Source organism: Moschus berezovskii, chromosome 13, assembly GCF_049115385.1.
Source record: "Moschus berezovskii isolate FMDL1 chromosome 13, NW_MosBer_1.0, whole genome shotgun sequence".
NCBI lineage: Eukaryota > Metazoa > Chordata > Mammalia > Artiodactyla > Moschidae > Moschus > Moschus berezovskii.
The window spans coordinates 15,163,675-15,452,032 of NC_142472.1; the positions used below are offsets into that span (position 1 = coordinate 15,163,675).

Below are 288,358 nucleotides of genomic sequence, written 5' to 3' on the forward strand. Positions count from 1 at the left end.
ATTCAAGGAGGTGTTATCTGTTTTACAGATAAGAAAAATGAGGCTCAAGCACAGCACTTCTCCAAGGTCTTCGAATCAGTAAGTGATTAATCTTGATTTGGATTCAAATCCAAGTCCAGTATGATTGTCCCACTGGTGGGTGGTCAGTGTGTGAAATGTGCCAAGAATATGCCATCTGAAAGAATAAATGACTCCAGGACTGAGAACAGAATCTTGGATCCTCACTCATAAGTGATAAATTATTTCTGTGGCTGCCTTATCAGCCCAGCAGCTTTTCTTCCCTTTCGTTCTAAATGAAAAAAGACCAAAGGTTTTAACAAGATCACATCATTATTCTTTGATAATTTCCCATGCACCTTGGCTAAAATGGTATTATTAATAATGACTTTTAGCTTCAGTTATGCAAGATGAATATGTCCTGCAGAAATAGTGTACAGCAATGTGGCTACAGTTGACAGTACAGTACTGTGTCCTTTTCATTTGCTGAGAGAGTAGAGCTTGGGGGTTCTCAACATAAAAGAGAAAAAAAAACATCTAAATGATTAAGATGTGAAGTGATAGATACATTAATTGGCTTGGTATGATGAGCATTTCAGTGTATATGTATGTCAAGTCATCAAGTTGTACATCTAAATATATACAATTTTTGATTGTCAATTAGACTTCAATAAAGCTGGAGGAGAAATCAATTTTAAAGAAATCCTTAATGTATTCAAACATTTTTTATAACTCAAACATGTAACAATGGCAATGTGTTGATTATTTTCTATTGATGGGCATGATGGTGGTTTATTATACTATTTTCTTAATTATTTTCTTAATTTTCATACATGTTTGAAATTTTCTGTTGCAAAAGGAAGACAGAGCTGAAAATTGTCAGTTTTCAATTACCTATCTTTCTGGTGTTAACTTTTTCTCAGTTAATGCAATCTACAATCTAAATAATCGCTCCTCATCTAATTTCCAGTTGTCTTTGAAATTCTCTACATTTTCCATCCGTATAAATGTTCAGCTACTAGCTCTACTTCAAAGATGAAGAAATTGCTTGTTGAAGTTGGGAGTCTGGTGACTTCCCTTGTCACTATTCCAAAGACTGTTCTCTCCAGTTCCAACTATCTCAGGACCATCGTTATCATCTCCAAACTGTCAAATACACTCAGTCCCTTCAGCTTCTGCTGTATTTTTTAAAACTAAGATTTTTTTGAAACTTTTTAGCATTCTTTTCTGAACATAAGGTAATACGATGTTTAGAAGAAATGTAGAAATCCAGTGTTAAATTGTTCAGAGAAGAGTGGCTCTAGAGCCAAGGGATCAGATATTTCACTCATCCTACTTACTGTGAGCCTCAGAATTTGTGAAAGCATTTTCTAAAAACTAAAACCTAAAACAACATACAAATAAAACTTCGTTTTGAACAGATGTTCAGTGAATGCCTTTCAGGTGCAGGACCACTAGGCCAGACACAGAGCTTACAAATGGGGGAGATGTCAGAAGACCTCTATCTGCACTTGTTTACTGACTTGAAATGGTTTAATACGACGACTGAAGGAGCAATAACAAGTGATGGAGTGGATGCCGAGAAACCACAATCCTTATGTACTGCTGGTGGGAAAGTAAAACGGTACAACCACAAAGTTACCATGTAACCCAGCAATTCTCATAGTTATCTATCCAAGATAAATGAAAACATATGTCCACTTGAACACTAAGTTACAAATGTTATAGCACCATCATTCATGAAAGATAAAGGTGTGAGGGGTGGGAGGAAAGAAGTGTACACCACCTTATGAATGAGTACATGAAACCTGGAATTACATGCAGCAGGATATGATTTGTCAAGATAGATACACTGCTGTATGCCACAACCAGATGAACATTGAATATATTATGCTGAGTTAATGAAGCCAGCCATTGACTCTAGTGAGGAGGACAAAACAATATCTAAGGAGAAATTCAGTCTTGTTGGAGTTGATGATTCAATTCCAAACAAACGTCAGGGATACATGGTGGAAATCTGTATCTGTGCAAACTATGAATTATTATATGGTCTACAGCAGGGGTCCTCAACCACTGGTCTGTGGCCTGTTAGGGACCAGGTCACATAGCAAGAGGTGAGCGGTTGGCAAGGAACAGAAGCTTGATCAGTATTTACAGCCACTCCACTCAGCACTCACATTACCACCCGAGCTCCGCCTCCTGTCAGACCAACAGCAGCATTAGATTCTCAGAGAGGCACAAACCTTATTGTGAACCGCCCACATGAGGGATCTAGGTTTCACACTCCTTGTGAGAATCCAATGCCTGATGATCTGAGGTGGAGCTGAAGGGATGATGCCAGCACTGGGGAGCATCTGCAAACACAGATTATCATGAGCAGAGAGGTTGACGGCACAGACACCATAATAAGGCAATTGCTTGCAGACTCATCAAAACCCTTTCAGTGAGTGGCAAGTGACAAGCTGCATCTGCTGGCAGGCTGTACAGTAGCACGAGTTGTACTTCAACTGGACAGCCGCATCTCGTGATAGGCTTTAAGTCAAAATCCGTCACTACTTTTAGTGCGCACAAGGCCTGCCCATTATTTTATTTACCACTTCCATCAGTGGCTCTTTCCTGCACTGCACACTTGTCTCTGTCACAGTTTGGTAAGCCCACAGCTAACTTTACCAAAATGAGTGAAAAACAAACATAGCTGGAGAGTTTCTTTGATGAGGAGGAGAGACCCAAGGATGAGACAGCGAAAGACTCTAAGATCGCCAACAAAAAGGAAACTTCATTTAAGATAAAGTATCAAGAGTTCTACTTCAATTGTGGGTTCACTGCAACACATATATGCGGCAACTAGTTATCCAACAAGTAAATTGGTGGCATTCCGTGCCAAAATGGATCTATGGAGGTGACAAGTGAACATTGAGATTTTTAACATGTTTCAAATATTAGCAGAGATTTTAGTCCCTAAGCCAGGGACTTCTTTCTCCCAGCTGGTGTGTGATCACCTATCTCAGCTTTCTAAAGAGTTTGAGCATTACATCTCAACCACAAAAGACTCTTGAACTGGGAAGGAATGGATCTGCGGCCCGTCTGTGAATAAGCCAGGTGAATCGACTTTGTTCATGCTAGAAAGAGGATCATCTTCTTGAGACTGCAAATGATGATGACCTAAAAAGTATGTTTGAGACAAATTCAAATTTCTATACTTTCTAGATTAAAGTCAAGGCAGAATATACTGCCACAGGATATTCTCTGTGGCAGAGATTGCCACAAAGCACTGAAAAGCCTGCTTCCATTTTGAGCAAGCTATCTTTGTAAAGCAGGGTTTTCTGCAGTGACAGCAATCAAAGCAAGACCACAAAGCAGATTGGACATAAGAACACACTTCGGGTGTCACTCTCTCCCATCACTCCTGGATGAGACCATCTAGTTGTACAAAAACAAGCTCAGGGCTCCCTGATTCTGAATTATAGTGAGTTGTATAACTATTTCATTATATATTACAACGTAATAATAACAGAAATAAAGTGCACAATAAATAAAGTGATTGAATCATCTCAAAATCATCCCACTCTCCCTGGTCCGTGAAAACATTGTCTTACATGAAACTGGTCCCTGGCTCCAAAAAGGTTGAAAATGACTGGTCTGCAGGATCTCTGTCAAATAGTCAAAGCTTTAAGTGTTAAATCTGTAGCAGGCATAAGAGCAGTACTAAAAGGATTCCGCTGAGATAATGCTGGTCCTCAAGCATTTTCAACCAAGTCATAGAGGAAAATGAGATTCACAATTTAAACATAATCCTGTGGGTATCCATAGTTCTGAATATAGTGACAATTTCTCTATCACTCCTCCTAGTAATATATCCACCTCTGTAAACTCAGGAATGAGCACCCAGCTGAAATCTAGCCAATTATCATATGACATGTCCATGTCCAAAAGGCTTGGCCCAGAGATAACCTCATTGCTAATAGGACCAACTGGACTTCTTCCTTGAGAAAGTTGAGCAGGGTGGTGGGGGGATGGGGGGATGGGGGGAAGGTGAGGGTGAGTTTTGTTTTTTGCTGGAGCTGGAAAGGGAAAACCTCTCTTTCCTTTCTAATGAGGGAGTTTTAAGGACATGACCCATGATTGGTGACCATGTGCCCCATTTACATGGAGAGCCTGAAAGAACAAAGCAGGCACTCAGAGAAAGTCATGCAGTCAACAACTATTTATTAAGCACCTACTATTCCAGGAGCTAGGGATATATAAGTGAACAGGACGAGTGGTATAAAGCGGAGTCTTTGTAACATCAAGTCTTTGTAACATCCTGAGTCTAACAGGATCCCTCCTTGGATGGTGTGACCTGCTGGAGCAGAAGCTGTCACTTTCCAGCTCATGTCCTCTGACTCTTCTCCAGGACAAAGGAGCTCACTGCTTATCTGCAACTCTCCACTTAGGGCCTCTTTCTAGGTATGGAAGCACACTGGGGCCATATGAAAAGCAAGCCAAAAACCTTGGATTCAACACTTAACCAGTGATGGATGGGGAGTGGGTAGATAAATGCCCCAATGCCCTTGCCTGTGAGTTGGAATAATTCTGTCTACCAGGGTGACCCCAAGGGAAGGAGCCTAGTTGCAAAAGCAGTGACTTTCTTGCTAACACACTTTTCACCGGTTTCCTTCCCGCTTTGTCTCACTCCTCCACTCCCTACATGTGTTTTCCTCGGATCACTTCTAAAATAAACCACGTTCACTCAAACGTTTGCCCCAGAGTCTGTGACTGGAAAACCCAAACTATGAAACCGATGAGGAACATCATTCCAAGTATTGAAAACTATATTCACTCCCTCCCTGAACCCATGAAAACCCTTTTCAATATTATAAACCTTGGGTTTATAATATTAATGCAGTAGCACTATTCACATGATGATTTTGAGATCTTGAAATGCATCTGGTCGAAACTGAGGTGTGCTTTACCTGTACAATACAACACGGATTTCAAACACAGCATAAAACTCTTTTGCCGCCATGATTTTTTACATTTATTACACGTTGATATAGTATTTTTGACACATTGGCTTAAAAATATCTTACTATTTGTCCCTTTTAACTTTTTCACATGACTACTACAAATTTAAATTTACAGATGTGGTTCACTGTATATTTCTATGGAGAGCATGGCTGTAACCAGTGGAAAGGCTTTAGCACCAAAAATTTCTCTCCCACTCAAGAAAGCAAATCAGTAAGGGTCATGTCAGTATACAAATTTCAAATGTGATCTAATTCATGGAAAGAAGTCACACTCACATTTCAGAGCTTTGTTGTTAGTGATGAGTTCCTGTGTCACTTCCCACTGGCCCGCAGTCCCATTTGTATTATTTCACTATCATATAGAGACCTGATGTAAAAAATTAAGCAAAATTTCTCAATTTGGTCCAATGGCTTCCCTGGGGGCTCAGTGGTAAAGAATCTGCTTGCCAATCAGGAGGCCTGGGTTAGATCCGCAGGTCAGGAAGATCCCCTGGAGAAGGAAATGACAACCCACACCAGTGTTCTTGCCTGGGAAATCCCATGGACAGAGGGGCCTGGCAGTTACAGTCCATGAGGTCACAAAAGAAGATGACTGAGTGACTAAACAACAACATTAAGGTATTATAATAATACTGGGAGCTTCAGTTATTTTGTTTTCAGCCTTTTGGAAAACTAGTCCATTACTGAGATAAGTTGTCCAAAAAGTGCTAAGAGTTGATAAGGGTGTCCTCTGAAAAGAAGATACCTAAAAAGATGAAAACCCTGCTTTCATTAGGCTCACAATCTAGAAAAGGAATAGGTAAAAAGAAAATTGCAGCAAAATGATACAAATAATATAAACATTTAAGTATATTCATTCTCACCTATTAAATTAGCAACACTCTTTAAAAACCAGAGTAGCCCACGCTAATGAAAAGTGTGATAGGCACTGTAATCTATTGGTAAACTATAAATTAGAAAAGCATTTTCAGAACATAATCTGACAATATCTATTAAGAGCCTTAAAAATATTCATCTTCTTTGATTCAATAGGATTTTTACTCACAAGATGATAAAGACAAAAAAGTCATTTATAGAGAACTGCTGCCGCTGCTGCTGCTGCTAAGTCACTTCAGTCGTGTCCGACTATGTGTGATCCCATAGACGGAAGCCCGCCAGGCTCCCCCATCCCTTGGATTCTCTAGGCAAGAACACTGGAGTGGGTTGCCATTTCCTTTTCCAATGTGTGAAAGTGAAAAGTGAAAGTGAAGTCGCTCGGTCGTGTCCGACCCTTAGCGACCCCACGGACTGCAGCCTACCAGGAACTACTTATGCACAATTTTATTTATATGCAAATGTTTCTCAGGGCAGTGGTTATTATTAAACTGTAATCAGTTCAGTTCAGTTCAGTTCAGTCGCTCAGTCGTGTCCGACTCTCCACAACCCCATGAATCACAGCACGCCAGGCCTCCCTGTCCATCACCAACTCCTGGAGTACACTCAAACTCATGTCCACAGAGTCGGTGATGCCATCCAGCCATCTCATTCTCCGTCGTCCCCTTCTCCTCCCGCCCCCAACCTTTCCCAGCATCAGAGTCTTTTCCAGTGAGTCAACTCGTCACATGAAGTGGCCAAAGTATTGCAGTTTCAGCTTTAGCATCAGTCCCTCCAATGAACATCCAGGATTGATCTCCTTTAGAATGGACTGGTTGGATCTCCTTGCAGTATAAGGGACTCTCAAGAGTCTTCTCCAACACCACAGTTCAAAAGCATCGATTCTTCGGTGATCAGCTTTCTTCACAGTCCAACTCTCACACCCATGCATGACCACGGGAAAAACCATTGCCTTGACTAGAGGGACTTTTGTTGGCAAAGTAATGTCTCTGCTTTTTAATATACTATCAAGGTTGGTCATAACTTTCCTTCCAAGGAGCAAGCGTCTTTTAATTTCATGGCTGCATTCAGCATCTGCAGTGATTTTGAAGCCCTAAAAAATAAAGTCTGACACTGTTTCCACTGTTTTTCCATCTATTTCCCGTGAAGTGATGGGACCAGATGCCATGATCTTTGTCCTCTGAATGTTGAGCTTCAAGCCAACCTCTTTCACTTTCATCAAGAGGCTTTTGAGTTCCTCTTCAGTTTCTGCCATAAGGGTAGTGTCATCTGCATATCTGAGGTTATTGATATTTCTCCCAGCAATCTTGATTCCAGCTTGTGCTTCTTTTAGCCCAGCGTTCCTCATGATTTACTCTGCATATAAGTTAAATAAGCAAGGTGACAATATACAACCTTGACGTACACCTTTTCCTATTTGGAACCAGTCTGTTGTTCCATGTCCAGTTCTAACTGTTGTTTCTGATCTGCATACATGTTTCTCAAGAGGCAGGTCAGGTGGTCTGGGATTCCCATCTCTTTCAGAATGTTCCACAGTTTATTGTGATCGACACAGTCAAAGGCTTTGACATAGTCAATGAAGCATAAATAGATGTTTTTCTGAAACTCTCTTGCTTTCTCCATGATCCAGCGGATGTTGGCAATAGGATTTAGAAATATCCTAACTTCTAAGTTTAGCAATAGCAACACGATTGAACAAATTATGAATTATTTTTAAACAAGTGCTTTTGAACATCTACCATACATCTACCTTTCAAAGCACTGGGAATCGATGGACTACAAGATATGTAAGGTTTATTTTCTCTTGGTGTTCACATCAAAGTAGTGGGAGATAGACGGTAAAAAAGTAAATGGATGAACAAGATAACATCAGGTTTCATGAGGAATATGAAGAACAGGAAGTGGGAGTGGCTGGAGATGGCTGGCAAGCCCTGATTTAAACTGGGTGGTCAAGAAGGCTGCTTAAAGGAGAAACTTAGCCAAAACCAGGGAGTCAGTCTTCTGCACACCTGGGAGAAAAAAAAAAAGATAAAAAAAAAAATACCTGGTATTGGATAACTTCGGTGAGTGTAGATTAAAAAAAAAGAAAGAAAGGGAGACCTCCTCTTGCATCTGTCAGAGGAGGCAAACTGCCACCCCCGAGACTGGGGAGGCCCACAGGTGAACAGAGGAAGCTGAGGCTTCTCAGGGTGAAACTACCATGGGAACCTGCGCCTGGGGAGGAAACCAGAGCCATAACTGACAAACCGCTGGAGGCTGAGTGTGAACAGTCTGAGAGTAAAAACTCCAGGGGACCCAGTCGTGCAGGGACTCACAATACTGTGAGCTTTCCCTCCAGGAGCTTCACCAGGATCCTACAGGAAATACCAGGGAAAATCCCCTCAGCCTTCCTGCTGGGAGTGGGCGGATCCGAGGAGCCAATTTGAAACAGACCAGAACACTCAGTCCTCTTAAGAAGGCCTTCCCTACAGGAGAACTAGTACTAGGGTCTAACCCTCTAGGGTATTAACTGAGCCCAGCTGACCTGGGGGAAGGGAAACACCCAGCTCCAGCTGGCTCAAGCCATTCTGTACCACATAAGAGACAGGGTGGGGGACAGAAAAATGAGAAACACTTGTGAGATTCACAGTCCAGAGGAAGAGGCTCACTGAGGGGCTGAGACCTAATCATGGGATCTGCCTGCACTCACACCTCACCTCCTCATTACTAAAGCCCTCTTAGAGCAGTGCCTTTAATCCAGGACATCATGTCTGCATTTCAAGAAAAACACAAGACACACCAAAAGGCAAAAGAAAAAGACAAAAATATTTTTGAAGAGACAAAACATCATCAGAACCAGACATGGCAGGGATGTTGGAAATATCAGATGAGAAATTCAAAAGCAACTATGCCTTCCCTGGTGGCTCAGTGGTAAAGAATCTGCCTGCCAATGCAGGAGACCTGGGTTTGATCCCTGGGAAAGGAAGATTCCCTGGAGAAGAATCCAGTATTCACTCCAGTATTCTTCCCTGGGAAATTCTATAGACAGAGAAGCCTGGTGGGCTATGGTCCTTGGGGTCACACAAGAGTCAAATGCTACGGAGAAATTAAACAACAATAACATGACTAATATGCCAATGGATAAAGTATACAGCATATAAATACAGGTGGGCAACAGAAGCAGAAAGATGGAGATTCTAAGAAAGAACCAAGAGTAAATGCTAGAGATCAAAAGCAGTGTAACAGAAATTGGGGGGGGGGGGGAACCCTACAACTAGGCTTATTATTTTCAAATTAAAGAAAAACATTTTGGCTTTAGAGGAATAAAAATAAGAATTATATCCAAATCTCCTCAGAAACCAAGCAAACATGGAGAGAGTGTGGTGAAAAAGTTTTAACTGTTGAGAGAAAAAACCACCAACTTAGAATGCTGTAATTTGTGAAGTGATTGTTCAAAAGTGAAGGAAAAATGAATACTTTTTCAAGCAAACAAAAATTGGGAAAGAAGTACAAAAAGGCTGTATACTGTCATACTGTTTATTTAACCTAAATGCAGACTATATCATGCAAACTCCCAGACCGGATAAAGCACAAGCTGGAGTCAAGGTTGCCAGGCAAAATATCAATAACCTCATATACGCATGAAGCCTGGTGTGCTGCAGTCCACGGGGTCTCAAAGAGCCAGACACGACTGAGCGACTGAACTGAACTGATGCAGATGGTATCACTCTAGTGGCACAAAGCAAAGAGGAACTAAAGAGTCTCTTGATGAGGGTGAAAAACGAGAGTGAAAAAGTTGGCTTGAAACTCAACATTCAAAGAGCTAAGATCATGTTATCTAGTCCCATTACTTCATGGCAAATAGATGGGGAAAAAGTGGAAGCAGTGACAGATTTTATTTTCTTGGTCTCCAAAATCACTGCAGATGGTGACTGCAGCCATAATATTAAAAGACACTTGCTCTTTGGAAGGAGAGCTATGACAAACCTAATAAAATCTAAAGGGAAGATGTAGAAATCCTGGAGATGGATTCACAACAATGTGAATATAATTAATGCCACAGAGCAGTGCATTTAAGAAATGGTTACAAAGGTTCATTTTACATTATGTATACTTTACTGTGTAGGGGAGAGGAAAATTCCTCTTTCTTTTATACTTCTAGGCTCTCTGGATGGAGCCTTGGAAATTCAAATGATGTAAGACAGATGAACAAGAGAAATACAGTTTATTAACCTGTGCAGCATGCACACTTATGGAAAGATCTTCTATCATTTACAGATTGCTATTGTTGCACACGGACAGTTTTGCAAAAGTGTTTCATGTCCAAGAAAATTCATAGAAAGGACTTTTGATAAATACAGGTTTCTGATAAATTTCAGACCATGCTAGTCAACTTTGTAAGAAATTTTAAAAATCTAGCAGAAAGCCTGATGGCTTCATAAAACTGTTAACAAAAAAGATTAGTTGCTGAGTGAACTGGTGAATATGGTTATGACTTTTATGGGTTTTGTCTAAAATATTACCAGTTTAAGTTTGCATTTTCCAGATATAATGAAACCCTTCTGTTCAAAATAATTATGACATACAACAATTTGGAAAATTAGACCTTTGTAAGTAGAACTAAAACATGTCTTTTCTTTCTACCTGATTCCTCCAAAACTTGGAAACTCTTAGGTTCCCAGCAGATGTAGCAGATAAAATAAATAAATAAATAACAAAAATAAATAAATAAATAAAGTTTGAATATAACCAAAAAAAAAAAATAATAATAAGGAAGGCCACCTCCTAATAGGGACAACTCTTCCACCTCCGGGTGATAGTCGTATTCCCAGAACAAAGTTTCTCATCTGTAAAGTGGGTACTGAAAATCAGTATCAACTTCATGGAGTTATCGTTGACGTGAAAGTGCTTGCTGCAGTTCCTAGCACAGAAGGGATGTTCAATAAGTGGAAACAATTATGGAAAGATATTTTACCAGAGTATTAAACTGACTGTCCCTTGCTATGGTGTGAATGTTTGTGTAAAAGGAATGAAAATGGAATTCTTGAGGTTATAGCTTAAGGGGCACTGGTGCTGGTATAAAGAGCACAATTGGCAAGAAAACAGCCAACCAAGATTTCCTCCACAGAAGAGAAATCAAAACCCAAGTCAGAGGTGAGTAAAGGACTGGGAATGAGAGTCAGAGAGCTGGAGAGCCCTGTCCCCAGTGATCACCATCCCCAAAGTAGGGGGGATATAGGATATGACAGAAACCCCTTCAAGTATGGGTCATGGCTTACCTCCTGCTAGAAGCCAGCAGAGTTATCAGCTTTGTAGAGGAGACTCCCATGCCATCAACCTGTGTGACGAGTGAAGTAGAAAATCCTGATTTCCCACTTGGGGTCTGAAAAATTCAGAAAGTGGGAGGCAACAGTCTTACGGAGTTTGGAGCCAGGATGAGATAATGCCATAGAGACTGATGAAGCGTGTGCCGTCCAGCTGCGGAGCAGATTAGAACCAGTTACATCCTTCCTTTAAAATCCCATGAAGCAAAGAGAAGTGAAAGTCACTCAGTCGTGTCCAACTCCCTGTGACCCCATTGACTGTCCATGGAATTCTCCAGGCCAGAATATTGGAGTGGGTGGTCCTTCGATTTTCTAGGGGATCTTCCCAACCCAGGGATTGAACCAAGGTCTCCCACATTGAAGGTGGATTCTTCACCAGCTGAGCCACCAGGGAAGCCCAAGAATACTGGAGTGGGTAGCCATTCCCTTCTCCAGTGGATCTTTCCAACCTAGGAATTGAACCGTGGTCTCCTGCATTGTAGGCGGATTCTTACCAACTGAGCTATCAGGGAAGCCCTAAAATCCCGTAGCAAAGTAATTTAAAAAACAAAACAAGTTTAAAAAGCAAAATCTGCTGGGAAAGCAGAAACTAGACTTTGCTAGAGTTTAAGAGACACTAGGACAATAAATAAACATTCTTCTTAAATACAGGTCAACTACTTTATAATCAGGTTAGATCTATAATCTCTATCCTTCATTCTGCAGGTTACCAGTGGTGCAGGAAAAGGAAATATCGTGTCCTGGGAGCCCTGAGACTAGCTGTCCAGTGAGGGTCCTTGGCTTCTGCAGGAAAGAATACAAGAGCGAGCTGAGGTAGAGTGAAAATGGATTGATACAGGGAGGTACACATGCCACACACAGAATGTGGACTTTCTCAGAAGGCAAGAGTGCCCCCCAAAGTATGGGGTTGTGAGTTTTTCTGGGTTGGGGAATTTCATAGGATAGCGAGTGGGAGGAATATTCTTGCTATTCTGAGGAAGGGACACAGAGTATCAGGAACTGGGTCACTGCATATTTTTTGGCCTTTTATGGTCAGCCTTGGAAATATCACAACGCCTGTCATGGTGCAAGGGGAATGATTTTTAGTGTTCTAATGAAGGTGAAAGCATAACTATGAACAAAGCTAGTGGAGGTGATGGAACTCCAGTTGAGCCTTTCAAACCCTGAAAGATGATGCTGTGAAAGTGCTGCACTCAATATGCCAGCAAATTTGGAAAACTCAGCAGTGGCCACAGGACTGGAAAAGGTCAGTCTTCATTCCAATCCCAAAGAAAGGGAATGTCAAAGAATGCTCAAACTATCGAACAGTTGTCCTCATCTCACACGCTAGTAAAGTCATGCTCAAAATTCTCCAAGCCAGGCTTCAGCAACACGTGAACTGTGAACTTCCAGATGTTCAAGCTGGTTTTAGAAAAGGCAGAGGGACCAGAGATCAAATGGCCAACATCCGCTGGATCATGGAGAAAGCAAGAGAGTTCCAGAAAAACATCTATTTCTGCTTCATTGACTATGCCAAAGCCTTTGACTGTATGGATCACAACAAACTGTGGAAAATTCTGAAAGTGAAAGTGAAGTGAACTCACTCAGTCGTGTCCGACTCGTAGCGACCCCATGGACTGCAGCCTACCAGGCTCCTCCATCCATGGGATTTTCCAGGCAAGAGTACTGGAGTGGCTTGCCATGACCCCTGACCTGCCTCTTGAGAAAACTGTATGCAGGTCAGGAAGCAACAGTTAGAACTGGTCATGGAACAACAGACTGGTTCCAAATAGGAAAAGGAGTACGTCAAGGATGTATATTGTCACCCTGCGTGTTTAACTTATATGCAGAGTACGTCATGAGGAACGCTGGGCTGGAGAAAGCACAGGCTGGAATCAAGACTGCCGGGAGAAATATCAATAACCTCAGATATGCAGATGATACCACCCTATGGCAGAAAGTGAAAAGGAACTAAAAAGCCTCTTGATGAAAGTGAAAGAGGAGAGTGAAAAAGTTGGCTTGAAGCTCAACATTCAGAAAACAAAAATCATGGCATCTGTTCCCATCACTTTAAGGGAAATTGATGGGGAAACAGTGGAAACTGTGTCAGACTTTATTTTTTGGGCTCCAAAATCACTGCAGATGCTGATTGCAGCCATGAAATTAAAAGACGCTTACTCCTTGGAAGGAAAGTTATAACCAACCTAGATAGTATATTAAAAAGCAGAGACATTACTTTGCCAACCAAGGTCCGTCTAGTCAAGGCTATGGTTTTCCCACGGTCATGTATGGATGTGAGAGTCAGACTGTGAAGAAAGCTGATCGCCGAAGAATTGATGCTTTTGTTTTTTTTTTTTTTTTTAAATTTTATTTATTTATTTTTTTGCATTACAATAGTTTAATATGAACAATCAGAACTAATTAACAGTATAACAATATTTTACAACTGAAATAATTAAAATAAACTATAAAATTACTACATAAAACAGGTCTGATCTAGCTTATTTACTTTCTATAATCTCTTCAGTGCTGCAAAACCATTTATTTCTTTTTTTTTTCATGTTTTAATAAACACTTCGTCTTTTTGTATTGCTTTTTTTTATCACAATAATAGAAATATAACATCATATATCACTGTAAAACACATTTCCACATAAATGCTGATAAGCACAAAATATTTTTCATCATTTACATTTTAACTGTAATAATATATGGCAGAATTAAAGCTGCATCCATCATGTGTCTAACTCACCTTGCTGTAATGAATTTTTAAATGTAATGGTTTCTGTCGCAAAGTAAAATCGTACATAATGTCTAGTGACACAGTACGCTGGTGGATGGGTGGATTTGGAAAATGGAAATGCAACTTCATTTTTAATTAGATTTATAAACTTCACCACCTCCACCTCCAGCCAGCTTCCCAACCCTCCCTCCCACCACCATTATTTATTTATTTATTTTTTTTTAAATGAGGCTTTTAATTAATGTTTGACAGAGCTGATTCAGGTTGAATAGACTAAATTTCTTTAAACAAAATTACTTATACTCCAGAGTCCTTTAAAAACTTAATAGCATTTATATATTGAAGGTATTTGATTTTCTTGTAACTAGCACTTCAAATGCAACAAGCATTTGACCCAACAAGTAAAACTTTCTACAGTTCATAACTTTTATAAATAAAATAAATTAAATGTACAGTGAATAAGTTCTCTGAAATATTTCAATATTTCTGCAGGTTTAGTAACATCGTAAAATACATTTCAACTAAAATTCACAAATCTAAAAACCTGTTAGGCATTTTTAGGCGTTTTAAAGACAAAAAGAAAGACCATGAGAGAATACTTGAGGAGATAATAGTTGAAAACTTCCCTAAAATAGGGAAAGAAATAATCACCCAAGTCCAAGAAACCCAGAGAGTCCCCAACAGGATAAACCCAAGGCGAAATACTCCAAGACACATATTAATCAAATTAACAAAGATCAAACACAAAGAACAAATATTAAAAGCAGCAAGGGAAAAGCAGCAAATAACACATAAGGGGATTCCCATAAGGATAACAGCTGATCTTTCAACAGAAACTCTTCAGGCCAGAAGGGAGTGGCAAGACATACTTAAAGTGATGAAAGAAAATACCCTACAGCCCAGATTACTATACCCGGCAAGGATCTCATTCAAATATGAAGGAGAAATCAAAAGCTTTACAGACAAGCAAAAGCTGAGGGAATTCAGCATCACCAAACCAGCTCTCCAACAAATGCTAAAGGATCTTCTCTAGACAGGAAACACAGAAAGAGTGTATAAACTTGAACCCAAAGTAATAAAGAAAATGGCTACGGGATCGTACTTATCAATAATTACCTTAAACGTAAATGGGTTGAAATTTTCAAAAAGGCTAGGAAACAATTCTCATAGCCATCAATAGTTCAGTGTTGAGTTCATGAATAGTTTTTAAAGTTTGGGACAAACTGTAGTATTTGCTATTTGAAGTACTATTTGTAATTGGCATATTACGATGTAACATTGGAATTGATGCTTTTGAACTGTGGTGTTGGAGAAGACTCTTGAGAGTCCCTTATACTGCAAGGAGACCCAACCAGTCCATTCTAAAGGAGCTCAATCCTGGGTGTTCATTGGAAGGACTGATGTTGAAGCTGAAGCTCCAATACTTTGGCCACCTGATGCAAAGAGCTGACTCACTGGAAAAGACTCTGATGCTGGGAGGGATTGGGGGCTTGAGTAGAAGGGGATGACGTAGAATGAGATGACTGGATGGCATCACTGACTCGATGGACATGGGTTTGAGTGAACTTCGGGAGTTGGTGATGGACAGGGAGGCGTGCTGTGATTCATGGGATCACAAAGAGTCGGACACGACTGAGCGAATGAACTGAACTGAATGAAGGTGAAATGAGTTAGAGGTCAGTGACCAGATCATGCTCAATACCATCTTGATTGCAGCTGGTTCAAGCCAGTTTTTGTGGGATCCTGTTTTTCTTAATATCTATGCTCCTGCACTCATTCTGTTAACCATGTGCTCCCTCCTTCCTGTCTCACAAGCATAGACACAGTTTCCATAGTAATAGGCCATCTTAGCCCCTTACCCAGGAGCCCAGACCTGGTTCTCTAGCACCCTGATGCCTACACCCTTCCACTTCCTATTTAAACAATACACAGTTGTCTTCCTCAAATGAAGGACACCAAGGACTTCCACTAATTTCAGGAGCAAAATCAAACCCCTGCCAAGAAGGAGTTACTTTGTGGGTAAAAAAGACAACAAAATAAAATTGATTATTGCTTTGGGCTTTGGAAAGAAACTGGTCTCTTTCTCTTCATTGGATTATCACCACAGGTAACAAAGGAAATACTCATTAAAGGTAAGGCAGTGCCCTTAATATCCCAGGAGGGCAGGTGCTGATGAAGCAGTCCCGAGTAAGTTCAGTTCAGTTCAGTTCAGTAGCTCAGTTGTGTCTGACTCTTTGCGACCCCATGAATCACAGCACGCCAGGCCTCCCTGTCCATCACCAACTCCCGGAGTTCACTCAAACTCATGTCCATCGAGTCGCTGATGCCATCCAGCCATCTCATCCTCTGTCGTCCCCTTCTCCTCCTGCCCCCAATCCCTCCCAGCATCAGAGTCTTTTCCAGTGAGTCAACTAGTCTCATGAGGTGGCCAAAGTATTGGAGTTTCAGCTTCAGCATCAGTCCTTCCAATGAACACCCAGGATTGATCTCCTCTAGAATGGACTGGTTGGATCTCCTTGCAGTCCAAGGGACTCTTAAGAGTCTTCTCCAGCACCACAGTTCAAAAGCATCAATTCTTCAGCGATCAGCTTTCTTCACAGTCCGACTCTCAAATCCATACATGACCACGGGAAAAACCATTGCCTTGACTAGATGGACCTTGGTTGGCAAAGTAATGTCTCTGCTTTTTAATATGCTATCTAGGTTGGTCATAACTTTCCTTCCAAGGAGTAAGCGTCTTTTAATTTCCTGGCTGCAATCAGCATCTGCAGTGATTTTGGAGCCCAAAAAAATAAAGTCTGACACTGTTTCCACTGTTTCCCCATCTATTTCCCATGAAGTGATGGGACCAGATGCCATGATCTTTGTTTTCTGAATGTTGAGCTTCAAGCCAAACTTTTCACTCTCCTCTTTCACTTTCATCAAGAGGCCTTTGAGTTCCTCTTCACTTTCTGCCATAAGGGTAGTGTCATCTGCATATCTGAGGTTATTGAGATTTCTCCCGGCAATCTTGATTCCAGCTTGTGCTTCTTCCAGCCCAGCGTTACTCATGACATACTCTGCATATAAGTTAAATAAGCAGGGTGACAATATACATCCTTGACGTACTCCTTTTCCTATTTGGAACAAGTCTGCTGTTCCATGTCGAGTTCTAACTGTTGCTTCCTGACCTGTATACAGGTTTCTCAAGAGGCAGGTCAGGTGGTCTGGTATTCCCGTCTCTTTCAGAATTTTCCACAGTTTATTGGGATCCACACAGTCAAAGGCTTTGGCATAGTCAATGAAGCAGAAATAGATGGTTTTCTAGAACTCTCTTGCTTTCTCCATGATCCAGCGGATGTTGGCAATTTGATCTCTGGTGCCTCTGCCTTTTCTAAAACCTGCTCGAATATCTGGGAGTTCACGGTTCACATATTGCTGAAGCCTGGCTTGGAGAATTTTGAGCATGACTTTACTAACATGTGAGATGAGTGCAATTGTGCAATAGTTTAAGCATTCTTTGGCAATGCCTTTCTTTGGGATTGGAATGAAGACTGACCTTTTCCAGTCCTGTGGCCACTGCTGAGTTTTCCAAATTTGCTGGCATATTGAGTGCAGCACTTTCACAGCATCATTTTTCAGGATTTGAAATAGCTCAATTGGAATTCCATAACCTCCACTAGCTTAGTTCGTAGTGATGCTCGCTAAGGCCCACTTGACTTCACATTCCAAGATGCCTGGTTCCAGGTGAGTGATCACGCCATCGTTATTATCTTCATCATGAAAATCTTTTTTGTACAGTTCTTCTGTGTATTTTTGCCACCTCTTCTTAATATCTTCTGCTTCTGTTAGGTCCATACCATTTCTGTCCTTTATCAAGCCCATCTTTGTTTTTTGTTTTTTTTTTAATTTTTAATTTATTTATTGGAGGCAAATTACCTTACATTAATATATTGGTTGTTTTTGCCATACATTGACACGAATCCGCCCCAGGTGTACATGTGTTCCCTTTCTTGAACCCCCCCTCCCACCTCTCTCTTCCCCATATCCTCCCTCCAGGTCATCCCCATACACCAGCCCCAAGCATCCAGTATCATGCGTCGAACCTGGACTGGTCACATATGATAATATACATGCTACAATGCCGTTCTCCCCAATCATCTCACCTTCACCCTCTCCCACAGAGTACCAAAGATTGTTCTATATAACTATGTCTCTTTTGCAGTCTCGTATACAGGGTTAAGGTTACCATCTTTCTAAATTCCATATATATGCGTTAGTATACTGTATTGATGTTTTTCTTTCTGGCTTACTTCACTCTGTATCATAGGCTCCAATTTCATCCACTTCATTAAAACTGATTCAAATGCATTCTTTTTGATGGCTGAAAAATACTCCATTGTGTTTATGTACCAGAGCTTTCTTATCCATTCATCTGCAGATGGACATCTAGGTTGCTTCCATGTCCTGGCTATTATAAACAGTGCTGCAATGAACATTGGAGTACATGCGTCTCTTTCAATTCTGGTTTCCTCGGTCTGTATGCCCAGGAGTGCGATTGCTGGATCATATGGCAGTTCTATTTCCAGTTTTTTGAGGAATCTCCACACTGTTCTCCATAGTGGCTGTACTAGTTTGCATTCCCACCAACAGTGTAAGAGGGTTCCCTTTTCTCCACATCCTGTCCAGCATTTATTGCATGTAGACGTTTGAATAGCAGCCATTCTGATTGGTGTGAAATGGTATCTCATTGTGGTTTTGATTTGCATTTCTCTGATTATGAGGGATGTTGAGCATTTTTTCATGTGTTTGTTAGCCATCTTTATGTCTTCTTTGGAGAAATGTCTGTTTAGTTCTCTGGCCCATTTTTTGATTGGGTCACTCATTTTTCTGGAATTGAGCTGCAGGAGCTGCTTGTATATTTTGGAGATTAATCCTTTATCAGTTGCTTCATTTGTTATTATTTTCTCCCATTCTGAAGGCTGTCTTTTCACCTTGCTTAGAGTTTCCTTTGCTGTGCAGAAGCTTTTGATTTTAATTAGGTCCCATTTGTTTATTTTTGCTTTTATTTCCAATATTCTGGGAGGTGGGTCTTGGAGGATCCTGTTGTGATTTATGTCGGAGAGTGTTTTGCCTACATTCTCCTTTAGTAGTTTCATAGAATCTGGTCTTACACTTAGCTCTCTAATCCATTTTGAGTTTATTTTGGTGTATGGTGTTAGGAAGTGTTCTAGTTTCATTCTTTTACAAGTGGCTGACCAGTTTTCCCAGCACCATTTGTTAAAGAGACTGTCTTTTCTCCATTTTATATTCTTGCCTCCTTTGTCGAAGATAAGGTGTCCTTAGGTGCGTGGATTTATCTCTGGGCTTTCTATTTTGTTCCATTGATCTATATTTCTGTCTTTATGCCAGTACCATACTGTCTTGATGACTGTGGCTTTGTAGTAGAGCCTGAAGTCTGGCAGGTTAATTCCTCCAGTTCCATTCTTCTTCAAGATTGCTTTGGCTATTTGAGGTTTTTTGTATTTCCACACAAATTGTGAGATTATTTGTTCTAGTTCTGTGAAAAATATCGTTGGTAGCTTGATAGGGATTGCATTGAATGTATAAATTACTTTGGGTAGTATACTCATTTTCACAATATTTATTCTTCCAATCCATGAACACGGTATATTTCTCCATCTATTAGTGTCCTCTTTGATTACTTTCACTAGTGTTTTATAGTTTTCTATGTACAAGTCTTTTGTTTCCTTAGGTAGATATATTCCTAAGTATTTAATTCTTTTCGTTGCAACAGTGAATGGAATAGTTTCCTTAATTTCTCTTTCTATTTTCTCATTATTAGTGTATAGGAATGCAAGGGATTTCTGTGTGTTGATTTTATATCCTGCAACTTTACTGTATTCATTGGTTAGCTCTAGTAGTTTTCTGGTAGAGTCTCTAGGGTTTTCTGTGTAGAGGATCATGTCATCAGCGAACAGTGAAAGTTTTACTTCTTTTCCAATCTGTATTCCTTTTATGTCTTTTTCTGCTCCGATTGCTGTAGCCAAAACTTCCAGAACTATGTTGAATAGCAGTGGTGAGAGTGGGCACCCTTGTCTTGTTCCTGACTTTAGGGGAAATGCTTTCAGTTTTTCACCATTGAGGATAATGTTTTCTGTGGGTTTGTCATATATAGCTTTTATTATGTTGAGATATGTCCCTTCTGTTCCCACTTTCTGGAGAGTTTTTATCATAAATGGATGTTGTATTTTGTCAAAGGCTTTCTCTGCATCTATTGAGATAATCATATGATTTTTATTTTTCAGTTTGTTAATGTGGTGTATTACATTGATTGATTTGCAGATATTGAAGAATCCTTGCATTCCTGGGATAAAGCCCACTTGGTCATGATGTATGATCTTCTTAATGTGTTGTTGGATTCTGATTGCTAGAATTTTGTTAAGGATTTTTGCATCTATGTTCATCAGTGATATTGGCCTGTAGTTTTCTTTTTTTGTGGGATCTTTACCAGGTTTTGGGATTAGAGTGATGGTGGCCTCATAGAATGAGTTTGGAAGTTTTCCTTCCTCAGCAATTTTCTGAAAGAGTTTGAGTAGAATAGGTGTTAGCTCTTCACTAAATTTTTGGTAGAATTCGGTTGTGAAGCCGTCTGGACCTGGGCTTTTGTTTGCTGGAAGATTTCCGATTACTTCCTCTAGTTCCGTGCTTGTGATGGGTCTGTTCAGATTTTCTATTTCTTCCTGGTTCAGTTTTGGTAAGGTGTACTTTTCTAGGTGTCCATTTCTTCCAAGTTATTCATTTTATTGCCATATAATTGCTGATAGTATTCTCTAATAATCCTTTGTATTTCTGTGTTGTCGGTTGTGATCTCTCCATTTTCATTTCTAATTTTATTGATTTGGTTCTTCTCCCTTTGTTTCTTGATGAGTCTGGCTAGTGGTCTGTCAATTTTATTTACCTTCTCAAAGAACCAGCTTTTGGCTTTGTTGATTTTTGCTATAGTCTCTTTTGTTTCTTTTGCATTTATCTCTGCCCTAATTTTTAGGATTTCTTTCCTTCTACTAACCCTGGGGTTCTTCATTTCTTCCTTTTCTAGTTTCTTTAGATGTAGAGTTAGGTTATGTAGTTGACTTTTTTCTTGTTTCTTGATGTGTGCCTGTATTGCTATGAACTTTCCCCTTAGCACTGCTTTTACAGTGTCCCAGAGGTTTTGGGTTGTTGTGTTTTCATTTTCATTCATTTCTATGCATATTTTGATTTCTCTTTTGATTTCTTCTATGATTTGTTCATTATTCAGCAGCGTGTTGTTCAGCCTCCATGTGCTGGCATTTTTAATAGTTTTTCTCCTGTAATTGAGATCTAATCTTACTGCATTGTGGTCAGAAAAGATGCTTGGAATGATTTCAACTTTTTTGAATTTACCAAGGCTAGATTTATGGCCCAGGATGTGATCTATCCTGGAAAAGGTTCCGTGTGCGCTTGAGAAAAAGGTGAAATTCATTGTTTTGGGGTGAAATGTCCTATAGATATCTATTAGGTCTAACTGGTCTATTGTATCATTTAGAGTTTGTGTTTCCTTGTTAATTTTCTGTTTAGTTGATCTATCCATAGATGTAAGTGGGGTATTAAAGTCCCCCACTGTTATTGTGTTATTGTTAATTTCCCCTTTCATACTTGTTAGTAATTGTCTTACATATTGCGGTGCGCCTATGTTAGGTGCATAAATATTTATAATTGTTATATCTTCTTCTTGGATTAATCCTTTGATCATTATGTAGTTTCCTTCTTTGTCTCTTTTCACAGCCTTTGTTTTAAAATCTATTTTATCTGATATGAGTATTGCTACTCCTGCTTTCTTTTGGTCTCTATTTGCGTGGAATATCTTTTTCCAGCCCTTCACTTTCAGCCTGTATGTGTCCCTCGTTTTGAGGTGGGTCTCTTGTAGACAACATATATGGGGGTCTTGTTTTTGTATCCATTCAGCCAGCCTTTGTCTTTTGGTTGGGGCATTCAACCCATTTACGTTTAAGGTGATTATTGATAAGTATGATCCCGTTGCCATTTTCTTTATTGTTTTGGGTTCGAGTTTATATACCCTTTCTGTCTTTCCAGTCTAGAGAAGATCCTTTAGTATTTGTTGGAGAGCTGGTTTGCTGATGCTGAATTCTCTCAGCTTTTGCTTGTCTATAAAGCTTTTGATTTCTCCTTCATATTTGAATGAGATCCTTGCCGGGTATAGTAATCTGGGCTGTAGGTTACTTTCTTTCATCACTTTAAGTATGTCTTGCCATTCCCTCCTGGCCTGAAGAGTTTCTGCTGAAAGATCAGCTGTTATCCTTATGGGGATTCCCTTGTGTGTTATTTGTTGTTTTTCCCTTGCTGCTTTTAATATTTGTTCTTTGTGTTTGATCTTTGTTAATTTGATTAATATGTGCCTTGGAGTATTTCGCCTTAGGTTTATCCTGTTAGGGACTCTCTGTGTTTCTTGGACTTGGGTGATTATTTCCTTCCCCATTTTAGGGAAATTTTCAACTATTATCTCCTCAAGTATTCTCTCGTGGTCTTTCTTTTTGTCTTCTTCTTCTGGGATTCCTATGATTCGAATGTTGGGGCGTTTAATATTGTCCCATATGTCTCTAATATTGTCTTCATTTCTTTTAATTCTTTTTTCTTTTTCCGTCTCTGTTTCATTTATTTTTACAATTCTATCTTCTAGCTCGCTTATCCTGTCTTCTGCCTCCGTTATTCTACTGTTTGTTCCCTCGAGAGTGTTTCTGATCTCATCTATTGCATTATTCATTGTATATTGACTCTTTTTTATTTCCTCTAATTCCTTATTGAACATTTCTTGCATCTTCTCAATCCTTTTCTCCAATTTATTTATCTGTAACTCCATTTTGCTTTCCAGATTTTGAATTATTTTCACAATTAAAATTCGAAATTCTTTATCGGGTAGGTTCCCTATATCTTCCTCTTTTGTTTGTGTTGGTGGGCATTTATCCTGTTCCTTTACTTGTTGGGTATTTCTCTGCCTCTTCATCTTGCTTATATTGCTGTGTTCGGGGTGGCCTTTCCGTCTTCTGGCAGTTTGTGGAGTTCTCTTTATTATGTAGTTACCTCGTTGTGTGTGGGTTCGACGGGTGACTTGTCAAGGTTCCCTGGTTAGGGAAGCTTGTGTCTATGTTCTGGTGGGTGTAGCTGGATTTCTTCTCTCTGGAGTGCAAAGAAGTGTCCAGTAATGAGTTTGAGATGTCAGTGGGTTTGGAGTGGTTTTGGGCAGCTTGTATATTGAAGCTCAGTGCTATTCTCCTGTGTTGCTGGATAGTTTGTGTAGTATGTCTTTCACTGAAACTTGTTGACCCCTGGGTGGTGCCTGGTTTCAGTGTATGTATGGAGGCATTTGATGAGTACCTATCAATTAATGTTCTCTGGAACAGGAGATCTCTGGTGTTCTCAGGATTTGGACCTAAGCCTCTGCCTCTGTTTTTCAGTCTTATTCTTGCAGTAGGCTGAAGGCTTCTCCCTCTGTTACTTCCAAGGCAGTTCCTTCTGTTGAAAAAGCTCTTCTGTTTTCTGGTCTCCTCAGTGTCTAATTCCCGTCCTGACACCAGGATGCGGTGGTGGACACTTTTTTTTTTTCCCCTGGCTCACCTGTTCAGTCCTGCTGTGGGGAGGGAGGAACAGCTAACAAATATCCCTGGCGTCTGTGGGGAGTGCTCGCAGTGTCTCGGCTACACTGGGAATGCTTCCGCCCGAGGCGTGTGTGCTTTCTCTGTTTATGCTGCTTAGGCTCTAGGTTGCTCTGCTGGGAGCTGTGCGTGGCTGGCGCTGGGTTGCATGCACTTCCCAGGTCTGAGCGGCTCAGGTTCAAGTCCTCGGGTACTTGACAAAGGTGCAGACTAGCCTGGGCCTGCGTTTTGTGCCTTCCCCGGTCTGAGCAGCTCAGGTGACCAGGCGTTTGGCGAGCGCGGTCACTGCGACTTATCGCCTCCCCGGTCCCTGCCGCTCGGTTTTCTGGGAGTACAGCTGGCGCACTTTCTCAGGTGGATATCAACCGGCCCGAACCCAAGAAGTCCTGGCCAGCAAGGAAGCCTGCCTGCAGCTTGGCACGGGAAGCTTCTCTGGGGCCGCGGCTGCCCCCGCCCCAGAGCTGGCCGCCCTCCCTGCCCACGTCGGTGGGGTCTGGGGGCTGGGCCGCCCACTGGCAGCTCGCTCCTCTCAGTGCCCTGTTCTGTGGGCGGGGCTGGCGGAGTCCTGGGTTGGGGCTTTTTGCAGGCTTTTCACAGCCTTTTCGCCTTTTAGCTGCAACTTTTGCTTTGGTATCTTAAGTTCGAGCCCTCAGTTTGCCCTGGGGCGTTCAAGCCCAGTTCTCCCTCTAAGCACCGCTGCCGGCGCCTCCCTACCCAGCCCCCACCTGCTAGTGGGGGGCGCGGGCATCTGCGCTGCTTCTCCCCTGAGAGTTTCCTCTGGGCACTTAGTCTGTGAGTTTTAATTATTTATGTCTTTTGTCTCCCAGTTATACGGCCCTCTGAGATTCCACTCGCCAGTGTTTCCAGGTGTTTGGAAACTTCTTTTTTTTTTTTTCCCAGGATGGAGCTCCGTCCCTCCCTCTTTTGTCTCTCTTTTTATCTTTTTATCTATTTCCTACCTCCTTTCAACGACTATGGGCTGCTTTTCTGAGTGCCTGATGTCCTCTGCCGGTATTCAGAAGTTGTTTTGTGGGATTTACTCAGCGTTCAAATGTTCTTTTGTTGATTTTGTGGGGGAGAAAGTTGTCGCCCCGTCCTATTCCTCCACCATCTTCCCGTGCTTCCCCTCGAGCCCATCTTTGAATGAAATGTTCCCATGATATTTCTAATTTTCTTGAGAAGATCTCTTGTTTTTCCTATTCTGTTGTCGAAGAATCGATGCTTTTGAACTGTGGTGTTGGAGAAGACTCTTGAGAGTCCCTTATACTGCAAGGAGATCCAACCAGTCCATTCTAAGGGAGATCAATCCTGGATGTTCATTGGAGGGACTGATGCTAAAGCTGAAACTCCAATACTTTGGCCACCTCATGCGACGAGTTGACTCACTGGAAAAGACTCTGATGCTGGGAAAGGTTGGGGGCGGGAGGAGAAGGGGACGACGGAGAATGAGATGGCTGGATGGCATCACCGACTCTGTGGACATGAGTTTGAGTGTACTCCGGGAGTTGGTGATGGACAGGGAGGCCTAGCATGCTGTGATTCATGGGGTCACGGAGAGTCGGACACGACTGAGCGACTGAACTGAACTGAACTGAACTGTCTTCCTCTATTTCTTTGCATTGATCGCTGAGGAAGGCTTTCTTATCTCTCCTTGCTATTCTTTGGACCTCTGCATTCAGATGCTTATATCTTTCCTTTTCTCCTTTACTTTCCGCTTCTCTTCTTTTCACAGCTATTTGTAAGGGTTCCTCAGACAGCCATTTTGCTTTTTTGCATTTCTTTTCCATGGGGATGGTCTTGATCCCTGTCTCCTGTACAATGTCACGAACCTCCGTCCAGAGTCATCAGGCACTCTATCTACCAGATCTAGTCCCTTAAATCTATTTCTTACTTCCACTGTATAATCATAAGGGATTTGATTTAGGTCATATCTGAATGGTCTAGTGGTTTTCCCTACTTTCTTCAATTTCAGTCTGAATTTGGCAGTCTTCATGATCTGAGCCACAGTCAGCTCCTGGTCTTGTTTTTGCTAATGTATAGAGCTTCTCCATCTTTGGCTGCAAAAAATATAATCAATCTGATTTCGGTGTTGACCATCTGGTGATGTCCATGTGTAGAGTCTTCTCTTGTGTTGTTGGAAGAGGGTGTTTGCTATGACCAGTGCATTCTCTTGGCAAAACTCTATTAGCCTTTGCCCTGCTTCATTCCATGCTCCAAGGCCAAATTTACCTGTGACTCCAGGTGTTTCTTGACATCCTACTTTTGCATTCCAGTCCCCTATAATGAAAAGGACATCTTTTTTGGGTGTTAGTTCTAAAAGGTCTTGTAGGTCTTCATAGAACCGTTCAACTTCAGCTTCTTCAGCATTACTGGTTGGGGCATAGACTTGGATTACTGTAATATTGAATGATTTGCCTTGGAAACGAACAGAAATCATTCTGTTGTTTTTAAGATTGCATCCAAGTACTGCATTTCGGACTCTTTTGTTGACCATGATAGCTACTCCATTTCTTCTAAGGGATTCCTGCCCACAATAGTAGATATAATGGTCATCTGAGTTAAATTCACCCATTCCAGTCCATTTTAGTTCACTGATTCCTAGAATGTCTATGTTCACTCTTTTCATCTCCTGTCTGACCATTTCCAATTTGCCTTGATTCATGGACCTAACATTCCAGGTTCCTATGCAATATTGCTCTTTACAGCATCGGACTTTGCTTCTATCACCAGTCACATCCACAACTGGGTATTTGTTTTGCTTTGGCTCCATCCCTTCATTCTTTCTGGAGTTATTTCTCCACTGAGCTCCAGTAGCATACTGGGCACCTACCAACCTGGGGAATTCCTCATTCAGTATCCTATCATTTTGCCTTTTGATACTGTTCATGGGGTTCTCAAGGCAAGTATCCTGAAGTGGTTTGCCATTCCCTTCTCCAGTGGACCACAGTCATGGTGGAGAGGTCTGACAGAATGTCACTAGTATAGCCAAAAACAATTCCCTGGAGTAAAAGTAGAATCTGGGGATTCCCAGGTGACTCAGTGGTAAAGCACCCACCTACCAATGCCAGAGACACAGGAGATGAAGGTTTGATGCCTGGTTGCAAAGATCCCCTGGAGAAAGAAATGGCAACCCACTCCAGTATTCTTGCCCAGGAAATAGCATGGACAGAGGATCACAGTGGGCCACAGTCTGCTGCTGCTGCTGCTAAGTCGCTTCAGTCATGTCCCACTCTGTGTGACCCCATAGACAGCAGCCCACCAGGCTCCCCCATCCCTGGGATTCTCCAGGCAAGAACACTGGAGTGGGTTGCCATTTCCTTCTCCAGTGCATGAAAGTGAAAAGTGAAAGCGAAGTTGCTCAGTCATTTCTGACTCTTCGTGACCCCATGTACTGCAACCCACCAGGCTCCTCCGTCCACGGATTTTCCAGGCAAGACTACTGGAGTGGGATGCCATGGCCTTCTCCAGGGCTATAGTCCATGGGGTCACAAAAGAGTTAGACACGACTGAGCAACTAAACAACAGAAAGTAGAATCTGGGTCATAAAATAAAAATCTAACCTTTTTTCTTTCCCTTTGTGCTGAGTTGACTTTCACTTGCTCACAGGTCACCTCCTGCAGAGGCTTTGCATCCCTGGCCCTTCAGAGAAGAATCCCTGGGGAGCAATGGCTGTGCTGACACCTCAGCGCAGAGGGCCGTGTGCAGAGACGCTGCTCCCCATGCTGTGATTCAAAATGGCGGCCAGGGTGCCGCAGGCAGAGACGATGCACCTGGCACTGCGATCTGGGTGCATAGCTACACAGCTGAGACCACCCAGCGAGAAACCCTCCCCTCTCCACTCACATGAACCACTAGCAGCAGCCCCTGGAGGGCTTTTCGCGGGGAGTACGTGCTCCAGAGCAAGTTCTATTGAAACAAGCCACACCTGGTAAAGGAGGCTTGTTGGAGCCTGGTTTGGGAGGGTGGGTAACAGAACAGGAAGAAATCCAACCCCCTTCTGCTCAATAACAGAGTGTGATTCTCCTGGAGACCTGGATAAGGGAGAAGCAGCAGACTAAGAAAATTATTACTTAATACCACTGTAGTTTGCATCATTCCCTTTAAATGCGATCTTTACTCTTGGAAACCTGTGCCTCCCGAATATATAGCAAAACCAATACAATATTGTAAAATAAAAAAAAGAAAAAGAAATAAAAGAGATCAATAAAGATAAAAAAAATTAAATAAAAGCAGTTCAACATCTAAAAAAAAAAAAAGAAGCCAAGTGAGGCTTATATACCTTCCTGTTCTATCAGATCAAAGACTTAAAGAACCAGACTCTCAGGAGCCTCTCAGAGTGGGACTCTTGAGGGAAATCCATTGTCTGGGTGACCAGGCTCACACTAGGCCCAGAAACCAAGAGCATCTTCTCCTTCAGATGCCCCCACCCTTCCTGACCTGAGCCCCAAGAAACGCCCTGTCATGCTAAACTGAGGATTTAAACTCGAGATTTGGTGACTAGCTAGGTAATGGAGCCTGACTCAAGTGATGAGACCTTCATGGGGATGGCGTTTTCCTTTGAGGATGGGTCTCCTGCAGGAGGCAGGTAGAGATTCGTGTGAACAGAGTGGAAGGGGGCCCTCAGTAAAAAAACCAGGTTCAAAAGCTTTTCAAAACTCTTTTGGGAGTTCCCCCAAAAGAAAGAAAGAAAGTGTAGTCGCTCAGTTGATTCCAAATCTCTGTGACCCCCTAAACTGTAGCCCGCCAGGCTCCTCTGTCTGTGAAAATCTCTAGGCAGGAGTACTGGGGTGGATTGCCATTCCCTTTTCCAGGGGCTCTTCCCAACTCGGGGATTGAACCTGGGTCTTCCATATTGCAGGCAGATTCTTTACTATCCGAGCCACAACGGAAGCCTAGTCTCAATTCTTTTTAGTGTTCTTATAGTGAACGTGATTTTCCCTTTATAATATGGGAAAAGACAAATTGTGAAAAACTTTAGCTCTTTCCCTGCTTACTGAAATAGATACTGACCCTTTTAAACATATTCTTGTTCTTGAGTTAACTGAGACCATCCCTGCCCAGTGCAGGGCTGCAGTTCCAGGGAGGCTGACAGGAGAGGATGGTGAGATGGAAAGGGGAACAGTCTCCCCACTTCCACTCACTGACCTACTGGGGAGAGAGCGCCATCCTGCCAAGTGGACCGTGACTCAGAAACTCAGGTCCTGAGAGCAGTCCTGTGAAGGGGACAGAGCAGGAGATGAGGGGAGAATTCCCCACAGTGGCAGGGAGCTCTCCTTACTGCACAGTCAGGAACACCAGGAGAATGAATCTGCTGTCTGTCACTGCTTCAGCCACCTGAGACGTAGTGGTCTAAAGCAGTGGTCATTTCTTCATTATTCAGTACAGTTGTGAGGTCTGATTAGGCAAGGTTGTTGCTGACTTCCTGGGCTCACTCACAGGCCTGCCCACAGCCAGGAGTCCCACTGGCACTGGGTGTCCAGACAGACCTCACTTCTACTGTGGGCTGAGCTGGGATGGCTGGAGGACCTGGGGTGGCCTGGTTTCTCTACCCATGTGGCCTCTCATCTCAGGCTCTGACAGCTCTGTGGTCAGGGAGGGAATCTGATGGAGTCACCTCCGAGCTGAGGTCTCCTACATGATTAGAAGTCAGCAGTGAGCAGGGGAAAGGAGGAGAGGCTGGTGAGAGGGTGGAAATTGACTTATAAGAGAGAATAACATGTGCCAAGCCCCTGTGAGGTAGGAGGAAGTATGACGCTTTCTAGAAAAACAGGAATAAAGTTAGTTTGGTTACTGCAAGTAATATAAGAAAAGAGGGGAGGTGAGTGTCAGGTCATGCAAGCTCAGGAATTTTTTTCTTTGTTTTTAATCTTTGTACCAAGAGTGGGAAACTGCTGAAAAGTTTTAAGCAATGGGGTGACATGATCTGATGTTCTCTTTAAAGAAACAGCATGATTATGCATTTCAGTCTTTACAGGAGGACTGGAACAGGCTTTCTCTACCTTAGCACTGTTGACATTTGGACCAGACAAGTCTTTTTTTTTTTTTTTTGGTGAGGGGACCTCTACATTGCAGGGTGTGTTGCAGCGTCCCGACCTCTATCCACTGGATGCAGTAGTCACCTCCCCTCTCAGTCGTGACAACCAAAAATGTGTCCAGACATTGTTGGCGAGATATCCTCCGGGAAACCAGTTCCTGGTTGAGAACCACTGGGCTGGAGTGAATGCAGGGTTTCCTCTGTCTTCCAGGAAAGAAATACTCCTCACCTGGCTTGAGTGGTGGAGTTGGAGCTGAGATGAGCAGATTGGATTCAGGAGACCAGGAGATGAACTCAGCAGCACTTGGGTGGACAGTACCATCACGGTGACCCAGTCCTCAGCCCTCTCTCTGCTTCCCTCCTTCAACATTCCACCTGCTCTGAAGAAAGAATCTGGTCTTGTGTTGGGGATACTCATAGTTGGGTGGCAAAAGGATGGTATGTGGAATGTAAAGTTCTCTTTCACCCTGTTGTAGTTTTTTGATGAAACACTCACATAGTGTCAAAGTCTGATCAAGGAATTGATTTCTCACGTGGGGTCAAAGTTTGATCAAGGAACTGACTTAAAATCAGCAAGGCAGGGCAAAAAAACCCAAAAGTTAAAAAACAACAAAAGAGACTTCCCTGGTAAATAAGACTACATGCCAAAGCAGGAGGTATAGGTTTAATCTTATTTTCCCTGGTTGGGGAACTAAGATCCTACCTGCTACACAGTGTGACATTAAAAACAAAAAGGAGAGAGAAAGAAGGGAGGTTGGCTAGTCCCAGGATTGTTTGTTCACTTGTTTTCTTTTCGGCTGTGCTGGTCTTTCCGTCTCTGTTGCTTTTATGCAGCCTTCTCTAGTTGAGGAGAGCAGGGGCTGCTCTGCATCGTGGTGTGTGGGCTTCTCATCGCGGCGACTTCCTTGTGTGGAGCACAGGCTCTAGGCCTGCAGGCTCCAGTAGCTGTAATATGGGCACTCAGTGGTTGAGGCACACAGGCTTAGCTGTACCGCGGCATGTGGAACCTTCCCGGACCAGGTATCGAACTTGTGTCTCTGCATTGGCGGGTGGATTCTTATTCACTGTGCCACCAGGGAACTCGTCCCAGGCTTATTTTTGAATGAGGGAAGTGTAAAGGTCTGGAGAAGAAACGGAGACGTGAGGGCAATGGAGAGAGGGCTCTGGAATGACGTGCATGAGGCACTGGTAGCAAACCTTAGACCATCTGTCTGCAGAGGCAACCATGTTCTTTTTAAATATAATTGTGCCCTCATTCCCTTGGGTATTCTTGTCTTATTCAGTCACTTAGTCGTGTCCAGCTCTTTGCGACCTTATGAACTGGAGCACACCAGACTCCTCTGTCCTCCACTGTCTCCTGGAGTTTGCTCAAATTCATGTCCATTTAGTCAGTGATGCTATCTAACCATCTCATCCTCTGCCACCCCCTTCTCCTTTTGCCTTCAGTCTTTCCCAGCATCAGGGTATTTTCCAATGAGACAGCTCTACACATTAGGTGGCCAAAGTATTGGCGTTTTACCAACAATCTTTCCAATGAATATTCAGGGTTAATTTTCTTTAGGATTGACTGGCTTGATATCCTTGCTATCCAATGGACTCTCAAGAGTATTCTCCAGACCACAGTTCAAAAGCATCAGTTCTTTGGCCCTCAGCCTTCTTTATGCTCCAGCTCTCACATTGATACACGACTATGGGAAAACCCAGAGCTTTGACTATATGCATGTTTGTCAGCAATGTAATGTCTGCTTTTTAATACACTATCTAGCTTTGTGACACCTTTTCTACCAAGGTCTCTTTTAATTTCATAACTGCAGTCACTGTCTGTATTGATTTTGGAGCCCCCCAAAATAAAATGTCACTGCTTTCACTTTTTCCTTTTCTATTTGCCAGGAAGTGATGGGATCATACACCACAATCTTAGTTTTTTTCATGTTGAGTTTTAAGCCAACTTCTTCACTGTCCTCTTTCACCCTCATCAAGAGGCTCTTTATTCTCTCTTCACTTTCTGCTATTAGAGTGGTATCATCCGCATATCTAAGATTGTTGAAATTTCTGCTGGAAATCTTGATTCCAACTTGTATTTATCCAGCCAGGGATTTCGCATGATAAGTTAAATGAGCATAGAAGTTAAATGAGCAGGGTGACAATATACAGCCTTGATCTACTCCTTTCTCAATTTTGAACCAATCAGTTGTTCCACATCTGGTTCTAATTGCTGCTTCTTGACCCACAAGCAGGTTTCTTTTTACATAATGAATATGTATGTGGGACCCTGAGGGATGGGATGGGGAGGGACATGGGAGGGGGGTTCAGGATGGGGAGCACGTGTACACCCATGGCTGATTCATGTCAATGTATGGCAAAAACCACTACAATATTGTAAAGTAATTGGCCTCCAAATAAAAAAAATTAAGAAACACTGGGAATTCATCTGATCAAAGACTTTTCCTTAGTTCTTATTTGTTAGTATCCTATTGTGGGAAGTAGGTGTTTAATGAACTTCCACAAAACAAGCTTCAATAATAATCCACATGTTGTCCATTTCATTTCATTAAATTTTGCTCTTTTTTGACAGTGCTACCAGTATCTATCACAACTCCCAGATTCTTATAGTTCTTATAATTTTACCCACTGATATTCCAGTACACATTTTTAAGAGCTAAAGACTCGAGAAAGAGAAGCAAAGTACCTTAACATTAATATGGGCTTCCCTGGTGGTGCAGTAATAAGGAATCTGCCTGCAGTGTGGGAAACTCCAGATCCCTGGAGAAGGAAATGGCAGCCCATTCTAGTATCCTTGGCTGGAGAATCCTATGGACTGAGGAGCCTGGCAGGCTATAGCCCATGAGGTCACAAAGAGTCAGAAAGGACAGAGCGACTAATCCTTACTCTTACCTTAATATATGTGTGTGTGTGCATATAATACATAGACATATACACTCACACTCAGTACTATATCTCAAGGATATCTTAAGAAACTGACAGATGCCTGCTAAAATCTTAATGCTAGGATTTCACTACAGTTTCCTTCAGATCCATCAGACTTGATAGCATATACATTTAATTCAGCATTATAATCATTTATTTATTGAACCCAAGAGGTTATTCCAATGATCACTGCTTCCTTTTCTAAATCATCACAAGCCATTGGTTTAATACCGCACTTTGGAATTTTACATAAAGGCAGTTTCTGGAATGATTTATTTCTTCCCTTTGAAAACTGGATAAAGAGCTTCAGTCTTATCTTGATACCACTCCTTTTCTTTTGTCATTATTATGCAATAAGCTAATGAGATAATTTTCCACCCAACAACTATAGTCTTAAACATGAGTTTGAGGGCTTCCCTGGTAGCTCAGATGGTAAAGAATCTGCCTGCGATGTGAGAGACCTGGGTGTGATCCCTAGGATTGGGAAGATCCCTTGGAAAAGGGAATGACTACCCACTCCAGTATTCTTCCCTGGAGAATTCATGTGCAGAGAAGCCTGGCATAGTCCATGGGGTCACAAAGAGTCGGACATGACTGAGCGACTAATACTTTTACTTTCACTTTGAGGAGAGATAGGAACAGACCAAAGACCTGGAGTGTGGGAGGGGCTGACAGTGACATAGAGGTCAGGGGCCAACAAAGGTAACTTTTCCTCCCTGTCACAGTTGTAGGGGACCTGGTTCTGGTGAAAATGCTGTGATGTTTGCCTTTACTGTGTGTTATGTGCCCCACAACCTAGTTTAAAAGCTGAGAGAAGAACCCAATTAACACCTCAGCCCCTCCTGCCTTTTCCATCTTCCCGCCTTCCACCTTGTCCTTCTGAGTGAAGTCACTCAAACATCAAGGGCTAAGCTTTTAAACAACAGAGAAGATGGCTTAAGAAAGATTTCAGCTCTGACTCAGAACTCTGGGGAGCCCTGAAAGCATGTGCGGGGAAGTCCAAGGGTAGAGGGAATGGAAGGGTGGAGGAGCTGGGAGCAGGGCAGGGGGAGGACTGGCTGTGGGACCAGAGGACACTCCTTCATCTCACCCTCCTCCCCACCTCAGTCGCGGGCTCACTCAGCAGTCAGGGGGCTGGTGATGGAGACAAGAGAAGCCTTCTCTTGGCCTCAGCCCTGCTCTTCTGGGGAAGATGAGGGAAGAATTTGCAGAGGCTGAAGGACAGGACTAAGTGATATCCATGTCCTTCCTACCCTGGGAGCAGATGAGAGATATGGACACTATAAAATGTGTGATGTCCTTACTTTGGGGGTGGAGAGTAGCAACCATTTATACAAAGAGACACAACACGTGTCTCCCTCAAGTTCAGAGCCTCAACATGTCAGAATAGCCAGAGAGAGGCCTCAGGGAACTTCTCCATGCATGTTCATTCTTGGGAGCCCCCTTCTCACACACAGGATAAGCTTTGTGCAAATCACAGCAGCTGGCTGTCGGCCATGCTTTTCCTGAACTAGCAAGTTCTTTTCTCCCTTCTCTTTCCAACTGTCTTCTATTTAAATCATACACATGTCCTTACTCTGATGCCCTCCACCCACCACACCTGAACTTTATTAGCCACTAAGTCCCCAGTTCAAGAGGAAAAGAGAAGCATTTGGAACTGGAAAGTTGTTCACCTACAGCCTGGGTGCTTTCAAAGTCTAGCTGAACTAGCTGTACCCTCCTTTGGGCCAGGCTCCCAGAGAGGTGCTGGGGTCCCTGGAGGAGACACAGCTGCTATCCTTCCAGGCTGAAGGAGGATGGAGATGAGAAAGGAGCATGGAGATGAGAAAGGAGAGGACACAGGAGAGTCAGGAGAGGGGACAGGGGTCTCACCTCCCGGAGGAGGAGTCCTGCTGGACAGACCCCTGCTTCACCTGTGAGCTGAGAGCAAGAGTCAGTCAATAAAAGACATAGGGGAGGCTCCAGGCAGTGGAAAGATGAGCCCAAAGACCCAGAACAAAGGAGAGGTTGGTGAATTCGAGGAACTGAAAGGGATTAAGACACATTGGAGCTCAGGCTGGAGAGAAGAGAGAAAGTCTGGAGATGCTGACCTAGGGATCGAACCCAGATCTGCCCGGATCTGCATTGCGGGCAGATTCTTTACTGTCTGAACCACCAGGGAAGCCATAAAGAACCATACCTGGACAAAGAAACAGTAAACGTGATCATCTGATTCTGCAGGAGTGTGTGTTTCCTGTGTGTGGAGGGTGGGGTAGATGGGGAGGGTGAGGCTAGGGCCCCCACCCTTCTTGTTGCCTGTGTGGCCCACCAGACCCACATTCCATGGCCTTTCCCCTTTGCTCAGCTGGATGCCTGAATTCTGCTGCTTCTTGGTGGTCGTTTTCAGTATGGTACAGTTGTCCCTGGAGGTTTCATAAAAGCACAGCCTTAGTTCATCACAACCCTAAGAGCAGGATTCCCAAGGTGTGACTTGCTGGGAGGGAAATCGTGGGAACTGTATGTGATAAGCATTTCAGCAGTAACTTCAGCAGTCGCTCCTGCACAGGGAAGCTCAGGGAGCTCTAGGTCACCGGCCAAGCGTGGGTCTGGCACATCTGTGACTGGAGCCTTCCTGTGCCTGGGGTTTGAGGAAATTGCTCTTAACGGCCAGTGACAAGCGCCTATGATATCAAACATCAGAAAGTGCAGAGTTATAAGTTGACAAGCTTCACAGTAAACGGCAACAGTCCTGTTGTATATTCCACCCTCCTGTATAGCAAAGAGGTGTTTTGACTTAATAACCATGTTTACCTGTAACACAAGCCTAGAGGGTGTTAGGATCCCCATCTCACAGTCAAGGAAACAAGCCTACAGAGCTTAAGGAAATTGCTCAAAGTCATACGACTCCTAACTGACAGATGCAGCCTCTGAGCCCAGGCAGGTGGGACCACATAGTCTGTCCTAGCTCCTCCCATGTCCTGGCAGGACCCGGAGTTCTCTCCTGGGCAAAGATCTGCCCAGCCCTTCAGCCTGACTCCCCAGGTGGGTTCAGGTTGTCCCTCCAGGCGCCCACAGCCCCTTTGCTCCTAGTGCCCCTGATTTCGATCCCTCCTTCTGCAGGGCAACCACCCCCACCCCAACTCCCGAGAGCCCCACAGTCGGCAGGAGGACGCCCTTGCCCCATTCTGGAAGCTTCTCCCTGCAGCCAGCTCCCGGGGGTGGGGTCAGGCCAGGTTGTGAGGAGAATCAGGAGAGAAGCAGGAAGGTGTGAGCTGGGGTCAGCACCTTCCTCTGACCTGGGCCCTCCCTCTCTCTCCCTGACACTTCCCACCACTGTGGCAGCTCCTTTCTACACACCTCCCCCCACCCCCGGCATATTATAAGTGCTCCTGTAGCTCAGCTGTGGATCAGAGTCACCAGAGGAGGGAGTCAGAATGCAGAGTCCTAGGTTCCATTCCCAAAGATCTGATCCAGGAGGTCACACAGTGGAGCCTGGGAATTTGAATTTTTATCAAACATCCCAGTGGATTGGGGGATTGGGATACAGGGGGTCCTGTGAACACTCTGAGAAACATTGAATAGACCTGCCACTCACATCTGTGGGCACTGGGTCAAGAGTACAAATGAAGGCCATGCGGGGATGACCCAGAGGGAGGATAAAGGGAGGAGGGAGGTGGGAGGGGGGTTCAGGAGGGGGAACTCATGTACACCCGGGGTGGATTCATGTCAATGTATGGCAAAACCAACCAATATAATATTGTAAAATAATTAGCCTCCAATAAAAATAAACGTTAAAAAAAATCTTAAAAAAATAATAAAGATATCCTCAAGATGAAAAAATAAATATTTGAAAGTTATAAATCAATCAAACAAAACTGTCAAGTACACCTTCCTAACTATTAAAACCTAGCAGACACTGAGCTCCAAGCCAGAAGGCAGGACAGCAGAGGAAGGGGCCGCCCCAGCCCCCAGCCCTCCCCCTGCTCTTCCCACCTCTGGCTCTGACCCTCTCTGTGCCCTGAGGAATCTGCAGCTCAAGCAAGAGCACCCCCAGCCTTTAAGTCCAAGTTCAGGCCACCCTCTTCCCGCCCCATAAATGCTGTATCTTGCCCACCTGTCGGGCTGGGAGATGGGCCCCAGGAAGGAGGCTTGCACTGGCGCTGGGAGCAGGGATGCTAGAGTCCAGGTGCTCAGAGCATGGCCTGGAGGGAGTGGGGCTGCAGGTGGCCACACCCCCTGGTCCTCTCTGGCAGCCTGCACCTTGGGGAGGGTGCAACTGCAGGATGCCCTGAGCAGGTCCTCTAAATCAGCGCTTCTCTAACTGTACTGTTAGCAGTGCTCACCTGGGATCTGGAGATTCTGAGTCAGTAAGTCTGGGGTGGAGACAAGATTCCATGTCCTAACTGCCTCCCAGGCCAGCCAATGCTGCGGGTCCAAAGGCCACACTTAGAACAACAGGGCTCTGGGGCAGGGTGGGCAGAGTTGTTCTGTAAAGGGCCAGGAAGTACATTTCCAGACTTTGTATGTATTATGGTTTCTGCTCAGAAAAATATCTACTTCTGCTTCATTGACTACGCTAAAGCCTTTGACTCTGTAGATCAAAACTAACTGGAAAACTTAAAGACCACCTTACCTGTCTCCTGAGAAACCTGTATCAGGTCAAGAAGCAACAGCTATAACCGGACGTGGAACAACCACCTGGGGCAAAGTTGGGAAAGGAGTATGACCTGCATATTGTCGCCTGCTTATTTAACTGATATGAAAAAGAATGTATGTATATGTATAACGGAATCACTGCTGTGCAGCAGAAATTAAGACACTATTGTAAATCAACGATACTTAAATTTTTAAAGAAACACGAAAAAAACTCAAGGCTGTCAGTGGGTTCACTATTAATACTATTTACTCTGGTTACTTGCTTAGCCAGGTGTTCGCCAGATTTTTCCACTTTGAAAATACAATTCTTCCCTAAAGAATTAATCTGAGAAGATACTGAGTCCATGAAAATGTTGTGTCTCCCCCAACCCATGGACATTCACCGTATATTCAGAGAATGATGAATTTTGTCTGAATTATTTATGACAAGGATGGCTGCTATACGGTATGTTTCTGTCAATCTGTCTACATTTGTGAGTTGACCTTCTACTGCAAAAAAAAAAAAGGCTTTCTCTTCCTACTATCTATGTCTTAAAGGAATCAGTATAAACTCATGGATTTAAAAAAAATTTTAATGTTGTAAAATGTAGGGTTTAAAAGCCCTCGGTCCTCTGTTTATCGTTATTTACTTATGACATTTCTAATGTGATAAGAAACTCCATCTCAGAGACTCATTTTTTGTCTAGATAATCTGAAAATTTTAATTTTAAAAATGTTTTTCCTGTAACATCCTCCAGAATTAAATATGATAGCATTTGGATCAAACACTGGTGTGGAATACCCAAAGCTCCCACCTATTGGGATGGATATTTGTGAGTATGTTTGCTGAGCAAAACAGTGAATTTAGTCAGGACCATCCAATGTAAACATCTTGTAGAATATTCCTAGTGTATCTAAGTTTTAACCTTGGTTCTTATTTAAAAAAAAAATCACACAATCCCAGTTTGACTCCTAAGGCAAGTCAGATGGGCCTGGAGTACAGACGGAGGTCTCACAGGGCTGGGGCATGAGATTCCTTCTAGTAATGTTATTTTTTAGGTCTAAATTAAATATATATTTCTCCCAGTTTTCAACATACATTGCTGCTATAGTTTTTGGAAAAAAGAAACACTTTGCTTAGAACATTAGTTTTAAAAAACAAAAGCTCAGTTAATCCACATTCTTTCAGGTTACACTTAATTAACAGGTTACACTTAAAACCTTGTGTTTAAAAAAATTCTGAAGGTTTTAAAGTGGCCTGTTGTGCTTCCAGGGACCTTCTTCAACATTAGGAGCATTCTGATGATTCAAGAATAGAACTGGTAAAATATATGTACAGTATTGTTTTTAGACTTGAAAAAACCCTTTAAACTTGAACAGGAATTTAACTATTTCTAACTTTTTAGTGCTTTTAAAAACATTGATAATGTATAGTAGGGCCTTTTGAAAGCCTGTGTGCTCTAATTTTAAGATAAATATGATGGTAACAATTAATAAAAATGATGGTGCTGGAGAGGGTAGTACTTACTGACAGCTAATCACATACCCAACATTGTTCAAAAGCAGTTTTTCTCACCTGACTGAGATTAGATATGTTTTATTTAATTTTACTTTTGCAACCCATTGCAACTTAATCAATGATCCACTGTGCATGGTTGGTGTGCAGCTCACCCAGGGGCCCCTCCCCACTCCATAAGTACAATACTCACACTGGTCCCCGGGGTGTTCAGTATCCCACCCATCCTGAGGGTGGATGTCACAGCAGTACAGATGGTTGTGTTTCTAGCTTTCTTGAATTTCCTATATTTCTCTCTAACTGGGTTACAAACAGGTCATGGACTGACACTAGTACACAGACCACACTGAGTATCACTGTCACAGTTAATCTTTGCAGCAGCACTCTGAGAATCATACTATCCCCACCTCAACTTTCAGACAAAGACACTGAAGCACAGTGGGCTTCCCAACCTTAACAGCCCACACTTACCAGGTAGCAGAACTTGTATCCAAACCCAGTCAGCGCCCAGAGGAGCCAGGATTTGTCCCTGATCCAGAGTTTGTGCTTCTCCCCATGTGCCTGTGTCCTTCTAACTACATGTGGAGGAGGAACAGTTTGGTCCAGGCCATCATATGAGAACCTCCTCAAGTACATGTTCCATAGTCTACAAACCTTCTTCATCCACACCCATCCTGCTCTCCTTTCCTGGTGATAAGAATCACCAAGGTCAGGGATTCCACCCTGTGTCTTTGGATGCTCTTAGTCCATCCATCATCCCAACCAAAGCAATGGTTCAAGAACAGGAACTATGTTCATTTTCCAGACAAAGAAGCTGAGATTCAGAGGTTGAGATGCTTACCCAGCACATAACTAAGACTATGTGGCTGTAGGATGTACAGAGCCTGTTTTGTCAGGGATGGTGCCAATCTAATGTCCTGGCCTCTTGTCTGGTTACTGCCTGCCCACACCCACACTGCTAGTTAGTAGTAGAGAAAGGACAGATCAGTGTGGTTGACTCCAGAACCAGGGCTTCCTGTTATCCCAGGCTACCTCTTAAAATCTCAAAGTTATAAAGTTGAGAAGAAAGGTTTGTTCTTAGTCATCATTTGTTCATTCCACAAACATTTACTGAGCACCCTCTATGTACAGATACTCTGCTGGAAGACAAAATTAAAAAGTGAACAGGGCACAGTTTCAAGTCTTTTTCTCATTTAGTTTAGTGAGAAAAAGACCACCTGTGAACACTCACAGGGTAGGCCACATGCACAACAGAAAGAAGAGGCCCCTTGTTTAAAAATAGTTTCTCAAGATGGAGACAATGGACACTAACCAAGTATGGTTCAGTTTAACACGAAAGGTGCTCAGGGAAGTACACAAATCCGAGTTACCCAGGATGACGACTGATCTGAAGGTGACTTCCTAGAAGAGGCAACAACTGGGCTGACCCTGGAGGATGCCAAATCTCCCCAACATGGACCCTCTCCTCTATTTATCAGAACAAAGGGTACTGAGGAGAATCACTAAGTCATCATTTTGACTTAAACGTCAGTCATCAAGAGTTTCCCCCACAGTACACCCTCATCACCTACCTCTGGAGCTGTGATACATGCCCAGGGGGGACATGGAGACATGCTGTCCTGACCTCCCATCAAAGACTCATTGTGCAGCAGCTGTAAGTGCTGCCAGTGGGCAACCTTAAACCACCAGCCCTTTTGGGGGCAGCCTACATGCAATGACCCATCCGGGTGGAGGTTTAAAGGCCTGGTCATTGGATGTGTCAGGACAACCCTGAAGGGCCATCGTCACTCCAAACTCTAAGGTCGTCTGGCCAGTGATCCAGCTTGATCTTTCCTTCTGCTTTACCCTGTTTATTCCCTCCTGATTCCACAGTGTTGACCCCAAGGGCAACCCTGATACACATCCCAGTACTAAACCCCATCTGAGTCTGCATCCAAGAGAACCAGCCAGCAACACGTATCAGAAATCATTCCAGTATTTGGGGAGGATTTTTATTGAAAATTACTGGTTACACACATACCAGTTAACATTTTAACATTAAATGTTAGCATTTTAAAAACTCCCAATAAAATACAAAATGGTAGAAACAAGGACCTTTTGTGTGAATGTGGTTACCTTTGGTTTAAAATTCACAGTCTAATGTTGTCTGACCAAATGAAATTGTTATATATTAAAAACAAAAGACAACTATATGTTGAACCATATGAAAGTGCCATTTTATAGCTTATAAAAAGGCTGAATGTTAGCAATTACACATGGTTCAATCTAAAAGAAAAAATCCATTAGCATTTGAAATTTAGAGAACATTATACTTATTAATAACCCACGGGTAAAAGATATAGTTAATGAATTAAATTAGGAATTAGAAAATACATACTACTATGGTTATTGATGGTGGTGAGTACCAAAACCTGAAGATTGCACCTGAAGTGGATCTTAGGAAATAAGTCAGCTTTATATATCTATGTTAGAAAAATGATGACAATACTAATCTCTTTTTAATTTAAGAATTTAGAGGAAAAACCTGGAAGTTAAGGAAAAGTTGAAGGAAAGAAAGAATGATATGATGAACTAGGGAAAAAAAGAGAACATCAATCAAGCAAAAAAGTTGATTCTTTGAAAACAGGAAAAAGTTTGCAAGTATATTAAAAAAAAAAAGGCTAAAAAAAGCCATTAAAAAGCCAAAAGAACACAGTCAGAGCTGCTGTAGAGATTAAACATATAAGATATTGTGAATAAATTTATGTCAATCAAGCTCAAAACTCACAGGAAACAGGTTCCTCCTAGACAAATGAAACTTATCAAAATGACTCTGCAGAAATAACACACTGAATAGGAAAAACATAATTACCAAAAGTTACCCAGACAACGTGGCTGCACAACACTGTGAATGTGATTAATGCCACTGGATTATGTGACTAAAAACAGTTATATGATAAAGTTTATGTTATATATACTTTACCACAAATTGTAATGTAAAATATAAAATAAATCCTCTATCTAAAAGACAGTCTAGCACACATCTGTCCTTCATTAGCAAATCCCCTAGAAGGGCTCCTATTTTGAGAAAGCATATTTTCTCTTCCTTCTCTTTTAGAACATATAGTATTGTCCTTTATTTAACCATATATCTATTTTTTTTTTTATTTAAACTGTAGTATGTTATATATTTTTCCTATAGTTTTCTCTGTAGTATTTTAACCAGAGGTCTTTTGGTGGAAAAATGGATCCTAGTCATGTTAAAGGAAGTGGTCACAAAACAGCAACTTCACACAGTCTTCAAGTAAAGAGAATCCCTGATATAATTGGAAAGTAATATGTAATTCTGGGAACAGTAAAAAAGCATTTGTGACAACTTTGTCTCAAATCTTAGAAAATGAGTTTAGCTCTGGAGTCTTTCAAGACACAAAACCTGGGAGTCAGCTTTCATTGGTGGTCTGTACCTCTGATTTGGATAAGAAAGCAAGTAATATAACATTTAAATAAACTTAATAAATCCCTTTTCAAGAGCTTGAAATCAACTGAGTGAAGCTGGAGAGCTAGTATCTTATAATTTGTAAATATTTGTTGCTGGTGTAAAAAAAGTAGAATATAGTTTATGCAGTGCAAAACCTATTGGAAAAAAACCTTTGGAATAGACACAAACTCATGGTAGAATCACAGTGTTGACTCAAAAAATGTTAAGGCTGAGGGCTGTCCACTGGAAACATTCATAACCACAAGGTCACTGTGAGTAATATGTGGTTATCTCCTTTTGAAGTACACCTGAGGGAGAAAAAGACAAAAACAACATGTTTAAAAGTTTTACACAGCAAAGGAAACTATAAGCAAGGTGAAAAGACAGCCTTCAGAATGGGAGAAAATAGCAAATGAAACAACTGACAAAGAATTAATCTCCAAAATATACAAGCAGCTCCTTCAGCTCAATTCCAGAAAAATAAACGACCCAATCAAAAAATGGGCCAGAGAACTAAACAGACATTTCTCCAAAGAAGACATAAAGATGGCTAACAAACACATGAAAAAATGCTCAACATCCCTCATAATCAGAGAAATGCAAATCAATACCACAATGAGATACCATTTCACACTAGTCAGAATGGCTGCTATCCAAAAGTCCACATGCAATAAATGCTGGAGAGGGTGTGGAGAGAAGGGAACCCTCTTACACTGTTGGTGGGAATGCAAACGAGTACAGCCACTATGGAGAACAGTGTGGAGATTCCTCAAAAAACTGGAAACAGAACTGCCATATGATCCAGCAATCGCACTGCTGGGCATACACACAGAGGAAACCAGAATTGAAAGAGACACATGTACTCCAATGTTCATTGCAGCACTGTTTATAACAGCCAGGACATGGAAGCAACCTAGATGTCCATCTGCAGACGAATGGATAAGAAAGCTTTGGTACATATACACGATGGAGTATTTTTCAGCCATCAAAAAGAATGCATTTGAATCAGTTCTAATGAGGTGGATGAAATTGGAGCCTATGATACAGAGTGAAGTAAGCCAGAAAGAAAAACATCAATAGTGTATACGAACGCATATATATGGAATTTAGAAAGATGGTAACCTTAACCCTGTATCCGTTCCGTTCCGTTCTGTCGCTCAGTCGTGTCCGACTCTTTGCGACCCCGTGGACTGTAGCCTACCAGGCTTCTCCGTCCATGGGATTCTCCAGGCAAGAATACTGGAGTGGGTTACCATTTCCTTCTCCAGGGGATCTTCCCGACCCAGGGATCGAACCCGGGTCTCCCGCTTTGGAGGCAGACGCTTTAACCTCTGAGCCACCAGGGAAGCCCTTAACCCTGTATACGAGACAGCAAAAGAGACACAGATGTATAGAACAGTCTTTGGGACTCTGTGGGAGAGTGTGAAGGTGGGATGATTTGGGAGAGTGGCATTGAAGCATGTATATTATCATATGAGAAACGAATCACCAGTCCAGGTTTGACGCATGATACAGGATGCTCGGGGCTGGTGCACGGGGATGACCCGGAGGGAGGATATGAGGAGGAGGGAGGTGGGAGGGGGGTTTAAGAAAGGGAACACATGTACACCCGGGGCAGATTCATGTCAACGTATGGCAAAACCAACCAATATATTATTGTAAAGTAATTAGTCTCCAATGGAAAAAAAAAAAGAAAAGTTTTAAAGTCGTTCTCCTCAGACAACACATTTCTAGGTTTCCTTCTCCAAGTGAAGCAATCATATCGCTATTGGAGGCACAGTTTTAGAAAACCAGGGCTGTATTTATTCTACGGAGGAAGCAGCCCCATTAAAACCCTCAGTGGGGTTGGGCGTAATGCCAAATAACCTGTAGATCTACTAGATTTCTGGTCATTCTGACTCACAGATATGCTTTATCACTACAGTAAATTGTTAAGCAAAATCATTTTATTCCCTGAAATACATTAAAAAGAGGGTAACAAAGTGGATAGGAAAACTAGCATCTGAACAGGGTTTGTCATTTTCACACATAAAAGGAGCACAGTAGATTTGGATGTTAATATCAGGTGGTTATGTTTATATTTTATAAACTCTGATTGACAGGCACTGAAACACTGGCATATACGTATGAAATATCCTGGTGTTTAATTTGTGTGGCAAAACAGTTATAGGGCCTATAGACATGTGACCTGTATATAGTTCGTCCCAAGAATGAAAAGAGAATCAAACACTTTAACAATGACTCAACCAAGAGACTTCTCTAAAATATAAGATGATCCCCAATAATAGGACAGATCTCTTCCAGACCTTTGAGCTCTTGAATTCTACCAAATTCTAACTGAACTGGAAGAGATACAGCTATATCAGTATTTTTCAGTATATCAGGTATATCAGTATTTTTTCAGTGTATAATCAGAACAGAAAGGAAATGAAGTGCTGTCAAGTTCCACAATCATCACTTTTTAATAGCTGTATTGTATCTCGGTTCCTTACAGATGCACATAACAAAATAAGGTTTTACAAGCCCTGACGTTATTTTATCTCTGAACATGTTTGGGCAAAAAAACGACTTCAAGTGTAACTCTTTTCCTCAAAGAAGAATGTGAAAAGTTTCCTTTGAGTCTTTAAAACAGAAAATGTATCATCTATCAGAGGCTGACTTATGTCAACCTGGGTTGCTTAGACATATGATTCCAGATCTCTTTTATAAAATCTGCCTACAAGTGCATTTGTGGGTGCTGTAAGCAAAGTTATCACGAGAGAGAAGGAACTTCACACACGCAACAGAAAAGCACTAGGACACTGACCTTCATAGTAAATGCACTTTCTTATTCTCTTGTTGCTAACATAACCTGCTCTGCACATGAAATGTTATATATTTAAATGTCACTTAAGGAGAAAAATAAACCCTCCAAGAATGCGTGGGCCCACTGGCTGAAATCTGAGGCTATTTCCATTGTAATGGAAGCACTTAAAAAAGAGCCTTTGGTGGGAGTAAAGGGGAATTTAATTGCATATAATCACCCTCCTCCATTTTATTAAGCTAGACATATTTTGTGATTATATATTAAGTACTCTTTTGGTGAAACTAAAAACGGTTAAAGGAACAAAAGAAAATTCATTTCATTTTCTACTGCTTAATATTCTTTCCAAAATCATCTGGCTCTTTTCTCCATAACCCTTATCAATACAATTTTTTATAAAGAAAATATTATTTCTAGCAACTTTCAACTGAAAAGGACTTTGTTTCATGGTCTGAAATACCTGAACTGAATACTGAAAAGGATCTTCAACAGTTGGGGAGCCCTGATTTAGAGTCTCTAAAGTAACCTAGAAGAACTATGGGTATATTTGTTTTATTATTGGGAGGAAAGGTTTCTACCTACAGCCTTTTACAAAATGATCCCACTTTTATACCAATAAATGCTCTATATTCTCAAAGCACTTAAGCATCTGCTCTCTCATCTGATCCCTGTGATAAGTGTGAAGAAGCTGGCAGGGCTGTAATCCTGTTCTACACTCAGGTGAGGACCTAAGGCTCAGAGGCCCTGGGGGACACAAGGCCACGTGGATGCTAAGTGCCTCCTCCATCTATCCAACTGGACCAGGCTCCTAGAGCTAGGATATGAGGATTTTATAACTTCTGGGCTGTATTAGGTGATTTCACGAATAGACAAAATGACACCTATGTTACACACTGGGAACAAAGAAACTTCAAAAAATCTCAACCTGATCTGCTTCATCACAGAACAGAATGGATGACAGGCATTTATTCTTGGAGCTGAACCATGTGCCATCTGAAAGGCTGTTGCTAAACCACAAAAGACCCTACGATTCTTGGCCTCCAGAGGAGAAGAATAAAATTTGGGGCCAGTGATGAGGCTTGATCACTCAGAGCTTTTGTGTAATAAAGTTTTATTAAAGTATAAAAGAGATAGAGAAAGCTTCTGACATAGACATCAGGAGACAGAAAGAGTGCCCCCTGCTAGTCTTTAGATGGATGTTATATAGCTACTAGTAGTAATAGTCGCTCAGTCATGTCTGACTCATTGCGACCACATGGACTGTGGCCCGCCAGGCTTCTCTGTCCATGGGATTCTCCAGACAAGAATACGGCAGTGGATTGTCATTCCCTTCTCCAGAGGATCTTTCCTACCCAGGGATCTAAGCCAGGTCTCCTTCATTGCAGGCAGATTCTTTACCCTCTGAGCTACAGGGAAGATCCATATGGCTTCTAGCAGCATGCTAATCAGAGAAAGGAAATGTCTCAGAAGTCAGAGACTTGCACCAGACCCCTCACACACAACATGCATTCTGAGATAACATTGGCACAAGGTGACTTGTCCCTGGCCATAAAATAATTGACATGAATCTTGAAGAAAGGCAGCTTTTGAAGCAAATATAGTCTCATTGACATAGCTTAAGAGAATATTTGCATGAGTAAAACATACTGGTTTATCAAGTCAGTTCTTAGTCTTAGGGGGAACCCACTTGAAGACAGAGTCTAGGGTAAAAACATAGTTCATTTACATAGTTTAAGACAAACACTTCCATGAGAAAAATGCTTTGGTTAGCTCAAGGTTTGAGAAAAGTTAAAGTTCAGGTGGAACCAGGTATCCTTATGGCAACACAGAATTTTAAAAGAAAACTTTTTTTAAATTTGTATCAGTTCTGTTCAGTCCCTCAGTCCTGTCCTACTCTTTGCGTCCCCATGGACTGCAGTACGCCAGGCTTCCCTGTCACCAACTCTCAGAGCTTACTCAAACTCAGGCCCATTGAGTCGGTGATGCCATCCGACCACCTCATCCTCTGCCATCCCCTTCTCATCCTGGCTTCAATAATTCCCAGCATCAGGGCCTTTTCAAATGGGTCAGTTCTTCGCATCAGGAGGCCAAAATATTGGAGTTTCACCTTCAGCATCAGTCCTTCCAATGATTATTCAGGACTGACTTCCTTTAGGATTGACTGGTTGGATCACCTTGCTGTCAAAGGGACTCTCAAGAATCTTCTCTAACACCACAGTTCAAAAGCATCAATTCTTCGGCGCTCAGCTTTCTTTACAGTCCAACTCTCACATCCATACATGACTACTGGAAAAACCATAGCTTTTACTAGATGGACCTTTGTTGTCAAAGCAATGTCTCTGCTTTTTAATATGCTGTCAAGTTGGTCATAACTTTCCTTCCAAGGAGCAAGCGTCTTTTAATTTCATGGCTGCAGTCACCATCTGCAGTGATTTTGGAGCCCCCAAATATAAAGCCTGTCATTGTTTCCCCATCTATTTGCCCTGAAGTGATGGGACCAGATGCCATGATCTTAGTTTTCTGAATGTTGAGCTTTAAGCCAACTTTTTCACTCTCCTCTTTCACTTTCATCAAGAGGCTCTTTAGTTCTTCTTCACTTTCTGCCATAAGGGTGGTGTCATCTGCATATCTGAGGGTATTGATATTTCTCTGAGCAATCTAGATTCCAGCTTGTGCTTCATCCAGCCCAGCATTTCTCATGATGTACTCTGCATATAAGTTAAATAAGCAGGGTGACAATATACAGCCTTGATGTACTCCTTTCCTGATTTGGAACCAGCCTGTTGTTCCATGTCCAGTTTTTACTATTGCTTTCTGACCTGCCTATAGATTTCTCACCTGAAGGATTTTCCACAGTTTGTTGTGATCCACAGAGTCAAAGGCTTTGGCATAGTCAATAAAGCAGAATTAGATGCTTTCCTGGAACTCTCTTGCTTTTTCGAGGATCCAGCGGATGTTGGCAATTTGATCTCTGCTTCCTCTGCCTTTTCTAAATCCAACTGCTTAAACATCTGGGAGTTCATGGTTCACATACTGTCGAAGCCTGGCTTGGAGAATTTTGAGCATTACTTTGCTAGCCTGTGAGATGAGTGCAATTGTGCGGTAGTTTGAGCATTCTTTGCCATTGCCTTTCTTTGGGATTGGAATGAAAACTGACCTTTACCAGTCCTGTGGCCACTGTTGAGTTTTCCAAATTTGCTGGCATATTGAGTGCAGCACTTTCACAGCATCATCTTTTAGGATTTGAATTATTCAACTGTAATTCCATCACCTCCATTAGCTTTGTTCGTAGTGATGCTTCCTAAGGCCCACTTGACTTTGAATTCCAGGATATCTGGCTCTACGTGAGTGACCACACCATCATGATTATCTAGGTCATGAATATCTTTTTTACACAGTTTTTCTGTGTATTCTTGCCACCTCTTCTTAATATCTTCTGCTTCTGTTAGGTCCATACCACTTCTGTCCTTTATTGTACCCATGTTTGCTTGAAATGTTCCCTTGGTATTTCTAATTTTCTTGAAGAGATCTCTAGTCTTTCCCGTTCTATTTTTTTCCCTCTATTTCTTTGCATTTATCACTGAAGAAGGCTTTCATATCTCTCCTTGCTATTTTTTGGAACTCTGCATTCAGATGGGTATATCCTTCCTTTTCTCCTTTGCCTTCAGCTTCTCTTCTTTCTCAGCTATTTGTAAGGCCTCCTCAGACAACCATTTTACCTTTTTGCATTTCTTTTTTTCGAGGGATATAAATTTGCATAGAGAAGGGGAAAAAAATATATCACTAGTAGTGTGTTTCCTCCTGCAGCTTAAGAGAGAGATAAAAATTGTCTGACACTTGCAGCCTACTCCCTCCGTTTGGAGACCCCTGGTCTTCCTAACTGTTACCCTCTCACCTCCAATTTTACATGTTGAAGTCCTCAACCCCCCAGCACCACAGAATGTGACTGTATTGGAGACAGCATCTTTAAAGAGGCAATAAAGTTAAAATGAAATCATACAAGTGGGCCCTAATCTAACAGACTGGAGTTCTCATAAGAAGAGACCAGGACACAGGCTCACACAGAGGGAGGAGCATGTGGGACACAGAGGGAAGACAGTGTCTACAAGCCAAGAGCGAGGCCTCAGAGGAAACCAACGCTGTGACACTGTGACCTCAGACTTCCAGCCTCCAGGGCTGTGAGGATATAAGTCCCTGCTGTTTAAGTCGCCTACTCTTTGGTCTTTGTATGGCAGCCCTAGCAAACTACTGCCCCCTGTAGCTTAATGTATCTAAAAGGGACTTTCTCTACTATTTCAAGGATCATCCAGAAGGGTCAATCAGAGTGATCAGCTCACCTGAGCTACGAGTTCAAGAAAATGTGATGTGGAAGCACCTTCTCCCAGATGTTGGGTTTTCTTTTCAGATGAATGAATTCTGTTCTATCAGTGAAAACCTTGTGACTTAGGCCAACACTCCCCGTGTTATAGCGCTGAACAATGCATTGATATCTGATACTTACACATTCAAAAAACTGATAATCTGACAGTTTATCCTCCTAAGAGGATGCAGAGTATGCAGAAGTAACGTCAAGATGGGATAAGAATTAAGAAATGTATTTCTCTCTGTAGAGGTGACCTGAGCCAGTGGCAGGACTGAAATCCAAGAGTGAGGTTCTGTCACCCTGTGAATTTCAGTGACTGGCCCTACCTTGGCTACCACGTGACAGGAGCAGTGTTCTCAGATTCGATGCAGAACACAGTACCTAGGACAGCACACAGCCTCCCTCAGCAACTCCCCCTCAGTGCTTCCTGGACCAGCTCTGTGACCTTGAGTGAACTCTGGACACACTCTCCTTATCCATGACATGGGATAAAAATGGACCATCAGGAGGGTCAGTGAAATCATACATGTGAGAACTGTATAAAATAAATAATAAAGGACTACACAAATGTAACTTACCATTAATACTGTTAGACTAGGTGCAGGATTACTGGGCCAGGAATCACAAGATTTCTAATTCTATGACCTATGTCTGCTTCAGTATGTATGTTACACTTGATTTAAAATGTTTACTGAAAGAACAAATTTATAATTCTGTGTCTGCTGCAGACTAGCTTAACACCAGTTATATACATAGGGCCACCTTCCTGATAAAGCACCTTAGTTTCCTCACCTGTACAAAGAGAGGGTTGAATCCTATTATCTTATTATCTGGACCAATCTAAAATTCTGTGTTCTATTTCTCATTACTCAATGTCATGATAATATAGTTTTAAAATGAAGACTTTGACCTACAGGTGGGAACACCTCTTTTTGATGTGAAATGACTAAGATCAAAAGAGCAAAAGGGTTTGGGAGATTCCTGGCTTTCTAGGTCTCAGGATGGATGGTCTGACTGGGAGACACTCTAGTGGATAAAAGTACTCTGTGAATTTCAGGCAGAATAAAACACAGAGTTCCTTGTTCAGCTTCTCAACATTTGCACACAATATAAGTATTTATGAAAAGTTCAGAACACAGACTTTCTTTTCCTCAAACCTAAGCACAAAGCCTAACTCTGCCAACTCTTCAGCCAGCTCTGGGACCCAGGAAGTCCCCTACCTGATGAGCAGTGGAAGGTCCTGCTCTGTATTTCCTCATTTCCAGAGAGGACTGAGAGGAGACAGTGATGAACTTGGCCACATTTTAGATAAAGCTTTCATATAGAAGTATGGCGTGCTGTGATTCATGGGGTCGCAAAGAGTCGGACACGACTGACCGACTGAACTGAACTGAACTGAAGACACTGGGACATAGTTTCTTTAAGACATTTTAAATATTACACAAACATCTTATTCTATTTACAAGTGAAAATCTGGGAGAGACAGAAAAGAATGAAGAATGGAAAATACACCCATAATTTAACATCCAGAGATAAATTTTCGATGGGGAAGCCACATCACACCCTGAGCCGTGCATGTTAAGGGGCAAGAACACCAGACCTTCCTTCCCTCCATCTATCTTTCCATCAACCCCAATCCCACTCCCACCTGGCTCCAGAAGGACTTAGAGATGGCTGAATGACAACGGCTAAGCCTCTGAAAGCAGACCTTGGTTACCACTGCGCCTCTGTTAGGAAGACACCACGTGACCTGAGCGTTACTCACTGAGCCCCTTCCTCACACCATGTACAATGCTTAGAGCCTCGCACATCTCATCTCGAGAAAGTGCTCTGTAAACCTTCAGGCACCTTTCAGGCTACGGTGCGACGGTATCGTGAGTTCTTCATTTGTCCTGACAACAATTTCATCTTCTAGAAGGTAGAGGAAGAATGGGGGGCAAACGGACCTAACTCTAAACAACAAGGAATTAGGGAGAAAGTGATCACTTCAGGTAAGAGTTTTCTATATAGATTACACCTTTCTCTGGAAGATCTTCCTAGAATCAAAATATTCCAAGATTCTTCCCCTTAAACTCTCAGGTTTCCTGGATATTCCTCAACAGAACCTGTATCACAAACGTGCTGAGCACCAATCAGAATGAATGGAAAGGGTCTGCAAATGAGAGTGTTCAGTGCTCCATGAGAATCTGAACCCAGAGTCCGAACATGTGGAAAGTCAAATCCAAAATCTGTCTCAGGCACAGGTGTGTGCACACAGAAGGGCGCACATCCACCCCCACCCCCAGCACTGCCGCAGATTCTCAGCAGACCTGCCTTCCACCTGCCGCGTGTTGTTAAGATCCAGTCATGAAGCTTTCTCCCTGGAGGCTTCTAACTGAAAAGAGCACAGAGTGCTTGTTCCCAGACCCCTGGGGGAGATCCTGTGAAGAGTGCACCCTGGAGGCGAATTTTAATTACAGCTTCCCGCAGCAGGCTCACCTGTTTTGCCCTTTTGGCGAGGGCAGCAGCCTCTGCCTCGCCCAGTTGTTCCACCATCTTGTAAAATAGGCTGTTTCTATCTTGCAGCAAAATTTGTGGCCAACTATATTCTTTCCGTGTCCCTGAATCCAAAACCTGTTAACAGTAGAAAGAAACCCATTAGCACACAATATCTCCCAGTAACATAACTCAGACAATATTTCAAAAAGAGGCAAGTCAGGGAGAATTTGGGTAATAGGACTGGTGGTATTTAAATGGTTTGATTACCCTGTTTTACTAGGGAGACAAAGGCCTAGCCCGACCTTTCTTTATTATTTGGTTATAGGAAAGGAAGAAAACGAAAATTTTAGAATATGATTACTGGAACTGAACAGTCTGTAGCATTTTATATTTTCCCAGGGCATTTGGGGTTGTTATCATTAATTAGCACTTTTAGCACTCAGACTCTGAGCTCTGAGGGCTATTTATAAAGATACACAAAATTGGGAAATGTCTTGATTCAAGAAAATCAGACTGCATTTATCTAAAAAGTAGGTTGACATCATACAAACCACATGGCAGTGTCCTGAAAACAAACTGTCAAGTTGATTTGACAATCTGAGCAATACTTGTGGGGGGGAAAGTAAACGCTTCTGGAATTTCTTTAGGGTCCTGGATTATGTCAGCCCCTACTGGAAGGACTAATGAAGCTGAAGCTCCATTACTCTGGCCACCTGATGGGAAGAGCTGATTCAGTGCAAAAGACCCTGATGCTGGGAAAGATTGAAGGCTGGAGGAGAAGGGGACGACGGAGGAGGAGATGGCTGGATGGCATCACCGACTCAGTGGACATGGGTTTGAGCAAACTCCGGTAAGTAGTGAAGGACAGGGAAGTCTGGGGTGCTGCAGTCCGCGGGGTTGCAAAGAACAGGAAACTGAGAGGCTGAGCAACTGAACAATAAGAAGAGGGGCTGAATCCCTTGTCCAAGATGTTAACACACTTCCTGATGCCAGCTGTGGCTGTAGTTTATTGTTATGAGAGTGGAAGGCTGGCAAACAGAGCTGCTATATAAGCAGCTTTTGCGGAACTGCTCTCCACGGAAGGAATTTCTAGAAATCCAGTTTTCTTTTTGAATAAGACTATAAAAGCAAATAAGAAATTGAGCTCCAAATTGAAGTGATCACAGCCTGCACAGCAAATGGGGCGGCCCAACCTGAACTGCCAAGGATCTGAATCCGTTTTCACAAATTACCTTTATTTGCTTCTTTCTCTTTCTTTCTTAAGCTGCCTGCCTTTCACCCCTTTTACTGCTCATTAACAAATCTGCTAATTGGAAATTGAAAGGAAGAGAAAGGGGCTCTTAACTCTGCCTTTCTACTTATGAGAGACCTTGGTTAATGGTTATGGAGAAGAGAAAAGTACCTGAAACAATTGACCCAAACAATAGAACTACAAAAATAATTCTGACGTTAAGTGGAATTTAATTCTTCATTTAGGTCATATTTAGAGTAAATATATCTAAAGAGAATATGTGGTATGGGCTTACCTGGTGGCTCAGTGGTAAAAGAATCTGCCTGCCAATGCAGGAGTCACAGGCTTGCTCCCTAGTCCAGGAATACCCCACATGCTGTGGAGCAAATAAGTTCATGCACCACAACTTCTGAGCCCACGTGTCACAAATACTGAAGCCTGAGCGCCTAGAGCCTGAGCTCCACAACAACAGAAGCCTCTGCAAGGAGAAGTCTGCATGTTTGCCGCAACTAGAGAGAAGCCCACACAGCAACAAAGACCCAGCACAGCCAAAACTAAATTAATAATATTATTTTTTAAAAAAGAAGAGAATATGCTGGAACTCCAAACAAGACACAAGTTATTTTTTCTGCACATAGGTATTGCAGTTAACTCCATCCTTTGTATTTAATTGGAAACATTTTTTAAGTCTCACAAAGGGCATATTCCTATTAATCTTGTGTTTATACTGTGAATCATTGTTAAGAGCACCTTTCTCAAAAGAGTCCAAGAATAATTGAATGTCTCATCTACATAATGAATTTTCTATATGTCAATTGGGCATGCCAATTTAGATGCCCTGAATGTACAATTTTACTTTAAGCATAGCATAATAGAATATAACTGCTCCTCCTGATACTGAAGAAGAAAAACTTCAGTTTTAAAGCACAGGTCTCCAAATATCTGTGTTCAATTAATCTATGAAAGATTAGGTAAGAACATATATTGAAGAACAGACAATCTCTTTGCTAGATAGTACTGGGAAAGCTGCACACCTGGAAATGAATGAAATTATAAGACTCCCTCATACCACACATACAAATAAATTCAAAATAGTTTAAAGACCCAAGATAAGACTGGGTACTATAACACAAAAGGAAAACACAGGTAGAGAACACTTTGACATAAATCTCAGCAATATTTTCTTTGATCAGTCTCCCAAAGCAAAAGAAATAAAAGCAAAAGTAAATTGGATCTAATTAAATTTAAAAGGCAAGACGTTAGGGGCTACAAGAGCTAAGATGGGACACAAACTGAAAAATAGCTGGAGACAGAATTTTACCAGCTTAGCTTTTACATTTACTGTCATCATCAAAGATTCTAGACATTTCAGAACAAATTAACAAAAGCAAATCTAAATTCTCTTTGTGTCCAGAAAAATAGGTATAGTTTTAGATTTTTAACATCCCTTATAAGAATAACATTGAGTAATTTCCCACTATGTCCCCACCCTTGCTGTAACACAAGTTAAACTATAAACTAAATCACACATTCAAATTGGTGTGATAATAATCCTTGAGCCCCAGGATCTCTCCAGGAACCCCAACCTTGAAATACTTATCAAGCTCTAGTAGGTTAAGTAAAAATAGATTATATTGAACAAGTGAGTGAGTTCAGTTCAGTTCAGTTCAGTTCAGTCGCTCAGTCGTGTCCGACTCTCCGCAACCCCATGAATCACAGCACGCCAGGCCTCCCTGTCCATCACCAACTCCCAGAGTTCACTCAAACTCATGTCCACAGAGTCGGTGATGCCATCCAGCCATCTCATTCTCGGTCGTAAGCTCAATGAAGATGTGTTTATCAAACCTGTTTATGTGCAGACATTCCTGGTAGCTGTCTAGACATAAAAATTACATGGACCCACTGCAAGATAACTTGATCCATGCATTGGCAAGATGCCATCAGTCAAAAAGAGGAATGAAGGGGAGGTGTGTGAGTGCACAGAGAGGCGGGGGGCAGGAGAGGATGGAGATAAAGCCTGATAAGAAATGATGGCAATAATAGAGATAGAGCCCCACTTATTGACAAGTAGAGTTGCAAGGGGAAGATATGTCATATCTCTGTTTCTGGTTGCCAGGGGATGACACAGGGACAGCTGTCCAAATTTGTATAGTGGGTCCCTCATTGGTAAAATGGGTGCCCATGATTTTCTCACTGGGCAACGTGGCAAGTATTATCTCCAAATCCTTTCCTAGGTCTTGAAATAATAAATTAGTCTCTCACCAGTGGGATGATGAAGGCTGGCTCATGGTCACCTCCACAGTCACTTTCCCAAATCTGCTGCCTTTGCTCATAAGCTCTCCCCTCTTAGCAGATCTCTTCTCCCCAACTATGCTTTCTACCTCAGGATTAGTTATTCTCCTTTCAAAACTTGAGTGAAATCTTTTGGAATTTTTGAAGGAGTTTTCTCTTCTGAAATGTTCTAATTGTAGCCATGTAGGCTTCTGAAAGAAATGTTCCATGAAGGTGAAAAACAGAATTTAAGTAAAACTCTAGTTAGGCGTGAGCTGTTTTGTGCTTTCCAGGTGGGGATGTTACAACAGTTTCTGGTTTTGATTTCTCTGGGGAATATTCTACTGAGAAGAGGTTTATGCTGAGGAAGAAACAAAAAACAAAATCATAAGATTGAGTATAAACAAAAGAGGTGGAATCTGAGTTTCCTGTCCCCAGTTTTGTTTTTTCATCATTCATTTCCAAAGAATTCTCTAACTGCAGACAGTGAAAGTGTTGACCACAGCCAACAATACTGTTAATGCAAGTACAGATTGTCAGACGCTTCTTTGTTCGTGCTTCTAGGGAGAATTCGGGTGACATGAAGACTGCAGTGTGCGGGACTTGGAGGCAACAGCTGTGCTATTGGCTGCAGAGAAAGCAGGTCACAAGCACCCAGCTAATCCTAAAATCTGTAGGAAGAGCCCTCTAATGTAGAGACAGTAGTGAGTCTAAGGACAAAAAGGGTTTCTAACTTGTCTGTCTTTCTCCACTGTTTTGGAGCAAATGAAGAAGATTAACTTAGTTGCTATTATGACTTTACACTTAGTCATAACTTAGTTGCTGTTATGATATCTTTAAGATACTTAAAATTAAGATAATTTCTTTGTAAAATAAAATTCTGAAATGTTTGTGGTTTGGTTTAACAAACCAAAACTGGGTGAATCCCTTCAGAGAGCCAACACATACACAAAGCTATTAACTGGGTCACAGTTGTTTCCCAACAAGTCTTTTCTCTTGTTTACTTACACTAAGCAAAACCATATCCATCTAATTATTTCAAGATTTTTGAATAAAAGTGACAATTTGAAAAATATATAATCTCTAAAGTGAAAGTGTTAGTTGCTCAGTCATGTCAAACTCTTTGCGACCCCATAGACTGTAGCCTGCTAGGTTCCTCTGTCCATGGAACTCTCCAGGCAAGAATACTGGAGTTGGGTAGCCCTTCCCTTCTGCAAGGGATCTTCCTGACCCAGGAGTCAAACCTGGGTTTCCTGCATTCCAGGCAGACTCTTAACAGTCTGAACCACCAGGGAAGCCCATATTATGTCAAAGTTTCAGATTAATTATACTCGATCTCTAAGATGAAATTTTAGGCAGCCATTAAAATTGTGCTACAGAAAATTAATTACATGGGAGATTTTAAGAATATATTGTTGCTATAAAAATTCTGCTGATTAAATACTCTGTTTTGCATAAGATTAATTCAGTTCAGTTCAGTTTAGTTCAGTCGCTCAGTCGTGTCCGACTCTCCGCGACCCCATGAATCACAGCACGCCAGGCCTCCCTGTTCATCACCAACTCCCGGAGTACACTCAAACTCATGTCCAGAGTCGGTGACGCCATCCAGCCATCTCATTCTCCGACGTCCCCTTCTCCTCCCGCCCCCAACCTTTCCCAGCATTAGAGTCTTTTCCAGTGAGTCAACTCGTTGCATGAGGTGGCCAAAGTATTGCAGTTTCAGCTTCAGCATCAGTCCCTCCAATGAACATCCAGGATTGATCTCCTTTAGAATGGACTGGTTGGATCTCCTTGCAGTATAAGGGACTCTCAAGAGTCTTCTCCAACACCACAGTTCAAAAGCATCGATTCTTCGGCGATCAGCTTTCTTCACAGTCCAACTCTCACATCCATACATGACCACGGGAAAAACCATTGCCTTGACTAGACGGACCTTGGTTGGCAAAGTAATGTCTCTGCTTTTTAATATACTATCAAGGTTGGTCATAACTTTCCTTCCAAGGAGCAAGCGTCTTTTAATTTCATGGCTGCAATCAGCATCTGCAGTGATTTTGGAGCCCAAAAAAACAAAGTCTGACACTGTTTCCACTGTTTTTCCATCTATTTCCCATGAAGTGATGGGACCAGATGCCATGATCTTTGTTTTCTGAATGTTGAGCTTCAAGCCAACCTTTTCACTCTCCTCTTTCACTTTCATCAAGAGGCTTTTGAGTTCCTCTTCACTTTCTGCCACAAGGGTAGTGTCATCTGCATATCTGAGGTTATTGATATTTCTCCCAGCAATCTTGATTCCAGCTTGTGCTTCTTCCAGCCCAGAGTTCCTCATGATGTACTCTGCATATAAGTTAAATAAGCAAGGTGACAATATACAACCTTGACGTACACCTTTTCCTATTTGGAACCAACCTGTTGTTCCATGTCCAGTTCTAACAGTTGCTTCCTGACCTGCATATAGGTTTCTCAAGAGGCAGGTCAGATGATCTGGGATTCCCATCTCTTTCAGAATGTTCCACAGTTTATTGTGATCGACACAGTCAAAGGCTTTAGCATAGTCAATGAAGCAGAAATAGATGTTTTTCTGAAACTCTCTTGCTTTCTCCATGATCCAGCGGATGTTGGCAATTTGATCTCTGGTGCCTCTGCCTTTACTAAAACCTGCTTGAACATCTGGGAGTTCATGGCTTACATACTGCTGAAGCCTGGCTTGGAGAATTTTGAGCATGACTTTACTAGCGTGTGAGATGAGTGCAATTGTGCGGTAGTTTGAGCATTCTTTGGCATTGCCTTTCTTTGGGATTGGAATGAAGACTGACCTCTTCCAGTCCTGTGGCCACTGCTGAGTTTTCCAAATCTGCTGGCATATTGAGTGCAGCACTTTCACAGCATCATCTTTCAAGACTTGAAATAGCTCAACTGGAATTCCATCACCTCCACTAGCTTTGTTAGTAGTGATGCTTTCTAAGGCCCACTTGACTTCACATTCCAAGATGTCTGGCTCTAGGTCAGTGATCACATTATCGTGACTATCTTGGTCGTGAAGATCTTTTTTGTACAGTTCTTCTGTGTATTCTTGCCACCTCTTCTTAATATCTTCTGCTTCTATTAGGTCCATACCATTTCTGTCCTTTATTGAGCCCATCTTTGCATGAAATGTTCCCTTGGAATCTCTAATTTTCTTGAAGAGATCTCTTGTTTTTCCTATTCTGTTGTTTTCCTCTATTTCTTTGCATTGATCACTGAGGAAGTCTTTCTTATCTCTCCTTGCTATTCTTTGGAACTCTGCATTCAGATGCTTATATCTTTCCTTTTCTCCTTTGCTTTTCGCCTCTCTTCTTTTCACAGCTATTTGTAAGGCCTCCTCAGACAGCCATTTTGCTCTTTTGCATTTCTTTTCCATGGGGATGGTCTTGGTCCCTATTAAACTATTAATAGTTCTAATTTTATTCAAATAATATTATAGCACTATACAACTGTTACTTTGTGGTGGTGGGTATTTTGTAATCTTCCCTTTATGAGATATTTAAAAATTTTCCTATTTCTACCTTGCATATGAATCATCAGGCTTTGCAGCAGATTGACTTGTCTTTACGCCCTTAAAGCTTTCAGAACAATCACTTGCTTTCCAGAAAGGAAATGGTACAGGCATCCCTCACAGCTTTTGCGGGTTCAGTTTCTGAACACGAGAATACAGTGAATATTCCAGTAAAGTGAGTCACGTGAATTTTCTGGTTTTCCAGGGCAAACAGAAGTTATGTTACACTATCCTATACCCAAGTATGCGTGCAATAGCATTATGGCTGAAAAAAACTAGGTGTAGAACTTAACTTAAAAATAAGCTTTGCTAAAAAATATTAACCATCATCAGAGACTTCAGTAAGTCATAGTAGTAATATCAAAGATCATTGATATTATAGATCTCCAAAACAACTGCAATGATAGTGAAAATGTTTGACATATTGTGAGAATTACCAAAAGGTGACACAGAGACATGGAATAAGCAAATACTGATGGAAAAATGGTGCCTATAGACTTGCTTGATTCAGGTCTATGACAAGCTCTCAATTTGTAAAAAATTCAATATCTGGGACGCACAATAAAACAAGGTATGTCTATAGTTCTAAAGCAAGCAATAAAAATAAGATTGCCTCAAAGATTGAAGGTTTAAGAAAGAACATTATTTGTGATGTTTTTGCTGTATTGAAAACCAACTGGTAATTAGAAGCTCTAAAATAACATACAAACTTTTAACCTGGGGTGAATGGAGTACAGAGGACAATCCCCAACCCTGAAGCTGGGGGATGCCTGTCTCTTGGTGCCTTGAGGTCTAATCCTGTTATTCCTACCAGAGGAGTCAGCAACCACAACCAGCTCAGACCAAGATGTAAACATGAGGCCAAGCTTACATCTCCTGGTGGGACCTCCCCATGACATCACTGATGACCTCAACCAGGGAACCTTAAACTGAAGGTCTCCCAGCACAGGAGTGGGAAAAGCAGCTCCACAGTGAAGGGTAAGATCCTTTCTGGAAACAAGGTCATTCATCATAAAGATGACAGGCCCAAACAGAACCCTTGCATTTTCCTTCTCGCTCCATCTTCCCCATTCACCCAGATGCTCAGTCTCTGCACCCAGAAACCAGCATCAGCTTCTCTCTCTGCCCTCAGATTCCATGTTCAATCCATTACACAGTCCACTTGGCTCCACTTCCTTATCTACCCCAAGTCCCACCATCTCACCATTTCCACTGCAGATACCTTAGACTAAGCCAACAGTCCAGAGAGGGCACATTGTAAGATAGTGAACATTGAATTTGGAGAACTGAAAGACCATCAGTGTGGTTTTGACTGTAAAGGAAGAAGGGAGAACAGAGTAAGACAAAACTAGAAAGTTGGGGAGGGATGGGCAGTGCACTGCTTCATAAACTAAAGATTTGTTCATACACATTGACCAGAGAGAAAACTCTGAGGTTGCAGAGATTTATAATCTCCTTACCAGGAGATATTGGTAAGTAAAAGACGCTTGTTCCTTGGAAGAAAAGTTATGACAAACCTAGACAGTGTATTAAAAAGTAGAGACATTGCTTTGCTGACAAAGGCCCGTATAGTCAAAGCTATGGTTTTTCCAGAAGTAATGTATTGATATGAGAGTTGACCCATAAAGAACCTGGGTGCCAGCCTAAGAATTGATGCTTTTGAACTGTGGTGCTGGAGAAGACTCTTGAGAGTTCCTTGGACTGCAGGAGATCAAACCAGTCAATCCCAAAGGAAATCAACCCTGAATATTCACTGAAAGGACTGATGCTGCAGCTGAAGCCCCAATACTTTGGCCACCTGATGTGAAGAGCCAACTCACTGAAAAAGACCCTGATGATGGGAAAGATTGAGGGCAGGAGGAGAAGCAGATGACAGAAGGTGAGCTCTGGGAGATAGCGAAGGACAGGGAAGCCTGGCATACTGCAGTCCATGGGTTGCAAACAGTTGGACATGACTGAGTGAATGAACAACAAATCAGTAAGGAAAGCATTAAAAAAATGAACGTATTTTGATAATATCAAGAAAACTGACTGGTTCAGAGATGTTCATATCCGCAGATCAGGTGCTGAATGATAACACGTTAGGACTGACCAGGTGACGTGTCCGCCAAATTCTGTCCTTCTGCAGTTTCCCTAACCAACCACACATTTCAAGCTAACAGTATTTCTAAGAATTAGATAATAAAAAGAATCTGCTACTATGAATGTCATTAATGCTATAATACCAAAAACCAAAAATAAATCTTCAGGGTACATTTAGGAGCAAAGAATGTAATTGAACAGACCCTTAACTGAGCTGGAGAACAAGCCATCTTTCTGCTGCTATGTCTAAAGTCTGACAAAGGACTTGAAACAGATACATTTCACAGCATCATTTAGTTGTTATGGAAAAATGGTGCGTTGAGGGACAGTCTTTGAAATACAATGGTGTGAGGTAAGAACAATAAAGTGACAGGTAAAAACTAGAAATAAAAGGTTACTTTTCAAATTAGCGTTCAAGAACCCAAAATGAAGGACCAAGGATGCCTGAGGAAAACAACAGAATAGGAAAAACAAGAGATCTCTTCAAGAAAATTAGAGATTCTAAGGGAACATTTCATGCAAACATTGGCTCAATAAAGGACAGAAATGGTATGGACCTAAGAGAAGCAGAAGATATTAAGAAGAGGTGGCAAGAATACACAGAAGAACTGTACAAAATAGATCTTCACGACCAAGATAATCACGATAACGAGATCACTGACCTAGAGCCAGACATCTTGGAATGTGAAGTCAAGTGGGCCTTAGAAAGCATCACTACGAACAAAGCTAGTGGAGGTGATGGAATTCCAGTTGAGCTATTTCAAATCTTGAAAGATGATGCTGTGAAAGTGCTGCACTCAATATGCCAGCAAATTTGGAAAACTCAGCAGTGGCCACAGGACTGGAAAAGGTCAGTCTTCATTCCAATCCCAAAGAAAGGCAATGCCAAAGAATGCTCAAACTACCGCACAATTGCACTCATCTCACACGCTAGTAAAGTCATGCTCAAAATTCTCCAAGCCAGGCTTCAGCAATACGTGAACTGTGAACTTCCAGATGTACAAGCTGGTTTTAGAAACGGCAGAGGCACCAGAGATCAAATTGCCAACATCCACTGGATCATGGAGAAAGCAAGAGAGTTCCAGAAAAACATCTATTTCTGTTTCATTGACTATGCCAAAGCCTTTGACTGTGTGGATCCCAATAAACTGTGGAAAATTCTGAAAGAGATGGGAATCCCAGACCACCTGTCCTGCCTCTTGAGGAACCTGTATGCAGGTAAGGAAGCAACAGTCAGAACTGTACATGGAACAACAGACTGGTTCCAAATAGGAAAAGGAGTACGTCAAGGTTGTATATTGTCACCCTGCTTATTTAACTTATATGCAGAGTACATCATGAGGAATGCTGGCCTGGAAGAAGCACAAACTGGAATCAAGATTGCCGGGAGAAATATCAGTAACCTCAGATATGCAGATGACATCACCCTTATGGCAGAAAGTGAAGAGGAACTAAAGAGCCTCTTGAGGAAAGTGAAAGAGGAGAGTGAAAAGGTTGGCTTGAAGCTCAACATTCAGAAAACAAAGATCATGGTGTCTGGTCCCATCACTTCATGGGAAATAGATGGGAAAACAGTGGAAACAGTGTCAGACTTTATTTTTTGGGGCTCCAAAATCACTGCGGATGCTGATTGCAGCCATGAAATTAAAAGACGCTTACTCCTTGGAAGGAAAGTGATGACCAACCTACATAGTATATTAAGAAGCAGAGACATTACTTTGCCAACCAAGGTCCGTCTAGTCAAGGCTATGGTTTTTCCCGTGGTCATGTATGGATGTGACAGTTGGACTGTGAAGAAAGCTGATCGGCGAAGAATTGATGCTTTTGAACTGTGGTGTTGGAGAAGACTCTTGAGAGTCCCTTATACTGCAAGGAGATCCAACAGTCCATTCTAAAGGAGATCAATCCTGAATGTTCCTTGGAAGGACTGATGCTAAAGCTGAAACTCCAATACTTTGGCCACCTCACAGGACGAGTTGACTCACTGGAAAAGACTCTGATGCTGGGAAGGATTGGGGGTGGGAGGAGAAGGGGACGACAGAGAATGAGATGGCTGGATGGCATCACCGACTCGATGGACATGAGTTTGAGTGAACTCCGGGAGTTGGTGATGGACAGGGAGGCCTGGCGTGCTGTGATTCATGGGGTCGCAAAGAGTCAGACACAACTGAGCGACTGAACTGAAAGGATGTCTGACACAAAACATTTCTAGAAATTAAGAGTCACTGTTGGGCAATCTTGAATGCCACCCCATCTCTCATGATATTCTTCAGGTATAGCCTGCTTCCTACCGTGATGTCTAGCCAGACACACTGCTTGGAGCCTAGAGCATCCTTTTGGTTGAGGACCCCCCCCCCACTCCTGTCCTCTGCCTCCCCAGAGGTCACTTTTGTGCACGTCCATCTTGGGGAGTGAGGCTACAGGCACTGCCTCAATGCTGACAGCCTGGTATATACTCAGTGCCCCACTGATGATCCCTTCTGACAATGCATGTGAAGGAGGACAGGAGGTGATATTCCAGAAGCTGCCCAAGAAGTCCAAAGAGATGGTACTATGTGGGTATTACTGACCACTCATTAGTGATTCCTGTTTTGTATGGATCATCAAAATACTTTAAAGTATCTTGCATTCCCTGAGATTATTTGCTGCCACAGTTTTTACTTTGAGGAATGTTTTTCTTATGTTATAAAGCCACATCCCATTTCTCATTTATTGAAACTAAGCAAGCAACAGAGGGAAAGGACAAAGAAAGAGATAAAGCAAAAAAGAGAAAAGGAATTGATGGAGGAAGGAAATAAAGCTAAGGGAGGAAATGTTCAATTCCTAAGGAAGGAAGAGTCAACCAAACCTGGAAGGAAGATACTAGGCAGATAACCAGAGACCAAAGCCTGGAGCTTGCCGCGCGTACAGAACAGAGCTATTGTGTGAGACTCTCTGGTTGTTTATTTAGTCTCTCATCCCTGAATTGCCTTTCCTTCCATACTCGGATCTGTGATGCAGAAGCTGGGTCTCTGCAAGTCACTGCAACAGTTCAGAGACTCTTTTGCCAGGTGGCCTTTGTTAGGGCCAGTTGGGGGCACTAGAGGGAGACTGAAGGTGGGAAACACAGCTAATGTTCTACCTGATTCTGTTACTAGCATCACCTCAGCACTGGGACATGACTCCAGCGCCCAGCTATTAGCACATGGAGAACCAGTCCCATGCTGCCCCCTCACAAATACGCCCAACACCCGGGCAGTGACCTCTCCTCAGAGGTCCGAGCATCAATTCTTTAGGGCCTCTCTTCCGAGTTCTCAGGTCTGGAGATCTGTCCTAGGATATGGTAGCTGCTTTCTAAAATCGTTACCCAGTGTTTCATTTTTCTAGTCCTCTAATCCCTATGTAATAAATTTCTTATATTAAATCCTTTCAGTTAAAGTACTGCTTTTCTCACTAGGCCTTTTCTTCTCATGGACTCCTGAGAAATTCTACAACTTTAGCCATCAACCTCCTGGCAGTCTAAATTAGAGGCTAATTTTTTGATAAGAGAATCCAAAAATGCTGAAACTTCTATGATACAGTGAAAATGACTGTGTTCTACACCACTAAAATATGGAGCTCTAACTTGGGTTTGGAATATTTTAATCATTGGCCATCATAAAACATGACAATTCAAATAAACTTTTAATATGAAAAATATAAGATTATTGGATATATTATTTAATAATGCATTCTAAAAATATAGTTAAGTACTTCAGTAATGTTCAGGAATGAGAGAAGAAACTAAGAGAAAAATTAATGGACGTTCCTATCAAATTTTACATGGAAGGATACATTGAAAATTGAACATAAGTGGAAACAACTAAAATGGTGAGGGTCTTACCATTATCCGTTTACAGTCAATAACAGTGCTCAACCTGTGTGCAATGGTCAGCATGGTGCACTGGGCAAAACGCTCATGAATTTTTTTTTGTATTAACTCATCAGTTCTAGAAACAAAGAAGTTGATTTAGTTCAGTAAAGACAGGAAAAGCAGACTTAAGAATTAAAAATATCCTGTGATATTTTTATAATGTTTTTAAAAATCAATACTTTAACATATAGTCTTGTTCCTAAAAAACTAAGTATAAAAGTCTACTTAGAAATTTACTATTTTTCATAAAATAATGGAAAATTAGTCTTCTCTCAAAATTGCTGGAAACAATCAGGAGCTGGATTTAGGAATTCAGCTCTCTTAGGATGCCTCATAGCAACATTAACACCATATAACATGTCTTGGTTTTTTCCTTTGTTTTCTGGAATTAATATTATCAATACATATCCATGAGGCCAAAGGAGCACTTAAAAACATTTCGAAGATTCACTAAATGTTTTCCATTTGCCACATTTACAAGTCAGAGTCAAGATTTCCTGGGGCTCAGCTCCATACCTTGGATCCATGTATGATGTGGCTTTGTCAATAATCAATATCTGATTCTTCCTGAGAATAACCCTGGCAAGGCACACCAGTTGTTTCTGACCAACACTCAAGTTCAATCCAGATTCTGCTAATTCAGTATTCATTTTAGCAGGAAGACCTTCGATGGATTCTTTGAGTTGTACCTGCGGATACAGAAAGAATGACATTTTTCTAAGCAAACTGCTACTGAAGTAGACAAGCCTCTTAGACATTAGAGCTTTGACATCCCCGGGACTTCTTACGTATCTTACATGTACAGACAGGTGATGGGGTGAGCGCCTTCCAATGAGTGTTCACTGAGAAAGATGGAGTCAACTCAGGGCAGAAAGATCTCAGTGTCCCCCAGTCCCACCACAGGATATCCACCAGAAACCCCACCTAGGGGTTAGTTAAGGAAGTTTCTCAAAAAGTGAAGTTATTTCTCCCAATGTGATTTAAACAGAAAAATTAAAAAGATCTTTATGGTTGAGTCAAGTTTCCCAAAGTACATTTTGCATAGGAGATGGTACACTAAAGAAAAACTTTCAAAAATTTTACAGAAATCTCATTCTATGAAGATATAAGCTTATTGGCCCTTTATTATTTTCTAAAGTTTAATATATGCAGGTTTAAGCAATGGCAAACTGCCCCTTATACATTAGTAATCCTGGAACCCATTCTGATGATGGTTCTTTCCCAAGTTTAATCCTATAAATAGTGGACCAATCAAGTACATTTTCTTCAGTGTCATAAATGCATTATAGTGAATGAAAACACATGAAAAATAAAACACAATATCTTATTTCCCCCAGCATACGGATACAGGTTATTGTCATCCAGTCACTGAGTCGTGCCCAACACTTTGCAACCCCATGAACAGCAGCACACCAGGGTTCCTTGTCCTTCACTATTGCTTGGATTTTGCTCAAAATCAGGTCCATTAACTTGATGATGCCATCCAACCATCTTGTCCTCTTTTGTACTCTTATCCACCTGTCTTCCATCTTTCCCAGCATCAGGGTCTTTTCCTGATGTGAAGAGAGTCTCTTCACATCAGGTGGCCAAACTATTGGAGCTTTAGCTTCATCATCAGTCCTTCCAAGGAAAATTCAGGGTTTATTTCCTTTAGGATTGACTCGTTTGATCTCCTTGCTGTCCAAGGGAATCTCAACAATCTTCTCCAGAACTACAGTTCAAAAGCATCAGTTCTTCAGCCCTCAGCCTTCTTAATGGTCCAACTCTCACATTGGTACATGACTACTGGGAAAACCATAGCTTTGACTACATGGACTTTGTCGGCAAAGTGATGTCTCTGCGTTTTAATATTCTGTCTAGGTTTGTTATAACTCCTCTTCCCAGGAGCAAGCATCTTTTAATTTCATGACTGCAGTCACCATTTGCAGTGATTTTGGAAATAAGTCTCTCATTGTTTCCCGTTTCCCCATCTACTGCAATGAAGTGATGAGACAGGATGCCATGGTCTTAGTTTCTTGAATATTGAGTTTTAAGCCAGCTTTTTCACACTCCTTTTTCACTTTTATCAAGAGGCTCTTTAGTTCCTCTTCACTTTCTATGATTAGGGTGGTGTCATCTGCATATCTGAGGTTATTGAGATTTCTCCCAGCAATCTTGATGCCAGCTTGTGCTTCATCCAGCCCAGCATTTCGCATGATGTACTCTGCATATAAGTCAAATAAGCAAGGTGACGATATATAGCCTTGACGTACTCCTTTTCCAATTTGGAACCAGTCCAAATTGTTGCTTTGGAACCAGGTTTTTTATGTCTGGTTCTAACTGTTGCTTCTTGACCTGCATACAGGTTTCTCAGGAGACAGGTAAGGTGGTCTGGTATTCCTATCTCTTTAAGAATTTTCCAGTTTGTTGTGATCCACACAGTCAAAGAAGTAGTCAATGAAGCAGATGTTTTTCTGGAGTTCTGTTGCTTTTTTGATGATCCAGTGGATGTTGGCAATTTGATCTCTGGTTCCTCTGGCTTTTCTAAATACAGTTTGTACATTTGGAAGTTCTTGGTTCATGTACTATTGAAGCCTAGCGTGAAGGATTTTGAGTAGTACTTTGCTAGGATGTGAATTGAGTGCAATTGTGTGGTAATGTAAACATTCTTTGGCACAACCCTTCTTTGGGATGGGAATGAAAACTGACTTTTTCCAGTCCTGTGGCCACTGCTGAGTCTTCCAAATTTGCTAGCATATTGAGTGCAGCACTTTCACAGCATCATTTTTAGGATTTGAAATAGATCAGCTGGAATTCTGTCACCGTTAGCTTTATTCATCATGATGCTTTCTAAAGCCCACTTGACTTCGTGTTCTAGGATGTCTGTCTCTAAGTTAGTGATCACATCATTGTAGCTATTTGGGTCATTAAGACCATTTTCTAAAATAGTCCTTCCATGTATCCTTGCCACCACTTCTTAATCTATCCTGCTTCTGTTAGGTCCATACAGTTTCTCCCCTTTATTGTGCCTATCCTTGCAGGAAATGTTCCCTTGGTATTGCTAATTTTGTTGAAAATAATCTCTGGTCTTTCCTTTTCTATTGTTTTCATCTATTTCTTTGCATTGATCACCTAGGAAGGCTTTCTTATCTCTCTGTGCTATTCTTTGGAACTCTGCATTGAGATGGGTATATCTGTCATTTCCTCCTTTGCCTTTAGCTTCTCTTCTTTTCTCAGCTATTGTAGGCTTTCCCAGACAACCATTTTGCCTTGTTGCATTTCTTTTTCTTGGGGATGGTTTTGTTCACCACCTCCTGTAGAGTATTACAAACCTCTGTCCATAGATCTTAAGGTACTTCAGAATTAATCCCTTGAATCTACTTGTCACCTCCACTGTATAATTTGTAAGGGGACCCCTCGTCCAAGGTAAGGTACAGCGGCTGCGCCTTGCTGGAGCAGCTGGGAAGAGATACTCCACGACCAAGTGGAATATAAGAATCCAGTGTTCTGGGGAGGAAGGAACAAGATGGCGGAGGGATAAGCTGGCAAGACCACTTTCTCCCCCACAAATTCATCAAAAGAACATTTGAACGCGGAGTAAAGTCCACAAAACAACTTCTGAATACTGGTAGAGTATATCAGGCTCCCAGAAAAGCAGCCCATTGTCTTCTAAAGGAGAGAGAAGAAATTCAGCTCCACCCACCAGAACACCGACACATGCTTCCCTAACCAGGGAACTCGGACAAGTCACCCGTTCAACCCCACACACAGCGAAGAAACTACGTAATACAGAGAACTCCACAAACTGCAAGAAGAGGGAAAGGCCACCCCAAGCAAAGCAATATAAGCAAGATGAAGAGGCAGAGAAATACCCAGCAAGTAAAGGAACAAGATAATTGCCCACCAACACAAACAAAAGAAGAAGATATAGGGAATTTACCTGATAAAGAATTTCAAATTTTGATGGTGAAAATGATTCAAAATCTTGAAAGCAAAATGGAGTTACAGATAAATAACCTGGAGAAAAGGATTGAGAAGATGGAAGAAAGATTTAATAAGGACTTAGAAGAAATAAAAAAGAGTCAATATACAATGAATAATGCAATAGATGAGATCAGAAACACTCTGGAGGGAACAAACAGTAGAATAACAGAGGCAGAAGACAGGATAAGCGAACTAGAAGATAGAATTGTAGAAATAAATGAAACAGAGAGGAAAAAAGAAAAACGAATTAAAAGAAATGAGGACAATATTAGAGACCTCTGGGACAATATTAAACGCTCCAACATTCGAACCATAGGAGTCCCAGAAGAAGAAGACAAAAAGAAAGACCATGAGAGAATACTTGAGGAGATAATAGTTGAAAACTTCCCTAAAATGGGGAAAGAAATAATCACCCAAGTCCAAGAAACCCAGAGAGTCCCCAACAGGATAAACCCAAGGCGAAATATTCCAAGACACATATTAATCAAATTAACAAAGATCAAACACAAAGAACAAATATTAAAAGCAGCAGGGGAAAAGCAGCAAATAACGCATAAGGGGATTCCCATAAGGATAACAGCTGATCTTTCAACAGCAACTCTTCAGGCCAGAAGGGAGTGGCAAGACATACTTAAAGTGATGAAAGAAAATACCCTACAGCCCAGATTACTATACCCAGCAAGGATCTCATTCAAATATGAAGGAGAAATCAAAAGCTTTACAGACAAGCAAAAGCTGAGGGAATTCAGCATCACCAAACCAGCTCTCCAACAAATGCTAAAGGATCTTCTATAGACAGGATACACAGAAAGAGTGTATAAACTTGAACCCAAAGCAATAAAGAAAATGGCTACGGGATCGTACTTATCAATAATTACCTTAAACGTAAAAGGGTTGAAATTTTCAAAAAGGCTAGGAAACAATTCTCATAGCCATCAATAGTTCAGTGTTGAGTTCATGAATAGTTTTTAAAGTTTGGGACAAACTGTAGTATTTGCTATTTGAAGTACTATTTGTAATTGGCATATTACAATGTAACATTGGTCTTCATTTCCATCTTAAAACGCCTAAAAATGCCTAACAGGTTTTTAGATTTGTGAATTTTAGTTGAAATGTATTTTACGATGTTACTAAACCTGCAGAAATATTGAAATATTTCAGAGAACTTATTCACTGTACATTTAATTTATTTTATTTATAAAAGTTATGAACTGTAGAAAGTTTTACTTGTTGGGTCAAATGCTTGTTGCTTCAAATGCTTGTTGCATTTGAAGTGCTAGTTACAAGAAAATCAAATACCTTCAATGTATAAACGCTATTTTTAAAGGACTCTGGAGTATAAGTAAGTTTGTTTAAAGAAATTTAGTCTGTTCAACTTGAAAAAAATAAATAAATAAAATTGGAAAAAAAAATTTGTAAGGGATTTGTTTTAGGTCATATCAGAGTTGCCTTGTGTTTTCCCCTACTTTCTTCAAGTTAAGCCTGAGTTTGGCAACAAGGAGTTCATGATCTGAGCCATAGTCAGCTGCCGTCTTGTTTTTTGCTGACTGTATAGAGCTTTTCCATCTTTGGCTGCAGTGAATATAATCAATCTGATTTTGGTATTGATCATCTGGTGATGTCCATGTGTAGAGTTGTCTCTTGTATTGTTGGAAGAGGGTGTTTGCTATGACCAGAACGTTCTTTTGGCAAAACTCTGTTAGCCTTTGCCCTGCTTCATTTTGTACTCTAAGGCCAAACTTGCCTGTTACTCCAGGTATCTCTTGATTTCCTACATTTGCACTTCAGTCCCCTATGATTAAGAAGACATCTTTCTTGGTTTTAGTTCTAGAAAGTCTTCTAGCTCTTCATCGAACTGTTCAACTTCAGCTTTTTTTAGCATTAGTGGTTGGGGCAGAGACTTGGATTACAGTGATACTGAATGGTTTCCCTTGGAAATGAACTGAGATCATTCTGTCATTTTTGAGATCGCACCAAAGTACTGCATTTTAGACTCTTTGTTGACTATTTTTTTGCAGCCAAACAAAAATAAATTGGATATTTGAAGCCACGCAGCCTGGGCATAAGTCTTGCCTGCCTGTGCCAACAGGACAAGTTCCTGAACCTACTCTATCTTATCTTCCTAAACTCTAAGTAAGACTATAATATCATAATTATAAAGGTGTGTACAACCCCACGTCCAAGTAGCAGCAGTTGCGCGGGCACAGGAGGGCTGAGAGGAGCTACTCCATGTTCAAGGTCAGGAGGGGCGGACATGAGGAGATACCCCTCATCCAAGGTAAGGAGCAGTGGCTGCGCTTTGAGCAGCCGTGAAGAGATACCCCACGACCAAGGTAAGAGAAACCCAAGTGAGATGGTAGGTATTGCGAGAGGGCATCAGAGGGCAGACACACTGAAATCATAATCACAGAAAACTAGTCAATCTGATCACATGGAGCACAGCCTTATCTAACTCAATGAAACTAAGCCATGCCGTGTGGGGCCACCCAAGCTGGGCGGATCACGGTGGAGAGGTCTGACAGAATGTGGTCCACTGGAGAAGGGAATGGCAAACAAATATTCTTGCATTGAGAACCCCATGAACAGTATCAAAGGGCAAAATGATAGGATATTGAATGAGGAACTCCCCAGGTCGGTAGGTGCCCAATATGCTACTGGAGATCAGTGGAGAAATAACTCCAGATAGAATGAACAGATGGAGCCAAAGCAAAAACAATACCCAGTTGTGGATGTGACTGGTGACAGAAACAAGGTCCGATGCTGTAAAGAGCAATATTGCATAGGAAGCTGGAATGTCAGGTCCATGAATCAAGGCAAATCGGAAGTGGTCAGACAGGAGATGGCAAGAGTGAACGTCGACATTCTAGGAATCAGTGAACTAAAATGGACTGGAATGGAAGAATTTAACTCAGATGACCATTATATCTACTACTGTGGATAGGAATCCCTTAGAAGAAATGGAGTAGCCATCATGGTCAACAGAAGAGTCCAAAATGCAGTACTTGGATGCAACCTCAAAAACGACAGAATGATCTCTGTTTGTTTCCAAGGCAAACCATTCAATATTACAGTAATCCAAGACTATGCCCCAACCAGTAATGCTTAAGAAGCCGAAGTGGAGTAGTTCTATGAAGACCTATAAGACCTTTTAGAACTAACACCCAAAAAGATGTCCTTTTCATTATAGGGGACTGGGATGCAAAAGTAGGAAGGCAAGAAACACCTGGAGTAACAGGCAAATTTGGCCTTGGAGTACGGAATGAAGCAGGGCAAAGGCTAATAGAGTTTTGCCAAGAGAACGCACTGGTCATAGCAAACACCCTCTTCCAACAACACAAGAGAAGACGCTATACATGGACATCACCAGATGGTCAAGACCAAAATCATACTGATTATATTCTTTGCAGCCAAAGATGGAGAAACTCTATACAGTTAGCAAAAAGACCGGGAGCTGACTGTGGCTCAGATCATGAACTCCTTATTGCCAAATTCAGACTGAAATTGAAGAAAGTAGGGAAAACCACTAGACCATTCAGATATGACCTATATCAAATCCCTTATGATTATACAGTGGAAGTGAGAAATAGATTTCAGGGAGTAGATCTGATAGAGTGCCTGATAAACTGTGGACGGACCTTTGTGACATTGTACAGGAGACAGGGACCAAGACCATCCCCATGGAAAAGAAATGCAAAAAAGCCAAATGGCTGTCTGGGGAGGCCTTAAAAATAGCTGTGAAAAGAAGAGAAGTGAAAAGCAAAGGAGAAAAGGAAAGATATAAGCATCTGAATTCAGAGTTCCAAAGAATAGCAAGGAGAGATAAGAAAGCCTTCCTCAGTGATCAATGCAAAGAAATAGACGAAAACAACAGAATGGGAAAGACTAGATATCTCTTCAAGAAAATGAGAGATTCCAAGGGAACATTTCATGGAAAAATGGGCTCGATAAAGGACAGAAATGGTATGGACCTAACAGAAGCAGAAGATATTAAGAAGAGGTGGCAAGAATACACAGAAGAACTGTACAAAATAGATCTTCACGACCAAGATAATCACGATAACGTGATCACTGACCTAGAGCCAGACATCTTGGAATGTGAAGTCAAGTGGGCCTTAGAAAGCATCACTACGAACAAAGCTAGTGGAGGTGATGGAATTCCAAATGAGGTATTTCAAATCCTGAAAGATGATGCTGTGAAAGTGCTGCACTCAATATGCCAGCAAATTTGGAAAACTCAGCAGTGGCCACAGGACTGGAAAAGGTCAGTCTTCATTCCAATCCCAAAGAAAGGCAATGCCAAAGAATGCTCAAACTACTGCACAATTGCACTCATCTCACACACAAGTAAAGTCATGCTCAAAATTCTCCAAGCCAGGCTTCAGCAATACGTGAACTGTGAACTTCCAGATGTACAAGCTGGTTTTAGAAAAGGCAGAGGAACCAGAGATCAAATTGCCAACATCCACTGGATCATGGAAAAAGCAAAGAGTTCCAGAAAAACATCTATTTCTGCTTCATTGACTATGCCAAAGCCTTTGACTGTGTGGATCACAATACACTTTGGAAAATTCTGAAAGAGATGGGAATACCAGACTACCTGACCTGCCTCTTGAGAAACCTGTATGCAGGTCAGGGAGCAACAGTTAGAACTCGACATGGAACAGCAGACTGGTTCTAAATAGGAAAAGGAGTACGTCAAGGTTGTATATTGTCACCCTGCTTATTTAACTTATATGCAGAGTACATCATGAGGAACGCTGGGCTGGAAGAAGCACAGGCTGGAATCAAGATTGTGGGGAGAAATCTCAATAACCTCAGATATGCAGAAGACACCACCCTTATGGCAGAAAGTAAAGAGGAACTCAAAAGCCTCTTGATGAAAGTGAAAGAGGAGAGTGAAAAGGTTGGCTTGAAGCTCAACATTCAGAAAACTAAGATCATGGCTCTGGTCCCATCACTTCATGGCAAATAGATGGGGAAACAGTGGAAACAGTGTCAGACTTTAGTTTTTGGTTTCCAAAATCACTGTGGATGCTGATTTTAGCCATGAAATTAAAAGACACTTACTCCTTGGAAGGAAAGTTATGACCAACCTAGATAGCATATTCAAAAGCAGAGACATTACTTTGCCAACAAAGGCCCGTCTAGTCAAGGCTATGGTTTTTCCAGTGGTCATGTATGGATGTGAGAGTTGGACTGTGAAGAAAGCTGATCGCCGAAGAATTGATGCTTTTGAACTGTGGTGCTGGAGAAGACTCTTGAGAGTCCCTTGGCCTGCAAGGAGATCCAACCAGTCCATTCTAAAGGCGATCAGTCCTGGGTGTTCGTTGGAAGGACTGATGCTAAAGCTGAAACTCCAATACTTTGGCCACCTCATATGACGAGTTGACTCACTGGAAAAGACTCTGATGCTGGGAGGAATTGGGGGCAGGAGGAGAAGGGGACAGCAGAGGATGAGATTGCTGGATGGCATCACCGATTCAATGGACGTGAGTTTGAGTGAACTCCAGGAGTTGGTGATGGACAGGGAAGCCTGGTGTGCTACAATTCATGGGGTTGCAAATAGTCGGACACGATTGAGCAACTGAACTCAACTGAACTATACCTCTTAACATTGTTAAGAATATTAAATGTGTCAGTGCATGCAGAATTTGTAACAGATCAATAGATATTGCCCATGATTAATAATGCTATCAGCTTGCCCCTCCTCATGCTCTGCTTCACTTTCTCCTTTGCACATATCAGCACTATTTTGTTACATATGCACTGGCTTGGTTTTCAACTTCTCCTGGAGAATTTCAGCTTCAGAAGGACAGACATTTTGTCTCTTGATGACTGTGACAGCCTTAGAATGTGCAACATTGCCTAACAAGCTCTTAGTAGATATTGGTTGGCTGGATGAAGGTGGGCTTCCCTGGTGGCTCAGTGGTAAAGAATCCACCTGCCCAACAGGAGACTTGAGTTCGATCTTGGGTGAGATCCCCTAGCTAAGGAAATTGCAACCCACTCCAATATTCTTGACTGAGAAATCCCATGGACAGAGGAGCATGGCGGGCTACAGTTCATGGGGTTGCAGAAGAGTCAGATGCGACAAACAGCAACAACTCGAATGAAGACATAAGTGACTCTAATTGCATATAACTGTTCCTATTAATTAGAAACTAAATGCATATGGATAAATAATTTATATCTAACACTGTTTTCTTAATAAGTGTAGTTGTAAAAAGGATATATTCTTATAACAATTAACTGACTCAAAGATATCATATCACACTTTAAACAAACGAAAGCACTGAAAATGTTATAATTTAAGGAAAATAGAACAAATAACTACTATTCAAAACTATACATCTCAGTCTAGAATACCTCAGATTGTTTTTGAGCTTGGGAAAATAATAGAATACAGCAAACCTGGAAAATAATAAACTGGACTTATACGGCACCCTGTTCCATCATCACTGTGTGCACTATGTGTGGTAGGTACTCACACCCCTCACAGCGGGTGAACACAGAGGTCAGGTGGTTTCCACATCTTGTGGAACTTTCTTACTTTTCAAAGAGAAAATCTAGTGTGGGCCAGGAGACACTGAAATGCAATAAACAGATGGGGAAAAGCTTTTTCCCAGAGCAGGGCCAGCAGTAAAGGAAATTCACCTGACACAAGCCCCCGGGAAATGGACATGTGACCTGTCTCCACTGCAAGGACTGAAGCACATGGTTCCTGATGCACAGGCTGCTGGCGCCCAGGTTTCTGCATCTTCGTTTCCTGTGTGATGAGACACACTTGTGTCCTAACAGAGACGCTATCAATGTCGGACATTTAACTGTATGATTTCTTCCCAGTTTTGACAGAACACTTTTGTTATTGTTTAGTTGCTAAGTCATGGACCTTATGGACTGTAGCCCACCAGGTTTCTCTTCCATGGGATTTCCCAGGCAATAATATTGGAACGGGTTACCATTTCCTCCTCCAGGTAATCTTCCCAACTCAGGGATCAATCCCACTTCTCCCCCATTGCAGGCAGACTCTTTATCACCGAACAACTGGGGAAGCCCCCATACTCTACCTTTAATTCCAAATCCCAATATCTAAGGTGTTTTGGTTTTGCTTTTTAACAGAAGCAACACATCAATGATTCACTTCCAGAGTTCTATCTACTATGACCTTTTAACCTCTGAGTGATAAAGTGCTTCATCCTTAGGCACTACTCATGTTATATTTTCGGAGCTGCCATTGCTTTTTAGCACCCCAATAGTGCTAATTTCTGATGAAATTTTATCAGTTTACCGTAAGTTGGCAAGTTTTCAGTACATGAAAAATGTATTTTCAGCATATTTAGAAAAATAAACAAAATGAGACAGGCAGCATCCATAGGACTGTCTTCCTTCTGAATGTCTGTCTCGGCCAAGAAAGGAGGAGGAAACAGAACTAGAGGACCTTAAAAAATTTCTAAGCCATCTTTTCCTTTTAACTGAAGTTCATAAAGAGGAAAACATAGTGGCTCCCTCCTATTCATTCTCAGGTTAACTCTATGAGTTTGGGTTCACATATCCAGTTAGGCATCATACACAAGTTAATAAATAGGGTTTTTGGTTCACTTAAAAACTGACTTCATTGATTTAGTGATACCTCTTGATGAGGGTGAAAAAGGAGTGAAAAAGTTGGCTTAAAACTCAACATTAATAAAACTGAGATCATGGCATCCAGTCCCATCATTTCACGGCAAATAAAAGAGGAAAAGATAGAAGCAGTGACAGATTTCCTCTTCTCGGGCTCTAAAATCAGTACAGATGGTAACTGTAGCCTTGAAATTAGAAGGTGATTGCTTCTTGGCAGGAAAGCTATGACAAAACTAAACTGTTAAAAAGCAAAGATATCACTTTGCTGACAAAGGTCCATATAATCAAACCTATGATTTTTCCAATGGTCATGTACAGATGCGAGAGCTGGACAATAACAGAGCACTGAAGAATCGATGCTTTTGAAATGCGGTACTGGAGAACACTATTGAGAGTCCCTTGGAGAACAAGGAGATCAAACTAATCAATCTGAAAGGAAATCAACCCTAAATATTCTCTGGAAAGACTGATGCTGAAGCTGAAGCTCCAATATTTTGGCCACCTGATGCAAACAGCTGACTCATTGGAAAAGACCCTGATGCTGGGAAACAATGAAGGCAGAAGGAGAAGAGGGAGACAGAGGATGAGATGGCTGGATGGCATCATCTGTTCAATGGACATGAACTTGGGTAAACTCCAGGAGATGATGAGGGACAGGGAGGCCTGGCACGCTGTAGTCCATGGGGTCACAAAGAGTCAGAGGTGACTTAGCAACTGAACAACAATAACTTAGGGTGATAAATCACCCCTTTATCCAGATCCTCTAGGAATTATTTCTTTACCACATTTTTATGTTTTTCAATGAATGGTTTGGTAAGTTTCCTTTTAAAATAGTCATAAGGAATCAATTCCTAGAGAAACATAATGTTGGGATGATTTCTCTAAGTGATATCACCAAAATCAACAGGGTTAATTCCAGAAGCAATACATGGAAACCACACACTTGATTCTGTGAAATAAATTCACATTTCTTTCTTTTTATAGAAAGTTCCAAATGTAGTTTAAATAGAAGTAGATCTTAGCATTATCTACTACTTCAGCATTTTAATAATTTAGATTGCCTCTTTATCCATGGAATAGTATGTTCTAAAATTCTAGAGTAATGCTACCTGAGAATCTGTGAAAAAAGGTCTCAATCTAGGAAACAAATAGAAAAATAATTTACCAATACTTCCAGTTTTGTTTTTTTTAGATGTGTCCCAATTTCATCATTAAATTTGTCCTATGAATTCAAGAGTAGTGGGTCATCCTATCGTTCTTTGCGTTTAATGGTTAAATGCTCTACACACCTCTTCTCTTGTAGAATTTTACTGTAAAAGACTCACAAACTTAAATGAAATCAGAGGTGCACTGCTTTTCAGGGAGGAGAAGGTAAAGCAATCGACCCAATTTAAGAAAACAAAATCCACATGCTGCTGAAAAGCAGGGTGGGTGTATAAAGACTCAGTGGTGACATCCTTCAGAAACCAGAATTACTGGCTGGAAATGGTCATACCTCCAAATCTGCCTGCTCACAGTCAAGGCTCACCTGCATATTACAGATTTCAGAGCTTCCCTGGAAGGTTGACAGTAAATGACAAACACACCAATTCAAACCAACATGAACAATCAATCTCTCAGATTTGTGTAACAACAACAAAGATTTTTTAAAAATACACCACACTTCTCTGAAATGAAAATATCAATCAAACATTTATTAGTAGTAATTATTTAGGTTGAGTGTTTTCCCTGTGTTTTCCTCTAAGAGTCTTACAGTATCTGGTCTTACATTTAGGTTTTCAACCCTCTTTGAGTTTATTTTTGTATATGGTATTAGGGAGTGGTATTTTACACACAGCTGTCCAGTTTTCCCACACCACTTACTGAAGAGACTGTCTTTTCTCCATTGTATATTCTCTCCCCCTTTTTCATAGATTAGGTGACCACCGGTGTGTGAGTTCATCTCTGGGCTCTCTAGCCTGTTCCATAGATCTGTATTTCTATTTTTGTGCCAGCACCATACCATCTTGATTACTCTAGCCCTATATTAAACTGGCCAAAAAGTTCATTTAAGTGTTTCCATAAAATCTTATGTAACAAACTTTTTGGCCAACTCAATAATATATTCTAAAGTCAGGGAACCTGATTTCTCCAGGTTCATTTTTCTTTCTTAAGACTGCTTTGGCTACTTGGGATCTTTTGTGTTTCCATTAAAACTGTAAAATTTTTGGCTCTAATTCTATGAAAAATGCCATTGGTAATTTGACAGGGATTGTATTGAATCTGTAGATTCTTTGGGTAGTATAGTCATTTTCACAATATTGTTTCTTCCAATCCAAGAACATGGTATATCCCTCCATCAGTTTTGTGTCATCTTTTGTCAGTATCTTGTAGTTTTATGAGTACAGGTCTTTTGTCTCCTTCAGTTCAGTTCAGTTCAGTTCAGTCGCTCAGTCGTGTCCGACTCTCCGCGACCCCATGAATCACAGCACGCCAGGCCTCCCTGTCCATCACCAACTCCCGGAGTACACTCAAACTCATGTCCACAGAGTCGGTGATGCCATCCAGCCATCTCATTCTCTGTCATCCCCTTCTCCTCCCGCCCCCAACCTTTCCCAGCATCAGAGTCTTTTCCAGTGAGTCAACTCGTCTCATGAGGTGGCCAAAGTATTGGAGTTTCAGCTTTAGCATCAGTCCCTCCAATGAACATCCAGGATTGATCTCCTTTAGAATGGACTGGTTGGGAGGAAGGAACAAGATGGCGGAGGGATAAGATGGCGAGACCACTTTCTCCCCGACAAATTCATCAAAAGAACATTTGAACGCGGAGTAAAGTCCACAAAACAACTTCTGAATACTGGCAGAGGACATCAGGCTCCCAGAAAAGCAGCCCATTGTCTTCTAAAGGAGAGAGAAGAAATCCAGCTCCACCCACCAGAACACCGACACATGCTTCCCTAACCAGGGAACCTGGACAAGTCACCCGTCCAACCCCACACACAGCGAAGAAACTACATAATAAAGAGAACTCCACAAACTGCAAGAAGAGGGAAAGGCCACCCCAAGCAAAGCAATATAAGCAAGATGAAGAGGCAGAGAAATACCCAGCAAGTAAAGGAACAAGATAATTGCCCACCAACACAAACAAAAGAAGAAGATATAGGGAATTTACCTGATAAAGAATTTCAAATTTTGATGGTGAAAATGATTCAAAATCTTGAAAGCAAAATGGAGTTACAGATAAATAACCTGGAGAAAAGGATTGAGAAGATGGAAGAAAGATTTAATAAGGACTTAGAAGAAATAAAAAAGAGTCAATATACAATGAATAATGCAATAGATGAGATCAGAAACACTCTGGAGGGAACAAACAGTAGAATAACAGAGGCAGAAGACAGGATAAGCGAACTAGAAGATAGAATTGTAGAAATAAATGAAACAGAGAGGAAAAAAGAAAAACGAATTAAAAGAAATGAGGACAATATTAGAGACCTCTGGGACAATATTAAACGCTCCAACATTCGAATCATAGGAGTCCCAGAAGAAGAAGACAAAAAGAAAGACCATGAGAGAATACTTGAGGAGATAATAGTTGAAAACTTCCCTAAATTGGGGAAAGAAATAATCACCCAAGTCCAAGAAACCCAGAGAGTCCCCAACAGGATAAACCCAAGGCGAAATACTCCAAGACACATATTAATCAAATTAACAAAGATCAAACACAAAGAACAAATATTAAAAGCAGCAGGGGAAAAGCAGCAAATAACGCATAAGGGGATTCCCATAAGGATAACAGCTGATCTTTCAACAGAAACTCTTCAGGCCAGAAGGGAGTGGCAAGACATACTTAAAGTGATGAAAGAAAATACCCTACAGCCCAGATTACTATACCCAGCAAAGATCTCATTCAAATATGAAGGAGAAATCAAAAGCTTTACAGACAAGCAAAAGCTGAGGGAATTCAGCATCACCAAACCAGCTCTCCAACAAATGCTAAAGGATCTTCTATAGACAAGAAACACAGAAAGAGTGTATAAACTTGAACCCAAAGCAATAAAGAAAATGGCTACGGGATCATACTTATCAATAATTACCTTAAACGTAAATGGGTTGAAATTTTCAAAAAGGCTAGGAAACAATTCTCATAGCCATCAGTGTTGAGTTCGTGAATAGTTTTTAAAGTTTGGGACAAACTGTAGTATTTGCTATTTGAAGTACTATTTGTAATTGGCATATTACGATGTAACATTAGTCTTCATTTCCAACTTAAAACGCCTAAAAATGCCTAACAGGTTTTTAGATTTGTGAATTTTAGTTGAAATGTATTTTATGATGTTACTAAACCTGCAGAAATATTGAAATATTTCAGAGAACTTATTCACTGTACATTTAATTTATTTTATTTATAAAAGTTATGAATTGTAGAAAGTTTTACTTGTTGGGTCAAATGCTTGTTGCATTTGAAGTGCTAGTTACAAGAAAATCAAATACCTTCAATGTATAAATGCTATTAAGTTTTTAAAGGACTCTGGAGTATAAGTAAGTTTGTTTAAAGAAATTTAGTCTGTTCAACTTGAAAAAAATAAATAAATAAAATTGGAAAAAAAAATAAAAAGAATGAGAACCTAAAAAAAAAAAATAATAAATAGAATGGACTGGTTGGATCTCCTTGCAGTATAAGGGATTCTCAAGAGTCTTCTCCAACACCACAGTTCAAAAGCATCGATTCTTCGGCGATCAGCTTTCTTCACAGTCCAACTCTCACATCCATACATGACCACGGGAAAAACCATTGCCTTGACTAGACGGACCTTGGTCGGCAAAGTAATGTCTCTGCTTTTTAATATACTATCAAGGTTGGTCATAACTTTCCTTCCAAGGAGCAAGCGTCTTTTAATTTCATGGCTGCAATCAGCATCTGCAGTGATTTTGGAGCCCAAGAAAACAAAGTCTGACACTGTTTCCACTGTTTTTCCATCTATTTCCCATGAAGTGATGGGACCAGATGCCATGATCTTAGTTTTCTGAATGTTGAGCTTCAAGCCAACCTTTTTTTAGGTAGGTTTATTCCTAGGTATTTTATTCTTTCTGTTGCAATGGCAAATGAGATTGTTTTCTCAATTCCTCTTTCTGATCTTTCATCATTAATGTGTAGGAATGCTCATTCTTACTTTTTAAAAGCAAAAGACTATGTATGGCAAAACCACTACAATATTGTAATTAGTCTATAATTAAAATAAATAAATTAAAAAAAGAAGTCTAGGGTTTCAGCCATCAGTAGAACTGATTTGTAAAAGGAGTGCAAATACGCAAAATAGTTTGTATTAAAATACAAACTGACAGCAACTTAATAGTAAAATTTTTTTTTCATGCAAGGGTGAAAAAATTCTAAGAAGTGGGACAAGGGAAAACATGGCACAAATAACAGAAAATTCTCTAGAAATGAACCAACCTACCCATATAAAAACTGAGCAGATGTTCCAGGGTTCTGTTATCTGCATTAATGCTACAGCATTAAAATGACATAATTGCTAATAAATAATCATCATTAATTCCGACTATATAATTTATCTTTATAAACACCTTCCTATGAAACTTCTACAGTTTATTAGTATGATCTTGTTTATATCTTTTAGTTAATAAGGAAAAACTACTGTTGTCTCCACTTAGTAGATGTTTCCTAAGACCACAGGAATAAAATGAATATTGGAGTGTAATGGAGTAATTAATTCCCTAGGTCACTAGTAGAATTTGATCCCACAGTTTTAACATCTAATTGAGTACTCTGCTAAGGACAAGATAATGTGTCTATTTGTTCAGGGTTCTAGGGAAATAGCTAAAATGAAAACATGTCGCATTACATTGTTGATTTTCATCATCATCAATACACACATTTTTAAGCACACCCATGTCATCAGTGTTTTCCTAGGAGGTTACCGAAGTCAGTGAAACTGATACGCTCCCCTTAATTATCTGCAATGCTCTAAATGTAAGCGCACAGATACTCATGCTAACAAGTTAATTACAGTTACCATTAATAAATACCTCTTCTAAGGCATTCCACAGTTCGTTATCCGTATGCTCATTAAAGGGATCCAGATTTTCCCTCATTGTTCCAGTGAATAAAACAGGTTCCTAAATACCGCAAAACAGAGAATGTTATTACCTTAACCTCTTTTCATTTTATTCCAATGTGTACAGACTGTCAAAATTAAAATACAAAAACATCTAAATTCATTATTAATTATAAAGCTGCAAATGTATGTTTACAAAAAAGTATCTCTAAAATAATTTTCCATTGTACAAAGTGTGCTACAAAATATCTTCTGAACTACTGAACACTAACAGAAGAAAGTGTTGAAGTTTTTTCCATCTTAAGGAAAAAACTGAAGACAGAGGAAGATTTGATTTAAAAAAAATACCACCCTGGTAATAAATATGTTTAAATACTCACACAAACTGAGGAAATAATCACATGAGAAACTTAACATCAAGATCTACATAAATTAACTGTCAATCCTGGTGTGACTGGGAATTACCGACAGCATGATTAGTAGCGGTTTGTGCCTCAAAGCAAACCATTAAATATTTACACATTAGCACTGAAGAATAAACTAGGCTATTTTCTCCATTGGTCAGACTGTCTTCTAGGATTTGGAATCTCTCCACATGTGTGAAATGAACATCCCCACGTGTGCAAGGGGAACGTCAGCTCCTGGGGTCTACAGCATGTCTGTCCACGGAGAAATTGCCTCGGATTCTGCATCAGCTGCTCCCATGTTCTCTCACCTGTGGGTCAGGATGACCTGCCTCAGAACCTCGTTATTAACTGCAAGGCCAGGAGGACCTGAAACCCACTGTGACCTGTGTCATGATACTTTAATTTAAATAGTTCTTCCTATTCATCTGCTTCAGGAGGAGCCACAAGTAAATTACTCTGGAAATATATGCCTCCTCTTGGCCTCAAGAGAGAATCCTGTACATAAGCGCATGGTGGCCATTTACCTTTTCTTCTGGAAGGTTCTAGTAAGCCAGGTCATAAGAACATGGGCAGCAGTGAAGAGCCCAATAAGCTCCTTTCAGTGAAGGGGCAGAACAAGGGGAGGCACACGTGTGGGAACAAGAGGAGACCTGACGCTTCCACAAGGGCCCAGAACTGCTCGGAATCCCCACGTTCAAATCCCGCCTGGCCTTGGGGCTGGACTTTCCTCCTCACTTCACAAAAGCCTGAGAGGAAAGATGAAGATAGATAGACATTTCTTTTCCCTAATCATGAGGAAGAATGATACTCAGGAAGCCTTCCAAACCTTCCTTCAATATGGTCTCAGTTTTAAGTCTGGCGAGAGAGAAATGAATACAGAAATCTCAGGGTGTGCCACCAAAAAAAGACATATCCCTGAGCAAATCCACAATTAAAAAGATATTATAAAGGGAGATTTATTCGCACAAAGTTGATTAAGTGGACAATATGCTTCCAAAGCACTGAAAATCACTAGTCATACAGTATTTCAGAATGAGTACTGAACTGAGCTAAAAATTCTCAAGACCCAAATTTAAGATTTCCCTTAAAACTCGAATTTAGGATCAAAGACTAAACAAACTCCCATGGATGGAGGAGCCTGGTAGGCTGCAGTCCATGGGATCGCTAAGAGTCGGACACGACTGAGCGACTTCACTTTTCATTTTCACACATTGGAGAAGGAAATGGCAACCCATTCCAATGTTCTTGCCTGGAGAATCCCAGAGGCGGAGGAGCCTGGTGGGCTGCCATCTATGGGGTCGCACAGAGTTAGAAACGACTGACGTGAATTAGCAGCAGCAGCAAGCGTTCCTTGCCAGGGGAATAACCATCATTCTACTTCAGATTTTTATTAAAAACTTGTTACTCTTTGTAATTATCAACCTTAAGATTCCCACATGCTGGAGATTTCTCATCCTTCAGCTATCTCCTTGAGTTTTGCACAAATCATGTAGCCAGGTGAGGGGAGGCTGGTCCCCAATATTCTTCCTCCTTCCCTTCTCCATCTCCCCTCCATTTTCCAGGTTCTTTCAAGTAAGCAGGCTGCTCCCTGCACATAATCTCAATCGGTATTCTTTCTGGGGGACATATTTAACTACTTCAGATCCTGAGCACAAAGGATGCACATACTTCAGCTACCTGTTGTGTTTAAGGAAATTTTTTAAGAACTTTCATTTTAGATTATTCCTAAAAGTTTGAACAGAAGTTGAGGAGCACCTTCTTAAGAACGCAGTACCCATCTCTGAAAGTTCCCCCAGGACTGATGGTCTATGTCCCACTCCCCTGTCTCTGCTTCTACCCAGGTCCTTGTTACCATCACATCTCCCCCAGTTCTGACCTGTTCACAGGGGGTCAGCAGTGACGGGGATGAGCCTGGGAGGAAGAGAGACCATGATGGAATCTCCCTGCTGCTTCCAGGATCACAGGGACGAGGGATCCAGGGAAGATGGTGTGGGCCTGGCTCACCTCAGAGAGGCAACTCAAAGAAACAGCACTGGGCTCCCCCTCTGCAGAGTCTGCTCTCAGCTTCCTAAGTTACCTAAATTGGGGTATTGAGACACAAGCATCACTGCTTCCTACTCATTTGGGAGGAAGAGGAATATAAGATTTTGCACTTAGACAAGTAAATTCAAGTAGCCAAACTACCAAACTTTCTCCACCTCTGCAGCTAGCAAGACCTTGTAAAGACAAAGGGCTCTTGGTTGGGGAGGGATAACATTTTGAGTATCTTCTCCTGACACATATCAGCCCACGACATACAAGTGCATAAATCCATTTCTAAACTGATATTGTCCAAATGAGGGACAGAGCAATAGTAGTATCGTCTGGCTTTCAGCTCAGTCGCTCATTCATGTCCAACTCTTTGTGACCCCATGAACCATAGCACGCCAGGCCTTCCTGTCCATCACCAACTCCCGGAGTTCACCCAACCCATGTCCATTGTGTCAGTGATGCCATACAACCATCTCATCCTCTGTCGTCCGCTTCTCCTCCTGCCCTCAATCTTTCCCAGCATCAGGGTCTTTTCCAGTGAGTCAGCTCTTTGCATCAGGTGGCCAAAGTATTGGAGTTTCAACTTCAACATCAGTCCTTCCAATGAACACCCAGGACTGATCTGCTTTAGAATGGACTGGTTGGATCTCCTTGCAGGCCAAGGGACTCAAGAGTCTTCTCCAAAACCACAGTTCAAAAGCATCCATTCTTCAGCACTCAGCTTTCTTTATTGTCCAACTCTCACATCCATACATGACCATTGGAAAAACGATAGCCTTGACTAGATGGAACTTTGTTGGCAAAGTAATGTCTCTGTTTTTTAACATGCTCTCTAGGTTGGTCATAATTTTCCTTCCAAGGAGTAAGCATCTTTTAATTTCATGGCTGCAATCCACCATCTGCAGTGATTTTGGATCCCAGAAAAATAAAGTCTGACACTGTTTTCACTGTTTCCCCATCTATTTGCCATGAAGTGATGGGACTGGATTCCATGATCTTAGTTTTCTGAATGTTGAGCTTTAAGCCAACTTTTTCACTCTCCTCTTTCACCTTCATCAAGAGGCTCTAGTTCTTCCTCACGTTCTGCCATAAGGGTGGTGTTATCTGCATATCTGAGGTTATTGATATATCTCCTGGCAATCTTGATTCCAGCTTGTGCTTCCTCCAGCCCAGCTGGCTTTGCTCTATACTTATTCACTCTTCCTATGTTTTGGGGAGTCCTTTCAAGTGGGATGGTAAGAAAAATGGGGGAAATATCTGATGAGTACAACTCGGCTGAAGAATTGATGCTTTTAAACTGTGGTGTTGGAGAAGATTCTTTAGAGTCCCCTGGAGTGCAAGGAGATCAAACCAGTCAATCCTAAAGGAAATCAACCCTGACTATTCACTGGAAGGACTGATGCTGAAGCTGAAGCTTCAATACTTTGGCCATCTGATGTGAAGAGTTGACTCATTGGAAAAGACCCTGATGCTGGGAAATACTGAAGGCAGGAGAAGGGGATGGTTGGATGGCATCACTGACTCGATGGACATGAGTTTGAGCAAGCTCTGGGAGTTGGTGACAGACAGGGAATCCTGGCGTGCTGCAGTCCGTGGGGTCACAAAGAGTTGGACATGACTGAGAAGTGGACAAGGTGGAGACTGGAGAGTGTAGGACTCTGTCATATGACTAGTACTTTGGATTTTACTCTGCTGTGATGGGAGTCTTCGGAGATAAAACTGAAACCCTTCGCTATACAACTGAAACATTGTGAATCAACTATACTTCAATTTAAAAAAAATAGACACATATAAAATTTGAATCCTGACTCTGCCCCTTACTTGAAAAGTAAGATAAGCTCCCATTGACTCAGCTTTTAAATCTGTCAGATAAGGATAACAAACTGTGAGGATTAAGCAGGAAATTGTGGGATAAGAAACCAAAATGTGTTAATGATTCCATAAACGTTAGGAATTATTATTAATACTCGTGTAACTTGTCAGGGACTGTAACAAGCACTAGAGGAACAGAAATGAGAGATACAGGCCCTGTCCTCAGAGAGAAAGAAAATAGTCAAGAGTGTGGGGAGAGCTGAGAAAAAGGCTGGAGGTCTTGGTGGGGGACTGGAAAGTAAGAGTATGTACAAGGTGATGGTCAGGAAAGAAGCTGGTGGGAGGAAAGCCAGAAATCAAAATACAAAAAATTTTAGTCTGATTTCTTGCTCTTGGTGGAAAATGTTAGATACATTTCTCTGTTATGCTTTTCCCCAAAATTCCTATTGTGTTTTTTTGTTTTTATTTTCTGTTTCTTTGCTTTACTATTCATATTTATGTAACAATTTAGTTTTTATTATTAAACAATAAATATAAAGAAAATCACCAAAGACCAAGAACACATAAACAGAAATTAAAGAGAAAAGTCATTTCAGAAGGTGTTACTCTTTCTACTTAAGTAGAAATAATACCCAAAAGGCCAGTGCCCTGATTCTTAAGAATAATAACAGCTCCTGATGACTGAGCATTCCTAAGAATGAGACATGGGCACAAACATTATCTCACTGTTACATCTTCACAACAAATCTGTGGGGCAGTGATTTCCAGACCGGGTTTAAGGACGAGGATGTTGATGCTTGGCAGCCAAGTGACATCATCAAGGCCCAACAATAAATGAGGCAGAGCAGGAATAAACTGTGGGTCACACTGACACTTATCTGCACTCAAACATTCTAGCCCTGTCTGCCTCCTGAATGACTTCCTGGGAATCTTTACACATGGCAAGTTTTCTCCAGTTTCTTTCTCTTTAATCAACCAACACTGCACCTTGGAGACAAAGGCATATAAAGTGGAATCTACATGGATACAAAGCTTAGCACTGTTTTGTAAGCTTGCTGTCTGGAGTGTGTACCTAGAACATGCTCCAAGGAAGGATGGAAACCAACAGAGAAGAACCAAAACATGCTTATGTCAACATATGTTTAGTCTTTGCTCAGATGTGTTTCCAAATATTATTGGCAGAGCTAAGAATCATCCAATGTTATTTATTTACAGAGTTATTTTATGTATACAAGCATGCAACTTTTTCCTATTAAGAAGCATTAAAAATAATGCAGGGCATGTTTCTAAAGCATTGCATTCAAGGATATGAAAGGACTTTACAGACATGCCCTTTATTTCTACTAACTAATCTCACATGGCCATTTCCAAGATGAGTACCATCAAAACATAAAACTTGGGAATCTAAGCTCATTTATTTTCTAATGTAACCATAAGTTATAAATCTAATAACCAGAGGAAATCTTTAAATATGGGGACTAAATGTGCTGGGAGAAATATCAATAACCTCAGCGGAGAAGGCAATGGCAAGCCATTCCAGTACTCTTGCCTAGAATATCCCATGGACGGAGGAGCCTGGTAGGCTGTAATCCATGGGGTCGCTACAAGTCAGACATGACCGAGTGACTTCACTTTCACTTTTCACTTTCACACATTGGAGAAGAAAAATGGCAACCCACTCCAGTGTTCTTGCCTGGAGAATCCCAGGGACGGGGGAGCCTGGTGGGCTGCCGTCTATGGGGTCACACAGAGTCGGACACGACTGAAGTGACTTAGCAGCAGCAGCAGCAGATATGCAGATGACACTACCCTTATGGCAGAAAGTGAAGAGGAACACAAAAGCCTCTTGATGAACGTGAAAGAGGAGAGTGAAAAAGTTGGCTTGAAGCTCAACATTCAGAAAACGAAGATCATGGTATCTGGTCCCATCACTTCATGGGAAATAGATGGGGAAACAGTGGCAGACTTTATTTTTCTGGGCTCCAAAATCACTGTGGACACTGATTGCAGCCGTGAAATTAAAAGACACTTACTCCTTGGAAGGAAAGTTATGACCAACCTTGATAGCATATTAAAAAGTAGAGACATTACTTTGCCAACAAAGGTCTGTCTAGTCAAGGCTATGGTTTTTCCAGTGGTCATGTATGGATGTGAGAGTTGGACTGTGAAGAAAGCTGATTGCGGAAGAATTGATGCTTTTGAACTGTGGTGTTGGAGAAGACTCTTGAGAGTCCCTTGGACTGCAAGGAGAATCAACCAGTCCATTCTAAAGGAGATCAGTCCTGGGTGTTCATTGGAAGGACTGATGCTAAAGCTGAAACTCCAATACTTTGGCCAACTCATTCAAAGAGTTGACTCACTGGAAAAGACTCTGATGCTGGGAGGGGTTGGGGGCAGGAGGAGAAGGAGACGACAGAGAATGAGATGGCTGAATGGCATCACCGACTCGATGGACATGAGTTTGAGTGAACTCCGGAAGTTGGTGATGGACAGAGAGGCCTGGCGTGCTGCGATTCATGGGGTCACAAAGAGTCGGACACGACTGAGTGACTGAACTGAACCGATGTACTAAAAAGTTCTTCCCATTTTTCCTGAAAGGGATACCTTTGAAAAAAAATTTTTAAATTGTGATAAAATATACATAAAATTTGCTAATTAACCACTTCAAGTGCACAGTTCAGTGATATTAAATACATTTACGTTGTTGTACAGCCATAGCCACCCAGTCACAGATCTCATTTCATCTTAAAGAACTGAAACTCTATACCCATAAACAACAATTCCCTTCTCCTGGCCACTCCTGGCACCCACCATTCTACATACTATATCCATGAATTTGCTATTCTACGATAACTATTAGTAGAATCATACAGTATTTGTCCTTTGTAAATGACTTATTTCACTTAGCTTAATTTTTTCAAGGTTCATCTGTGCTGTAGCATTTGTCAGAATTTTCTTCTTTATTAAGGCTCATGGCATCTGGTCCCATCACTTCATGGGAAATAGATGGAAAAACAGTGGAAACAGTGTCAGACTTTATTTTGGGGGGCTCCAAAATCACTGCGGATGCTGATTGCAGCCATTAAATTAAAAGACGCTTACTCCTTGGAAGGAAAGTGATGACCAACCTAGATAGTATATTAAAAAGCAGAGACATTACTTTGCCAACAAAGGTCCGTCTAGTCAAGGCTATGGTTTTTCCCTTGGTCATGTATGGATGTGAGAGTTGGACTGTGAAGAAAGCTGATCACGGAAGAATTGATGCTTTTGAATTGTGGTGTTGGAGAAGACTCTTGAGAGTCCCTTGTACTGCAAGGAGATCCAACCAGTCCATTCTAAAGGAGATCAATCCTGGGTGTTCATTGGAAGGACTGATGCTAAAGCTGAAACTCCAATACTTTGGCCACCTCATGCGATGAGTTGACTCACTGGAAAAGACTCTGATGCTGGGAAAGGTTGGGGGCGGGAGGAGAAGGGGACGACAGAGAATGAGATGGCTGGATGGCATCACCAACTCTGTGGACATGAGTTTGAGTGAACTCCGGGAGTTGGTGATGGACAGGGAGGCCTGGCGTGCTGTGATTCATGGGGTCGCAGAGAGTCGGACATGACTGAGCGACTGAACTGAATTGAACTGAACTGAATATTCTACTGTATGTATAGGCACCACATTTTGTTCGTTGATTCATCTGTCAATGGACCCTTGGGCACCTCCACCTTTTTGCTGTTGAGAATAATGCTGCTATAACAAGCATGTTCCAGTATCTCTTCAAGACCTTTCTTCCAATTCTTTTGGGTTTATACTCTAAAGTAGAATTGCTAGGTCATAGACTATGGTTTTTTCAGTGGTCATGTATGGATGTGAGAGTTGGACTGTGAAGAAAGCTGATTGCTGAAGAATTGATGCTTTTGAACTGTGGTGTTGGAGAAGACTCTTGAGAGTCCTTTGGAATGCAAGGAGATCCAACCAGTTCATCCTAAAGGAGATCAGTCCTGAGTGTTCATTGGAAGGACTGATTCTGAAGCTGAAACTCCAATAATTTGGCCAACTCATGCAAAGTGTTGACTCATTGGAAAAGACCCTGATGCTGGGAGGGATTGGGGGCAGGAGGAGAAGGGGACGACAGAGGATGAGATGGCTGGATGGCATCACCGACTCGATGGACATGAGTCTGGGTAGACTCTGGGAGTTGGTAATGGACCAGGAGACCTCGTGTGCTGCGATTCATGGGGTTGCAAAGAGTTGGACGTGACTGAGCGACTGAACTGAACTGAACTGATGATAATTTCATCACTAAATTTTCAGAGCAAACAGCAAGTTGATTTTCATAGTAACTGCACTATTTTTCATTCCTATCAGCAATGAACAACGATTCTAATTTCGCTACCTCCTTGCCAATACTTATCATTTTCTTTTTTTCTCTCTGTTTTCTTTGATAGCAGACATCTTAAGGGGTGTGAGGTGGCATTTCACTAGAGTCTGAAAAGAATATCTTGGTTTTAAAATTACTTAGATTCAGTTCAGTTCAGTTCAGTCATTAAGTCGTGTCCGACTCTTTGCGACCCCATGAATCACAGCACACCAGGCCTCCCTGTCCATCACCAACTCCCGGAGTTCACTCAAACTCATGTCCACAGAGTCAGTGATGCCATTAAGCCATCTCATTCTCTGTCGTCCCCTTCTTCTCCCACCCCCAATCCTTCCCAGCATCAGTCTTTTCCAGTGAGTCAACTCGTCGCATGAGGTGGCCAAAGTATTGGAGTTTCAGCTTTAGCATCAGTCCTTCCAATGAACACCCAGGATTGATCTCCTTTAGAATGGACTGGTTGGATCTCCTTGCAGTACAAGGGACTCTCAAGAGTCTTCTCCAGCACCACAGTTCAAAAGCATCAATTCTTCCGTGATCAGCTTTCTTCACAGTCCAACTCTCACATCCATACATGACCAAGGGAAAAACCATAGCCTTGACTAGATGGACCTTGGTTGGCAAAGTAATGTCTCTGCTTTTTAATATACTATCTAGGTTGGTCATAACTTTCCTTCCAAGGAGTAAGCATCTTTTAATTTAATGGCTGCAATCAGCATCCTCAGTGATTTTGGAGCCCCCAAAAATAAAGTCTGACACTGTTTCCACTGTTTTTCCATCTATTTCCCATGAAGTGATGGGACCAGATGCCATGATCTTTGTTTTCTGAATGTTGAGCTTCAAGCCAACCTTTTCACTCTCCTCTTTCACTTTCCTCAAGAGGCTCTTTAGTTCCTCTTCACTTTCTGCCATAAGGGTGGTGTCATCTGCATATCTGAGGTTATTGAGATTTCTCCCCGCAATCTTGATTCCAGCTTGTGCTTCTTCCAGCTCAGCGTTCCTCATGATGTACTCTGCATATAAATTAAATAAGCAGGGTGACAATATCCATCCTTGACGTACTCCTTTTCCTATTTGGAACCAGTCTGTTGTTCCATGTACAGTTCTGACTGTTGCTTCCTGACCTGCATACAGGTTTCTCAAGAGGCAGGTCAGGTGGTCTGGGATTCCCATCTCTTTCAGAATGTTCCACAGTTTATTGGGATCCACACAGTCAAAGGCTTTGGCATAGTCAATGAAGCAGAAATAGATGTTTTTCTGGAACTCTCTCGCTTTCTCCATGATCCAGTGGATGTTGGCAATTTGATCTCTGGTGCCTCTGCCTTTTCTAAAACCTGCTTGGACATCTGGGAGTTCACGGTTCACATATTGCTGAAGCCTGGCTTGAAATTTTTGAGCATGACTTTACTAGCGTGTGAGATGAGTGCAATTGTGCGGTAGTTGGAGCATTCTTTGGCATTGCCTTTCTTTGGGATTGGAATGAAGTCTGACCTTTTCCAGTCCTGTGGCCACTGCTGAGTTTTCCAAATTTGCTGGTATATTGAGTGCAGCACTTTCACAGCATCATCTTTCAGGATTTGAAATAGCTCAACTGGAATTCCATCACCTCCACTAGCTTTGTTCGTAGTGATGCTTTCTAAGGCCCACTTAACTTCACATTCCAAGATGTCTGGCTCTAGGTCAGTGATCACGTTATCGTGATTACCTTGGTCGTGAAGATCTATTTTGTACAGTTCTTCTGTGTATTCTTGCCACCTCTTCTTAATATCTTCTGCTTCTGTTAGGTCCATACCATTTCTGTCCTTTATCGAGCCCATTTTTCCATGAAATGTTCCCTTGGAATCTCTCATTTTCTCGAAGAGATCTCTAGTCTTTCCCATTCTGTTGTTTTCATCTATTTCTTTGCATTGATCGCTGAGGAAGGCTTTCTTATCTCTCCTTGCTATTCTTTGGATCTCTGCATTCAGATGCTTATATCTTTCCTTTTCTCCTTTGCTTTTCGCTTCTTCTTTTCACAGCTATTTGTAAGGCCTCCCCAGACAGCCATTTTGCTTTTTTGCATTTCTTTTCCATGGGGATGTTTTGGTCCCTGTCTCCTGTACAATGTCACGAACCTCCGTCCAGAGTTCATCAGGCACTCTATCTGTCAGATCTAGTCCCTTAAATCTATTTCTCACTACCACTGTATAACCATAGGGATTTGATTTAGGTCATATCTTAATGGTCCAGTGGTTTTCCCTACTTTCTTCAATTTCAGTCTGAATTTGGCAATAAGGAGTTCATGATCTGACCCACAGTCAGCTCCTGGTCTTGTTTTTGCTAGCTGTATAGAGCTTCTGCATCTTTGGCTGCAAAGAACATAATCAATCTGATTTTGTTGTTGACCATCTGGTGATGTCCATGTGTACTTAGATTAATTCCAGGTATTTTCGAGGTCACGGGTAGGTAGCAACAGCTGTACCCAAGTCCACATTCACCTTCCTTTGGGTGCCACGTTGTACATGCTTTCTAATAAACAGGGATTTCAGGACACATTACACCCACATTCCAAGAAGCACATTTCCTGGCTCATTCTGTCTCACTTCCTCTCTGTTTCTCATCTCAAGTGGCTATTTTTCTGAGCTTCCTCGGATGGGCAAATGATTACTAAGTATATAAATAAAAAACTCAATTTTTCTTTAATAAGCAAGCCTGTCAAGGCAGGATGATAGATGAAGACACAGGGACTAGGTTGCCCTTGGCTATACACCTGCTGCTGCTGCTGCTGAGTTGCTTCAGTCGTGTCCGACTCTGTGCGACCCCATAGACAGCAGCCCACCAGGCTCCCCCGTCCCTGGGATTCTCCAGGCAAGAACACTGGAGTGGTTTGTCATTTCCTTCTCCAGTGCATGAAAGTGAAAAGTGAAAGTGAAGTTGCTCAGTCTTGTCCAACTCTTAGCGACCCCATGGACTGCAGCCCACCAGGCTCCTCCATCCATGGGAGTTTCCAGGAAAGAATACCGGAGTGGCGTGCCATTGCCTTCTCCATGGCTACATACCTGGAGGATAGTAATTTCTCAACAAATATCACAAAATTATGTTGAGTGAATGAACCACAAGGAGTGTGAGGAGTGTCTACCCGTGCATACAATCCAGTCTCCAAACTTTCCCTGAAAGTTATACTACTTTACAAAGAAGAGAAAAGAGAACAGAATCGGAGCCCAGCTCAGCACTCCACCGTCACAGCAGGCACATCTGGGTCTACATGAAGCACTTCACACTCACTGACCTATTCTGTCCTCACAACAGATGGAGGGGGTGATACCGTTATCTGCCTTATAAGACAGAGAAAACCAAGGTACACACAGAATTCGGAGTTCCCTGCTCTTCCTCACTATGCTGTATTGCCTCCCTGCTGCTGCTGCTGCTAAGTCACGTCAGTCGTGTCCGACTCTGTGTGACCCCATAGACGGCAGCCCACCAGGCTCCCCTGTCCCTGGGATTGCCTCCCTAGTGAAAGTTATTCATTAATGGCTAAATTGTCAAAGTCTCCCCAAAGCATCTACATATCCTATAATCCTCAAAGCCCCACAATTTCACAGAAAGTTCTCCGAAGAGATATTCACTTTTAAAAGATGTCCTCATTTCCCACAGCTAAATTATATCAGTAAGACACTTATTAATAAAATTCATGTTTATTATGAATTTAGGAATATATATAGGAATCTCTCCAGCACTAAACAAATAATTTATCCTTCTGTTCTCAAAATTATGTGATTATCAGTGGATAACACTGTGAAAACTGAGGATGTCTGAGTCCAGAATTCTATCTCACTGAGTTATTAAATCACATGCACACAAAACTAACAAATGAACAAAACAAAAACAAAACCTGGTATCCAATGAAAGTGTCTGTTGAAAATACCTGCTGCTAAATGTATGCTCTATTGGGAAAAAAAGGATCAACTCATTCACTTAACATGAAAAGACCAATCAACTTAAAACCACTTAAACCTTAGATGCCTTATGAAAAGAACATGTGGAATGCTCTGCTATGCATACCTGAAGTGCAACTGACATTTTCTTCCTTAAATCATGCAGTCCAATACCTGTTGTCAAGATGTAATCAATATAAATGCTACCTTCAGGTTCTGACAATCTAAAAAGGGCAGCAATGAGGGAACTTTTTCCAGCTCCTGTTCTTCCCACGATGCCAATCTTTAAAGAGACCCAGGGGGATGAAGAATTAAGAGGATGCACAAAACCCAGGAGAACCCTGACTGTTGAAGATGAATTTTAAAAGTTCTATTATAGGTAAAGAATAGACTATAAGTTTCTCAGGCAAGGCCCTGCTGACATTTTGGACCAGATAATTTATTGTGGAGGGTCGGGGGCCTGTTCTGTATATTGCAGGATGATTAACAGTAGCCATGAACCCACTACATACCAGATGTAACCCCCAAAACTGTGGAAACCAAAAATGACAGAAATTTACAAATGTCCCTGAATGAGACCACCATCATCCCAAGAATACACAATACAAACTATAGTGACTTTCATGATTATTCAGATTTCCCTGATTAAATGCTTAATATGTGGAAAATTGTTTGTTTTCTATAATTATCACATAGTATCCACTACGTGGTATGTTAAAGGGGGAGACATGTATGTGTATGTGGTGTATATGTGTGGGTGTGTGTGTATGTAACTAACATTTGTAAATAAAGTAAGAAGATAACATAAAACAAATAACCTGACTGCAGTGAAAACCCAGCAGTCTCCTAAGTGTTCCATAAGAAATCAGCTTTTAAATTAGTTTTATTCCTACTCCCTGGGTAATTTGACCTTGAGAATTATATGGGTAATTTTACAGAGATATCAACAAGTCAAGTCAGAAGTATCATACACAAACAAGTACTCACTTTTTCAGGGATATGTTATTTATTTAAGAGGAATTATTCATTGGCAGAAAAATGAAATCACCTCCTGATATTAAATATCTTAAATACATTCTATCTTGAAAGGAAACATCTTCAAATATAAAATGCAGGTCTCATTCTTGAGAGACAGAGGCCAGTAGACAAAATGTACATAATGAGATCAACAACACGAACAACATATGCTATTTACATGGGACCTTTCTTTGGAGCAGTTCAAAAGGCATTTTATTAATACATTAATACTTAAAACTGAACCTTGGAAAAACACATGTAAAATGTCAGTCTATTTATTAAAAGCAAAGCAGAGAGAAATTAAATGTACTAACAGTAAGATTAAGGAATCAATACATCCCAGTGCACCAGCCCCGAGCATCCTGTAATGCATCGAACCTGGACTGGCGACTCGTTTCACATATAATATACATGTTTCAATGCCATTCTCCCAGATCATCCCACCCTCACCCTCTCCCACAGAGTCCAAAAGACTGTTCTATACATCTGTGTCTCTTTTGCTGTCTCATATACAGGGTTATCATTATCATCTTTCTAAATTCCATATATATGCGTTAGTATACTGTATTGGTATTTTTCTTTCTGGCTTACTTCACTCTGTATAATAGGCTCCAGTTTCATCCACCTCATTAGAACTGATACAAATGTATTCTTTTTAATTGCTGAGTAATACTCCATTGTGTATATGTACCACAGCTTTCTCATCCATTCATCTGCAGATGGACATCTAGGTTGCGTCCATGTCCTGGCTATTATAAACAGTGCTGCGATGAACATTAGAGTACATGTGTCTCTTTCAATTCTGGTTTCCTTGGTGTGTATGCCCAGGAGTGCGATTGCTAGGTCAATGGGATGGGATGGGGAGGGAGGTGGGAGGGGGGTTCAAGATGGGGAACACATGTACACCCAGGGCAGATTCATGTCAATGTATGGCAAAACCAATACAATAATGTAAAGTAATTAGCCTCCAAAAAAACAAAAAGGGAGGGAAAATAAATGCTGTACTGAAAGTGAAAAAAATAAATAAAACACTTTGGGAAAATCTCAGAAAAAAAAAAAGGAATCAATACAATGTAGGTAAAATGCTGGTGGCTGGTGGTTTAGTCCCTAAGTCATTTCTGACTATTGCAACCCATGGACTGTAGCCTGCCAGGCTCCTCTGTCCATTGGATTCTCCTGGCAAGAATACTGGGGTGGGTTGCCATTTCCTTTTCCTAGGTAAAATGCTGGCGGGGAATAAAACCACATTCAAATATATATGCAGAAATTGGCCTTTTTTTAACCAATGAATTTTAAAATGAAAGAAAGTATTATATGATCCGTATTGTCCAACTCTTAGCAACTCCATGGACTGTAGACTGCCAGGCTCCTCTGTCCATGGAATTGTCCAGGCAAGAATACTAGAGTGGGTTGCTGATTCATACTCCAGGGAATCTTCCTTACCCAGGGATGTAACCCAGGTCTCCTGCCTTGCAGGCAGATTCTCTACCATCTGAGCCACCTGGGAAGCCCACCTGCAAATTCTCTGATGGAAGCTTTCCAAGAGATGATTTCATCTCTATGTAAAATCTGAAATTGATGAAAGTATAAGATATGCTTAGATCATTTGTAAATCAGTTAAGTTTTAAAACTCATGGCTTTAAAAAAAGAACAACTAAATCTTTCTGAGCAATATGATCAGAATGCTTAGAACTTTTCATGTTTTCTGATTTGAACCTCTGAAGTTTCACATCTTAGTCTGTCAAATCAATCATGGCATTTCAAAAAAGAATTATAGAGATTAAACATAAGAAAATTGGGTTCAGCTAATTTTATTATCTTATAAATCTTATTATCTTATAATGACTAGAAGACATTTTGTTATTGTTCAGTAGTGTCCAACTCTTTGCAACCCCATGGACTGTAGCATGCCAGGTTTCCTTGTCCTTCACTATCTCCTTGAGTTTGTTCAAACTCATGTCCATTGAATCAGTGATGCCAGCCAACCATCTCATCCTCTGTCGTCCCCTTCTCCTCCTGCCTTCAGTCTTTCCCAGCATCAGGGTCTTTTCCAATGAGTTGGATCTTCGTGTCAGGTGGCCAAAGTATTGGAGCTTCAGCATCAGTTCTTCCAGTGAATATTCAGGACTAATTGCCTTTAGGATTGACTGGCTTGATCTCCTTGCTGTTCAAGGGACTCTCAAGAGTCTTCTCCAGCTCCCCAGTTCAAAAGTATCAATTCTTCAGTGCCCAGCCTTCTTTATGACCCAACACTTACATCCATACACGACTACTGGAAAAACCATAGCTTTAACTATATGCAACTTCGTTGGAAAAGCAATATCTCTGCTTTTTAATATCCTGTCTAGGTTTATCATAGCTTTTCTTCCAAGGAGCAAGCATCTTCTAATTTCATGCTGCAGTCACCATCCACAGTGACTTTCAGAGCCTAAAAAAATAAAGTCTGTCACTCTTTCTATTGTTTCCCCATCTATTTGACATGAAGTGATGGAACCAGATGCTGTGATCTTAGTTTTTTGCATATTGAGTTTTAAGCCAGCTTTTTCACTCTCCTCTTTCACCTTTATCAAGAGGTTCTTTAGTTCTTCTTTGCTTTCTGCCATTTGGGTGGTATCATCTGCTTATCTGAGGTTACTGATATTTCTCCTGGCAGTCTTGATTCCAGCTTGTGCTTCATCCAGCCCAGGATTTCGCATGCTGTACTCTGCATGTAAGTTGAATAAGCAGGGTAACGATATACAGCCTTGAGGTACTCCTTTCCCAATTTTGAACTAGTCCATTGCTCCACGTCTGGCTCTAACTGTTGCTTCTTGATCTGCGTAGGCTTCTCAGGACATTTTGTACTTTATGTTAAACACTAATTCATATAATATAGAGGGGCCATTCTCTGCATACAGGCAGGTCATAGTATGTGTACATGTGGTTCATGCATTCTGTGTTCATGCAGGCCTCAAAGATATTTTGAATATCAAAATAAATTATATGAATGTTTTGTTTCTCTGTGCAAATAAAAGTTATGTTTATACTGTATTGTAATCTAATGAATGACAGTAGCATTGTATATAAAAAATGTACATACCTTAATTTCCAATACTTTATTATTAAAAGAATGCTAACCATCTAAGCATATACTTTGGCCACCTCATGCGATGAGTTGACTCACTGGAAAAGACTCTAATGCTGGGAAAGGTTGGGGGCGGGAGGAGAAGGGGACAACAGAGAATGAGATGGCTGAATGGCATCACCGACTCTATGGACATGAGTTTGAGTGAACTCCAGGAGTTGGTGATGGACAGGGAGGCCTGGCGTGCTGTGACTCATTGGGTCGCGGAGAGTCGGACACGACTGAGCGACTGAACTGAACACTAAAATCCACTGATCACAGATCAGGATAATAAATATAATAATAATGAAATGGTTTGAAATATTGCAAGAATTATCAAAATGTGACAGAGACATGAAGTGAGCAAATGCTATATGAAAAATGGTGCCAATGTACTTGCCTGACACAGCATTGCCAGAAATGTCCATTTTTTAAAAAGCATTATCTGCAAAGCACAGTAAAACAGGTGGACCTATATTTCTGAGTGTTCTTATACATAAATCAACACACATCAGGACACAGATGAGAACTGATCTGTGAGAATGTGTCTATGTTCCCATGTTATCAGCTCCACCAAAACTGATCCATCTGTGCAAACGGGAACATCTGTAAACCTTGGGTAAATGGACTGAGATATGTAGGGGCACCGAGGACTGCTCATGACCACAGGACTGTGAGTTCCAAACTCCAGTGAAGAGAACTAAAAAACCAGAGGACTTCCCTGGCATTCCAGGTGCTAAGATTCTGTGCTTCCACTGCTGGAGGTGTGGATTCGATCCCAGGTCAGGGAACTAAGATCCCACATGCTGCATGGCCCCAGGCCCCCCAGAGAGAAAAGGGCAACTCAAAGAAAACCTGACTCTGATTATTCCTAGAGTTCAGTAATCAAAACTATAGTCTAAATGTCTTTTCTGGGTAACCAAAGGGTTTTACCAATTGCCCGTAGAGAGTCACCAGTATCAGTAAGCTTACCTTCTTCAATCTAAGACACTTGGGGGCTTCCTTGGAGGCTTAGTGGTAAAGAAACTGCCTGCCAATGCAGGAGATATGGGTCCAGTCCCCAGTCCTGAAGAATCCCAATGCTGCAGAGCAACTAAGCCAATGCACCACCACTATCAAGCCCATGCTCTACAACCTGGGAACCACAACTACTGAGCCTACATGCTACAACTATTGAAGTGCTCACATCCTACACCCCATGCTGCTAATGAGCGAAGACACCACAGTGAGAAGCCCACGTGCAGAAACGAAAGAAAAGCCTGAGGAGCAACAAAGACGTCGCACAGCCAAAAAGAAAGAAAGAAAGAAATTTATAAAGACCTTGAAGAAAATCTGTTATTTACTTTGCAATGGCCCCTTTCTGTTTTTCCAACCAGGTTGGTCTCTGATGTTGATACAACTTATTAGACACGTGTTCCTTGACCTCTCGTCACACATCAAACTCAACATAATCAACACCCAACACCCCACACAAAACAACCCCTCCACCCATCTTCCCCACTTGACTCTCACTACTTCTTTCCTAGGCTCATAGTGCTTAAAAAACAAAATAAACCCTTTCCTTAACCATAATTAGTGCAAATGAATTTGAAAAGTAGATAAATACTAGCTATAATCTAGCACTCTGAAAAAAATTCTTAAAATGATGTTTTTACTTTCTAGGCTTCTATATGTGTTCTTTTTGTTGTTGCTGTTGTTGTATTTTTTTTTTCTTGGTATGTGTTCTTAAAGAGACAAGTTCACATATTTAAACAAAATGGGATTAATGTGAACATACTGTTATATGTGCTTTCATTTCATATTTCATAAAAATTTACTTTAATGGTTGCCTAATATTATAGTACATGTGATCATTTATTTAACAAATCCTCTAGTGCTGGATACTTCAGTCAGTCAGTTCAGTTCAGTCGCTCAGTCGTGTCCAACTCTCCGCGACCCCATGAATCACAGCACGCCAGGCCTCCCTGTCCATCACCAACTCCCGGAGTTCACTCAAACTCGTGTCCACAGAGTCGGTGATGCCATCCAGCCATCTCATTCTCTGTTGTCCCCGCCTCCTCTCGCCCCCAACCTTTCCTAGCATCAGAGTCTTTTCCAGTGAGTCAACTCGTTGCATGAGGGGCCAAAGTATTGCAGTTTCAGCTTTAGCATCAGTCCTTCCAATGAATACCCAGGATTGATCTCCTTTAGAATGGACTGGATACTTAGGCAGCATCAAACAATTAGCTATTATAAGTAACTCTGTCTTAAATATCCCTGAAGCTAAATCTCTGCAAACAACCTGAATCATTTTCTTCCCATAAATTCTCAGATGTGGAATTTGCTGAGAGTCAAATATGAACCCCTTGAGCAGCAAGTATGAATTCGTTGGACAGCAAGGAGATCAAACCAGTCCATCCTAAAGGAAATCAGGCCTGAATATTCATTGGAAAGACTGATGCTGAAGCTCCAATACTTTGGCCACCTGACACAGAGAGTCAACTCATTGGAAAAGAGCCTGATGCTGGGAAAGATTGAAAGCAGGAGGAGAAGGGGATGACAGAGGATGAGGATGAGATGGCTGGATGGCATCACAGATACAATGAGCATGAACTTGGGCACACTGCAGGAGATGGTGAGGGACAGGGAGGCCTGGTGTGTGTCATCCACGGGGTCGTGAAGAGCCGGACACGACTAGGTGACTGAACAACAACAAAGTAGGAACATTTTCAGAGGAAGCTGTTAAGCTGCTAACCTACCCTCCAGAATATGATACCATTTTCTGCTCCCACCCATTTCTCTGCACGTTCATAAATCCAGGTGTTGTAGCTTTGTTTTAATCGACATCAATTTGATTCCAAGAAGTGGAATCACTTTCCCAACTGTCCTCCCTAACCTCTCCTCCTTCATGTACACGAGTCGGCTTCCTTGGCATCACTGGGTAGTGGTGAGGGTGAATGTAAAAACGTGTCTTACACACTCGGTAGTTCATTTTCCTGAATGCTTTGCAGGTGTCCAGGTCTTCATTCACTGGTTCAGGGCATCATGCTTTTGCTTATGCTGGTCTCACCTCCTGGAATGTCTTTCACGTGCATTTCCACCTGCTGAAACCCTAACCACACATCACTAAGTCTGTCTCACAAGACTAATTCCTTGGAAATGCTCTCCCTGTCCCCTAATGATGGCTTGTTCCAACTCTTAACAGATGTTATGTCATTTTTTATAAACATTTATAAAAATGGTGACCTTGTTCTAGCTTACAAAGCTAATACAGCCATTTTTTTGTTTCTTCAACTAGACTGTATATATTGACATCAGGATCTGTACTGGATTTGACTTTTTCTTATTTGTATTACCTGTGGTGCCCTGAGACAAAGAAACTTCCACTGGGAGCTGAGATTTTTAACTCAAGCCAGAGAAATTTATGGGAAATCTATTACAATATTACTTAGGTATAAGATAAATCAGAGACAGACACAGCAGATGGATCCTATAGACACAAATACAACTTCAAATGGCCAACACCTCATTCTCATGGGACAGACACCACCTTCCACAGCGTAAGTGGTTATGGTCATTTTACACCCTATGAAAACGATGACCATTTTTGTCCAAGCATTTACTCTGGGTGCTTTACATGTCTTATCTTAAATTGTGCATCAGCCCTACAGGTTACATCCTTTCACTTCCATTTTGCATAAGAAAAGATTGAGGCTTAGATGAATTAGTCTGTCTGAATATCAGAGCCCATAAGTAGCAGGATGGGACTCAGATCCACATCTGTTGGCCTCTTTTCCATCTGCTGATGGACCTCTTTATCCCCTGGATGGCCTGACACATTATGATGTCCCTTTGTGCAGCTAGAACAGAGAAAGTGGGGAGAGGTGCAGTTGCAGTTAAAGGAACAGGCCTAACATAGAGATCTTATGGTCAGAGTGTTAAAGCATGACGTGGACACAGGCATATTTGTGGTGAGTGAGAGCAAAGAAGGTACCTGAGGGCAGGTAGACCAATTGTCAGCAGAAAGAACTGGCACCCACAGCCGGAAGGAGAGAGAAACCTGCACCTAAGTGGGACACATGGTGCCTGGGGAACAGGCTAAACAGACCTCGTGCCCTACTCGGGGCAGCAAGAGTCATTGTTGATCCCATCAGGTGGTGAAACAGCCACGCATACACTGCGGCACGGGCTGTCTCTGACTCCAGATCCAGGCAGGGCTGAGTCTGTGGGAAATCCCTCCAGTCCCCACAGGAGGCTGGTGTGGGGAAGGACAAACAGCAAGATGAAAACTGCCTGTAATGAAGACAGACTCCACTGGAAAGATGCAAAGAAATGCAGCGGAATCACATAGAATTAGATTATAAAGTAATTGGGACAGAAGAGAAAATGATTGGGACAGAAGAGAAAATGAGGGGAAGAGAATAAAGCCCCACTTCTGCTGGGCTGGCTCACTCATATGTCACCTGACCCCAGCCCTCCACCCCCACCTACAGCCTCTCCAAATCAAATCCAACACCAAAGGGGTATCCCGGAGTGACAGGGGCTGGGACAGGTGAGCAGGAGAGGGAACCTGGGATGTACACAGGCGGAGTGAAATCAATTCATGAACACACTGCCCGGGTATCATCTCAAAACACAGAAATGAAGCTAACAGTGATACTGAGAGTGGACCAAGGCACAGATCACAAGTCAAGTTACTGGAGTTATTAAGTCGGTCTCCAAATTGACTTTTCCCTCAAACATTTTAGAATCTCAATGATCCTATGATTTACAGGTTTTAAGAAGGAAGACTAAGAATCTGTTGTGAGCCTAAGTTGTACTACAGAGTTTCTTAGATAATTCATATTTTACGCTTTGGGGAAAATTTAAGACAAGTGCAGGTTAACAGAATTACATTTACAACAGAAAGTCTGACAGACACATTGTCTGAGAGTAAGTAAACATCACATACAGTGCTCTGAGGGACAAGACTGTATCAAGAGCTGTGATTAATATTTTCCTGACACAGCAGTTCACCTTCCTGACCTACAATGGAACTGGAAATAATGAGGACCAGCTTTTGCCCTGTGACTAACTGAAGCTGCTCCCTGGGTAACATTAAGTTGAATATTCTTTTATGTTGCAAGGGTTTCATTCATTAAGTTATAGCTATTGTCCACTAGAAGGGTCTGTGGGGTGGTAAGAGTTTTAAAGAGCAGTTCTTTCAGTTATTTACAGAGTTGTTCTGTGTGTGTGTGTGTTGGTTTTTGCTTCCTCACACCTGTGTAACTCACTCACCCTCACAACCAGCAGTCCCTCAGGATCCTCTCTGTGCCCTGCATAATGCTACTTTCTGGGAGCAAATATGAAAACAAGATGCTCCCTGATTTTAAAAAGCCTCGAGGTACTATGAGATACAGATCCCAAGTTGCAAAGCATGCCACAGGTGATTTTAAAAAGCCTCAAGGTACTATGAGATACAGATCCCAAGTTGCAAAGCATGCCACAGGTGCTCTCTCTTATTTTCATTATGATAAAATTCACATGACATAAAATTTAACTATTTAACCATTTTTAAGTGGACAGTTCAGTGTTCAGTACATTCACATTGCTGTGCAACCAAGCTTGAGAATTTTTTTTCTGCCTCGTAAAACTGAAATTCCTATCCATTAAACAAATAACTCCCCATTTCCCCTCCCCAGTCCCTGGAGACCACTATCCCATTTCCCGTTTTCTTGAATTTGACTACTCTCAGGACCTCACATAAGTGAAATCAGAGTACTCATTCCTTTTGTGTCTGGCTTATTTCATTTAGCAAGATGTCATCAAGGTTTATCCACAGGTCAGAACTTTCTTCCTTTTTAAGGCCAAATAATACTTCATTGTAAGGATTTAGTTCCTTCCAACTTTTCGCTGCTACAAACATAGATGTATCATAAACAGTATCTTAAAAGAATATATAAGACACTAAGGAAGAACTCAGGGTCAAAAAGATGCATTAGAGTTGACTCAGAGAATAAGGGGATTTTCCCCATCCAGATGACAGGGCCTGGGTCTCTGAGGTTGAGGGGCAGCGTGTGCACTGGGAACAGGGAGGACGTGGTGCTTTGGGAGAACCTACACACAACCCGAGTGCAGGGGGGTGTGACTGTGTCAGACATACTGGCTGCAGAGGGAGGTGGGGAAGAGCTTCCTACCACCTTGTGTGTTTCGGTTCAGTCTCTTCTTCAAGGTTCTGTCCTGATCCCACCTGAGGGCCTCAAACTGAGTGTGGAAGGAACATCACCAGCAGACATGGATGCTGACAGGTCCGGGTGACAAGCCTCTCTGCCGTCTCCCACGCGGATCTTCTCTGCTCACATCAATGTGCTTTTGACTTCGAGTCAGTCTTTAGACCTTGCCTCCATCTTGCACCATGATTCCTCACTGCTTACTGGGTCATTATCGAGGCTCTTCTCTGGTGGACACAAGCTCACCCCACGGCCCCTGCTGGAGTAGACGTGAAGCTATGCTACGGTTCTAGCAGCAGCTCACCCAGCCAAGTAAGGATCAGATCTGGGCTAAGAAAGCATCAGTCTGTGGGGGGAGGGCAGGGGGCTGGCAGCTCAGTGTGGGTGAGTGGAGGACAAGGCTACAGGAAGGGCCGAGGGACAGAGGAGGAGGCTGCAACCAGAGGGCACCATGGGAGGAGGAGGAGATCTCAGAAATACAAACAAGCAAAGATGGCAAGGAATGAGACATTGGAGAGTTAGGGCCAGGAAGACAAGGCTGACGTCCCAGACTTTGTATGAATAATCAGGTGTCACATCTAGTGTCCTGAGTCACATTAAGATGGAGCCCTGGATCCCAGGGCCCATCAACCATCATGAAGAGCTCACAACACAGGGAAAAATTTCCTGGGATCCCCATTCCGTGGTCAGTTTCCAAGAAAGATTCACCTACAATGTCACTGATCTAATCTGCAGCCGTTAGGAACAGAGTCCCCCTGACACACTGACAAAGAAGCCAAGAGCAGATGTGATGCTAAACGTTTAGCTGGATTTTAAAAAGGCAAACAGCTTAAACTAACCTTTTCTCCTTGGGAAAAGTCTGTATTTATATTCCTCAATACCAGAGGCCCGTCCGACTTATGCCTGAAGTTCACATTGAAAAAGGAAATCATTCCCATGTCGGGCCAGAATGGCGGTGGACAATACTTGAGTTTCCAGGGCGTTTCTTTCACAAGGTCTGTGTATTCAATCCCCCTTTCTACTGAAATCGTCTGAAACACATATGACATCTCATGAGTTAGTATCAGAGGATCTTGTTTATGGATATTCAGAGACTGTAAATGAAACCTTCTGCTTTTATATGGTTCAGAACATCCCAGGTCTCAGCATCCACAAAGGACAGAAGTAGGAGTCTGATGAGGCCTTGGATGATTTGAAAACTTGTTCATCATCTTCAACGCTTTTACATATGACTGCTTCCTTCAATTTTATATTAAAGTTAAAAAATTAAAGAAATGAATAGTAAGATTTTATTGATCCTCCTTTCACATCTGAATAAAAAAATTTTTTTTCAAAGAAAAGAATACTTATGGACACCAATTAGTAATGTGTGGCTACAGAAGGGCCATATGTTACAAATGAACAGAATTGGACGGTCATCAAACCTCATTAATAACTAATTGTTTTCTACTCTGTTATGAGCTTCCCTCATAGCTCAGTTGGTAAAAATCCGCCTGCAATGCAGGAGACCCTGGTTCGATTCCTGGGTCCAGAAATTCCCCTGAAGAAGGGATAGGCTACCCTCTCCAATATTCCTGGGTTTGCCTTGTGGCTCAGCTGGTAAAGAATCCTCCTGCAGTGCGGGAGACCTGGGTTTGATCCCTGGGTTGGGAAGATCCCATGGGGGAGGGAAAGGCTACCCACTCCAGCATTCTGGCCTGGAGAATTCCATGGACTGTAGAGTCCATGGAGTCGCAAAGAGCTGGACATGACTGAGAGACTTTCACTACTTCTACTCTGTTAGAAGAAAGAAATGGAAAAAGTTCATTTTTATTGCTTTTCTCCCTTTAGGAGAAGGTACAAAAATTCAAAAGTATATAATATACACATCGATTAAGGTCTTCTAAACAACCATGACTCCACACCTTAAAGAGCACATTCTGAGAGACAGCCTATCCTCCAGGAAGAAGGGCCATCAGCAAATTCGGTGTTCAACTCACACAAAAATAAATGATAAAATGGGGGATGGGTGGAGGAATATAGTAATTAAATAAACCTCAAAATACTGGATTATTTTCTTTTATCAAAAATGAGGAATTACCCATTAAGAAACAAATACAAACAAGCTGCTAAGAAATTAGCTTATATTGTCTCCAGAATTTCACAACCTCCCTCCTACAGAGATATTTATTGTATTTGAAGACAGTTTGTGATGAATACAAAACCTTCTGACATGGCATACACATGATTGAGAAAAATATATATATATATTATATTTTACATTAACTTTAAGAACATGGAAAGTGAAAGTGAAAGTTGCTCAGTCATGTCCGACTTTGCAACCGCATGGACTGTAGCCCGCCAGGCTCCTCTGCTCATGGGGATTCTCCAGGCAAGAATACTGGAGTAGCCATTCCCTTTTGCAGGGGATCTTCCCAACCCAGGGATCGAACCTGAATCTCTTGTGGCTCCTGTGTTGTAGTCAGATTCTTTACCATCTGAGCCACCAGGGAAGCCCTTAAGAAGATGGAAGAGAATGTAAAAAAGCTTTCTAAAATGATGTAAAAATAACAGCTTTATATTTTACATAAGAATTGCTTCTGTGTCAAAAACAGCAAGGAGACTGAAAAGACTAAGAACAGAAAGATAAACATCACCATGTTCTCAATTTCCGCACTTTGCCTGACGCACCACTGGAGCATCCTGGTAAGTGTTATGGTGAGTGACAGCACCAGGCCAACATGCCCAGCGTCCAAAGCTAAATGAGGAAGAGGAAGGATAAAGTCAGTCTACTTCTCAACCTCACACAGGAGCTTCTGTCACTCTACAAAGAAGACGCCGCTATTTTTATGATTTTTACTGCAGTATAGTTGATTTACAAAGCTGTGTTAGTTTCAGGTGTACAGTAAAGTGAATTCGCCAGACATATAAGTAATCTGCTCTTTTAAAATTACTTTCCCACATACGTCATTACAGAGTATTAAACAGAGTTCCCTGTGCTACACAGGAGATCTTTTTTAGTTATGTATTTTATATATAGTGTGAGAATACTCCTTTATAATATTTAAATCATTTGCATGTAATGATAGTTTTACTCATAATACTTTTGTTGTATGAGACAATAATAAAGTAAAAAAAAAAAACAAACACTATAAGGGACTTCCCTGGTGGTCCAATAGCTAAGACTTTGAGGTCCCAAAGCAGGAGCCCTGGTTCAATCCCTGGTCAGGGAACTAGACTCCACATGCCACGACTAAGAGTTCTTATGCTGCAACTAAAGTCCTGCCTGTTTCAACTAAGACTGAAGATCCTGCATGCCCCAACTAGGACCCAGTACAGACAAATAAACAAGTAAAATTTTTTTTAATATTATGAATTTAGAAAGAACTAATAAAGTTGTTAGACGACAGAGGATGAGATGGCTGGATGGCATCACCGACTCAATGGACATGAGTTTGAGTAAACTCCAGGAGTTGGTGATGGACAGGGAGGCCTGGCATGCTGTGGTTCATGGATGGGGTCGCAAAGAGTCAGACACGACTGAGCGACTGAACTGAACTAAATTGAAAAAAGTTGTTTAGTCCCTAAGTCATGTCTGACTCTGTGTCTCCATGGACAGAAGCATACCATGCTTCCCTGTCCTTTGTTATCTCCTGGAGTTTGCTCAAACTCATGTCCATTGAGTTAGTGATGCCATCCAACCACCTCATCCTCTGCCACCCCCTTCTCCTCCTGCCTTCAATCTTTCCCAGCATCAGGGTCTTCTCTGAGTCAGCTCTTCACATCAGCTGGTCAAAGTATTGGAGCTTTAGCTTCAGCATCAGTCCTTCCAGTGAATATTCAGGGCTGATTTCCTTTCAGATTGACTGATTTGATCTCCTTACAGCCCAAAGGACTCTTGAGAGTCTTCTCCAACACCACAGCTTGAAAGCACTAATTCTTCGGCTCTCCACCTTTTCAATGGCCCAACTCTTAACTTCCATTGACAACTCTTACGTGACTACTGGAAAAAATATAGCTTTCACAATATGGACCTTTGCTGGCAAAATGACGTCTCTGCTTTGTAATATTTTGTCCAGATTTGTTATAGCTTTCCTTCCAAGAAGCAAACATCTTTTCATTCATGGCTGCAATCACAGTTTGAAGTGATCTTTGGAACCCCCCAAAATTAAATCTGTCACTGCTTTCAATTTTTCCCCAGACGGGACCAGATATCATGATCTTAGTTTTTTGAATGCTGAGTTTTAAGCCAGCTTTTTCACTCTGCTCTTTCACTTTCATCAAGAGGCTCTTCACTTTTAGTCATTAGAGTAGTATCATCTGCATATCTGAGGTTATTGATACTTCTCCCAGAAATCCTGATTCCAGCTTAAGCTTCATCCAGCCCAGCATTTTGCATGATGTATTCTGCATATAACTTAAATAAACAGAGTGACAATAAACAGCCTTGTCATTCTCCTTTTCCAATTTGGAACCAGCCCATTGTTCTACATCCAGTTCTGTTTCTTCTTGACCTGCACACAAGTTCTCAGGAGACAGATAAGATGGTCTGGTATTCCTATCTCTTTCAGAATTTTCCACAGTTTGTTGTGATCTACATAGTCAAAGTATTTCACATAGTCATTGAAGCAGATGTTTTTCTGGAATTCCCTTGCTTTCTCTATGATCCAGTGAATATTGGCAATTTGATCTCTGGTTCCTCTGCCTTTTGTAAACCCAGCTTGTACAGCTGAAATTTCCTGGTTCATGTACTGTTGAAATCTTGTTTGAAGGGATTTGAGTATAAACTTACTAGCATGCAGAATGAGTGCAGTTGCATGATAGTTTGAACATTCTTTGGCATTGCCTTTCTTTGGGACTAGAATGAAAACTGACCTTTTCCAATCCCATGGCCACTGTTGAGTTTTCCAAATTTGCTGGTATATTGAGTGCAGCACTTCAACAGAATCATCTTTTAGGCTTTTAAATTGCTCAGCTGGAATTCCATTACCTTCACTAGCTTTGTTCGCATAATGCTTTGAAGTTAAGGCCCACTTGACTTCACAGCCCAGGATGTCTGGCTTAGGTGAGTGACCACACCATCATGGCTATCTAGGTCATTAAGATCTTTTTTGTACAGTTCTTCTGTGTATTCTTGCCAACTCATCCTAATCCCTTCTACTTCTCTTAGGTCCTTTCCATTTTTGTCCTTTATCATATTAATCCCACCTGGATTGAGGCACCCTTGACAGTGTAATATAGGTGAGGATGTCATTGTTCAGATTTTTGTCCATATGCTTCTATTATCATTATGTAATTTCACTTTCTATGTCCAATGTAGCTGCAGTTGAAATCACAAAAACAAGGCAATGGGTTTTGCAAAACAAAGCAGTGCTTTTAGATCTAAAATATTAGTCTCATTTTTGCATTATTAAAGACTGTGATTCAGGGTTATTGCTATGGAAAAGTAAGGGATGGTGAATTCATGCCACACATGCCAACAACTGCTCATCTGGGACCCACGCAACAGTGAGGATACTGTTTTTGCTACACTCTTTCTCACATCAGTACACCAGACCCCTACAACCAAGAGATCCAAGTAGCCCTAAAGCTAAAACCTAAAACCTAAGTTGTACAGAAAGATTAATAGTAAACTTGGTTCCCTCTATCCAACTATAAGACACTAGCTGGGATGTTCAGAAGGTCATCTTGCTACAGTTATATAGATCTCAAACCATTCAAAGAAAGATAAAGAAAGAAAAGATCTCCATTATGACCTACTGTAAACAAACTACTTAAAGCAATCTATAGATTCAATGCAATCCCTATCAAGTTACCAATGGCATTTTTCACAGAATTAGAACAAAAAAGTTTACATTTTGTAGGGAAACACAAAATACCATGAATAGCCAATGTAATCTTGAGAAAAACAAAGAAGAAAAATGAAGCTAGGAGGAATCATGCTCTATGTCTTCAGACTATACTACAAAGCTACAGTAATGGAAAGTGGCACCAAAATCAGACATACAGATCAACAGAACAGGACGGAAAGCCCAGAGATAAACCCATGCACCTGTGATCACCTATGACAAAGGACGCAAGAGTGCACAATGGAGAAACGACAGTCTCTTCAATAAGTGGTGCTGGGAGAACTGGACAGCTACATGAAAAAGAATAAAATTAGAACTTTCCCTAACACCATCCACAAAAATAAACTCAAAATGGATTACAGACATAAATGTAAGACCAGACACTACAAAACTTTTAGATGAAAACATAGGGAGAACTCTCTCTGACATAAATTTCAGCAAGGTTTTTTTTACCCACCTTAGGAGGAGCAATGAAAAGAAAATAAAACATAAACCAACGGGACCCAATTAATCTTAAAAACTTTTGCACAGCAAAGAAAACCATAAAAAATACCAAAGACAACTTGAAAAATGGGGGGAAATATTTGCAAACATAGTGACTTACAAGGGATTACTCTCCAAAATATACAAACAGTTCATGCACTTCAATATCAAACAATAAATAAACAACAAAATAAAAAAAATGGGCAGAAGACTAAGAGACATTCTCCAAAGAAGACATACAGATGGCCAAAAAGCACATGAAAAGATGGTTGACATCTCTAAATATTAGAGAATGTGTATCAAATCTACAGTGAAAAAAAAAAAGCAAAAAAAAACAAAAAAACAAAACCAAAAGACTACAGTGAGGTTTCACCTCACACCAGTCTGAATGACCATCATCAAAAAATCTACAAACAATAAATACTGGAGAGGTGTGGAGAAAAGGGAATGTAAACTGTTGGTGGGAATGTAAACTGGCAGAGCCACTTCAGAGAACTATATGGAAGTTCCTTTAAACACTAAAAATAGAGCTACTATATGACCCAGCAATCCCACTCCTGGGCATATATCCAGAGAAAAACAGAACTTCAAAAGATACATCTACCCTTCTGTTCACTGCAGCACTATTCACAATAGCCAGGACATGCAAGCAACCTAAATGTCCACCAACAGAGCAATGGATAAGGAAGATGTGCTATCATACATACAATGGAATATTACCCAGCCATAACAAAGGGCAAAATAAATAGTGCCATTTGCAGTAACACGGCTGGACCTAGAGATATTCATACTGAGTGAAGTAAGTCAGACAGGGAAAAACAGAATGATATTGCTTATATATGGAATATAACAAAAGGCTACAGACGAACTTATCTACAAAACAGATATAGAGTAACAGGTGTAGAAAATAAACTCACAGTTACCAGGGGATAAGGGAGGGGAGGGATGAATTCAAAGACTGGGATTGATACATACAAACTACTATATATAAAATATTAAAATAGATAACTAATAAGAAACTACTGTACAGAGAACTTGGTAATGACCCACATGGGAAAGAACCAAAAAAGAGTGGATATGTGTATACGTATAGCAAATTGACTTTGAGATACATTGGTAACTAAGACAACAGTGTAAACGAACTATACTCCAATAAAAATTAAAATAAAAATGAAAGAACGGCCTGAGCGAGCCAAAGCAGGGGCCCAAGGCACCACAGGTCTGTTGGAACAGGCATATTCATACCTAGTTTTGCTCCTGAGTATTCCAAAAGTCAAAAACAGAAATTCTTTTCTAAAAGACTTCATTTGAAGTATTAATCAAAATGGAAATTATTAAAAAAATACACGCACCCCAATGTTCATGGGCATGCAAAAAGAATCTTTAAAAAAGTGGATATATGTACAACAGATTCATTTGGCTATACACCTGACGCTAACACATTGTAAATCAACCACACATCAATCAATTTTTTTTAATGGCCTCAACAAGGACCTACTGTAAATAAATAAGTAAATGGAAAAAAAGATAAAAATTCTCATCAAGACACAAATGACTTCACATGGACCACACTGCGGAGTCACATACTGCAGACACTTTAATACAATTCATTAGAACCAAAGAGTGTATATATTAGACAAGATGGCAAGAGTTTAATAACTACAAACAAAGCTATAAACTGTAAACAACCACAAATATTCACATCTGTACTTACATTCTACCAGGATCAGGGCCCCAAAGGCAACAACAGTGACAAAGATGGCACAGGTGACATCCAGATACACAGCGAGCCATCGGGACGTTGTCAAAAGCAGGAACCAAGCCTCTGCATTTGTGAACCATAGTAAGTGCAATACATAAACAGAAAAACCATGTTAGCTGCTTCTCATGAGGGAGAGCATTTTCTCAGTTGAGCTACAGAAGATTTTATATGGGTAGGACAGCAAAGTTACACACCCAAGGAACCTGAAGATTCCAGAAAACTAGGTTCAAACACAAGACAGAGTATGGGACACACAGGAATCAGTCCTGGAAGCATGCTTTGAAAACGTCAACCCACAGGTTATCAACAGAAACACGATCACAAGAAGGAAGATGGAAAATCGCCTCATCGGTGCATTTCCTGCAGTGCTGGGCCTCAGCGTGAAGATCATCCTCTCACAGGACCGACTGCTCCCAGCTCTCTGACAGCAGACAGCACAGCTCACACTGTTTCCAGCACCTTCTGCCCTCACTACAGGGCCCTGCAGTGTTTATTCTTAGGAGTCAGTGTCTATATGGCCATCAGTTAACAGGATCTGCATGTGACTTTCAAAATGCCATTTTTATCTTCAAAATACAAAAATTATTGGAAAGTTTGGCTTGGATTTTATAGACTTAGAGGAAATTCTGAATTTTCTACCTAGGGAAAAAAACTTCACTGATAAAAACATAATCAAGTGGGTGGCAAATCAGGAAATTATTTCCTCAATCACATCTGACACCCTCCACGCTCTGAAACGAGTCAGCAAACTGCAGCCTGGAGGGTGAGAACAGCCATCACCTGGTTCTGAAAATGAAGTTTCACTGGGACACAGAAACCGCCATTCACTGATGAATTATCTTTGCCCGTCTGTGTCACAACAGCGAAGGTGAGTAGTTGCAACAGACACAGTACAGCACACAGAGCCTGCAATACTTTCTATCTAGATCTTCACAGAAAAGAAAGTTTGCTGACTCTTGCCCTAAAGAGACAGAAGTCCATAGGGCACAGTGACGCAAGGGCAATGCGAGCCAGTCAGGGGAGAAAAGCAGGGTGTGATGGGAAAAGGGGAGCACAGAGGGATGCTGGAAGGAAGGGCTGGGGGAGGCGGGTGTGCAGAGGGGTGGAAGAGTGACACAGAAAGAGATGCTGGCCAGCAAGACCACCCAAGAGGGAGTCAGCCTCAGAAGGCAGCACATCCCGTCCTTAGAAATCCTCTCCGGAAACTTACAGACCTGAGTGCAAGTCCTGGTGTGAGTCGAACAGTTTCTGAAACTTCTGTTCAGCTTTGTACGCCCGGATGGTCCAGAGTCCCTGGAGAGAAGATGCTAAGTGGGAAAACACCGGGCTCCGAGCTGGGGAAGCAGAGACAGACACACGACAAAGAAAGTCAAGGAGGCTGGAGGCGGGGAAACCACTGCTTCCCGGGCTCTGTGGTCACATGTCCTGCCCAAAGGGAATCCTCCTTGTGACCCTAAACTCCTGCTCACACCATGCTTCACTTTAATGACCTGGGAATGAAAGATTCTTCTTGAAACTATCTTTGATCAAATTCAAATCACAGCTAGATTTATATAAAGAAATTCTTGTTCTTTCATCAAGATCCTCTCAAACACGCCTCCCTCCAAATTCTTCAGGCATCTCACCAGGTGGAAATTGTTCACAATTTCTATAAACATATTGAAGCATAGTTGATTTACAATAGTGTGCCAGTTTCAGGTATACAGTATAGTCAGTTATCAATGTACCAGAGACCTGCTTTGCAACCAGATTACTGAATGACTCCATTTCATGAGTGGCCTCAAACCATAAACGTCTGAAGCCTTGTCTACACTGAAGACTGGATTGAGCTCATCACTCTCTTTTCTGCCTCCCCAGGTCCTACCATCCTACTGAGTAATACAGGTAGAACATCACACACACCTGGACTCTATTGCCCCCCATCCATCCAAACACCTCGCCAAACTCGACCTTATAGGAGGTTAGCTGCTTCTCTTGATGAGTGAAAATGTCTTCTACAGCTTTTATGAAACTGATGATCCCTATCCTTTTTGCATAAGTACCTCAAGTGTTTATTATTAAAATCAAAACATACAAATGCCACAATAAAAAACTCCTTTGACTGGATGAACTGAGATTTTTTTTTTCCACTTAGTAGATACAGAGAAGCATGAGACTCAATATGCGTCTGTTCCTGGCTTGGTTTCTAGAAAGTTAAGTTGGTATTAATTTGCAATAATTATTCATGATTGAGGTCTCTGATACAACATATTCTCTCCTTACTTTTTGGCTATTATTTTTATAAATGTTAAAAAATATATAACAATCTATTTTTCTTATTTTTGTTTTAATATTGACGAAATGCATGTATTAATAAGAGAAATTTGATTATTTCATCATCTGTGATTACCTGTAGAATAGACTAATTAATCATAAAATGTGTTCCGCATTGTTCTGTTTTTTGCTGCACCGTGCAGGATCTAGTTCCTCAACCAGGGACTGGAGTGGTGGCCCCCACAGTGGAAGCACAGAGTCTTACCCACAGGACAACCAGGGATGTCCCTGTTCCCCATTATTCTAAAACTAGGAAGCTGAATGGAGTAATCAACTAAATGCATACTGAACAGATCCCCCTCCTGTGTCCTCCTAGGGAATTACTTTCAGCATCATTTCTATGAATAGCTTTGGGAGAGGGGTACACAAACTGTGGTGTCACCCCGAATCCTGGCAATGACACAGAGCAAACCTGAAAATAACAGGGTTTATCTTTTCAATAGGGCTTCCCTGGTGGCTCAGACATTAAAGAATCCACCAACAATGCAGGAGACTTGGGTTCAATCCCTGGGTCAGGAAGATCCTCTGGAGAAGGGAATGGCTACCCACTCCAGTATTCTTGCCTGGGGAACTCCATGGACAGAAGAGTCTGGTGGGCTACAGTCCATGTAGTCGCAAAGAGTAGGACATGACTGAGTGACTAACACACATCATCTCAATATATTTAACAATCGCAACTTACAAGAACATGTGAAAGAATGTATTTTTCAAATATATTACTTCTGACATATATTTCCTGAGGTCTCTTTCCCTTTCCTTGTCATTTCTGGTACCTTAGGAGGAGAAAAATTCTCTATTTTCCTTCTACATTAGTTTCAACATGATGAGATATTTTTAAGAACAGTATTAATAGAGTGGATACTCTGTGTAGGGAAGTATGTTGTGAAGAAGACAGAAACGGTCCCTGTCCTCGGGGCTCACATCCGTCCTCCTTGGGCTAAAATGCAAAGGGCAGCTGACCCGCCACCAGCTCCATTTTCCTTAAGGGCCAAACCTGCTCTCAGGGGCCATAACTTTCAATCACCTAATGTTAAACAGGGAGAAATTCCACAAGAGAGTCTACAGAATTTCAGGGGTCTGGTTAACTGCAGTATAAATGGAAAACAGCCTGCACTGCCATCCCAGCCCGAGTGCCCTGGTACTCACTTGTACATTCCAGGCGTTTCACATCTCGTGAAGTCTCTAAGAAATATCGCCGAAGAAAAAAGAAAATGATGCCAAGGGGAATCACAGGAATAGCAGTCCAAGGAACCGCAGCCATCATCACGCCCACCAGACCAATCACAAGTAGAAATGTCTGAAATAGCGAAAATCCAGAGGCCTTCCTGTCAAGGATACTTTTCAAAGATAAACTTTATTGATTTGTTAGGAATAAACTCCTTTCCTTGAAACTTGTTGAAACAGCAGGGAATGCTTTCCCTTCCAAAGAAATACAATTATAGGTGGTCCTCCTGATATTTATTGCATGCACCAAACACTCTGATAAGAACTTTCTAGGTATCAGCTCTTGTGACACACTCAGGAGCCCTTTGAGGCAGGCACGACTATTTTCAACAGATGAGACTATTTGAGGCTCAGAGAGTAGGAGGTGCATCTCAAACTTTCAGGAGTCAGCAGGTGTCACTAAAGAGATGAGTGAGCATGTATCACAGATGAGGAATCCAGACGTCTCAGCTATCTATCCATGTAGGGACAAAGAAGTGGTTAATTACAAATTCAGGGTAACATATCTAGTAACAGTATTATCTAATTTTACAAATGAAGGCAGTGAGGCACAGGGAGAGAAAAAGCAACTTGATGGACACTGCAAAGCCTAAGTCATGAAGCTGGGAAGCCCATGTCATGAGCCATTATGAAATGTTTAAGCTTGCCCCCCACTTACAGCCATCTTTCTATCATTATACCTAGTATTTAAAATGCCCATTCCAAAGGTTAACTATTATAACAACACCAGATTCCATTTACAATGTGTGTACTGTGTGTAAGGCCCTGTGCTGAGTTCCATGAACCTTCTCTTAATCATCACATTATCCCCTGAGATGATTTTCTTTTGGGAAATGATCTTGGTCTAAAAAGACAGCAGGAAAAAATAAATAAATAAAAAGACAGCAGGTAGAACAGAAAACGAAATCATTGGTTGATGCTGATTTAAGCATCCATCTTTATCAGGAAAAGTATGATATCTTGGAAGACAGTATCAGGGAATAAGAATGAAATCAACATTTAATGTCTGCCTGCTATGAAAGTTGGGTGGGGTGCTAAGGACTTGCAGATTCACCCAGTCTGAGGCAAGGCCTCTGAAGTTTATGATCTCAGATGGATACAAATCCATGGTGATCTGCATAGGGTACAAGGGAAACACAGGGAGGAATACCTGAATGTTTTTAGACAATTCTAAGACTCATGACTGATTTTATAAGCTTGTTTAACAAATAGAAAGAATGGCATGAATGATTTGCAGGAAGTAATCATATTTGATGGAAATTTTGACCAAAAGGGAGCTGGGATGAGAAGGTAGAGATGCTTGTCTGAGTTAACACTGGCTGTTCTTTCAGATAAGAAATATGAGGTTGGCAGGGTAAGTGGTTGTCCTAAAGTTTCCCAGGAAGGCATTGCTTATCCTGGAGAAGGAGAGGAACGGTTTGTGCTCAGGGAATCCCAGAGCCACAGCTGCAGGCAGGAGGAACAAATATCCACAACTGTGACTCTGTGGCCAGGAGCCCTTGAGAACCAAACTGCATGATCTGGATGGAAACCCATGTGCTTTTCCTGTTTCTCCCCACCTCTGCCGTGGTATCAAAAGAAAACTCAGAGTGAAGAGGATGGAATTCTGAAGGAATAAATTCTAATCATAAGTGGAGAAAAACAGGGCTGTCTGACCTCTCTCCAATTAGCTCTACAGAAAACAATTTCTTACAGCCACTAGCTTGACTGTGCATTCTACCACGCTACAAACTTCATGTTCATGGGGAGGGGTCCTTCCAGCCCCTTCTATGTCTAGCGTTTAGGTCACTTGGCTTGCCATTATTGTTTGTAAAAAAAAAAAACCTAAAATGTCAATTATAAAAAATCCAAATTACTTGTTTTTAGCAGACTTGCATCATTTGATGGACAACGTTCATCCATTTCAATAATCTGGGTCTCCCCCAGGTGGCTTCCCTGGTGGATCAGTCATTAAAGAATCTGACTGCTATGCAGGAGACCCGGGTTTGGTCCCTGGGTCAGGAAGTTCCCCTGGAGAAGGAAATGGCAACCCACTCCAGTATTCTTGCCTGGAACATCCCATGGACAGAGGAACCTGGCAGGCTAGAGTCCATGGGGTCAAAAAGAATCAGACAAGACTGAGTGACTAAACCACTCCAGGTGAGGGCCTTTTATGACTAACCCAGCCCGGCAGGTAACCTGGGAAGCAGAGGTAAGATCAAAATGAAGGGCTCCCTGGAAGCTGTGCCAACGCTTTTTCCTTAGGTACCCACTGAAGACCCATTACTAATGCTCTCAGAAGCTCTGGAGTTAGGTTCAGGGCCCTAAATTCTAAAGCAATTCAAAGAGGATGTCTCTAAAGGTTTTATTACACACACACACACACACACACACACACACACACACACACACAGAGCATACTGGTTTCCCTAGTGATTCAGATGGTAAAGAATCTGCCTGTAATACAGGAGACCCAGGTTTGATTCCTGGGTTTGTAAGATCCCCTGTAGAAGGGACGGGCAACCCACTCCAGTATTCCTGCCTGGAAAATTCCATGGACAGAGGAGCCTGGCAGGCTACAGTTCATGGGGTCCCAAAGAGTTGGACATGACTGAACACTTTTCCTTTCATATGTATATACATTTGTGAATCTTTTATTGTCAGCCATTTCAAACCCTTTACAGAAGTTTGCAGAAGATGAAAATAGTATCTAAGCAAAAACTCAACATCTGAAGAAGGAAACAAAAGATCCTAGTGTACAATAAACACACAATAAATCCCTTCCTTGAGGCCAACTTCATTCCTTTCTCCTACATTCCCAGGAATTCCAAAAAGCTCAATTCAAGCTACACACACAATCCCCCCTCATCTGGTCGGATTCCAGACCCATCTGATGGATCATATCACCATGACCAGGGCTTCTGCCCTTCTGTCCCACTATGGAACAGAGACAGTGATGGCTATACAGAAAGAAGCATACTGGCCCAGAAGCAAGTGACCCAGGTCCTGATATCCCCCAAATAAGGAAAATCATTATTTTTATATATTTCCCATCTGGAGCACCATTTGGGAAATTCTACCCAAAGTCTATGAATCCACATGAACAAATAAAAAAATTCTTAGATGAAATCTAAGAGAGAGAAAATGGTGATTTTTCACAATTCAGAAAAATTCTTTAGTATGCAGAGAATGACAGTCTATATGCTGCTACTGCTGCTGCTGCTAAGTCACTTCAGTCGTGCCCGACTCTGTGTGACTGCATAGACGGAAGCCCATCAGGCTCCCCTGTCCCTGGGATTCTCCAGGCAAGAACACTGGAGTGGGTTGCCATTTCCTTCTCCAATGTGTGAAAGTGAAGTTGTTCAATCGTGTCTGGCCCTTAGCGACCCCACAGACTGCAGCCTACCAGGCTCCTCCATCCATGGGATTTTCTAGGCAACAGTACTGGAGTGGCTTGCCATTGCCTTCTCCAGACAGTCTATATCTGGAGGAGAAATTCCATTAGCCCAAAATTGTGGTGAAATAGGGCTTCCCTGGTGGTTCAGATGGTAAAGAATCCGCCTGCAACACAGGAGACCTGGGTGCAATCCCTGGGTTGGGAAGATCCCCTGGAGAAGGGCATGGCAACCCTCTCCAGTATTCTTGCCTGGATAATCCCCATGGATAGAGGAGCCTGGCTGGCTACAGTTCATGAGGTTTAAAAGAGTCAGACATGACTTAGTGACTAGGCACACAAACCAAGGGGCAGTGAAGTCTTCACGTAAGCAGACAGAGTAGCTCGCATGTCTCAGGAAGTTTAGGGATTAGCTCTGGTTCTCAGAGCCCTCCTTCATCACCTTTGTTTCTCCTTTGATCTCACACAGCTCATTTCAGTTCAGTTGCTCAGTCATACCAGACTCTTCATGACCCCACGGACTGCAGCACGCCAGGCCTCCCAGTCCGGTACCAAACCCAGGGTTTACTCAAACTCATGTCCATGAAGTCGGTAAAGGATATGGCAACCCACTCCAGTATTCTTGCCTGGAAAATCGCATGGATGGAGGAGGTTACAGTCCATAGGGTCGCAAAGAGTCGGACATGACTGAGCAATTTCACTTTCATGTTCATGAAGTCGGTGATGCCATCCAGCCATCTCATCCTCTGTCATCCCCTTCTCCTGCCTTCAATCATACCCAGTATCAGGGTCTTTTCCAATTAGCCAGTTTTTCGTAACAGGTGTCCAAAGTACTGGAGTTTCAGCTTCAGCATCTGTCCTTCCAATAAACACTCAGGACTGATCTCCTTTAGGGTGGACTGGTTGGATCTCCTTGCAGTCCAAGGGACACTAAGGGTTTTCTCCAACAACAAAGTTCAAAAGATCAATTCTTCAGCACTGATCTTTCTTTATACTCCAAATGTCACATCCATACATGACCACTGGAAAAACCATAGCCTTGACGAGGTGGACCTTTGTTGGCAAAGTAATGTCTCTGCTTTTCAATATGCTGTCTAGATTGGTCATAACTTTTCTTCCAAGGAGCAAGTGTCTTTTAATTTCATGGCTGCAGTCACCATCTGCAGCGATTTTGGAGCCCAAAATATAAAGTCAGTCACTCTTTCCACTATTTCCCCATCTATTTGCCATGAAGTGATGAAACTGGATGCCACGATCTAAGTTTTCTAAATGGTGAGCTTTAAGCCAACTTTTTCACTCTCCTCTTTCACTTTTGTCAAGAGGCTCTTTAGTTCCTCTTCACTTTCTGCCATAAGGGTGGTGTCATCTGCATATCTGAGGTTATTGATATATGTCCCGAAAATCTTGATTCCAGCTTGTGCTTTATCCATCCCAGCATTTCTCATGATGTACTCTGTATATAAGTTAAATAAGTGGTGTGGCAATATACAGCCTTGACATACTCTTTTCCCTATTTGGAACCAGTATGTTCTTCCATGTTCAGTTCTAACTGTTGCTTCCTGACCTGCATATAGGTTTCTCAAGAGGCAGGTCAGGTGGTCTGGTATTCCCATCTCTTTCAGAATTTTCCCAGAGTTTATTGCGATCCACACAATCAAAGGCTTTGGCATAGTCAATAAAGCAGAAATAGATGTTTTTCTGGAACTCTCTTGTTTTTTTGATGATCCAGCAGATGTTGAAATTTGATCTCTGGTGCCTCTGCCTTTTCTAAAACCAGCTTGAACATCTGGAAGTTCACGGTTCATGTATTGCTGAAGTCTGGCTTGGAGAATTTTGAGCATGACTTTACTAGCGTGTAAGATGACCTGCCTCTTGAGAAACCTGTATGCAGGTCAGGAAGCAACTGTTAGAACTGGACATGGAACAACAGATTGGTTCCTAATAGGAAAAGGAGTACGTCAAGGTTGTATATTGTCACCCTGCTTATTTAACTTATATGCAGAATACATCATGAGGAACGCTGGGCTGGAAGAAGCACAAGCTGGAATCAAGATTGCGGGGAGAAATATCAATAACCTCAGATATGCAGATGACACCACCCTTATGGTAGAAAGTGAAGAGGAACTAAAAAGCCTCTTGAGAAAATTGAAAGAGGAGAGTGAAAAGGTTGGCTTGAAGCTCAACATTCAGAAAACGAAGATCATGGCATCTGGTCCCATCACTTCATGGGAAATAGATGGGGAAACAGTGGAAACAGTGTCAGACTTTATTTTTTGGTGTTCCAAAATCACTGCAGATGCTGATTGCAGCCAGGAAATAAAAAGACGCTTACACCTTGGAAGGAAAGTTATGACCAACCTAGATAGCATATTAAAGAGCAGAGACATTACTTTGCCAACCAAGGTCCGTCTAGTCAAGGCTATGGTTTTTCCCGTGATCATGTATGGATGTGAGAGTTGGACTGTGAAGAAAGCTGATCGCCGAAGAATTGATGCTTTTGAACTGTGGTGCTGGAGAAGATTTTTGAGAGTCCCTTGGACTGTAAGGAGATCCAACCAGTCCATTCTAAAGGAGATCAATCCTGGGTGTTCATTGGAAGGACTGATGCTAAAGCTTAAACTCCAATACTTTGGCCACCTCATGCGACGAGTTGACTCACTGGAAAAGAGTCTGATGCTAGGAGGGATTGGGGGTGGGAGGAGATGGGGACGACAGAGAATGAGATGGCTGGATGGCATCAGCGACTCGATGGACATGAGTTTGAGTGAACTCCAGGAGTTGGTGATGGACAGGGAGGCCTGGCGTGCTGTGATTCATGGGGTCGCAAAGAGTCAGACACGACTGAGCGACTGAACTGAACTAAACTGAAAATGAGTGCAATTGTGCATTAGTTTGAGCATTCTTTGACATTGCCTATCGTTGGGACTAGAATGAAAACTGACATTTTCCAGTCCTGTGGCCATGCTGAGTTTTCCAAATTCGCTGGCATATTGAGTGCAGCACTTACACAGCATCATCTTTTATGATTTGAAATAGCTCAAAATGGAATTCCATCACCTCCACTAGCTTTGTTCATAGTGATGCTTCCTAAGGCCCATGACTTCACATTCCAGGATGTCTGACTCCAGGTTAGTGATCACACCATCATGATTTTCTTGGTCATGAAGATCTTTTTTGTACAGTTCTTTTGTGTATTCTTGCCACCTCTTCTTAATATCTTCTGCTTCTCTCCATACCATTTCTGTCCAAGGGAGCATAAAATGTTCCCTTGGTATGTCTAATTTTCTTGAAGAGATCTGTAGTCTTTCTCATTCTATTGTTTTCCTCTACTTCTTTGCATTGATCGCTGAGGAAGGCTTTCTTATCCTTGCTATTCTTTGGAACTCTGCATTCAAATGGGTATATCTTTCCTTTTCTTGTTTGCTTTTCACTTCTCTTCCTTGCACAACTATTTGTAAGGCCTCCTCAGACAGCCATTTTGCTTTTTTACATTTCTTTTTCTTGGGGATGGTCTTGATCCCTGTCTCCTGTACAATGTCGAAAACCTCTGTCCATCGTTCATCAGGCACTCTGTCTATCAGATCTAGTCCCTTAAATCTATTTCTCACTTCCACTATATAATCGTAAGGGATTTCATCTAGGTCATACCTGAATGGTCTAGGGGTTTTCCCTACTTTCTTCAAATTAAGTATGAATTTGGCAGTCTTCATGATCTGAGCCACAGTCAGCTCCTGGTCCTGTTTTTGTTGACTGTATAGAGCTTCTCCATCTTTGGCTGCAAAGAATATAATCAATCTGATTTTGGTGTTGGCCATCTGGTGATGTCCATGTGTAGATTCTTCTGTGTTGTTAGAAGTGGGTGTTTGCTCTGACCAGTGCGTTTTCTTGGCAAAACCCTATTAGCCTTTGCCCTGCTTCATTCTGTACTCCAAGGCCAAATTTGCCTGTGACTCCAGGTGTTTCTTGACTTCCTACATTTGCATTCCAGTCCCCGATAATGAAAAGGACATCTTTTTTGGGTGTTAGTTCTAAAAGGTCTTATAGGTCTTCATAGAACTGTTCAACTTCAGCTTCTTCAGCGTTACTGGTTGGGGCATAGACTTGGATTACCCTGATATTGAATGGTTTGCCTTGGAAATGAAAAGAGATCATTCTGTCATTTTTGAGATTGCACCCAATTACTGCATTTTGGACTCTTTGTTGACCAATATGGCTACTCCATTTCTTCTAAGGGATTCCTGCCCACAGTAGTAGATATAATGGTCATCTGAGTTAAATTCACCCACTCCAGTCCATTTTAGTTTGCTGATTCCTAAAATGTTGATGTTCACTCTTGCCATCTATTTGACCACTTCCAATTTGCCTTGATTCATGGACCTAACATTCCAGGTTCCTGTGCAAGATTCCTCTTTACAGTATCTGACTTTACTTCCATCACCAGTCACACCCACATCTGTGTGTTGTTTTTGCTTTGGCTCCGTCTCTTCATTCTTTCTGGAGTTATTTCTCCACTGATCTCCAGTAGCATACTGGGCATCTGCCGACCTGGGGAGTTCATCTTTCAGTGTCCTATCTTTTTGCCTGGACTTCCCTTGTGGCTCAGCTGGTAAAGAATTCAACTTATTTAACTCTGTTAAATCACAACATTATAAAACATCGGTGAGTCTTATCTATACGATGAGATCTATACAAACCCTGGATTTCCTTGGTGACTCAGATGTTAAGGAATCTGCAATGCAGGAGACCCAGGTTCGATCCCGGGGTCAGGAAGATCCCCTGAAAAGAGAATGGCACCCCATTCCATTATTCGTGCCTGGAGAATTCCATGGACAGAGGAGGCTGGCAGTCTACAGTCCATGAGACTGCAAAGAATCGGATACAACTGAGCGACTAACAGGTGCACACACACATACAAAGCCTAAGACTGCTGCTGCTGCTAAGTCACTTCAGTCGTGTCCAACTCTGTGCGACCCCATAGATGGCAGCCGACAAGGCTCCCCTGTCCCTAGGATTCTCCAGGCAAGAACACTGGAGTGGGTTGCCATCACCTTCTCCAATGCATGAAAGTGAAAAGTGAAAGTGAAGTCGCTCAGTCCTGTCCGACTCTTAGCAACCCCATGGACTGCAGCCTACCAGGCTCCTCCATCCGTGGGATTTTTCAGGCAAGAGTACTGGAGTGGGGTGCCAAGCCTAAGACTAAGCTTTCTAAAAGTGCCCTTTGCTTGGGATACATTAAACACATTATTCATCCTTAATTTGGCTGCCTTGGATATTTTCACAACCACATCAGCTCTGGGACCTGGGTATACTTCAATTTGCTCCCAACTGAGAGTCACAGGTAACTCCACTGAAGAGTGAATGGTGAGGTTTGGTTCACAGCTTGTTAACCAGCACAACAGGAAGCTTTAGGGAAACATGGCTTATTTCTTCCTTCATGGTTAGTATATTTCATTGATCAATACCTTCCTTTCCACTTTTGTCAAGGTTCAACCTTATTACAAACTTTAAGTCTGTAGTCCACTTATTTTCTAATTTAACAAAGAAAGGCAATGCCAAAGAATGCTCAAACTACCGCACAATTGCACTCATCTCACACACAAGTAAAGTCATGCTCAAAATTCTCCAAGCCAGGCTTCAGCAATACATGAACCGTTAACTTCCAGATGTTCAAGCAGGTTTTAGAAAAGGCAGAGGAACCAGAGAACAAATTGCCAACATCTGCTGGATCATGGAAAAAGCAAGAGAGTTCCAGAAAACCATCTATTTCTGTTTCATTGACTATGCCAAAGCCTTTGACTGTGTGGATCACAATAAACTGTGGAAAATTCTGAAAGAGATGGAAATACCAGACCACCTGACCTGCCTCTTGAGAAACCTATATGCAGATCAGGAAGCAAGAGTTAGACCTGGACATGGAACAACAGACTGGTTCCAAACAGGAAAAGGAGTATGTCAAGGCTGTATATTGTCGCCCTGCTTATTTAACTTATATGCAGAGTACATCGTGAGGAACGCTGGGCTGGAAGAAGCACAAGCTGGAATCAAGATCGCCGGGAGAAATATCAATAACCTCAGATATGCAGATGACACCACCCTTATGGTAGAAAGTGAAGAGGAACTAAAAAGCCTCTTGATGAAAGTGAAAGAGAAGAATGGAAAAAGTTGGCTTAATGCTCAACATTCAGAAAACTAAGATCATGGCATCTGGTCCCATCACTTCATGGGAAATAGATGGGGAAACAGTGGAAACAGTGTCAGACTTTATTTTGGGGGCTCCAAAATCACTGCAGATGGTGAGTATAGCCATGAAATTAGGATGCTTGCTCCTTGGAAGGAAAGTTATAACCAACCTAGATAGCATATTAGAAAGCAAAGACATTACTTTGCCAACAAAGGTCCATCTAGTCAAGGCTATGGTTTTTCCAGTGGTCATGTATGAATGTGAGAGTTGGACTGTGAAGAAAGCTGATCACGGAAGAATTGATGCTTTTGAATTGTGGTGTTGGAGAAGACTCTTGAGAGTCCCTTGGACTGCAAGGAGATCCAACCAGTCCATTCTAAAGGAGATCAATCCTGGGTGTTCATTGGAAGGACTGATGCTAATTCTGAAACTCCTATACTTAGACCACCTCACATGAAGAATTGAATCATTGGAAAAGACTCTGATGCTGGGAGGGATTGGGGGCAGGAGGAGAAGGGGACGACAGAGGATGAGATGGTTGGATGGCATCACTGACTCAATGGATATGAGTTTGGGTAAACTCTGGGAGTTGGTGATGGACAGGGAGGCCTGGCATGCTGCAGTTCACGGGGTCACCAAGAGCCAGACACGGCTGAGCGACTGAACTGAACTGAGCCACCTAGGAAGCCCAACACAATGCATAATTTAGTTAATCTAGGCTATCTTTCCATGAGAGGTGATTATTTTTATATTATGAAATGTGCTCTTAGTAAAGGGAATCCACACCAGACACCTTGGAGGCAGAGGGAGAACCACTTGCCCAGCATGTTGCTGCTTCAAACCAACGCTGACGTGACCGTGTAGACGCGCCTGCCCCAGGGGTTACTCATGTTAACTCAGGATCCCAATCAGAACTGCACCTTTCTCTCACAAACACAGCCTTTACTGAAGATAACAGGACACAGTGCCAGGTTTAAAGGCCCAAACTCAGCCCCTGTGAAAAATCCTTGAGAAACAGGCACTCTGCTCTTCCCTGTGAGAACTCTGGCAGGACTGATACATTACCTGGATGAAATCAAGAAATATCAGGGGCAGCAAGTCATCCATATGTCCAATGTCTTTGGAGAAACAATTCAAAATTCTTCCTGCAAGAACAGGATACAAGAAATTACTCATTCCCTCAGGAGTTTTAAGAGAAATAATTCATGAACATATCAAAACAATATTTTTGAAGACTATGTATTTAGGGATTTCCCTGGTGGTACAGTGTCCCCAGTGCAGGGGACATGTGTTCAATCCCTGGTCTGGGAAGATTCCACATGCTGCAGAGCAACTAAGCCTGTGCGCCGCAACTACTGAAGCCCATGTGCCCAGAGCCTGAGCTCTGCTACAGAAAAAGCCACCACAATGTGAAGCCCAGGCACTGCAATGAGGAGTGACCCTTGTTACTCCTCACTGGAGAAAGCCCACATGCAACAGCAAAGACCTAATGCAACTAAAAACAAATAAATAAATCTAAAAAAAATCAAGTACGTGTATTAAATATTTAATATATTGGGCTTCCCCAGGGACTCAGAGCTAATGAATCCATCTGCCAAAGCAGGAGATGTAAGAGACAGGGGTCCAATCCCTGGGTCAGGAAGATCCCCTGGAGGAGGAAATGGCAACCTACTCCAGTAGTCTTTCCTGGGAAATCCCATGGACAGAGGAGCCTGGCAGGCTACAGTTTATGGGACTACAGAAGAGTCGGTCATGACTTAGCGGTAAAACAATAGCAAATTTAATATATTACAAACTCATATGAAATAAGCCAATGTCAGTGGTAAAAAGAAAGACAAAATAGGATGACACCTAAAGAGAAACAAAAATACCATCAAATGGCAGTGGGTGGGGAATTGAAACAGAGCCCTGATTTTTAAAAGAATGGGGGAACCTTGTTGCAGTATCAGGAAGAGCTGGTAGATTCGAGAATTTCCCTCCCTTTAGATCCATCCCATCTAAGGCTCACTCCAAGTGCTAAATCTGTAAATAAACAGTTGTAAAATACCTAAGTTAATCCTAATTGTCAAACCAATTTTGCTTTAATTATCAAGATTAATTTTGGCAAGTGATGCTTTCTATAATAAATATAATTATATCCTCTCTGTAATTTTATTCCCTCCAGATGGCTCACAGCACCTCACATTTTTGGAAATTTTGGATTCTGGCCATTTCCAAGTTTTGAGTTTAGTACTGCGATAATAAGTTGCTATTTTCAGAGGTGTACCAGGTGTGACAAGCACAGACTTACGAATAAGCATCTAAGAAGACCACAGGGGTGTAGGCAGGAAACAGAAATATTACTAAATGACTAAGAATCACTTATCATTGATTTTATTTCCCGTCTCAGAATCCATGATAATAGTATATTCTTAAGGCTGCAGGACAGAATATGGGGATTTCTAGTAAATATCTGGTGTAAACTAAAAATGTCACATCAGTAAACAAAGGATGCTGCAGCCATCAGGACTCTGAAGCTGCCCCTGCAAGGGTGGTGCACCCTGAGGAGACTCAGGATGAGAAAGAACAGGACACTGGCCCCAGACAGGGGAGGTGCACACCAAAGGAACTGTAACAGGGAGGAGCCAATTTTGACTGCATGCTGGATCTGTTTCTTTGACCATGACAATTTTGACGATTTGGTCAGGGAACCCTGCCCCTCTGCATGAATGTTAAAGTGGCTTTTCTCAGCTCACAGGGAGACAATCTGACCCTTACCACCTGTCAGTGGGTGCAGAAAAGAAAAAATGAACAAATACTCTCTTATTTTGCAAGATAAATGGCGTTTTGACTTTATTTCCTCACCTCCTCTCCTCTCTGTTCTATAAAAGAACCAGGCATCCAGATCCCAATAAGATGCCTATTTTGGGACATCAGTCTGCCATCTTCTCAATCTGCCAGGTTTCCAAATAAAGTCATTATTCTTTGCCTGAACACGTCATCTGTAAGACTTATCGGCGTTGTGAGGCAAGCAGAGCGAGCTTGAACTTGGTAACAAGTAATACCCCTCTGTGTGGTTTTCTCTTCATACAATCACATTCCAGAAACAAAGGTACTATAAACAATCTATTATAAATTCTACTTTTGAAAATAAACACAGGGAAGAGTTCAGTTTAATATACCACTAAAAGAGTAAATAACCGATGCCCCTAAACCTTTGGGCCTATCTTTGCAGGAGATGTAAGAGACAGGGATCCAATCCCTGGGTCAGGAAGATCCCCTGGAGGAGGAAATGGCAACCTACTCCAGTAGTCTTTCCTGGGAAATCCCATGGACAGAGGAGCCTGGCAGGCTACAGTTTATGGGACTACAAAAGAGTCGGTCATGACTTAGCGGTAAAACAATAGCAAATTTAATATATTACAAACTCATATGAAATAAGCCAATGTCAGTGGTAAAAAGAAAGACAAAATAGGATGACACCTAAAGAGAAACAAAAATACCATCAAATGGCAGTGGGTGGGGATTGGGGGCAGGAGGAGAAGGGGACGACAGAGGATGAGATGGTTGGATGGCATCTATTTAAGCTTCTATTTCCTTGAAGGGATGAAGTTCTGCTAATAGACACAGGAGGGGGAGACAAGATACACACTGGTATGCCTGCTGTTCTAGGATTAGTGACCTTAAAGGTTTAAACTTGGTTCCAAATCCTTGAATAATAAATCAGCATCTGGAGAAGCCTACAGGTCATCAAGAGTCTGGTTAACAGTGGTCACAAGCTGTGATAACAGAAATTCAGTCCCACTTGATGCTCCCAAATTTACAACTGTCGTTTTCACGTTAACAGGCAAAGTAGAGAGACTTCACAGCCATAATAGCAAAGACTCTCAATCACTTCCTCACTACATTCGTAATAAAATGAGACTGTATGGGCCTCTGCAGTTTACCAACCTGTGCTCCTCACATTGCCTGGACTAAAGAACACGCGTTGAATAAATCTGTACAAGATGCTGCCCTAAACAGTCTTATTTAATCCTCACAACAGTCTTGTGAAACAGGAAGGGCAGTGGTTAATCCCATTTCACAGGAGAGAAGTTCCCAGACACCATGTCGACATCCTCACTGAGGTTCATTAGGCACTGACCCTGTGCTAAGTGCTGTGAATGTATTAACCTGCTTCATGCCCACAACATCAAAATATCAGTAAGTGTGTGAACAGTATCCTCATTTTATAGGTAAGAAAATTGAGACACAGAGAAATTAAATAACTTGCATATAAATTTTAACGTAACTATAACTGGCTATTACTATTAGTAACTATCTCCAGGACTGAACCAAGAAAGTTGGCTCCAGATTTCATACTTGTAACCATGACAACATCCTGCCTGGAGATTTGCCTGCCCAGTAGTATCTACCTACTTTGGCCTTGATCACACAGCTAGTTGGTGGCCAGGCCAAGGCTACTGCTGTCCTCCCTCCAGTCACATCCCTGCCTCAACAGGTCCTGTCAATCATCACCTGCAAAAACAAAGCTGCCCTGGGCCTCAGCACAAGTCTAACCAACAGAACAGAGTGGGCATGTGTGCTGATGAACTAGGAACCCAGGTCAGGAGGCTACCTTCAGAAGCAAGACAGGTTGAAGGCCTCAGGGTGTAGGAAGCAACCACTTGGAACCCTTCAGGGACACTCTTAACTTAATAATGAAGATCCGCCTGCTAGGTATCACAAGACATCTTTAATGTAACCAAAAGTCCATTGTAAAACTAGAGTTGATTTTATCGAAGAGGATGTTTACATTTCACTGATCTTGTATTTTAATTAGTCTCACATTACCATTTAGGTAAAACTCAAAATATAAGCATGTGCCAGAGCTCTGTGGTCCCAGAAATGGATGGACAAAGAAAGAAAGAAACACACAGCCTGTTTTCTGTAGAGATGTTCCTGGAAGATGGTCCTTCCTAGTTAGTTTAATACCATGTAACATAGCCAACGTTTTAACAACTAGTCAAAAACATTTCAACATATTTTCATCATCTGTTGGATGTTTCATATGCCACATAACAAATGGACTCATAGATCATCCTGCAAAGTAAACATTCATGTATTTTTACAGACATGCATAAATTGGAATAAAAGCTTATACGCTCCTATATTCAGATTTTCTCTGGTAGGAAAAATTACCAGTGAAGTTTTTTATAGAAAATGAATAAACATACACAGTGATTTTCTTCCAAACATCTCTTCCACTTTCAAATATGAAAATGTAAATAGGCACTTAATGTGTTAACAAGACATATTCATTAAGAAATTTCGTGTCTGACTTACCTATTGGATTTCTATGGAAGAACAATACCGGAGCTCTTAAAATGCTCTCCAACCTTTTGTTGTGCAAAGTTTGTGAAGAATTAACAAGGACGTAAAATATCAACAGAGACCTTGTGATGCCAAAAAGGACAGTAGACACAGTTAACCCTGAAATAAAGAAGCATCACTCAGCACAAGATCTCTGTCTTATTCTCAACCATACTAAAGAATGGCAGACAGTTTAAAAAGGTACTGTGCATTTTATTCTATAAGTAAAATTTGTATAGTGATTTACATACATACAGAATAAAAAACATATATATATATAGTAGGTTATCTAAGAGTTTAATGTTTTCAAAAATACATTTATAAAGAAAAATATAAAAATCACTGTTTTCCTCCAACTAAATAGAAACAACATGGGGAAAAAATCATGTGTAAACTACAGCTTCATTCTAGGCTTGCCTAATTCAATGACAAGTTCTAATAAAACTTATAAGAAAGATAATTCTACAAGTAGCTGATCTTCCTTTCTCGACACTTCAAATCTCATTATTTACAACATCGCCAACTCCTGGAGTTCAAACTCACGTCTATCGAGTTGTGATGCCATCAGCCATCTCATTCTCTGTCGTCCCCTTTTCCTCCTGCCCCCAATCCCTCCCAGCATCAGAGTCTTTTCCAATGAGTCAACTCTTCGCATGAGGTGGCCAAAGTATTGGAGTTTAAGCTGGTTAAGTTCTTGAATTTCAACAACAGGCATTTGCCTTAGCCCAAAATCCTATATGAATGTGTAACAGAATCCCTTCCTTCTTCTTTAAACCCTCATTGTCCATCAATTCAGAAGGTAAACAGCTGGTAGGTTCAAGTTTCTTATCAAGTGATCAATAAAATAAATACAAAATTTCAATGAGTGGATTTTCACATAATCAAGGCTATGGTTTTACCAGTGGTCATGTATGGATATGAGAGTTGGACTGTGAAGAAAGCTGAGCGCCGAAGAATGGATGCTTTTGAACTGTGGTGCTGGAGAAGACTCTTGAGAGTCCCTTGAACTGCAAGGAGATCCAACCAGTCCATCCTAAAGGAGATCAGTCCTGGGTGTTCATTGGAAGGACTGATGCTGAAGCTAAAGCTCCAATACTTTGACCACCTCATGCGAAGAATTGACTCATTGGAAAAGACCCTGATGCTGGGAGGGATTGGGGGCAGGAGGAGAAGGGGACAACAGGGGATGAGATGGCTGGATGGCATCACCGACTCGATGGACATGACTTGGTGATGGACAGGGAGTTGGTGATGGACAGGGAGCCCTGGTGTGCTGCGGTTCATGGGGTCACAAAGAGCTGGACATGACTGAGTGACTGAACTGAACTGAACTCTTTGCAGAAAGTTTTTCCAAGCATTTCCTGTGAGAATATTTAAATTTTTACTTATTCAAAAAAAATTTATTGGAGTATAGTTGCTTTTCAATGTTGTGTTGGTTTCTGCTGTTCAACAAAGTAAATCAGCTATACATACACATATATCCCTTCCCTCTTGGACCTCCCTTCCCCCATCCCTCCCCTCTAGGTCATTGCAGAGCACTGAGCTGAGCACCCTGTGCTATACAGCAGCTTCCCACTAGCTATCTGTTTTACACACGGTAGTGTACATATGTCAATCCTAACCTCCCAGTTCATCTCCCTCACCTCCCCACTTCTGCTCTGTGTCCAAACATCTATTCTCTACAACTCTATTCGTCCCCTGCAAATAGGTTCATCTGCACCATTTTTCTCGATTCCATGTTGTTGTTGTTCAGTTACCATGTCACGTTCAACACTTCACAACCCCATTGACTGCAGCACGCCAGGCTTCCCTGTCCCTCACCATCTCCCGGAGTTTACCCAAGTTCATGAATTGGTGATGCCATCCAATCAGCTCATCCTCTGTCACTCTCTTGTCCTTTTGCCTTCAACCTTTCCCAGCATCAGGGTCTTTTCCAGTGAGTCAGCTGCTTGCATCAGGAGGCCAAAGAACTGGAGCTTCAGCTTCAGCATCAGTACTTCCAATGAGTATTCACAGTTGATTTCCTCTAAGACTGACTGTTTTGATCTCCCTTCTGTCCAAGGGACTCTCAATCTCTAATATTCTCTAGCACCACAGTTCTAAAGCCTCAATTCTTCAGTGCTCAGCCTTCTTTATTGTCCAGCTCTCACATCCGTACATGACTACTGGAAAGAACATATTGAGTATACAGCCCTTTGTCAGCAGTGATGTCACTGCTTTTTAACACACTGTCTAGGTTTGTCATAACTTTCCTACCAAGAAGAAATTGTCTTCTAATTTCATGGCTGCAGTCACCATCTGCAGTGATTTTAGAGCCCAAGAAGAGGAAATCTGCCATTACTCCCAAATTTTCCCCTTCTGTTTGCCATGAAGTGATGGGACTGGATCCCATGATCTTAGTTTTTTTTAATATTCAGTTTTAGAGGCTCTTTAGTTCCTTTGTGGTTTCTGCCATTAGAGTGGTATCACCCACATATCTGAGATTGATATTCCCCAGCAATCTTGATTCCAGTGTAACCCACCCAGCCTGGCATTTCACATGATGTGCTCTTTGTATGCGTTAAATAAACAGGGTGACAATAAACAGCCTTGTTGCACTCCTTTCTCAATCCTGAACCAATCAGTTGTTCCACACAGGGTTCTAACTGTTGCTTCTTGATTTGCATACAGGTTTCTCAGGAGACAGGTAAGAAGGTCTGGTATTCCCACCTCTTTAAGAGCTTCCATAGTTTGTTATGACAAAAACAGTGAAAGGCTTTAGCTTAGTTAGTGAAACAGAGGTAGATGCTTTTCTGGAATTCCCTTGCTTTCTCTATGATCCAGCCAATGTTGGCAATTTGACCTCTGGTTCCTCTGACTTTTCTAAACGCAGCTTGAACATCTGGAATTTCTCAGTTCACATAATGCTGAACATAGCTTGAAGGATTTTGAGCATAACGTTGGTAGCATGGGAGATGAGTGCAATTGTCTGATGGACTGAACATTCTTTAGTACTGCCCTTCTTGGGAATTGGGATGAGGACTGACTTTTTCCAGTCCTGTGGCAACTGCTGGATTTTCCAAATTTGCGGACATATTGAGTGAAGCAATTTAAATCTTTTAGGATTTTAAATAGCTCTGCTGGAATTCCATCACCTCTAGTAGCTTTATAGGCAGCCATGCTTCCTAAGGCTCACTTGACTTCACACTCCAGAATGTCTGGCTCTGAGTGAGCGACTACATCATGGTGGTTATCCAGGTCATTAAGATTTTTATCGTATAGTTCTTCTGTGTATTCTTCCATCTCTTGTTGATCTCTTCTGCTTCAGTTAGGTCTTTACCATTTCTGTCCTTTATTGTGCCCATCTTTGGATGAAATGTTCCTTTGATATTTCCAAGTTTCTTGAAGAGATCTCTAGCCTTACCCTCTCTGTTATTTTTCCTCTATTTCTTTGTATTGTCCATTGAAGAAGGGCTCCCAATCTCTCCTTGCTATTCTCTGGAGCTCTGCATTTAGTTCCAGGAGGTCTTCTAGATCTTCATAGAACTGATCAACTTCAGCTTCTTCAGCATCAGTGGCTGGAGCATAGACTTGTATTACTGAGATGTTGAATGGTTTGCCTTGGAAATGAACCAAGATCATTCTGTCACTTTTAAGGTTGCACCCAAGAACTGCATTTTGGACTCTTGTTGATAATGAGGGCTATTCCATTTCTTCTAAGCGATTCTCTCCCACAGTAGTAGATATAACGGTCATCTGAATTAAATTCACCCGTTCCCGTCCATTTTAGCTCACTGATTCCTAAGATGTCTATGTTTACTCTTACCATCTCCTGCTTGACCACATCCAATTTACCTTGATTCATGGACCTAACATTCCAGGCTCCTATGCAATACTCTTCTTTACAGCATCAGATTTTACTTTCCCCAACAGACACACCCACAACTGAGCATCGTTTCCACTTTGACCCAGCCACTTCATTCTGTCTGGAGCTATTAGTAGTTGTCTTCTGCTCTTCCCCAGGAGCTTATCGGACACCTTTTGACCTTGGGGGGGCTAATCTTTTTGCCTTTTTATGCAGTTCATGGGTTTCTCATGGCTAGTGCACTGGAGTGGTTTGCCATTCTCTCCTCCAGTGGATTACATTTTGTCAGAACTCTCCACTATGACCCGTCTGTCTTAGGTGTCCCTACATGGCATAGCTCATAGCTTCACTGAGTTATGCAAGCCCCTTCACCATGATAAGGCAGTGATCCCTGAAGAGGGTAGATTCCATATATATGCATTAATACAAACATTTTGTTCTGATTTTTTCTTTCTGACTTACTTTACTTTGTATGACAGACTCTAGGTCCGTCTACCTCTCGACAAATGACCCTTACTCATTCCTTTCTCTGGGTAAGTAATATTCCAGTGTACATATGTGTTAGTTCCTCAGTCATGTCCAACTCTTTGCAACCCCATGGCCTGTAGCCCGCCAGGCTCCTCTGTCCATAGAATTTTCCGAGTATGAATACTGGAGTGGGTTGCCACTCCCTTATCCAGCGGTTCTTCCTGACCCAGGGATGAAACTCAGGTCTTCAGCTTTGCAGGTAAATTCTTTCAGCATTTGAGCTACCCGGGGAGACCCCCTCCCCCGATCCAGTGTATATATGTATCACAAATGAGATGAAAAGACAGTCCTGAGAATGGGATAAAGTAATTATAAAATAAGTAACTGACCAAGGATTAATCTCCACAATATACGAACAGTTCATGCGGCATAATATCAAAAACACCAAACAACCCAATCAAAAAATGGGCACAAGACCTATATAGACCTTTCTCCAAAGAAGACATACAGATGGTCAAACGGCACATGAAAAGATGCTCAATATCGTTATTTGAGAAATGCATATCAAAACGATAATAAAGTATTACCTCACACCAGTCAGAATGGCCATCATCAAAAAATATACAAACAGGGGGAGGAATAAGATGGCGGAGGAATAGGACGGCGAGACCACTCTCTCCTCCACAAATTCATCAAAAGAACATGTGAACGCGAGTAAAGTCCACAAAACAACTTCTGAATGCTGGCAGAGGACGTCAGGCACCCAGAAAAGCAGCCCATTGTCTTCGAAAGGAGGTAGGAAAAAACATAAAAGATAAAAAGCGAGACAAAAGAAGTAAGGACGGAGCTCCATCCCGGGAAGGGAGGCTTTAAAAAGAGAGAAGTTTCCAAACACCAGGAAACATTCTCACTGGCGAATCTGTGGCGAGCCTTGGAAGCTCAGAGGGCCACATAACCCTCTTTTTTTTTAAGATTTTTTTAAAACCCACAGATTACCCACCAAACGGTAACTCCCAGTGGAGAAGCAGCGCAGACGCCTGCATACGCCATTAGCAGTGGAGGCTGGGCAGGGAGGAGCCGGCTGAACTGCTTAGAGAGAGGACTGGGCTTGAATGCCACGAGAACAATTTGAGAGAACTGGGGAGAGCAAAGCAGACTGTGGGATAGCTTCCCCACGAAAAGGCGGAAAGCTCTAACCTATGACTCGGCCAGCCCTGCTCACAGAATAAAGGACTGAGCAGAGCGAGCCGGCTGCGGTCGGCCCATCCCCCATCCCCCGCCGAGACAGGCAGGGAGCGCAGCCAGAGCCGGAGCGGGCAACCGCGGCCCCAGAAAGGCATCTGATACAAACTGCAGACAGGCTTGTTGCTAATCAGGACTTCTTGGGCTCGGGCCGGTCGATATCCCCCTGAGAAGGTGCACCGGTTGTACACCCAGAAAACTGAGTGGCGGGGACTGGGGAGGCGATAAGTCGCAGAGACCGCGCTCGCCAAACACCTGGTCCCCTGAGCTGCTCGGACCGGGGAAGGCACAAAACGCAGGCCCAACCAAGTCTGCACCTTTGTGGAGTACCTGAGAACCTGAACTTGAGCCGCTCAGACCTGGGAAGTGCATACAACCCGGTGCCGGCCTCAGATCATTCCCGGCAGAGCAACCTAGAGCCTGTGCAGTATAGACTGGGACAGCATACGTGCTGTGAGCGGGGGCAAACCCAGGGTGGCCGAGACGCTGCGAGCACTCCCCACAGACGCCAGAGATATTCGACTGCAGCGTTCCTCCCTTCCCAGAACAGGACTGAACAACTGAGCCTTAAAAAGTGTCCACCCACCCGCTAGTATCAGGGCGGAAATTAGACACTGAAGAGACCAGCAGACAGAAGCTAAAACAGAGGGAACCACCTTGGAAATGACAGATAGAGACGTCTAGAGACTACTCCAAAAATAAGACCAAAAACCAGAGGCAAGAGGCTTAAGCCCGAATCCTGAGAACACCAGAGGAGTCCTGACTCCAGGGAACATTAATCGATAGGAGCTCATCAAACGTCTCCATACCTACGCTAAACCCAAGGGTCAACAAGTTCCAGAGCAAGACATACCACGCAAATTCTCCAGTAACACAGGAAACTAGCCCTGAGCTTCAATATACAGGCTGCCCAAAGTCACTCCAAACCCACTGACATCTCATAACTCATTACTGGACACTTCATTGCACTCCAGAGAGAAGAAATCCAGCTCCACCCACAAGAACACCGACACAAGCTTCCATAACCAGGGAACCTTGACAAGTCACCTGTCCAACCCCACACACAGCAAGGAAACTACATAATAAAGAGAACTCCACAAACGGCCAGAAGAGGGAAAGGCCACCCCAAGCAAAGCATTATAAGCAAGATGAAGAAGCAGAGAAATACCCAGCAAGTAAAGGGACAAGATAAATGCCCACCAACACAAACAAAAGAGGAAGATATAGGGAATCTACATGAAAAAGAATTTCGAATTTTGGTGGTGAAAATGATTCAAAATCTTGAAAGCAAAATGGAGTTACAGATAAATAACCTGGAGAAAAGGATTGAGAAGATGGAAGAAAGGTTTAATAAGGACTTAGAGGAAATAAAAAAGAGTCAATATACAATGAATAATACAATAGATGAGATCAGAAACACTCTGGAGGGAACAAACAGTAGAATAACAGAGGCAGAAGACAGGATAAGCGAGCTAGAAGATAGAATTGTAGAAATAAATGAAACAGAGAGGAAAAAAGAAAAACAAATTAAAAGAAATGAGAACAATATTAGAGACCTCTGGGACAATGTTAAATGCTCCAACATTCGAATCATAGGAATCCCAGAAGAAGACAAAAAGAAAGACCATGAAAGAATACTTCAGGAGATAATAGTTGAAAACTTCCCTAAAATAGGGAAAGAAATAATCACCCAAGTCCAAGAAACCCAGAGAGTCCCCAACAGGATAAACCCAAGGCGAAATACTCCTAGACACATAAACCCAAGGCGAAATACTCCTAGACACATATTAATCAAATTAACAAAGATCAAACACAAAGAACAAATATTAAAAGCAGCAAGGGAAAAACAGCAAATAACACACAAGGGGATTCCCATAAGGATAACAGCTGATCTTTCAACAGAAACTCTTCAGGCCAGGAGGGAATGGCAAGACATACTTAAAGTGATGAAAGAAAATAACCTACAGCCCAGACTACTGTACCCAGCAAGGATCTCATTCAAATATGAAGGAGAAATCAAAAACTTTACAGACAAGCAAAAGCTGAGAGAATTCAGCATTACCAAACCAGCTCTCCAACAAATGCTAAAGGATTTTTTCTAGACAGGAAACACAGAAAGGGTATATAAACTCGAACCCAAAGCAATAAAGAAAATGGCTACGGGATCGTACTTATCATTAATTACCTTAAACGTAAATGGGTTGAATGCCCCAACCAAAAGACAAAGGCTGGCTGAATGGATACAAAAACAAGACCCCCATATATGTTGTCTGCAAGAGACCCACCTCAAAACGAGGGACACATACAGACTGAAAGTGAAGGGCTGGAAAAAGATATTCCATGCAAATAGAGACCAAAAGAAAGCAGGAGTAGCAATACTCATATCAGATAAAATAGACTTTAAAACAAAGGCTGTGAAAAGAGACAAAGAAGGAAACTACATAATGATCAAAGGATCAATCCAAGATGAAGATATAACAATTATAAATATTTATGCACCCAACATAGGAGCACCGCAATATGTAAGACAATTACTAACAAGTATGAAAGGGGAAATTAACAATAATGCAATAATAGTGGGAGATTTTAATACCCCACTTACATCTATGGATAGATCAACTAAACAGAAAATTAACAAGGAAACACAATCTTTAAATGATACAATAGACCAGTTAGACCTAATTGATATCTATAGGACATTTCACCCCAAAACAATGAATTTCACCTTTTTCTCAAGTGCACATGGAACCTTTTCCAGGATAGATCACATCCTGGGCCATAAATCTAGCCTTGGTAAATTCAAAAAAGTTGAAATCATTCCATGCATCTTTTCTGACCACAATGCAGTAAAATTAGATCTCAATTATGGGAGAAAAACTATTAAACATGCCAACATATGGAGGCTGAACAACACGCTGCTGAACAACGAACAAATCATAGAAGAAATCAAAAGAGAAATCAAAATATGCATAGAAATGAATGAAAATGAAAACACAACAACCCAAAACCTCTGGGACACTGTAAAAGCAGTGCTAAGGGGGAAGTTCATAGCAATACAGGCACACCTCAAGAAACAAGAAAAAAGTCAACTAAATAACCTAACTCTACATCTAAAGCAACTAGAAAAGGAAGAAATGAAGAACCCCAGGGTCAGTAGAAGGAAAGAAATCGTAAAAATTAGGGCAGAGATAAATGCAAAAGAAACAAAAGAGACTATAGCAAAAATCAACAAAGCCAAAAGCTGGTTCTTTGAGAAGGTAAATAAAATTGACAAACCACTAGCCAGACTTATCAAGAAACAAAGGGAGAAGAACCAAATCCATAAAATTAGAAATGAAAATGGAGAGATCACAACTGACAACACAGAAATACAAAGGATTATTAGAGAATACTATCAGCAATTATATGGCAATAAAATGAATAACCTGGAAGAAATGAACAAATTCCTAGAAAAATACAACTTTCCAAAACTGAACCAGGAAGAAATAGAAAATCTGAACAGACCCATCACAAGCACGGAAATTGAAACTGTAATCAAAAATCTCCCAGCAAACAAAAGCCCAGGTCCAGACGGCTTCACAGCTGAATTCTACCAAAAATTTAGAGAAGAGCTAACACCTATTCTACTCAAACTCTTCCAGAAAATTGCTGAGGAAGGGAAACTTCCAAACTCATTCTATGAGGCCACCATCACCCTAATCCCAAAACCTGGTAAAGACCCCACAAAAAAAGAAAACTACAGGCCAATAACACTGATGAACATAGATGCAAAAATCCTTAACAAAATTCTAGCAATCAGAATCCAACAGCATATTAAGAAGATCATACATCATGACCAAGTGGGCTTTATCCCAGGAATGCAAGGATTCTTCAATATCCGCAAATCAGTCAATGTAATACACCACATTAACAAACTGAAAAATAAAAATCATATGATTATCTCAATAGATGCAGAGAAAGCCTTCGACAAAATTCAACATCCATTTATGATAAAAACCCTCCAGAAAGTGGGAATAGAAGGGACATACCTCAACATAATAAAAGCTATATATGACAAACCCACAGCAAACATTATCCTCAATGGTGAAAAACTGAAAGCGTTTCCCCTAAAGTCAGGAACAAGACAAGGGTGTCCACTCTCACCACTACTATTCAACATAGTTCTGGAGGTTTTGGCTACAGCAATCAGAGCAGAAAAAGACATAAAAGGAATACAAATTGGAAAAGAAGAAGTAAAACTTTCACTGTTCGCTGATGACATGATCCTCTACACAGAAAACCCTAGAGACTCTACCAGAAAACTACTAGAGCTAATCAATGATTACAGTAACGTTGCAGGATATAAAATCAACACACAGAAATCCCTTGCATTCCTATACACTAATAATGAGAAAATAGAAAGAGAAATTAAGGAAACTATTCCATTCACTGTTGCAACGAAAAGAATTAAATACTTAGGAATATATCTACCTAAGGAAACAAAAGACTTGTACATAGAAAACTATAAAACACTACTGAAAGCAATCAAAGAGGACACTAATAGATGGAGAAATATACCATGTTCATGGATTGCAAGAATAAATATTGTAAAAATGAGTATACTACCCAAAGTAATTTATACATTCAATGCAATCCCTATCAAGCTACCAAAGATATTTTTCACAGAACTAGAACAAATAATCTCACAATTTGTATGGAAATACAAAAAACCTCGAATAGCCAAAGCAATCTTGAGGAAGAAAAATGGAACTGGGGGAATTAACCTGCCGGACTTCAGGCTCTACTACAAAGCCACAATCATCAAGACAGTATGGTACTGGCATAAAGACAGAAATATAGATCAATGGAACAAAATAGAAAGCCCAGAGATAAATCCACGCATCTATGGACACCTCATCTTTGACAAAGGAGGCAAGAATATAAAATGGAGAAAAGACAGTCTCTTTAACAAGTGGTGCTGGGAAAACTGGTCAGCCACTTGTAAAAGAATGAAACTAGAACACTTCCTAACACCATACACCAAAATAAACTCAAAATGGATTAGAGAGCTAAATGTAAGACCAGAAACTATAAAACTCCTAGAGGAGAACGTAGGCAAAACACTCTCCGACATAAATCACAGCAGGATCCTCCATGACCCACCTCCCAGAATATTGGAAATAAAAGCAAAAATAAACAAATGGGACCTAATTAAAATCAAAAGCTTCTGCACAGCAAAGGAAACTATAAGTAAGGTGAAAAGACAGGCTTCAGAATGGGAGAAAATAATAGCAAATGAAGCAACTGATAAAGGATTAATCTCCAAAATATACAAGCAGCTCCTGCAGCTCAATTCCAGAAAAATAAATGACCCAATCAAAAAATGGGCCAAAGAACTAAACAGACATTTCTCCAAAGAAGACATACAGATGGCTAACAAACACATGAAAAAATGCTCAACATCCCTCATAATCAGAGAGATGCAAATCAAAACCAAAATGAGATACCATTTCACACCAGTCAGAATGGCTGCTATCCAAAAGTCTACATGCAATAAATGCTGGAGAGGATGTGGAGAGAAAGGAACCCTCTTACACTGTTGGTGGGAATGCAAACTAGTACAGCCGCTATGGAGAACAGTGTGGAGATTCCTCAAAAAATTGGAAATAGAACTGCCATATGATCCAGCAATCGCACTCCTGGGCATACACACCGAGGAAACCAGAATTGAAAGAGACACGTGTACTCCAATGTTCATTGCAGCACTGTTTATAATAGCCAGGACATGGAAGCAACCTAGATGTCCATCTGAAGACGAATGGATAAGAAAGCTTTGGTACATATACACAATGGAGTATTATTCAGCCATTAAAAAGAATACATTTGAATCAGTTCTAATGAGGTTTATGAAACTGGAGCCTATTATACAGAGTGAAGTAAGCCAGAAAGAAAAACACCAATAGAGTATACTAACACATATATATGGAATTTAGAAAGATGCAAATGATAACCCTGTATACGAGACAGCGAGAGAGACACAGATGTATAGAACAGTCTTTGGGACTCTATGGGAGAGGGTGAGGGTGGGATGATTTGGGAGAATGGCATTGAAACACGTATGTTGTCATATGTGAAACGAATCACTAGTTCAGGGTCAATGCATGTTATAGGATGCTCAGGGCTGGCATGCGGGGATGACCCAGAGGGAGGATAAAGGGAGGAGGGAGGTGGGAGGGGGGTTCAAGAGGGGGAACTTATGTAAACCCGGGGCAAATTCATATCAATGTATGGCAAAACCAACCAATATAATATTGTAAAATAATTTGCCTCCAATAAAAAATAATTACCTAAAAAAAAAAATATACAAACAATAAATGCTAGAGAAGGTGTGGAAAAAGGGAACCTTCTTGCACTGTTAGTAGGAATGTAAACTGCTACAGTCACTATGGAGAACAGTATGGAGGTTCCTTAAAAAATTGAGAATAGAACTACCATACGACCCATCAATCCCACTACTGGGCATATACGCTGAGAAAACCATAATTCAAAGACACATGCACCCCAGTGTTCATAGCAACACTATTTACAAAAGCTAGGACATGGAAGCAACGTAAATGTATGTCAACAGATAAATGGATAAAGAAAGCATTTAAAATTTTTATTAAAGACATCCTTTAAATAGTATATAATGCTATCATATATATATATCCTAAATACTCTTGTGAATAGACAGAGTCATGTTAATAGTTAATATTAGTCTGGCAAGGCAAATTTTGAATTAATCACATAGTTGGGGAGGCGGTAACACTGTGATCTCAGGGTAAGAAAGAGAAGGAATCCTAATTTCAGACACTGGACTTCCTCTGCTTAGCTTCTCAAGTTATTAGTGAAGCCCAGGAGATGGCCAGTGTGGAAAGGGGAGCTTTGCATACCTGGGAGGGAATAATGCTTTTATTTGCAGCCCATGCTGCCAGAGGATTTCATCCAAGATCAGTAAAAGCCAGGGTTTATTCAGACAGAATTGGAACAACCTGAACCACAGGGTGGGGATTCATTTCTATTCCCCTTGCCCATCCATATAATGATATAAGATTTAGCTAAAACACCTATTAGAATGCACAGTAGCTACATATTACCAGTGGCTTATTTTCTCAATATGTAATCCTGGTTTAACTACCAAAATCCAGCATGGAACAAGTTAAGAGTCTCCGTTCAACCATTTTTCTTCTAGTAGATCTTTAAAATAATTATTTTAATTAATTCACAGAATAAATGCGATTCAGATAATTAATCTATTAAGACATTACTGAATTACTCTGGAAGCCCTCTTTCTCACGCAGACTCCTTGTAGGCACCTTAAACTCTGGCATTATAGAGTAGATGACTCAACTTCACCTGAATAAACTCCTAAGTACCAGTTCAGAACGAATGCTACATCTTCATCTTCTTTTACATATCCCCCAAAATACAGGTCATTTTGTACATTTGCCCTATGGAACAGGAAATAAAAAATATTATACTATAGATATACATAGAATTTACACAAATATCACAAAACAATTACCTCAATTCAAGAAATGTATATTATGCTGGAAAGTGTTTGCCAGCTTGAAAGCCCCTGTATATACCTCCCTTTTAAAAATCTGAATCACAACTTTTAGTTTTCAAAATAATCTGTGAAGACAGACTTAGAAAATGAACTTATGGTTTCCAGGGAAAAGGATAGTTACAGAGTTTGGATGTTTATGCACAAACTGCTATATTTAAAACAGGTAACCAACAAGGGCTTACTGTATTGCACATGGAACTCTGCCCAATGTTATATGGCAGCCTGGATGGGAGGGAATTTTGGGGGAGAATGGATACATGTATATGTATGGCTGTGTCCCTTCGCTATTCAAAAGAAACTATCACAACATTGTTGATCGGTCATATCCCAATACAATATTAAAAGTTCAAAAAACGAAAAGAAAAATTGTCTGTGAAGAAGCTGCTAAAGGGAGGCACATGGGAGAGACCACCAGGGGATCACACACCACCCACAGGAACTTTCATTTTTCTTCAGGGAAACTACGTGAGGGTCAGAAGAGGAGGCTGAACAAGCCCATCTCCCCCCTGACTCTGTGGGAAGGTGAGGCTTCATGTAGCCTTCACAGCATTTTGGGTCAGACCAGGAATCACTCACCAGAATGCAAGCCACCAATCCTGCAGGACGTAGGCAACCTGGAGCAGGAAACAGCAGTCACTCAGACACTGATGTTACTGAGCCCTCACACCCCGCTCACTAGGATGGGGGGTGGAAAGGCTCCAGAACATGGAGACGGTCCTTCCGGCTCAGGTCTGTGCCAAACCCCACACCCCAGATGACCACAGGTCAGGGGAGGGCATCTTACAAGTTAATATCTTTAAAAGAAATCCCCTTTTCCCTAGAAGACTTTGTTCCCAAAATATAATGTACTTCAACACAAATCCAAGTGGACTGCAAAAGGCAGTAATAACAGAACAAATGCTGGGATTTTGCAAAGCAAAAAGCTTGACAGGTACAGTGATGGTCAGTTCTGGGTGTCAGCTTGGCTGGGCCAGTCTCCAGTGATTCAACTAAACACTTGTCTAGATGTTGCTCTGAAGGTATTTTGTGGATGTGGCTCACATCCATCATCAGAACTTAAGTAGAGGAGTTCACTCTCAACACTGTGGTTGCCTCATCCAGTCAGTCAAAGGCCCTAAGAGCAAAACCTGAGGCTTCCTGGAGGAGGAAGAAATTCTGTCTCAAGACTGCAGGGTCAGCTCCTGCCTGAGGTTCCAGCCTGCAGGCCTGCCTTGCTGATTTCACATTCACCAAGCTAGGCCCACAACTGCATGAGCCAAGTCTTTGAGATAAATCTCTTAATACAAATACTTAAAAATAATTATAAAATACAGTATAAATAGTATGTAAATATCAAGCCAAGTGCACAAACCAAAACAAATGCCCTTATGTACCTGAGCTGCGATGTTGACTAGAATAAGGAAGATGATGACAAGCCAGTCAGCACCAGCTGTGAAGTAATTCTTATAGATCTTAAAACCAACTTTTCCTTCCAAATGGTCCTCCAGAGGTAGTGTAACCTGTATATTCTCAGTCTAGAAGGGAAAAATGGCAGTGAGAGATGAAATTTTTTTAAATGAACCCCAAATTTCAAAAGTTCAACAATGTCCTCCACTGCAAAGCTGTGGGAATCAGACATATTGCATACACTGGTAGGGGTGCAGGATGGTCCATCTCCTACGGAGAAGGGTGTGGGAATATCTGGCCAAACCACATATGTGTTTACCCCTGGACCCAGCCATCCCACTTGTAGGAATTTATGAGAAATATTAAACATCATTCACATGAGGTTATTCACTGGTGGGGAGCTTTGCTTAAAATAGAACATGACTCTCAACACAAACAACCAAATCAATTAATGTATAAATACAGAAACTTCCTCTAAAATAACACACAAAATGATATGGAGCTAATGTATCCCTCGAGATGACTGTGTTATTCAATGACAGAAGCATAAAACATACTTGGGCCTCAAAACACTAGCCAAATACAGTAAACTGAGTTCACAGAGAGAGTTAAAGAAGAGTTTGGATAGCATGTTGCAAGCATATGATCTGAATCTATTTGGTTCCTAAATTTCAGAGTGATTCCTGAGTTTAGAAAGTGAACAGCCAATCCGAATACTTATCAGAATCATTCCAGGCTCCTGGGTTTGGGTATCAAGGAATATCTGTGTATATTTTTAAGGGAGATCTAGCGCATTTCAGCATTTCTGTCTGGAGAACTTAGAATGCATCATAGAGTCACAGAAGCCTAGTGTGTCCTCGGCTCTTTCCTGGCCACTGGGATTCAAGGTTGATAAGATGTGGTTCTCTATCTCGAAGGGTAAGAAAGCAGGACAGGAACTAACACCGAAGTGTCTACCATGTGTCCGGTCCTTTGCACACGTTACCTCTGGCCTATCACAAACCATCTGACACTGAGGCAAGATAATACGATCAGTCACCTGCAGTGGTAGAACATTCCAACATAGAGGAGAAGTAGATGATTTAACATGACTCGGCAGGACTCAGTCTAAGGGGGTCTTCACATTAAGCCTCGGGATGCATAAGGGAAGCCGGGGGCCACCAGCATGAGTAGGATGTAAATATGGTAAACTGTCTTCAATCAGTGTGAGCCACATTCACTCAGAAATTCATAGCATGCACCCACTTATGGAGATCTTATGGAGATCTCCATAAGATTCTCCATCCTACACCAAAGGGGAACCCCAAGCAGGCTTGCTCCCCTCGTGCTCTTCTAACTCTACCAACTCCATGGAACAAGACTTTGGGAACCTTAGGGTCTACTTAGGGACAAATGAAGATGTCATGAGCAGAGCAGACTGAAGGTCCATGAGATCACCAGGAGCAGACAGACCCGGGCACACTGCAGGATGAGAAACTCACATCTTGGTCTTCTGGAGCCGCATCTTTCAACGAGGGTCTGGGAGATTGGAGAGACTGAACCAAAGACTCAGAGATCACAGTGGGAGTTCCTGGAACTGGAGATGGCTCAGACTGCTCATTCCCCTTCTCAAAAAGGGAAAAAATATCTACCCCAGATTTCAGGAACTCAGAGTAAGTTCCTCTTTTCAGCATTATCCCCTAAAATAAAAAATTTGAGAGAAATTAATTCATATTTTATAATATTAAACCAACTAAATAAATAACTAATCAAGAAAATTTATCTGATCTTAAATTATGATTTTTGAAAAAAAATGATCCCTGGGTCTAGAATTCTTGTTGAGAAATCTAGTTCAGTCAACTCAGTACAGAACTGAGCATTGCATTATCTGCCAAACCCTGTCCCTCTAATAGGTGCTGGGGGATGTGAAAGAAACGTGTGCTCATGTGTTAAAACTGGAGGCCATTGACATGACTACCCTGGGCACGTAGGGAAGCAAGAAGCACAGAGGTTGGTGGGAGGATCAGCACCAGTCTTTTTAGACAACATGGGAATTCAGAGAAGCCTCGTGTGACAATTCCAGGAAAGAAATTTAAACTTAACCCAGAGGTGGGGGCCAGCACATCTGCATATGGGTAAGAGTCACTCATTAAATCTTCACTGACCACTGTTACTGTCATACTATCATGTGCCTGGCTGGGATAATAGGAACCAGCCCCGGACAGAAAACCCATGAGAGGCATCTCCATGGTCTACAACTGTCCCCACACACAGCAACTTCTCAACTGAAAATTCAATATTCCACCTTTTAAAGTAATTAAACAAGGAAGCCATGGGGCTGGAGTGGCTCTGAAGCCTTGGCACTCTGTGTCCACAAACCAAAGCCTAAGCCAGAATCAGTGCACTCAGATCCGAGAAAAAACGGGAACGACCAACCACAAGCAGCCAACTAGGCTTCCGCAAACCAGGCAACTGCTTAAAATACAGCCAATCAAATCATTTTCTTTGACCAAGTGAAATATCCTTGCACAGTTTCTCTCTTACAAGTCCATATAAAATAATGTCTGCAGATGTTTTACTATTTTCTGACCCCATGGAACCAGACTCAGCTGATTCCCTCAGTAGCAAATAAAACATTAGGGGAAAAAAATCTCAGGATATAAAACATCAATTGAGAGCAGCTCTGGTTAAGGCAGCTCAGGTGGAGAAAGCTGGCCCAGGACCCTTGCTGGGACCTCTCTCACCCTCTCCCCTGAGGGGGTCCACTGGAAAAAATGCAGGGAAGCCTTTGGGTACCGTCTGATATTGCAGAACTAAAAAATCATGCAGGATATGTTGTCTTGTTCCACTTGGGAGGCAAAATTCACACACCTCTAAGGAAATCACCACTCACCACTTCAAATCTGTAATATGCACAATGAAATGACTGGAAGTACAAAGACAGCAATTTCACTCAACAGTCAAGCACTGACAATTCCGGGGAGTGAAGGAACAGCCATCCCCCATCTGCTGTGAAGAGAGGAACCTGACAGTAAGGATGGACCCCAACTCATGCAGGGGTGCTCACCAGTGGATAAATAGTTGTTTTGTTAGTACTAAAATTGGGGGGTCAAAGGAAGCAATAAGGGGAACCCAAAACATCTAGAGATGGGCAAAATAGGTTACACTCCTGCCCACTGATCCTGGCTCATAACACTGTCAACACTGGGGTTTACACACTAGAATTGCCCTCTCTGCACATGAAATCAACTGCTCTCAAGCTTGAGAAACCTTAGCCTCCCCCTATTCCTGGAGGAGTGGAGAAGGGCTGACACATGGAACTGCTTCTAGAGAGGCAGGGGTTCTGTATCTTAATAATCTTTCTTACAGCAGAGATTCATTTCAGAAGTCGGGGATCTGACCAAGGACCTGTGGAGCAGTCAGAGGCTAACAACAAAGGTGCTGAGACCCAGAGGTAAACAAGCCAAGGAGTGAAGCATCAAACGACCACCAAGTCTGAACACTTCTCATTACTCTCCACCCCACCCGCAACCATGCTAGGAGTTGTGGGTTGGATGGTGACCCCTCCTCAAAAAGATAAGGTCAAACATGACACCTGGGAACGTGACCTTATATGGATACAGGGTCTTTGCAGATGTAATCAAGTTAAGATGAGGTCACACTGGAGCAGGGTGACCTAAAGTCAGTAAGACTGATGTCATTATGAGAAGAGAAGAGATCCAGACTGACACAGGGACATCAGCCACGTGACATCAGAAACAGAGACCACGGAACACCCAGGAAGCCCGGTGAACACCAGAGGCTGGAGGGAAGGATTCTCCCCTGGAGCCTTCAGGGAGAGCACAGCCATGTCAGCACCTGGATTTGGGACTTGTAGCCTCCACAACAGGGAGACCATAAACTCCTGCTGTCACCCAGTTTGCGGTACTGTGATACAGAAGCTCTAGAAACTGAATCTCTAGCCTGAGCCCACACTTCTGTCTTCTCAGCTTTATTAAGCCTTGTAACTGCTTCTGCTGTCACCCCTCCAGTGACCATCAGCGAAATCTCTTAACTCCCACATCAGACCACATCCCTCCTCTGCTCTGGACCGTCCAAGGCTTCCATCCCACTTCTGGGTCCATCCCACTGCTCAGTGCTCAGGGACCAGCTCCCTCCACATCCCCCTGATCACTCTCCTCAGACGCGCTGGTCTTCCTGCCATTCCTCCAACCTGCCAGGTCCCTCCTTCCTTAGGGGGTCCTCCTTCCTGAGGACCCCCTGCCTCAGATCCCCTCCCCCAGGTGACTGTGTGGCCTCCACCTTTATGTCACTCAGACTCTGTGAGGCACCAGCTCCTCAGAGAGGCCAGGATGTCACCTTCTTTGTCACATCCTCCCCATAAGAACAGGAGCCCCGTGAGGGCAGGGCCTTGTCCTGCTGCACAGGCTCCCACACGTATCAGGCACATAGAGACCTGGGCGGGGAGACCAGCAACTGGGGACACCAGCAGAGAGGGCGTCTCTGCCCCGGGTGCTCGGCTACCCAGCCTCGCTTCTGGAGTTAATGGAAGATGCTCTTCAGGCAAACTATGTATGACGATCACCTGGATACCAACAGATCTTAGAATCTCTAATTTCTAAGTGATACACTTTGACTTAAGTCATGGAAGAAAAAGTTCTAAATAGAACTGCAACATTACCCTTAACAAATTTCATTAGAATATTGATTATTCAGTAACCCTGTGGTTGCACTTTTATACACTTTAGGGTTTATGTGGCTTAGAGTGAAATAGTGACATTTCAACAGGGCTTTAGGTTCATCCTCCAAGGCTTGAACACCAGCTCTGAGAAGAAGGGGGCAAAAAACTGAGGGAGAAGAGGGCGTTTACCATGAACCCAGGAGAGTGACCTGCGGGAGGTCTGCCCTTCAACACACCTGAGTGCTCATAATTCCACGGACTTCTAGAAATTACTTACATCTTTCAATATCAGAATCTGACTTTCATCTTTTAGGTACTGCAACTGATGAGTGACTAAAATTGTGATCTTCTCCTTCAAGGCCTGACAGATACACCTACAATGTAAAAGGCACAGATGCAAAAGCACATTAATGGAATGCCTCAAACTGAAAATTTATATTTTGAAAACAGTGAGACAAAGACCACACAGCAGTCAAAGATCTTTAGTTTAAATACCAAATCAATAATAAAAATTAAATAAGCATAAATCAATTAATCCAACGAGGTTCTTAAATTTATCAGCAGCAAATTTGAACCTAGTGCTATAAAAAATTCTTAAAACCAGTCCAGTGAAGGAGGCACTAACAGCTAAGTTTTTTCCTCTAAAACTCAGTTTAACAATTATTTACATGTTTCATAAAGGAAAACAACTGAGTAATACTGAGATTTCAAAACTTGACTAAACTAAAACACTTTTATTGCTATTCAGGATTGGGAGTAGAGGGATCCATTTCATTTAAAAATTCTTAGCTTTCTAGGTGATTATTTATAATTAATGATGCAAATATTCACAACAAAAAATTAATAGATTCTAATGAATGCCAGCATGGCCTCTATCAGTCACTACAACATTCCCAGTTCCATCCAGGAAGCAAGTCTTCTTACATTTGGTGTGAACACCTTCCAAATATGAAAGTAAAAGAACAGAATCCAAATGGCCCAAATAACAGTGGAAATCACCCAGTGGCTCAGAGCATACACCAGTTCTCTTAGTCAAGATACCCCTACTGCTGGCTGCTGTTAAGTCGCTTCAGTTGTGTCCAATTCTGTGCGACCCCATAGACAGCAGCCCACCAGGCTCCCCCGTCCCAGGGATTCTCCAGGCAAGAACACTGGACTGAGTTGCCATTTCCTTCTCCAGGGGATCTTCCCGACCCAGGAGTCGAACCTGGGTCTCCTGCATTGCAGATTCTTTCCCAACTGAGCTACAGTGGGTGGCAGGGGAACACATAAATGGCTGTGGGGAAGACAGCGGGCACGGGCACCCCCTGGAAAAGTAGGTGGGAATGGCAGGTCCCGTCTTCCACCTTCCTTCTGTGTCCTGGCACACTGCTCCCTGGCTCTGGGACAGAAGTATAGGGCGCATGGCTGAAAAAGGACACACGGCAAAGGCGCACCCATAAAGATGGCGCCGGACGGATGTCAGGAGGGCGCGGCCCCAGATAATCACAAAATATTGTGATTGGCCCCTGAACACTTCCCCTTGCGTGAACAGCGCATGATCACCCTAGACCTCTATTGTGATGTCAGCGCGTGACGACCTGACCTTTAATATGATTGGAGCCACCGCAGGAAGTCCGTTGCAAAACCCCCACGCTTGCCTTTATATAGGAGAGCTTGTAACAATAAAGGGGAACTGCCTTGACAGAACCCCCGCTGTGTCTGAGTGTCCTTCTCTGGGCGATGAGGGCTGCGGGGCGGGCGGCCAGCTCACCCTTCGCCTGGGGTTTCTTCCCCGCCCGCTCAGGCGCGGGGAGGCAAAACGGGCTCCGCATGCGAGGCCGAGGAGGATTCGCCGACGCCTTGCTCTCCCCCACGGCGCCACCGGGGGAGAAACAAGGGGACCCTACACAGAAGGACCAATATGTACAGACAGAAGGGGGTATGAAAGGATCCCCACAGAGCCAGCACAGCTGGATACCGAGTGGGTGTGGGGACGAACTGGAATGGCTGATGGGGGCAGATGGCAAGGAAGCCTGTTTGTTGAGGACCTGGAGCTGCTTTGTGAATGTGGTGGTGGGGGGGGGGCGGGGGAGGTGTCCGTGAAGGGCTGGAGCAGGTGGGTGAGCTGTGTAGACAGCAGCGTGGGAGTCTGATCAGGACAGACCCCAAGACCTGATGACACCGGAGACAGGGGTCTAGTGATGTGGGGCTGAACCAGGATGGGATCCGTGGCTGGACACAGGTGAGGCTGCGTCAGTTCACGTCAGCCTCACCCTCTGTAGCTGATAGAATCCACTATGTTCACAGCATATTGTTCCATCTGATTCTCTAACTTGAGAACACGCTCCAGTTGATGCTGACTGGTTTCCTAAATTGCTTTCATGCTCTCTGCTTTAAGTTTTCCTAGAGAATGTGGTTCTGATTACAAACAACAGTCTTAAGCTTGCTTCTATCAAGTATATATCCGAAGCAGTATACTCAAAATATTTGAGAGGATTTTATAAATATCTCCAGTGTTTGAAAAAGAACTCAGGAGAACTTCTTCTATCAGCACACTGTACTTGGCACCAAAATGCCTTGCTCTCCCTTCCCTGTGACATGGATGCAATCACCAGCAGAATCTGTTCCTGCCTTGATGGAGAACTTGTGCAGATGCACACAAGATGTGGTAACACACATTTGTGAGCTCAGGGTGGGGCGCTGGGAACAAGGAGGCTGAGATACTCATGATGCCAGGAGGGTGGGGGTGGGGAATCACTGTCACAGCACTAGCTCCCGTCACTGAATTGTTGACGAGGCACAGGCACTTCTCTAACGGAAAATTCATCAAACCATGAATGGGAGAGGCTGGGAAAGGGGGGTCAGATTGGAGAGCTGGAGACCATGCCACGTGTCATCTGCCCTGTTCTCTCTTGTTCTCAAGGATTCTGTGCTACTATTCAGGTTTGTATGTGTGTTACCATATACCTAACATGAAATTTACCATTTCTGCCGTTTTAAACATACAACTCAGTGGCATTAAGTACATTCACACTGATATGCGACCATCACCACCATCCATCTCCACAACTCTTTTATCACCCCAACACTAAGCACGTTTTATACCTGGGCAGGTTCCACCAAAGTCTAACAATTCCCGCTTAGTGGACATGGAATCCTAGCTCCTAGTCAGCTCCTAGTGTCCAGAGCCCAGAGCTCCTCACAGGCCTCCCTCTCACACTTGTTGACTCTGCTGAAGTCTCAACTTTGCTATTCTGGACCTGCTGTAAATCAATCATGTTCCCTCAGATTCACATGTGGTCACCTGAGTCATCAGTACCTTAGAATTTGGTGTCGTGGACTTGAAAGAGGTAATCATTACCCTTAATTATACTGGATCTAATCTAATCTGACTGGTGTGCTTAGATGAAGAGACTAAGATACAAGGACAGAGACACAAGCATGTGAATCAATGAAGTCAGAACACACGCCCTCACCATGCCCAAGAATAAACTCAAAATGGCTTAAATACTTAATCACAAGACGTGACACCAGAAAACTCCCAGTAGAGATTATAGGCAAAACATTCTGTGACATAAATTATACCAATGTTTTCTTAGGTCAGTCTCCTAAGGCTGCTGCTGCTAAGTCGCTTCAGTCGTGTCTGACCCTGTGCGACCCCATAGACGGCAGCCCACCAGGCTCCCCCGCCCCTGGGTTGCCGTTTCCTTCTCCAATGCATGAAAGTGAAAAGTGAAAGTGAAGTCGCTCAGTCGTGTCCAAATCTTGGCGACCCCATGGACTGCAGCCTACCAGGCTCCTCCATCCACGGGATTTTCCAGGCAAGAGTACTGGAGTGGGTTGCCATTGCCTTCTCCACCAAGGCAATAGATATATAAGTAAAAATATACAAATGGGGGCTCCCCTGGTGGCTCAGTGGCTAAGAATCCACCTGCCAGTGCAGGAGACACGGAATCCCTCCCTGGTCCAGGAAGATCCCACATGCACAAAGCACCTCAGCCCAAGCACCACAACTGCTGAGCCTGTGCTCTGGAGCCCAGTAACCGCAACTACTAAGCCCACGCACCCCAGAGCCCGGGCTCTGCAATGAGAGAAGCCACCGCCATGAGAAGTCCACACACCACAACTAGAGAGTAGACCCTGCTCACTGCAACTAAAGAAAACCCTGACCGTGTGAGGACACAGTGAGGGGGATGTGGTCAGAAGGCAAGAAGAGAGGTCTCAGGAGAAACCAAGCCACCTACACCTTGAACCCGTAGCCTCAAGAACTGTGAGAAACTTAATTTCTATTCTTTGATCACCCCCATCTGTGACAACTTGTTATAGACTGAATGTTTTACTCCTCAAAAGTCATACATTGAGACCTAATCCCCACTGTGTCGGTATTAGGAGGTGGGGCCATCGGGAGGGACCAGGTCAAGAGGATGGAGCCTGCATGAAAGTGATTAGTGTCCTTATAAAAGGGACCACATGGCCCCTCACCTCTGCCACCACATGAGGTTGCAGGAATCGGACCCTCACCAGACTGACTCTTGCAGCACCCTGACTCGGACTTTCCCAGCCGCCAAAACCATGAGATAAAAACTTCTGTTATTTCTAAGCCACCCAGCACTGGTGTCCTGTGAGAGCAGCCTGGACAGACACAGTCCTAGAAACTAACACAGGACATGACAGAGAATTCCCAAATGACTTCTCTCTGCTGCACACCCCGCCTCCTCCAGGCAAGGACATGCCTGCTGTTCTCCTTACAGCCCTGCTTCCTCCTCCCTCCACACCTGAGCTTCTCCTCTTCTTTCAGAAGACTGGGTCCTCTTCTCAGCCTCCACACACCTGGCCAGCCTGCAGGCCCCCAGGGCACTGCCCGCCCAGCCCTGGGCACAGGGAGCTTTCCAACTTCAGTGAAAGCCTCCAACTGACACTTCCACTTTACATTCAACAGTCACTATCCTGTATTGAAACACTCTAAACCGTGACTCTGCTGAGCTTTCCCCCAGGCATCTGTTTGAACAAGCTCCACGTAGAAACACGTTCCTCAGAAGCAGGAATGAGAGCTGGGCATCCTAGTCTCCCTTATTCTGCCCTTTGTGGGTCCTTCCCCTCTCCTGGCTCACCGTCCTCCTTGTAAACTAAGGGGTTTTGTGCAATAAGGCATTGATCTCAGTGCACAAGCAGGGTGTTTATAAGTGCAGCTGGAAGGCTCGTTGACTTTTAACAAAGAAAACAACAGCAAGTGACCTGACCATGGGGGAGATGTGAAGGCTGTTTTAGGAAAAAAACAAGTTCTCAAGGCTATCAAAAAGGCCACACTAGATTCCATAAGAGGCCTCAGTCAGTGTGTGTTAGGTGTGTGATTCTTTTCTACACAGAAAAGAATCAGAGTTGTTCTACCTTAGTCATTGTATAGCCAACCAGGAGCCACTGACAAGTTCTACATTTTAGAAACAGGAATGAGAGTCAAGACTTAAGCCAGATTATAGGTGACACTACATTGTAGGTCTAAGTATTAATTCTAGTAAGCATCCATGAAATAACATGAAATGATTGAAATCATACTCAGATGTCAAATAAATGATTCTCAAATTCTAGACTTTATTAAGTGTAGACTTAATAAAGACTTTATTAAGTGTAGACTTAATAAAGACTTTATTTCCAAAGTGATAAAATAACAAGCAAAAACCAACAGGATCTTTCCATGGAAGCCCTATGTCAATACCGAAAACTTTGCTTCTAACGTGCCTTAAGCAAATGATGGAGGAAAAAAATGGCAGCCAGGTACCAGGTTATAGAGTCTCACTCTCTGATTTAAAAACCCTACATCATCTTTCTTATTCTTGGGATCTGGATCCACCCAGAGTGTCTGGTAATCAACTACAAGTAGCAGGAAGGAAACTGCCACGTATTTGTCACTCCCTAAAGCATTGATGCTTTTGAACTGTGGTGCTGGAGAAGACTCTTGAGAGTCCCTTATACTGCAAGGAGATCCAACCAGTCCATTCTAAAGGAGATCAATCCTGGGTGTTCATTGGAAGGACGGATGCTAAAGCTGAAACTGCAATACTTTGGCTACCTCATGCGACGAGTTGACTCACTGGAAAAGACTCTGATGCTGGGAAAGGTTGGGGGCGGGAGGAGAAGGGGACGACAGAGAATGAGATGGCTGGATGGCATCACGGACTCGATGGCCATGAGTTTGAGTGAACTCCGGGAGTTGGTGATGGACAGGGAGGCCTGGCGTGCTGTGATTCATGGGGTCGCGGAGAGTCAGACACGACTGAGCGACTGAACTGAACTGAACTGAAATCATGGACCCCACTGGCCCCCACACACTGGAAGCACCTGCTGTATTTTTCTGTCCTGACCTCATCATGAGGCAAGATTTCTCTACAATGGATCTTCTGTGGAAGGAAGGGAGGGGAGGGAGGGACACCAGAGCAGAGGGACCTGAGACTCTTGGAGCACAAAGACCTTCCTGAGCTCTCTTCCCTCATCCCTTGGAAAGAAGAAACAATAGAAAACAGGAGCAAACTCACTGTTCGAACAAGTGCCTGCTGACTCCTGCATCCACTGCGCTGAACGGATCATCCAGGAGGTAGATGTCTGCGTCCTGATACATGGCTCTAGAAAATGTAGAGAGACATCAGGAGAGGACACTACACACTCCCTAGGTCTCATCTCTGAATCATGATGCTGTCCAACAACTTCATGTTCCTCCTACAAGCCCAGGGAAAGGACCAAGTCCCTGCTTCACACAGGCCCACCCGGTGAGCAGGGCCTGCGTGCTCACGTCCACTGGGAGCCACGGAGGAGGAGGGGCAGGGTGGCAACTGAAACCCCATTTACCTGGCGAGGCTGACCCGGGCTTTCTGCCCTTCACTCAGCGGGGTTCCTCCGTCTCCTATCTCAGTTAGATCTCCTTCCTCCAAAAGAGATAAATCCTACACAGATAGAAAAGGGAAAAAGAAAAAGATATAAATTGTGTTCTACTACCATCTTACACTTTTAGCATTAGCTCCTCATACAAGTATTTGATTAACATGCATACATGCTCAGCTCTCAGTCGTATTCAACTCTTTGTAACCTCATGGACTAGGGCTCTTCTGTCCAAGGGATTCTCCAGGCAACAACACTGGAGTGGTTTGCTGTTTCCTCCTCCAGGAGAGCTTCCTGACTCAGGGATCGAATCAGTGTTTCCTGTGTCTCCTGCACTGGCAGATGGAGTCTTTCCCACCAAGCTACCTGGGAAGCTAGAGCAGTGGGTATACGTCAGCGTAACTAAACTGTAGGCTTGAACATTAAAAAAAAATGTTTTCATTCTGTAGTTTTGCACAGAATCTATGCGTTTGACCGTTTTAACAGATATTTACTCAGAACCTACTGTATGACAGGCATTGCTCTGGGAACAATGAGCTCAGTTGTGAAGAAACAAAGCTCCTAGAGTTTCTTTCCATGATGGAAGACAAATGATATGGAAAATTAACCTGAGCACAAGGACTGAGGACAGGAAGGAAAAGCAAGCCGGCTCAGGGGGATGGAGAGTGAAGGAGGGAAGTGAGTCCACACTGAGGGGGAGGGCTGTGCTCAGAGGAGGGTGAGCAGATCTGGGAGGGGAGCTCAGGCAGACCTGGAGATGCTGTGCCTCACAGAGGGAGGGGCGGGTGCAGGGGCCACGGGGAGATGCCCAAGGGGTTCAGGACAAGGAGGCCAGAGGGCAAAGTGAGAATGAGGGGAGAGAGGGCAGAAATAGAGCAGGAGGAGCCTGGTGGCACCCCAGTAAGAGGGGAGAGGAGGACTTACACGGCCGTGGGTGTTTAAGAAATCACTCCTGTGCTTTGCGGAAAACAGGCAGTAAGCGGGGAAGGGTGAGGGTGGATACAAGTGAGGAGGCTCCCAGAATAATCGAGGTGAGAGATGACGGTGGTCAGGACCAGAGTGAGAGCAGTGGGAATGGAGAGACAGGCTACACTCCAGGCACGTGTTGAAGGTGGAGTCAGAATGGCCTGCTGACAGGACGGGTGCGGGCTGTAAGAGAAGAGACAGTGGTGTTCGGGGTGAGGAGGAGGAAGGGCAGGGTCTCCATTTACTGAGTTGGGGAAGACGGTGGAGGCAGGTTTAGAGAACTTTGCTCAGGCGCAACCTGAGATGACCTCCCAGTGGTATCATGTTACAGTTGGACATGCAGGTGTGAAGGGCTGTGCTAGAGACACAGGTGTGAGAGCTGGTGGCCCAGGAGGTGAAGGCACAGGACTTGTTTTTATCAAGGAATGAGTGTCTCTTAAAAAGACATTTTGCTGATCTCTGCCTCAGCTTCCCACTTTCAGAGAAGGGATAACACCTGACCCAAGTCTTCACAGTGATACTTAAAGTGAGTGACAGATAAGGTCTGTACAAGAAATGGGAGCAGAAAGAGCAAGCTGGGCAGGAAAATCAAAAGGAAAGAAGTGCTGTGTTCAAAGGACACCCAGCAGACCGCTGGATTAAACAGATGCTTGTTTGTGAAAGCCGGAAAATCTCAAAACTAAGAAGGAAATAAAGTTGTAACTGGAGGATCTGGGAATCAATCAAAAGTTATATTTGAATATCATTTAAGAAGTTACTAGACAAATCAGCCTATTTTCCCCAGAGTACCATGGGGAAAAAAAAGAATAGATGACAAGAGCATTCCCAAAGTGACAAGACAGAAATCAGGCTTAAGTGGCTGTTTACTGGTTTGTGTCTGACTCTTTGTGATCCCATGGAGTGGAGCACTTCAGGCTTCCTTGTCCTTTACCATTTCCTGGAGCTTGTTCAAACTCACGTCCTCTGAGTCAGGATGTCATCTAACCATCTCGTCCTTTGTCATCCCCTTCTCCTCCTGCATTCAATCTTTCCCAGCATCAGGGTCTTTTCTAATGAGTCACTTCTTCCCATCAGGTGGTCAAAGTATTGGAGCTTCAGCATCACTCCTTCCAATTAATATTCAGGGTTGATTTCCTTTACGATTGACTGGTTTGATCTCCTTGCAGTCCAAGGGACTCTCAAGAGTCTTCCCCAACACCACAGTTCAAAAGCATCTGTTCTTCTGCACTCAGCTTTCTTTATGGTCCAACTCTCACATCCATACATGACTACTAGAAAAACCATAGCTGTGACTATATGGACCTTTGTTAGTAAAGTAATGGCTCTGCCTTTTAATATGCTGTCTAGGTTTGTCATAGTTTTTCTCCCAAGGAGCAAACATTTTTAATTTCATGACTTCAGTGACCATCTGCAGTGATGTTGGAGCCAAAGAAAATAAAGTCTATCACTCTTTCCATTGTTTCCCCATCTATTGCCATGAACAGTGGAACCTGATGCCATGATCTTAGTTTTTTGAATGTTGAGTTTTAAGCCAACTTTATTACTCTCCTCTTTCACCTTCATCAAGAGGCTCTTTAGTTCCCCTTCGCTTTCTGTTATAAGGGTGGTGTCATCTGAATATCTGAGGTTACTGATATTTCTCCCAGCAATCTTTATCCCAGCTTGTGCTTCATCCAGTCTGGCATTTTGCATGGTGTATTCTGCATGTAAGTTAAATAAGCAGGGTGACAATATATAACTTTGACGTACTCCTTTCCCAATTTGGAATCAGTCCGTTGTTCCATGTCCATTTCTAACTGTCGCTCCTTGACCTCCATGCAGGTTTTGTAGGTGGCCGGTAAGGGGGTCTGGTATGCCCATCTCTTCTAGGAATTTCCCACCCTTTGTTGTGATCCACACAGTGAAAGGCTTTATCATATGAATGAAGCAGAAGTAGATGCTTTTCTGGAATTCCCTTGCTTTTCTATGATCCAACTGATGTTGGGAATTTGATCTCTGGTTCGTCTGCCTTAGACTTAAGTTACACGGTATTACATTAGAAGTCTTAGGTTGCTTATGATTATCGATTGGCACATTCTGTCATAGACAGAGTTTGGAGATTTTATCACTAAAGCCCCCAGGGATCAACCTAGGATGCACAGCAGTACCTTTCTGCAGATTAAGCCCTCACTTCTCTGTCTCTACTGCAGCAAGTGTGGGGAGAAAGCAAGTAGCACACTGGTGCCACCATGACAAACAAGTCCTTTGACCTCCCTAAGTCTCATTTTCCTCCTCTATAGAATGTGCTGCAGACACCAGAGTCACTGAACTCAAGGATGCTGTGAGAATCTAAAGAAGTGTGTGAACACCTCCACAAATGAAAAAACGACATGAGTTGATTATAACTTGCTGTTGGTGACTCATCGCTATTTTCTCACCAAGCCAACAGTAGGACCCTGTTTACAGTGTGAATCATAATATACGAAGCATATGACCACCAGGGAAGATAGAGACTCCATCATAACCCTCCATGACAACCACAAAAACACAGACACACACAGGTTCTCCACTCACTCAAATCTTAATGCAAGTGCATCTGATGAAAGGCAGCAAAAGCTCTGTTGTGATAATTCATAATTAGCACACATTCTTTCTTTCTTGAGCTCAGAAATTAATACCATCTCTTGCTTTGTGTTTTCACTGAAAAAAAATGAGCTTTGTGTTCTCAGCCTCATGCACACACACAGAATTACTTGGCCTCTCACTGTTCACAGTCCTTGCACACTGTTCTGCTTAGTTTTTCTGCTTTGATTTCAGGTTGTTCAAATGGTTTTCTTCTTTAAAAAGCACCACATTGTAATACAGCAATCTTAACCACATTCTAGAAAAAGCACTCACGGTCTCTCTTTCCAGGACATGAGAAACTATCTCTGAGTCTGTTAGTAACACTTCGAGTGTGTTGTTGACTCTGCAAATTATGTATGAACAAGCCACCAAGGGGAAAAACATTTTGGAGGATTTGAAGTAAAACCAAGTCAAGCTGATTTCTCAGCTACCATGTTCTGATTAAATTAAAGGGGAAAAGCCTGAGTTGAGCATATATTACAGTTCCTTCCGCTGACAGGAAAGTGTTCTTATTCATATTTGTTACCTCAAAGTTAAGTAAGTAGGTGTTAGTCAGTCATGTCCAATTATGTGATCCCATGGATTATAGCCTACCAGGCTCCTCTGTCCGTGGACTTCTCCAGGCAAGAATACTGGAGTAGGTTGCCATTTTCTTCTCCAGGGGATCCTTCCAACCCAGGGAGTGAACCCAGATCTTCCTGCATTGCAGACAGATTCTTTACTGTCTGAGCCACCAGGGAAGCCCCCAAATTTAACCAATTCTCACTGAACAGCAGACACACACACTAGAGGCAAACTGGAAATGGTGATGCTGGTTTGATGCCATCCATCCAGAAGAACATCAAGGGCCCTTCAGTGATGGTGGAGACTTACAGTAGAGACACCACGGAGCAGACTGCTGAAATGGTTAACGTGGGCCGGACATGAGGCCCTGGCAGAGGAGGACTGGACTCGAGAGTCAAGCAGCAGGAGACCTCCTTCCTTCCCAGCTTTTCTTCCATGTGGAATCACCCCTCCTCTCACAGCCTGTCATATCCTGCCCATCTTTCCAGGCTCAGCCCAAACACACTCTCCCATGAAACAATCCTGCACTCATCTCTCTTCCTGCTGGATTCTGTTCACGTCTCTCATTTCTCATGAAGCACTCATCTTATTCTGCTTGGGTTTGATCCCTGGGTTGTGAGGATCCCTTGGGGAAGGAAATGGCAACCCACCCCAGTATTCTTGCCTGGAGAATCCCATGGACAGAGGAGTCTGGCAGGCTATAGTTCATAGGGCCACAGAGCTGGACATGACTGAAGTGATTTAGCATGAACACACACACCTGATACAACCTATGATGTTCACGCCGTTGTTCGAGGAGAATTACTATTTCCTCAAAGCAGGTTTGGAGCCTTCAATACCACACCTTTGAAAATCTGTCCCTGTCTTTTCCTCACAGTACAAAAGAGCAGTCAGATGTCCAGACTGCACTGAAGAGACGCCAGGGGGAGACCTTTAATGATATTATTCACTGATTTTTTACAACCCAAGAGAGTAACACAGTATTTAACATTATTTACTCTTTTCCCCTTCTTTTTGTCAATTGTATTCTATCACTTAAGTTTAGGTCTCATCATGTACTTACTAATCTTATCTAATTCCCAAAACACAGTTAAATCTTTCGTCTTACCATTCTCTGTGAAAGTCAGTGCCGTTTCTGAAAACAATCTCCCTCAGTGAAATGATGCCGTATTAAAAAGAAATTTTAAAGCGTTCTGGTTTCCTTAAATAATAAATTACAAGTCAAAAATGAAGTGAAGAGAGAAACTCACAGACTGAAAGGGACCAAGGAGGCATCAGCCAAGTGCAGGGGGCAGACCCTGTGAGGGTCCAGACAGGAGATTTCTCGGTGAGATGATCAACAGCATGTAAACACAGCCTAGCAGGTTGGTGATATTCAGGAATGTGAAGTATTTTTCAGATGAAATAGTGATTTTTTTTTTCCCTAAAGCTTTCCTATCTTTTAGAGAAAAATAATGAAGTGTTTACAGATGAACGATCTGGTGTCTAGGATCTGCTCCACAATACTCTGGGGGTGGGGGTGGGGCTGGCAGAGGGCAGGGACAAAGATGCAGCAAGACAGGCCAGCAGCTCACTCTGGCTGAAGCTGGGGGTGGGCACATGAGGGTTCATTACACCATGCTCTCTGCTTTTGTAAATATTTGTAACTTTCCATTAAAAAAATGTTGAAAGTGAATGAAAACGTCACAGAACAAAACAATCCCCCCTCCAGATAATGTATTCTGTGTTACTAACCTGTAAGAATGAAAACAGCAGCATATGTAAATACATATGCTTATTTATGTAAGCCTGCTGATTTATCCAGAAGACCAACTTAAATATTAAGCAACCTTCAAAAATCTATTTTTTTAAAAAGAACTTTTAACAAACCTTGTAGTGTAAACCACTATCATCATTTGAAATTCAAGTATATGCAGCTCAGAAGTCATTACTCACCTCTTCCAAAGCACAAGCCCTTATTACTTCTTCATATCTGTCTTCTTTATATTTCTTCCCAAATAAAATGTTACTCTTTACAGTCCCTGGAAACACCCAGGGCTGCTGAGACACATACGCGATCCTCCCATGCACGCTGACCTTCCCCTGGCTCAGGGGCAGCTCCCCCAGCAGAGCGCTTAACAGCGACGACTGCAACAGACAGCAACACACACAGGTGAACGGGGTGCACTCAGGATGAAACACGATCCACAGCACAGCCAACCCCACCCTGGTGCTTGATACATGATAGAACCCTTTCCTTCAACAGGATAAAGTACAGCCCTCACAGTTGAGATCAAAAAAAAAAAAAAAAAAGTGAATAAAACAATGAAAACGACTGATAAGGAATACATTAATAGTATAAACAATCTACTCTGCCCGAGTATCCCCCCAGGTGAAATTCTACTCAGCAAAGAATAATTGAGAATGTTTAACATCCTTCTCTCGGAGAAGACAATGGCAACCCACTCCAGTACTCTTGCCTGGAAAACCCCATGGGCGGAGGAGCCGGGTAGGCAGTAGTCCATGGGGTCGTGAAGAGTGGGACACGATTGAGCGACTTCAATTTCACTTTTCACTTTCCTGCATTGGAGAAGGAAATAGCAACCCACTCCAGTGTTCTTACCTGGAGAATCCCAGGGACAGCGGAGCCTGGTGGGCTGCTGTCTATGGGGTCCCACAGAGTCAGACACGACTGAAGCGACTTAGCAGCAAGAGCAGCAGCAGTAACATCCTTCTCTAGCAGAGCCCAGCAGGATGTGTATTTGATATATCTGATGTTTAGTGCAATTGTTCCTGCATCTGGTATCCTTTATTGACAAACACTTGCTCTTAAAAAGCTATGTGTGAAGAATATAGCCAAAGATGATTAACTGAAAAAACTCTCAAGTGAGTTGTGTCTGCAGAGCCAAAGTCCATGATAGAGGAAATCAGCACCCTTTCATGTACACATCCCACATTTAAAAAATTAATTTTATTTATTTTTAGTTATTTTATCTTTTTCATTTATTTTTTTACAATGTCATGCTGGTTTCTGCCATACCACGATTCTAATTTTATTTATTTTTGTTTGCGCTGAATCTTCATTGCAGTGCACGGGGATTTTCTTGTTGAGGAGCACAGGCTCCAGAGGGCAGGCTTCAGCAGTTGTGGCCGTGGGCTCAGTCGTTGCAGCTCCCAGGCTCCAGAGCAGAGGCCCAACAGCTGTGGTGCACAGGCTTAGTTGCTCCACCACTGGGAAATGGGAACTTCCCAGACCAGGGACCGAACTTGTGACTCCTGCATTAGCAGGTGGATTCTTTTACCACTGAGCCACCAGGGAAGCCCACATCCGACATTAGATTTCTGTATTCTGTTGTTTCAGACCAAGTGCATGTGCACCTTTCCTTGCAATCTTCAACATCACACAGATGTGGCGTGTATGTATCCATACCATCGGAGTGCTCACAACACTGGGCTGAAATAATATGTTTGAGTATCTGTTTTGCCCCACAACCTGATTGCCTCTGCAAGGCAGCGCTCAACTGGAATTTTGTAACCTCCACTAGCTTTGTTCATAATGATGCTCCTTAAGGCCCACTTGACTTCACACTCCAGGATGCCTGGCTCTAGGTGAGTGATCACACCATCATGGTTATCTGGATCATGAAGATCTTTTTTGTACAGTTCTTCTGTGTATTCTTGCCACCTCTTCTTAATATCTTCTGCTTCTGTTAGGTCCATACCATTTCTGTCCTTATTGTGCACATCTTTGCATGAAATGTTCCCTTTCTATCTCTAACTTTCTTGAATAGATCTCTGCTGCTGCTGCTAAGTCGCTTCAGTCGTGTCCGACTCTGTGCGACCTCATAGACGGCAGCCCACCAGTCTCCCCTGTCCCTCGGATTCTCCAGGCAAGAACACTGGAGTGGGGTTCCATTTCCTTCTCCAATGCAGGAAAGTGAAAAGTGAAAGTGAAGTCGCTCAGTCTTGTCTGACTCTTTGCGACCCCATGGACTGCAGCCTACCAGGCTCCTCCGCCCATGGAATTTTCCAGGCAAGGGTACGGGAAAAGGTGCCATTGCCTTTTCCGGAATAGATCTCTAGTCTTTCCCATCTATTATTAACCTCTATTTCTTTGCTTTGATTGCTGAGGAAGGCTTTCTTATCTCTCCTTGCTATTCTTTGGAACTCTGCATTCAAATCGGTATATCTTTCCTTTTTCTCTTTTGGTTTTCACTTCTCTTCTTTTCACAGCTATTTGTAAAGCCTCCTCAGACAGCTATTATGCCTTTTTGCATTTCTTTTTCTTGGGGATGGTCTTGATCCCTGTCTCCTGTACAATGCCACGAACCTCCGTCCAGAGTTCATCAGGCACTCTATCTATCAGATCTAGTCCCTTAAATCTATTTCTCACTGCCACTGTATAATCATAAGAGATTTGATTTAGGTCATACCTGAATAGTCTATTGGTTTTCCCCACTTTCTTCAATTTAAGTCTGATTTAATTTAATCCCAAACAGCTGTCACATAAATAATTTCTTTCACTGAGACATCCAAATTCCCCACAGGCAGTTTCTAACAGGGAAACGGGAAGCACCAAGAAGGAAAAGACAGTGTGCGTTTATCCTGATTTATTTCGCCATGAAACATTTTTGTAAAATGAAAATCCATGAACATACCTAGAGAGACACTGTTCTAGATACAGTCAATCCAAACACACAGATCTGGGCTTAATTCTGAGAATTTAACAGGCGCTGTGGTGTTGCATCAAACTGACAAAGATATCATTAACTTACCTTTCCTGCGCCTACAGGTCCAACCACAGCTAACAGTTCACCAGGTCTGACAGTAAAGGAAAGTCCTTGTAGGGTTGGGGTCTCTGATTCCTACAAATTAAAGTCTTTAATTTAATTTACCCATCTTAATAAAGTAACACAAATTTTTTTAGAATGTCGAAAAGATAACAATAGTCAACATAATTGATATGCAAAATATAGTCCATATTTTTCCCTTTCCTATTTTAAGATACTGTGTCCTGGAGACCTCTTCATCAAATTTTATCTCTTTATGGATTTGAGGTAGCTTTAGATCACTTTAGGAAGTTTCCATCTTTTTTCCAGCTACCACACAATTGAACTCATTTCAGATGCTAGCAAAGTATTGCTTAAAATTCTTCAAGCTAGGCTTCAACAGTATGTAAACTGAGAACTTTCAGAGGTATAAGCTGGAATTAGAAAAGGCAGAGGAACCAGAGGTCAAATTGCTGACATCTGTTGGATCACAGAAAAGCAAGGTAATTCCAGAAAAACATCTACTTGTGCTTCATTGACTAAAGCCTTTGACTGCGTGGATCACAACAAACTGTGGAAAATTCTTCTAGAGATGGGAGCACCAGACCACTTTACCTGACCTCCTCTGTGCAAGTCAAGAAGCAACAGTTAGAACTGGACATGCAACAACAGACTGGTTCAAAATCAGGAAAGGAGTACGTCAAAGCTATATATGGTTGCCCTTGTTGTTTAACTTTTATACAGATTACATGCTGCAAAATGCCAGGCTAGATGAATCACAAAATGGAATCTAGAATTCTGACAGAATATCAATAATCTCAAACATGCAGATGATGCCACTTAATGGCAGAAAATGAAGAGGAACTAAAGAGACTCTTGATGAAGGTGAAAAAGAGTGAAAAGAGTGAATGTTGGCTTAAAACTCAACATTCAAAAAACTAAGATCACGGCATCTGGTCCCAGCACTTCATGGCAAACAGAAAGTGGAAACAGCGACAGATTTTATTTTCTTGTGTTCCAAAATCACTTCAGATAGTGACTGCAGCCATGAAATTCAAAGATGCTTGCTCCTTGGCACAAGGGCTATGGCAAACCTAGACTGTGTATTAAAAAGCAGAGACATTACTTTGCCAATAAAGGTCCGCCTAGTCAAAGCTATGGTTTTTCCAGTAGTCATGAATGGATGTGAGAGTTTGACACGTAAAGAAGGCTGAGCACTGAAGAACTGATGCTTTTGAACTGTGGTGTTGGAGAAGACTCTTGAGAGTCCCTTGAACAGCAAGGAAATCCAAGCAGTCCATCCTAAAGGAGATCAGTCCTGAATATTCATTGGAAGAACTGATGCTGAAGCTGAAACTCCAATACTTTGGCCACCTGATGTGAAAAGCTGACTCATTAGAAAAGACCCTGAGGCTGGGAAAGTTTGAACGCAGGAGAAGCAGGGGACGACAGAGGATGAGATGGTTGGATGGCATCACTGACTTGATGGACATGAGTTTGAGCAAGCTCCTGGAGTTGGTGATGCACAAGGGATTCTGGCATGCTGCACTTTACGGAGTCGCACAGATTTGGACATGACTGAGCAACTGGACAACAACAACAGAAATGCTGGAGTGGGTATTCATTCCCATGGACAGAGGGGCCTGGTTGGCTACAGTCCATGGGGTCAAAAAGACTCAGACACAACTGAAGCGACTGACACTTCACACTTCAGCTCAAAATATTAGATCTGGGTTTTCAAGAAAAGATGTATTTGTGCTCTATATCTTTTGTCTAAGGTGATCCTATTGTATAGCACAGGGAATTATATTTAATACTCTGTAACAAAACATGATGAAAAATAAACTAAAAATTAAAAGAAGAATTTATATACTTTAAGTTCAACATGTGCTAATACACTGAAAGCTCTCTTGAAAATGAGAAAAAGAGCAACATGCCAAATACCTCAGGCTGATTTTACACTTAATCTCCATTCATTGCAAACCTTATCCCTGATTCCAAGAATTTTTATAATATATTCTAAGTAAATAAGCAAATCACATTTTACAGTATATGTAAAATCTCAAAATTCTCCAATAAATCTACATCACAGTTGTCTTTTAGCAGTCATAATTTTGGAAAGCAAGGTTTCTTACCTTTTCCCAAGAAGCTGTAAAAGCTTGCACATCCACAATCATTTTACCATCTGATGGTAGCAGAGGGTAGCACTGTGTTATCTCATCAAGTAACAGAAAGTTCTACAGAAAAAAGCAAAACATAGATTGCTTATACTGCAAGAACAAAGCACAAACAAAACAACTGCTTCTCTGGAATTTGCAATAAAAAGTTTTATACCTATAATTTATACCTACCTATCATTTTACAACTGTATTTTATTAGGTCTTGGTTCACATGCGAAATGTTAAATAGTATATAGTATGTAATATACTATTATTATATGCACAACTGAGTGTATATATATATATATATATAACATAGCACAAATACTCATATATAGAGTGTGTGTGTATGTGCATAAAATAAATAAATAAGAGTTCCTGGCCATGAGGCTATCTTTGTTACTTTCTCAACAAGTGTACTGGTTCCTCTCTAAGAAGAAAATACGGCTTCAAACTCCAACACATTTAGAACCTGGACATTTTTATTGTTTTACTTTTGTTTTACCAACTGTGAAGTTGGAGAAGACTCTTGAGAGTCCCTTGGACTGCAAGGAGATCCAACCAGTCCATCCTAAAGGAGACCAGTCCTGGGTGTTCATTGGAAGGACTGATGGTGAAGCTGAAACTCCAATACTTTGGCCACCTGATGTGAAGAGCTGACTCACTGGAAAAGAGTCTGATGCTGGGAGGGATTGGGGGCAGGAGGAGAAGGAGACGACAGAGAATGAGATAGCTGGATGGCATCACCGCCTCGATGGACATGAGTTTGAGTGAACTCCGGGAGTTGGTAATGGACAGGGAGGCCTGGCGGCCTGCGACTTATGGGGTCACAAAGAGTTGGACACGATTGAGTGACTGAACTGAAGTACCAACAGTAAACAGGTGAGCTGGTAGGAAATTATTTCATAAATACTACCTGAATCCCCCCATGTGCCAAGCACCATGCAACACTGCTAGAACACAGAGAGGAAGGCCCTTCCCAGGCCATCAGGAAGCAGGTGGCACAGGACAGGCTGGGAACACAAAACCAATGACAGAGACTCTGAGTGCAAACCCTGGACTCAACGCTTTCCTCCTCGTGTGTGTCAAATCCGTATCACTGCTTGTCATTAACTATCACTTAAGCCATCATTCTAAAAAGAAAACTGTGTTAAGTTTCTATGTCCTAAAAAATATTTCACAAGCATCGTTTCACAATCACTGCCTCTTCTTCGTCAATGCTCTCTCTCCTCCACAGCAGGAATGGCTGCACCTCCCACTTCTTGTTATCTTCTACACTACTTGGCAGCTAACTGATGCACAGTAGTTGAAGAAAACAAAGTCTTATAAACTGCTACAAAGCTGACAAACACATACAAGAAAACTCCCTCTTGCCTTGCAAATGCTAGATATAATTCAATGAGAAAAGCTAGAGCAATAGAGAAATTGAACAAACAACTTAGACCACTCCCACTCCCCAGGTCCCCAAAACTGTCAACAAGAAGCAGAGACTGCTGGCTGTCCTTGAAATCTGCTCTTGTTCTTCTAAGGTAACAAACCCTGGATTTAAGCTGCACATGGCAGTTTGGAAGGAGGCCCTCTCTCTCCAGGCTCCCAAGCAGACAGGAGCAGCCCCGTGACTAAATCCAGGTCCGTGGAGAGTGACAGCAACCAGGACCTTCCTCCATATTAGCCTGGGCCTTGGGGGCTGCCAGCGGGGCCAGGTCACATGCAGTGGAGTAACATAAGAAAAGAGAAAGAGTCTGGGTCCCAGCACCACGGAGGTTCACACTAGCCATGGGACTAGTTATGGGGAGAGTTGTATCACCACATAAAAGATACATCCTAACCCCAGTTAGCTCAAAATGTGACTTTATTTGGAAATTTGGTTGTTGGAAATGTAATCAGTTAAAGTGAGATCACAGTGGAGTAGGGTGGGCCCTGAACCCAGTATGACTGGAGTCCTCATGAGAAATGCAGAGACAGAGGGACACACAAAAATCAGCTACCTGAGGATGGAGACAGAGGCTGAGGTGATGACTTACAAGCCAAGGAACGCCAAGATTTGCCTGCAACCACTCAGAGCTAGTAGAGGCAAGAAAAGATGCTCCCTTATCAGATTCAGAGGGATCATGACTCTGCTGACAGCTTGATTTCAGACTTCTAGCCTCCAGCACTGTGAAACAAAATATTCCTGTGGTTTTAACCCACATGTTTTGTGGTACTTTGTATCCGCAGCCCAGGAAACCCATACAGAGCCTCAGAAGGATCTTGCAGGAGAGAAAAATAAATGACCCCTGTAAGCGGCTTTAGCATGGGTACCTCTGGGACCCACCGGCAAACCAAATCCTAACCCATATGGGGAAAAACTGAAACAAGCATGTGAGGACGTTTGAGAAAGAAAACAACACATAAACAGTAATCTACTACCCTAAACATCCCGACACCCCATCTATCGTGCCTCAGAGTCATAAACGTGATTGCAAACTTCTACTTAAACAGAAGAACTGCTCAAAACTGAATGTGGAAACCCCTGTGCAGGAAAAGAAAGACAGGATCCTTGCATTTCTGTCAAATATCAGCTGGTGGAAGATGCTTTCCTTCATTCCTTCCTCCTCTCATCCAAGCTCACTGAGAACCTAACACTGAGCACAGTGACTCCTACCCACCCTGAGTCTGTGTCCACCAGGAGGCAGGATGGACGGACGGTGGTCTGAGGACACGTCTGCAGGTTTTCAACCACTGCAGCCTGAGTTCTCTCTCCCTACCACCATCGTCAGCCACGTTCCAGCCCCTCTGAGAGTGTCCACAAGCTTAACACCCGCCAGTGACCAACCAGCACCTAAGTCCACACTCCTCAGGGGGCCTCTGCCTGGACACTCCGAGTACTGACCCCGCCCACCCCTCTGGGCCCATCTCAAATACCAACCATACTGAAACAAGCTCAGCACATCCCCAGCTGGCACTGCCCTCCCTACCTCTGAGTCCCCTGAAGAATATAAAGTCACACAGAGGGGAGACACTACATCATTCATGCACTTTTACAGTCCCAACTCCAACTAAGACCGAGCCTTGCACAGTCAGCCTGTCAAGGGCATCAGCTAAAGGAAGGAACAGACTGCACGGTTGTTCAAACCACCCAACCACTGACTGCATGACTACAGCCTTACATAGTCTAAGTTGACACAGTAACAAGCAAAAGGTGATGAGACAGGCTGGGACCTGGGACCCTTAATGGGAGTGCTTGCACCTGGACAAATGTCTCCTTGAGCAACAAAATACAAAGAAATCCTAAGAGACTAACCTGCACACATGCAAAGGCAATCATGAACAAAAACATAAAAAAACACCACAAGCCAACTGGCATTTCTGAGCTGCTGGGAGCAAAGCAGGGAAATGTATATGATCTTGGCACATGGCACCTATAAGACGGTGGGCAGACCACATAAGTCACCCCTGTGGCTCAAACCACCAATCCTCCCCTTCCCTCACCCCACTTAAGGAACCAGCCCACCCTTCTCAAAGAGTCAAAGGGACATTAGTTTCTTGTTTCCATACTTTGTACTGCAGCACAAGCCTCATAAAATCCTTGCTTGAATTTCTCAGCTGACCTATTATCAACTTCTACTGATTAAAAAGACCAAGGGCCCTGGAGAGTAATATATGTGTTACATATCTTGTCTGCTGCTGCTGCTGCTAAGTCGCTTCAGTCGTGTCCGACTCTGTGCGATCCCATAGACGGCAGCCCACCAGGCTCCCCCATCCCTGGGATTCTCTAGACAAGAACACTGGAGTGGGTTGCCATTTCCTTCTCCAATGCATGAAAGGGAAAAGTAAAAGTGAAGTCATTCAGTCATGTCCAACTCTTAGTGACCCCATGGACTGCAGCCTACCAGACTCCTCCGTCCATAGGATTTTCCAGGCACAAAATCAAATTCCAGTTTCAGCTTAAGTATGTAAAAAACGCATCGATACTCAGTGTGTACACATTAGAATAGAAACACCTCACTTTCAAACAAAAAATAAAGAAAAGTATGCCCTAAGTGAAGGATTAAATGTATTGAGCACCTGTCCACAAACAAAACCTCTGAGGCGAACAGATGTCACAGTCTTCCAAGGCTTAAATGAGACCCCATTCAACACATGATCAGCTTGTAAAGGTGCCAGAAGTGCTGGCTGGATTTTTCTCCAAGACTCAGTCTGATGAAAAAGCTGAACTTAAATGGCCAGCAGAAACACTCTCTGACATAAATCACAGCAGGATCCTCTATGACCCACCTCCCAGAATATTGGAAATAAAAGCAAAAATAAATAAATGGGACCTAATTAAAATCAAAGGGCTTCCCTGGTGGCTCAGAGGTTAAAGCGTCTGCCTCCAATACAGGAGACCCAGGTTCAATCCCTGGGTCGGGAAGATCCCCTGGAGAAGGAAATGGTAACCCACTCCAGTATTCTTGCCTGGAGAATCCCGTGGACGGAGAAGCCTGGTAGGCTACATACAGTCCACGGGGTCGCATAGAGTCGGACACGACTGAGCGACAGAACGGAATGGAACGGAATTAAAATCAAAAGCTTCTGCACAGCAAAGGAAACTATAAGCAAGGTGAAAAGACAGCCTTCAGAATGGGAGAAAATAATAGCAAATGAAGCATCTGACAAAGAATTAATCTCAAAAATATACAAGCAACTCCAGCAATTCCAGAAAAATAAATGATCCAATCAAAACATGGGCCAAAAACTAAACAGACATTTCTCCAAAGAAGACATACAGATAGCTAACAAACACATGAAAAGATGCTCAACATCACTCATAATCAGAGAAATGCAAATCAAAACCACAATGAGGTACCACTTCACACCAGTCAGAATGGCTGCTATCCAAAAGTCTACATGTAATAAATGCTGGAGAGGGTGTGGAGAAAAGGGAACCCTCTTACACTGTTGGTGGAAATGCAAACTAGTACAGCCACTATGGAGAACAGTGCAGAGATTCCTTTAAAAACTGGAAATAGAACTGCCGTACGACCCAGCAATCCCACTCCTGGGCATACACACTGAGGAAACCAGAATTGAAAGAGACACATGTACTCCAATGTTTATCACAGCACTGTTTATAATAGCCAGGACATGGAAGCAACCTAGATGTCCATCTGCAGACGAATGGATAAGAAAGCTTTGGTACATTTACACAATGGAGTATTACTCAGCCATTAAAAAGAATACATTTGAATCAGTTCTAATGAGGTAGATGAAACTGGAGCCTATTATACAGAGTGAAGTAAGCCAGAAAGAAAAATACCAATACAGTATACTTCAGCATATATATGGAATTTAGAAAGATGGAATGATAACCCTGTATACGAGACAGCAAAAGAGACACAGATGTATAGAACAGTCTTTTGGACTCTATGGGAGAGGGCGAGGGTGGGATGATTTGGGAGAATGGCATTGAAACATGTACATTATCATATGTGAAACAAATCGCCAGTCCAGGTTCGATGCATGATACAGGATGCTCATGGCTGGTGCACTGGGATGAACCAGAGGGATGGGATGGGGAGGGAGGTGGGAGGCGGGTTCAAGATGGGGAACACATGTACACCCAGGGCAGATTCATGTCAATGTATGGCAAAACCAATACAATATTGTAAGGTAATTAGCCTCCAATTATATAAATTTTTAAAAAATGGCCAGTAGAGCCATGAATTGCAGACCTAGCACAGGTTATACAGGAAAGTTGATACTACCAAAAAGACTGACTTGCTTGTAGCGGGTAATGGAAAACAACCTCACAGACAGATTGTTACTAGATGTTAAAGTTACTGAAGACTTTTAGTGAGTGCTTTGAAGTTGAGATCTTTTGCAATCCTATTGGAGTCATCCAGGGCCAGGACCATGGGTCCCCCTTCCTCACTTAGAGAAAAACAGAGAGACTTCTTGGGCTTATGAAGTCATAATAAATCATTCATTTTTACAGAGCTGACTTAATCTTCATTTTAAACAGAAATACTTGAGCACCTACTGTGTGCCAGGCCCTTGTGTGACTACTTAGGGACATTTAGTTTATTTACCCTGACTACTTAGGGACATTTAGTTTAAAAGAGGAGTCAGGAAGTATGGTCGGAATTACAAGTTTGAAAGGAAGAGGGCAGCTAGAGACAGGCTTAGACACTAAGTAAAATAATGACAGGAATAAAAATGTAGAGATCAGAAATCAACAAGAAAACATCTTTTGGAGGAAAAAATCCATTTGTGCACACAGAGAACTAAGTGAATCTGAGGTCACTCTTCCTGCCCAGGGAACAGGGACTTCTCAGCAAGTTCCTCCCCTCCTGGCCCAGAGAGGAATCCTAGTCACCCCAGGACTGTGTATAGTCACTGCCTAGTCATTCCAGTCAGCACAGCAGATGCATCTGTTCACTTCTCCTGCTCTTAGACATTTTAATCGTCCTGCAGCCATCACTGCACGTCAAGAGCCTGTGCTGCTGCCATTTATACTACCGGTCCTAAACAAGCGTGGATCTTACAGTACTTCTAATACACTTCACCTAAGAAAAGGGGAATACATACATCCTGGGAAGACTGCCAGCTTAGCACTGAAAGAGTTAAATCTCACCTAACTGGCACCCAGTGACACCACATAAAGGAGCTATTTTAGGTAAAATCTGCCTATAACTTAAAAAAGTTATTTGTCACCAAACCTTGATTCTTTGGATGCTGATGACGGCCTCTGACACCTTCTCGACGGCCATGGGGAAGTAGAGGGTGCTCGAGAACCGCAGAGCCTCGAACAGCGTCACCACCACAAACACTTGGCTGGCTGTGATCAGGTTGTCATGGAGCTCATTGCTGATGAAGGTGACAAAAATCATGATTTTGCTCACAGCAAAAAATGATGCCAAATTCATGCCTCTAAGGTAGGAACTTTTCAGAATCGTGGAAATTTCCTCACTGTAAAAAGAAAGTAGGACAAAGGTTTTATAAGAAGCATCAGCATACAAGACATGAATTCAGTGCCCTGTGTGAGTGGCCCCTTTCTAGGGAGTGGACACAGATTAACATAAACCATCCCTCACCTCATGGAGACATTACAAGGTGCACACCCAGGGGTCTGCCCAACACCAGGACCACACACTGTATCACCACTTCACTCTTTCAAGTAAGGGGAGGCTTTCTGTCCAATTTCAAACATTTCAGGTCAATCAGACTGGGTTTGAACATTCATTCAACAAACATTCTTAATCACAAGTCCTGTGCCAAGCTCCTCACAGCAAGTCACAGCCTCTCCCCTCCAGGCGCTCATGAACTTGTGGGCGAAGAGAATTAGCAACCACAAAATTGGAGACAATAGACAGAGAGGGTCATCACAGCCCCTAAGGGAGCCCAGAGCTGGGATATGTAACTCGGAGCAGTGGAGTTAGGGCAAGTCACACACACGTGGCCCTTGAAGATGAGCTGGAGTCAGTCAGGCTTGGAGGCCAGAGTAGAAGGAAGATGGGCTCCACAAAGGTGCAAAGTGAGAGGTGACAGGGTGGGGTCAGAGAAACGCTCACCAGATATTTAAATAAAAGATGGAAAAACAGTCTACACACATGAAGCAAAACAAAAGGGACAGTATTTTCATAGCTCCATTTGAAATGAATAATAGTGATTCATGAGCTTTCATGGTGGTAAAGAATCCACCTCCAATGCAGGAGACACAGGTTCAATCCCTGGGTCTGGAAGATCCTTTGGAAGAGGAAATGGCAACCCAGTCCAGTATTCCTGCCTGGGAAGTCCCATGGACAGAGAAGCCTGGCGAGCTACAGTCCATGGGTCACAAGGAGTCAGATACGACTGAGCGACTAAGCACAGCAACAACGAACAATAGTGATTCATACACTTTGGCTCGATACAAGTATACCAAGTCTCTACAATCTCCCTGGTTATCAGTCATCAACATAAATTACAATTTTAGTTTGAATGTCATTGTCTCAAATACTATGTTAAAAGCATTGCTTATTGGGATTTGAGGTATTAAGAACTACTTAGAATTTCATTTTATATTTTTTCCTTAGAGAAGATGGCAAATGAAAGAGCAGGTTAAATGATGACTTCACTATTCTTAACCCTCCTGCAACATATGGGGGATGCAGTGAATAGTTAGCATTTAAGTTCTCCTTAATGTGAAGATGAACTTTAATACTTCTTTGGTAAGACAGCTAATGTATCCAGTAGAATAGGAAATAAAGCATGAAACTACGGAGTGATATCTATATATATAAACTTACCTTCTCAGTCTGGTAATAAGGTTTATAAATGACTTTTCCCAAGCATTCATTTTTATTGTTCTGATGCCAGTTATGACTTCACTCATGGTCCTGATCCTGTTGTCTGTGAGAGCTGCGGTCTTACTCCTGAGGAGACAGACATAAGAGATGAGCCTTCGTGACCACAGCCCAACTTTCCTCAGCAGCAGCAGCAGGCGTGGGCACAGGGGTGGGGCTAGGAACAAAATTATTCTCTACAGCCCTTTGCGCTTAGAACATAGGCAGGTCCTACTCAAAGTACAAATGGAGAAAAAGGCTTCAACTAGGAAGTCAACCGTTCAGTCCATTTGAAGAAGTAACTTGGAGAATGTGCAGCATCGGCTAAGAAAGACCTGAAATGTATCAGATACAAACTGTTTGCTCAAAGAGGTCATGGTCAGGTAGGGAAGGCAGAGAGACAGCCAGGAACACAGTCTGTGCTGTAACAAAATAGGAGAGAAGTTCTGGGGAGCAGTAAAGAGGGGACTGTTAATTCCACCAGGAAAGGAGAACAAGAAGAGCTTCAGAGACCTGGTAGCACTGGAACAGGGCCTCGAAGGATAGGGAGTATCTATCTATCTCTCCAGCAAAGACAGGAAAGGAAATTCCAAATAAAGAAAGACACCAAGCACAGAACTACACACAGCACAGAACTACACACACACAACAAGAACTCAGTGACCTCCAAATAGCACAACATCTCCATCACCTGACAACCACCCACCTCCAACCCTCTGGGACCTGCTTCAGTCTAACTCAGCAGCAGAAGGCTCTTCACCACCAGCCACTTTTCTGTCACATGTGCTGCTATGAATGTGGTGCTTCATAAACACACAATGAAGATCAGCCTGGCCCTTGGGGAGCTTATAACTTAATGCAAACATAAACATAAATACCTGAAAAGGTTCCAACACAAGCATAACAAAAATATATGTGGTGAGAAAAGGGCCTACAAGATTATTATTATTTAACAATATTTAAATAACTTGGACATGGGTAAATTCTGCTGACGGACACTCTGCTTGTTCAGATATGGTGCCAAGAGGAGTGAATGGATGCCTTCCCTGTTCCTGTTTCAGGATCAGCCTTCATTTTAAGCCTGGAGCGTCCACTGGCTAAGCCTGTAGGGTCTACAACTCATTCAAAGAAGAGACTAGAGAAGGCATTTGTTTTGTTGTTGAACAAAAGCATAAAGCAGACTGTGGATGTTCCAATTACGTATTATCAATATTTTTTAGGATGTGTTTCTCTTACCGGAGTGATGAAAACAACTTCCCGATGTAGCTTTGCAAAAGCAGAAGAATGATAAGAACAGCCATCCCAGCAAGACACGACATTCCTATTTCCATCCAGAGCAGGGTGGTCACTACGATAGCCTGCAGTGGCCCCACCCACAGGTAGTGGAAGAACATAGTTACCTTAAAAGAGAAAGACAAAACCTTCAATTCAGTTCATTTGCTCAGTCGTGTCCGACTCTTTGTGACCCCATGAACCACAGCACGCCAGGCCTTCCTGTAAATAACTCCCAGAGTTTACCCAAACTCAAGTCCATTGAGTTGATGATGCTATCCAACAATCTCATCCTCTGTCACCCCCTTCTCCTCTTGCCTTCAATCTTTCCCAGCATCAGGGTCTTTTCTAATGAGTCAGCTCTTCGCATCAGGTGGCCAAAGTATTGGAGTTTCAGCTTCAAAATCAATCCCTTCCAGTGAACACCCAGGACTGATCTCCTATAGGATGGACTGGTTGGATCTTCTTGCAGTCCAAGGGACTCTCAAGAGTCTTCTCCAGCACCACAGTTCAAAAGCATCAATTCTTTGGCTCTCAGCTTTCTTTAGAGTCCAATTCTCACATCCATACATGACCACTGGAAAAACCATAGCCTTGACTAGACAGACCTTTGTTGGCAAAGTAATGTCTCTGCTTTTTAATATGCTGTCTAGGTTGGTCATAACTTTCCTTCCAAGGAGTAAGCGCTTTTTAATTTTATGGCTGCAGTCACCATCTGCAGTGATTTTGGAGCCCCCGAAAATAAAATCAGCCACTGTTTCCCAATCTATTTGCCATGAAGTGACGGGACCGGATACCACGACCTTAGTTTTCTGAATGTTGATCTTTAAGCCAATATTTTCACTCTCCTCTTTCATTTTCATCAGGAGGCTCTTTAGCTCTTCTTCACTTTCTGCCATAAGGGTGGTGTCATCTGCATATCTGAGGTTATTGAGATTTCTCCCCGCAATCTTGATTCCAGATTGTGCTTCTTCCAGCCCAGCGTTCCTCATGATGTACTCTGCATATAAGTTAAATAAGCAAGGTGACAATATACAGCCTTGATGTACTCCTTTTCCTATTTGGAACCAGTCTGTTGTTCCATGTCGAGTTCTAACTGTTGCTTCCTGATCTGCATACATGTTTCTCAAGAGGCAGGTCAGGTGGTCTGGTATTTCCATCTCTTTCAGAATTTTCCACAGTTTATTGGGATCCACACAGTCAAAGGCTTGGGCATAGTCAATGAAGCAGAAATAGATGTTTTTCTGGAACTCTCTTGCTTTTTCCATGATCCAGTGGATGTTGGCAATTTGATCTCTGGTTCCTCTACCTTTTCTAAAACCAGCTTAAACATCTGGAAGTTCACAGTTCACGTATTGCTGAAGCCTGGCTTGGAGAATTTTGAGCATGACTTTACTAGCGTGGGAGATGAGTGCAATTGTGCGGTAGTTTGAGCGTTCTTTGGCCTTGCCTCTCTTTGGGATAGTATAAAAACCAATAAGGACAGAGTGTAGAAACAACATGCTCTAAAGGAACAGACAGGAACCTAAATAGAAATGATCTCACTGGGTTTTAAACCTGCTAAAGCAGAAATCCAAGTGTTCACCCCAGATGGCGCTGTTCCAGGGCAGCACAGGGCTGACTTCAGGGATGTCCCAGGAGAATCACAGCAGCAGCAATGGAGGAAGATGTGGATTTTGTCCACAACACAGATGAGCTCAGGGCTTCCCCAAATCCCCTGGGATCCCCAGCATCCCAGGAAAGCCTGTATTATGGTACCTACTGCTCTGTCCAGTAATAACTTATGTGTTTACCTCCCTGATATACTGTGGCTTCTATAGGGCAGAAACTAAGCTTTATTCATCCCTGAAAGTGGGTAGGGGCCTTACTTCATGTCTGATGAATGAAAGAGAAGTGTCTAGTGCAACACAGATCTGCCCAACAGCTACAATGTTCTGGGTCATGTGATCTATGATTAAGGTCAGTGGAAAAAAGAGTGTGCGGGGACAGCAGATAGGAGGCTGTGTCTGGGGACCACCCACTTAAAGGCTCCCTATGAAGCAGGCACTGAACAGGGTGCAGGGGGAAAAACAATCCCTGACCACCAGGCCTTCATCACCTAGAGGAGGAGGAAGACTGTTCAGCAACACCCACACCACGTGCCAAGAAGGGCCGCTCCAGGAGGACCCCTTAGGACACTACCCAAGCTGGGCAAGAACACTGCTGCCTATGTATTATTAGGAAAACAAAGCTCTCACTTATGAAACAATACATATAATTACATCGAAGTTGCACACGGAGAAGTGAAAGTTGGATAAATAGAACCTTTGTCTTACATTCTCAACAGAACCCTGGCTGACACCAAACCCTGGCACCTGGCATCCCAATAAGCTGAATGCAGTGCGAAGAACAGGAAATGGAAGAGGATCCCTCGGGGGCAGCTCACCTGGTCAAACCTGTTCACGTCATTGGACAGCAGATTGACTATCTGGCCTGTGGTGGTCTTCCCCATGGCTGAGCTCCTCAGGCGAAGGGCCTGAAATGAGAGAGGGAGGCAGAGATCTGGATTCCTAAGGTAATACCAAGTCATCTTAGAACATAACACAATGGAGCATGTGTTCTGGGGTCCTGAGTGGTGTTAGAAGGAGCAGGATGACCCCTGACAGCAGGGCTCTAGGGACCCTTGTTCAGACTCTAACTCCTCAGTGTGGCGGCAGCCCCAACTTCAAGGACAGCAAAGGGAAGAACAGAAGGCAGAAGCAAAATCCAACCCCTGTTTCAGTGAACTTGGACCTGCCTGAAGGTTAAAGGGTGTAGGTTTAGACTTAGGAGCCAAAGGACTAATGCTAAAGCTGAAACTGCAATACTTTGACCACCTCATGTGATGGGTTGACTCACTGGAAAAGACTCTGATGCTGGGAGGGATTGGGGGCGGGAGGAGAAGAGGACAACAGAAAATGAGATGGCTGGATGGCATCACCAACTCGATGGACATGAGTTTGAGTGAACTCCGGGAGTTGGTGATGGACAGGGAGGCCTGGCGTGCTGTGATTCATGGGGTCGCAGAGAGTCGGACACGACTGAGCGACTGAACTGAACTGAACTGAACTGAAGTAATTTTTAGCCAGATTAGATGAGACTGGAGAGGTTGCCTTAGGAAAGAAATCTGGAGACTTGGATTCAATCATTCATTCTGTGGGTGACAATATTTAAACACTGTGGGCTTAGTTTCCTCACTCTGAAATGAGCAAGTATAATGTTCAAAACACTGTTCCTATGAGGAAACTGTGGTCTTGATGCCAGTCTGCTGATTTTACAAAAAACACAACCCGTGTGGCTCAATCCCTTTATTTAGTAAGAAAAATGCCCTAGAGATCTGAGGAAGCTGAAAAGACACCAGGAGCTGCTTCAGCAGACCACCCACTGGAGCCACTGATCCAAACAAAATGTCAAACTTAATAAGAAACTTTCCTTTACTCCTCAAGTTAAAGAAGAAAACAATGATCAAGTGAGAATGTAAAATGATACAACCACAATGGAAGAGAACATGGAAGTTCCTCAAAAATTAAACATGACATGAGCATACAATACAGCAATCACACTACTAAGGATATACTCAAGAAAACTAAAAACACAAACTTGGACAGACAATCCGTACACTCATACTCACAGCAGCAATGCTCACAGTAGCTAAAAGGTGGAAACAACTGTCCATTGACAGATGAGCAAACACACAGAATGTTGTATAGATCCATAATGGAATATTATTGAGCCTTAAAAAGGAATTAAATTCTGACCTGCCACAACATGGATGAACCTTGAAGACATTGTGCTACAGAACATAAGCCAACACAAAATGACAAACACTGTATGATTCCACTTACATGAAGTACTAAAGAAGTAGAATGGTGCTGGGTGTGGGGAGAGGGGCTGGGGAGTTAGTGTTTAATGGAGGCAGAGGTTCAGTTTGGGAAAAAGAAAAAGTTCCAGAGGTGAATAATGGTGATGGCTACACAACAATGTGAGTGTACCTAATGTCACTAAATGCTGTACTTAAATGTAGTGAAAATGGTAAACTTTACGCTGGGTGTATTTTACCACCACCACAACAAAAAAAACAATGATCAAAAGCCAAAGGTAATTTTACCAAGGCTATGGAAATGTATTAATCAATAAATGGCAAGTCATTTTTATATGCGATACCTCCTTCACAATCATTCAAAATTCAGCTGCAAAAAGCACGAAATGCTGAATGGGCCATTTTAGGAGTGGAAGATGTGCAGCCTTAGAGACTTCCTGGAGACCTGCCCCAGCCTGGAATCCATGGTCAGAACAAACTATGGCTACAGGCTTAGCAGCCACTTCATTGCTAATACCCAATCTGATTCCTCCCCAGGACCAGGGATCAGGAGGTGGGGCCTGAGCATGAACCACAGAAGTTCAGAGGGGCCTTTCAGAGCTGCTCGGCAGCACCAGCTGAGCCCTAAAGAATCAGCCTGCCTGTAACCTGAAAAGAAGTGTCTTGTTTCTGCACCCCAGCAGCACTCTAGATGCAAGGCTGTGCATGAGGAAATTTGTCTTTTCCAGGTTTCTGGAATTTCAAGTTATGTCTATGTTGCTGCTGCTGCTGCTAAGTCACTTCAGTCGTGTCCGACTCTGTGTGACCCCATAGACAGAAGCCCACCAGGCTCCCCCATCCCTGGGATTCTCCAAGCAAGAACACTGGAGTGGGTTGTCATTTCCTTCTCCAATGTGTGAAAGTGAAAAGTGAAAGTGAAGTCGCTCAGTCGTGTCCGACCCTTAGCGACCCCATGGACTGCAGCCTACCAGGCTCCTCCATCCATGGGATTTTCTAGGCAAGAGTACTGGAGTGGCTTGCCATTGCCTTCTCCGATGTCTATGTTATAATCCCCATAATTCCCGACTTCATATAGGGCCAACATTTAGGTAAAAGCAAGGCAGTTAATGAACTTCTTGGGAGATATTTACATTCACATAAGCCAGTGTGCCAGGTCAGATCACTTTTCCCAAAGGCAAGATTCCAAAGTGTGGTGGGAAGAGGAAGAAACACAGGTAGACAATGGCTCACCTGTGCAGCAAAGAGTGAGCTTTGACTAAACCATCACCTCACACCTAACTTAAGGTTTCACAACACAGTTCAGGTAAAATTTCACATTATGAGAGTTAAGTATGACCTGGAAAGACAGACATTTAGCCAATTTGTGGGGAAATCTGAGTATACATCTCCTAAATGGTTAAAGATGAAACAGAATAACAAAGATGATGATAAACGACAGAGAAGACCTCTGACTGCAGTATGCAGGCACAGCTGCAATTGCCACATCACCCAGAAGGAAAGCAGCTCAGATGCTGTTGTCAGACAAGACAGTGAGATGCCAGGTCCCCAGTTTCACACAATCTTGAAAAGTACAAGACTCTGCTGAAGGAAAGATGAGGAGAAGACATCTCACTTTCTGCTGAAAAAAGTATTCTGAAGAAGCAGAAGTTCTAGATAAGCAGCAACCAGGTAAAAGAAGCAATATGTTCAATTTAAGCTGTTTGGTTTTATCTTTCAATGAGGGCTTTATTTATTAATAAAAATTGAGTATGTTCAAGGTTACAACATGATACCTTGGTATAAATACACACTGGGAAATAATTACTGTAGTAAAACCACTTAAAGTATCCACTACCTAATATAGTTATCCTATTTAACATGTGTGGTGAGAACATTTAAGCTGTACTCTCTTTGAAAATTTCAAGGTTACAATACAGTCAAATAAGGATTTTTTTTAAACATTCTAAGGCAAAGACATATCCAGGATCAAGTTTATATTGAGCCCTTCAGCTCTTGACACTGATATATCTGTAGCAATACCTTGGTAAAGATACCTGAGAGCCTTATTCTGTTTACACTAGTTTAGACCAGGGTAAATTATGGAATAATTTCATGGCATTCCCCAATACAAAATCACTGAACACATTAAATCAGTTCTTATTAAAACTACTGCAATGCATACTAAAAATAAAAGGAAATATTGTATCAAAATAACTTAAATGAAGAACAACAAATTCTCTCTAGAATTAATAAAACAATGTAAAATTTCAAGTTTCATCTCAAATATCCTATTTTCTTTCATACCATTAATAAAAATTATCTAAAATATAAGGAGTGAGTCTATATTTAGCATGAATTCTCTTTATATTTTTCTCTAGCAAACATAATTATATTGAATATAATTAGATGGGTCTTTTAAAATTAGAATCATTCCCTTTATCAAATATATTCTCTGCTCTTAGATACAGTTTTATTGATCCAATCTCTGAAGTTCACTTTTAAATACAAACTTGATGTAACTGAAGGTATTAATGAACGACAACAAAAAATTTCCAGAAACGGCACTATGGGATTTGGGCATGAAGACATTGAAAATCAACTTGATACTTCTAATACTTATTCTTCAATATTAATTTAATATTTTACAGTACAAATTTAGTGGTTATTATGTGACAGCCTATGGCTAAAAGTTGTCAAGGACAGCCCACATTTGATCTCAAAAGAAAACTTTTCATTATTTATTGGTAAAGTTTGCTTCAACAACAATAAACTTGGCTTGATGCAAAAGTAAGCTTCTCTAGGAAGGTGTAAACGATCCCAGTTACAAAATGTGTAACTTACAGAGAACTTTCCCCAAATGTTCCTGATCCCTCAAGAGAGGTACACACCGTGGTTCCGAGCGACACTCACCTTGCGGTAGATCATATGGCACACGGCTACTCTCAGCCTCATCCCCACGCGCTGAATGTGGTAGAAGCACAGGTGGTGCAGAATGGCCCACACGAGCACGCAGGCGCTCAGCCCCGCCGCGTAGCCGTAGGCTTCGTGCAAAGCGGCAGAATCAGTGGGATCGTAGTTTTCAACATAACTAACCATTTTCCCCAAAAATATGGGTTGAACTACTCTGGTGCCTTCCTAAAAGAAAAGAAAAAAGTCTTAATTAGAAATGTCAGTTTTTCTTTACACAAGATTTACTTTTATCATTAGCATGTTTAAAATACATTTTGACAAAAGGCTGCATTCGTGACTAATTTAAAAGAAAACTATGCAGATCTATTATTTCCTATAAGACAAGTAGGCAACAGTTTTAACCTGAAGGCAAAATTTTCCATTCAAACATAGTAAAGCCTTAGTACATTGTGCTTAGCACACCATGGATGCTCAATAAGTGGCTAAGACTCCACACTCCCAGTGCAGGGGGCCTGGGTTCAATCCCTGGTCATGGAACTAGATCCCACATGCCTCAACTAACACCTGGTACAGCTGAATAAATAAATTAGTAAAATATTTTTAAAAAATCAATAAATATCACAAGCAGGCTCAAAACCAACTGAGCCTTAAGAGGAATAAGGAAAAAGGTGGCAGAAGAAGAGGAAGAAATCTGCTTCCACAGGAACCAGCCTGCTGGCAGTCTGCCGCTGCCCCCGGCCTCTCAATGTCCCAGCCCAATAGAAAGTCAATGTGGTTCACATATGGGAGACACGCTTTCATCACCTTCTTCATGAATCCTTATGAACTGGGACACTGGCACAAACACATCCACTCTTTTCTACCCCAAACGCCACACGTAGATCCAGGGAATGGAAACCAGCTTTGGCTGGAGTACCACAAAGAAACCAGGTTTGGCAGCTCTGCAGGCTCTCAGCTCCTGGGAGCACCTCAGTATGTCTCTACACTCTAGAAGTCGGAATGTTCCTTGGAGTAAAAAACATGGTGGAGGCCACGCTATAAAATCATGTCTTCTATAGTTCCTGATCCACCATCCACTGAAGTTGGTGGTTTGGAAGAAATGTTACCAATCATCTCTTCCCCAAGACCTAAACCAGCTGACCCAGGGTGCACTGAGCCGTCCACCCTGAGTAAGACTTAGGGAAAGTTTCTTTCCCAAAGAAAAAGGCAAAGAAATGGCAACACCCACCCACCCTGACAAACAGCCACTCCACCCACAACCTACTTTCTCTCTCTAGTCACCCCTTGAAGGTCCCCTTCTTCCATGGTCTCCTCCACCATCAAGGAAAATCACTCAACAAATCCAAGTTACCAAAACTAAACACCCAGCACCACAGGAGGGAGGATTCCCTCTCAGGAAGAACCGCAGATCCTGCGGCCTCTCCCTCCATGTCTGCTTCTCCCATGAGCTGCCACAGCCAAGACCCAGGACTCATATGAGAATGGGATCCAACCAAGGCTTAGCGACCCCACTCAAGGGGCTAACAGCCCAGGACAGCAAGAAAAACCAGCAGCTCAGTTCAAACCCAGACACATGGGCTATGCTTTGAACCCACCTGACTTTAAGGCTCTTTAGCATCCAGTACCAAAGAGAAACTAGAGAGCCAGGGACAGCAGGGAAAGACCTGCTCCCTATATGATCCAACATTAAACCCGGATTCCACTCATCCAACCAGGCACCTGGCAGGAGTCACAGGCATACACCGAGGCCCCAGGGTTTCCTGATGAGCAAACTTCATTAGAGCTCTGCTGTGTGAGGTCAGGAAACCCTGCACAAACAAGCCACACCAGCTTGCTGCCTGTGTATTTCAAACAGACTTACTGTGACTGTGTAAATACCATCCCTGGAACAGCTGCACACGGGACAAAGAAGGGCTAGGCCACCTGAAGGGCTCCTGCTCCCTCTCCCACCCCTGCCCTTCACAAGGCACTGCAGTACCTAGGAGGTCAGTGCCCTCTCAAAGGTGGCACTCTGCCCCACACACCTGTCCCACCCTCTGGCACAATGGCCAGTCCTCTTCTGACATCAGTGAGAACTCCATCCCCCAGGACCATCCAGTCACCTGTGAGCTGACAGATTCTCTGTCTCTCCAGTTGTGTGGGGTGGACTTCACCTACCCAGCTGCCCACTGCCCGCAGTGCCCTTCAGTACAGCACAGGCTTTAAGCAAGAGCTGCACCACCCACCTGTAAACCACATGGCCCACCCACCTCACCCCAACACGATGGACTGAGGACAACTCACCACCTTCTCCACCTAAAACACCCCTCTCTCAGCAGCTGCATCTTCCATCCCTCCTGCTCTCACACACTCACAAGCTGCCTGTGTCCCTAAGGCAGCACTAAGGGGCCACGGCAAGCACGAGCCACCCAGGGGGGTCTGCAGCAGACCCCCAGCAGGCTCAGCCAGAACAGAGGGCTGACGGCGCTGCGTCCCCAGGTGGACTGTCCTCTGGGGGGTCTTGACCCAGGATCTTCAGGGTCACAGGGGTCACTGACCTCACAGCTTTCTGCCTCTGGTTTGCCTGCACATTCCCTCCTACACTCTCTGCCAATGCCAGGCTATCAGAACTCCCCCTTCAACCAGGAATCCACCCCCACAACCAGGGAAAGAAAGCAGCATGGAGGGTGCACAGAATTCATGGTGAAGCTGGAGCTCCTCCCCACTGGGGCTTTGGCTCACAGTGCGAGCCCACGGGGAAGGGGGCAGCCTGGGGAAAGGTGCGCTCTTAAGAGTTCTGGGCGGCTACAGTCCAGATGCAGGGCCCTGGGTTCTGTTCCCCTGGAAGAGGTGCGGCAACGGTATCTTCTTAGAAAAGCACTTATCAGATGTGACCTGGTCAAGGTAACAATTTTTACCTTGTTAAACTATAACAAAAGCACCATAAAATGTACGTTTTTCTGGGCTCAGGTCCAAATTACCTTCCTCTAAATCACAGGGCACATATTGCCTGAGGCTGCTGGAATCTTCTTTTGGTCAAAGATCAGTCAGCGTTTATACTGAGCATCAGGAACTTTCTACCATAATATAAAATGTCTTTTATTTCAAGACCATCCTTCCACAACACTCTTCAATCAGTTAAAAGAAAAATAGTAACCCCTGGAGTCCAGTCCTTGCCATTCTAAAGATAAATACAACCTCTGAGCTCTGTCATGTTTCCGTGAGGCTTTATCCTCAGATCTTAGACTACTGGACTCTCTCACACCCATCCCATCCACCTCAGTACTGAAATACATACACCAAAAGGCAACGCACAGTATAAAAATCTTTTACCTCAAGAAATGTAAACATTCCCCAAATTAAATACGATTTCCAGTAACACTGTACGATTGCTTTCATTAAAGAAGGCTCCTGTTTGTCTTTCTGGGCTCTCTTAACTTCCTGATCCCAGTACCTGCGATGAGAAACAGAGCACAGTGAAGAACAGCGTGTCCACCAAAGGGAAAATGGGGAGGGGCGGAGTGGGAGATGAGCCTTCACTACAGGGCGCTCTGTTGGGCCCCATAGATGCTGGCTCACTGCTCACAGGGCTCCTGAAAGATGGGTGATGCAGACTCTGAAGCACCAGAGAAACAGGCCTTGAGGGAAAATTTCCAGATTCTGGAAACAAGTTCCTGCCAAGATTTGCTGGACCCACAGGTCATGAGCAGCTCAGGAGGGTAGACACCCTCCTCCAGGGACCCCACCTCCAGGACAGAACTCAGCCTCCAGGGCTGTGGCTGCGGGCTCCCTCCACGTCCACAGATGCACAGGGACACAGGCTCCCCCAGCCTCCAAAGTGGGCTGAGCCCGGGGTCAGCCTGAGGGAGTGCGTGTGCAGTGTCAGGGGAGGAGGCTCAGGAGAACCCAGAGAAAGGCAAAGCCTCCCCCAGACCTTTAGCCCCCCGTGGAAACTCTCACGCTTCCTCCCTTCTCCGTGCAGTCTGTGCTCACCCTTGCAGCTCTTCTCCAAGGCGCTGTGAACGATCTTCCGGAAGCACCGAGTACATGTCATCTGGTTCTAATTTCTGTTTGTGACCAATTTTAAACAAGGGGTTTAGCCACCTGTTAAACATTAAAAGGAGAGTGACATATCTCCAAATTACACATCTCTATATCATGAAACCTACAATCATGAACATTGTTTAAAAGAAAGTCTACATTTTAAATACATAAAGATACAGGGGGAAATTAGACATGTGCTTACAAACACACATACATTCTAGGTATAGCAAAGTCATGCTGGCTTATACATGGTATAACTTAATTAAAGCAGCCTGTTTGTGGCCTACTGAACATACATTGTACATCTGCTTTAATTATTAAGGAAAAAATATATCTAGAAATGAAAATAAAGTAACAGTGTTTCAGGAAAGCAGAATAGACCTGAAAGGCCATTATGGGTAAGACTGCAGATATGTTCCTGTATTACTGAGGACTTAAATCTTCTGAACTATATCAGATTCAAGGATATCTAGGTAGCGCTAGTGGTAAAGAACCCATCTGCTAATGCAGGAGATGTAAGGGATGCTGGTTCAATCCCTAGGTTGGGAAGATCCTCTGGAGAAGGAAATGGCAACCCTCTCCAGTATTCAGTTTCAATCCTGCTTTGAAGGAGGTCAAGATCTCCTTAGATCAGCTGTCAACACAGAGGGATTTTTACAGGGAATTATCTTATGGACACAACACCCTGAGTCTAACAGGCTCTGGACCCTAAACTCCTTACAATCCTGTAAGATTCCCCTCTGCCAGAACACTCATGTGAGCCTCTTTCTGACCCCAACCTTCTGAAGACAAACTCAAGAAAAGTAACACCTTCCCAACTAAAATGCACAGTCGATTCTTCTTATGGTCCTCCTTGGTATCGCTCCCTGGCAGATTCATTTATTTTAAAAAGTAACATTCAAACATCCAAAAGGGCTGGAATTTACTGACTGTTGGATCTGTCACTATCAGCCTCAGTCAGGGAATAAATACAGCCTGCCAGACTTTCAGGGAACTCCACTAACAGCTGACAGCATCACCAAACTACGGTTAAAATTCCTCCATCAAGGAGAAAGGTTGCCCCCATTGCCACCACATCCCTGCAAAGGCCTACATGTTAGTCAGATCCCTGTTTCCTGGGGGTCCAACCAACTGTCCACTCTGAGCCCTCCACCTACAGGCATGGCCGACCCTAGATAGTTACCATGCTTAACAGCTGTGGGAACAGGATCACACCAAACATGGAGGGGTCTGGCCATGCAGCCAGTACCCTGGATGGAAGGGCACCACCATGAGCCTAACTGTGACTCAAGAAAACCCAAAGACAGTGTGTGAGCCCCTGAGGGATGTTTATTCCTCGAGGCCCCTATGGCAAGGGCCACCCAAGTTAGGCCATCATCTGTCTCCAAGAAAACTACCAGAGGACACTGGGCTATAGGCGGTTCACACCCAGATCAAGGTTACATTCAGAGTTTAATTACATTCACACCATCTGTGAATCAAAGGGGGCCATTCATCTAGTCAGGAGGGGAGCTGGGCTGGTAATAGCAGTTGTCACTCTTGTAGAATCCCTGATGAACCTGGAACTAGAAACAATTTATAACAAGTCAGACATGACTGAGCGACTGAACTGAACTGAACTGAAGTATAAAAAAAAAACAGTCAGTCAGAGACTGCCTGGGTAAAAAGAGAAACCAGTTCTAACCTTAGAACGATAAAATCTTACTGGACCCTCTGGCCCACATGACACTTGACCACCACAAAGCTCTTGATTACCTGCCGGCTGATCAAGGTGGATTATGTGCCCCAGCAACCATATCTTGTTGTTTTTATGTTAACATAAGCGGTCAGATAGAAGACAGTGCATCCCAACTGCCAGAGAAAGCCACTTGCAGACAGAGACACGTATCATATGATATCACTTATACATGGAATCTTTAAAAAACAGTACAAATGAACTTACCTACCACACAGAAATAGAGTTACAGATTCAGAAAACGAACTTACAGTTGCCAGGGGGTAAGGGAAGAAGGGACAAATTGGGACACCGGGACTGACATATACAAACTACTATATTCGTGTCTGACTCTTTGTGACCCCATGAACTGTTGCCCACTAAGCTCCTCTGTCCATGGGATTCTCCAGCAAGAATATCAGAGTGGGTTGCCATGTCCTTCTCCAGGGGATCTTCCTAACCCTCGGATCTAAACCAGGTCTCCTGCATTGCAACTGGAGTCTCTACCGTCTGAGTCACCAGGGAAGCATATATAAAATAGATACGTAATAAGAACCTACTGTATAGCAGAGGGAACTCTACTCAATACTCTGTAATAGCTTTTATTTTTCAAAGAAAAAATTCTTCTTAAAAAAGTGGATATAATTGACTGACTTTGCTGTACTCCTGAAACTACCATAACATTGTAAATCAACCATACTCCAATAAAAAATAAATTTTTTAATCGAGACGCCACTTGGCTAAATACTCAGAACAAAAATGGCCTGACTGAACAAATTTGTGACGGATCCCAAAGAAGCATTCCCAGATTCCCTGGGCTTCTAAAGCCATTCTTAGAACCGCTACAGTTACTCTCCTTCTCTTGCTCTTTGGTCCATGATTCCTCGATTGTCTCATTGCTTCTATCTCTTGGAGAACTGAGACGATCAAGCTGCAGATGGTCTTTACCCAGGACTAGGGGAAACGGGGACTCTAGCTTGGTGACAATCTGATTCATTTTGGTTGAATCAGGAAAAACTCTGATCCTCTAACCCAACATATGACAACGCCCATGCTCAGCAGGAAGTGGTATCAAAAGACCAACCTTTGCCCCTTTACAGTCCACCAGGAACAAGGAGCAGTAAAAAGGAAAGGCTGTTGCCCCAGAATTATATCCCTGCCCCTTTCTCAAATGGAAACCAGTTGCTCCTATCTGAGTTTCTGACTCAATCATAAAAGGAAAGAGAAAATTAAGAACTGATTAGAACTAGCCAGGACCCAAATGGCAGAAGACCTAACCTCCAATAGACAGAGAGCATCATTACACATTCACTGTAATATATTAGCATGCTAAATGACACACCCACCAGGACCACTACAGTTGACAGTGGCTATGACAACAAAGTGAAGAGCTCATACAAGGACTAAAAGGAGCGTTGTCTTCATTTCAGGCCCAAATCACACCCTATTCTTGCATAAGCCATGAATATTCCTCCCTCTCTTAACCTGATTCCCTTCCACTTACTTCAACCCTCCTATATACACAGCGTCTCAGCCCAAATTGGGTTCAGAGGTTGATTTGCAAACTAACTCTCTGTTTCTCCATTCTTTGGTCATTAAGCAAAGCTTGTGCTCTACCAGTCTCGCCATCAATTTACTTATTGGTTGTGGGAATCTGAGCGGAGAAAGAACCTCCCCAGTCATGATAAGGGGTCTCAATCTGGGCTAGAATTCTGGCACAAGTCCAGGCAACCAATTCCATGACAAGCACCGCAGTTACATACACAAGAAACATAGACTCCAGAACCAGACTGCCTGGCTTGAGATCCTACTCCACCGCTTACTAGCTATGTGATGGTAGGCAGGTTACTCAACCTCTCTGCTTCAGTGTCTCCAGGTGTGAACTAAGAGGCTCCTTCCTCCCCAGCAGGAAAACTGGAAATGAGTGCCAAACAAAATCAAAGGCTTCACCTTCCCTTTCTATGCACAGACATTTTCATAATCAACAAACAGCATGTGCTTTGAAAGTTTCTTGCCCTACCTGAAGTTAAGGAGACATTTGTCTATTTTGATATTATTTATGGTAACTACTGATCGCCGAAGAATTGATGCTTTTGAACTGTGGTGCTGGAGAAGACTCTTGAGAGTCCCTTGGACTCCAAGGAGATCCAACCAGTCCATCCTAAAGGAGATCAATCCTGGGTGTTCATTGGAAGGAGTGATGCTAAAGCTGAAACTGCAATACTTTGGCCACCTCATGCGACGAGTTGACTCATTGGAAAAGACTCTGATGCTGGGAAGGATTGGGGGCGGGAGGAGACGGGGACGACAGAGAATGAGATGGCTGGATGGCATCAGCGACTCGATGGACATGAGTTTGAGTGAACTCCGGGAGTTGGTGATGGATAGGGAGGCCTGGCGTGCTGTGATTCATGGGGTCGCAAAGAGTCAGACACGACTGAGTGACTGAACTGAACTGAACTGAACTGAACACACATATTCTGGAGAAGGAAATGGCAATCCACTCCAGTATTCTTGCCTAGAGAATCCCGTGAATAGAGGAGCCTGGTGGGCTGCTGTCCACAGGGTTGCACAGAGTCAGACATGACTGAAGTGACTTAGCATGCATGCATGCATTGGAGAAGGAATTGGCAACCCGCTCCTGTATTCTTGCCTGGAGAATTCCAGGGACAGAGGAGCCTGGTGGGCTGCCATCTATGGGGTTGCACAGAGTCAGACATGACTGAAGCAACTGAGCCACAGCAGCAAGCACACACATATTCCTTCTTCTAGGACCCTCTTTCCTTAAGGGCCACCAGATAGCCAAGAGATGTAGCCACATACACTGAAAACACCACCAACAAAACAAGCATAGGAGCTGCCATCCCCCTGGGGATCCCCTAGGCTGTCCCATAAAGAAGTATCAGAATTTGTGGGAAAGATGAATGGGTTAGCGTCGAGAAATAAAAGATCTAGTAATCACCCAAGTGTGATTAAAGTCCAAAGGTTCAGGCCTGCCTTTCTGCAGTCTCAGCTATCAGATGAAGACTTCATTTAAGAACTTCAGCACTCTGCAGCGTTTTTCATCGTGTTTCCTCCCAGTTCAGGGATCCTTCAGTGGTTTCAGGACCATATGACTCCTGGGCAGGACCACCTACATCAAGACCATGCACTGCTTCTCCGAGCTAGAGATCTGGATAAGACCCCACAGGTTTCAGGGACCCCATCCCCAGGGTTTGATCCTCGAAGGTGGCAGTGGAGATATTTGCAGTAGGGATTGGGGCTGTGGTCAAACAGACACTCTGCTCCTGGCTGTGTGTCCCAGGAAAAAGCAAAAGGTGTTCCAGAATGGTGTTCCCATTCATTTCATAAAAAACAATTGTGTACACACATGAAATTGGCCACAACAAGGTATCAGGACAAACAGTCAACCACACAGGGAGAGAGGCAGGGAGAGAAAGAGAGACATGGTCATAGACGGGGGATAGAGGGAGCCCAGGGCAGCTGGAACTCAGATGTTCACCTAAGGAACATGGGGAAAGGTGGGGACATTATTGGAATATGGCAAAGGTGCAGGGCACTGATTAGATAAAGTTTTTCATAAGCTGCTTGCCTGGGGGTCCGGCGCGTACCCTCCCCTTGTCCCTTGGGCCCCAACAGAAGCCAGCAGTGTCAGGCATGTGCCCACAGGGATTGTCACAGCTTAGATGGGATGCTCACCAGACAAACAGGCGCGAGCAGAAGTTCGCCTTCTGCAGCGGGTTGGTCTTCACCTCCGGGGACACGGGCAGCATCTTGCTGGCCAAGGTAGACACAGACTGGGGTCGCCCTGCTCAGAGGCGGTGGGGCTCCTGCTGCTCCTGGAGGCGCTGGCGGGGATGCTGGTGACCGGCCGCTCCGCAGGTTCACTGGGCCGGATCCTGAGAACACCCGCTTCTGAGAGTGGAGGCCCTTTGTGCGCCAGGTCCCACCTCCTAGGACTGAGAAGCCTCCAGGGTCCCCCTTTGAGGCACCCACTCTGTGCAGCTGCTGCCACAGGCATAAGATGGATGCAGCGTGCCACGTGTGGGGCTACAGGACCAAGGGACACCCAGGTAGACGCGTCTAGAAGCCCCACGCAGGTGGGAGGCAAAGCTACCAGCTCTTTGATAAAGGCAGACAGGCAGGCTGCCTGTGGGGCACAACCAGCCCAGCTCCCTGGAGCACACCTGGCTGCAAACTCTGTGGAAGTTCCTTCTCTGAGTCCAGGCACTCACCCAGAAGGTGGAGCCAGGAGGCTCAGGCCCCGCCCATCTCTGCTGCTCAGAGGCTCCCCCTGGGCTGCAGAGGAAACCTGGAGAAAGCTGGCAGAAGGAGACACAGCAGCCTCCCCTCTGGGCATGCTGCCCCCCTCAGGACCAAACAAGGGCGCTGTGGGAAGGTCTCCAACTGGAATGGAGCAGGACCCTGAGGGACCTTCCTGGGATAGACTGTACTCCAACCACCTGCCCTCTGCCTGTCTCTTGTTTGTTGAAAAGCTTCAGTCTCCCAGGCCTCCTCTGAGTCACAAAAGGCTGGCTCAAGAATGATTGGAAGAATGTGAAGATGTAATATCAGAAAAACTCCACCAATAGATTTGCCATACAGCAGTCACAAAATCTTTATAACAGGGTCTGGTGCACATTCCTGAGTTGTTTTGCAGATGCTAAAAAGTCTACCAGGTGGAAGAAATTAACTGCATGATGACCAGGATAAACTCGAACCTAAGGATTTATGATGATAACCTCTGTTACATTACCCTGCTCCTCAACATCAATCGGAATAGTGCATGAGCTAATCAAGTACCCTGGACTCTCTCCCTCACCTTGCCTTTAAAAACCCTCTCCTGAAATCCACTGGGGAGTTCCAGCCTTCTGAGCATGAACATCCTGTACTCCTTGCTTGACCCTTGCAATGAACCTTTCTCTGCTCAGAACTCCAACTCTTCAGTTTGTTTCACCTCAATGTACAATGGGCACAAGACCTTGGTTTGGCCAATACAAACCAGGCATCAAAATTTGACAATGGCCAACAACAGGGTTTAGCATATATCATGGTTATAGAGCTGCAAGATTTAGAGAAATATGACAGATTAGAAAACTTCAAATGATTTCAAAAGATGAATTCATGCTGTCATTAGAGATCTCCACAACATGTGACATGTCTTACATCTCACAGGTTACATTGTGGGGGGACTCTTGTGAGCTTTTTGCTGCCCTCTTACGAGGGGAATTTGGGACAGAGAGATTGCCTTATGATTTCTTTCATCATGAGCTCAGCTCAATAAAGCTGGAGGAGAAATCAATTTTAAAGAAATCCTTAATGTATTCAAACATTTTTTATAACTCAAACATGTAACAGTGACATATGTCATAGAACACAGGTTGTGTGCATTTGTGGGGAGCTTACTTCACTTTCAACTCAAACAATGCCCTATTCAAGGAAGTGTTATCTGTTTCACAGATAAGAAAAATGAGGCTCAAACACAGCACTTCTCCAAGGTCTTCGAATCAGTAAGTGATTAATCTTGATTTGGATTCAAATCCAAGTCCAGTATGATTGTCCCACTGGTGGGTGGTCAGTGTGTGAAAAGTGCCAAGAGTATGCCATCTGAAAGAATCAATGACTCCAGGACTGAGAACAAAATCTTGGATCCTCACTCATAAGTGATAAATTATTTCTGTGGCTGCCTTATCAGCTCAGCAGCTTTTCTTCCCTTTCGTTCTAAATGAAAAAAGACCAAAGGTTTTAACAAGATCACATCATTATTCTTTGATAATTTCCCATGCACCTTGGCTAAAATGGTATTATTAATAATGACTTTTAGCTTCAGTTATGCAAGATGAATATGTCCTGCAGAAATAGTGTACAGCAATGTGGCTACAGTTGACAGTACAGTACTGTGTCCTTTCATTTGCTGAGAGAGTAGAGCTTGGGGGTTCTCAACATAAAAGAGAAAAAAAACATCTAAATGATTAAGATGTGAAGTGATAGATACATTAATTGGCTTGGTATGATGAGCATTTCAGTGTATATGTATGTCAAGTCATCAAGTTGTACATCTAAATATATACAATTTTTTATTGTCAATTAAACTTCAATAAAGCTGGAGGATAAATCAATTTTAAAGAAATCCTTAATGTATTCAAACATTTTTTATAACTCAAACATGTAACAATGGCAATGTGTTGATTATTTTCTATTGATGGGCATGATGGTGGTTTATTATACTATTTTCTTAATTATTTTCTTAATTTTCATACATGCTTGAAATTTTCTGTTGCAAAAGGAAGACAGTTGAAAATTGTCAGTTTTCAATTACCCATCTTTCTGGTGTTAACTTTTTCTCAGTTAATGCAATCTACAATCTAAATAATCACTCCTCACCTAATTTCCAGTTGTCTTTGAAATTCTCTACATTTTCCATCCCTATAAATGTTCAGCTACTAGCTCTACTTCAAAGATGAAGAAATTGCTTGTTGAAGTGGGGAGTCTGGTGACTTCCCTTGTCACTATTCCAAAGACTGTTCTCTCCAGTTCCAACTATCTCAGGACCATCGTTATCGTCTCCAAACTGTCAAATACACTCAGTCCCTTCAGCTTCTGATGTATTTTTTAAAACTAAGATTTTTTTGAAACTTTTTAGCATTCTTTTCTGAACATAAAGTAATACGATGTTTAGAAGAAATATAGAAATCCAGTGTTAAATTGTTCAGAGAAGAGTGGCTCTAGAGCCAAGGGATCAGATATTTCACTCATCCTACTTACTGTGAGCCTCAGAATTTGTGAAAGCATTTTCTAAAACCTAAAACAACATACAAATAAAACTTCGTTTTGAACAGATGTTCAGTGAATGCCTTTCAGGTGCAGGACCACTAGGCCAGACCAGAGCTTACAAATGGGGGAGATGTCAGAAGACCTCTATCTGCACTTGTTTACTGACTTGAAATGGTTTAATACGACAACTGAAGGAGCAATAACAAGTGATGGAGTGGATGCAGAGAAACCGCAATCCTTATGTACTGCTGGTGGGAAAGTAAAACGGTACAACCACAAAGTTACCACGTAACCCAGCAATTCTCATAGCTATCTATCCAAGATAAATGAAAACATATGTCCACTTGAACACTAGGTTACAAATGTTATAGCACCATCATTCATGAAAGATAAAGGTGTGAGGGGTGGGAGGAAAGAAGTGTACACCACCTTATGAATGAGTACATGAAACCTGGAATTACATGCAGCAGGATATGATTTGTCAAGATAGATACACTGCTGTATGCCACAACTAGATGAACATTGAATATATTATGCTGAGTTAATGAAGCCAGCCATTGACTCTAGTGAGGAGGACAAAACAATATCTAAGGAGAAATTCAGTCTTGTTGGAGTTGATGATTCAATTCCAAACAAACGTCAGGGATACATGGTGGAAATCTGTATCTGTACAAACTATAAATTATTATATGGTCTACAGCAGGGGTCCTTAACCACTGGTCTGTGGCCTGTTAGGGACCAGGTCACATAGCAGGAGGTGAGCGGTTGGCAAGGAACAGAAGCTTGATCAGTATTTACAGCCACTCCACTCAGCACTCACATTACCACCTGAGCTCCGCCTCCTGTCAGACCAACAGCAGCATTAGATTCTCAGAGAGGCACAAACCTTATTGTGAACCGCCCACATGAGGGATCTAGGTTTCACACTCCTTATGAGAATCCAATGCCTGATGATCTGAGGTGGAGCTGAAGGGATGATGCCAGCACTGGGGAGCATCTGCAAACACAGATTATCATGAGCAGAGAGGTTGACGGCACAGACACCATAATAAGGCATTTGCTTGCAGACTCATCAAAACCCTTTCAGTGAGTGGCAAGTGACAAGCTGCATCTGCTGGCAGGCTGTACAGTAGCACGAGTTGTACTTCAACTGGACAGCCGCATCTCGTGATAGGCTTTAAGTCAAAATCCGTCACTACTTTTAGTGCGCACAAGGCCTGCCCATTATTTTATTTACCACTTCCATCAGTGGCTCTTTCCTGCACTGCACACTTGTCTCTGTCACAGTTTGGTAAGCCCACAGCTAACTTTACCAAAATGAGTGAAAAACAAACATAGCTGGAGAGTTTCTTTGATGAGGAGGAGAGACCCAAGGATGAGACAGCGAAAGACTCTAAGATCGCCAACAAAAAGGAAACTTCATTTAAGATAAAGTATCAAGAGTTCTACTTCAATTGTGGGTTCACTGCAACACATATATGCGGCAACTAGTTATCCAACAAGTAAATTGGCGGCATTCCGTGCCAAAATGGATCTATGGAGGTGACAAGTGAACATTGAGATTTTTAACATGTTTCAAATATTAGCAGAGATTTTAGTCCCTAAGCCAGGGACTTCTTTCTCCCAGCTGGTGTGTGATCACCTATCTCAGCTTTCTAAAGAGTTTGAGCATTACATCTCAACCACAAAAGACTCTTGAACTGGGAAGGAATGGATCTGCGACCCGTCTGTGAATAAGCCAGGTGAATCGACTTTGTTCATGCTAGAAAGAGGATCATCTTCTTGAGACTGCAAATGATGATGACCTAAAAAGTATGTTTGAGACAACTTCAAATTTCTATACTTTCTAGATTAAAGTCAAGGCAGAATATACTGCCACAGGATATTCTCTGTGGCAGAGATTGCCACAAAGCACTGAAAAGCCTGCTTCCATTTTGAGCAAGCTATCTTTGTAAAGCAGGGTTTTCTGCAGTGACAGCAATCAAAGCAAGACCACAAAGCAGATTGGACATAAGAACACACTTCGGGTGTCACTCTCTCCCATCACTCCTGGATGAGACCATCTAGTTGTACAAAAACAAGCTCAGGGCTCCCTGATTCTGAAATATAGTGAGTTGTATAACTATTTCATTATATATTACAACGTAATAATAACAGAAATAAAGTGCACAATAAATAAAGTGATTGAATCATCTCAAAATCATCCCACTCTCCCTGGTCCGTGAAAACATTGTCTTACATGAAACTGGTCCCTGGTTCCAAAAAGGTTGAAAATGACTGGTCTGCAGGATCTCTGTCAAATAGTCAAAGCTTTAAGTGTTAAATCTGTAGCAGGCATAAGAGCAGTACTAAAAGGATTCCGCTGAGATAATGCTGGTCCTCAAGCATTTTCAACCAAGTCATAGAGGAAAATGAGATTCACAATTTAAACATAATCCTGTGGGTATCCATAGTTCTGAATATAGTGACAATTTCTCTATCACTCCTCCTAGTAATATATCCACCTCTGTAAACTCAGGAATGAGCACCCAGCTGAAATCTAGCCAATTATCATATGACATGTCCATGTCCAAAAGGCTTGGCCCAGAGATAACCTCATTGCTAATAGGACCAACTGGACTTCTTCCTTGAGAAAGTTGAGCAGGGTGGTGGGGGGATGGGGGGAAGGTGAGGGTGAGTTTTGTTTTTTGCTGGAGCTGGAAAGGGAAAACCTCTCTTTCCTTTCTAATGAGGGAGTTTTAAGGACATGACCCATGATTGGTGACCATGTGCCCCATTTACATGGAGAGCCTGAAAGAACAAAGCAGGCACTCAGAGAAAGTCATGCAGTCAACAACTATTTATTAAGCACCTACTATTCCAGGAGCTAGGGATATATAAGTGAACAGGACGAGTGGTATAAAGCAGAGTCTTTGTAACATCAAGTCTTTGTAACATCCTGAGTCTAACAGGATCCCTCCTTGGATGGTGTGACCTGCTGGAGCAGAAGCTGTCACTTTCCAGCTCATGTCCTCTGACTCTTCTCCAGGACAAAGGAGCTCACTGCTTATCTGCAACTCTCCACTTAGGGCCTCTTTCTAGGTATGGAAGCACACTGGGGCCATATGAAAAGCAAGCCAAAAACCTTGGATTCAACCCTCAACCAGTGATGGATGGGGAGTGGGTAGATAAATGCCCCAATGCCCTTGCCTGTGAGTTGGAATAATTCTGTCTACCAGGGTGACCCCAAGGGAAGGAGCCCAGTTGCAAAAGCAGTGACTTTCTTGCTAACACACTTTTCACCGGTTTCCTTCCCGCTTTGTCTTACTCCTCCACTCCCTACATGTGTTTTCCTCGGATCACTTCTAAAATAAACCACGTTCACTCAAATGTTTTCCCCAGAGTCTGTGACTGGAAAACCCAAACTATGAAACCGATGAGGAACATCATTCCAAGTACTGAAAACTATATTCACTCCCTCCCTGAACCCATGAAAACCCTTTTCAATATTATAAACCTTGGGTTTATAATATTAATGCAGTAGCACTATTCACATGATGATTTTGAGATCTTGAAATGCATCTGGTTGAAACTGAGGTGTGCTTTACCTGTACAATACAACACGGATTTCAAAGACAGCATAAAACTCTTTTTTGCCGCCATGATTTTTTACATTTATTACACGCTGATATAGTATTTTTGACACATTGGCTTAAAAATATCTTACTATTTGTCCCTTTTAACTTTTTCACATGACTACTACAAATTTAAATTTACAGATGTGGTTCACTGTATATTTCTATGGAGAGCATGGCTGTAACCAGTGGAAAGGCTTTAGCACCAAAAATTTCTCTCCCACTCAAGAAAGCAAATCAGTAAGGGTCATGTCAGTATACAAATTTCAAATGTGATCTAATTCATGGAAAGAAGTCACACTCACATTTCAGAGCTTTGTTGTTAGTGATGAGTTCCTGTGTCACTTCCCACTGGCCCTCAGTCCCATTTGTATTATTTCACTATCATATAGAGACCTGATGTAAAAAATTAAGCAAAATTTCTCAATTTGGGCCAATGGCTTCCCTGGGGGCTCAGTGGTAAAGAATCTGCTTGCCAATCAGGAGGCCTGGGTTAGATCCCCAGGTCAGGAAGATCCCCTGGAGAAGGAAATGACAACCCACGCCAGGGTTCTTGCCTGGGAAATCCCATGGACAGAGGGGCCTGGCAGTTACAGTCCATGAGGTCACAAAAGAAGATGACTGAGTGACTAAACAAAAACATTAAGGTATTATAATAATACTGGGAGCTTCAGTTATTTTGTTTTCAGCCTTTTGGAAAACTAGTCCATTACTGAGATAAGTTGTCCAAAAAGTGCTAAGAGTTGATAAGGGTGTCCTCTGAAAAGAAGATACCTAAAAAGATGAAAACCCTGCTTTCATTAGGCTCACAATCTAGAAAAGGAATAGGTAAAAAGAAAATTGCAGCAAAATGATACAAATAATATAAACATATAAGTATATTCATTCTCACCTATTAAATTAGCAACACTCTTTAAAAACCAGAGTAGCCCACGCTAATGAAAAGTGTGATAGGCACTGTAATCTATTGGTAAACTATAAATTAGAAAAGCATTTTCAGAACATAATCTGACAATATCTATTAAGAGCCTTAAAAATATTCATCTTCTTTGACTCAATAGGATTTTTACTCACAAGATGATAAAGACAAAAAAGTCATTTATAGAGAACTGCTGCCGCTGCTGCTGCTGCTAAGTCACTTCAGTCGTGTCCGACTATGTGTGATCCCATAGACGGAAGCCCGCCAGGCTCCCCCATCCCTGGGATTCTCTAGGCAAGAACACTGGAGTGGGTTGCCATTTCCTTTTCCAATGTGTGAAAGTGAAAAGTGAAAGTGAAGTCGCTCGGTCGTGTCCGACCCTTAGCGACCCCACGGACTGCAGCCTACCAGGAACTACTTATGCACAATTTTATTTATATGCAAATGTTTCTCAGGGCAGTGGTTATTATTAAACTGTAATCAGTTCAGTTCAGTCGCTCAGTCGTGTCCGACTCTCCGCAACCCCATGAATCACAGCACGCCAGGCCTCCCTGTCCATCACCAACTCCCGGAGTACACTCAAACTCATGTCCACAGAGTCGGTGATGCCATCCAGCCATCTCATTCTCTGTCGTCCCCTTCTCCTCCCGCCCCCAACCTTTCCCAGCATCAGAGTCTTTTCCAGTGAGTCAACTCGTCACATGAAGTGGCCAAAGGATTGCAGTTTCAGCTTTAGCATCAGTCCCTCCAATGAACAGCCAGGATTGATCTCCTTTAGAATGGACTGGTTGGATCTCCTTGCAGTATAAGGGACTCTCAAGAGTCTTCTCCAACACCACAGTTCAAAAGCATCGATTCTTCGGCGATCAGCTTTCTTCACAGTCCAACTCTCACACCCATGCATGACCACGGGAAAAACCATTGCCTTGACTAGAGGGACTTTTGTTGGCAAAGTAATGTCTCTGCTTTTTAATATACTATCAAGGTTGGTCATAACTTTCCTTCCAAGGAGCAAGCGTCTTTTAATTTCATGGCTGCATTCAGCATCTGCAGTGATTTTGAAGCCCTAAAAAATAAAGTCTGACACTGTTTCCACTGTTTTTCCATCTATTTCCTGTGAAGTGATGGGACCAGATGCCATGATCTTTGTCCTCTGAATGTTGAGCTTCAAGCCAACCTCTTTCACTTTCATCAAGAGGCTTTTGAGTTCCTCTTCACTTTCTGCCATAAGGGTAGTGTCATCTGCATATCTGAGGTTATTGATATTTCTCCCAGCAATCTTGATTCCAGCTTGTGCTTCTTCTAGCCCAGCGTTCCTCATGATTTACTCTGCATATAAGTTAAATAAGCAAGGTGACAATATACAACCTTGACGTACACCTTTTCCTATTTGGAACCAGTCTGTTGTTCCATGTCCAGTTCTAACTGTTGCTTCCTGACCTGCATACAGGTTTCTCAAGAGGCAGGTCAGGTGGTCTGGGATTCCCATCTCTTTCAGAATGTTCCACAGTTTATTGTGATCGACACAGTCAAAGGCTTTGGCATAGTCAATGAAGCAGAAATAGATGTTTTTCTGAAACTCTCTTGCTTTCTCCATGATCCAGCGGATGTTGGCAATAGGATTTAGAAATATCCTAACTTCTAAGTTTAGCAATAGCAACACGATTGAACAAATTATGAATTATTTTTAAACAAGTGCTTTTGAACATCTACCATACATCTACCTTTCAAAGCACTGGGAATCGATGGACTACACGATATGTAAGGCTTATTTTCTCTTGGTGTTCACATCAAAGTAGTGGGAGATAGACGGTAAAAAAGAAAATGGATGAACAAGATAACATCAGGTTTCATGAGGAATATGAAGAACAGAAAGTGGGAGTGGCTGGAGATGGCTGGCGAGCCCTGCTTTAAACTGGGTGGTCAAGAAGGCTGCTTAGAGGAGAAACTTAGCCAAAACCAGGGAGTCAGTCTTCTGCACACCTGGGAGGAAAAAAAAAAAAGATAAAAAAAAAAATCCCTGGTATTGGATAACTTAGGTGAGTGTAGATTTTAAAAAAAGAAAGAAAGGGAGACCTCCTCTTGCATCTGTCAGAGGAGGCAAACTGCCACCCCCGAGACTGGGGAGACCCACAGGTGAACAGAGGAAGCTGAGGCTTCTCAGGGTGAAACCACCGTGGGAACCTGCGCCTGGGGAGGAAACCAGAGCCATAACTGACAAACCGCTGGAGGCTGAGTGTGAACAGTCTGAGAGTAAAAACTCCAGGGGACCCAGTCGTGCAGGGACTCACAATACTGTGAGCTTTCCCTCCAGGAGCTTCACCGGGATCCTACAGGAAATACCAGGGAAAATCCCCTCAGCCTTCCTGCTGGGAGTGGGCGGATCCGAGGAGCCAATTTGAAACAGACCAGAACACTCAGTCCTCTTAAGAAGGCCTTCCCTACAGGAAAACTAGTACTAGGGTCTAACCCTCTAAGGTATTAACTGAGCCCAGCTGACCTGGGGGAAGGGAAATACCCAGCTCCAGCTGGCTCAAGCCATTCTGTACCACATAAGAGACGGGGTGGGGGACAGAAAAATGAGAAACACTTGTGAGATTCACCGTCCAGAGGAAGAGGCTCACTCAGGAGCTGAGACCTAATCATGGGATCTGCCTGCGCTCACACCTCACCTCCTCATTACTAAAGCCCTCTTAGAGCAGTGCCTTTAATCCAGGACATCATGTCTGCATTTCAAGAAAAACACAAGACACACCAAAAGGCAAAAGAAAAAGACAAAAATATTTTTGAAGAGACAAAACATCATCAGAACCAGACATGGCAGGGATGTTGGAAATATCAGATGAGAAATTCAAAAGCAACTATGCCTTCCCTGGTGGCTCAGTGGTAAAGAATCTGCCTGCCAATGCAGGAGACCTGGGTTTGATCCCTGGGACAGGAAGATTCCCTGGAGAAGAATCCAGTATTCACTCCAGTATTCTTCCCTGGGAAATTCTATAGACAGAGAAGCCTGGTGGGCTACAGTCCTTGGGGTCACAAAAGAATCAAATGCTACGGAGAAATTAAACAACAATAACATGACTAATATGCCAAGGGCTCTAATGGATAAAGTATACAGCATATAAATACAGATGGGCAACAGAAGCAGAAAGATGGAGATTCTAAGAAAGAACCAAGAGTAAATGCTAGAGATAAAAAGCAGTGTAACAGAAACGGGGGGGGGGGGGAGACCTTACAACTAGGCTTATTATTTTCAAATTAAAGAAAAACATTTTGGCTTTAGAGTAATAAAAATAAGAATTATATCCAAATCTCCTCAGAAACCAAGGAAACATGGGGAGAGTACGGTGAAAAAGTTTTAAGTGTTGAGAGAAAAAACCACCAACTTAGAATGCTGTAATTTGTGAAATGATTGTTCAAAAGTGAAGGAAAAATGAATACTTTTTCAGGCAAACAAAAATTGGGAAAGGAGTACAAAAAGGCTGTATACTGTCATACTGTTTATTTAACTTACATGCAGACTATATCATGCAAACTCCCAGACCTGATAAAGTACAAGCTGGAGTCAAGGTTGCCAGGCAAAATATCAATAACCTCAAAATATCAATAACCTCATATACGCATGAAGCCTGGTGTGCTGCAGTCCACGGGGTCTCAAAGAGCCAGACACGACTGAGCGACTGAACTGAACTGATGCAGATGGTATCACTCTAGTGGCACAAAGCAAAGAGGAACTAAAGAGTCTCTTGATGAGGGTGAAAAACGAGAGTGAAAAAGTTGGCTTGAAACTCAACATTCAAAGAGCTAAGATCATGTTATCTAGTCCCATTACTTCATGGCAAATAGATGGGGAAAAAGTGGAAGCAGTGACAGATTTTATTTTCTTGGTCTCCAAAATCACTGCAGATGGTGACTGCAGCCATAATATTAAAAGACACTTGTTCTTTGGAAGGAGAGCTATGACAAACCTAATAAAATCTAAAGGGAAGATGTAGAAATTCTGGAGATGGATTCACAACAATGTGAATATAATTAATGCCACAGAGCAGTGCATTTAAGAAATGGTTAAAAGGTTCGTTTCACCTTATGTATACTTTACTGTGTAGGGGAGAGGAAAATTCCTCTTTCTTTTATACTTCTAGGCTCTCTGGATGGAGCCTTGGAAATTCAAATGATGTAAGACAGATGAACAAGAGAAATACAGTTTATTAACCTGTGCAGCATGCACACTTATGGAAAGATCTATCATTTACAGATTGCTATTGTTGCACACGGACAGTTTTGCAGAAGTGTTTCATGTCCAAGAAAATTCATAGAAAGGACTTTTGATAAATACAAGTTTCTGATAAATTTCAGACCATGCTAGTCAATTTTGTAAGAAATTTTATAAATCTAGCAGAAAGCCTGATGGCTTCATAAAACTGTTAACAAAAAGGATTAGTCGCTGAGTGAACTGGTGAATATGGTTATGATTTTTATGGTTTTTGTCTAAAATATTACCAGTTTAAGTTTGCATTTTCCAGATATAATGAAACCCTTCCGTTCAAAATAATTATGACTTACAACAATTTGGAAAATTAGACCTTTGTAAGTAGAACTAAAACATGTCTTTTCTTTCTACCTGATTCCTCCAAAACTTGGAAACTCTTAGGTTCCCAGCAGATGTATCAGATAAAATAAATAAATAAATAACAAAAATAAATAAATAAAGTTTGAATATAACCAAAAAATAATAATAATACGGAAGGCCACCTCCTAACAGGGACAACTCTTCCACCTCCAGGTGATAGTCGTATTCCCGGAACAAAGTTTCTCATCTGTAAAGTGGGGACTGAAAATCAGTATCAACTTCATGGAGTTATTGTTGACGTGAAAGTGCTTGCTGCAGTTCCTAGCACAGAAGGGATGTTCAATAAGTGGAAACAATTATGGAAAGATATTTTACCAGAGTATTAAATTGACTGTCCCTTGCTATGGTGTGAATGTTTGTGTAAAAGGAATGAAAATGGAATTCTTGAGGTTATAGCTTAAGGGGCACTGGTGCTGGTATAAAGAGCACAGTTGGCAAGAAAACAGCCAACCAAGATTTCCTCCACAGAAGAGAAATCAAAACCCAAGTCAGAGGCGAGTAAAGGACTGGGAATGAGAGTCAGAGAGCTGGAGAGCCCTGTCCCCAGTGATCACCGTCCCCAAAGTAGGGGGGATATAGGATATGACAGAAACCCCTTCAAGTATGGGTCATGCCTTACCTCCTGCTAGCAGCCAGCAGAGTTATCAGCTTTGTAGAGGAGACTCCCATGCCATCAACCTGTGTGACGAGTGAAGTAGAAAATCCTGATTTCCCACTTGGGGTCTGAAAAATTCAGAAAGTGGGAGGCAACAGTCTTAAGGAGTTTGGAGCCAGGATGAGATAATGCCATAGAGACTGATGAAGCGTGTGCCGTCCAGCTGGGGAGCAGATTAGAACGAGTTACATCCTTCCTTTAAAATCCCATGAAGCAAAGAGAAGTGAAAGTCACTCAGTTCAGTTCAGTTCAGTTCAGTCGCTCAGTCGTGTCCGACTCTCCGCGACCCCATGAACTACAGCACGCCAGGCTTCCCTGTCCATCACCAACTCCCGGAGTTCACTCAAACTCATGTCCACAGAGTCGGTGATGCCATCCAGCCATCTCATTCTCCGTCGTCCCCTTCTCCTCCCGCCCCCAACCTTTCCCAGCGTGTCCAACTCCCTGTGACCCCATTGACTGTCCATGGAATTCTCCAGGCCAGAATATTGGAGTGGGTGGTCCTTCGATTTTCTAGGGGATCTTCCCAACCCAGGGATTGAACCAAGGTCTCCCACATTGAAGGTGGATTCTTCACCAGCTGAGCCACCAGGGAAGCCCAAGAATACTGGAGTGGGTAGCCATTCCCTTCTCCAGTGGATCTTTCCAACCTAGGAATCGAACCGGGGTCTCCTGCATTGTAGGCGGATTCTTACCAACTGAGCTATCAGGGAAGCCCTAAAATCCCATAGCAAAGTAATTTAAAAAACAAAACAAGTTTAAAAAGCAAAATCTGCTGGGAAAGCAGAAACTAGACTTTGCTAGAGTTTAAGAGACACTAGGACAATAAATAAACATTCTTCTTAAATACAGGTCAACTACTTTATAATCAGGTTAGATCTATAATCTCTATCCTTCATTCTGCAGGTTACCAGTGGTGCAGGAAAAGGAAATATCGTGTCCTGGGAGCCCTGAGACTAGCTGTCCAGTGAGGGTCCTTGGCTTCTGCAGGAAAGAATACAAGAGCAAGCTGAGGTAGAGTGAAAATGGATAGATACAGGGAGGTACACATGCCACACACAGAATGTGGACTTTCTCAGAAGGTAAGAGTGCCCCCCAAAGTATGGGGTTGTGAATTTTTCTGGGTTGGGGAATTTCATAGGATAGCGAGTGGGAGGAATATTCTTGCTATTCTGAGGAAGGGACACAGAGTGTCAGGAACTGGGTCACTGCATATTTTTGGCCTTTTATGGTCAGCCTTGGAAATATCACAACGCCTGTCATGGTGCAAGGGGAATGATTTTTAGTGTTCTAATGAAGGTGAAAGCATCACTACGAACAAAGCTAGTGGAAGTGATGGAACTCCAGTTGAGCTCTTTCAAATCCTGAAAGATGATGCTGTGAAAGTGCTGCACTCAATATGCCAGCAAATTTGGAAAACTCAGCAGTGGCCACAGGACTGGAAAAGGTCAGTCTTCATTCCAACCCCAAAGAAAGGCAATGCCAAAGAATGCTCAAACTACTGCACAATTGCACTCATCTCACACGTTAGTAGTGTCATGCTCAAAATTCTCCAAGCCAGGTTTCAGCAACACGTGAACCGTGAAATTCCAGATGTTCAAGCAGGTTTTAGAAAAGGCAGAGGCACCAGAGATCAAATTGCCAACATCCGCTGGATCATGGAGAAAGCAAGAGAGTTCCAGAAAAACATCTATTTCTGCTTCATTGACTATGCCAAAGCCTTTGACTGTGTGGATCACAACAAACTGTGGAAAATTCTGAAAGTGAAAGTGAAGTGAAGTCACTCAGTCGTGTCCAACTCGTAGCGACACCATGGACTGCAGCCTACTAGGCTCCTCCATCCATGGGATTTTCCAGGCAAGAGTACTGGAGTGGCTTGCCATGACCCCTGACCTGCCTCTTGAGAAACCTGCATGCAGGTCAGGAAGCAACAGTTAGAACTGGACATAGAACAACAGACTGGTTCCAAATAGGAAAAGGAGTACGTCAAGGATGTATATTGTCACCCTGCTTATTTAACTTATATGCAGAGTACGTCATGAGGAACGCTGGGCTGGAGAAAGCACAGGCTAGAATCAGGATTGCCGGGAGAAATATCAATAACCTCAGATATGCAGATGATACCACCCTTATGGCAGAAAGTGAAGAGGAACTCAAAAGCCTCTTGATGAAAGTGAAAGAGGAGAGTGAAAAAGTTGGCTTGAAGCTCAACATTCAGAAAACAAAAATCATGGCATCTGTTCCCATCACTTCAAGGGAAATAGATGGGGAAACAGTGGAAACAGTGTCAGACTTAATTTTTTTGGGCTCCAAAATCACTGCAGATGCTGATTGCAGCCATGAAATTAAAAGACGCTTACTCCTTGGAAGGAAAGTTATGACCAACCTAGATAGTATATTAAAAAGCAGAGACATTACTTTGCCAACCAAGGTCCGTCTAGTCAAGGCTATGGTTTTTCCCGTGGTCATGTATGGTTGTGAGAGTCAGACTGTGAAGAAAGCTGATCGCCATAGAATTGATGCTTTTGAACTGTGGTGTTGGAGAAGACTCTTGAGAGTCCCTTGGACTGCAAGGAGACCCAACCAGTCCATTCTAAAGGAGATCAATCCTGGGTGTTCATTGGAAGGACTGATGTTGAAGCTGAAGCTCCAATACTTTGGCCACCTGATGCAAAGAGTTGATTCACTGGAAAAGACTCTGATGCTGGGAGGGAATGGGGGCTTGAGTAGAAGGGGATGACAGAGAATGAGATGGCTGGATGGCATCACCGACTCGATGGACATGGGTTTGAGTGAACTCCGGGAGTTGGTGATGGACAGGGAGGCGTGCTGTGATTCATGGGATCACAAAGAGTCGGACATGACTGAGTGAATGAACTGAACTGAGTGAAGGTGAAATGAGTTGGAGGTCAGTGACCAGATCATGCTCAATACCATCTTGATTGCAGCTGGTTCAAGCCAGTTTTTGTGGGATCCTGTTTTTCTTAATATCTATGCTCCTGCACTCATTCTGTTAACCATGTGCTCCCTCCTTCCTGTCTCACAAGCATAGACACAGTTTCCATAGTGATGAGGCCATCTTAGCCCCTTACCCAGGAGCCCAGACCTGGTTCTCTAGCACCCTGATGCCTACACCCTTCCCGTTCCTATTTAAACAATACCCAGTTGTCTTCCTCAAATGAAGGACACCAAGGACTTCCACTAATTTCAGGAGCAACATCAAACCCCTGCCAAGAAGGAGTTACTTTGTGGGTAAAAAAGACAACAAAATAAAATTGATCATTGCTTTGGGCTTTGGAAAGAAACTGGTCTCTTTCTCTTCATCAGATTATCACCACAGGTAACAAAGGAAACACTCATTAAAGGTAAGGCAGTGCCCTTAATATCCCAGGAGGGCAGGTGCTGATGAAGCAGTCAGGAGTAAGTTCAGTTCAGTTCAGTTCAGTAGCTCAGTCGTGTCTGACTCTTTGCGACCCCATGAATCACAGCATGCCAGGCCTCCCTGTCCATCACCTACTCCCGGAGTTCACTCAAACTCATGTCCACAGAGTTGGTGATGCCATCCAGCCATCTCATCCTCTGTCATCCCCTTCTCCTCGCACCCTCAATCCCTTCCAGCATCAGACTCTTTTCCAGTGAGTCAACTCGTCTTATGAGGTGGCCAAAGTATTGGAGTTTCAGCTTTAGCATCAGTCCTTCCAATGAACACCCAGGATTGATCTCCTCTAGAATGGACTGGTTGGATCTCTTTTCAGTCCAAGGGACTCTTAAGAGTCTTCTCCAGCACCACAGTTCAAAAGCATCAATTCTTCAGCGATCAGCTTTCTTCACAGTCCAACTCTCACATTCATACATGACCACGGGAAAAACCATAGCCTTGACTAGATGGACCTTGGTTGGCAAAGTAATGTCTCTGCTTTTTAATATGCTATCTAGGTTGGTCATAACTTTCCTTCCAAGGAGTAAGCGTCTTTTAATTTCATGGCTGAAATCAGCATCTGCAGGGATTTTGGAGCCCCCAAAAATTAAGTCTGACACTGTTTCCACTGTTTCCCCATCTATTTCCCATGAAGTGATGGGACCAGATGCCATGATCTTCGTTTTCTGAATGTTGAGCTTCAAGCCAAACTTTTCACTCTCCTCTTTCACTTTCATCAAGAGGCCTTTGAGTTCCTCTTCACTTTCTGCCATAAGGGTGGTGTCATCTGCATATCTGAGGTTATTGAGATTTCTCCCCGCAATCTTGATTCCAGCTTGTGCTTCTTCCAGCCCAGCGTTCCTCATGACATACTCTGCATATAAGTTAAATACGCAGGGTGACAATATACATCCTTGATGTACTCCTTTTCCTATTTGGAACCAGTCTGCTGTTCCATGTCGAGTTCTAACTGTTGCTTCCTGACCTGCATACAGGTTTCTCAAGAGGCAGGTCAGGTGGTCTGGGATTCCCATCTCTTTCAGAATGTTCCACAGTTTATTGTGATCCACACAGTCAAAGGCTTTGGCATAGTCAATGAAGCAGAAATAGATGTTTTTCTGGAACTCTCTTGCTTTCTCCATGATCCAGCAGATGTTGTCAATTTGATCTCTGGTGCCTCTGCCTTTTCTAAAACCTGCTCGAATATCTGGGAGTTCACGGTTCACATATTGCTGAAGCCTGGCTTGGAGAATTTTGAGCATGACCTTACTAACATGTGAGATGAGTGCAATTGTGCAATAGTTTGAGCATTCTTTGGCATTGCCTTTCTTTGGCATTGGAATGAAGACTGACCTTTTCCAGTCCTGTGGCCACTGCTGAGTTTTCCAAATTTGCTGGCATATTGAGTGCAGCACTTTCACAGCATCATTTTTCAGGATTTGAAATAGCTCAATTGGAATTCCATAACCTCCACTAGCTTTGTTCGTAGTGATGCTCGCTAAGGCCCACTTGACTTCACATTCCAAGATGTCTGGTTCCAGGTGGGTGATCACGCCATCGTTATTATCTTCGTCATGAAAATCTTTTTTGTACAGTAGTTCTTCTGTGTATTCTTGCCACCTCTTCTTAATATCTTCTGCTTCTGTTAGGTCCATACCATTTCTGTCCTTTATCAAGCCCATCTTTTTTTTTTTTTTAATTTTTAATTTATTTTATTGGAGGCAAATTACCTTACATTAATATATTGGTTGGTTTTGCCATACATTGACACGAATCCGCCTCGGGTGTACATGTGTTCCCTTTCTTGAACCCCCCTCCCACCTCTCTCTTCCCCATATCCTCCCTCCAGGTCATCCCCGTGCACCAGCCCCAAGCATCCTGTATCATGCGTCGAACCTAGACTGGTCACATATGATAATATACATGCTACAATGCCGTTCTCCCCAATCATCTCACCTGCACCCTCTCCCACAGAGTCCCAAAGATTGTTCTATATAACTATGTCTCTTTTGCAGTCTCGTATACCGGGTTAAGGTTACCATCTTTCTAAATTCCATATATATGCGTTAGTAAACTGTATTGATGTTTTTCTTTCTGGCTTACTTCACTCTGTATAATAGGCTCCAATTTCATCCACTTCATTAAAACTGATTCAAATACATTCTTTTTCATGGCTGAAAAATACTCCATTGTGTATATGTACCAAAGCTTTCTTATCCATTCGTCTGCAGATGGACATCTAGGTTGCTTCCATGTCCTGGCTATTATAAACAGTGTTGCAATGAACATTGGAGTACATGTGTCTCTTTCAATTCTGGTTTCCTCAGTGTGTATGCCCAGGAGTGTGATTGCTGGATCATATGGCAGTTCTATTTCCAGTTTTTTGAGGAATCTCCACACTGTTCTCCATAGTGGCTGTACTAGTTTGCATTCCCACCAACAGTGTAAGAGGGTTCCCTTTTCTCCACACCCTCTCCAGCATTTATTGCATGTAGACTTTTGGATATCAGCCATTCTGACTGGTGTGAAATGGTATCTCATTGTGGTTTTGATTTGCATTTCTCTGATTATGAGGGATGTTGAGCATTTTTTCATGTGTTTGTTAGCCATCTTTATGTCTTCTTTGGAGAAATGTCTGTTTAGTTCTCTGGCCCATTTTTTGATTGGGTCATTTATTTTTCTGGAATTGAGCTGCAGGAGCTGCTTGTATATTTTGGAGATTAATCCTTTATCAGTTGCTTCATTTGTTATTATTTTCTCCCATTCTCAAGGCTGTCTTTTCACCTTGCTTAGAGTTTCCTTTGCTGTGCAGAAGCTTTTGAATTTAATTAGGTCCCATTTATTTATTTTTGCTTTTATTTCCAATATTCTGGGAGGTGGGTCTTGGAGGATCCTGCTGTGATTTATGTCGGAGAGTGTTTTGCCTACATTCTCCTTTAGGAGTTTCATAGAATCTGGTCTTACATTTAGCTCTCTAATCCATTTTGAGTTTATTTTGGTGTATGGTGTTAGGAAATGTTCTAGTTTCATTCTTTTACAAGTGGCTGACCAGTTTTCCCAGCACCATTTGTTAAAGAGACTGTCTTTTCTCCATTTTATATTCTTGCCTCCTTTGTCGAAGATAAGGTGTCCTTAGGTGCGTGGATTTATCTCTGGGCTTTCTATTTTGTTCCATTGATCTATATTTCTGTCTTTATGCCAGTACCATACTGTCTTGATGACTGTGGCTTTGTAGTAGAGCCTGAAGTCTGGCAGGTTAATTCCTCCAGTTCCATTCTTCTTCAAGATTGCTTTGGCTATTTGAGGTTTTTTGTATTTCCATACAAATTGTGAGATTATTTGTTCTAGTTCTGTGAAAAATGTCATTGGTAGCTTGATAGGGATTGCATTGAATGTATAAATTACTTTGGGTAGTATACTCATTTTCACAATATTTGTTCTTCCAATCCATGAACACGGTATATTTCTCCATCTATTAGTGTCCTCTTTGATTACTTTCACTAGTGTTTTATAGTTTTCTATGTACAAGTCTTTTGTTTCCTTAGGTAGATATATTCCTAAGTATTTAATTCTTTTCGTTGCAACAGTGAATGGAATAGTTTCCTCAATTTCTCTATTTTCTCATTATTAGTGTATAGGAATGCAAGGGATTTCTGTGTGTTGATTTTATATCCTGCACTTTACTGTATTCATTGATTAGCTCTAGTAGTTTTCTGGTAGAGTCTTTAGGGTTTTCTGTGTAGAGGATCATGTCATCAGCGAACAGTGAAAGTTTTACTTCTTTTCCAGTATGTATTCCTTTTATGTCTTTTTCTGCTCCGATTGCTGTAGCCAAAACTTCCAGAACTATGTTGAATAGTAGTGGTGAGAGTGGGCACCCTTGTCTTGTTCCTGACTTTAGAGGAAATGCTTTCAGTTTTTCACCATTGAGGATAATGTTTGCTGTGGGTTTGTCATATATAGCTTTTATTATGTTGAGATATGTCCCTTCTATTCCCACTTTCTGGAGAGTTTTTATCATAAATGAATGTTGTATTTTGTCGAAGGCTTTCTCTGCATCTATTGAGATAATCATATGATTTTTATTTTTCAGTTTGTTAATGTGGTGTATTACATTGATTGATTTGCAGATATTGAAGAATCCTTGCATTCCTGGGATAAAGCCCACTTGGTCATGATGTATGATCTTCTTAATGTTTTGTTGGATTCTGATTGCTAGAATTTTGTGAAGGATTTTTGCATCTATGTTCATCAGTGATATTGGCCTGTAGTTTTCTTTTTTTGTGGGATCTTTACCAGGTTTTGGGATTAGGGTGATGGTGGCCTCATAGAATGAGTTTGGAAGTTTTCCTTCCTCAGCAATTTTCTGGAAGAGTTTGAGTAGAATAGGTGTTAGCTCTTCACTAAATTTTTGGTAGAATTCGGCTGTGAAGCCATCTGGACCTGGGCTTTTGTTTGCTGGAAGATTTCCGATTACTTCCTCTAGTTCCGTGCTTGTGATGGGTCTGTTCAGATTTTCTATTTCTTCCTGGTTCAGTTTTGGCAAGGTGTACTTTTCTAGGAATTTGTCCATTTCTTCCAAGTTATTCATTTTATTGCCATATAATTGCTGATAGTGTTCTCTAATAATCCTTTGTATTTCTGTGTTGTCGGTTGTGATCTCTCCATTTTCATTTCTAATTTTATTGATTTGGTTCTTCTCCCTTTGTTTCTTGATGAGTCTGGCTAGTGGTTTGTCAATTTTATTTACCTTCTCAAAGAACCAACTTTTGGCTTTGTTGATTTTTGCTATAGTCTCTTTTGTTTCTTTTGCATTTATCTCTGCCCTAATTTTTACGATTTCTTTCCTTCCACTAACCCTGGGGTTCTTCATGTCTTCCTTTTCTAGTTTCTTTAGATGTAGAGTTAGGTTATTTAGTTGACTTTTTCTTGTTTCTTGAGGTGTGCCTGTATTGCTATGAACTTCCCCCTTAGCACTGCTTTTACAGTGTCCCAGAGGTTTTGGGTTGTTGTGTTTTCATTTTCATTCATTTCTATGCATATTTTGATTTCTCTTTCGATTTCTTCTATGATTTGTTCATTATTCAGCAGCGTGTTGTTCAGCCTCCATATGTTGGCATTTTTAATAGCTTTTCTCCTGTAATTGAGATCTAATCTTACTGCATTGTGGTCAGAAAAGATGCTTGGAATGATTTCAATTTTTTTGAATTTACCAAGGCTAGATTTATGGCCCAAGATGTGATCTATCCTGGAAAAGGTTCCGTGTGCGCTTGAGAAAAAGGTGAAATTCATTGTTTTGGGGTGAAATGTCCTATAGATATCTATTAGGTCTAACTGGTCTATTGTATCATTTAGAGTTTGTGTTTCCTTGTTAATTTTCTGTTTAGTTGATCTATCCATAGATGTAAGTGGGGTATTAAAGTCTCCCACTATTATTGTGTTATTGTTAATTTCCCCTTTCATACTTGTTAGTAATTGTCTTACATATTGCGGTGCGCCTATGTTGGGTGCATAAATATTTATAATTGTTATATCTTCTTCTTGGATTAATCCTTTGATTATTATGTAGTTTCCTTCTTTGTCTCTTTTCACAGCCTTTGTTTTAAAATCTATTTTATCTGATATGAGTATTGCTACTCCTGCTTTCTTTTGGTCTCTATTTGCGTGGAATATCTTTTTCCAGCCCTTCACTTTCAGCCTGTATGTGTCCCTCGTTTTGAGGTGGGTCTCTTGCAGACAACATATATGGGGGTCTTGTTTTTGTATCCATTCAGCCAGCCTTTGTCTTTTGGTTGGGGCATTCAACCCATTTACGTTTAAGGTGATTATTGATAAGTATGATCCCGTTGCCATTTTCTTTATTGTTTTGGGTTCGAGTTTATATACCCTTTCTGTGTTTCCAGTCCAGAGAAGATCCTTTAGTATTTGTTGGAGAGCTGGTTTGCTGATGCTGAATTCTCTCAGCTTTTGCTTGTCTGTAAAGCTTTTGATTTCTCCTTCATATTTGAATGAGATCCTTGCCGGGTATAGTAATCTGGGCTGTAGGTTACTTTCTTTCATCACTTTAAGTATGTCTTGCCATTCCCTCCTGGCCTGAAGAGTTTCTGCTGAAAGATCAGCTGTTATCCTTATGGGAATCCCCTTGTGTGTTATTTGTTGTTTTTCCCTTGCTGCTTTTAATATTTGTTCTTTGTGTTTGATCTTTGTTAATTTGATTAATATGTGCCTTGGAGTATTTTGCCTTAGGTTTATCCTGTTAGGGACTCTCTGTGTTTGTTGGACTTGGGTGATTATTTCCTTCCCCATTTTAGGGAAGTTTTCAACTATTATCTCCTCAAGTATTCTCTCGTGGTCTTTCTTTTTGTCTTCTTCTTCTGGGACTCCTATGATTCGAATGTTGGGGCGTTTAATATTGTCCCATATGTCTCTAATATTGTCTTCATTTCTTTCAATTCTTTTTTCTTTTTCCGTCTCTGTTTCATTTATTTCTACAATTCTATCTTCTAGCTCGCTTATCCTGTCTTCTGCCTCCGTTATTCTACTGTTTGTTCTCTCCAGAGTGTTTCTGATCTCATCTATTGCATTATTCATTGTATATTGACTCTTTTTTATTTCCTCTAATTCCTTATTGAACATTTCTTGCATCTTCTCAATCCTTTTCTCTAATTTATTTATCTGTAACTCCATTTTGCTTTCCAGATTTTGAATCATTTTCACAATTAAAATTCTAAATTCTTTATTGGGTAGGTTCCCTATATCTTCCTCTTTTGTTTGTGTTGGTGGGCATTTATCCTGTTCCTTTATTTGTTGGGTATTTCTCTGCCTCTTCATCTTGCTTATATTGCTGTGTTCAGGGTGGCCTTTCCGTCTTCTGGCAGTTTGTGGAGTTCTCTTTATTATGTAGTTACCTCGTTGTGTGTGGGGTTGGATGGGTGACTTGTCAAGGTTCCCTGGTTAGGGAAGCTTGTGTCGATGTTCTGGTGGGTGGAGCTTGGTTTCTTCTCTCTGGAGTGCAATGAAGTGTCCCGTAATGAGTTTGAGATATCAGTGGGATTGGAGTGGCTTTGGGCAGCCTGTATATTGAAGCTCAGTTCTATTCTCCTGTGTTGCTGGATAGTTTGCGTAGTATGTCTTTCACTGAAACTTGTTGACCCTTGGGCGGTGCCTGGTTTCAGTGTATGTATGGAGGCATTTGATGAGTACCTATCAATTAATATTCTCTGGAACAGTAGATCTCTGGTGTTCTCAGGATTTGGACCTAAGCCTCTGCCTCTGGTTTTCAGTCTTAATCTTGCAGTAGGCTCAAGGCTTCTCCCTCTGTTACTTCCAAGGCAGTTCCTTCTGTTGAAAAAGCTCTTCTGTTTTCTGGTCTCCTCAGTGCCTAATTCCCGTCCTGACACCAGGATTCGGTGGTGGACACTTTTTTTTTCCCGGCTCACCTGTTCAGTCCTGCTGTGTGTGTGTGTGGGGGGGGCGGAACAGCTAACAAATATCCCTGGCGTCTGTGGGGAGTGCTCGCAGTGTCTCGGCTACACTGGGAATGCTCCCACCCGAGGCGTGTGTGCTTTCCCTGTTTATGCTGCTTAGGCTCTAGGTTGCTCTGCTGGGAGCTGTGCGTGGCTGGCGCTGGGTTCCATGCACTTCCCAGGTCTGAGCGGCTCAGGTTCAGGTCCTCGGGTACTCGACAAAGGTGCAGACTAGCCTGGGCCTGCGTTTTGTGCCTTCCCCAGTCTGAGCAGCTCAGGTGACCAGGCGTTTGTCGAGCGTAGTCACTGCGACTTATCGCCTCCCCGGTCCCTGCCGCTTGGTTTTCTGGGAGTACAGCCGGCGCACTTTCTCAGGCGGATATCAACCGGCCCAAACCCAAGAAGTCCTGGCCAGCAAGGAAGCCTGCCTGCAGCTTGGCACGGGAAGCCTCTCTGGGGCCACGGCTGCCCCCGCCCCAGCGCTGGCCGCCCTCCCCACCCGCGTCGTCGGGGGCTGGGGGCTGGGCCACCCACGGGCGGCTCACTCCTCTCAGTGCCCTGTTCTGTGGGCGGGGCTGGCGGAGTCCTGGGTTGGGGCTTTTTGCAGGCTTTTCACAGCCTTTTTGCCTTTTAGCTGCAACTTTTGCTTTGGTATCTTAAGTTCGAGCCCTCAGTTTGCCCTGGGGCGTTCAAGCGCAGTCCTCCCTCTAAGCGCCACTGCCGGCGCCTCCCTGCCCAGCCCCACCTGCTAGTGGGGGGCACAGGCGTCTGCTTCGCTTCTCCGCTGACAGTTCCTCTGGGCACTTAGTCTGTGAGTTTTAATTATTTGTCTTTTGTCTCACAGTTATACAGCCCTCTGAGATTCCACTCGCCAGTGTTTCCAGGTGTTTGGAAACTTCTCTTTTTTTTTTTTTTTTTAAAACCTCCCTTCCCAGGATGGAGCTCCATCCCTCCCTCTTTTGTCTCTCTTTTTATCTTTTTATCTGTTTCCTACCTCCTTTCAACGACTATGGGCTGCTTTTCTGAGTGCCTGATGTCCTCTGCCGGTATTCAGAAGTTGTTTTGTGGGATTTACTCAGCGTTCAAATGTTCTTTTTTTGATTTTGTGGGGGAGAAAGTGGTCGCCCCATCCTATTCCTCCACCATCTTCCCGTGCTCCCCCCTGGAGCCCATCTTTGCATGAAATGTTCCCTTGATATCTCTAATTTTCTTGACAAGATCTCTTGTTTTTCCTATTCTGTTGTCTTCCTCTATTTCATTGCATTGATCGCTGAGGAAGGCTTTCTTATCTCTCCTTGCTATTCTTTGGAACTGCATTCAGATGCTTATATCTTTCCTTTTCTCCTTTGCTTTTCACTTCTCTTCTTTTCACAGCTATTTGTAAGGCCTCCTCAGACAGCCATTTTGCTTTTTTGCATTTCTTTTCCATGGGGATGGTCTTGATCCCTGTCTCCTGTACAATGTCACGAACCTCCGTCCAGAGTTCATCAGGCACTCTATCTATCAGATCTAGTCCCTTAAATCTATTTCTTACTTCCACTGTATAATCATAAGGGATTTGATTGAGGTCATATCTGAATGGTCTAGTGGTTTTCCCTACTTTCTTCAATTTAAGTCTGAATTTGGCAATAAGGAGTTCATGATCTGAGCCACAGTCAGCTCCTGGTCTTGTTTTTGCTAACTGTATAGAGCTTCTCCATCTTTGGCTGCAAAAAATATAATCAATCTGATTTCAGTGTTGACCATCTGGTGATGTCCATGTGTAGAGTCTTCTGTTGAGTTGTTGGAAGAGGGTGTTTGCTATGACCAGTGCGTTCTCTTGACAAAACTCTATTAGCCTTTGCCCTGCTTCATTCCGTGCTCCAAGGCCAAATTTGCCAGTTACTCCAGGTGTTTCTTGACTTTCTACTTTTGCATTCCAGTCCCCTAGAATGAAAAGGACATCTTTTTTGGGTGTTAGTTCTAAAAGGTCTTGTAGGTCTTCATAGAACCGTTCAACTTCAGCTTCTTCAGCATTACTGGTTGGGGCATAGACTTGAATTACTGTAATATTGAATGGTTTGCCTTGGAAACGAACAGAAATCATTCTGTTGTTTTTAAGATTGCATCCAAGTACTGCATTTCGGACTCTTTTGTTGACCATGATGGCTACTCCATTTCTTCTAAGGGATTCCTGTCCACAGTAGTAGATATAATGGTCGTCTGAGTTAAATTCACCCATTCCAGTTCATTTTAGTTCACTGATTCCTAGAATGTCTATGTTCACTCTTGCCATCTCCTGTTTGACCACTTCCAATTTGCCTTGATTCATGGACCTAACATTCCAGGTTCCTATGCAATATTGCTCTTTACAGCATCGGACTTTGCTTCTATCACCAGTCACATCCACAACTGGGTATTTGTTTCACTTTGGCTCCATCCCTTCATTCTTTCTGGAGTTATTTCTCCACTGAGCTCCAGTAGCATACTGGGCACCTACCAACCTGGGGAATTCCTCATTCAGTATCCTATCATTTTGCCTTTTGATACTGTTCATGGGGTTCTCAAGGCAAGTATACTGAAGTGGTTTGCCATTCCCTTCTCCAGTGGACCACAGTCATGGTGGAGAAGTCTGACAGAATGTCACTAGTAAAGCCACCAACAATTCCCTGGAGTAAAAGTAGAATCTGGGGATTCCCAGGTGACTCAGTGGTAAAGCACCCACCTACCAATGCCAGAGACACAGGAGATGCAGGTTTGATGCCTGGTTGCAAAGATCCCCTGGAGAAAGAAATGGCAACCCACTCCAGTATTCTTGCCCAGGAAATAGCATGGACAGAGGATCACAGTGGGCCACAGTCTGCTGCTGCTGCTGCTGCTGCTAAGTCGCTTCAGTCATGTCCCACTCTGTGTGACCCCATAGACGGCAGCCCACCAGGCTCCCCCATCCCTGGGATTCTCCAGGCAAGAACACTGGAGTGGGTTGCCATTTCCTTCTCCAATGCATGAAAGTGAAAAGTGAAAGCGAAGTTGCTCAGTCATTTCCGACTCTTCGTGACCCCATCTACTGCAACCCACCAGTCTCCTCCATCCACAGGATTTTCCAGGCAAGACTACTGGAGTGGGGTGCCATGGCCTTCTCCAGGGCTATAGTCTACGGGGTCACAAAAGAGTTAGACACAACTGAGCAACTAAACAACAGAAAGTAGAATCTGGGTCATAAAATAAAAATCGAATCTTTTTTCTTTCCCTTTGTGCTGAGTTGACTTTCACTTGCTCACAGGTCACCTCCTGCAGAGGCTTTTCATCCATGGCCCTTCAGAGAAGACTCCCTGGGGAGCAATGGCTGCGCTGACACCTCAGCGCAGAGGGCCGTGTGCAGAGACGCTGCTCCCCATGCTGTGATTCAAAATGGCGGCCAGGGCACCGCAGGCGGAGACGATGCACCTGGCACTGGGATCTGGGTGCGTAGCTACACAGCTGAGCCCACCCAGGGAGAAACCCGCCCCTCTCCACTCACATGAACCGCTAGCAGGAGCCCCTGGAGGGCTTTTAGCGGGGAGCACCTGCTCCAGAGCAAGTTCTATTGGAACAAGCCACACCTGGTAAAGGAGGCTTGTTGGAGCCTGACTTGGGAGGGTGGGTAACAGAACAGGAAGAAATCCAACCCCCTTCTGCTCAATAACAGAGTGTGATTCTCCTGGAGACCTGGATAAGGGAGAAGCAGCAGACTAAGAAAAGTATTACTTAATACCACTGTAGTTTGCATCATTCCCTTTAAATGCGATGTTTACTCTTGGAAACCTGTGCCTCCCAAATGTATGGCAAAACCAATACAATATTGTAAAGTAAAAAAAAAAAAGAAATAAAAGAGATCAATAAAGATAAAAAAATTAAATAAAAGCAGTTCAACATCTAAAAAAAAAAACAGAAGCCAAGTGAGGCTTATATACCTTCCTGTTCTATCAGATCAAAGACTTAAAGAACCAGACTCTCAGGAGCCTCTCAGAGTGGGACTCTTGAGGGAAATCCATTGTCTGGGTGACCAGGCTCACACTAGACCCAGAAACCAAGAGCATCTTCTCCTTCAGATGCCCCCACCCTTCCTGACCTGAGCCCCAAGAAACGCCCTGTCATGCTAAACTGAGGATTTAAACTCGAGATTTGGTGACTAGCTAGGGAATGGAGCCTGACTCAAGTGATGAGACCTTCATGGGGATGGTGTTTTCCTTTGAGGATGGGTCTCCTGCAGGAGGCAGGTAGAGATTCGTGTGAACAGAGTGGAAGTGGCCCTCAGTAAAAAACCAGGTTCAAAAGGTGTTGCCCTGGGGAGTTCCCCCAAAAGAAAGAAAGTGTAGTCGCTCAGTTGTTTCCAAATCTCTGTGACCCCATAAACTGTAGCCTGCCAGGCTCCTCTGTCTGTGAAAATCTCTAGGCAGGAGTACTGGGGTGGATTGCCATTCCCTTTTCCAGGGGCTCTTCCCAACTCGGGGATTGAACCGGGGTCTTCCATATTGCAGGCAGATTCTTTACTATCTGAGCCACAACGGAAGCCTAGTCTCAATTCTTTTTAGTGTTCTTATAGTGAAAGTGATTTTCCCTTTATAATATGGGAAAAGACAAATTGTGAAAAACTTTAGCTCTTTCCCTGCTTACTGAAATAGATACTGACCCTTTTAAACATATTCTTGTTCTTGAGTTAACTGAGACCATCCCTGCCCAGTGCAGGGCTGCAGTTCCAGGGAGGCTGACAGGAGAGGATGGTGAGATGGAAAGGGGAACAGTCTCCCCACTTCCACTCACTGACCTACTGGGGAGAGAGCGCCATCCTGCCAAGTGGACCGTGACTCAGAAACTCAGGTCCTGAGAGCAGTCCTGTGAAGGGGACAGAGCAGGAGATGAGGGGAGAATTCCCCACAGTGGCAGGGAGCTCTCCTTACTGCACAGTCAGGAACACCAGGAGAATGAATCTGCTGTCTGTCACTGCTTCAGCCACCTGAGACGTAGTGGTCTAAAGCAGTGGTTGTTTCTTCATTATTCAGTACAGTTGTGAGGTCTGATTAGGCTAGGTTGTTGCTGGCTTCCTGGGCTCACTCACAGGCCTGCCCACAGCCAGGAGTCCCACTGGCACTGGGTGTCCAGACAGACCTCACTTCTACTGTGGGCTGAGCTGGGATGGCTGGAGGACCTGGGTTGGCCTGGTTTCTCTACCCATGTGGCCTCTCATCTCAGGCTCTGACAGCTTGGTGGTCAGGGAGGGAATCTGATGGAGTCACCTCCGAGCTGAGGTCTCCTACAGGATTAGAAGTCAGCAGTGAGCAGGGGAAAGGAGGAGAGGCTGGTGAGAGGGTGGAAATTGACTTATAACAGAGAATAACATGTGCCAAGCCCCTGTGAGGTAGGAGGAAGTATGACGCTTTCTAGAAAAACAGGAATAAAGTTAGTTTGGTTACTGCAAGTAATATAAGAAAAGAGGGGAGGTGAGTGTCAGGTCATGCAAGCTCAGGAATTTTTTTCTTTGTTTTTAATCTTTGTACCAAGAGTGGGAACCTGTTGAAAAGTTTTAAGCAATGGGGTGACATGATCTGATGTTCTCTTTAAAGAAACAGCATGATTATGCATTTCAGTCTTTACAGGAGGACTGGAGCAGGCTTTCTCAACCTTAGCACTGTTGACATTTGGACCAGACAAGTCTTTTTTTTTTTTTTGGTGAGGGGACCTCTACATTGCAGGGTGTGTTGCAGCGTCCCAACCTCTATCCACTGGATGCAGTAGTCACCTCCCCTCTCAGTCGTAACAACCAAAAATGTGTCCAGACATTGTTGGCGAGATATCCTCCAGGAAACCAGTTCCTGGTTGAGAACCACTGGGCTGGAGTGAATGCAGGGTTTCCTCTGTCTTCCAGGAAAGAAATACTCCTCACCTGGCTTGGGTGGTGGAGTTGGAGCTGAGATGAGCAGATTGGATTCAGGAGACCAGGAGATGAACTCAGCAGCACTTGGGTGGACAGTACCATCACGGTGACCCAGTCCTCAGCCCTCTCTCTGCTTCCCTCCTTCAACATTCCACCTGCTCTGAAGAAAGAATCTGGTCTTGTGTTGGGGATACTCATGGTTGGGTGGCAAAAGGATGGTATGTGGAATGTAAAGTTCTCTTTCACCCTGTTGTAGTTTTTTGATGAAACACTCACATAGTGTCAAAGCCTGATCAAGGAATTGATTTCTCACGTGGGGTCAAAGTTTGATCAAGGAACTGACTTAAAATCAGCAAGGCAGGGCAAAAAAACCCAAAAGTTAAAAAACAACAAAAGGGACTTCCCTGGTAAATAAGACTACATGCCAAAGCAGGGGGTATAGGTTTAATCTTATTTTCCCTGGTTGGGGAACTAAGATCCTACCTGCTACACAGTGTGACATTAAAAACAAAAAAGAGAGAGAAAGAAAGAAGGTTGGCTAGTCCCAGGATTGTTTGTTCACTTGTTTTCTTTTCGGCTGTGCTGGTCTTTCGGTCACTGTTGCTTTTATGCGGCCTTCTCTAGTTGAGGAGAGCAGGGGCTGCTCTGCATCGTGGTGTGTGGGCTTCTTATCGCGGCGACTTCCTTGTGTGGAGCACAGGCTCTAGGCCTGCAGGCTCCAGGAGCTGTAATATGGGCACTCAGTGGTTGAGGCACACAGGCTTAGCTGTACCGTGGCATGTGGAACCTTCCCAGACCAGGTATCGAACTTGTGTCTCTGCATTGGCAGGTGGATTCTTATTCACTGTGCCACCAGGGAACTCGTCCCAGGCTTATTTTTGAATGAGGGAAGTGTAAAGGTCTGGAGAAGAAACGGAGACGTGAGGGCAATGGAGAGAGGGCTCTGGAATGACTGGCATGAGGCACTGGTAGCAAACCTTAGACCATCTGTCTGCAGAGGCAACCATGTTCTTTTTAAATATAACTGTGCCCTCATTCCCTTGGGTTTTCTTGTTCTTATTCAGTCACTTAGTCGTGTCCAGCTCTTTGCGACCTTATGAACTGGAGCACACCAGACTCCTCTGTCCTCCACTGTCTCCTGGAGTTTGCTCAAATTCATGTCCATTTAGTCAGTGATGCTATCTAACCATCTCATCCTCTGCCACCCCCTTGTCCTTTTGCCTTCAGTCTTTCCCAGCATCAGGGTATTTTCCAATGAGACAGCTCTACACATTAGGTGGCCAAAGTATTGGCGTTTTACCAACAATCTTTCCAATGAATATTCAGGGTTAATTTTCTTTAGGATTGACTGGCTTGATATCCTTGCTATCCAATGGACTCTCAAGAGTATTTTCCAGACCACAGTTCAAAAGCATCAGTTCTTTGGCCCTCAGCCTTCTTTATGCTCCAGCTCTCACACTGATACACGACTATGGGAAAACCCAGAGCTTTGACTATATGGACCTTTGTCAGCAATGTAATGTCTGCTTTTTATTACACTATCTAGCTTTGTGACACCTTTTCTACCAAGGTGTCTTTTAATTTCATAACTGCAGTCACTGTCTGTATTGATTTTGGAGCCCCCCAAAATAAAATGTCACTGCTTTCACTTTTTCCTTTTCTATTTGCCAGGAAGTGATGGGATCATATACCACAATCTTAGTTTTTTTCATGTTGAGTTTTAAGCCAACTTTTTCACTGTCCTCTTTCACCCTCATCAAGAGGCTCTTTGTTCTCTCTTCACTTTCTGCTATTAGAGTGGTATCATCCGCATATCTAAGATTGTTGAAATTTCTGCTGGAAATCTTGATTCCAACTTGTATTTATCCAGCCAGGGATTTCGCATGATAAGTTAAATGAGCATAGAAGTTAAATGAGCAGGGTGACAATATACAGCCTTGATCTACTCCTTTCCCAATTTTGAACCAATCAGTTGTTCCACATCTGGTTCTAACTGCTGCTTCTTGACCCACAAACAGGTTTCTTTTTACATAATGAATATGTATGTGGGACCCTGAGGGATGGGATGGGGAGGGACGTGGGAGGGGGGTTCAGGATGGGGAGCACGTGTACACCCATGGCTGATTCATGTCAATGTATGGCAAAAACCACTACAATATTGTAAAGTAATTGGCCTCCAAATAAAAAAAATTAAAAAACACTGGGAATTCATCTGATCAAAGACTTGTCCTTAGTTCTTATTTGTAAGTATCCTATTGTGGGAAGTAGGTGTTTAATGAACTTCCACAAAACAAGCTTCAACAATAATCCACATGTTGTCCATTTCATTTCATTAAATTTTGCTCTTTTTTGACAGTGTTACCAGTATCTATCACAACTCCCAGATTCTTATAATTCTCATAATTTTACCCACTGATATTCCAGTACACATTTTTAGCTCAGAGGTTAAAGAGTCTGCCTCCAATGCGGGAGACCCGGGTTCAATCCCTGGGTCGGGAAGATCCCCTGGAGAAGGAAACGGTAACCCACTCTGGTATTCTTACCTGGAGAATCCCATGGACGGAGAAGCCTGGTAGGCTACGGTCCATGGGGTCGCAAAGAGTCGGACACGACTGAGCGACGGAACGGAACGGAAAGACTCGAGAAAGAGAAGCAAAGTACCTTTAATAATCACCTTAACATTAATATGGGCTTCCCTGGTGGTGCAGTAATAAGGAATCTGCCTGCAGTGTGGGAGACTCCAGATCCCTGGAGAAGGAAATGGCAGCCCATTCCAGTATCCTTGGCTGGAGAATCCTATAGACTGAGGAGCCTGGCAGGCTATAGCCCATGAGGTCACAAAGAGTCGGAGAGGACAGAGCGACTAATCCTTACTCTTACCTTAATATATGTGTGTGTGTGCATATAATACGTAGACATATACACTCACACTCAGTACTATATCTCAAGGATATCTTAAGAAACTGACAGATGTCTGCTAAAATCTTAATGCTAGGATTTCACTACAGTTTCCTTCAGATCCATCAGACTTGATAGCATATACATTTAATTCAGCATTATAATCATTTATTTATTGAACCCAACAGGTTATTCCAATGATCACTGCTTCCTTTTCTAAATCATCACAAGCCATTGGTTGAATACTGCACTTTGGAATTTTACATAAAGGCAGTTTCTGGAATGATTTATTTCTTCCCTTTGAAAACTGGATAAAGAGCTTCAGTCTTATCTTGATACCACTCCTTTTCTTTTGTCATTATTATGCAATAAGCTAATGAGATAATTTTCCACCCAACAACTATAGTCTTAAACATGAGTTTGAGGGCTTCCCTGGTAGCTCAGATGGTAAAGAATCTGCCTGCAATGTGGGAGACCTGGGTGTGATCCCTAGGATTGGGAAGATCCCTTGGAAAAGGGAATGACTACCCACTCCATGAATTCTTCCCTGGAGAATTCATGTGCAGAGGAGCCTGGCATAGTCCATGGGGTCACAAAGAGTCGGACATGACTGAGCGACTAATACTTTTACTTTCACTTTGAGGAGAGATAGGAACAGACCAAAGACCTGGAGTGTGGGAGGGGCTGACAGTGACATAGAGGTCAGGGGCCAACAAAGGTAACTTTTCCTCCCTGTCACAGTTGTAGGGGACCTGGTTCTGGTGAAAATGCTGTGATGTTTGCCTTTATTGTGTGTTATGTGCCCCACAACCTAGTTTAAAAGCTGAGAGAAGAACCCAATGAACACCTCAGCCCCTCCTGCCTTTTCCATCTTCCCGCCTTCCACCTTGTCCTTCTGAGTGAAGTCACTCAAATATCAAGGACTAAGCTTTTAAACAACAGAGAAGATGGCTTAAGAAAGATTTCAGCTCTGACTCAGAACTCTGGGGAGCCCTGAAAGCATGTGCGGGGAAGTCCAAGGGTAGAGGGAATGGAAGGGTGGAGGAGCTGGGAGCAGGGCAGGGGGAGGACTGGCTGTGGGACCAGAGGACACTCCTTCATCTCACCCTCCTCCCCACCTCAGTCACGGGCTCACTCAGCAGTCAGGGGGCTGGTGATGGAGACAAGACAAGCCTTCTCTTGCCCTCAGCCCTGCTCTTCTGCGGAAGATGAGGGAAGAATTTGCAGAGGCTGAAGGACAGGACTAAGTGATATCCATGTCCTTCCTACCCTGCGAGCAGATGAGAGATCTAGACACTATAAAATGTGTGATGTCCCTACTTTGGGGGTGGAGAGTAGCAACCATTTATACAAAGAGACACAATACGTGTCTCCCTCAAGTTCAGAGCCTCAACATATCAGAATAGCCAGAGAGAGCCCTCAGGGAACTTCTCCATGCAAGTTCATTCCTAGGAGCCCCCTTCACACACACAGGACAAGCTTTGTGCAAATCACAGCAGCTGGCTGTCAGCCATGCTTTTCCTGAACTAGCAATTTCTTTTCTCCCTTCTCTTTCCAACTGTCTTCTATTTAAATCATACACATGTCCTTACTCTGATGCCCTCCACCCACCACACCTGAACTTTATTAGCCACTAAGTCCCCAGTTCAAGAGGAAAAGAGAAGCATTTGCAACTGGAAAGTTGTTCACCTACAGCCTGGATGCTTTCAAAGTCTAGCTGAACTAGCTGAGCCCTCCTGTGGGCCAGGCTCCCAGAGAGGTGCTGGGGTCCCTGGAGGAGACACAGCTGCTATCCTTCCAGGCTGAAGGAGGATGGAGATGAGAAAGGAGCATGGAGATGAGAAAGGAGCGGACACAGGAGAGTCAGGAGAGGGGACAGGGGTCTCACCTCCCGGAGGAGGAGTCCTGCTTGGCAGACCCCTGCTTCACCTGTGAGCTGAGAGCAAGAGTCAGTCAATAAAAGACATAGGGGAGGCTCCAGGCAGTGGAAAGATGGGCCCAAAGACCCAGAACAAAGGAGAGGTTGGTGAATTCAAGGAACTGAAAGGGATTAAGACACATTGGAGCTCAGGCTGGAGAGAAGAGAGGAAGTCTGGAGATGCCGACCTAGGGATCGAACCCAGATCTGTCCGGATCTGCATTGCGGGCAGATTCTTTACTGTCTGAACCACCAGGGAAGCCGTAAAGAACCATACCTGGACAAAGAAACAGTAAACGTGATCATCTGATTCTGCAGGAGTGTGTGTTTCCTCTGTGTGGAGGGTGGGGTAGATGGGGAGGGTGAGGCTAGGGCCCCCACCCTTCTTATTGCCTGTGTGGCCCACCAGACCCACTTTCCATGGCTTTTCCCTTTTGCTCAGCTGGATGCCTGGATTCTGCTGCTTCTTGGTGGTCGTTTTCAGTATGGTACAGTTGTCCCTGGAGGTTTCATAAAAGCACAGCCTTAGTTCATCACAACCCTAAGAGCAGGATTCCCAAGGTGTGGCTTGCTGGGAGGGAAATTGTGGGAACTGTATGTGATGAGCAGCTCAGCAGTAACTTCAGGAGTCGTTCCTGCACAGGGAAGCTCAGGGAGCTCTAGGTCACCGGCCAAGCGTGGGTCTGGCACGTCTGTGACTGGAGCCTTCCTGTGCCTGGGGTTTGAGGAAATTGGTCTTAACAGCCAGTGACAAGTGCCTGTGATATCAAACATCAGAAAGTGCAGAGCTATAAGTTGACAAGCTTCACAGTAAACGGCAACAGTCCTGCTGTATATTCCGCCCTCCTGTATAGCAAAGAGGTGTTTTGACTTAATGACCATGTTTACCTGTAACACGAGCCTAGAGGGTGTTAGGATCCCCATCTCACAGTCAAGGAAACAAGCCTACAGAGCTTAAGGAAATTGCTCAAGGTCATATGACTCCTAACTGACAGATGCAGCCTCTGAGCCCAGGCAGGTGGGACCACATAATCTGTCCTAGCTCCTCCCATGTCCTGGCAGGACCCGGAGTTCTCTCCTGTCCAAAGATCTGCCCAGCCCTTCAGCCCGACTCCCCGGGTGGGTTCAGGTGGTCCCTCCAGGTACCCACAGCCCCTTTGCTCCTATTGCCCCTGATTTGAATCCCTCCTTCTGCAGGGCAACCACCACCCCCCAACTCCCGAGAGCCCCACAGTCAGCAGGAGGACACCCTTGCCCCATTCTGGAAGCTTCTCCCTGCAGCCAGCTCCCAGAGGTGGGGTCAGGCCAGGTTGTGAGGAGAATCAGGAGAGAAGCAGGAAGGTGTGAGCTAGTGTCAGCACCTTCCTCTGACCTGGGCCTTCCCTCTGTCTCCCTGACACTTCCCGCCACTTGTGGCAGCTCCCTTCTACATACCTCCCCCCACCCCCCGGCCTATTATAAGTGCTCCTGTAGCTCTGCTCTGGATCAGAGTCACCAGAGGAGGGAGTCAGAATGCAGCGTCCTAGGTTCCATTCCCAAAGATCTGATTCAGGAGGTCACACAGTGGGGCCTGGGAATTTGAATTTTTATCAAACATCCCAGTCGACTGGGGGATTGGGATGCAGGGGGTCCTGTGAACACTCTGAGAAACACTGAATAGACCTGCCACTCACATCTGTGGGCTCTGGGTCAAGAGTACAAATGAAGACCATATGTATTTTTAAATATTTAAAAGTTATAAATCAATCAAACAAAACTGTGAAGTAACCTTCCTAACTATTAATACCTGGCAGACTGGGGTTTTGGACACTGAGCTCCAAGCCAGAAGGCAGGACAGCAGAGGGAGGGGCCACCCCAGCCTCCAGCCCTCCCCCTGCTCTTCACACCTCTGGCTCTGACCCTCTCTGTGCCCTGAGGAATCCGCTGCTCAAACAAAAGCGCCCCCAGCCTTCAAGTCCATGCTCAGGCCACCTTCTTACCGCCCATAAACAGCTGTATCTTGACCACCTGCCGGGCTGGGACATGGGCACCGGGAAGGAGGCCTGTACTGGGGCTGGGAGCAGGGTTTCTAGGGTCCAGGCACTCAGAGCATGGCCTGGAGGGGACAGGGCTCCAGGTGGCCACGCCCCCTGGTCCTCTCTGGCTGCCTGCCCCTGGGGAGGGTGCAACCACAGGAGGATGGAGCGGGGCCTCTAAACCAGTGCTTCTCAAACTGTACTGTGAGCAGGACTCACCTGGGATCTGGAGATTCTGAGTCAGTAGGTCTGAGGTAGAGACAAGATTCCGTGTTCTAACAGCCTCCCAGGCCAGCCGATGCTGCGGGTCCACAGGCCACACTTAGAACAGCAGAGCTCTGGGGCAGGGTGGGCAGAGTTTTCCTGTAAAGGACCAGGAAGTACATTTCCAGACTTTGAGGGCCTTATGGTTTCTGCTCAGAAAAACATCTACTTCTGCTTCATTGACTACACTAAAACCATTGACTCTGCAGATCACCAACAAACTGGAAAACTTAAAGAGATGGGAATGCCAGACCACCCTATCTGTCTCCTGAGAAACCTGTACACAGGTGGAGAAGCAACAGTTAGAACTGGACCTGGAACAATCACCTGGGTCAAAGTTGGGAAAGGATTATGAGCTGCATATTGTCACTTGCTTATTTAACTGATATGAAAAAGAATGTATGTATAACTGAATCACTGCTGTAGAGCAGAAATTAACACAACATTATAAATCAATGATACTGAAATTTTTAAAGAAACAAGGGAAAAAGCTAAGGGTGCCACTATTAATAATATTTGCTTTGGTTACTTGCTTAGCCTGGTGTTTGCCAGATATTTCTACTTTGAAAATACAATTCTTCACTAAAGAATTAATCTGAGAAGACACTTGGAGTCCATGAAAATACTGTCTCCCCGAACCCCCGAACTTTCACTGTACATTCAGACAATAATGAATTTTATCTGAATTATTTATGACAAGGATGGCTGCTACTTTTCGGTCAATCTGTCTACATTTGTGAATTGACCTTCTACTGCAAAAAAGGACTTTCCCCTCCTACTATCTATTTTATGTCTTATAAAAATCAGTATAAACTCATGGATTTTAAAATTTTTTAGTGTTGTAAAATGTAGGGTTTAAAAGCCATCAGTCCTCTGTTTACCATTATTTACTTATGACATTTCTAATATGACATAAACTCCATCTCAGAGACTCATTTTTTGTCTGTGTAGTCTGCAAAATTTAATTTTAAAAGTGTTTCTCATGTAATGTCCTCCAGAATTAAATATGATAAGCTTTCGGATCAAACACTGGTGTGGAATACCCAAAGCTTCCACCTATTGGGAGGGATACTTGTGAGCATGTTTGCTGAGTGAAAGAGTGAATTTAGTCAGGACCATCCACTGTAAACTTCTTGCAGAACATTCCTTGTGTATCTAAGTCTCAACCTTGGTTCTTATTAAAAAATCACACAATCCCAGTTTGACTCCTAAGGCAAGTCAGATGGGCCTGAAGTACAGATGGAGGTCTCACAGGGCTGGGGCATGCGATTCCTACTAGTAATGTTATTTTTTAGGTCTAAATTAAAATAAATATATGTTTCTCCCAGTTTTCAACACACATTGTCGTTTTAGTTTTTGAAAAAAAGAAGCACTTTCCTTAGAACATTAGATGTAGAAAACAAAAACTCAGTTAATCCATATTCTTTCTTCTTTTAAGGGAAAATTAATAGCTTACGCTTAAAACCTTGTATTTTAAAAATCTCTGAAGGTTAAAAGTGATCTGTTGTGTTTCCAGGGACCTTCTTCAACCTTAGGACCATGCTGCTGATTCAAGAATAGAATTGGTAAAAATATATGCACAGTATTGTCTTTAGACTTGAAACAAGCCCTTTAAACTTAAACAGGAGTTTACTTATTTCTAACTTTTTAATGCTATTAAAAATCTGATCACGTGGACCACAGTCTTATCTAACTCAATGAAAGTAAACCATGCCATGTGGCGCCAACCCAAGATAGACGGGTCATGGTGGAGAGGTCTGACAGAATGTGGTCCACTGGAGAAGGGAATGGCAAACCACTTCAGTATTCTGCCTTGAAAACCCCATGAACGATATGAAAAGGCAAAAAGATAGGACACTGAAAGATGAACTCCCCAGGTCGGTAGGTGCCCTATATACTACTGGAAATTAGTGGAAAATAACTGCAGAAAGAATGAATGGATGGAGTTAAAGCAAAAACACACCCAGCTGTGGATGGGACTGGTGACAGAAGCAAGGTCCGATGCTGTAAAGAGCAATATAGCATAGGAACCTGGAATATTAGGTCCATGAATCAAGGCAAATTGGAAGTGGTCAAACAGGAGATGGCAAGAGTGAACATCGACATTCTAGGAATCAGCGACTAAGATGGACTGGAATGGGTGAATTTATCTCAGATGCCCATTATATCTACTACTGAGGGCAGGAATCCCTTAGAAGAAATGGAGTTGCCATCACAGTCAATAAAAGAGTCCGAAAAGCAGTACTTGAATGCAAGCGCAAAAACAACAGAAATCTTTGTTGGTTTCCAAGGCAAACCATTCAATATCATGGTAATCCAAGCCTATGTCCTGACAAGTAACACTGAAGAAGCTGAAGTTGAATGGTTTTATGAAGACCTACAAGACCTTTTAGAACAAACACCCAAAAAAGATGTCCTTTTCACTGTAGGGGACTGGAATGCAAAAGTAGGAAGTCAAGAAACACCTGGAGTAACAGGCAAATTCGGCCTTGAAATACGGAATGAAACAGGGCAAAGGCTAAGTGTTTGGCCAAGAGAACACACTGGTCATAGCAAACACCCTCTTCCAACAACACAAGAGAAGACTCTACACATGGATATCACCAGATGGTCAACACTGAAATCAGATTGATTATATTCTTTGCAGCCAAAGATGGAGGAGCTCTATACAGTCAGCAAAAACAAGACCGGGAGCTGACTGTGCCTCAGATCATGAACTCCTTATTGCCAAATTCAGACTTAAATTGAAGAAAGTAGGGAAAACCACTCGACCATTCAGGTATGACCTAAATCAAATCCCTTATGATTATACGGTAGAAGTGAGAAATAGATTTAAGGGACTAGATCTGATAGATAGAGTGCCTGATGAACTCTGGACGGAGGTTCCTGACATTGTACAGGAGACAGGAATCAAGACCACCCCCAAGAAAAAGAAATGCAAAAAGCAAAATGGCTGTCTGAGAAGGCCTTACAAATAGCTGTGAAAAGCAAAGCGAAAAGCAAAGGAGAAAAGGAAAGATATAAGCATCTGAATGCAGAGTTCCAAAGAATAGCAAGGAGATAAGAAAGCCTTCCTCAGCGATCAATGAAAAGAAATACAGGAAAACAATAGAATGAGAAAGACTAGAGATCTCTTCAAGAAAATGAGAGATACCAAGGGAACTTTTCATGCAAAGATGGGCTCAATAAAGGACAGAAATGGTATGGACCTAACAGAAGCAGAAGATATTAAGAAGAGGTGGCAAGAATACACAGGAGAACTGTATAAAAAAGAACTTCACGACCGAGATAATCATGATGGTGTGATCACTCACTCTCATCTAGAGCCAGACATCCTGGAATGTGAAGTCAAGTGGGCCTTAGGAAGCATCACTGCAAACAAAGCTAGTGGAGGTGATGGAATTCCAGTTGAGCTATTTCAAATCCTGAAAGATGATGTTGTGAAAGTGCTGCACTCAATATGTCAGCAAATTTGGAAAACTCATCCGTGGCCACAGGACTGGAAAATGCCAGTTTTCATTCCAATCCCAAAGAAAGGCAATGCCAAAGAATGCTCAGACTACCGCACAATTACACTCATCTCACATGCTAGTAAAGTCATGCTCAAAATTCTCCAAGCCAGGCTTCAGCAATATGTGAACCGTGAACTTCCAGATGTTCAAGCTGGTTTTACAAAAGACAGAGGAACCAGAGATCAAATTGCCTACATCTGCTGGATCATGGAAAAAGCAAGAGAGTTCCAGAAAAACATCTATTTCTGCTTTATTGATTATGCCAAAGCCTTTGACTGTGTGGATCACAATAAACTGTGGAAAATTCTGAAGTAGATGGGAATACCAGACCACCTGATTCTGCCTCTTGAGAAACCTGTATGCAGGTCAGGAAGCAACAGTTAGAACTGGATATGGGACAACAGACTGGTTCCAAATAGGAAAAGGAGTCCGTCAAGGCTGTATATTGTCACCCTGCTTATTTAACTTATAAGCAGAGTACATCATGCAAAATGTCAAACTGGATGAAGCACAAGCTGCAATCAAGATTGCCTGGAGAAATATCAATAATCTCAGATATGCAGATGACACCACCCTTATGGCAGAAAGTGAAGAAGAACTAAAGAGCCTCTTGAAAGTGAAAGAGGAGAGTGAAAATGTTGGCTTAAAGCTCAACATTCAGAAAACTAAGATCATGGTCCCATCTGGTCCCATCACTTCATGGAAAATAGATGGGGAAACAGTGGAAACAGTGGCTGACTTAGTTTTTTGGGCTCCAAAATCACTGCAGATATTGACTGCAGCCATGAAATTAAAAGCCGCTTACTCCTTGGAAGGAAAGTTACGACCAACCTAGACAGCATATTAAAAAGCAGAGACATTACTTTGTCCACAAAGGTCCGTCTAGTCAAGGCTATGGTTTTTCCAGTGGTCATGTATGGATGTGAGAGTTGGACTATAAAGAAACCTGAGTGCCAAATAATTGATGTTTTTGAACTATGGCACTGGAGAAGACTCTTGAGAGTCCCTTGAACTGCAAGGAGATCCAACCAGTCCATCCTAAGGGAGATCAGTCCTGGGTGTTCATTGGAAGAACTGATGTTGAAGCTGAAACTCCAATACTTTGGCCACCTGATGTGAAGAGCCGACTCATTTGAAAAGACCCTGATGCTGGGAAGGATTGAGGGCAGGAGAAGGGGACGATAGAAGATGAGATGGTTGGATGGCATCACCAACTCAATGGACATGGGTTTGGGTGGACTCCGGGAGTTGGTGATGAACAGAGAGACCTGGTGTGCTGCAGTTCATGGGGTCACAAAGAGTCGGACACGACTGAGTGACCAAACTGAACTGAAAGTTTTCAAAAGCAATTCCTAAAATTTCAGATGAAATGAAACAAAAGTTATATCCATCCAGTAGGATGACAGAGTTATACGAAAAAAGAATAGTTAAAAGTGGTTGTAAAAAAATAATTTGAAAACACATTCAAATGTGTGATATGCCTAAGGACAATATGAACAGCAAAAAAAAAAAAAAAACAACAACAGCTTCCAAAAGTCACATTATGGTTAAGAGTGTTGATACTATATGATTTTTAAATGGGTAATTATGTTGATATCATTGAGAACTGGGATTAGGCATGGCAGAAAAGAGAACAGATGATGAAAGAAAACAGATACCAATCTAAGAGTTAAAAGATAAAGTAAAAACACTACTGCCCTGAATCTGATTTAGATTGAAAATACCCTTATAAACTCAAGGTTTGTTTACTACAAAAAATGTATACTAGCTTTGTCCAATGACAGAGCTGAGAAACAATAGCCAACTGGACAGCAATGAGCACCCCTAGTGCCCAGACCATAGTCTCTAAATACCATTTCCCACTAGAAGGAGCCATGGCTGCTTGGAGAAATGGAGATTCCAGGGCTGGGGCAAATTTGTACTTAAGGGTGCTCAGCTTTTTTTTGTGTAAAGATAAACTAGAAACATCTTGTCACATCAGAAAGCAAAAAATTAGCAAGGATTTCTACAGTATGCACAAAAGACAGGAGTCCTGGGAAGAGACATAGTCTTTCCTTAATGGCAGAAGCTGGTTTCACAAAGGGCTTAGAAAATTCATTGCTGTTTACAGACCATATGGCAGAATGAGATCTCTTGAGAAAAGTCACTTCTAAAAGCCAACTTTTCTGGAAAGTAATTATAAGTTTCATTTCTAAGCAGGATTTTTATTTTTTTCATCATTATGAAAGTAATCTTTTAAAAAAGGAGTCATCTATTTCCTTGATTTTTTAAAGAAAATGGATTGAGGGGGATTGGAGGATGAGTGAAATAGGTGAGGGAGATTAAGAGACACAAGCAAGTTATAAAATAAATAAGTCGTGGGAATGTAATGTACAACCTAGGGATCACAGTCAATAACATCGGAAAAATTTGTATGGTGACAGAGGATAACTAGACTGATCAAGGTGATCATTTAATATGTACAAAAATACTGAGTCACTATGCTATACTCTTGAAACTAATACAATATTGTAAGTCAATCATACTTCAATTTTTAAAATTTTTTTCAATGAGACAATAAAAACACAGATTTCTTTTTAAAAAATGAATGGAAAAGCATCACCCTCATATATGTCTCAAGGTCATCACTGTGGATATTACTAACATCTGATGGCTAATGCTATGCTCTCAAGAATCAGCGGGGCAGGTGTGCTCTGCAGGTCCCTGTCTGCTTGGCTCCATGCTCCCTTCTTTCTCCCTTGCTGTGTGGTCCTCAGTGGCTGCTCTGAGCCCACAGTATCTCTGCCACAAGCAGCCACTCCTCAGCCTCCTGGGTGGAGCAGAAGTGAGGGACACATGGAAGAAAGGGTTGGGAAATAAACGCAAAGACCACTCAGCTCTCTGGAAGTGAGTCCAGGCACAAAGCCCATGCTGGGATGCAGAGGATTCTGCTTACTTCCTTCTCATCAGTTGAGCTCCAAAATGTAGATTTACCCAAATATGTGCTTCCTTCATTCTCCACCTAAAGCAGAGACCACCCGCAAAAGTGGCCTTGGACAAAGGTCAGTAATTAGACAAGGCTGGGCCATTTCTAAGGTTCTTGGGAGGAGGACATAAACCCTGGTCACTCCACCCCTCTCAGGGGAAGGGACTGGGTGAACCCACTCTGGTTCTCTGAGGTCACCCCATTTACACACTAGCAGCTGGAGACCTCGCCTCTCAGAGAGAAGCCGTGATGACCTGGGGAGTGGTCTCTGTGTCTCTGGTCCAGGAAGAGTCTTCATGCCCCTCCTCTCCACCCTGAGGACCCCAGGCAGGCGGAGACCTGTTCTCCCCACCCACGGTCCCCATGGGGGTGCACACAGGGGCCAGGGTGCTGGGAACTCACTGGCTGTTCTAATTAGGGGAGACCTGCACGGGCTCCAGGTTGAACAGTAGCCTGGTACTGGCTCCCCCAAGCATTATGGGCACTCCTCAGTTCTCACAGGACAGAGGTTTCACACTTTGAAATCCTAACCCCAGAATCCCCGCCCTGGACTGGCATCACCTGCCTCTTCCCACTGTGTGCCAGGAGTGCCTGCGCTGGGTTGGTCACAGCACCATCTGGGAACCACGGGTAACCTGTGAGTCATCCTGTGCACCCCAGAAATTAAAAAAGGGCAGGAGGTCACAGCGTAAATGTGTTCATGTTTCACAGAGTCCAGAGCTGAGTTTAGATCTTCCACTATCTAAAACCATCGCTACTTAGGGATGGTATTGAGGGGAAGCTGGCTTATTACAGGGTTCCTGGTCCATCTGACCACAGCATGATGTTGCTGCTGGCATCAACATCCTAGTCAAACCTGCCCCCCCTGGGGGACGTGGTCACCTGAAATCTACCCACAATTATGATCCCAAATCTGACTTCCTGCTCCAGGAAGTTCTCAGCATCCTATTTATTATCCTTAAACAAAGTTCAGGATGCATGTGTCTGAGACCCTGAAGACAAAGCTCTAAAGACAAGCCTTCATGACCCTGGACGAGCTCTTAGTCACTGAAATGATCAGGCTTGTAAGTCAGAGAGCCTGAAGTGGAACCTCACGTTGTCCTTGAAGCTCCCTGTAACCACAGGCAACCTATGTAGATTACTTGGGTCCAGAGTCCTTTCTTCTACAGTGCGGGTAATAGGAAACCTACAAGTTTGCTGAGTTAGCCAAAAGAATAAAAATGTTATCACACATACGGTGCTTGCAGCAGTTCCTGATACGTGACTTATTTTGAGTGACTTCTCAGCACGATGCCCTGTTGCTGCCGCTAGTACTGGTAGAGCTACTGAGATGAGCCCCACCTCTACTAGGTCCTCAACTCCCCACTCCACTGCCATGACCGCCCCACAACCAGCCTCCTGAAGGAGGGGCGGGATTCTAGCAGTTGCACCTTATGCAACCCCATGCCTGGCCTTCCTGGATCCCCAGCAGGAAGTGTTCCTGGGGCTGGACAACTGTGAAATCAACACCACCCCTGCCCTTCACAAGGCACTGCAGTGCCTCGGTGGTCAGAGCCCTCTCTAAGGTGGCACTCTGCCCCACACACCTGTCCCCACCCTCTGGCACAATGGTCAACACACCTTTGTCATCAACAAGAACTCCATCTCGCAGGACCATCCAGTCACCAGGGAGCTGACAGATACTCTGTCTCTCCAGTTGCATGGGGTGGACTTCACCTACCCAGCTGCCCACTGCCCACAGTGCCCTTCAGTACAACACAGCCTTTAACCAAGAGCCATACCGCCCACCTGTAAACCACCTGGCCCAGCCATCTCACCCCCAACACAATGGACTCACACCTTCTCCACCTAAAACACCCCTTTCACAGCAGCTGCCTCTTCCATCCCTCCTGCTCTCACATACTCACAGGCCGCCCGTGTCCCTAAGCCAGCACTAAGGGACCATGGAGAGCACGAGCCACCCAGGGGGGTCTGCAGCAGACCTCCAGCAGGCTCAGTCAGAACAGGGGGCTGCCGGCACTGCGTCCCCAGGTGGAATTGTCTCACTGGGGGGCCTTGACCCAGGATCTTCAGGGTCATGGAGGTCACTGAGCTCACGGCTTTCTGCTCTGGTTTGCCCTGCAATCCCCTCCTACACCCTCCACCAAATCCAGGATACCAAGACTCTGCTTTCAACCAGCAAACCATCCCCACAGCCAGAACAGAAACTAGCATGGAGGGTGCACATAATTTATGGTGCAGCTAGAGCTCCTCCCCATGGGGGGCTCTGGTCTGGGTGACCTGGCCCACGGGGAGGGCGCAGCCCAGGGAAGGGCATGTTCTTGGAGCCCTGGCAGCTCCCGTGCAGATGCAGGGCCAGAGTTCTGTTCCACAAGAAGAGAAGAAGCGAGGATCCCTTTTTAGGAAATCATTTATCAGATGTGACCTGGGCAAGTTAACAATTACTTGCTTGAGCACCTGTAAAATGCTTTATGTTACTGGGCTCTGATCCAAATTTACGTCCTCCAAACCAGGAGGCTCATATTCCTTGAGGTTGTAGGATCTTCTTCTCAGGGATCAGTTTCAGCATTTATATCAAGTACTGAGCACTAAAAATGTCCTAATATGGTATAAAACGTCTTATCTTGTCAGTGCCATCCTTTCCCATAAGCTGTTATGGGAAAACCTGAAAGAACTTTCGGCCAACTTAGTACTAATCCCCTGGTGGCTCAGTCCTTTAAGCATCTGTCCATTCTAAAAATAAACACAACCACTGAGCTACACCGTGATGAGATTCACCCTGTGACAAACCGCTGTCCTCTCTCCCATCATCACACCCATCTCGGTACTGATCTGCATAGACTGGAAAACAACGCACAGCACGGAAAAATTTTTACCTCAAGAAACGCAAATGTTCCCAAAACTAGACAGGATTTCCAGTAACACTGTATGATTGCTTTCATTAAAGAAGGCTCCCGTTTGTATGACTTGGCTCTCAACACTTCTTGATCCCAGTACCTGTGATGAGAAATAAAGCACAGTAAAGCATGTCCACCATCGGGGAAAGTGGGGGAGGCAGCAGAGTGGAAGCCGTCACTATAGGGCTCTCTGTGGGGCCCCACAGCTGCTGGCTCACTGCTCACAGGGCTCCTAGCGGTGTTGGCCCTGAAGCACCAGAATGAAAGGCTTTGAGGGGAAAAAGTCCCAATTCTCGAAATAAGTTCCTTCCAAGCTTTGCTGCAATCACAAAGGTCCTGAGCAGCTCAGAAGGGCAGACACTGTCCTCCAGGGGCCCCACCTCCAGGACAGAGCTCAGCCTCCAGGGCCGTGGCTGCAGGCTCCCTCCATGTCCACAGATGCACAGGGAACACAGGCTCCCCCAGCCTCCAAAGTGGGCTAAGCCCAGGATCAGCCTGAGGGGGTGAGTGTGCAGTGTCAGGGGAGGAGGCTCAGAAAAGCCCAGAGGAAGCAAAGCCCCCACATGCACACCTTTAGCTCCACGTGGAAATTCTCACTCTCCTCCCCCTTCTCCCTGCTGCCTGTACTCACCCTTGCAGCTCTTCTCCAAGGTGCTGGGAGCGATCTTCCGGAAACGCCGAGCACGTGTCACCTTGTTTTAATTTCTGTCCACGACCAATTTTAAACAAGGGGTTTAGCCACCTGTTAAAAATGAAAAGGACAGTGATATATATCCAAATTCTCTCTGCTCTGCACAGATGCTCAATTGTACATCCAGATTACACATCTCTAATTAGAATCCTACATTTATGGGCTTTGTTAAATAAAAACAAAACACTGCATTTTAAATATATAGAGGTATGGGGGAATAATTAGACATGTGTTTACAAACTCACTCACATACATACACACAGTCCCTAACTCTGTACTCTGAGAGGCCCTGGAAGCAATGACACACTGGGAGCATTCTAGCCCCCTGATCTTGGGGTTTGGGGTAACATACACAATCACAATTTTTTTCTTGCTGTAAGAAACGTTAAGGTCTCTTATCAGCTTTCAAATATTCAGTACAGTAGGATTAACTATAATCACCAGACTGCACATTACACCCCCAAAACTGACTCATTTTATAATGGAAGTTTGTGCCCTTTGGCCCCCTTCACCCAGACCTTGGCTTTTTAATACCTTCTTCCCTGGGTAGTTAACTATAGTATATTGGGGCTTCCCTGGTGGCTCAGAGGTTAAAGCGTCTGCCTCCAATGAGGGAGACCCGGGTTCGATCCCTGGGTCGGGAAGATCCCCTGGAGAAGGAAACAGTAACCCACTCCAGTATTCTTGCCTGGAGAATCCCATGGATGGAGAAGCTTGGTAGGCTACAGTCCACGGGGTCGCAAAGAGTCGGACACGACTGAGCGACGGAACAGGAACAAGAAATGGCTGGTTCCAAAATAGGGGCAGTGTGTGTCAGCATGTGATAATTCTTTTTTTTTTTTTAATTGTAATATAAGTGCCTGACTTTAACATTTGGAGACAGCCATGTCAAAGACATCCATCTCTGGCGAACACGTGACAGCTACACAACGAGATAAAGTGCCAGGCCACCCCACCCGTGAAGTTCCCGCTTTAGAAAGCTCTGGTTGACCTGATAACAGACCATCTCACTGGCTGCTTGATTCTCCCTTCCTGCACTTTAATTCCCGCTCTTATTTTTTAAAGTCACCAATAAAGAGTGAAATTTTAAAATCCTAGACACCCCACCCTCAACCTCAAAAAGGCGGAACCCCAAGTCCAAGCTTGCTCATGAGCTCTCTCTCTACCCAGGACCTCGCTGTGTCACCCCAGGGGTGCCTTGTACCCTCCAGGGCATGTGAGTGATACACCTTGGCATTTCAAAGTTCCCTGATGGTTGTTTCTGAGATGTGTCCCACAATCCTAAGAACCACAAGGGCCGGTCCAGCCACAAAACTGACTGCCAAAGGAGACTTTCTGTGGGAGCTGCTCATAACTAGGATGAGCCCTGGTGAGCAGAGCCCCAGGCAATCCTGGCAGAAGTCTCACTGTCTACAGGCCGAGACCAACAGGCAGAGAAAGTCCAAGACGGGTCTGGGATATCTTGTGCCATAAAATAAGGAAGCGCTCAGTGAATCATGAGGATGGGTAGGAAGAACAGAGAAGCTTGAATGGCTCTTGCTAGGCGAATCTGGGATACTTTGAACATCAAAAGAAATAAGTGCCAATGAAGCCTAACCCAGTAAATAATGAAAGAATCCATGAATCAGTACTGCTACATAAATGGGAGAGAAAGGAAAACTCTTGCAAACAAATGCAAACAAACATAAAAGGAGTGATCAATTGCTTTTTAACTGTGTACACAACTGAAAATGCACTATACGGAATAATTATTAAGTGCAAGATATTTTTTATCTTTATATGAGGAAAATCACTTGGAAACTTGTTTTGTGATTCAATCTATCAACTATGTATTCTAATGTATGTCTGTTCTAGATAGATGCTTAGTCCCTTGTGCAAATCAAGTGCTGGTCCAAAAGACTGCTGAAATTTTATATGCTTACTGATATTTTACACTTTTCTATCCTGCATGTCCTGTAAAGTTATAAGCCTGCACAATAAAAATGTTTAACAATTCAAAAAAGATAAAAAAGGAACAATCAAGAAAATCATCAATGGAAATTAAAAACTGGCTGAAAGTTTGAAGCAGATGATGATATTTACATAATCTCAACTTATCTCTCTGCAATTATTTATTATAAAGGCAAAAAACAGTAACTGTACAGATGATCCCACCAAAAAACCTATTCAGATTGATCATACATTATTTAAATGATAATAGTTGGTATGCAGAGACAGCCCATAGGTAAACACCGTTTTACTGATTTTGCCAGGGTAAGGAAATTTCCAAGCCCAGACCATAATAACCCATGAATAGAGATCAAACCAGTCAGTCCTAAAGGAAATCAACCCTGAATATTCATTGGAAGGCCTGATGCTGAAGCTCCAATACTCTGGCCAAGCTGATGCGAAGAGCTGACTGATTGGAAAAGACCCGGATCCTGGGAAAGGTTGAAGGCAAAAGGAGAAGAGGAGAGCAGAAGATGAGATGGTTAGATAACATCACCAACTCAACGGACATGAGTTCGAGCAACCTCCGGGAGAGTGAAGGACAAGGAAGCCTGGAGTGCTGGTCCGTGGGGTCGGACACGGCTGAACAACTGAGCAGCAGCGATAGAGACCACGTTTCTCCTATCCTGTTATTCCTAGGACAACATGGGTCCAGATGCTCAAGAGCTATTTGTTGAATGTATGACTATCCATGACTCATTAGAGAAGCAATAAGATAGACTGAACTTCAGATTTTGCTAATCAGGTACCTCGGCACCCCTAAAGAACCCCGGTCCAGGAGTCAGGAGACGGGCCTCTAGTCCCAGCAGTGGAGCTGAGCACCCAGGGCCTCAGCTGTCCTCTGCTTGTCTCCACTCCAGTTCAGCAGCTCCACGACCCTTAACATCTCCAGGTCTCCGTTTCCTTCCAAAACAACGGTGCACATCTAGGAGCTTTATCACTAAACAGGTTTGACACACGTTGGGTGGTTTATTCCACACTTGTCCCCTACAGAAAATGCCCAGGGAATCAGCACTGGGACTCACCCAGATGATGACATCCTGCCCCCAAAGTGAAAGTGTTAGTCACTCAGCTGTGTCCACTCCTTGCGACCCCATGGTCTGTCCATAGAATTCTCCAGGCAAGAATAGAGGGGTGGGTCGCCATTCCCTTCTCCAGGGCATCTTTCTGATCCAGGGATTGAACCAGGTCCTCCTGCATTACAGCCAGATTTGTTACCATTATCTGAGCTACAAGGGAAGCCCACAAAGACCCTCTTTAAAATTCCGCTTGAGGAGGAAAAGATGTTCAACGTCAAAATATCTTTGATTCCTGCTTCCTTCCTAACTTTTGATGGGAAAGTTTAACATTTATTTATAGCATTAAATCATGTTCAAAATGCGGTATTTATTTTTTAATTAAACTTTTTATTTTGTAAAGGAGTATATACAACGGACAACGTGATAGTTTCAGGAGGACAGCAAAGGGACTGAGACGTACATAAACATGTGTCCATTCTCCCTCAAACCCGACTCCCATCCAGGCTGCCACATAAAATTGAGCAGTTCCCTGTGCAATACAGTAGGTCCTTGTTCGTTATCCATCCTAAATACAGCAGTGTGAACACGTCCCTACCAAACTCCCTAACTATCCCTTCCCCCCATCACTCTCCCTGGCAACCGTAAGTTCGTTCTCTGTTTCTGTCAAATAGTCTGTTTCTGTCAAAATGTGGTATTTAATTGAAACGTATGCCGTCTTTCACTTTTGTTTAATACAGTTTATTGCTAATTAGGATGTGATGCACATCTATGACCATATATTTTGGTGCATCTTTCCTTTATCCAGTTCCCAGAAGTAGAATAATTAGTGAAGGGCTGAATTGTTTTCCATTAGCTTCAGACCAATTTGCCCTCTTAACAGCTGTTTGTGAGCTTATTTCATTGTCACCTTTGAGTACCTGAATTACAGTTTTTCTGGGCCTAAAGTTGAAAATAATTCAAACAGTTTTGTTTTGAATTTATTTGACTTATGCATCAGTCACTCAGTCCTGTTCAACTCTTTGCAACCCCATGGACTGTAGCCTGTCAGACTCCTCTGTCCATGGGATTTTCCAGGAAAGAAAACAAGAGTGGGTTGCCATTTGATTCATAGAGATGGAACACTTTTTATGTCTCTTGATCACTTGTCTTTCTTCAAATGTTTATTAATATATTTTTGCCTATAGAGCATTTATATTTTTGAAATAACTGATAATAGAGCATATAATACTTTTTCAGATTTTCATTAGTTCTTTAGAGGTTTAAAATTATATATCATTAAATAAAATCAAGCTTTTCTTTTTCATTTCTCCTGATGCTTTTGTAGTAAGTCTTTTAAAAATCCTAACATCATCTAAATCTCTATGTTTTATTATAGCTTTTTTCTGATTTTATTTCTAACAGTAAAGGCAGTTAGAATTTTTTTTTTAGTTTTTTATATGGGATAGGCCCCATTTTTTCCTAAACAGTCCATTCTCCCATTATGGTTTACTGAATTTTCCTTATTCCTCACTATTGGAAATAAGCACAGTTAATGAAGCGTGTTCAGCTGGGGACTGGATTGTCCAGTCCCTTGAGACTCTGTCCTCACTGCAGCCTCTGGGGTGAGCTCTGCATTTCTCTCCACCCTCATCGCAGAGGCCAGCAGATTGGGGGTGAGTGCAGGACCTGTCCCCAGGGATGAGGTGGGGCAGGGTCTTGGACCAGATGCGCTTGGCATTTAACAGGGAGCTGTTAAATCCTTGCTCCCCTGACTCTGGCCATGTGTCAGTCACTGAACTGCACCCTTGCCAAAGGAGTGTGAATGTGGAAACTGTCTGGTATTGAGACAGACTCTCTGGAGACACTTTTCAGAGAAGCTGATGACATGAGGGGGGGCGTGAACTGGCCGAGTGCTGAGATGGTTTAGGGAGACTGGGCCTGCTAGGCCCTCAGTAACTATCAATGGTGAATGGATAGAAATATTTAATTTCAAACTAGGATTCTCTGCACCATTTTCAGAATATCACTTGTTATTCTTCACTAACAGTCAGAAATCCACATGCTGTAGGTGGAGGCTGGGTGAGCTCTCCAGGGCTCTTTCTCTGACCTTGACCTGTTCCCAGTGAGTATTTAGTTTGATGAGTTTCAGTAACTTTATACAATAACCACAGCCTCAAGCAAGAAATAGAACATCCCAAAGGTATAGTCAAATTTACTGGTATGTCCTTACAGCAAAACAAACTGCCTAACAAATTTAAGTTTATCTCCTGTAGTTTACTCTTGATTTTTTTGGTCTTTATAGTCCTGCATCTGATCAACCTGAGACTAGAGTCCTCTCAGAGGTGTCAAGTGGATAATTTGCCACTTGAAACCATGGAGTCTTCCATGGTTTCCCCAATGTGTTGATTCCTACCCTCTGTCGACCTGAAACAAACAGACTGTCAGATATTTCTCCAGCAAAGATAGGCTTATTCCGGATCAGCAGAGAATGGCAGTTTGAGGTCTGCATTTGTGGAGAGCCAAGTGTAAGTCCCCAAAGTGCCAGGGCTGGACAGCACTTTTATAGAGGGGAAGAGGAGGTTGGGCGGGCTCTTACAGAGTCCATGGATTTTCAGTGGCTGAGTCCTTGCCAGGAAAGGAGAGGAGTCTTTCTATTCCTGTTGGGTGCTGCTGTTGTTGTAAGCTCATGTATCAAAGTTATCAGAGGCTTTCTACTGGGGACCACATGGGATTACTGGAGAGCGCTTTGGAGGTGATGACTGCTCTTTGTTTGGAAGGACTTGTCCTGTTCAGAGCATCACCAATCCTCTCAGCATCCCAGGGAGGTGTTCTCTCCAAGTCTTCTCCCCACTTTCCCAAGGCCAATACTGAGGTTTTGTGGCTGATCCACAGCCATGTAACCAGGAAGTGGCAAAGTCTAACACAGGAACACTTCCAAATGAGGCACATCAGGTGCCATTTTTGTTTCGCATTAAAATTTTTAAAACTGTGGAAAATGCACACAATGTAAAATTTACCATCTTGATGATTTTTAAGCACACAGTTCATTATTGTTAACTACATTCACATTATCGTGCAACCAGTGTCCAGAACTCTTTTCATCCTGTACTCGTGTGTGCTATCAAACACTAACTCTCCCCTTCCCTTGTCCCCAGCCCCTGGCAACCACGAGGCTACTTTATTTCTCTTTGAATGTGACCGCTCTGAGGACTTCACGTAAATCAAATCATAAAATATTTGTCCTTTGTGATGCACCATTTGACAACCCCACCGTCAGCGTGCAGGGTTCCAGTTTCTCCACATCCTTGCCAACACTATTGTTTCTTCCTTTTTTTCCCATGGAAGGCCTCCTACTATGTGTGAGTTGGTGTCTCACTGTGGTACATAACTAACACAACAGGGTTGAGCAACTAGACGCCAATAAAAATTAATTCTAAAAAACCATGAGCTGTAATTTTGGTTTAAGAAAAGACTGTGCCTGTGCAGATATGCAGAGATTTCTAGGGTCAAGACTAAGAAATAACCAAAATATCAGCAGGTAGACCTGGCTAATAGAAACAAATCCTTATTCGTTTCTTCTTGCACGTGCTGTCATGTCCAACTCTTTGCGACCCTATGGACTGTAGCCCACCAGGCTCCTCTGTCCATGGGATTCTCTAGGCAACACTATTCGAGTGGGTTGCCATTTCTTACCCAGGGGGATCTTTCTAACCCAAGAATCAAACCTGCGTCTCTTGTGCCTCCTGCACTGGCAGGTGGATTCTTTGCCTCTGTGCCACTTATCTGGGAGGCCCTTCTTCTTCTATAGTTTTAAGTTTTTTATAGAAATAGAAAATATATATTCTTTTCTAAAATTCACAATTACCACGGGAGCAGGAACAAGATGGCGGAGGAATAGGAAGGCGAGACCACTCTCTCCTCCACAAATTCATCAAAAGAACATTTGAACGCGGAGTAAAGTCCACAAAACAACTTCTGAATGCTGGCAGAGGACGTCAGGCACCCAGAAAAGCAGCCCATTGTCTTCGAAAGGAGGTAGGAAAAAACATAAAAGATAAAAAGCGAGACAAAAGAAGTAAGGACGGAGCTCCGTCCCGGGAAGGGAGGCTTTAAAAAGAGAGAACTTTCCAAACACCAGGAAACACTCTCACTGGTGAATCTGTGGAGAGCCTTAGAAGCTCAGAGGGCCACATAACCCTCTTTTTTTTTCAAGATTTTTTAAAAACCCACAGATTACCCGCCAAACGGTAACTCCCAGCGGAGAAGCAGCGCAGACTCCTGCATACGCCATTAGCAAGAGGGGGCTGGGCAGGGAGGAGCCGGCTGAACTGCTTAGAGAGAGGACTGGGCTTGAATGCCGCGAGAACAATTTGAGAGAACTGGGGAGAGCAAAGCAGACTGTGGGATAGCTTCCCCACGAAAAGGCAGAAAGCTCTAACCTATGACTCGGCCAGCCCCGCTCACAGAATAAAGGACTGAGCAGAGCGAGCCGGCTGCGGTCGGCCCATCCCCCATCCCCGCCAAGACAGGCAGGGAGGGCAGCCAGAGCCGGAGCAGGCAACCGCGGCCCCAGAAAGGCATCTGATACAAACTGCAGGCAGGCTTGTTGCTATTCAGGACTTCTTGGGCTCGGGCCAGTCAATATCCCCCTGAGAAGGTGCGCCGGTTGTACACCCAGAAAACTGAGTGGTGGGAACTGGGGAGGCGATAAGTCGCAGAGACCGCGCTCACCAAACACCTGGTTCCCTGAGCTGCTCGGAACGGGGAAGGCACAAAACGCAGGCCCAACCAAGTCTGCGCCTTTGTGGAGTACCTGAGAACCTGAACTTGAGCCGCTCAGACCTGGGAAGTGCATACAACCCGGCGCCGGCCTCAGACAGCTCCCGGCAGAGCAACCTAGAGCCTGTGCAGTATAGATAGGGACAGCATATGTGCTGTGAGCGGGGGCAAACCCAGTGTGGCTGAGACTCTGCGAGCACTCCCCAAAGACGCCAGAGATATTCGACTGCAGCGTTCCTCCCTTCCCAGAACAGGACTGAACAACTGAGCCTTAAAAAGTGTCCACCCACCACCTAGTATCAGGGCGGAAATTAGACACTGAAGAGACCAGCAAACAAAAGCTAAAACAGAGGGAACCACCTTGGAAATGACAGATAGAGTAGTCTAGAGGCTACTCCAAGAATAAGATCAAAAACCAGAGGCAAGAGGCTTAAGGCCGAATCCTGAGAACACCAGAGAACTCCTGACTCCAGGGAACATTAATCGATAGGAGCTCATCAAACGTCTCCATACCTACACTAAAACCAAGCACCACCCAAGGGTCAACAAGTTCCAGAGCAAGACATACCACACAAATTCTCCAGTAACACAGGAAACAAGCCCTGAGCTTCAATACACAGGCTGCCCAAAGTCACTCCAAACCCACTGACATCTCATAACTCATTACTGGACACTTCATTGCACTCCAGAGAGAACAAATCCAGCTGCACCCACCAGAACACCGACACAAGCTTCCATAACCAGGGAACTTTGACAAGTCACCTGTCCAACCCCACACACAGAGAGGAAACTACATAATAAAGAGATCTCCACAAATGGCCAGAAGAGGGAAAGGCCACCCCAAGCAAAGCATTATAAGCAAGATGAAGAGGCAGAGAAATACCCAGCAAGTAAAGGAACAAGATAAATGCCCACCAACACAAACAAAAGAGGAAGATATAGGGAATCTACCTGATAAAGAATTTCGAATTTTGGTGGTGAAAATGATTCAAAATCTTGAAAGCAAAATGGAGTTACAGATAAATAACCTGGAGAAAAGGATTGAGAAGATGGAAGAAAGGTTTAAGAAGGACTTAGAGGAAATAAAAAAGAGTCAGTATACAATGAATAATGCAATAGATGAGATCAGAAACACTCTGGAGGGAACAAACAGTAGAATAACAGAGGCAGAAGACAGGATAAGTGAGCTAGAAGATAGAATTGTAGAAATAAATGAAACAGAGAGGAAAAAAGAAAAACAAATTAAAAGAAATGAGAACAATATTAGAGACCTCTGGGACAATGTTAAACGCTCCAACATTCGAATCATAGGAATCCCAGAAGAAGAAGACAAAAAGAAAGATCATGAAAGAATACTTGAGGAGATAAAAGTTGAAAACTTCCCTAAAATAGGGAAAGAAATAATCACCCAAGTCCAAGAAACCCAGAGAGTCCCCAACAGGATAAACCCAAGGCGAAATACTCCAAGACACATATTAATCAAATTAACAAAGATCAAACACAAACAACAAATATTAAAAGCAGCAAGGGAAAAACAGCAAATAACACACAAGGGGATTCCCATAAGGATAACAGCTGATCTTTCAACAGAAACTCTTCAGGCCAGGAGGGAATGGCAAGACATACTTAAAGTGATGAAAGAAAATAACCTACAGCCCAGACTACTGTACCCAGCAAGGATCTCATTCAAATATGAAGGAGAAATCAAAAGCTTTACAGACAAGCAAAAGCTGAGAGAATTCAGCATCACCAAACCAGCTCTCCAACAAATGCTAAAGGATCTTTTCTAGACAGGAAACACAGAAAGGGTGTATCAACTCGAACCCAAGGCAATAAAGAAAATGGCTACGGGATCGTACTTATCAATAATTACCTTAAACGTAAATGGGTTGAATGCCCCAACCAAAAGACAAAGGCTGGCTGAATCGATACAAAAACAAGACCCCCATATATGTTGTCTGCAAGAGACCCACCTCAAAATGAGGGACACATACAGGCTGAAAGTAAAGGGCTGGAAAAAGATATTCCATGCAAATAGAGACCAAAAGAAAGCAGGAGTAGCAATACTCATATCAGATAAAATAGACTTTAAAACAAAGGCTGTGAAAAGAGACAAAGAAGGAAACTACATAATGATCAAAGGATCAATCCAAGATGAAGATATAACAATTATAAATATTTATGCACCCAACACAGGAGCACCGCAATATGTAAGACAATTACTAACAAGTATGAAAGGGGAAATTAACAATAATGCAATAATAGTGGGAGATTTTAATACCCCACTTACATCTATGGATAGATCAACTAAACAGAAAATTAACAAGGAAACACAATCTTTAAATGATACAATAGACCAGTTAGACCTAATAGATATCTATAGGACATTTCACCCCAAAACAATGAATTTCACCTTCTTCTCAAGTGCACACGGAACCTTTTCCAGGATAGATCACATCCTGGGCCATAAATCTAGCCTTGGTAAATTCAAAAAAGTTGAAATCATTCCATGCATCTTTTCTGACCACAATGCAGTAAGATTAGATCTCAATTACGGGAGAAAAACTATTAAAAATGCCAACATATGGAGGCTGAACAACACGCTGCTGAATAATGAACAAATCATAGAAGAAATCAAAAGAGAAATCAAAATATGCATAGAAATGAATGAAAATGAAAACACAACAACCCAAAACCTCTGGGACACTGTAAAAGCAGTGCTAAGGGGGAAGTTCATAGCAATACAGGCACACATCAAGAAACAAGAACAAAGTCAACTAAATAACCTAACTCTACATCTAAAGCAACTAGAAAAGGAAGAAATGAAGAACCCCAGGGTCAGTAGAAGGAAAGAAATCGTAAATATTAGGGCAGAGATAAATGCAAAAGAAACAAAAGAGACTATAGCAAAAATCAACAAAGCCAAAAGCTGGTTCTTTGAGAAGGTAAATAAAATTGACAAACCACTAGCCAGACTTATCAAGAAACAAAGGGAGAAGAACCAAATCAATGAAATTAGAAATGAAAATGGAGAGATCACAACTGACAACACAGAAATACAAAGGATTATTAGAGAATACTATCAGCAATTATATGGCAATAAAATGAATAACCTGGAAGAAATGGACACATTCCTAGAAAAGTACAACTTTCCAAAACTGAACAAGGAAGAGATAGAAAATCTGAACAGACCCATCACAAGCACGGAACAAGAGGCTGTAATCAAGAATCTTCCAGCAAACAAAAGCCCAGGTCCAGATGGCTTCACAGACGAATTCTACCAAAGATTTAGAGAAGAGCTAACACCTATTCTACTCAAACTCTTCCAGAAAATTGCTGAGGAAGGGAAACTTCCAAACTCATTCTATGAGGCCACCATCACCCTAATCCCAAAACCTGGTAAAGGCCCCACAAAAAAAGAAAACTACAGGCCAATATCACTGATGAACATAGATGCAAAAATCCTTAACAAAATTCTGGCAATCAGAATCCAACAACATATTAAGAAGATCATACATCATGACCAAGTGGGCTTTATCCCAGGAATGCAAGGATTCTTCAATATCCGCAAATCAGTCAACGTAATACACTACATTAACAAACTGAAAAATAAAAATCATATGATTATCTCAATAGATGCAGAGAAAGCCTTCGACAAAATTCAACATCCATTTATGATAAAAACCCTCCAGAAAGTGGGAATAGAAGGGACATACCTTAACATAATAAAAGCTATATATGACAAACCCACAGCAAACATTATCCTCAATGGTGAAAAACTGAAAGCATTTCCCCTAAAGTCAGGAACAAGACAAGGATGCCCACTCTCACCACTACTATTCAACATAGTTCTGGAAGTTTTGGCCACAGCAATCAGAGCAGAAAAAGACATAAAAGGAATACAAATTGGAAAAGAAGAAGTAAAACTTTCACTGTTTCACTGCTGATGACATGATCCTCTACACAGAAAACCCTAGAGACTCTACCAGAAAACTACTAGAGCTAATCAATGATTACAGTAACGTTGCAGGATATAAAATCAACACACAGAAATCCCTTGCATTCCTATACACTAATAATGAGAAAATAGAAAGAGAAATTAAGGAAACTATTCCATTCACTGTTGCAACGAAAAGAATTAAATACTTAGGAATATATCTACCTAAGGAAACAAAAGACTTGTACATAGAAAACTATAAAACACTACTGCAAGCAATCAAAGAGGACACTAATAGATGGAGAAATATACCATGTTCATGGATTGGAAGAATAAATATTGTAAAAATGAGTATACTACCCAAAGTAATTTATACATTCAATGCAATCCCTATCAAGCTACCAACGATATTTTTCACAGAACTAGAACAAATAATCTCACAATTTATATGGAAATACAAAAAACCTCGAATAGCCAAAGCAATCTTGAGGAAGAAAAATGGAACTGGGGGAATTAACCTGCCGGACTTCAGGCTCTACTACAAAGCCACAGTCATCAAGACAGTATGGTACTGGCATAAAGACAGAAATATAGATCAATGGAACAAAATAGAAAGCCCAGAGATAAATCCACGCACCTATGGACACCTCATCTTTGACAAAGGAGGCAAGAATATAAAATGGAGAAAAGACAGTCTCTTTAACAGTGGTGCTGAGAAAACTGGTCAGCCACCTGTAAAAGAATGAAACTAGAACACTTCCTAACACCATATACAAAAATAAACTCAAAATGGATTAGAGAGCTAAATGTAAGACCAGAAACTATAAAACTCCTAGAGGAGAACGTAGGCAAAACACTCTCCGACATAAATCACAGCAGGATCCTCCATGACCCACCTCCCAGAATATTGGAAATAAAAGCAAAAATAAATAAATGGGACCTAATTAAAATCAAAAGCTTCTGCACAGCAAAGGAAACTATAAGTAAGGTGAAAAGACAGCCTTGAGAATGGGAGAAAATAATAGCACATGAAGCAACGGATAAAGGATTAATCTCCAAAATATACAAGCAGCTCCTGCAGCTCAATTCCAGAAAAATAAATGACCCAATCAAAAAATGGGCCAAAGAACTAAACAGACATTTCTCCAAAGAAGACATAAAGATGGCTAACAAACACATGAAAAAATGCTCAACATCCCTCATAATCAGAGAGATGCAAATCAAAACCACAATGAGATACCATTTCACACCAGTCAGAATGGCTGCTATCCAAAAGTCTACATGCAATAAATGCTGGAGAGGATGTGGAGAGAAAGGAACCCTCTTACACTGTTGGTGGGAATGCAAACTAGTACAGCCACTATGGAGAACAGTGTGGAGATTCCTCAAAAAACTGGAAATAGAACTGCCATATGATCCAGCAATCGCACTCCTGGGCATACACACCGAGGAAACCAGAATTGAAAGAGACACATGTACTCCAATGTTCATTGCAGCACTGTTTATAATAGCCAGGACATGGAAGCAACCTAGATGTCCATCTGCAGACGAATGGATAAGAAAGCTTTGGTAATATACACAATGGAGTATTATTCAGCCACTAAAAAGAATACATTTGAATCAGTTCTAATGAGGTGGATGAAACTGGAGCCTATTATACAGAGTGAAGTAAGCCAGAAAGAAAAACACCAATACAGTATACTAACGCATATATATGGAATTTAGAAAGATGCAAATGATAACCCTGTATACGAGACAGCAAAAGAGACACAGATGTATAGAACAGTCTTTGGGACTCTGTGGGAGAGGGTGAGGGTGGGAGGATTTGGGAGAATGTCATTGAAACACGTATGTTGTCATATGTGAAACGAATCACTAGTTCAGGGTCAATGCATGTTATAGGATGCTCGGGGCTGGCATGCGGGGATGACCCAGAGGGAGGATAAAGGGAGGAGGGAGGTGGGAGGGGGGTTCAGGAGGGGGAACTTATGTAAACCCGGGGCGAATTCATGTCAATGTATGGCAAAACCAACCAATATAATATTGTAAAATAATTTGCCTCCAATAAAAAATAAAATTACCAAAAAAATAAAATAAAATAAAATTCACAATTACCAGTAGCCATAATGTATGCTTTCTCTTAGGCTCTAAGTGCTACCTATGCAGTAAAAACACTAAAACCCCAGTGTGGTCACTTGTATAGAGTCAGTAGTTAGTTACTGGCATCATTTACAAGCTGGGAAAGCAGATGAAATGTGAGAAGAAAAGCAAACGCCCAATGAGAAGATGACAACTCAGTTTCTCTACAAGGTGGGCCTTGTCTCTGGGCAGCACTTCCTGCCTGGGCTCATTTCAACTTTCCCAGGACAGCGAGTGGGGGACACGAGGAAATCACAAGGGAACCTCAGACTTAACAAACAAGATGGCAGCTGTGGTCACCAACCAGCTTCACAAAGTCTGGACCCCTTTCTAAAAGTTAGCACTGAAGGAGCAATGCCAGTGGGAGGAGCGGCTTAAAGCAGAAGCCAGACTCCACCTTCCATCAGAATCACCTGGAGCTTGTTTAACCCCACCCCCACCATTTCTAAATTTACAGAAATGGTCTAAAAGGACTGGAGGGGGGATATGCATTTCTAACAAGCTCCCAGGTGACGAGGATGAGAAGGTCTGAGAGCCATACTCAAAGATCAGCCGCCCTAAAGCTTGATTATAGAGATGTTTCACGAGCATCATCTCCAACAGCAAGAACTTTAAGAACTTCCCTTGAGAAACACCTGCCTACAAGATCAAAGATGTGTTTGCACTCACTTGCCTTCTCCCTGCATTTAAGAACAAGTATCCAAAGAGAATCAGCTCAGAATAGCAGTTGCATGCAGGGCAACGCAGACTCGGGAGCCAGACTCCTGATTTGGGATCCAACTTTCACTATTAAGCTGTGTGATGCAGGCAAGTTACTCAAACTCTTAGAATTTGGGGGAGAATGGATACATGTATAGGTATGACGGAGTCCCTTTCCTGTCCACATGAGACTATCACAACATTGTAAATTGGCTATACTCCAATATAAAATAAAACTTAAAAAAAAAATTACTCAAACTCTACTCAAGTGACTTCACATGTAAAATAAGAGGTAATAGCTCCTTCCCATTCAGCAGGAAAATTGGAAATGGGGCCTACCCAAATCAATGAGAAGTCCTCATCTTCCCATTTCCATCCACACACATTTTGAAAATCCACAAACAGAACATCCCTGGAGAGTTCCTTGCCCTGCCTGAAGTTAGGAGAGGTGTCTGTACTTTGGTATCTTTTACAGTTATTGCTGTTCAGTCACTTGTCACGTCCAACTCTTGCAATCCCATGAACTGTACCTGCCAGGCTCCTCTGTCCATGGGATTTCCCAGGCAAGAGTACCGGAGTGGGTTGCCATTTCCTCCTCGAGGGGATCTTCCCGACCCAGGGATTAAACCCACGTTTCCTGGTCTCCTGCTATGGCTTTACCACTGAGCCAACTGGGAAGTCTACTTCCATATTTTTCCTTCTTGACCCTCTTTCCTTAAGGGCTACCAAATGGCCAAGAGAGGTAGTTACACACACTGAACACACCACCATCAGAAGAAGCATAGACGCTTCAGTTTCCTGGGGATCCCCAAGGCCCTTCCATATAAAAAAAGGAAATGTCAGAATTTGTGAGAAAGATGAATGGATTAGCGTCCAGGAAGAATGGCACTGAAAGTGTATATTATTATCATATGTGAAATGAATCGCCAGTCCAGGTTCGATGCATGAGACAGGAGGCTTGGGGCTGGTGCACTGGGATGACCCAGAGGGATGGGATGGGGAGGGAGGTGGGAGGGGGGTTTAAGATGGGGAACACATGTACACCCGGGGCGGATTCATGTCAATGTATGGCAAAACCAACCAACATAATATTGTAAAGTAATTAGCCTCCAATAAAAAAAAGGTAATTACTGATAAGTATAAAAAAATAATAAATAAAAATCACTCAAGTGTGATTAAACCCAAAGATTCCGCCCCACCTAGTTAGTGGTCCCAGCTACCAGAAGGAAAGCTTCAGTTAAGAGCTTCATTTCTCTGAACCACTTTTCATCCGTGAGTTTCCTCCCAGCTCAGGGACCCTTCAGTGGTTTCAGGACCAGAGGACTCCTGGGCAGGACCACCTACCTCAAGACCCTGCACTGCTTCTGGAAAGGCTAGAGATGCAGATAAGACCCCACACGCTTCAGGAACCCCATCCCCAGGGTGACTCTCAAAGGTGGCAGCAGAGCCATTCACAGTCAGGATAGGGGCTGGTCAAATACATCCTCCAATCCTCTCAATGTATCCCAGATAAAAAGCAAAATGGGTTCAAGAATCATGTCCCCATTCATTAAATAAAAAGCAATAGTGTTCTTACACACATGAAATGTGTCACAGCTAGATACCAGTGAGAGATTCACACGGAGAGAAAGAGGGAGGGAGCCATGGCCACAGACACAGGGACAAGGGAGCCCAGTGCAGTAGGAACTCAGCTGTCACCTAAGGAATATGCAGAAAGGTGGGCCATTATTGGAAGATAGCAACAGGAGCAGGGCACTAATCAGATAAAGGAAGCTGTTCAGGGCTGCTTGCTTAGTGGGGAAAGGGTGCGAATTAGTTCAGAACTGTGAATCCGGAGCCGTCCCGGGGAAGCCGGCTAAGGATGGCGTGCGGGGTCCGGTCCTTTTCCTGCTGGTGATGACCCCCCGCCTCTGCCCGGGCAGCCCGGTTCCCAGCCTCCCTGCCTCCAGCTCCCGCTGCCCCTCCTGCAAGGCAGGGAGACCCTGCGCCCGCCACCAGGTCCCTCCCGGGTCCTGCTACCTCTTCCCACCGCCCCACCCAGGGGCGCGGACGGGGACCCCCGCGGCCGGCCTGGGGAGACCCCGCCGCTATAGGCCGCCTTCGGAAAGCGCTCCCTCGCCCGACCCTTGGCGCTCAGCCCTGCGAGGCGCAGCGTCAGGCACCGGCGGGGCTCACCCGAACAGCCGCGAGCGGACGTTCGCGTCCCGCCGCGGGGTGGGCTGCTCCTCCGGGGACTCCCGCCGCATCTTGCCGGCCTGTGGGGTGGGGGCAGCCGGGGGCCACACGCAGGAGGGAGGCGAGGCCGCAGGCGCCGCCGATGGAGGCTGTGGGGGGACCGCACGGCGCGGGGACAGAGGGCGCGCTCCGAGCCCGCGCCCCCACCCAGAAGGTGGAGAGGGAGGGCGGGCTGCCGCAGAAACGCCCCTCAGCTGTGAAGACCCGGAGAAAGCTGGCACAAGGAGATAGCAGCCCGCCCTCGGGCACGCTGCCCTCATCAGCACCAAACAAGGGGCCGTGGGCAGGTCTCCAGCTGGAATGGAGCAGGACCCTGGGGGGCCTTCCTGGGAGAGACCCCACCCCACCGCGAGGCGCCCTGAGCTAGTGGCCAGTACTGGTCAGTGGCGGTGAGAGCTGATGACGGGCACAAAGCTGCCAGGCTACCGAGCTGGCAGCCCGGGCTCCCCAGTGTCTGTCCGACTGCGAGGCTGGCCCTGAGGAATCCCGTCTTGATAAGAGGAGGGAAAAGGAGAGACCACAGCACGTCCTTCCGACACTCACTCAGCGGTGAACTGAGGCACAGGGAAAAGTGCATAGGCAAGAGGTCAAGGTTCACTTTGTTTTCCCTCAAATAAATTTTCAATGGGCTAATAAGTGGGCATCAGTGCAAGAGGGAAATAAATAACTTCAGCCTTATTTTTTTACCATACATGAAACCCATCTGAAGATATACGAAAAAAATAAATGCATTCAAAAGTATTTCTGGAATGAATAAAGTGTGGTATAAACACACAATGGAGTAATCATTCAGCCTTAAAAAGGAAGGAAATTCTGACACACACCGCAGCATGGATGAACCTTGAAGACTGTGATCTTGTGACTTAGAATCCGTATTTAGTCTTCGTGCTGTTGCTGGCACAAAACTCCTAAAACCTTTAGGCGCTCTAAGAGTGTAAAACTATCTTTTGATAATTATAACAAGCCCCTTTCAACCACACCTGAGTTTTAGTGAATGCACCTGTTTGTCAGAAAAACCAAAATCAGGTGTTTGACCTGATTAAAGGGTTGGCACTTTCAGCCCCACCCCCCACATCCAGGAAGGAGAGGGACTGGAAACAGTTCAACCACCAATGGCCAATGTTTTAATCAACCTAGCCTAAGGACATTTCTGTGAAGCCTCAATAAAAGCCAGTAGAATGGGGTTCACAGAGCTTCCTGCCGAGTGAACATGTGCAGGTGTTGGGATGGTGACTCTCCTAGAGCGGCCTGGAAGCCCTTGCCCCTCCCCCTACCCTGCTCTCTGCATCTCTTCCATCTGGCTGTTCTGGAGCTGAAACCTTTATAATAAACTTGTGATCTAGTAAATGGGCTTCCCAGGTGGCTCAGTGGGTAAAGAATCCACCTGCAACTCAGGAGACACAGGTTCGATCCCTGGGTCGAAAAGCTCCCTTGCAGGAGGAAATGGCAATCCACTCCAGTATTCTTGCCTGGACAATCCCATGGACCAAGGAGACTGGCAAGCTACAGTCCAGGGGGCCGCAAAGAGTCAGACACACCTGAGCGACTATCACGCACATAACAACTAATGTTTTCTTCTCTTGTGTAAATGCTAAGTAATGTAAATGCAAGGAAAGCAATGAATCCTAATGGACATCAACCCTGAATACTCACTGGAAGGACTGATGGTGAAGCTGAAGCTCTAATACTTTGGCAACCTGATGGGAAGAACGGACTTGTCCGAAAGACTCTGATGCTGGTAAAGATTGATGGCAGGAGGAGAAGGGGACGACAGAGTATGAGATGGTTGTATGGTATCACTGACTCAATGGAGAAGATTTTAAGTAAACTCCAGTAGTTAGTGAAGGACAGGGAAGCTTGGTGTGCTGCAGTCCATGAGGTCGCAGAGTCTGACACGAGTTAGCAACTGAGCAAATGCTAAGTGGAATTAGCAAATGTAAGGATTACAGCGCCTTCTACTGGTGAAATGTAGTATGACATCATTTATGGGGTGCAATACTGCTCGATAAAGGACAGAAATGGTATGAACCTAACAGAAGCAGAAGATATTAAGAAGAGGTGGCAAGAATACACAGAAGAACTGTACAAAAGATATCACGACCAAGATAATCACGATAACGTGATCACTGACCTAGAGCCAGACATCTTGGAATGTGAAGTCAAGTGGGCCTTAGAAAGCATCACTACGAACAAAGCTAGTGGAGGTGATGGAATTCCGGTTGAGCTATTTCAAATCTTGAAAGATGATGCTGTGAAAGTGTTGCACTCAATATGCCAGCAAATTTGGAAAACTCAGCAGTGGCCACAGGACTGGAAAAGGTCAGTCTTCATTCCAATCCCAAAGAAAGGCAATGCCAAGAATGCTCAAACTACCACACAATTGCACTCATGTCACATGCTAGTAAAATCATGCCCCAAATTCTCCAAGCCAGGCTTCAGCAATATGTGAACCGTGAACTCCCAGATGTTCAAGCAGGTTTTAGAAAAGGCAGAGGCACCAGAGATCAAATAGCCAACATCCGCTGGATCATGGAGAAAGCAAGAGAGTTCCAGAAGAGCATCTATTTCTGCTTCATTGACTATGCCAAAGCCTTTGACTGTGTGGATCACAATAAACTGTGGAACATTCTGAAAGAGATGGGAATACCAGACCACCTGACCTGCCTCTTGAGAAACCTGTATGCAGGTCAGGAAGCAACAGTCAGAACTATACATGGAACAACAGACAGGTTCCAAATAGGAAAAGGAGTGCGTCAAGGCTGTATATTGTCACCTTGCTTATTTAACTTATATGCAGAGTACATCATGAGGAACACTGGGCTGGAAGAAGCTCAAGCTGGAATCAAGATTGCTGGGAGAAATATCAATAATCTCACATATGCTGATGACACTACCCTTATGGCAGAAAGTGAAGAGGAACTCAAAAGCCTCTTGATGAAAGTGAAAGAGGAGAGTGAAAAGGTTGGCTTGAAGCTCAACATTCAGAAAACAAAGATCATGGCATCTGGTCCCATCACTTCATCGGAAATAGATGGAAAAACAGTGGAAACAGTGTCAGACTTTATTTTTTTGGGCTCCAAAATCACTGCGGATGCTGATTGCAGCCATGAAATTAAAAGATGCTTACTCCTTGGAAGGAAAGTTATGACCAACCTTGATAATATATTTAAAAACAGAGACATTACTTTGCTAACAAAGGTCCGTCTAGTCAAGGCTATGGTTTTTCCCGTGGTCATGTATGGATGTGAGAGTTGGACTGTGAAGAAGGCTGATCGCCGAAGAATTGATGCTTTTGAACTGTGGTGTTGGAGAAGACTCTTGAGAGTCCCTTGTACCGCAAGGAGATCCAACCAGTCCATTCTAAGGGAGATCGATCCTGGGTGTTCATTGGAGGGACTGATGCTAAAGCTGAAACTGCAATACTTTGGCCACCTCATGCGACGGGTTGACTCACTGGAAAAGACTCTGATGCTGGGAAAGGTTGGGGGCGGGAGAAGAAGGGGACGACTGAGAATGAGATGGCTGGATGGCATCACCGACTCTGTGGACATGAGTTTGAGTGAACTCCGGGAGTTGGTGATGGATAGGGAGGCCTGGCGTGCTGTGATTCATGGGGTCGCGGAGAGTCGGACACGACTGAGCGACTGAACTGAACTGAACTGTGCGGACAGGAAAGGGAAAAAAGGGACAAGTTAGACAGTGATTACATATTAAGGTGATAGTGAATCTATCTTCTATGAGGAGGTTATACATTTGGACACAAAAGGTATCTGATGATAGATATTAAATATTACTGCTAATTGTTCTTAAGTGTGATATTGGTATTGCGGTTATGTTAAAACACCCTTATGCTTTAGAAGTTTAGGGCCACGACTGGCCCACTGTCTGTTTCTGGATGACCTGCAAGTTAAGAACAACTTTTACATTTTTACTTAATTATTTTGGCCACACCTCGAAGCTTGCAGGATGTTAGTTCCGTGACCTGGGATCAAACCCAGGCTACTGCAGTGAAAGCACTGTTAATCACTAGACCACCAAGGAGTTCCAAATTTTTACATTTTTAAATGGTTGAAAGAATCCACAGAAGAAGAATGTTTTGCGTCATAGGAAAATTAAATGAAATTCAAATTTTAGTGTCTAAACATAAGGTTTAACTGGAGCACAACCGTATTTGAGCTTTAACATCAGAGCTGAGGAGTTGCAGAGATCATGGGACCACCAAAGCCTGGAAATGTACTTACTGGTCCTTTACAGAAAATCTCCGCCCACCCTGCCCCAGAACTCTGCTGTTCTAAGCGTGTCCTGTGGACCAGCAGCATGGGCTTGGCCTGGGAGGCTGTTAGAATACGGAATCTTGTCTCTACCCCAGACCTACTGATGCAGAATCTCCAGATCCCAGGTGAATCCTGCTTGCATTACAGTTTGAGAAGCACTAGTGTACTTGAAAGTGGGTTAGCTTGATTTATAGCTTTTGAATATTTAAACATATAGTATGGACTTCATTTATATTCTTGACCTGGGGTACAGAGATGTGAGTGGCAGGTCTGTTAAATGTTTCTCAAAGTGTGCTCAGAGGACCCCCTGCCTCAGAATTCACTTGTTGTTTATCAAAAATTTAAATTCCCAGGCCCCACTTGTGTGACCCTCTGAATCAGAATCTTCATGGTGGAGCCTAGGAACCTGCATTCTGCCCCCTCCCCTGGTGACTCTGACCCACAGCAAAGCTACAGGAGCACTTGTAATGGGGCGGGGGGTGGAAAGGAGCTGCCACGAGTGGCGGGAAGAGTCAGGGAGAGAGAGGGAGGTCCCAGGTCAGAGGAAGGTGCCAACCACGAGCTCACACCTTCCTGCTTCTCTCTTGATTCTCCTCACAAACTGGCCTGACCCCACCCCTGGGAGCTGGCTGCAGGGAGAAGCTTCCAGAACGGGACAAGGGTGTCCTCCTGCCGACCGTGGAGCTCTTGGGGGCTGCCCTGCAGAAGGTAGGACCTGAGTCAGGGGCAGTAGGAGCAAAGGGGCTGCAGGTGCCTGGGGGGACCACACGGACCCACCCGGGGAGTCAGGCTGAAGCCGCTGAGCAGGTCTTTGGACAGGGAGACCTCTGGGTCCTGTGGGGACACAGGAGGAGCAGGGACAGACTGTGTGGTTCCACCGGGGCTCAGAGTCATCTGTCAGTTAGGAGTCATGTGACCTTGACAAAGGTCCTTAAGCTTTGTAAGCCTGTATCCTTGTCTGTGAGATGGATGGCCTAATACCCTCTAAGCTTTTGTTACAATTAACCATGATAGTTAAGTAAGAACGCGTCCTGCCACACAGAGCAGAATAAGGGTCGGACACGACTGAGCGACTTCACTTTCACACATCGGAGAAGGAAATGGCAGCCCACTCCAGTGTTCTTGCCTGGAGAATCCCAGGGATGGGGGAGCCTGGTGGGCTTCCGTCTATGGGGTCACACAGAGTCGGACACGACTGAACTGACTTAGCAGCAGCAGCTGTTTACTGTGAAGCTTGTCACCTTACACCTCTGCACTTCCTGATGCTTGATATCATAGGCATTTGTCACTGGCTGATAAGACCAGTTTCCTGAAACCACAGGCACAGGAAGCCTCCAGTTACAGGCATGTGCCAGACCCACGCTTGGCCAGTGACCTAGAGCTCCTGAGCTTCCCTGTGCAGGAGCAACTCCTGAAGTTACTGCTGAGCTGCTTATCACATACAGTTCCCAGGATCTCCCTCCAGCAAGCCACACCTTGGGAATCCTGCTCATCAGTTTGTGATGAACCAAAACGGTAACCCACTCCAGTATTCTTGCCTGGAGAATCCCGTGGATGGAGAAGCCTGGTTGGCAACAGTCCACGGGGTCGCATAGAGTCGGACACGACTGAGCGACGGAACGGAACGGAAGGCTGGGCTTTTATGAAAACTCCAGGGACAACTGTACCATACTGGAAATCACCACCAGGCGGCAGCAGAACCCAGAGGGTGAGAAGAGGGGAAAGGCCATGGAGTGAGGGGCCAGGAAGGTCACACAGAGGGCAAGAGGGCTGGGGCCTCTAGCTTGGCCTTGCCTTCCTCATTCAGCCCACCCTTCACACACACAAACACACACTTATGGTCCTGCTGAATCAAGACCCGAATCAGGAAACCGTTTACCCTGTTTCCTCGTCTGGGTACAATCCTTTGTATCTTAAACATGGCAAAGGCAGTGGTTTGCAAAATCACAGCTCTGCCAAATCCCAGGGCTGAAGACTCATCTCAGTTAAATCCGTGTCTCCGGGAAGGGGAGGCAGGCGTCAACACTTTTTAAAACCCCACAGGGGATTCCACCCTGCAGTCGAGTGAGAATCACTGATGGAGGCGACAGATCTCATTTCTTCCCGAATGGCAGCAGCTTTCATTGCTGGAGGCCTCCTCCAAGAAGCCTTCCTGACTAGTCACACTTCTCCCTCATCTGTCCATGAATTTGTCTGCAGTTGGGACCAGCACTTTCCATATCTGAATGTGCTTGTGGGTCCCCTGGGGACACTGTTAGCGTGCAGGTTTAAACTCAGGAGGTCCAGGGGGCCGAGGGTCGGCATCACTAGGACGCTCCCAGGTGCTGCCCCCTGCTGGTGCGAGGCCCCACGTGCAGGATCTGCAGGAGAGCAGCCTCTGCCTGCACAGGCGTCTTTGCGATTGTTCTTGGGCTGTTTAGGCCCCTTTTCTGCCTTCCCCGCACACGGGGGGAGTGGCTGGTCGCCAACTCTTTCCTGTCCTGCCTCTCGTCATGCCCCAGTCCCCACCACACTGCCCACGGTGTGAATACAGGCCTGCACGCGCGCGCTCACACACGCACACATACGGAAACCTCTCCAATGACTGTTGAATGAATACGTGAACAAATGTGCTGAGAAATCTCTAGGGTGCTGGTAACATACACAAAGGTCTCAGGAGTGCCTTGAGGAATCTCAGTGCCCCGGGAGCCCTGGGTGCTAAGCACCATGGTCGATGCAGTCAGCCTCCCCTGTGTGGTCGTGGTGCCGAGCTTCTCATTCACAGATTAAAACATTTTATCAGAAACAAACAAACAGGGCTTCCCTGGTGCCTCAGTGGTAAAGAGTCCACCTGCGAATACAGGAGATATGGGTTCCATCTCTGATCTGGGAAGATTTCACAGGCCGTGGAGTAACTAAGCCCCTGCCCCACAACTCCGGAAACCCAAGCGCCTAGAGCCCGTTCTCTGCAACAAGAGAAACCATTGTGGTGAGAAGCCCCAAGTCTGTAACTAGAGAGCAGCCGCTGCTGCTGGCAACTGGAGAAGGCCCTCCAGTAGCAAAGAAGACCCAGCGCCACCAAAAATAAACTGTAAAAATAATAATAATAACTAAAAATTAAATGAAAAACCACGAAAACCGAACTCATAGATACAGAAAACAGACTGGTGGTTCCCAGAGGCAGAAGGCTGGGGATGGCTGAAATTGAGGAAGGTGGTCAAAAAGTTCAAACTTGCTGTTAGGAAGATAAACAAGTCCTGGGCATGTCATGTACAGCACGGGGAATATAGGTAACCACACTATACTGTATACTTGAAAGTTGCCAAGACAGTAGATCTTAAAAGTTCTTACCACACACAAAAATGTGAAACTGTATAGTCATGAATATAAGTCTTGGGATGGATATGCACACACTGCTATATTTAAAATGGATAATTGAGGGACCTCCCTGGTGGTCCAATGGTTAAGACTCCACACTCCCAATGCAGGGGGCTTGGATTCCATCTCAAGTCAGGGAACTGGATCCCACATGCCTTAACTAAGAGTCTGTATGCCACGACTATTAATAAGATCCCACAAGCCACAATGAAGACCCAGTGCAGCCAAATAAATAAATAAAAATAAATATTTTGAAACATGGATAATTGACGAGGACCTACTGTATAGCACTTGGAACTCTGCTCGGTGTTTCGTGGGAGCCTGGATCGGAGGGGAGTTTGGGAAAGAATGGATACATGTATGACTGAGTCCCTTCACCGTTCACCTGAAACTGTCACAACATTTGTTCATCGGCTATACTCCAATACAAAATAAAAAGTGGGTTTTTTTTTTTTTTAAAAAAGAGAGTGGTTTTTAGCATAAACCAAGGTCTTGAGAAGTGTCCTTCCCTGTGGAAACTGGCATCATCTCCAGGGAGGAGGATGTGACTAGGAGTCAGATCTGCCAGGTTTAAGGTACAGACCTCCTCAAGTAGTGGGCAAAAGCATAAGTGACAACGACAGAGGTGGGCAGGAGATGGGACAGTGACAGGCGACCTGAGGACAGAGGAGCCGCTGTGGGACCGTGACCGCACGAGGAAGGCTGGAAGAGGAGTGGTTTGTGGGGAACGTGGTGAGTTTGGCTTGGGATGTATTTATGACCTAGTAGGGTCTCTGTGTGGAGAAGGCAATGGCACCCCACTCCAGTACTCTTGCCTGGAAAATCCCATGGGCGGAGGAGCCTGGTGGGCTGCAGTCCATGGGGTCACTACGAGTCAGACATGACTGGGTGACTTCACTTTCACTTTTCACTTTCACACATTGGAGAAGGAAATGGCAACCCACTCCAGTTTTCTTGCCTGGAGAATCCCAGGGACGGGGGAGCCTGGTGGGCTTCCGTCTATGGGGTCACACAGAGTTGGACACGACTGAAGTGACTTAGCAGCAGCAGCAGCAGGGTCTCTATGTGGAGAAGGCAATGGCACCCCACTCCAGTACTCTTGCCTGGAAAATGCCATGGGCGGAGGAGCCTGGTGGGCTGCCGTCTATGGGGTCGCACAGAGTCGGACACGACTGACGTGACGTAGCAGCAGCAGCAGCGGCAGCAGGGTCTCTATGTGTCTTATATTTATGGGTATCATCTCCATCTTTCTCCTGTTCCCCCTTCTGCTTCAATCTTCCCTTCAAGTTTAAATCTCTCTTGAATAGAAACCATAACTTGATTTCCTTTTATCTGTCCTCATAAAACAAGCAAAATGCCTTACACATAGAAAGATGGTTAATAGACAATTGTTGAGTGAATGGATGGATGGATGGACAGGTGGATGGGTGCGTGGATGGATGGATGGAAAGATAGATGGGAATGGGTGAGTGGATGAGAGTATGGATGGATGGGAGGGGATGAGTGGATGGGTGGATGGATAGATGGCTGGATGAATGGGAATGGGTGGGTGGATGGATAGATAGATGGATTGGAAGGGGTGAGTGGATGGGTGGATGGATAGATAGATGGATGGGAATGGGTGAGTGGATGGGTGGATGGATAGATGGATAGGAATGGGTGAGTGGATGGGTGGATGGATGGATAGATGGATGGGAAGGGGTGGGTGGATGGGTGGATGGATAGATGGATGGGAATGGGTGGGTGGATGGGTAGATGGATGGGGATGGGTGAGTGGATGTGTGGATGGATGGATGGATAGATGGATTGGAAGGGGTGAGTGGATGGGTGGATGGATAGATGGATGAATGGGAATGGGTGGGTGGATGGGTGGATGGATGGATAGATGGATTGGAAGGGGTGAGTGGATGGGTGGATGGATGGATGGGAGGGGATTGGTGGAGGGATGGGTAGGGATGGGTGGATGAATGGATGGACAGGTAGACAGCTGGATGGCTGGATGGATAGTCAAATGTTCTTGAGTTGATTATTGCCTTTGCTTCTTGAGGTTCCTTAGAGCAAAGTAGGACAGGATATAAGAGCAGAGGTTGGAAAGAGTTGGGATCTGTGTGGGGACAACAAACAGATAGATGTAAAAGATCAGAAAGAAGAGTTGGCAGAATCTAAAAAGAAGTTGCATTTCGAGAAATAAGGAAAGAGAGTAAAGATGGCTAGACCGCCTACTTGATGTGCAAATAGCAAATGTTGTTTTATATTTTAAAAGTGTGAAATTAAAGTTCAACCCCAAATGACACAGAAAGATATCACTCCTGACATCACGTTAAATAAGTCATCCCAGCCTGCTTGGCTCTGTCTCTGATAGGCCTGGTGCGGTCATTGTTATTGCTCTAGATGGCATCTGGTTATCAAAGCAGAGACTTTCTGCTAAGTCATCTTGAAGTCCAACTTAACCTGCATAACACGTTGTCTTATAATTAAATTAAAATCGCGGGATGTTGGATTAGAGGAATCTTCCTTCAACCAGACCCAAGGTTAGTGAGGGAGTGTGACCTGTCTGGGATAGAATTCCCTCATCCAAAATCACACAGAACATTTCACTGGATTAATTGGCAACTCACTGGGAGATTTGGGGTCCAATTTGCTAAAAGATTTTCTGTTTCCATCTTTCTTTTCAAGTCAGGTCAATATGCATTTATTCAGCTCTCTTATTGAAAATAATGTGAAAAGTATTACTGAGCCCAAAGAATAACGAAAATAGAGATAAAATGCAAGGAAAGAAAGAAAAGTAATGTGTGAATAAATCAGTTCATTCATGAATAAACAATTTATTCATGAATAAATAAATTCATTCATCCAACAAATGAACTTGCAGAGCTCTTATTTGTACCAGGTGCTGAACGAGGTAAGTACTATGCAATAGAGAAATATAAGCCATTAGTTCTGTCCCCAGGAATTTAGGATTTGCTTTATTTTTTCTAAATAAAATTCCCATTGGATAGTTTAAATTCGGTTTATATTGGTGTTTTAATTCAATCAGAAACTTCACAAAGAAATAACAACAATTTGCTTGGACCTTTAAGGAGATGTTGAACATTCTGTGAGGGAAAGGCTAACAAAACCACACTGAACCACTGAATAAAATGTGGGTGTTTTGGTTGGATTGAATCCTAGGGTCCCTGGCCAGTAGGCTTCAGGAAGAGAATTTTTTTAATCTATTTTTCCACTACAGGCTATAGAAAATAATCCTTGGTACAGTGTATCAGGCATATTTTCTTCACTGAACATTCTCATGAACCTCTGTAGGTTTTAAAAGGAATGACCTTTAGCAAAAACTAATTGGCAAGCAGGACTAAATATTCTTATAGTTTTGAAACACACTGAGAAAGTGATCACGTAATCCATCAAGGCCTCAACCTTGGTTCCTTGTTGGTTAAACTCTATTCTTCAAAATTCAATGAAAGAAGGTACTGAGAGCAAGAGAGGAGGGCCCTGGTGGCGCAGTGCTTAAGAATCCGCCTGCCAACGCAGGGGACACTGGTTCAGTCCCCGGTCCAGGAAGATCCCACATGCCCCACAGCAACTAAGCCCGCCCTACAGCTACTGAGCCCCCGTGCTGCAAATACTGACGCCCTTGAGCCTAGAGCCGTGCTCCAAAACAAGAAAAGCCACAGCAGTGAGAAGCCCTCACACCACAATTAGGGAGTAGCCGCTGCTCGCAGCAACTAGAGAAAACTCGTAAGCAGCAGTGAAGACCCAGTGAAGCTGAAAATAAATAATTTTTTTAAAGAAAGAAGGAAAGCAGCAGAAATGCCATAATAGAATGTTACTAAAAAAGTTGAGAGAGATGAGGCTAACGAACACTCATCTAGAAAGGATAGTTATAACATACATGGGATCTGAGAGCTGTGCCCCAAGTCCCCATCTGTTCAGGATGCTAAGTACTGCAGAGTGGGGACTTATAAAAAACAGGAATGTATTTCTCACAGTTCTAACAGCTGGAAGTCTGAGATCAGGGTGCCAGAATTGTCGTGTTCTGGTGAGGACCCTTTTCTGGGTGGCAGAGGGCCAACCCCCGCTGTGTCCCCATGTGATAGAAAAAGAGAGGGAGAGAGCTCTCTGGTGTCCCTTTTATAAAGAAAGTAAGAGTGAAAGGAATTGAGGTCACTCAGTCGTGTCCGACCCTCTGCGACCCCACGGACTGCAGCCAACCAGGCTCCTCCATCCATGGGCCTTTTCAGGAAAGAATGCTGGGGTGGGTTGCCATTTCCTTCTCCAGGGGATCTTCTCAACCCAGGGATCGAACTCGGGTCTCCTGCATTGCAGGCAGGTGCTTTACCGACTGAGCCACCAGGGAAGCCCTTATAAAGAAACTAATAACCTCCCAAAGGCCCCGTCTCCTAACACCATCACATATGAGGTTAGGATTTTAACATACGAATATGGGGGAGACATTCAGTCAACTGAACCCCCTCATTTCCTCCTGTTCCCACTAAACCCTAAGCTGCATGAGGGCAAGGCCTTTGTTTGCTGTGCTTTCTGTTGTCTCCAGTGCTAAACAATGAATAGCACGTGGAGGGACTCCACTGGTGTCTGTAGACTCAATGAAAGTCAGCCTCTGCAGACCCCCACAACGACATGTCCTGAGGACACTCAGGAAGAGAAAGCCCAGGACACTGGCCCCAGATAGCTGACGTGTATGTCAAAGGAATGACTTCAGGGAGCCCAAACTCCTGTATCTTCCCCATACGCTGAAAAGCACTAAATTCCTTGACTTGAGATGTCCAGTTTTCTTTAATGAGCAATAATCTTTTGATGTTCAGACAACCTGGTCTTTGGTGCAAAAACTCCTCTCTCCTGGCTCCTCCCTTACCTCTTTCGAGCACTCTCTGAGTTATCTGAGAAGCTGTATACTGGGCTTAAGTCCTTAGGTTTTAGCCGCACTGCATGGCCTGCTGGATCTTAGTTCCCTGACCGGGGACCAAACCCTGGCACCCTGGGAAGTGAAAGCATGCAGTCCTAACTACTTGACCACCAGGGAACTCCCATGTCCTCAGTTTTGCCCACCAAATAAAATATAATTCTCAGATTTTAGGTTGTATATTGTTTCTTTTTAAGTCGACAGGGTCAAGCTTTCCGAGAGGCACTGGGACCCTGACATCATCCCCAGACCCTCTCCCATCCTTCCCTCCTCACACGCACGCACCACCCACTCTGCTTTCATCTCCTCTGAACCGCTAAGATGAGGCCAGAGTATAGAAAACAGCACTTCCCTTCCCACCTGGCCATCAACCCCGTAAACGGGTGGGGAGACAGGGCGAGGAGCCTGAGCAGCGGCGTGGTCTCAGCATCAGCCTCCTTTAAATCGTTGGAGAGGAGGACCAGGCCTTGGTCCCACGTGGCACCAACACTGAAACCTGTCCTGCCTTGGCCATCCTGGCTGTGGTGTCTCTGTGGGAAACACCTGCCCATAAAGCGTCACCGTCTTGGGGCCCTTGGGACAGGTGTGTCTGCAGTTGACAGAGGGAGGGAAGGAGAAGCAGCCAGGTGGACGCAGAGGCCAGCAGTGGTGGAACATGACCTTGGGTGGCAAGGCGGGCACTGGATTTCTTGGTGGGAGGAGCTTGTGCGCAGTGACGTCACTGGGAGACGTATGCCTAGGGGTCTTTTCTGGAAGCCTTGTTGCATAGAAAGCATAGTTTTTCCTCTGCTTTGTATTTATTTAGAGGAAAGACTGATGGAGTCTGAGGTGGAGCAGTGGTGGTGGTGGTGGACTTACACCCTACTGAGTAGAATCTGAGTTCTCCCCTGAGACAAGAGCAAGTAGGAGTTGAGATCGTTACAAGCAATGCCAACGAGCTTGGAGATATTTAGGGCAGGGGTCCCTGGAAAAGTCTAGAGTTTCTGTCTGGATTCCATCTGAATGGGGGCAGAAATGTAAAAATTTAGCATTTGTTCCCATAGACTGTTTTAATGTCGAGCATAACTTTTACACACAGAAAAAAATCAAAAGTATGAGATATAAGGCAGGTTGAAATGTTAAAGCAGCACATGCCAATTAAGGGAAGAATCAAGATTTGTAAGTAGGAAGAGAAGACCTCCAAATAAGTTAATAATCAAAGATAATTGCAAATATTTAAGAAGCTAAGGAAGCACAGTTGAGTTGTGGGGTGTGTATAGTCAGAGAACAGGGTGATGAAGAGGAAATCCTGGCAGGAAAAGAATTCAGGAAGGAAATAACTTATTGTTGGAAAATGATTTCCTCTCCTTATCTCAACCATTTGAGTTAAAGTAAGACCCGTGAAAAAACCACTATTTCCAGAGAAGTTGTCTTTAGACGTGTTTTATAACACAGATAACCCGAGTGGTAGCAGGCTATCTCGAGGAGGTGACGGCTAGTAATTTGGTCTGCTTGCCGTGAACGGCGTTTATGTTTACCCTGTACTTTTTACCCAGTTGCTTGTAACCTGCAGAAAGTAGCCCTCACAGAAAGGGCCTGCAGTCCAACACCTCTTCAGAATCCAGCAGATGAGGAGCTGGGAAGCTCTTTTTTCTGCTGACAGTGGTCACACATGGCTGGATGATTCGTAAGACCAAGAGCCACATCCATATCTAGGAGTGACTAATTACCAAGAGAAGGATGCAGCCCACGACCACTCAGAGGATAGAAAGTTCTCAGAGAGGGACTCTGTCCAAATAATCAGAGCCATTTTAAAAAAATCACATCCTGATTCATGTTGAGGTTTGACAGAAAACAGCAAAATTCTGGAAAGCAATTATCCTTCAATAAAAAATAAATTAATTTTTAAAAATCACATTCTGATTTCTCAGCTGCCCCTTTCAAATATAAACTGTTCCCTGTGGCCCAAAGGAGACACTGTGAACGGTGCCTGAGACTTTTCATAATGTTAGCACGTGGATGAAAGGGCCAGATGTGATCTTAGAATGAAGGCAATGACCAGGGAGTAGGGCAGGGGTCAAGGAAACGCCCCAAATTTCAAAAGGTTACATTTCAGAAATGCCCACTGGTAAACTTGCTAGCAAAACCCAGATAAATTCTAGAATAGACAAAGAGATGGTTTTAAAGCTCTGAGTAAAGCCAGAAGCTCCCAGTAGGAGCCAGTGTGATTCCCTAAGAGCAAGAAACACCGTATTAGACACTTTCTCTTCTGATGAGTTTACTGGGATGCTTTGAAACTTCTATCATGCTGTGCTGTTGGACAAGGAGGAGAAACGTGTGCCTGATCACCATCCACACAGACTCTATAATAGCACCAAGGGTGGTAGATCAGGCCCTGTGGTCCCTTCCTTGCTCCCATCCATTCATCTCAACAAAAACCTCCCAAATTCAACATACACCCTATAGAGCATGGACTTAATGGATTTTTATCTTCTAGGCAAGAGACAGAAATTGTCCAACCCATGTCCTCACAGGGCTTATAACCTAGTGGTGGACAATCAGTACACAAGTAACCACAATCCAAGCCAGAAAAACACAGTCACAAAAAGGAAAGTACAGAGTTGTGTGGGCATCAGTGGAGACAAAGTGCCGTCTGGTTAGAAGATTAAGAAGACTTTGCCTGGGAGGTGGCGTTTAAGGAGCGAGATGGGGATGAGGAAGAGCGATATTTGCCCCACATGGTGTGAGCGTGGACACAGACTTGGGAAGGAAAGATTAAGCACAAAGTCGGTGGAAGCAGGGGGACGAGAAAGGCAAGTCAGGACAGTTGGAACGCATACCTCTTGCTAAGAGCCAGCCTTGGCGAGTCCTTCCACTGAGTGTTCGGATCTGTGAGTCACACAGTCTGGCATGAATCTTGCCATGACGGCCACCTTCACATGAAACTGAGCAAGTTATGAAATTTCTCAAAGTTTTAGTTACCTCACCCGAAAGACAGGCATGGCTTTGTGCCCAATGCTGCTGCTGGTGCTGCTAAGTCGCTTCAGTCGTGTCCAGCTCTGTGCGACCCCATAGACGGCAGCCCACCAGGCTCCACCATCCCTGGGATTCTCCTGGCAAGAACACTGGAGTGCGTTGCCATTTCCTTCTCCAATGCATGAAAGTGAAAATGAAAGGGAAGTTGCTCAGTCGTGTCCAACTCTTAGCGACCCCATGGACTGCAGCCCACCATGCTCCTCCATCCATGGGATTTTCCAGGCAAGAGGACTGGAGTGGATCGCCAGTGCCTTCTCTGAGCAACCAGTGCAGATGAACTTATTTCAAGACCTCTCATCCTCCTAGTTATTCCCCTCTTGAGTCATTGAATGTGGTTTATCTACATGTCTTTTAAAACCAAGACTAGCCCTGTGAAATTTCACTATGGGATATGCGGGGTGGTGGGTAACACCCTCCCAATTCAGATGCCCTTATCCTATTAATGGTACTTCAAATGGCATTAACCTTGATGACTGCCAGCTTTTCCTGTTGGTTTTTACTAAACATCTAAGAAGCAGCATTTTTTTTTTAATTCAGTCAAATTTTCTCTATCCTCCTGTCCAATGGATTTTTTCCCCAAAGAGATTAACTTTATTTTTCTTTGTAATATTTGACTCTCCTCATGAAAGTTTTTTTTTTTTCAAACTTTTTACTTTGTGTTGGGGTGTCTATAGCTGCACTTCCCAGGTGGTGCTAGTGGTAAGGAGCCTGCCTGCCAGTTCAGGAGACATAAAGAGATGAGGGTTCGATCCCTGGGTCGGGAAGATCCCCTAGATGAGGGGATGGCAGCCCACTCCAGTATTCTTGCTTGGAGAATCCCATGGACTGAGGAGCCTAGTGGGCTAGAGTCCATGGGGTCGCAAAGAGTCGGACACGACTGAAGTGACTTAGCACGCACACATGCACACATATATAGCTAATTAACAACGGGTGACTGCTTCGGGTGCACAGCGAAGGGATACATGTATCCATTTCCCCCAAACACTCCCCCCACCCAGGCTAGTGTCCAAAGGATTTTTAAAGCCAGCCATTAAGTTGAGGATCTGATAGGTTGAGATCTTGGCGTGTATTGGACAACACTGTCCTGGGAGAAGGAATGGAGCTTAGGTTGGGACCTGCTCTGCAGCCAGCTTCCTCTTCCGTTGCCCACAAGTCTCTGGGCAGGAACCTCAGAGCATCCATGGCCCCTTCATCCCTCATGAGTCACCAAGTTACTTGGTCTCATCTAAGCACCCTCTTTGGCATTCCCCACTGCTGCTCCCTTGATGCAGGTTCTCGAATGAAATACTGCAGGATCTTTCTGAGGTGCAAGTCCCATTAGAAATTCTCTGCTCAGAATGTTTCAGTGGCTTTCCAGCTCCTCTAAGACAAAGTCTAAATCCCCTACTGGAGCTTAAAGGTCTCTTCACAAGTTCCCCTCTCTCTGCACCTGCGCCCCGTCTGAACCTCCTCTTGCACGTCCACGTGTCAGCCTTTCCAATGTGCTTGATGGTCCCTGATGCACTTGGCTCCTCCTGCCTTGACGTCTTTGCTTGTAGGTGCTTCAGGCCCTGCTCTGAATTCTCTGTACAAATCAACTCACTTCCTCCTCACCACCACCCTCTAAAGTAGATAAAATTACTTCCATTTTATAGACGGGGGAGCTCATATGTTAAGCATTTTGCCTGGAGTCACGCAGCTAATAAATTGTAGAGCTGGATAAGTCCCCTGACCTGAAATGCCCTTCCTTCCTTTCTCTGAGCCAACTTGTACCCATCTTTCAAGTCAATTCAAGCGCCGGCTTTGCTGGGAAGTGTGCCTATGCCCTGAGCTTAACCCCAGGCAGCACTTACCATCCTGGGTTGGTCCCTTGCTACATGAGCATCTCCTCTAAGCTGTATGTCCACAGAGGACAGGCCAGCGTCCTGTCCTCACTCCCCCATATTCTCCGCCAGGAATGTAATGAGTGGAAAGAAACTCATTAATGAATAAGTGAATTAACTACTCCTTTTGCAGTTGTAATATGATACCGTAGTCATTTGCCAAATTGTAAAATTTTGCTCATCCATTTTTTCCATAATGCGTACAGAAATTTGGCCAAAGCTTACTTGCAGACCAGTTGTCTCCTGAAAATCAGCTCAACTATCTCAAGTTTATTCAAGACCATTACTGCTTTGTGAAGTGTTCTGGAATCATCTCAAAATGCACAGCTACAGGAAATGAAAGCTACCAATCCCAGCACGTTCTTCGCCCAGATGCCCTTTGAGTTCACCCACTTGAGGATATGAGTTAGTCTGTGGGTGAGTCAGGGAATCAGAGCAGAGGAAACTCAGGAGTGCCAGCTGGCCCCATGTGGGGTCAGATGGGCAATGAGCAAGAGAGGAGCAGTGGACCTAGTGAGAAACACACTTGAAACTTTTCCACACAAAACACTCACCACGAGAAAGCAAATACAGACAATCAGATAACCATGTTGTGGTTGTTCGGTCAATAAGTCGTGCTTGATTCTTTGCAACCTCATGGACTGCAGGATGCCAGGCTTCCCTGTCCTTCACTATCTCCTGGAGCTTGCTCAAACTCATGTCCATTAGGTCGGTGATGCCATCCAACCATTTCATCCTCTGTCATCCCCTTCTCCTTCTGCCCTTAATCTTTCTCAGCATCAGGGTCTTTTCCAACGAGTCAGCTCTTCGCATCAGTATTAGCATGAGAAGCCATAAAGAGAATCTGGAATAGTGAAGCGCTTGCCTCCCTGACCTGCCTACATAAATATCACCAAAGGGTCTCGTATTCATACTGTAGTCTTTGTATTTTCTTTTTTTTTTTTGTAATTAATTAATTTTTTATTGGAGGCAAATTATTTTGCAATATTATATAGGTTGGTTTTGCCATACATTGATATGAATTTGCCCCGGGTTTACATAAGTTCCCCCTCCTGAACCCCCCTCCCACCTCCCTCCTCCCTTTATCCTCCCTCTGGGTCATCCCCGCATGCCAGCCCCAAGCATCCTATAACATGCATTGACCCTGAACTAGTGATTCATTTCACATATGACAACATACGTGTTTCAATGCCATTCTCCCAAATCATCCCACCCTCACCCTCTCCCACAGAGTCCCAAAGACTGATCTATACATCTGTGTCTCTTTTGCTGTCTCGTATACAGGGTTATCATTTGCATCTTTCTAAATTCCATATATATGTGTTAGTATACTGTATTGGTGTTTTTCTTTCTGGCTTACTTCACTCTGTATAATAGGCTCCAGTTTCATCCACCTCATTAGAACTGATTCAAATGTATTCTTTTTAATGGCTGAATAATACTCCATTGTGTATATGTACCACAGCTTTCTTATCCATTCATCTGCAGATGGACATCTAGGTTGCTTCCATGTCCTGGCTATTATAAACAGTGCTGTAGTGAACATTGGAGTACATGTGTCTCTTTCAATTCTGGTTTCCTCGGTGTGTATGCCCAGGAGTGCGACTGCTGGATCATATGGCAGTTCTATTTCCAGTTTTTTGAGGAATCTCCACACTGTTCTCCATAGTGGCTGTACTAGTTTGCATTCCCACCAACAGTGTAAGAGGGTTCCTTTCTCTCCACATCCTCTCCAGCATTTATTGCATGTAGACTTTTGGATAGCAGCCATTCTGACAGGTGTGAAATGGTATCTCATTGTGGTTTTGATTTGCATCTCTCTGATTATGAGAGATGTTGAGCATTTTTTCATGTGTTTGTTAGCCATCTGTATGTCTTCTTTGGAGAAATGTCTGTTTAGTTCTCTGGCCCATTTTTTGATTGGGTCATTTATTTTTCTGGAATTGAGCTGCAGGAGCTGCTTGTATATTTTGGAGATTAATCCTTTATCAGTTGTTTCATTTACTATTATTTTCTCCCATTCTGAAGGCTGTCTTTTCACCTTGCTTATAGTTTCCTTTGCTGTGCAGAAGCTTTTGATTTTAATTAGGTCCCATTTGTTTATTTTTGCTTTTATTTCCAATATTCTGGGAGGTGGGTCATGGAGGATCCTGCTGTGATTTATGTCGGAGAGTGTTTTGCCTACGTTCTCCTCTAGGAGTTTTATAGTTTCTGGTCTTACATTTAGCTCTCTAATCCATTTTGAATTTATTTTTGTGTATGGTGTTAGGAAGTGTTCTAGTTTCATTCTTTTACAAGTGGCTGACCAGTTTTCCCAGCACCACTTGTTAAAGAGACTGTCTTTTCTCCATTTTATATTCTTGCCTCCTTTGTCAAAGATGAGGTGTACATAGGTGCGTGGATTTATCTCTGGGCTTTCTATTTTGTTCCATTGGTCTATATTTCTGTCTTTATGCCAGTACCATACTGTCTTGATGACTGTGGCTTTGTAGTAGAGCCTGAAGTCCGGCAGGTTAATTCCCCCAGTTCCATTTTTCTTCCTCAAGATTGCTTTGGCTATTCGAGGTTTTTTGTATTTCCATACAAATTGTGAGATTATTTGTTCTAGTTCTGTGAAAAATATCGTTGGTAGCTTGATAGGGATTGCATTGAATGTATAAATTACTTTGGGTAGTATACTCATTTTTACAATATTTATTCTTCCAATCCATGAACATGGTATATTTCTCCATCTATTAGTGTCCTCTCTGATTGCTTTCAGTAGTGTTTTATAGTTTTCTATGTACAAGTCTTTTGTTTCCTTAGGTAGATATATTCCTAAGTATTTAATTCTTTTCGTTGCAACAGTGAATGGAATAGTTTCCTTAATTTCTCTTTCTATTTTCTCATTATTAGTGTATAGGAATGCAAGGGATTTCTGTGTGTTGATTTTATATCCTGCAACGTTACTGTAATCATTGATTAGCTCTAGTAGTTTTCTGGTAGAGTCTCTAGGGTTTTCTGTGTAGAGGATCATGTCATCAGCAAACAGTGAAAGTTTTACTTCTTCTTTTCCAATTTGTATTCCTTTTATGTCTTTTTCTGCTCTGATTGCTGTGGCCAAAACTTCCAGAACTATGTTGAATAGTAGTGGTGAGAGCGGGCACCCTTGTCTTGTTCCTGACTTTAGGGGAAATGCTTTCAGTTTTTCACCATTGAGGATAATGTTTGCTGTGGGTTTGTCATATATAGCTTTTATTATGTTGAGGTATGTCCCTTCTATTCCCACTTTCTGGAGGGTTTTTATCATAAATGGATGTTGAATTTTGTCGAAGGCTTTCTCTGCATCTATTGAGATAATCATATGATTTTTATTTTTCAGTTTGTTAATGTGGTGTATTACGTTGACTGATTTGCGGATATTGAAGAATCCTTGCATTCCTGGGATAAAGCCCACTTGGTCATGATGTATGATCTTCTTAATATGTTGTTGGATTCTGATTGCTAGAATTTTGTGAAGGATTTTTGCATCTATGTTCATCAGTGATATTGGCCTGTAGTTTTTTTTTTTTTTGTGGGGTCTTTACCAGGTTTTGGGATTAGGGTGATGGTGGCCTCATAGAATGAGTTTGGAAGTTTCCCTTCCTCAGCAATTTTCTGGAAGAGTTTGAGTAGAATAGGTGTTAGCTCTTCTCTAAATTTTTGGTAGAATTCGGCTGTGAATCCGTCTGGACCTGGACTTTTGTTTGCTGGAAGATTCCTGATTACAGCCTCCAGTTCTGTGCTTGTGATGGGTCTGTTCAGATTTTCTATTTCTTCCTGGTTCAGTTTTGGAAAGTTGTATTTTTCTAGGAATTTGTCCATTTCTTCCAGGTTATTCATTTTATTGCCATATAATTGCTGATAGTATTCTCTAATAATCCTTTGTATTTCTGTGTTGTCAGTTGTGATCTCTCCATTTTCATTTCTAATTTTATGGATTTGGTTCTTCTCCCTTTGTTTCTTGATAAGTCTGGCTAGCGGTTTGTCAATTTTATTTACCTTCTCAAAGAACCAGCTTTTGGCTTTGTTGATTTTTGCTATGGTCTCTTCTGTTTCTTTTGCATTTATCTCTGCCCTAATTTTTACGATTTCTTTCCTTCTACTGACCCTGGGGTTCTTCATCTCTTCCTTTTCTAGTTGCTTTAGATGTAGAGTTAGGTTATTTAGTTGACTTTTTTCTTGTTTCTTGATGTGTGCCTGTATTGCTATGAACTTCCCCCTTAGCACTGCTTTTACAGTGTCCCAGAGGTTTTGGGTTGTTGTGTTTTCATTTTCATTCATTTCTATGCATATTTTGATTTCTCTTTTGATTTCTTCTATGATTTGTTCATTATTCAGCAGAGTGTGGTTCAGCCTCCTGTATTTTCTTATTTTCTGCATTCTCTGTGTTCTGGCATCCAGTGCTTTGCTGTGGCAGCTGAGGGGATGGGGAGACCGCCCTCCCAGGGCCAGCAGATTCTTAGAGATAACACACACACATGCACCTTTCAGAGACACATCAACTAACCCAAAGTCCACATCCCAGTGGCCTCCTTTCTCAAGCTTTTATACTTCAAGCTGATATTCCTCCACCGTTATCAACCCGGGGCCGGGAATGATTCCCACCCTTTATGGTGAGCAGGGGCTTCCCTGGTGGCTCAGTTGGTAAAGAATCTGCCAATGCAGGAGACACAGGTTCAATCCCTGGGTCTAAAAGATCCCCTGGAGAGGAAAATGGCAATCCACTTCAGTATTCTTGCCTGGAAAATTCCATGGACAGAGGAGCCTGGCAGGCTACAGCCCATGATGTCACAAAAAGTAGGACATGACCGAAGCGACTTTGCACGCACACATTGGTAATTTATAATATTATATTAGTTTTACATGCACAAACTAATGTTTCAATATGCTCAGAGAATATGCTGAAAATGATCTTAAAATTTTCCCATCTTTAAGATACATATGCTTGTAATAGTTTCTAATATGTGTAAAGCATTGAAAGCTTGTCTACATATATATTTTTAATAAGACTGTGTAACAGGGGGTTTCCCTGTTGGTCCAGCAGTTGGGAGTCCACCTTGCAATACAAAGGACACTGGTTTGATGCCTGGGTTGGGAAGATCCCATGTACCACGGGTGCAGCTAAGCCACAAATATTGGCTCTGCACTCTGGGGCCCACAAGCCGCAAACAGTGAACCCACATGCCATCGCCACCGAAGCCCATGCACCCAAGAGCCCGTGCTCCACAACAAGAGGAGCCACCACAACAAGACAGAAGCCCTCGCTCTCTGCAACTAGAAAAAGCCCACAGCAGCAAAGGGCCGGCTCAGCCCAAAATAAATGAACAAATAAATTGAATAACAAGGGGAAACTCATGGGCATTTTCTCCCACTTAATTTTTTTTTTTTAATTTTCACGCTCCACTATTTTACCACTAAATATGGTGATTTGTGACTGTGAGCTCATGTTCCTTGCAAGTGCATTCATGGAAACGAAAGGGAAGGAAGAGAGGGAGAGGAAAAACGATGAACACAGCTTAGCTTGGGAGAGCAGTGTATTAAGACTTCATGGGAGGCAGAAGCGGTTCAGCGGGTGGCGTTCGGAATACAGCGAGCAGGACAGGAGTGTGCCCTCTGCTGGTAGCTGCTGAGTGGTGCAGAGAATAGCAAGTCCGGATGGAGCCGCAGGCAGCCTCCTTCAGCACGTTGTGCTGACTTGTCTCCTAGAACAAGAAGGTCCTTCTCTTTTGCAGGCAATGTGATGGCAAGATACGGTAGAAACAGGAACTGCTGGGCATGTGACAAGAGATTGTTGTTTGATTGTGGGAAATAAGAATTAACTGACTTTCCTCCACCCTCCTCGACCCCAACAAAAAGCTGAAAACTTGGAAATATTTGTCGCCTGGGAGTGAACAGATTCACAGAACACAGGCTGGACGTGGGCACTAAAGCACTTCAGTCGTGTCCAACTTTGCATGACCCTGTGGACTGTGGCCCACCAGGCTCCGCTGTCTATGGGATTCTTCAGGCAAAAAACTAGAGAGGATGGTCAAAACGGAATCTTATGAGAAGATCTTCCCGGTCCAGGGATGGACCATGCGTCTCTTAAGTCTCCTGCATTGGCAGGTGGGTTCTTTGTGCCACCTGGGGACACAGGACATTCAGTGCTAAAACCTGGACCATCTGAGCAAACCAAAAGTGTTCGTCACCCTGTTCTTACTGTCCCTGTCTTTCTGGGAATAAAAATAACAATAGATGGCATTTATTGAGCACTTTCTTTGTGCTCTGTGTAGCTGATGTCATAATCCTCACATCAACTTAGGAGGGATGTATTTCTGAGATAACACAATTTATGAGCCTGGAAGAGTTCAGAGATTTTCGCCCCCGCCCCACCCTGCCCCACTAAAGAAAAGTCTATAAAGACAGGTCTACTCACAGCACCCCGCTGCAATCCCTCTGGGTGAGTGTCCCATCACTCACACTGGCTATTTCTAATGTTTCTGACTTTGCAAACTTAATGCCACCCCCCTTTTTTCTCTATGATTAATTACAGTGGATTCCTCCCTCCACCCATACTGGAATTTGCTTTTTGAATTTCAGGAAGCCTTGCAAAAGATCAAAAACCTTTAAAATATGGTATCTTTTAGTAATTTTGACAATGAGATATAAAACAAAGTTTGGAAGAATTCTTACAGAGAAATCAGCCCTTCTCCGTCCCCTTCCCTGCCACCCGCCGCAGGGGTGAGAACAGGCTTCTGCCCCCAAACATTTGTAGACTCCCCCAGATAGTGTTTCTCTCAACTTTCTTTCTCATGTTCTAAGCTTTATGTCAGAAAGGAGACTTTAACATGTATTTACATCTGAAAAAAAATCAAAATGCCTAAGATTCTGGCAGACAAAGTTAGAGATAATAATTACTTATAGACAGAATTGTTTACTTAATTTTTAGGGCTAGTTGTTAAGCATTTGGAAGAATCTTTTTTTTTTTTTTTTTTGAAGAATCTTTGACAACACTCTAAGTGTGCCCTGGAATGAAGATATTTTCCAAAAGAGGTAGATATTGATGTCTTTAAGTCTAAAAAAAAATATCCAGTTTAAAACTTCTTTGACTGATATAAGTGGTTCCCTTTAAATTGCTGGGGTCTAGGGGATGGTCAGAGGGAGGTCAAGAGGGAGGGGATGTATATACAATAATGATGGATTCAGGTTGTTGTACAGCAGAAACCAACACAATACTGTAAAGCAGTTATCCTCCAATTAAAAATAAATAAATATAATAAAACAATTGCTGGATTTTTTTTTTTTTTTTGGCCTCACCCCAAAGCTTTAAAAGACGCTTACTCCTTGGAAGGAAAAGTATGAGCAACCTAGATAGCATATTAAAAAGCAGAGACATTACTTTGCCAACCAAGGTCCATCCAGTCAAGGCTATGGTTTTTACAGTGGTCATGTATGGATGTGAGAGTTGGACTGTGAAGAAAGCTGATCACCAAAGAATTGATGCTTTTGAACTGTGGTGCTGGAGAAGACTCTTGAGAGTCCCTTGGACTGCAAGGAGATCCAACCAGTCCATTCTAAAGGAGATTGATCCTGGGTGTTCATTGGAAGGACTGATGCTGGGGCTGAAACTCCAATACTTTGGCCACCTCATGCAACGAGTTGACTCACTGGAAAAGACTCTGATGCTGGGAAGGATTGGGGGTGGGAGGAGAAGGGGGTGACAGAGAATGAGATGGCTGGATGGCATCACCAACTTGATGGACATGAGTTTGAGTGAACTCCAGGAGTTGGTGATGGACAGGGAGGCCTGGCGTGCTGTGATTCATGGGGTCGCGGAGAGTCGGACACGACTGAGCGACTGAACTGAACTGAACTGACCAGGGATTGAACCTGGGCCCACGGCAGTGAGAGAACCAAGTGCCAACCACTAGACCACCAGGGAATCCCCTGGGTTTCCATTTTAAATGTAGAACCAGGCACGTCTTTTCTGAGAATTCAACTCACAGCTTGATGAAGAAAAACATGATGTACTAAGAAAGGAGGTTATCAGACAACTTTTTTATTTTCAAGGAGAGCTCTTTCCCCTAAACACATAAAACTAACTTCCAAGTGAAGCTGGACTTGAATTGAGATCAGCGAGCACAGAAGAACTTGCAGAAATCTGACATTCCAGGACTCCCCTCATTTGGGACAAATGCATCTATTGTTACTTCCCTCCCTCCCTCTCTCTTACTCTTTCCATCTTCTTATCTGTTTTTTCTGCTCCTTTCTTGCTTTCATTTCTGAATTTAGGCGCAGAAGGTCGGGTTCCTCATGCCCCTCGGTTTATGACATAGCATCCCGTTTGCCTGGTGAAGCTGCCCTCTTGTGTAATTGATTCCTTTCACCCCTTGTCATTTCCATGTTCCTGTCTTCCATCAAGAAACCACTGTCCTCTAGTGTATACTGTGCCTTCTTTTGTTCTGTGTTCTTTTAAAAAGGTACATTAGTTTGGTATGCAGGCTTTAATTGACTCACTAAAATGGTGTATAAAATATCTTATTCTGTTGCTTTTCGTCTGTTGACACTTTGAAGACTCTTCCGTGTTGCTCAGAGGACAGCTAATGACTAATCTAAGTCACAGTGTCAAAATATAGATAACTTACTTTCAAATGGCTCAGCAAAAAAAAAAAAGCAAAGGTGAATCTGGATGAAGGTGTCTGCGTTTTCTTTGTACTATACACAGCTTCTCTGGTTTAAAATTTTCAAAATAAAATGTTGGGGGAGAAGAAAGAGGAAATCATAGAAACATTAACAACGCACATTGAAAACTGAGTGTGAAAAGGCCTGCTTGTCCTCAGAAACGACCGTCAGTCTCCCAGGGCAGGAGTGGAGATGGCATCTGGTGAATTTTGAACTGTGGTGTTGGAGAAGACTCTTGAGAGTCCCTTGGACTGCAAGGAGATCCAACCAGTCCATCCTAAAGGAAATCAGTCCTGAATATTCATTGGAAGGACTGATGCTGAAGCTGAAACCCCAATACTTTGGCCACCTCATGCGAAAAACTGACCCTAATGCTGGGAAAGATTGAAGGCAGGAGGAGAAGGGGACGACAGAGGATGACATGGCTGGATGGCATCACCGACTCAATGGACATGAGTTTGAGTGAACTCCAGGAGTTGGTGATGGACAGGGAGGCCTGGTGTGCTGTGATTCATGGGGTCGCAGATAGTCGGACACAACTGAGCGACTGAACTGAACTGCTCACAGTTTGCTCTCTTCCCTCCCCAATCTACTCCTAGTCAGTGCTATCACATAAGCAGCCTCATCTCTACCTTCTTCAAGTGAGATCCCATCTGGCTGGTAGATCAGAGATGTGTCGGGGTCCAATGAACAGAGAGCAACCCAGGCAACATCTCCTCTGATAAGCGCCGGAGCCGCAGACCAGTTAATGTTATTCTGTTAGAAAAGGAAAGAAACAACTAGAGATTTCTGTCGTCACCTCAAATAAAGCGCTGATGTGTCCCAAACTGGGCTTCCCTAGTGGCTCAGCAATGAAGAATCACAAAGAGTCTGACACAACTGAGCAATTGAGCCTGCACGCACGAGTCCCAAATACAGCAGATGCAGTGTTGATCCCGACAGGTGCCTAGTTTGGCCACCAGGTGGCGCCATACACCAGTAAGAGGCCATGGCTACCGCGGCACAGGCTCTGCTGCAGGCTTGCATCCCAGGAAGGGCTGGTGAGCCAGGAAGGGACACGGAAAAAGGAACCTTAGGAAGTGAGTGAAGGCTAGGAACGTGGAGGCCATGCAGACTAGAAGCAGGAAATGTAGGCTCTGGGATCAAATGGCTTGCTTCGGAGTCGCTGCTCCCCCACCTTCCTAGCCCCTGGCATTGGCCATCTTAGTTTTAGATTCTCATTGAAAAAGTGAGAAAACCTGCTCTGGGTAGGTCATTCAGTGAGAAGAAAAATGGAATAATACTGTGGAGCACCAAGCACAGCATCCAAAACTTACCAAGCACACAGCACTCATCTGGGGCTGCAACATAGTAGAAAATCAAGACTGCATTATCGTTGGTAAGGGGAAAACACTAATGAGACTTTGCGTACACAAAGGATTTTTATATCGGTTATCTCTGATATTTCTCATTTTGCAAAAAGGGGAAACGAGAGCCTAATCCACTGAAAGGATACATGCACAGTTAGTTGCTCAGTCGTGTCCAACTCTTTGCGACCCCATGGACTGGAGCCCGCCAGGCTCCTCTGTCCACGGAGTTCTCCAGGCAAGAATACTGCAGTGGGTAGCCATTTCCTTCTCCAGGAGATCTTCCCGACCAAGGGATCGATTCCCACATCTTCTGCATCTCCCACCCTGCAGGTAGATTCTTGACTGAGAAGGGCAGACAGGATGAAAAGGTTGGATGGCATCACCGACTCCCTGAACATGAGTCTGAGCAAACTCCAAGAGATAATGAAGGACAAGGAAGCCTGGCGTGCTGCCGTCCATGGGGTTGCAAAGAGTCAGACATGACGGAGCGACTGAACAGTAACAAGCTCTTGAAAGTTCCCCCTCCCCTCCCTCCTCTCTGCCTCCTTCCAGCCTCAGCACACAGCTGGGAAAGCGCTGCCAGGGGGGGCTGCTTTATTTCCCAGGAGCAGACCCCGGTTCCTGACGACTGGGTTTCACTCCCCTCTCCCCAGCCAAGGTGCTACTGATTAATCTCTTTTTTAAAAGAGTAAAGAATTGTTGGGGGAGGGGGGTGTCTTGGGTTATCTGTTTAATGATTTGTTTGTTTTGAAGAAGAGGGAAGAAAAGAACTAAGAAAGTTCATGAGTAATACCTGGCATAACACTATTTTTTCTTTTCTTTCCTTCTTTCTATATGTATATAAAAGCAAATACGCAATCGCCTTCAGAGAATGGATCATTAATAGATCCCTTTCCCATTTTAAAATTAAGTTTTCAATGCTTTAGTGCACCATTAACAATGGAACAATTGGGCAGAGATAAAGATTTTTAAGGAAAGCTAATGATTGACATTCTGCTATGTTATTCATTTTGAATTAAAGCTGTGGTTTTGGAAAGACTATTTTGCTCCTTCAAAGATAAAAAGGTAGGGGACTTTTCTAGTGGTTCAGTGGTTAAGACTCCACACTTCCACTTCTAGGGGCATGGGTTGATCCCTGGTCAGGGAATTAGGATCCCACATACCTCCAGGTATGGCCAGAAAAAATAAAAGTAACAATGTTTATATTTCAAGATGTTTATCCAGGGTAAGTTCAGTTGATCAGTGTGTCTGACCTTTTGCGACCCCTATGGACTGCAGCACGCCAGGCCTCCCTGTCCGTCATCAACTCCAGGAGTTTACTCAAACTCATGTCCAGTGAGTCTGTGATGCCATCCAACCATCTCATCCTCTGTCGTCCCCTTCTCCCACCTTCAGTCTTTTCCCAATCTTTCAAATGAGTCAATTCTTCCCATCAGGTGGCCAAAGTATTGGGATTCCAGGGTAAAGTGATGAATAAATGTTCTTGGATTTTTTTACTCAATTAGAAATACTACAGTGCCAACTTGGATGCTAGACACTTCCTGGTGTGTCTGGCGGAGCCAGTAGAAAAGGGGTATAAAATTACAGTAATTTATATGGAAAGGAAAATAAATCTTCCCATTCCACACTTTGCCATCATCTCCAAGGGTACTCCGGGTTTTGCCCCAAAATCACCTGGAGCTCAGGGCACAGGTGGATGACAATCCCTCCGTTCTCTAGTTTGCCCTGCAGTCTGGGGGTCACCTGGAGCCAGAACCCCAAGGCCCTTTCTGGGGGAGGTGTGTCCCCCCACCCCACCCCCCAGATCACCCGGTAAAGCCCCAAACCGCTTCCTCTCTTTCCAGTCCAGCACACCCAGAATCGTCTCTCTTACAGAGTTGGTTCAATGAAAACCACACCAGTAACAGCCAGTTGTGTGTGTGTGTCTTAGTATGTGTGTGTGCACTCAAAATATGTTTTTAAAGATTAACTGAGAACCCTTGAATAAAGGAAAACTGTATTTAATCCTTCCTTCCTTCAAATCACAAATTCCAAATAATGATATTATTGTAAGGGCTTCAAATTCTGGCCAAAATAAATCTCTCAGGGTTTTCAAAATCCTCTTTCACTGGTAATGAAATAAGCCTGTTTACAGAAGGCTGTTGTCGTTCTGTGGGCAGAAGGTGGCCGCCTAGATGGGTGGAGGCAACAGAGAGACCGTCAAGAAACTGCGGGTAGAACGTTTGGACTTGGAAGCCGACTGGAGGAGACGGGGGAGAGAGCAGGCGGCGTCACAGTATTAGTAACTACAGGGTTTGGGCAGTGCGTCTCTGGGCGTGCAGCAGGGCCCTTACTGACAGGAGGGAGACCGCTGAGAAAGAGTTTCCGAGTTTCCGGGGCAAGTTCAAGGGCTCAGGTGGGAACCGGAAGTGGGGAGGAGCCAGCGTCTCACTGGACCCTGTAGGCGGTGGCATCAGATGCCATAGAGAGGCCAACGCTGAGGACCGAAAATGCCTCCTGGACGTGGAACAGGGAGGTTCCTGGTGATCTCTGCAAGCATGAGTTTTAAGGCATCGTGGAGGTGCAGCAGACCAAGGCATGTTACTGAATGACTATATCTTAAAGTAGAGAGAGTAAGAGGACGAGATTTTTTTAAGATGCTTTTCTTGGAAAAGAAGCAAAGGGCAGTAACCAAAGAGGGTTGAGCGTTTAAAAGCATTTTTTTAATTCTTTTTGTTTGTTTTGCTTTTTGTTGAAATATAGTTGACATAT

At 43.1% G+C, this 288,358-nt stretch overlaps 1 protein-coding gene across 1 annotated transcript; it reads right to left on the reverse strand.

The window, feature by feature from the left end:
- Positions 1–40,754: 40,754 nt before the first annotated feature.
- Positions 40,755–194,618, reverse strand: LOC129544166 (ATP-binding cassette sub-family C member 4-like). Its single transcript, XM_088842846.1, is given in 31 exon segments — positions 40,755–42,429; positions 51,766–51,900; positions 64,744–64,849; positions 65,290–65,462; positions 82,381–82,470; positions 95,068–95,223; positions 106,088–106,279; positions 107,885–107,985; positions 113,274–113,384; positions 114,536–114,655; positions 116,781–116,931; positions 127,478–127,557; positions 131,717–131,863; positions 144,672–144,766; positions 145,462–145,499; positions 146,259–146,399; positions 147,753–147,950; positions 151,209–151,305; positions 157,444–157,530; positions 157,754–157,848; positions 163,853–164,044; positions 166,672–166,761; positions 168,801–168,902; positions 175,505–175,754; positions 177,074–177,199; positions 178,346–178,509; positions 180,807–180,896; positions 185,109–185,333; positions 188,421–188,541; positions 189,081–189,191; positions 194,545–194,618. Coding segments are annotated over 31 exon segments (3,966 nt in total). The 3' UTR covers positions 40,755–42,321.
- Between the last annotated feature and the right edge of the window lie 93,740 nt (positions 194,619–288,358).